The following is a 288,358-nucleotide window of genomic DNA, read 5'->3' as shown; positions in this document are numbered from 1 at the left end:
AGATTGAATAAGAGAAGTGACTACTGTTTTCCTGGTATTTACCGGAATATATGGAAATATCTTTCTTATTTTCTTTATAAGAAAATAAGAGGCAGAGACAACGGCATTAGTCTGTTGACAGAGTGTTAATCTATTGTCAATCAGAACACCCAGAATTTTTACTTTCGCCGCTGGTTTAGGTGGCACACCCATCTCCACCGGCCATCACATATTGCTCCAGTTAGGCTGCAAATTGCCAAAGATCAAGACTTCCATTTTATCGGAATTAAGTTTGAGGCAGTGTGCAGTCATCCATTTATTAATAGTGCTCATGCAGCTTTGAAACCGCTGAAAGGGGAAATTCTGATGTTTGTGTGCAGCTACCACAATCTGGGTGTCATCGGCGTATGTCGTCAAACTAAATCCGAATTCCCGGATCAATGGGGCCAGTTCGGAGACGTAGATGTTAAACAACGGAGGGCTCAACGAACTGCCCTGAGGGACGCTACAAGGCAACGCATAGGAAGCCAAGTTAAAACCGTCAATAGACACCGTAGATTTCCAATCCTTTAAAAAGGAGGACAGCAGCACTAGAGACACTTCACCCACTCCCAGCTTCTCCAACCGATTTTGCAAAAGGGTGTGATCAACCGTATCAAAAGCGGTAGACAGATCGAGGAGCACAAGAGCAGCTGTGCCTCCTCCATCCATCACCGCTATGATCTCTTTGGTCGCTTTGATAAGTGCTATTTCCGTACTGTGTTCCTTACGAAAACCGAACTGCGAATGATCCAGCAGACTATTTTCATTAATAAATTGAGCCAGTTGAATGTTCATAATTTTGTCGACTATCTTAGCTGACATGGGTAGTCTGGCGATAGGTCGATAATTGATGGGGTTGGTGGTATCTAAAGCAGGCTTTTTTAATAAAGGCAGAATGCATGTTTCCTTCCAACTAGTGGGGAAGATACCAGAGTCGAACATCAGGTTAAAGAGTTCTGCAAGCCCAGGGCTCACCAGATCTACTTATCCTTTGAGAAGTGCCGGTGGACATGGGTCCAATGGAGATCCTGACCTAGCTTCACTAATGTGCTTTCCTACTTCTTCTGCAGAGACTGGAGAAAAATTAAACAAAATACAATTGTTAAGGTCTGAACCACGCATAAGGTGTGAAAAGCAAGGGCCAGAACCATACTTAAAATCTTAAAAATATCCAGAACCTTGGATTTAAAAGTAGCTGCAATGTCGTTGCTAATTTTTTGATTAACCCTTCTTCCTGTGTTGTTGGGCGTAGCAAGTTTATTGATCACCGAAAATTATTTCTTAGGAGAATTATTAGCTAACTCAATCTGGTGAGTAAAGTAATTTTTCTTTTCTAATATGAGAAGTTTTTTATAGTTCAATAAAGCTGTCTTGTAAGCTTGTTTTTCTGACTTGCCATAGTTTCTTTGCCAGCGCCGTTCCATTCGGCGACAATTCTGTTTTTCCTTCCGAAGGGATTCAGAAAACCAGGGGGCAGATGGAGTAGTCCTGTTACCAGACAGTATTTTTGTGGGTACCGAAGCGTTAACTGTCTCAGAAATCCAAATGGTATAATTGGTGACTGCAAAACCCACATGGCCCTGAAATTGAGGACGAGAAGCTTCCAGGTGGGTGCGAAGAATTAATTTGTCCGCTTTATTACATGCTTTGCAGGAGGAAACAGGTGGCTCAGTGATGCTAACCTGTCCTACTATAATGCACGGAAGACTAAACTTAATAAGTGAATGGCCAGAACGTGGCAGAGGGAGTATTTCTTTTACTGTAAGGCCATGGGCTGAGGAAAATACACCATCCAACGTGTGACCAGCCACATGGGTGGGTGACTGCACCAGTTGGATTAGTCCTAGCGCTCCTAGGGCATCTGAAAGCACCACCGTCTCTAGGCCTGGGCTAAAATTCAGCTCCGCTCACGGAAATTGAGATAATTTGACATTTTCCCGTTCCGCGCAGAGCGCGAAAATGTCAAAATTTCCGCAATCCGCATTTTACCGGAAATTTTTTGCTTGCTCGCACTGTAAAATAATATATTCTCGGTTGCGTGCGATCGCCTTACCTGAATCCCCGCGCTCGCCGACAAGTTTTCACGATCCGGTCGCGTTCTCCACGAGATGTTGGATTGTTGGTTGCCATTTGCGCTGTCCCGCAGCAACGTCATTCGTCGTGCGATCACGTCTTCTCACGATCATGCACCACGAGACAAGTGAAAACAAGATTGCCGCGCCCATGAGCAACCGCATGGGTAAGTTGGCGAGCCGCGACCACACAGAAAATACCGCGAACGGGCGGGAAAAAAACTTCCGCATCTTCACGATATTTCCGCGTGTTTGCGGGGATTTTTAACATTTTCGCGATAATTTGCGAAAGTGAATTTCGCAAATTCCGCCCACCCCTAGTTCTGTGTACCATTTCAATGTAAGTCATAGTACAATGTTAGTATGTAATGATACAATAATGTAAGTATGTAATGTTAGAATGTAGGGCTGTCATGAGGGGAATCTTGGGGAGTTTGTACATGGTGCTGGAGAAGACGGATGCCTTGGTGTCTGGTCCTGTTGGTGGCTGTTTAAGCTGTATTCTTTTCCTGCAATAAATCTACTTATCGGATCCACTGCTGTCTTCCTGTTCACTACATAAAGTTGGCGACGAGCTGGAGAATGTGAAAAGAAGGCAGCACTCACCAAGATTTTGCGCTTGCTTGTGTTGAGCTGAAGACCCGTTTTCTTGGTGAATCTGTTTCTACTCATCCCAGGGTCGTGTGCTGAAGACCCATTTTCTTTGTGAATCTGTTTTTACTCATCCCAGGGTCATCGGCTGATTGAACTACCTGATCCTACCTCTGGTTGGATTGATATTTTTTGATTTTGGGCTTCCTCTGCCTCTTCACTACACTCTGGTTGCTGTACCACACGTGTGGAAGTAGTGTTAGTATGCGTTTATACTAATTCTGTAGTTATGCATTAAAGCATCATGGTCCCATGGAGCGCCACCTCCCAGGCGCAGGTCATACAATATCCTGGGGTGTGCAAGCACAAGACATTTATGTTTGCTATTACAGGGCGGGAGAATTGCTTGCACCCTGTGATAGTAAATTCTTGTTTGCCTCGTTGAAGCCAGAGGAGGAAAACCTCGTATCGTTTCAATAAAGCGGAACCGGATGGTAAAAATTGAGAAAAAAAATGAAGCGGGATCTCACCCGTTCATTTAAATGAGCACACTGGTGGGTAATGTTCCGGGGGCCAATCCTATTATTATATTGCAGGGTCTCCGCAGCACTAGGGATCTTAATCTCACATGTAAATTAGGCGCGGGAGGGCACAGGGACGTTTCGCAGACTAGGGGATCGACACCTCCCCAGGTATTGTTTACGAATTGTTCGGAGGGCTTCGAGGCCAACTCAAGACCGAGGCTCGGCAACCTCTGGACTTTATTTAAATATGCAGGGTGGGCCTCGCCAGTCCTTGAAGCTTTGGTGGCCCTAGGCAGTGCCTTATTGGTTCTGAAATCACACGGGCAGTACTCATGGTGTTATAAAGTGATACACTCATAGAACTCTTGCCGTTGTACAATTAACCAGGCTTCATTTATGTAATAGTCTGTTGGTTTATATTTGGTAGGTGCACCAGAAACTTAAACAAAATTTCCCTCATAACCTACTATCAACCGCCGATTTTCACAATAAACTACAGACAAGTGTTGTCAGAAAAAGAAGACCCATACACTCAGTTATTTATTGGTAAAAAAAAGAACCTTTATTAACACAACACAAATAAATGGAAATGTAACTTTATTAGAACAACTGTAAAACATGAAAGAAGTGGGTTGGACTCCTCCGGAAGCAGCGCACAAAACCTGCAAGACAAAAAAGAAGCATAAGTACGTTTTCCATGTCTAAGAGAAAAAGAAAGGTAGTGAGAAGGAGCGGAGGAAAGTGAGAATGGGGCAGAGAGCGAGTCGGTGGAAGGGAGAAGGGGAGGGAGAGTGAAAAGAACAGAGGGGGGAGGAGACAGAGTGCCGGCCTACTGCACCCAGCCCCCTCACTGTTCACCTCCCGTCACCCGTGTGTCTGGGACGCTGGGGTCCGCGAGAAAGAGTGCGGTCCAGCAAGTCCTTAAAATGAGATATGAATGAGGCCAGAGATTACATTATTATCTATGGCAACATCGCTTGCCTGCACCTGTGCACACAGGCTGCTGTACCCCAGCCCCTTTCTCCGCTCTGTGCTCAATTGCAGCTCCTGCACGCTGAGGCTTGACTGCTCACCTGCCACAACCGGTGTGTCAAAGGACGTGCCAGTGCTAGCTCCAACTCCGGGTCTGCCGCTATCAGGGTGGCCCAGCAGGTCTCCGGTCGGGGACGGTGTCTTGATACCACGGTGGAAGGCGTCAGAATGCCCAGGGCATCATCACGGGGTGAGCACCCGCTCCACCCATTTTGGCTCCACTAACCCAGTGTCTGAAACGGGAGAAAAAATATAATGTTGGAAACGTCTTGAGGTAAATGAAGGTTTCTTTCAACGTTAATAGAGAACACCAGTTGAGTGCATTCTTTATTCTTGAAGTACGATCTTCGAACTGTTAGCGGTAATCGTGCGTGTGTAATGCAGTGGCGCAAGCCTGTGTGCATGTACTATTAGTAATCAGCTCACTACAGTGCCCCAAAAGCCAATGCCACTTGTCTGTAGGACAGCACTGCCCGTTGGCTCAGGCCTACAGTACGGTCCAGCAGGTCCTTAAAATGAAACAGAGATGTAACTGAATGAGGTCAGAGATCACATCGATACGTAGGGTAACATCGGTTGTTCGCACCTTTGCACACAGGCTGATGCACCCCACCCCTCCGGCAGCACTGCGCTCAACACGTGTCTGTAGGGCAGCGCTGCCCGCTGGCTCAGGCTTACAGTATGGTCCAGCAGGTCCTTAAAATGAGACAGACATGTGACTGAATGAGGTCACAGAACATATTATTAAGCAGGGCAATATCGCTTGTTTGTACCTGCGCACCCAGGCTGATGCACCCCACCTCTCCCGCAGAATCGTGCTCAATTGCAGCCCCTGTGCACCCAGGCCCCACTGCTCACCTGCTCTCATTGTTGTGTGTCCAAACACGACGGGCAGCAGTGTTCACAATGCAGGTGCAGTGTTGATCGCGACGATGGTGTACGCCTCATGGATCCCTTTTTTTTTTGCGCATTGTGATATGCAAGGTGGATGCGGCCATATCACCTGAGGCAGTGTAAAAGAACTGGGACATGTGGTGTCGTCGTTATCCTATTTATACATACGCAAAGTGGGCTGGGCTTACATATGCCAGGCGAGTGTAGGGGTGTGAATAATAGTTCCGGTGACCTGGGCGTTGTTCAGTTCCTGCCTGGCCAGGAAGTGTACTTATGTGTGTTTCTGTTGCAGTTTTGACGTCGCAGAATGCGCAATTTACATTAATGTAGCATGTACCGGGAGGGCGGAAACTATCGCTAATGAGATGCTGTTCGAAAACATTGAATGGCCAACATCACGTCATTGTCAAGGTTGTGGATATGCGCAGACACTCATGTCAATGGGTACGGTATTATTGAAAGTGTTGATATCGCGAAGCTCACACATGTGAATGAGCACAGATGGAGGGAGGATCAGCTTTGAGGCTACATCATAAATAGTGATAACGTCCATTATAGTTAAGCAATGCATGCCAAACGTGAATCTGAAAGTCTCACATATGACACACTACTATACTAGTAAAGCCTGACAACAGAGAATACAGCAATACAAATGTACACATTACTGTTTACTGTTTGTCACATGTGATGATACCCCTTCAGGCCAGCAATACCCAGGCCGAAAGGAAGCACAATAATGTGCACACACACACACCAGGGGCATCGTGAAACACACATTTGATTTTTGATGTAGCGTTTGAGATGCATGGCGATCACACGTGGAAGGCTAATGTACAGACCATGAATATTGATCAAGATGATCGTTGCATGTTGTGTATAGTAGAAGATATGTGTACACAGCAAAAAAACTTTTCAAAAAAGCTCTCTAAGCAGAAGGGGTGTGTCTCATCAAACGCTGTAGAGAGAATTACTAAAATGGGTGGGGTCCTCCAACTGTTAGAATGGGAAATGTTATGAACTAATCAAATGCTTTTTTTTAAGGTCACATGGCAATCGAGCGTCGAGGGCGCAAGGAGGCCGCACCCGACAAGATTTTGAGAAAATTTATTTATCATAATATAAGTTTATTACAGTTAGAAATATATAAATATTTAAAATATTTTAGATCATCGCTTGCTCTCATATACAGTTTAAAGTTATTTAGATATAGTTTTGAGACATAAAAATGGCCTTCCCCGGATGACACCATACGTCTATGACGTAACACAGGGCCTGACGGCGTGCACTCGTCGCATATGCAACGCGCAGCGGGTGCGACCCCATACGTACATGACGTAACGCGTGGCTTGGTACTGCGTGCCCATCGGATACCTATGTAGCAGCTGGCGCAAACTCATATGTATATGATGTTACGCGGGACGTGGCGCCACAAATCCGTCATTTGAGATGTCATCAGTGATGTCATGAGTGATGTCACTGCCCATGTCATGAGTGATGTAATATGTGACATCATCAGCAGTGCATTGCGGGCACGCAAGTTATAGTTTCTCTGGTTTTATATGAGTCAAATTTCCAACTAGCTATAACGTCCCTGAAACCTATGGTTTTTGTTAGTGAATTTCAAAGGTTTTTTAAATGCTGATTCCTAACTATAATGTCTGTAAAACCTGTTTTTTTCAGTGAATATATATATATATACAATTGAATAATGTACATAATATTTAAACTATTTAATATTTATCAATTCAAAAGTTTTTCTAAATGTATTTATTCCTTAATTAAATTATCACACAATACCCCCACAAAACTAGCAGCCTACACATAAAATGTAACTAAAATAACTAAGTATGATACAATCTACAAAATGCATAATCAATTAACTAATTAATAATAAAATAACTATTATTTGTTCATCAATTATTTTTTAATTAATGTCTCATCCAGTACGCCTACCAACCAAGCAACTCACAACTAAGATATAACTAAAATAATTCAATATTAAAGAATGTATATCATTAAAAATCAATTAAATAATTCATATTTTGTTTTTTATTGATTATTACTTAATAAACGTTCCACCATATACACATACAGCCCAGCAGTCTGCATCTAATGTGTACATAAAAAATATAATTATTACACAATTTACATACTTAATAATCAATTAAATAATGAATGATGCATTAATAGATAATTATTAAGTAATTATTACCTACTTAACTTCCCATCCTATATCCCCACAAACATAGGCGACCGCCATAACACTATAAATTACTATTAGCAATTACATTAAAAATGTAAATATCACTTGAAATTACAAACTATATTTAAAAATACTATTAACAAATATTCAAATAATAATAACACATACAATTATTATATGAACTAAAACACTAAGATAATTAGGGATCTATATTATTTTAATCTATATAATTGAAAACCATATTAACAACAACAATATTCCAAACAACGATATTACTTACCTGCAAAAACATAGATATTCTTGACAATTATATTTTGGCATCATGATATTTTTGTATCACAATATAGTTTTCTGCAATTTCTGTATCCCAATATTAGCAACGCTATATTTTGTCCAAATACCCGGTCCTGCTGGACCCGTGGACGCACCACAGAAGGTTTGCACTCAGAAAGATTTCACCTGTACTCACAAGGCTCCACAAATAAAGGACTTTGCCTGACAAAAAGGAAAAGGAGTGGACTCACTGATCAGCAACAGGTACAACAGAGCTGGAAGAAGTCACATCCAAAGTCAAAGAGAGGATTACCTCAGCTGACCAGTTGCAACTGGACTTTCCTGGACTGCACATGTACATTGTTGGAAATTGAGTGCTAACCTCCAAGTGGCAATCTAGAGTCTCTGAACCCTTGACTGGTGCTACTGGACTCTTATTTTATACAAAATAAACAGAAAATCTCCAGGAGGAGACTGGCTAGATCTTGAGAGTCAAGCTGCTGCTGTTGACTCATGAATTGTTGGTTTGTCTGCTTGAAGCTTCAGATCTCCTCACCATCGACATCAAAGACAAAGACTTCCAGAGGCTTACCGAGGCATTGCGCTGCAGCAGGCCATTGTAGGCAAATCGTAGTCCAGATCCGAGGAACCCGAAGAGTCGTCGTCGAGAGAAAAGCTCCAAGAAAAGGACTAAGGGCCTGATTTAGATTTCAGCGGACTGGTTACTCCTTCACAACGGTGATGGATATCCCATCTGCCAAAATATAAATCCTATAATTTTATAGGTTTTATATTTCAGCAGATGTGATATCCATCACCGCTGTGGCGGAGTAACCCTTCCGCCGAAATCTAAATCAGGCCCTAAGTCTGTAGGTAAACTTTTGACAGGATCTAGCCCTCTGCTTATCCAACCCGTGCTCCATCGCGGTCAGCCTAAAAATCTGATTTTGTCCCGGTACATCAAGCCTAGATTGCCACAAGTGGCACTTTAAGCTTTTTGGCACTAGATTGCACACTTTTTTATTTAATCTGTTAAAATGTATATCTCTGATATCATACATTGGATATTTTCAATTTTGGTGTTGTTCTTCAGATACAAATATTTCCTATTAGTATGAATTGGGACTGAACTTTTATTGTTTTGTGTCATTTATGTATTTACAGTTTTGGTGATATTAGTTACGTTACACATAACTGTCTCCTAAATTAAGCCTGACTGCTTGTTTGCTAAGCTACCAGGGGTTGAGCATGGATTAATGTTGCAGAGACTTGACTAGATCTTTTGGTGATTGTGGTATTATTACTAGCTGAGGTTGAATAGCTATACCTACTATTAACCCAAGTTCTTACTGCCATGATGTACACCATCCTGAAGCTGTGCAGCATAAATAAAAAGAGAATACTTTATCTTGTAGCAGAGTTCACCTAGCATGCATGCATCTACAAAATAATGCAACTATTTTTTTTGCTCATCTGAGTTGGATCCATAAACAAAAAGGAGATAATGTAGCATAAGCAGCTGAGACAAGCAACGCTGGTAGGAGAAAGTTACATGGAGAGGATGGGTTGAAATTACAGAGTGTGGGGATCAGTCAATCAATCAATCAATCAATCACATAATTTGCAAAGCGCACTACATACACGGTAGGGTTTCAAGGCGCTGGGGGGGGGGGGGGTGGTGCTGTTCCTGGTCGAAAAGCTAGGTCTTGAGTTGTCTCATGAAAGTCAGCAGGTCTTTGGTCTGTCGCCGGTCGAGGGGGAGGGTGTTCCAGGTCTTGGCGGCGCGATGGGAGAAGGATCTGCCTCTGGAAGTGGTTCTCCGGATGTGTGGGACCATGGTCAGGGCGTGGTCAGCGGAGCAGAGTTTCCTGTTGGGTACGTAGAAGGAGAGTCGACTGTTGAGATAGGCTGGGCCGGTTTTGTGGAGTGCCTTGTGTGCGTGGATCAGGAGCTTGAAGGAGATTATTTTGTCGATGGGGAGCCAGTGCAGGTTCCTCAGGTGGGGGGCGATGTGGTCGCGGCACGGGACGTCGAGGATCAGGCGTGCGGAGGCATTCTGGATTCTCTGTAGTCTGCTGATGAGCTTGGACGGGGCTCCGGTGTAGTGGGCGTTTCCGTAGTCGAGTCTGCTGCTGACTAGGGCCTGGGTGACTATTTTCCTTGTGTTAGTCGGGATCCATCTGTAGATCTTGCGGAGCATGCGGAGGGTGTTGAAACAGGTGGAGGAGACTGCTTTGACTTGTTTGGTCATGGAGAGTTTCGAGTCGAGGATGACTCCCAGGTTGCGTGTGTGGTCGGTGGGGGCCGGGGGGGACCCCAGTGATGTGGGCCACCAAGAGTCATCCCATGTGGAGCGGTTGGATCCGAGGATGAGGATTTCCATCTTGTCTGTGTTCAGTTTGAGGTGGCGGTCCTCCATCCAGTCGGCGACGGCCTTCATTCCCTGGTGGAGGTTGGATTTGGCGGTGAGGGGGTCCTTTGTGAGGGAGAGGCTGAGTGTCGTCGGCGTAGGAGATTATGTTGAGGTCGTGCTGTCGGGCGATGCGTGCTAGTTGTGCCATGTAGACGTTGAACAGTGTCGGGCTGAGGGAGGATCCTTGAGGGACGCCACAGATGATTTTGGAGGCCTCGGATCGGAATGGTGAGAGGCGGACTCTCTGAGTTCTGCCGGAGAGGAAGGAGGTGGTCCAGTCCAGGGCCTTGTTTTGGATCCCTGCGTCGTGGAGGCGTGTGCGTAGTGTGCGGTGGCAGACGGTGTCGAAGGCGGCAGAGAGGTCCAGGAGGATGAGGGCCACCGTCTCGCCGTTGTCTAGCAGGATCCTGATGTCGTCTGTGGCGGCGATAAGGGCGGTCGCGGTGCTGTGGTTGCTGCAGAATCCTGACTGGGACGGGTCTAGGATGTGTTTGTCTTTGAGGTGCCGGGAGAGCTGGGTGTTTACTATCTTCTTGATGACCTTTGCTGGGAACGGAAGCAAGGAGATGGGCCAGAAGTTCTTGAGGTCGCTCGGGTACGCCTTGGGTTTCTTCAGTAGGGCGTTGATCTCTGCGTGCTTCCAGTTCTCAGGGAAGGTGGCGGTCTCGAAGGAGAGGTTGATGATTTTGGGCAGGTGGGGTGCGATGGACTTGCTGGCTTTGTTGAAGATGTGATGCGGGAGGGGGTCGGATGGGGAACCGGAGTAGATTGTTCCCATGGTCTTGATTGTGTCCTCGATGCTCACGTCTACCCAGGTTGTCAGGGTGTCGTGGGAGGTGGGGTGCGGTGGGTTTGGTGTGGTGTGGTCGGCAAGGGTCATCCGGGGTCCGAAGCTGTCATGGATGTCGGTTATTTTCCGGTGGAAGAAGGTGGCGAGGGAGTCGCACAGGGCTTGCGATGGTGGGATGTCGTTGGTGTTGGAGCTGGGGTTGGAGAGGTCCTTCACGATGGTGAAGAGCTCCTTGCTGTTGTGTGCGTTGTTGTCAAAGCGGTCTGTGAAGGAGGTTCTTTTGGCGGTCCTGATGGGGTGGTGGTGGTTGCAGATGGGTCTTTGTGGGCAGTGCGACTGTCTGGCGTCTTGTTGCTGTGCCATATGTTTTCCAGTTTCCAGCAAGGTGCGTTTGGAGTTGAGGAGTTCCGGGCTGACCCAGCTGACTCTTCTGCTGGTGTCTCTGTTGTGGTGGGGTTTTTCAGCGGAGCGACGGTGTTGGCGCAGTCATTCATCCAGCATTCAAGGGCGAGTGCACCTTCATCCGGGTTGGTTGGGGTCGTCGGGGGGTTGAGTGCGAGGTTTATCTGTAGTTGTTCTTCAGTGATTTTGCCCCAGCGGCGGCGGGGGGTCTGTATGGTGCGGTGGTATGTGGGTGGTTTTCGGAAGGAGAAGTGGATCCAGTGGTGGTCTGTCCAGGTGAGTTCGGAGGCATGGCTGAAGCTAACGTGGCGGCTTGAGGAGAAGATGACATCTAGCGTGTGGCCGGCGCTGTGGGTTGGCGTCGTGACGAGCTGTTTCAGTCCGAGGTTGGCGAGATTGTCGATCAGGGTAGAGGAGCTGCTGTCATTGTTGTTCTCCAGGTGAAAGTTCAGGTCTCCGAGGAGGATGTAGTTGGTGGAGGTCAGCACGTGTGTGCTGATGAGGTCGGCGATGGAGTCGCAGAATTGAGGCCGGGATCCTGGGGGTCTGTAGACGAGGGTGCCTCTTAGGGTGGTCTTTGGGTCCGTGTGGATCTGGAAGTGCATGTGTTTGGCGGTGCTGAGGGTGTCGTTGGTGTTTGTTGAGATTTTGATGGTGTTTTTGTGGACGATGGCGATTCCTCCTCCGGCCCTGTTGGTGCGGTCTCTGCGGGTGATCTTGTACCCGTCTGGGATGGCTATGGCAATGTCTGGCGAGGAGGCTTCGTTCATCCAGGTCTCGGGCCGCAGGGGAGGCAGTGGCGGGGATGGAGGACGGGAGACCTGCGCGGGGCACGGAGGACCGAAAGAGGTAGAAAATACAAAGGGGCACAGAGCAAAGTGGCGAGCAAAATACAAAATACAAGGGGCACAGAGCAGAGCGGCGAGCAAAATACAAGGGGCACAGAGCAGAGCGGCGAGCGGGGGGCAGGGGGCACAGACAGATGCAGGAACAAGGCAACAGGCAGCAAATGAAAACAATGAAAATGAACCTAAAGGCCACCACTGGCCACCAGGGATGAGGCGCAGGTGGAAGCCTGCGAGTGGAGGAGGGCCTCGAATTCACCGGCGGCGGCAGCAGCGAACAGCGACAGCGGGGGTGCAGGCAGAGCTGCAGCAGGGGGGAGCAACCTACCAGGAGGTCAAGGGTCACTCTCCTCACCGCGCAGCGGCCGCCATATATGGGGAGGTGGGGAGGGAGGAGCAGCTGGGAGGTGGGAGGCGAGGGACGGATGTGACGAATGGGCGCGGAGGGGATGGGGCCGCAGGGGAGGCAGCGGCGGGGACGGAGTACGGGAGACCGGTGCGGGGCACAGAGGAGCGAAAGGGGTACAAAATACAAAGGGGCACAGAGCAAAGTGGCGAGCAAAATACAAGGGGCACAGAGCAGAGCGGCGAGAAAAATACTAAATACAAGGGGCACAGAGCAGAGCGGCGAGCAAAATACAAAATACAAGAGACACAGAGCAGAGCGGCTAGCGGGGGCAGGGGGCTCAGACAGATGCAGGAACAAGGCAACAGGCAGCAAATGAAAACAATGGAAACAAACCTAAAGGCCACCACTGGCCACCATGGATGAGGCACAGGTGGAAGCCTGCGGGTGGAGGAGGGTCTCGAATTCACCAGCGGCGGCAGCAGCGAACAGCGACTGCGGGGGTGCAGGCGGAGCTGCAGCGGGGGAGCGACCTACCAGGAGGTCAAGGGTCGCTCTCCTCACCGCGCAGCGGGCGCCATATATGAGGAGGTGGGGAGGGAGGAGCAGCTGGGAGGTGGGAGGCGAGGGACGGGTGTGACGAATGGGCGCAGAGGGGGTGGGGCTGCAGGGGAGGCAGTGGCGGGGACGGAGGACAGGAGACCGGCGCGGGGCACAGAGGAGCGTAAGGGGTACAAAATACAAAGGGGCACAGAGCAAAGTGGCGAGCAAAATACAAAATACAAGGGGCACAGAGCAGAGTGGCGAGAAAAATACAAAATACAAAATACAAGGGGCACAGAGCAGAGCGGCGAGCAAAATACAAAATACAAGGGGCACAGAGCAGAGCGGCGAGCGGGTTGCAGGGGTCACAGACAGATGCAGGAACAAGGCAACAGGCAGCATATGAAAACAATGAAAACAAACCTAAAGGCCACCACTGCCCACCAGGGATGAGGCGCAGGTGGAAGCCTGCGGGTGGAGGAGGGCCTCGAATTCACCGGTGGCGGCAGCAGCGAACAGCGAGAGTGGGGGCGCAGGCAGAGCTGCAGCGGGGGGGGAGCGACCTACCAGGAGGTCAAGGGTCGCTCCCCCCAGGATGTGGAAATAACAGGAGAGCAGGTGGGATAAGCAATGCAGAGAGCGTGAGGAGGGCTGCCAATAGGGAGAAGAACACAGAGTGAAAGGGAATGCAAAATGATCAGAAAGAGTGCAACGTGGAGCAGCGTGGACAAGTACACAAGTTAGATAGCAACATGGGGGGAGGAGCACACATTGGTGAGTGCATCACAGAAGGGGGCAGATAAAGAGGGGGGAAGTACATGAAGGAAACAATTGAAAAACACTCCCATGGAGTTCTTAATCAAAAATAAAAAAGCAGCGCTTGAATAGTGAGCAGTGGAAGTAATGCATACCTGTTCCAGGTGTAGAAATAATGCATAAAGAAGAAGTAAAGACCACACATGCTATTGAATAAGAAGCATGCAAAGGAGAGTGACCAGAAGCCAACCAGTGATAAGCAATGTGTGTGTTATAAGTCTGTACTGACAATATGTCTCCCAACAGACAACGCATACGTTGTCTAGTAGGCAAGACCTAAACATGTAACCGTACAATGCATGTTTGGGCATATTCATGGCTATTTGGAGCACTGGTTCAGTACCCAGGTATGCCTACAGGTGCAACATAGCTCTTTGAAGCAATGTCCCATGCCATTTCCATAAAAAACACAGAAGGCATTTGAAAGTGTCTTTTTAGGATAGGAACAATCAAGAGAACACCCCTGTATTTTAGAGGAGAGATTTTCTAGACACTGAAAAAAAAACATTTCTGTGATATCAAATGTAAAGCTAGGTGGTGAATTTTCTGTCAAAATACACAATTAATTGAACTTGCACCGGTTGATTTCCATTGATATTCCACGAGTAAGTATAATGGAGAAAAAGCATACATGCAAATCTACTATTGCAGACATTTCATACATATGTCTTGATTTAGAACTTATTGCTGGTTGTATGTGAATCAGGCCCCATATTTTTGAACTTAGAATACTGAGAACATGTTCTTGGTTCAGAAAACTGATGAAACAAGTCCACACCTGTGTGATTCAATTGAAGAACACACTGATACAACTACAACATAATAATTATGTGTGCAGCAGAATCTTGACATGAATGAGGGCTTGATTTAGAGTTTGGCAGACAGGGTATTACAATGCTAATGCAACAGAATACAATGACTGCCAAACTTGTGGTATACTCACATCATTAAGAGAAAGTGGCATCTTAGGTTTCCATCGACAGACTACTGCTGGCTCTGTTTATGGGACGCTTACACGGATGGCCTGCTGGAAAGGCCTTACACCATTCGCTCTATTTAGGGTTGATGGTGCCATATCCTTTTTATTCTGCCCAAACCAAGAATAATGATGTCCCACACCCTAATAAAAAAAACTCAAGGTGTGGTCATCACTAGTTTTTCGCTTTTAAAAATGTAACCAACTTTGGGAATTTATTTTTGAACAACAACAAAGAAATTCAAAGTTTGTTGGTGGCTGTCAAAACTGCCAACGGCCGTCCACTAAACATTTTTGCACTTTGAAGGGAATTGCTGTGATGGCACTTCCCTTGAAAATATTGCTGATTGGCAGTCATTTCTAAATTTGACAGACAGCAGGCCATCGGGATGGCACAGGTAATGTCCTCCACCACCCTGACAAATGGAGTGCTGTCCATCAAACTTAAAAATGTGCCATTAGATGAAAGCCATTTCATTAATTATATGGTAAATGGTAAATAAATATTTATTTTTTTAGTTAATCAAAACCATAACAATTTGTCACTTATATAAAAATCAACAGTAAAATGTTGTCATTTCCCTTAAAAACTTAAAAGCTTTACAGTCTCAGTTATTAATATACAAGAGTATACAAGAATATGTAGCATACAGTTAACGAGTTGAGTGTGAGTTGATTAATGTTCCACTGTACAATCAAAGGATTACATTCTAGGCGTGATTCTAAAATGACAGACAATCTCACTTGAATTTCGTGTAAGGTAATGTTTTTTACTTATAGGGGTGATAGCTAGCTGTTCTGTTTTTAATGCCCCCTCATGAGTGTTAAGAAACTTTATCAATTGACAATTCATTAGAGTGTCAGTTGGGTCCAGACCTGCTATTATAGCCGATCTGCAGGTCCTTATTCTTCTGGTGTTCAGCGCCTTCCTTAATAAAGTGACTCATCCTGTGCAAGATTTGGGACATATGCAGATTAAGTGGATGGAGTCCTCTTTGTTGCAGCCGCAGAGTCGGCATTCTGACGGCCCTTTATGGACCCAGGTTGGCTGATCTGCGATAGAAGGTAGTTTGCCGAAGCAAAGATCCATCAGTTGTTGCTTTTGATAAATCGAGAATGTGATGTTTAGGTATGGTGCCGGCGCGTGGATTTTGTACTTATTGATCACCATCCAAGCGTGCTTTCTCTTGCTGAAGGTGTTTTTGTCAATTAAGAAGGAATGCAATTTTGCAGATTTGTTTATGGCTTGTTTGAAGGATGGATAAGTCAAGTTAGTGTTCCAAAGCTCGCCTGTGCAAGTTGTTATTAGTGCTTTTTGGAGGTATTGATTGTATGGAGATTTTGTTTTGTTTTCTAATTCCACTCATAGAGCTTTGTTCAATAAGGAGTCTGCTTTGTTTTGTTTCAATCAGTACCATAGCTTAATAGTTGCATACATCCTCCTTAGTGTTTCGTTTATTAAGCCAAAGTTGAGTCTAACCTGTGCTGGGGATGCGGATTGATGTATCTGGAAAACCTTTTTGGATGTTGAGACTAGTAATTTGTTCGAAAGTTCAGAATCTTTAATGTGAAGAGCAATACTGGTGCATGTTAGTATTGGAAGCATTTTGGCAATTGTCACTGCTAGCAAAGGTTTGTACGATGGCCCCTCTCAGTTTTTTTGCTAGGGTCCTGAAGGCAAACGTTAGTGAATTTGTTCTCTGTAACATATAAACTTTCTGCTCTCGATGGTTCTGCCTATTGTCCATATAAAAACCCAGGTATTTGTAGTTAGATACTTCCTCTAGCAGGTTACTCTCAAGTTGTATGTTCTGCTTGGCCGTTAGGTAGTTACTGATTAACATTGTCTTGCTTTTCGATGTGTTAATTTCTAGTGTATTAGTTGTTATATATTCCAACATGCCTGTGTGTGACCTGCGGAGGCAGTTCTTGGTTAGGCTCATTAGGACTACATCATCTGCGTATGAGAGGTGCGATAGAGATAATGTTCCCAGTTGAGGTGGATGGGAGTTGATCTTATCGAACTGGTGTGTCAGGTCCGCCATGAACATATTAAAAAGGTGCGGAGCCAGCACGTATTCTTGTTTTAGTCCTTTAGTGGTGAACACCTTTCTTGTTAGTCTTGAGCCATCTCCCAGCTTTGCTCTCATCCATGAGTTGGAATAAAGAAGCAGTATTCCTCTGAATATTCTCTTGGGAATATTCTAAGCTTTCAGCTTTTCCCATAGGAGGTGACGATCCAGACTATCAAATGCAGCCTTAAGGTCTATGAAGGAAAGGTGCAGCTGTTGTTTTCTCCGTTTATACTTATCTGCAATTAAGGAAAGTGTTAAAATGTTTGTGATTGTCCCAATTCCTTTTCTGAAACCTGTCTGGTTGATGGGAATCAAATTGAGCTTGTTTGACCAGATAGTCAGGTATTCCAGGATCAGGGAGGCGTAGTACTTTGCTTCTACGTCCAGTAATGCGATTAACCTCTAATTTGCCAGACATGTTCTATCCCCACCTTTGTAGATCAGTGAGTTTATTGAACCTTGCCAGCTCGAAGGAATTTGATTTAAATTCTCAGCTTCTTTAAACAGATTTATAAGTCTCCTACTCCAGAAGAATGGGGCGTGTTTGAGGATTGCTTGAGGGATGCTGTGTGGTCCTGTTGCCCCGTTTCCTTGTCCTTTCAGTATTATTCTGTTTACGTCATCCACTTCATAGGCGGGCCTGTCTGATCTTGCCTTTGAGAAGCGAGCGCCGGTCTCATCGTCATTCCTTTGCGTTTCATCCGCTGGCAGCACAGTAGTTACGTGTTGATGCTTAGTGCTGTCTTTATTCTGATTGGAGGCAATGTCATTTTTCTTTAATTCCACTTGGTCCAGATGAGTTACGCGCTCTTCTTCCTTGCCAGCTGGGGGTTCCAGGATTGCGGTTTCTGTGAATCTTTTTATAAGAAACATTGCCGATTCGCATTCTTGTACATTTGAGGTTAGAGAGTTAATGGGCCAACTCAGATTGTTTATTGTTTCCCAGAATGTACTTGAGTTCGTTATTTTTGCGTTGTATAGTTGTTTTGCCCAAAAGTTTTCCTCACTTCTTCTTTTGTTTTCCCATAACTTCCTTTTGTATAGTTTCCTTAGGTAGCGTGAAACTTCCCAGCCTGTGGTGTCCTGCTCTGTTCTTTCAAGTCTCCTGACGGATTTTTTCAGTTCTTGTTTTAGTGTGAGGACCTCGCTTGCTGGTGGCATGTTGTTTTTGTATCTGAGCGCCTGTTTTAGTTTGCCAATTATTAGTGTTGTTAGTTTCTCTGTGAAAGTTACCCAGTCTTGTATCTTAGTTAGACCAACATTTTCACTTTCTGTTTTGAGCCTTTGTAGTTTGATTTGGAGCTCCTCAATATTCTCTTTTGTCCATTTCAGCCGTTTCAGGTCAGTTGAGTGGATGCATTCCTCAGTTGCCTGATTAGTCTGATGTTTTGGTAAATTTATGTTAAAGTAAATATGTTGATAGTAGTGGTGGCTCCTGGTGGTGAATTCAATTGCAAATCGAGTGAGAAAAGGCATTAGTGGTAATGAAATTGCCGTGTAGTCAAGCCTGGATCGCGACTTCCCTTAAAGAAAAGTGTGAATAGTCAGGGTGTTTTCCGGTGTTCTGACATTTATGACCCTCAAGTGTTTTCACCAAGTGTTGCCCTAAATGGTCGGGAGGAGCCATCTTAATTTGGATTTGGGGTTGTACATTCCAGCATTTAAAATCTGCGGCTAGTTTCTCATCTTCATCCGGGGTGTAAATTAAGTTTGGGTTGAAGTCTCCTGTTACGACAATATCCCAGGAGGGGTTGGTACTTCTTATGTCAAAGAATATGGCTGTTAACAAAGCGTTGTGGGCTTTTTTCTTTTGCGCCACTGGATGTGCATAGGTGTTAATTAATAGTACAGTTCTTGGGTTCTCTTTAGCCGGTAGCAAGAATTGTATTAATTGCACGTTTGGTCTAGAGGGAGCTTTCTGCTCTGATTGAATGTTAATAGCTGTAGACACATAGACTGCTAGGCCACCTTTCGGATGACCCTGTCTCCTGTGTTTCTCGGCTGGTGTGTTAAAATTTATAAATCCTACAAGAGGCAACTCTTCCGGCGCCCACGTCTCCTGAAGGGCAATTATGTCACATGTTGCCAAAACTTGAGGGGGGCTGCTTCTTCTAGCCATTTTTTCTCTTCAGCTATGCTCCACCACGAGAGAAGGTGTAGATTCCCGTTTTGGGGTTCGTTGTCTGTTTACACGATGGTCAGTTGTTTTTCACTTTGTTCAGGATTCCTGGGAGCCAGCTCCCTTGGACATAGTCGGGTTCTATATTCGCCTTTTTGTCCGTGAGAGCCCCATTACGCCATATGGCTGGTGGGCTCCTTCCTTTTGATTTCTGAAGGACTGAGTACACCTGTGGTTTTTCTTTGGTTTGTCCTGGCCCTACACTTACCTTCTGGATGGGGTTTTCAGCAAGCAGGCTGTGATAACGTGGTGTAGCGGGTTCAGAAAGTTTTATGCCTCATGATCAAATTGTTGGTTTTGGCTCATAATGAGCTGGGCAACTTCCACTGTTTGCCATACGGTGAGTGTTTGTTCATTGAGGTTTTCTTTTCCCTTCTGGCAAAATTCCACGATCAGGAGGTGGGTTGACTTTAGGTGTTTTAGTGCAGGGATGTTGGTTAGTAATTTTAGTATGTTGCCCCTGTTCAGAAGATTGTGCCGCCCCTGGGACTCGTATTCTGGCGTTAATAATATTTGTTGTAATTATAGTCCATACTGCTCGGTATTTGTGTTGATTTCATCTTCTTGGTCAATTCCCACTGCAGGTGACTTTTGCAATCTATGGTTTCCATGATGATGCATACTGCCCTTAGTGAGGTTTTGTGCTGAGGTTACTGGTGATGGCAGGTCATTCTGATTGGTCTCAATCGATAAACAATCTGAGTCTTGTAGATATTTCCTGTTCTAGCAATCCTGACTCGGTTTCTTGGGTGTTTGCGCTTGGACAGTTCCCTTGATTACATTCTGATAGTTTTGCATTTTTGTGGTTTTGTATGTAGAATCTAAGATTTTCATGTTGCGGGATGCCCCTTGTTTTGAGTCTGGGAGATGGCATCTTAAATGCCAATATTGGTGTTGTCTTGTGGTTCTTGACTTGGAAGGATGTTTCTGCATAATCTCTGATCCCTGGCTCATTGGTTTCAATCCTACCTTGTGCTTTTTTCATCCGGCCTTGCTAAGTCCTGTCCTTGATCGTTGTGTCCTTGCTGAGCAATGAGTTAGGCACTTCTTTCTTGTTCGATGTTCCTCCTGTTTGGTCTTTAGGCTTCAGATTTGTAACATAAGTCGCGAAAGTTTGAGATGTCAAGTTTGCGGGATGCACAATGTTTATATCTTGTTTCTTCTTTCCAAGTTCCAGTGTCTCTTCAATTTGGTCGCTACTTTGTAGCCTTTTCGTTGTCCCTTTTCTTATGCAGGGGTCGAAGCCTCCCTAAGTATGTACTGCTGTTTTTCCACTGGGTCCGGGGCCCCACCACACTGTGGATGTTATTGTCTCTCAATTCATGTTGGTCCACGTTTTCCTGAGTGTCCGTCTCCAAAATCCAGTCCTCGTGGTTACCGCTTGAGGTGTCAGTCATTTCCACAGATGTCCTGGTGAACTCAAGTTTGCCTTTTGTTTCTCTAGTTGAACTAAATATTGAGTACATTTTAGTTCCTGGTCCGTTGTCTTCGATTGTTAATTCGTTTCTGGCTTTCCTTTCTCGCTTTTTTGTATTCTTGTTTGCTTAGTTAGAATATGTGCTTCCAAATTTGGTGTGGCTGTGGCACCAAGCTTAGTCACTGCGGGTGCTGCCTTCGTTCTCATAGGTCTTTGTGAATCGGCTGGTGTTTTAATTTCCGTGTCGTCCTATTTTATTTCCACCTGCATAGAAGTTCCTGTTTGTGTTTCATTGTCAGCGCCCGTGTGCTTGATATAAGATGTGTTTAGCTCTCTGGGAGCTTTTATTTGTTCTAAGAGTTGGTGAAAGGCTCAGTTTGTCGATAATTGGGCCACAAGCGCAGGGACTGAGTATTTGGATTGTGCTCTTGTTATTAGATTGTTAAGGTTATCTAACTTAGTATTTATCCCGGCGATATGTAGAGCTATGATATTCATTAAATCAATTTGAATGTCCAGCTTATCCGATTGCTTGTTGAGTGCCTTTGTTGAGGGTTGAAGTGTATGTAGTAAAGTTCTGAAGAGCTCTGGGTAGCTACCTGTGCCACTGGGTGTTTTATCTTGTGATGATGTCAGTTTTGATTGAGAGTTTGGTAAATTATTTCTGGTAACTGTGTGACTGGTGTTCTGTAAGGGCAGCTATGGTTGTGTGTTATTTATTACAAGGGCCACTTATTTCTCCATTGTTTTGTATTGGGGAGATGTAGGCATCTCTGCCTAATGCCTCTTTTGTGTCTATTTCTTGCGATGACTCCTTGTTGGAAGTGAGGCTTAAAGTTCTCAGCCATGAGTTTTCTAGGTCTTCTAGATCTTCTAAGTTGTTTGTTTCATCTGAATTTATCTGATGAATCTGAGCCACCGTTTTAGGCCCATGTGTAGTTTTGTGTAGAGTTGTAGGCTTAGGAGTGAAGTTAAATAAAGTTTTTTGGCCTGTACGTTGATTTGGTGAATGAGCTTTCACATTCCTTTTTCCTCTTCCGTGGCTCCCTTCTTTTCCATGGCAGGGCTGGAGCTCATCTATGGCCTTGTTGTTGCACACAACGTTAATGTTTTTTATTTGGGTAGAGATCCTTGTGTGTAGGTGTCATCTCATTGACCTTGCATATCGTCCTTGTTTCATCCTTAAAAATGATCATGTCCTTATCTGTCTGGCCCAAGTTTTGATTGGTTACTTGGCTATTTTGGTCCGTTGTGTTTGTTATAGGAGCTCTTTGCTTCTCTTCTGTTGTGACGCTATGTGCCAACCTTTGGGGGGTTAGTGGTGCTGGAAGACCTGGTGCCTCTCTGGGCGTTGAGTATATCGCGGGCCCTGGGTCTTTGAGAAAGAAGAAGCTCAAGCTTTTTCCCTTAGTTCCTCTAGTTTCTAAGTTCCTGAGCAGTGTCAGAATTGGTGAGATTATTGGAATCTTTTGGGTTGCGTCCTGTTCTACTCCTTTTACAGATTGTTTTGCGTTTTGTTTTCTCACACCTTGATTTGGGCTACTAGGCTTCTGAGACTTCCGGGGCTTTTGAGGCTGCTTTTGAGTCCGCCTAACTTTGCCTGATCTCATCTTTTCTGCAGCTCTGTTTTTGGTACAATCGTGTGATCCCTATGATGGCCGTGGGACCCCTGACGCTTTCCGAACACCTGAGACTTCTTGAGATGACAATCCTGTCAGCCTTATAACTGTGAGTGTTAGGTAAGGAATAAGCATGTAATTTATCAGTGTCCCTTTTTTTCTTCGGTTTATCCTTGGGTTGTGTTTGTGTTTGGTTTTTGGTTTTATTTATCCAGTGTATCCTGTTTTCCCTGTGACCTGTGTCCTGTGTCCTGTGCTCTGTGTGCCATGTTCACTCTGAGCTTTATCTGTGTTTTATGTTCTTTAAATAGTTTTTACTCTGTTCTGGATTTTTGTTTCCATTGGGTTGGACCCCTATGTACCCTTGTTTGTGCCCTTGATTGTATCCTTAATTGGTTTTTAGATTCCTGGTCTTTGTTTATAGCCGCTCCAGGTAGTATAATCCAAGACAGTCAGGGAGTAGGGCAGTTGAGAATCACGAAGCGTGGGCGTACCTTAAAGGTATTGAAAGGTATTGAAAATGTAGGGTCCAAAGCCGTTTCGTGACCCCCCCAGGCTCGCGGGTAGTGACTCCCTCCTCCTGCATCTCTCTCCTATGCTGCACCCCCTATCCTCAGGCTACACTGAGACGGCAAGCTAGTCGCCCCACTCCTTACCACTTCTTATTGTGCCTGAGTGTGTTGAAGGTAGGGAGGGTTTATGTCCGGTGACTGTAATAGCAGGTAGTTGTCTGGATAGGTAGTAGGGAAGAGGTGAAGGCCTGGATACTGAAAATTGATGGCTACTCAGGGGCTCTGAGGTCTGTGCTCTGAGCTCTAAGATCACTGTACTGAGGTCGGTGACTTGTGGCCACCTATGATGTCCGATGTAGTACAGGTCGCTGCGACTGCCCCCTCCTGTGCAGCGGTATCGATCTCGGTGGGGTGCGAAGTCGCCCCCAGCTCTTTTCTTCCACCAACTGGACCGAGCTAGGGCTGGGGGGGATTGGAAAGGCTGGCGGGGGAGTGTCTGCTTACCGATGGATAGATAGGCGAGTTGAGGCGCGATAGGCAAGATAGGTGAGTTGGGAAGCTGGATGGAGCTTCAAGAATGCTTCAAGAATGTAGGACTTACGGGAGGACCCTCCGACCCACAGGCCACACCCAGCATGGCTGCTGGGAGGATTAGCTCTTGCTGTGGCCAGTTGATTCTTTGCTGCTAGCTGTTAATACATAATCTGTTGTGCCAGCCCTGCTGGCTCCCATTACGGTGCTCCCTGCGCTGGTCCCTGTGCTGGAGTTGACCATCGCCCCCGCGCCATGCCGCTACCCTCCGCTGGACTGCGTCCTGCTGCCTTCCTGCTACAAGTCGTGAACCAGAACCATAAAAAGCCCAATGCCAATTAATTCTATGCTTTTTGTACAGAGAAAAGGTAGTGGGACTGATCAGCCTTTAAGTGAGATAATTTACCTACGTCACTATTTTTCTCACCCTGACCCTTATTTTCTTGTGAAAATATATTTAAATGTAAGTTTGGTTTGGAGATCGGAAAGACTACCTATTAATATTGCAGGAACGTTTAACCCTTTTTTAACAATAAATAAAAAGTGAGACTGTTGAATTTTAAACACTAGGGGGCATATTATCAAGCCAGGCGATAAAATTATCGCCGCTTTCGCGGCAGAAAACTGCCGCTAAAACGGCGATAATGGGCTTGATAATATGCTCTATGGAATTCCAATTGAAGCCCATGTTAAATGTGAAGGAGGTCTAACATGGGCTTCAATTGGAATTCCATAGAGCATATTATCAAGCCCATTATCGCCGTTTTAGCGGCAGTTTTCTGCCGCTAAAGCGGCGATAATTTTATCGCCTGGCTTGATAATATGCCCCTAGATATAAATGTTACACCACAAGTGAAAAGTAGAAATTTCTGAGAAATTATATGAATTTTTAGTAAGGAGATATTGATACCCTGCATAGCCAAAATCTGTGAAGTTTTACATCTGCCAATGCAACATAACTAATATCTATGGAGCTTTACATCTGTTTACTAATGAATTTATAATGCCATGTCATAACTAGAACCTCACTGACCAACTCATTTAAAATTATTTTTGCATTATCAGAAAGAAACCTAGGGCCCGATTCACAAAAGTAACCTGAGAGGAAAGTCTAACTTTATGAATTTTGGTATACACAAAGGGAATTTCTACTCGTAAATTCCCTTTGAGAATACCAAAAGTTTAACTTTATGACTTACGGTATTCACAAAGGGTATTTACGGCTAATAAATGCCCTTTGCTTTGTGAATACCAACAGTCATAAAGTTAGACTTTCATCTTATTTTACCTTTGTGAATCGGGCCCCTAATACTTAGAGAGTGTAACATGAAATTGATATAGTATGTATTAAGACTAGATCAATATTTGAATTGTATTTGAGAGCACTTCAGCATCCAGACCCACTAACAGAGAACTGATGATACGAATAATGTCTTGATGGCCATCTCCCTTTAAAGACAACAGAGGTGTCTGAATGTGAATATCTGCAGTTATTATGGTGTCACTAATGTTGACTTTATAGGTTTACAAGCACAATAGAGTTATGTATTCCTCCTCTAAAACTGTAATTTTAATCAGTATCGAGACACAGAATGTAATGTTTGCTCTTTTGACAAAGACCTTGTCAGTGAACTGATTCCCTTCCTGCACAGCTCTGCCTGGTAGCTGCTGCCACTGATCCTTGCAGGTCTGTGGGTTCGAGGGAGCATCTCTGCTCTGCTGCTGCTCTGCCCTCTGTCTTTCTGCTTCCTTCCTTTTTTCCTCTGTTCTCTTTATCACCTTACTTTCATCCTTTCTGCTTTTTGTCACTTTCTTTCTCTTGCGTCTTTTCTCTCTCCATGTCCCCGCTGCTGCTTGTCCCTGCCCCCACTCCAGTGCAATTTTCCTGCCTCCCAGCTGTCCAGCAATCCCCCTCACACTACTTAATGGTGGCCGCTGTGCAGCCGCACCACTGGCATGCCAAAGGCAAGCCTATCTACGCCCATCCGCACCTGGACTGCACCCAGCGCCACAGACCCTGGTGCTTGGACCATCCACCACTACGATGCCAGCACCCTCCACTCCCTCAACATCAGACACCACTCTGCATGCCACTTCGCATCACCGAAGAACACCCAAGACCCATTCCACCTGCTACACCTGCAACTGCTCCTTCACCGGCCTCCACACACCAGATCCACCGACAGCACGACCCTCAAGAACCGGAACCGATCACCTCAGATGTGTCCTACTCAACACCCGATCCCTCAAAAGAAACGCCACGGAGATCGTCGACCTGCTTGATTCCATCCCCGCCAATGTCACCTTCTTCAGAGAAACCTGGATGAACTCCCTATGGATACAATATCATTCACAAGGGCTGCTTCAACTGACCAGGAGGAGGCATTGCCATCATAAACAAAGACACTCTCCGCCTCACAACCAGTTCTGACGACCACTCACCCGATATGGTCACCTCCACTTCCAGATCCAGACCAACATGAATGCCACTCTGCAGGGCACCCTCATCTACAGACCTCCCGAACCCCACGCCCCCTTCAGTGAAGTCATAACCGACTTCATCGGTCACCACACTGTCACCTCTATGCAGTACATCCTCCTCGGCGACATCAATTTCCACCTGGACAACCTCAAAGACCACAACACCTCATCCCTACTGGAGAATCTCACCACCATCGGACTCAAACAACTGGTCATTTCTCTAACCCACTGAGCAGGATACACGCTCAACCTCATCTTCTCTGCAAGCAACAACATCTCCGTCAGCCACACCTCTGAGCCACACTAGACCGACCACCACTTCATCCACTTCACCTTCACCAAACCACCGTACACCACCACACCCACCACAATTCTCGGAGAAGCTGAAACAAGGTCACCGAAGACCAACTCACCACCTGCCTCAGCAAGACCGCACCACAGACATGCACATACACTACATCTCAGCATGAAGCCTTCACCGCTCGATCTCCGACTGTGCCCAAACACTGGCCCCTTCGAAAACTCAGGCAAGCAGCCCTCCAAGAAAGCCAGCTGGTTCTCCTCTGCCCTCCAAGAGTCTATGCACACCTGCAGAGAGCTTGAGAAAAGATGGAGGAGCAGCAATATCACGGCAGACCAAGCAGCCTTCAAATCCGCTGTCACCACACACCACCGCCTCATCAGAACAACAAAGAAAGCAGTCATTGAGGAGCGCATCAATGCCAATGCACACAGCAGCAAAGAACTCTTCGCCATGGTCAAATAATTCGACAAACCCAGCACAGACACAGCAGACGTCCCATGTCCCAAGATCTTTGCCACAACCTTGCCACCTTCTTCCGCCACAAGATCAAGGAGATCTATGACAGCTTCACAACCCAACACTACCCCACCCCACTCGCAACCACCACACCCAATGGCTCCAGCCACCAGCAGACCTTGACCAACTGGACTACCCTCACCACTGATGACACCGTCAGGATCATGAAGAGCATCCACTCTGGAGCCCCCTCTGATCCATGCCCTCACCACATCTGGCACTTCCATTGCACCTGAACTCTACTGCACCATCAACTGCTCCATCAAGTCCGCAAACTTCCCAGGAGACTGAAAGCACACGGAGATCAAGCCCCTGCTGAAGAAACCTTCTGCCGACCCAACGGACCTCAAGAACTACAGACCCATCTCTCTGCTCCCCTTCCCATCCAAAGTCATTGAGAAAGCCAATAATGCCCAGCTCTTTGAGTTCATCAAAATGAACAGCATCTTGGACCTCCCCCAATTGGGCTTCAGAAGCAATGACTGCACTCAGACCGTTCTCCTTGCCACCTCAGACAACATCCACACCCTCCTCGACTGAGGCAAAACTGCAGCCCTCATCCTGGTGGACCTTTCAGCTACCTTCAACACTGTCTCCCACCACACCCTCTGCGCAAGACTTCACAATGCCGGCATCCACAACAAAGTCATAGAATGGATCCACTCCTTCCTCACCGGCTGAACACAGAGACAGACTTCCACGATTCAACTCAGAACCCACAGAGATCAGCTGTGGGGTGCCTCAGGGGTCCTCCCTGAGCCCTACCCTCTTCAACATCTACATGGTCCTGCTTGCAGCCAGTGTTAGAAGCCACTGACTCAACATCATCTCCTACACCAACGACACCCAGCTGATTCTCTCCCTCACAGATGAACTCACAGCCACCAAGAGCAACTTCCACGACGGGATGAAGGCAGTCGCAACCTGGATGAATGACAGCTGCCCAAAGCTTAACTCAGACAAGACCAAAGTCCTCATCCTGGGCTCCTCTGCCTGGGACAACTCTTGGTGGCCCACAGCACTCGGAATCCTCCCCCACACTCACTAACAACGCATGAAAGCTCGGCATCATCTTAGACACTTTGCTCTCAATGATCCTCCAAATCAATACTGTTTCATCCTCCTGCTTCCAAACGCTTTGCCTCCTTCAAAACAATTTCGAGTGAACCCCCACCAAGTCCAGGAAAAAGGTCACCCATGCTCTCTTCAGCAGCAGAATCTAATACAGCAACTCATTCTATGCCGGCATCATCCAGAAAAAACTGTAGACCATCCAGAACACCTCCACCAGACTCATCCTGAACATCCCATGTCGCAACAACATCACCGGCCACCTGAAAGACCTTCACAGGCTACCTATCAATAAGAGAATCACCTTGAACCTTCTCATGCATGCCTAAAAAGCCCTCCACAATGCCAGACCTACATACCTCAACCACTGTCTCTCGTTCTACACTCCCATCAGACATCTCTGCTCCACCCAACTGGCCCTGGCCACCATCCCACGGATCCGCAAGACCACGGCTGGAGGATGATTGTTCTTTTACCTCGCTGTGAATACCTTCAACTCCCTGCCTCTGCACCTCAGGAAATCACCATCGCTGCCACAATTCAGGAATTACCTCAAGACATGGCTCTTCGAATGAACCACAGACCCAGCCCCCCATACTCAGCAACTAGAGACCCTTACAGGTGTGTAGTCATGCTTTATAAGAAAACTGATTGATTTAGACTAGTCCATTCTCACAATCTGTAACATCTATGTTATAGATATGTAATTAAAAGGTTCTATATGAATATCGCGGCTCTGTAGTAAAGACTGAATACATGAAATGGATTTTTGGAGAAAACTGTAGCATATAGAAGCAAAGCTAACCACCCTTCCATACACAAAATAATAATTTGTCATGTTTTCGCATCAGCAGTAAAAGTGTCATGGGTCAAATATGTCAATGTGAATATAGATTTTCAACAAGGATATCTCCAAGCATAAATATGGAATGCAACAAACTGCTATTAGTAAATCTAACATTTCTGAACTGTTGCTTACTAATGATTACTTTCTTTATGACTTTAAAAATTTAAATTAAAAATAGAGGTTTTTCACCATAATGATGTTGGATCAATCAAAAAAGGATGGCAACATAAGCTACAAATAATACTGTACTATTTTCAGAAGACAGAAGAAAGATGCAGCTGAGAAGTAATTAGAAATGCGTGCAGGTGATGGCATTTCTATATTATGTATTCAACTTGGATCTGGCTGCATGTCCTGGGTTACGGCAGTAGTCTATCAGACTGCACCAACACTGTACTGGAAGTTTCAATTTTGAGAGAACTGGCTGCACCTCCACTTATCCCGTAACCTCAAGATCTCTGTGGAGTGTATTGCCTGTCTTTGTTTGTAAGTACTAGCCTTTCGGGTGCATAAATCTATTAACAGCTAGGGTTGGTTTTAGGCAATTGCTCCAGTCTGACCATTAGAGAGTTAACTGCAGGGCTTTAAGTGGGCCGGGTCTCACCGGGTCTGAGCACCGGCAGTTTTTTAAAGGGGGCCTCGAAACGGGTCTCTATCGGGCTCTGTTTTGTGCCCTGGCACAGGCGGTCCGTTTTTTCCGAGCGCTATAGAGGAAGGGAAATCCCTAAAAGAGAGTCATTTTCTCTCTGGATTCCCCTTCTCTTTTTGAAACTCAGGAGTTGCAACATTGTCATGGTGTCACCAGGGCTTCAGTGGAAGCGTTTTCAATATTACATACAAACCATAGCTTATTTATCTTATGCAACTAACAACCATTGACAAAGCCAAAAGTCCTGACTTGTAGATATGATGTTACTTGTTGTATCATATATCTAGATGCAATGACAGAAACAGCAAAATACCAGTCGGGTGGCACACTATGCTAAGAACAGATTTTTAGCTTATGTGTTTTTAAGCCACACCCTTAATTACATTGGCCACGCCCCTTTGAGAGACCGCACAGTTTTTTCATCCCATTTAAAGCCCTGGTTAACTGGGTTGTGATTTTTCAAAATTCAAAACTGCGCTCGTGGTCAGCACTGTAGCAGTCTAGTTGTTCCCCTAAAGACTGCCCACATAGCCCAGAAGGACACACACACATTGTAGCACTCTCTGGCCAGAGCTTAAATAAATGGGCGGAGGTCGCACAGGACTTCCGGGCCATACTGTAAACCAAGAGTGCGTATCGTTATTGACCGGCGATCCTGGAGGCACCGTAGGTTTTCAGAACAGTTTACCTGGGGCTCGGATGTAGCCTCTGTCCCAGTTGATCTTTACCCGGCACAGCTTGGACCCATACTAATGCGGGTTCGCTGTTAGGGACACGAATTATACGTGCTCCCCTGCAAAATGGGATTTTAGGATATTCCCTTTTCCTTTTATCTCCATTTCTCAACTTTTCTTCACTTTAGGTCCTGACGAAGCGCTAAGGATCCGTTAGGGACCAAGGGCAGCGCGAAACATGTTGACCACCCACTCCACGTCCTCACTCTCACTCTAAATAATTCACACACGGGTTGAGAGCAGTAGGATTACCTATCCTTTCCCCTACTCATTAGAGTGCTATTTAGGCACCACTCCCCGGTAGATTTTATCCAGACCCTATGGACTCACTAATAAACCGTTTGGGGTACCTTAGGGTCTTTTTAGTTTCACCTCCTCACCCACTATCCCCACACACCCGCACGCACAACTACGGCTACTCCAACAAAAGATCTCCGACAGAGAGCCCTCTTGAAGGGCCCGTGAGGGACTGCAGCGCCACCCCCACGAGGAGCAACGCCCTATGATGATGCTTTGCACCCGCAAGGGTGTGTGAGGGCACTTTGAACACCACCTAGGAGTATCTGGCCTACACCACAGACACCACCACGAACCTCCTCTATCGCTCCCTCTCAACCCTCCAGGCAAGATACCATACTGGTACTGCCATCCTTAGGAACTGTTACCTTTTTGTTTGAGTAGTTAACTTAGGAGCGTTGGTACAGGACCTATTCTTTAACCCTTGCTCCTTGTCCCCCCCTTAGTGTGTTTACTTGCGTATCGTTATTCCCTGGGTCCCACATGCTAATGTTATCATAGTTAAAGGCAAGCACCACACTGGTGACGAAGGTGGGCGCCCCTGCCCATCGTCTGCTGTCTGCCTACCTCCGTGTGCAGCTGACCAGTACCGTTGTCCAGGTGCCTGTTCCCCGCACCGAAGGTTGCTGAGTTCCCGCCAACTCCTGCAGCACACAGGAGGCTGCACGTGGGCGGTGAGAGTCTGCAGCCGTGCCTCTCCTGTGCCGTCACGATCAAGGTAGCATCCAGCTATCTCCGTGCATCGCCCACTGGCTCCCCTGAGCGAATCTACGTTCGCACACAACGCAGCCTCGACATCGCGCACACATGCATATCATCCTGCCGCGGCACTCTGGCCATCCCGCTCTGCCTCGCGGAGATACGCCTCGCCACCTGCAGGCTCAAGTGAGCAACTGCATGCTGCAGTCACGCTGTGTGTCTGGGCTGACGTTGTGGTTGGAAGTAATTTGCACGTGCCCTGCAGCCTGCAAACTGTACATCCCTGCACACATCTTTACTGGCATCTGAGAGGGAGAAGAGTCCTAGCCTGCTGCAGGTGCAGATTATCACCCTGACGTGTTTCCAGGCCTGAGAGGGAGAAGAGTCCTGGCCTGCTGCAGGTGCTGATTATAACCCTGACGTTTTTCCAGGCCTGCCGGGAGTAGGAGCCTCGGAGGCAGCCTGTTAAGCCCAGCGCGCAACGCCTCTCAGCTGGGTTGGAATTCATCGGTCACTGCAGAGGGTTTTGCTGTTTTGACATCACCGAGGCATCACCATTTCGCTCCCTGCCGCGGCTCATTAAAACGTGCCTCCTGCACAGCAAGTGGTACAGTCCACGTCGCAACACATGCAGATCACAGCGCTGCCCCCGTTTAGCGAGCTCATTGATCCTGCGACAGTATCACCGAGGTGGACAGTTTGGATTGGTAGGCTTAACAATTACTTCACCGCCACTCGTGAAATGGACGGCTCAGTGAAAAGGTCGCTACTGCTCCATTTTGGGGGGAAGAGATTTACAAACTATTCGCACACCTCCCGGACACCGGTGCTCCCACCAATTATGACGCAGCAGTCAAGGCATTAAATGCCCATTTTGACCCGCAATTTAACCCAGATTACGAGCGTTTCAAGCTCCGTCAAGCGCATCAGAGAGAGGGCGAGACCATGGACTCTTTCCACGGTCGTTTGCGAGAATTGGCCAGTACCTGCACGGACGACGACCAGAATAAGAAAGTAAGAGCTCAAGCAATCCAAGGGTGCCGCAACAAACATCTTCAGACCCTCATACTGCGACAACCAGGAATCACCCTGGAAGGCATTCTTATCCTAGCAAGGTCGCATGAACTTTCCGATGCCAGAGCTACTGTCATTGACGCCGTGCTAGCCCAACAAGCAGAAAAGCCAGAAACGATAAAGACTGAAGAAGTGGATGCAATACGCACCCCATCCAGAGGCACCCAAGGGCGATGGCTGACCAGAAACCCACGAGGGTCACGCTGTGGCTACTGCGGGAATGAAGAACATCCACCCGAGAAATGCTCTGCCCAATGTGGGACATGCTCCGAATGTGGCATCCCCAATCACTATGCAAGCGTCTGCAGAGGAGGGGCCCAAAGCAGAGGAGCTTGTGGAAGACGATCGCCATCCATGGCAGTGCGACAGTTATCGCTCGAGGAAGCGGGCAATTCTAAAGCAGTAAAAACACCAGCCAATCAGAGGCAGTACTTAGAAGACTCATCCACAGATGACGAGGCTGAAGACTATATGATATAATTTGCAAGTGATCTAAAAAGAAGACGGAGACCCCAACCGACGTGCGTTATTGAAATTGCAGGAACACCAGTGACGGCTCTAATTGACATAGGAGCGTCCGTAAATGTAATGGGCTGCCAGCAGTACAAGCAATTGAAGTCAATGCCTGTCTTAACCCCGTCGAACGTGAAAATCCTGACGTACGGAAGCCAAAAGCCTTTACCACTAAAAGGGAAGATGATGGTGCAAGTCACATCAGACACTCACGAGGTCACCACGACGTTCCACGTCATAGACTGAGAAGCAGACATCTTAGTGAGCAGCAACACGGCAGAAGATCTGGGGCTGGTGACATTCGCCAACGTGGGTCAAGACCCTATAGGCCGATGATATACTCGAGCTGTTTCCACAACTCTTCAAAGGCCTAGGGTGTATGAGGAGAAACCCCGTGAAGTTGCACATTGATAAGGCCGTGAACCCAGTTGCCCTATGACACCGTCGCATACCTTTTTATCTCAGGCCACTTGTCGAGCATGAACTGCAGAATCCAGAGCAGCAAGGAGTAATCGAAAAGGTCACGGGACCTATGCCATGGGTGTCGCCCATGGTCATTGCTGAGAAACCAAAGCAGCCAGGGAAGATACGTCTCTGCATTGACATGCGCATGTCAAATCAAGCAATAAAGCGGGAGCGACACCTCACCCCAACGGTTCACGACATACTAGCTGATCTAAATGGATCCCGATGGTTTTCCAAGCTCGATCTCAACGCGGGATACCACCAGCTGAAGCTGGCGGAGGAAAGCAGGTATATTACGACCTTCTCAACCCACCTGGGGCTACGCCACTACAAAAGATTACATTTTGGCATATCTTCGGCAGCAGAAATCTTCCAAAATGCAGTCTGGGAAATGCTGTCAGGGCTTCATGGAGTCCTCAATGTCAGTGAAAATATACTCATTCATTCAGCAACGCTCGAAGAGCACCATTGTCATCTCAGGGCCACTCTGCAATGCTTAGTTGACCATGGGGTGACACTCCACCGGGACAAATGCTAATTCTTCCAAAAGTCCATTGAGTTCTTTGGCTACGTATTCAATCAAGATGGAGTGCAGGTAGACCCCAGGAAATCTCAAGCTATTCAGCAAGCACCAGCACCCAGCACAGCATCAGAAGTTAGGAGCTTCTTGGGCATGGCCACATACTGTGGGCAGTTCATACCTAACCTTTCTGCAGTGGCTGAACCTTTAAGAGCTCTCGCCAAGGAGGATGCAGCATGGAAATGGGGAAAAGAAGAAGAAGAAGCATTCCAAAAAGTAAAGTCTACCCTGTTGAGCAAAACCACCATGGCCTATTTCGGCACGGCGTACGGAAGTAGTAGTGGATGCCAGCCCCGTGGGATTAAGAGCACTCCTCACCCAAGAAATAGAGCCAGGGAAGTGGGTTCCCCGAGCCTTCGCAAGCAAAGCGCTCACACCAACCGAAGCTCGTTACTCCCAAATTGAGCGAGAAGCGCTAGCCATCAAATGGGCTTGTAACCACTTTCATCTCTGTATCAGCAGACACCCTTTCAAGGTTGTAACTGACCACCAGCCACTACTTCCTCTGTTCAGAGGCACCGCTCCACATCCAACTCCCAGAATTGAAAGGTGGGCAATACAACTACAGCATTACCAAATGGAAATAGAATACAGACCCATAGCCAAAAATCCTGCTGACTTTCTGTCTATGCACCCGCTAGACGTACTCCCAGGAAGCACTAAACAAGAACAACGTACCGAGGAATACGTACAAATGCTGTCTCAATGGGCCTGTCCACGAGCCCTTATGGTGGAGGAGATAAAAGCGGAAATGGACAATGATGCAGTATTTCAAAAAGTACTAGACGCCATACGCAGTGGGTCATGGGAAGGTTTCCTCCAAGGCATCTCAGGATGGAACAAACCAGACCGAACCCGGCTGGGGAAAATGTGGCGGGTCCATGATGAACTAAAACTACTGACAGTGGCATAGTACTACGAGGATCACGAATTGTTATCCCGATAGGCCTCCAGGAACGAGCGACAGTTCTAGCGCACAAAGGCCATCAAGATACAGTGAGAATGAAGTCACAGAAGCGAGAAAAGGTGTGGTTCCCTGGCTTAGAAGCAGCCGTGGACACCGTTGTGAGAAATTCCCGGGCCTGCCAGCTCACTCACCAGCAGCCCAGAAGTAAAAGCACCAGTTATAACATAGGATCCAGCACCTTCCCCATGGTCGTGGGTGAGCCTAGACTTTTGGAGCTTCCCAGAAGGAAGCGTGACCGCTGTCCTAGTCAACAGCTACACAAAGTACCCGATTGTAGAAGTCATATAGTCCACATCATTCAAGCATTTGCAGCCGATGCTCGAAAAAGCGTTCGCTCTTTTCGGACTGCCTCAAGTCATGAAAACCAAAAATGGACCACCGTTCCAAGGAGGAGAGTTCAAAGAGCTGTTAACAAAACTAGGAATCAAACAACACTGCATCACTCCACAATGGCCTCAAGCCAATGGTGAAGCAGAACATTTTATGCGAACACTAAATAAAATCCTTCGGATATCAGTAGCTGAACAATCTGACCCTGTAATGGCGATTCACTGATTTTTGAGAGAATATCACAGTACCCCACACTGCACTACACAACGGTCGCTGTGGGCACTAATGCGAGCTGGTCCCCGGCGAGACACCATTTCAGTGGCCGATAGCTGGACACCCGAGCCCTACAACCCTGTCGATAGGCCAATCCGACGAAGAGCAACTAACAACAAAGCTAGCAGCCGGAGAAGAGCACGGCCGAGAGTCATAGAGCCTGGATGCACCGTCCTAGTGCGCCACCATCGCAGCAGAGGGAAATTCTGCACAATCTATGAGCCCGGACTGTGGACAGTACTGAACATCAACGGAACAACCCTCACAGCCAAGAGGGGAGGAGAGATCATCACCCAGAACATCTCCTGGTTTAAACAAGTACAAGCAGACGATGCCGAGCCGTTGCACCCCAGCGGAATAGATGACGAAGACCCTCCAAGTGGCAGTCTGTCACCACGATCCGAAGCACTTAAGGCCAGGTTCCCGAAACTGTCACTCCAACCACAGATGGTGGACAACCCAATGTCATGGAAGCACCGCCAGCCCGATGAGAAGTCAACGAGATACGCAATGCCGCTACAGCTTAAGGCCAAATCCTAGGCCGCGTCAGGTACTGGCAGACTTTGCATGTATATCTCTAGTTGACATCCACGTTGAACACTGATTTGGGATGGGATGTAGCAGTCTAGTTGTTCCCCTAAAGACTGCCCCCATAGCCCGGAAGGACACACACACATTGTAGCATTCTCTGGCCAGGCGTGGCCAGAGAGCTTAAATAAACGGGCGGAGGTCGCACCGAACTTCCGGCCCATACTGTAAACCAAGAGTGCGTATCGTTATTCCCTGGGTCCCACATGCTAATGTTATCATAGTTAAAGGCAAGCACCACAGTCACCACCTGACACTTAGAACCTTTGTCTGCCACCAGCTGTTTCTATTGTGACCTGCTTACCGGAGCTTCCAGCTTGAGGCTTCTACTTAGTGAGCCGCATGTGTATGAATGTGCTGCAGGGGGTCAGCGGCTCTCTCTTCATCGTTTCACAGGAGCACAGCAATTTTCACAGCAAGTACATGCCTGGAGCCACCCGGGACGTACTTTTCCTACGTGCTGCTGTCCCGGCGTTTTCCTTCTTCGTAAGGTTCTTCCTATTGCATCATCATGTGGACAGCATACAGCAAGTTATGATATGTGGGAAGAAGCATGAGGTTGTGTTGGGGCTTTGCACAGGTAAAACGTGGTCCCTTTCTCTTTCGACTGACTGCTGTCTGAAGTCATGCTTCAACATCGCATTTCTAGTAATCTGCTTAATCGCCTATCATCGCTTATTTGCTGCATTTCTCGGTGACAGGCACACCTGGGTAAAATACTGTGTACAATGAAGGAGTTTATTTGGATTTCCACGCTATTGAATGGCAGTTGTTTTCGGTGCCATGCATTAGATTATTCTTTATTTTGCTGCAGTATTTTCTTTCACCATTCTCAATGGATCTTATCCTGAAAGGGTCATTGCTTGTTTTAAACTATGATGTAGTTACTTGTGCAGTTTTTCATTTCTTTTATTCACAGTCAGTAATTTTATAGTTTTGTTACTCTGTTTCAGTCATGATGTTCAGTAATTTTCTTTTACGCAAGTTTCCCATGCGTGGGAATTATTACTGAAATTGGTATATTTTGAGATTGCCTGTGGCATTGTGATCTTGCATTTTTTTTTTTTTTGTAAGCCAATAACAATAACAAACGATGCAATAGGTGGGGACGTGATGGGTTGAGCAGCGGAGTCCACACCTCCGCACGATCACCTGGAGTCTAGCTCCTCCCCTTCTTCTCGGATCTCAACGTCATGGAGCCTGGCCGCGGTTGCTGCTACTAGCGTTTCTGGCATTTCCTGGCAAATCCGCCGTGCTGAGGCTTTGAACCTTGCCTGCTCGGATGCGGGTGCGGGGAGTGGAACAGGGAGCTGAAATGTACCCTCTTAATTCGTCCTTTTTTGACGGCTCTGCTACCGGGTGGTGCTGAAGCTGTTTGGAAGGGGTGATGCCGCTACTCTTTCCCGGAATCACCCGCGCTTGATTGAATCCAAGTCCTTCGGTCGCCAGGAGTATGCAGAGCAGGTGAACGAGGCGCTCCGAGTTGGAACTATATCCTGCATATAGGGGGACGAAAATCGGTGACCTGATATCGGTCCTTGTTGGGAAAAAGGAGAAGGAGGTGAGGAGGGAGAAAGACTTAATAGACTTAATAACTATTGGTGAATTTCTTTTGAGTCATGGGCAAATTATTAAATGCACGTATTAATGCAAAAGCAAAAGCTCGCCGCCAGTTGCCTAAGGAAACAATGCACGCTAGCAAGTTAATTGACAAGGCGTCCTCTGAGAGTTCAGATGAGTTAGAAGGACCCTCTATGGTTCAAATAGATCAAACCAGTACAGTTGAGAGTCCGGTACTGGGTGGAACAAGGAAGCTCAACATTAATCTGGGTGCTTCTCAACCAGCTCAACCACCTCAATTTCTGTCTCCCACTCAAGTTGATTCTGATGGTGAAGTTAAAACCGAAACTAAATTGGCTGATAGGCTAAAAGTTGGTAAGCAGTTCCCCCTGTTTGAGAAGAAATCCAGTATGCTCTTGTTAAGTAGTCCGGTTTGCGCAGAGGGATCTCAATTAACAACTTCTTCGGCATATATTCCGTCCTCAGAAACAGCAGGCACTATCAATTCTGATCTTACTGATTCTTTCATGACATCCAAGCCTGTGCCTGTGCCAAGCACTATTTTAGCACCTCCTCAGATTTTTCATCAAGATGAGCATACATCCCTGTTGACTGCACAAAAGCAAGATGATCTAACAATGATATAAGAAATAGTATCACAAAATTTTATCCGAGTTGGCTCTTCGACCATTATGGATCCCAATACTGGCCACTCAATACCAACAAAGCTGTCTTCACCATTAACCATGGACACTCCTTCCACAAGGTCAGCTGATCCCCTCAGCCCTGTTTTAGACATGAATACGGAGTCCACAGGTGAAATTCAGATGACAGTTAAAGACATGTTGAACTTAATTTTGGGTGAGGTTCGGGAAATAAAAAGATTCCAAAAAGTTGAACTAGCCTCAATACATTAGCGACTGGAGAAGATCGAGGACTTAGTTTCTACTTTTCCACTCCCTCTTCAAGAAGCTGAGATGCGAATTTCTACCTTGGAAGATCAAATGACTGCAGTTAAAAAAGATGTCAAAATAATCGATAAAAGTAGACGTGCATTGGAAAATAAACTCGATGACTTGGAAAATTTTACCAGAAGATCGAACCTCCGTATTGTAGGAGTCCCTGAGGGGGTAGAGGGATCCAATACGGTGCATTGGGCGACCTCCTTTTTTAAACAGAAAGTAATACCGGATTATGAAGGGGATTTAACAATAACCAGACCACATCGGGTGCCTGCCCAACCTTTTCCCCACTCTACTCTACCTCGTACAATTCTGTTAAATTTCTCAGATACTCGGATAAAGGAAGCTATCTTGACTAAAGCATATCAGTTAAGACAATTTTCAGTAAACGAGACAACTAAGTGCCGGATTTTCTCCGATATGTCTGCAACTGCCGCACGCAGGAGGAAGGAATTCATAAAAATGCTCCACTTGTTTAAAGCTAATGGCACCCAGGCCATGATCGCTCAACAATCCAAACTGAAAGTTCTGGCACAGGGCAAGCATTATATGCTGTCAGACTTGGATGAAGCACAAGACTTACTGAAGGAAATCGCCCAGGGTTATAAGGGGTAAAAGTGATGGTTGAACCTAGCAAACATTTTTGAGGAGGAGGAGGACTTCAGGACCCGAGGGGTGTAATATCAGGACACCCAAGGTTTAGGGGGTCAGCTCTGTGGCCGGTGTGTGGGAGGGAATTCGGGCCGCAGGTTGGGGGGTGGGAGTCATGTGGGGGGTGGGGGGTAGGGGTGATGGGGTACACAGGGTGGGGGACACAGGGTGGGGGAGGAGGATGGAAAAATAGAAAAAATGAAGTCTTTAGTGTTATGCATATTAAGTATTTTGCTTTGGATAGGGGTTTTTTTGTTCATAAAATGTAAAAACTATTTTAAATGCTTAGCGGTGAGTGTTTGAAAATTATTTCTTTCAATGTTAATGGTTTAAATAACAAAAAGAAATTGCGGGCTATAGAAATATGGATCAAGTCTGAAAATCCTTCTGTAATATTGTTGCAGGAGACTCATATTTCATCTTTAAAACTAGATGAGTTTTCAATGTTCAAAACATGGGCCTCATACCGAGGTTTTTCCTCGTTTTCTAAATCTCAGCGAGGGGTTGCGATTTTCCTAAATAAGAACATTTATGCTGAGATTGTACACACAGAAGAGGATGGTTCAGGGCGTTGGTGCTGGGTCACTTGTAAAGTTAAAAATAGATTGAGACCCATTACGTTTGTTAGTTTCTATGCCCCAGTAGATGATAGTTTCTCAGCCTACGAAGATTTGTTTCAATCTTTACTGATGGTGGTAGGAGACATTATTAGTGGAGGGGATTTTAATCTGTTTATGAATTTAAATTTGGATTCAACTACGCAACCAAGGAAGCAACATAAACCTAAATCGCTGAAAATCATTCTTAACTATAAAATAATTTTAAACCTTTACGACCCATGGCGCACACGATACCCGTCAAAAAGAGAATATACATGTTGGTCTGGGAGATTTAAGTCTTCATCCTGGATTGATTTTTTTCTCGCTTCTAGACAGCTTAATATGTATCATCAGAGGACCATTCATAATGGGTTCTCATATCACGCAATGTTAGTCATCGGGTTTACTTTAGTACAAAACTTAAAAACTCCCAAGCGCTGGGTATTTAACAAAACATATTTGAATGAAGAAGCATGGGTAACATCCTTGAAATCAGAGATTAGACATTTTGCATCCCGTAACATTGAAACAGCTCCGCTTAATATCATTTGGGATGCAATGAAGGCCTTTGTTCGCGGAATTATTATAGGCAAAGATGCAGCATTACTTAAAGCAGCCAAATGTAAGAAGACTGCTTTGGAACAAAGAATATATGTTTTAAATGAATTAAGGCAGTTGAACCCCTTCCGCACCATTCAACATCAACTAAATGAAGCAAAACGGGAATTCACCGCGCATTACTATGCCCAAAGTGAGGAGATTTTTTATAGGCAATCCCAAAAAATATATGAAGAGAGTAATTTTACTGGGAAGTTTTTAGCCTGGCAGGTGAGCGAACAAGCTGCGGCTAATTTGATCAGAGGCCTAAAATTCCCAGTGACCCAGATAGACACAGTAGATTCGGTGGGGATAGGGAAGATAATGCTTTCTCATTTTAATAATATTTACAGTCAGCAACATAATACTGATCAGCAAAAGCTAGCAGATTTTCTAGAAAAATGTGCATTGCCTTCTCTCTCCCAAACTGATCAATCAATAATGATGAGCCCATTTTCTTTGGAAGAAATAGAATTGGTAGTCAAAGATCTCCCAAATGGTAAGGCTTGTGGCCCAGACGGACTGTCCGCTGAATTTTTTAAAATTATCTTCTGTACTTTTTCCGATATTTTTTTGCAATTATTGAACTCGATGTTGGAAGGAGGTCCGATCCCGGATTCTTTCCGGGAAGGAACTGTGGTGAGTTATTTTGAAGAAGGGGAAAGAAGCTAAAGACCCGAACTCGTATTGACCTATTAACTTATTAAATATAGACTATAAAATCGTCACAAAATTACTTTCAATGCGTTTCAATCGAATTTCAACAGAGTTGATCCATCCGGATCAGAATGGCTTTATTCCAGGAAGGCAACTGTTCACGAACACGCATTATTTAATTGAAGCCTTAGAATATTTTGAGACACGAGCATTGATTTTGTTATTGGACGCAGAAAAAGTTTTTGATTTGGTGGTATGGGAGACACTTTTTATTATTTTGGAGCATTTTGGTATTCCCGATAAAATTGTAAATTTAATTCGGAATCTCTATACTACGGACAAAGCTAATATTATCGTAAATACGGGAACGGTTGGGACAGTTTTAGTCAAGTGTGGCACGAGGCAGGGCTGCCCTTTATCTCTAGTTCTTTTTGCGTTTTTTATTGAGCCTTTGGCCGCCGCAATACGGAACTGTGTCAGTATTCTCCCCCCAGTTCCCTCAATGGCGAAGATCAAACTCTATGCGGATGATATTATGTTACTAATCAAACCCGAATTACATTCGCAAGTAAGGGCTCTCCAGATTTTTGAGGAATTTGAAGCCTTAGGGGGCTATCGGATCAATAAAAAGAAAACAGAGATTTTGATGTGTGGGAGCAGAGATCCAGAAATGCATCCCGATTTAAGGTGTTGTATCAATACTAAACCAAAAAGATACCTCGGGGTCTTTTTCTCTCATACAGTCAGGGATCTGTTTACGCTTAACTTTGATCCCCTTCTTCTAAAGATCCGTTCAATGTTTACACGGTGGAGTTCTTTGCCATTATTGATTCTGGGTCGGGTCGCCCTGATAAAAATGTCCGTTCTCCCCTTATTTAATTTTTTGTTTTCCACCATACCTTGTTTTTTGCCAGGAACTTTTTTTTCCAGGGTAGAATCTTTGTTTTCCGCTTTTGTCTGGGCAAAAAAAACACCTCGTATTGCAATTAGTACTCTTTACGAGGATTTAGATCAAGGAGGACTCTCTTTGCCAAATAATAGAGATTACTACAACGCATACTTTATACAGTATTTGTCGAGGTTCAGAAATCAAACTCAAGGTCAGACCTTATTTATAAATTTTTTTGTCGACTTAATTTGCCTAGAAGATCAGATACCGCCCCCCCCCCCCGCAGATCTTTAAATCTCCCAAATTAGTCCGTTATAAGATTTTGTTATGGTTTTTTAAAAAACGTGCTGCTATGTTTTAAAGATAATCACTCCCATTGATTAATTCAACAACCCTGCTGTCCAGTATTTTCTCGTTAATAGGTATTAAAAGTGGATCTGAGATAGCGGGTAACTGGGTTAGGGCAGGATTTATTAAAGTAGTCGATTTAAAAAAAAATGGAGTATGGATAACTCCGATAGAGATGGCAGGTTTTATTCAGAGGAATTTTATGTTGGTAGGGTCCTACAATATGATCTATACATTTTTGGGACAACTTGATGCCGCACAGCTTAATCAACCAACTCAATTGGTTAAAGACCTCTTTATGAATGAATGTGTAAGGAAACCTGGGAAGTGAAAGCGTTGCTTAGCGTATAGTAGGGAAGCGGATTTGTGTCAAAAAGCAATCAAAAAATGGCAGGAACAGGAAAATCACTTATTATCTTTGAATACTTGGAGGACCATTAACAATTTTAATTTTATTACACTTCGAGGTGCCAATTGGCGTAGAATGTTATTTTTTGGGAAATGGCTGTTGTATCGTACTCCCGCGGTTATTTCCAAAATGTATACAAATTATTCATCTAATTGTTTTAGATGCTTACATTACACCTCTGCCAACTGGTCTCATATAATGGTCCATTGTTCTAAAATTAGGGTATTTTGGGACAAAATATTCATCTTCTTTCAAACCTATTTTAAAATTATGATCCCTCTAAATGAAAAATTGATGCTTTATGGTTTTTATCCGGATCTTAAAATCCCTGTCCAGTTTGTTAAATTACTCTATATCGCAATGGCAGTGGCCAGATCCTTGTTATTACAGAACTGGCGGTCAGAACAGATCCCATCTAAGCTTGAGTGGGTACAGAAAATGAGGAGAGTTAGGAAAAGCGAACAAATCTATGCCCTGCGGGTGGGGGGGGGGGTAAGAAAATTTGATAAAACTTGCGGACCTTACTTTGATTGATTTCTATTTGGTTGATGATGATCAACTGCAATATTTGACTGTATTTTAGGTTGAATCTGTTTATGCTGAAATTGGTTTTGTGTATTGCTGTTTAGTGATGTTTGCAATGTCACTAAAGTACTTCAATAAAAAAAAATTTAAAAAAATAACAAACGATAAACAATTACATGGACACATAAACAAGAGGATAGGAGATATTAAACAACACGGACATAAATAACTTCAATACTATCATAACTCATAAGTCACATAGTTCCACACGTTGAAAACGGTGTAAATGAAACACCACTTACATCCTAATTACCAAAGACATAGAGGGATAAGTACATAAATAATACAACATAACACATAACAAAATATTAATCCATTGTAGGTGCTAGATGGTCAGCTAGAGCCCCCCAGATCTTAAGGCCCAATCTCCGTTTCTGTGGCCCTTTAATAGCATATAAACTAGGTTCCAGCTTACATATGGCATATAGCCTACCTCTCCACATTTTAAAGGTGGGGGGATCCTTCTGCCGCCAGAGTGTTGCTATGCATAATCTTGCCACAGCTATAAATACTATGGGGAATATTATCAAGCAGTTAAAATTATCACCGCTTTAGCGGCAGAAAACTGCCGCTAAAGCGGCGATAATGGGCTTGATAATATGCACTTGAGAATTTCAATAGAAGCCAATATTGTCACCAAAACATGGGCTTCTATCGGAATTCTAAAGGACATATTATCAAGCCCATTATCGCCGCTTTAGCTGCATTTTTCTGCCGCTAAAGCGGTGATAATTTTAACTCTGTTTCTTGATAATATGCCCCCAAATATCTACATGCATACACTTCCTGGGCAGCCATGAGATCTTCCAAAACTCCCAGAAGCAACCCTGCTGGTGTAATCACAATCTGTGCAGCTGTAATCTCAGTCAAAAAGAGCTGCATCCTATTTATCAGATGTCTTAGCTCTGGGCAAGCGAAAAATATATGCACACTGTCAGCCTGATCTATCCCACAGCGAGTACATTTACCATCATTTAGACCCCATCCATTGTGCAAATTTTGCTGGAGTATAGTACAAGTTAAACGTAGTTTTATATTGTTGTGTTTTATGACTGGAGGAAATCATAAGTTTATCAGCCAATACAATAGATTCTTGTAGGATATTCCCTCCTTGAGACAATATGGCATTCCATTTAGAATTCTGTACCTCCAAATCATCATTCTGTATTTCAATGAGAGTCTGATACAAAACACCAATCTTTCCTTGCTTCCCAACTAGTTCTAACAAATTGCATTTCTGAGCCAAGCGGCCAACATCCCCTCTTTTTACAAGATAGTCCCAGATCTACAAATATTTTTTAAAAGTCAGTTTTCGAGAGCTCAAATTCTGACATCAACGAAGAATAGGCTTTAACACCACTGCTATCCACTAAGTCTCACAAAGTCTGAATGCCCTTCTGTCTCCATCTGGCCATAATAACATCCGAAAAAATAGCAGGAAGTGATTCTGAAGAGGAGGTAGGTGTGTAAAAATTAAGCCTATCAATCTCCAAGTATCTCTATATCTGAAGTCATGCCTTATGTGCAGCTTGAACCAACTTAAAACATTTTTTTTTTGTAATAACAGGGCTCAATAATGTGAAAGAAGTTCCTCTCTGCTGTGGGGCCCAAGAGCATTTGAAAAATATGCGGGATTCATCTAGCTTAACTTCTCCTTCCCCTACCAGTAAGATTCCCATTTGTTGAAGTAAACATGCCCAATAATAAAACCGGAAATTAGGAACTACCCAGCCCCCTCGAGAGCATTGAAGGGTTTTGTACTTCAAAGCTCGACAAGGTTTGCTCTGAGCCCACAGAAAACTACTACATATAGACTGTAGTTTCTGAAGTTGCTTTCCTGTGAGTTCCAGGGGAACCGCCCTAAAATAGTACAGGACACTTGGTAAAATATTCATCTTTCGGAAGTTACACCTTCCAAACATTGACAGATGAAGGCCTTCCTTTCTGTCTAGCCCCCTATTAATTTTCTGCAACATGGGGTCCAAGTTAGACAATACAATCTTATCTAGATGCGCATTGATATGCACCCCTAAATATGTTGCCTCCTCCGTAACTCTAGAATCTTTAAAGAGTGCTTGGCCAGTGCATATGACCTGTGCCTTGGCTAGATTTAACTTATAGCCGGATCCTTTCCCAAATAGTATTGTTAATCGTTCTATCGCTGCAAAAGTCTTAGCTGGATCGGGTGTGACTATCGCTATACCATCTGCATATGTTAGTATATTAATCCGTTCCTGCCCAGGACTTGCTGGCTGACTATTTAGGCTGTTCTCCAACAAATTCAGGAACGGATAAATATAAAGAGAAAATAGCAGACGGGAGCAGGGACAGCCTTGTTGTATTCTCCTCGGTATAGGTAGGAGATTAGATTCAAGCCCCATAGCGCATACTCGGGCCGCCGGAGATCCATACATGGTACTAACTGCCTGAATAAAACCAGACCCAAAGCCCTGCCACCGCATAGTTACCCATAAGAATTCCCAGGAAACAAGGTCAAATGCCTTCTCTGCGTCGAGTAGCACAACTCCGCAAGGAGCTTTTTGTACATTAGCAACATCCAACATGGCAACTACCTGACCTATATGATTGACAGTGCCTCTTCCTGGGATAGAAACATGCTGGCGAACAGAAACTAAGGGAGTTATCACTCAGGAGAGTCGTGTGGCCAATATGTTTGCATAGATTTTCTCATCACAGTTAAGAGAGATGGGTTTATACGATCCTGGTAATGTAGGCGGTTTATCCTTTAAAAAAAAAACAATGCTGGCTGCATCCCATGACCACGGGGCCACTGCTTTCTGGCTTCCTGAAATACAGTAAGCATATCTGTGTGTATCTCAGGTAAAAAAAAGGTTTATAAAATTCAACCGGGAGCTTGTCTGGACCTGCGGCCTTCCCTGTTGCTAGAGCGCCAACAGCCTCCGTGAGCTCTTCAATAGCTATAGGTTTCTCTAGATACCCCTGATCATCTATACTTAACATCCTCCTGTATAGATGTTTATAGAAGCATTCAATTCTCTCCTGACTATTAACAGTCTCTGCCTACAGCTCCTCATAGAAGGCCCTAAAAACCTCCATAAGCTCCCCAGTCGAATCTTCAATAGCAGTGATTGTATCTTTAACCTCCTCGCCCCTAATTTTGTTGGCCAAGCATCTGCCAGTTGTCTCACTATACTCATAGCACTCTCTTCTGAACAAATTATATTTTTTTGCTATATCCTTAGCCCACTCCCCATTTATCCTGGCTTTACAACGAGCCACCTCCAGCTGCACCTGCGAAATATATGATCTCCCCTGCAAAGCATATATATCAGGGCATACTCTGCTTGTTGCAGATTATCATAAAGTCCCTGTAGAAACTGCCTCTGTTGTTTCTGAGCGTATATTCCAAAACTCAGGTTCTCCCCCCTTAGTCTGGCTTTTAGCGCATCCCAAACAATACCACACTTGGCAGTATTACGATTGATAGCCAGAAACTGGTTTAACCACTGTCGTATATGACAGATAAATTGCTCATTGAGTAATAGCTTCCTATCAAAAGAAAACGACCCCCGTGAGCGTATCAACCCATGCATTTTGAGTTTCAATACCACTGGGTCGTGATCCGAGGTAATTCGGGGGAATATCTGTATATGTGCCTCTGTTAAATACTTTTTTGTAACAAAAAAATAATCTAACCTAGCTAACTTTTGGTGTGGGCAAGAGTAGTGTGTATATCCTAGATCCAGGTATTTTAACCTTGACCAAGCATCGGCGAGACCATGCTCATGAATAAGCTGCTGCAAGGCCTTATATTGGGTTTCCAAACAAAATATTTGTCTGCTCCCAGACCCTGAGTAACCTCTTCCAGTTGAATATTAAAGTCCCTGCACAGTACCAAAGGGAAGCCCAGGAAGCCAGTTCTATGTTCAGATTTCTTATGATCTGTGCTTCGTAGTGATTAGATCCATACACATAGCATATTGTTAATTTCTTATTAGCAACCACACATTCAATTATCGCCCAGCGGTCATATTTGTCTGCCAAGCTTTTAACTACCGTTAGTATATTATTCTTAGCCAGAATGGCCACGCCTCTTGTTGTAGTTCTCTGCAATGTGCAAACCAAAAGCTTATATCCCAGCCCGCTTAATACCTTATACTTATTCCATGAAATATGTGTCTTTGAAGAGATACCACATCGAGGGACATATTTCAAATTTCCTGAGCTACCCTTTAGCCCTAGCATTAAGCCCCCATACATTAAACGTACAAATGGACAATACAGACATTTTTTATCCCTGTTCAAAACTGTGTGGACCACTCCCTCTCTTCAAAAACATCACAATCTTTCCTCTTGTTTGCTTTAAAATATTTATTGGCTTTTTGTATTTTTAACCCCCTGCGCCCCTCCCCAAGGCAGTCTCGCCCCCCCAAGCGACCCCCCGACCCACCCCGACACCTACTCTGCCAATGGAGGCCCCCTACCCTCCCCAACATAGAGGCTGAGAGACCCAAGGGTCTGCAGTGATGGAGAGCCCCGTAATCACACCTATCACCCCACCTCCTCCTACTTCACCAAAACAGTGCAATATATACATAAAGCCTATAAGAAGCACAGCGTTGCTTAGCACTGACCAACTGAAATTATATATTAACAACTACCATCCACTAACTCTAGCAGAAACCAATATCGACCCCCTTTCCTAGGGTTTGATATTTTGTAAAAATTCTTTAGCTTATATATAATCTTGAGCTTAGCTAGGTTTAAGAGGAATGCCTTTGCTCCTTTACCATGAAAAGGATTAATTAACTGCCCGTGTTGCCATCTTTTTTCCACTGTTGCGTGACAGTAATCAGGACAAACAAAAAACTCAAACCCATCCCCCTTCCTCTGCCTATCTGGCCTCTCCAAATCATACAGATCCTGCCTGGATTGATAATTCAAAAGGCATATCAATATAGCTCTAGGTCACAGATTAGTATGATTAGGTCCAGAGTGGTTGCCTTGTTGAAATGGAAACCGGTGGGCTCGTTGTACTTCTCTGTCCCATTTCCACTGTGTTCGTTCCAGGAAAGCAACAGTGAAGAGTTCCACCACAAACTTCCGTGGATCAGAACCTTCAGCCCCATCAGGCACCCCAAGAATTCTTAAATTTTTACGGCGGAGCCGGTTTTTCATATCTTCGAGCTTCCAAGCTAATACACTCTTCTGTGTTCCCAATGCATCTGTGGCCGCTTTCTGTGCAACCATCTCATCCTCAAGTGTAGAAATCCTGTTCTCTGCTTCAGAAATCCTTTCTGCAAATTCTGAGCAGGACTTGGCTACCCGCCGGAGTGAATTCTGAAGCTTTCGACAGGCACTTTGCGTTTTGTGGCTATCTGCACGACTTTCATCCCTATGCGACATAATAGTCTCATAGATAACAGCCAACGAGATATCTCCTGATTGTTCTTACAAATTGCATCATTCTTGTAACAGTGTCCTGCCTGACGCTGTGCTTGTTCCCTGCTTAGTGTGATTCAATTGCTCCTGACCAGGCGAAATAGCGTACTCCAGAGGTGTTCCAGGTATAGATGCTGCCATTGTTTTTTTCCATACAGTCCCAGGGCCAGATGCCCTAGTACGATTCCCTGGGGTCTCCTCATCCTCCTGATGAATACTACTAGTTTCGCTCCATCTACTATATGGAGACCCTGAAGGGCCATCAGATAACTTCACTAACTCATCCCCCTATGAGTTTGAATGATCAGACAGGGAGTAAAAATGGTCACCTATATCTGCCTCAGGCAGCTCATCAACATTATTCCCAGCGAAAATTTGCGTTTTGCCATCAAGCGCCTTATTAGCCTCTGTCTGTTTCTCTGAGCTAAGGGGGATATGGGCATGGTTTTGAGGTGCCATTATTGTTATTTTCTGAGTTTGGCATTCTCCTCCCCAGCCCTACAATCCCTGGGGTAGATAGCAAAGGAACACATTTGGTGTTTGCCTGCCCCCCCCCTGAGCATAGACAGTCAATGCAGTTTCCAGAGTGAATCCTGCATTCCCTGGACTCCTGGTGCTCACCTCATCAGGACACAGAGAGAGGGCAGAGAGGGCAGCCTCCTCGATCAAACTTCCCTCCTGTCCAGTATTCTTTCCCTTCCTTACCGCCATGAAGATAGACGGAGTCGTTCTCTTCCCTGGGGCCGCAGGCTCTGAAGTGCTGCCACTGTCCGTGTCCGCTCCACGTCGTTGTTTGGCCTGGGCGGTTTCCGTAGCTTTGCATGAGGAAGTGGATTCTCCTGCACCTCACGTCTTTCCCCCTCTAGTGTTCTTTGGCAGCATTCTTAACCAAGCTGTCCCAAGTCAATTCACTGCCAAGAGTCGATACGGTCCTCGTGGGAGACACCGTGCCAGCCGCGCACCCATATTAGCAGATCGAGGACCACACGTTGTTGACCTGAACACAGTAAGTAGTTCCCAGAGCATTCTCACTGTCGCTTTAATATTGAGTTTAGTGTTGCATTCCTGGGTGTTTCCTTTTCATAATCCGTGCGTCCGTGCTTCCATATGGGAGTTGGGGAGGTGATCGGTTATGAGGCTCACTCGGCCATCTTGCCTCTGAGTGCCTGAGGCAGTGTGATCTTCCACCTATGCGCAAACTCTTGTGCGTGGACTCGTCACCTATATTTTTCCTTCATGATAGGTTAGTTTCCAGTACTTAGTATGCAAGTTTCCTGTGTGTGGTAAGTAGCGCTGTGATGATGCTTCGTTAAAGGTTTATCGTGTCAGTGTCTATACCTACCTGTGCACAAGGGTCATGTGCGTGGAATAGTCATTCATACTGCTGTCATGTGGGTTTGATTTTATTATTTTTACTGGTGCGCAAGTTTCCTGTGCGAGTCAACGTGATAATTTTCTGCTACATTACTAGACTTCCAGTGACAGTGTGCGTTTTCACCTGTGCGCAAGGTTCTTGTGCATGGATTCTGCACTTATTTATTGTCATGTTAGTTTTATTTTTAGGATTAGTTGTTACACTAGTGGGGTGTAGTTCATTCACCCATTCATTGATTTTCACTAGATGCGCTATCCTCAGGGACAATGTTTTGGGTGTAAGCCACCCATTGCTTTCATGTCAGGTTTAGTAATTTTCGTTTGTGTGTGTGAATTGGAGAGTCCTGTGTGGTGTATTATTTTTGGGAGTACCTTGTCTTGGCTTTGAGGTTGTGTCTCTTACATTTATGGTTGGTTTTCTGTGTTATTTCTCATTTTCCATGCTAGTCTGGCCAGCTGGTGTGTTGTGGTGGTAACTCAGAGTGCCATATTTGTTCTTATGCGTCTGCTTGCTTTGTGCGTTATAATTGGTATGTGTGTGGAGGGGATATATGTATTTTCATACATATGTTTCTCCCTTATTTGTTTGTCATTTTTGTACTGTTTTGATCCATTTACATTTTATCTTATTATCTATTGGTTATGCATGTCCTCTTATAATATGTGTTGAGTTTTCAGTATTCGATTACAGCAGTTTCACATGCAAGTTTCTTTGTGTAATTGCCATGCTTCCTTCTTCTATTCACAATATTATATGTTTCTATAAAGGGGAAAGATGTGTTGTGTCTGGTTTATGGTATAGTGCATCTTTTCTGTTTCTCTCCCTCTGCTGCTCAGCCAGTGTGAATGTACTGTGTGGAATGTTGGTGTGTATGGTGATGTTTTGGAATGTGAGGATGCCTGTGATGTGGAGAGTCAGTTGGAGTATAGGCTGAGCAGCAGGGAGGCTGCTCCTGGTGTGGCTTACCGCAAGCTAATTACAGACCTAACTACCGAACTGAATAGAAGACCACCTTAAGATCTGAGACTTAATAAATCCCTCATCTATAATCTAACCTCGGCTTCTGGACTTCTCCTTTCTTCATAACAGTTGCATACATTATTTGTTATTTTGTAGACAGTGAACATAGCTCAACAGCAATTGAGGGCTGAGTGGGTGCTTGGCCTCTAGGAAGATAAAATTATTGGGGAAAGGTCAAGGGTAAACTGTCAGGTCACAAGTAGTCCTCAAATAGGTGTACCATCAGTTGTTTTCTGTATTGTTGTTGGTGCTGATCTGATAATGATAGGGATGTTATTCTAGATCTTGGTGACATGAACAAATAAGCTTGCCTTCTGTTTTTTCCCCTTCGTGCAATATTTTGTCTAAAATCTGGACAAATCCAGGATTCTGGTTGTACGCTGTTCCTGAGACATGGTTACGTTGCTTACCAGGCAAACTGAGGTCTTGTTGTTGAAGCGGTTTGTAAGTGATGCAGCTAAACCTGAAGATGATCTGTGCTGATAAGGGAAGCGTATGTAGGTCTTGTAATGTAGATGTGATGTGGTCAAAAATTTGAGCCCTCTAAAAGCCATGCTTCCGCGAACAGAGGGGCTTATTTACAATCCACTTGCACCACCAGTAAGTCACTTGTTCCCATGTTATAAGTGACACACCGGCAGTGAAAGGGGCTTCTAAATATTTCACAGAATACCATTGAGGGAGTACTAGGGTGTCTTCAGGTAGATCACTGATAAGGAAGTTGTCTCTATCCAGATGAGAGAGAAGTACGTCTTGTACATTTGTTCTGCAGCTGTCTTGTGGGAGAAATAGTTTTACTTTCTTTTTTTTTTTAAAGAGTTGGACTCAAGCTGGCTTGGCTGTCTGGTGATGCATTGCTTGAATGAGGTCTGTGTGAAGGGTGAATACCAGAGATTCTGCATAGTTGCCACCTTATTTATGACGTCTGGTAAGTTTAAGTTGGTAGGTTTTAACTTGTAGAGCTAGGCTTCAATCTGGGGTTTTTGCTTTTTGGCACTGTTTGCAAACAAGAGCACATCACTCTTTATTGGGTTTAGCTTCACAAAGTTAGTTGGCATCCAAGATTGAATGAGCTTGAAGTAGAGCCTTTGGGTGCCGTTGGCTGAAGATATTTTTTGGTAGCTGCTGCATGTTGATGCCTCTTGAAATTCGATGTGTTCCATGTAAAGGTTAAAGATGATGGGCAAGAGGAAGAAGCATGGCATGGGGTTCTCCAAAAGAGGCTGGTGTATCCTTTTTTCATTCTTATATAATATTCAAAAAAACAGAGTGGAGAATACTACTCTATCGTTTAGGTGTCAAAGAAGAAACCATCACCAAGTGACTGTAAAAGGCCTAAAAGTCCATGCAACAAAAAAACGAATATAGAGACAGGGAAAAAAGGGCAGTGATATAGCCAAGATTAGAGCCACTGTGTTCCTAGAGCATCTCAGATAGGTGTTCATAGCTTTGAGTCTATCGCCCTGTGCTAGTATAGCATAACCACCGACCCCCGACTTCGATATTCATTTTTTTTTGCATGGACTTTTAGGTCTTTTACAGTCACTTGCTGATGGTTTCTTGTTTGACACCTAAACGGTGGACTAGTATTCACCACTCTGTTTTTGGGATATTATATGAGCAATGAAAAAAAGCTTGCAATAGTAGGGCACCCATACAATGACGCTATACCTTTAATTCTTAGATACCCCACCACTCACCTTAAAAGCAAAAAACATGTGGTCCTGATGAAGGTGGATACAAGTCATTATTACTACTGTAACATGTAACCTGACTACAGTGAAATCCCAGCTGGCAACACAATCATGGACAGTTATGAATTGTTATATCCGTGATTTTATCACTGCATGCTCATGAAGGCTGGGGAGTGTATGTGTGTGAGGTGTATGTGTTCGTATGGTGTTGTGTGATAAGTCAGGATGCGAGGGTGGTAGAAATATGGGGATACATCAATGATTTCAATGTGCATGTAAACTCTAACTATGATGATAATTTAAGATGAACATGACATGTATATTGGAATTGTACAACGGCATGTTTTCCACTTTAAAAACGTTTGATTTTTTAAAAACTTTTATACAATCAAAGTAAATATTAGGAATGAATTTTCACAGCGATAAAAGTAAAAAATGAATTAAATAAAATAATTAAAAGAACAAAAATAATGAATAAATGCTTCATGTGTATGTATAGCAGTGGCTTGCCCATAGAGGTTATATTAGTCTATAGTAAAAGGGTAAGGGTCGAGTGGGAGTATTTTTGCATTATTTGCTTTCCCATGCTGATTATGAGAAAGAGCAGGCTTGCCGGCCCTCACAGGTTTGTCAACGGTAAAATGTATACAATGAACAGCCTATGCCATTGGGCTATAGTTTATTTTCCCACCAGAATATTCACAGTGAACTCTGAAAGTATGTCCTTTAAATGTAAGATTATAAATGTACAGAAAAAATAAGGGTGCTTTGGCAGAACTGCGAAAGGACCATTGTATTGTATAAGGGAAGAAAGCAGCTTAGGAAAGAACACGTTTAAAAACCCTAACAAATGCATATGTCAGCTTTAAATGAATTAAAGTCAATTAGGATCAAATGCAATGCATTAAATCAATCAATGTTCTTTATTTCACTAAAATTAAATAGCATAAAAATGCAAATTAAGTTCATATTTACATTTCATTGTATTAAAAACAGAACACAATAAAATATAGTAATATAATACTAGAATTCTATTAAAAAATCTTTCATAAAAAGGCTTTGAAAGATGTTATAAAATGGGGGGGACAGGTGCAGGTATCGACACAGTTAAGAATCACTGTATGACCCATTCAGTCTTCGAACCTTATGTTTAGGATCTCTTACGCCTCAAAGAGGATCAAAAGAATGATGCTAGGCAATATCATGTTAAAGGGTCAGTCAAAACTTGCATCATATATAGAGCTGGATGACATTGTCTGAAATTGTATTTTCGAATAACTGGGACAATGTATCTTTTCACTTGCACAAAATGAAAGTTACAGAAAAATATAAAATACAAGTCTGGTTGGGGGATATACCATCACAAGGGCAGGTGGGAAGGGCTTCTCTGGTGTAAGTGTCAATAGGATGACCTAAAATCAGTGGAATGTAATTTAGTCAAAATATCACTAAGATGTGTTGGGGGTTTGTCACAAAGTATAGATAGGCGTATATATCTGTTGTTATTGTGGGGGCCCTCTGATATGGCCTCACTGTAGATTTGTTACAATTGGACTCCATTCTTTCTCCTGCCATCTTAGAAAAGAAGATTCCCTTTATTTTTGCCTTGGAAACTGTTTTACAACTAAATGGATCCTCGAATAACTCCTGCAGTCCCATGGACATCAAAGTACCCCTAACATATTGTAACCATGCAATCTTGTGTACTTGGTCAAGTTTCAGGTATCCTTCAAGAGGTTGAAAGTCTCTCTTCTCCAAGCTGCGTGCCACGACAGGATCGGTGCTACGTGGATATTATCTGTGATGTATGCTACACCCAGCTCAGTGTGACAGTTATAGTTAGAGCAGCTACGGGGAAGGGCTACCAGCCTCTTGAGAAAACCATCCTCAGTTAGTCGGAGGGAAGCTATGTAAACCATTCTCCCTGCACCAGCCCCATATGTGGCAACGGAGGTTGATTTGGCCAAATACACCTATTTTATTGCCTCTACCAGTTTAGAACCTAACATTTTGGTAAACCTAAAGATGGCAATAATACTGTTTTTCAATTGGAGCACTCTGTTGACTACCATGTTGGTTCATGTATTATTTTGTCAAATAAAACCAAAAGACAAGACAAGGTGGCTACCACCTCCACACTGTTTCCCTCTATAGGGCATTAAATCAGAATTTCATAATAAGAGAAAAAAAGTCATGCTTTGCCAATGTATTATCACATGAAATTGATTGGCGTTAACTATGGCCTACTGCCACAATTTTCAAAGTCCACACATGCAAATTATTCTTAAAAATCAATTTACTAAAATAGTTTATTTTTTTCTATGATCTTGATGGTCTATACTATCACATTTCTAAGTTTACGTTTCCTAACTAATTCTTTCGCTTATTTGCACCATAGTCTATTAATGTTGCATTTCCATGTACGACAATATAAATGCTAAACCACATCATAGAGTCATTAGTTTCATCAGTAAGTGAAAAAAAAACATTATTTTAATGAGTGATCTCGTTATGAAAACGTATTGATAAGCATGTTAACGAATTTCTCTTTTTCTAACACTTTCAAGCACGCTTTTGTGGTGCTGCAACTTCACTTGTCTCAAGTGCTCTGTCACTTAATTTAACACATGCAATGTGCACATTCAGGTTTCTTCTAAAATCGGTAAATGTGTTGTGCAATATATTTGTAAAAATGTTTGCTTCATCAGTAGTGCGGATTTGTAACGTGGCTACTTTGCAAATGAGTGGAGGAATGAATGGGTAAGTGACTGAGTGCCTGAATGGGTGTGCTAGTCAGCCTCATTGAGAGAGGTGAGCAACCTTTCATCACCATCCCCTATGCTTTCTTTTTCGCTCTGTCCATGTACACATGTCACCATTCATCTTTTCCTCAATCCTTCAATCCATGCATTTTCTCACTCACCCATCCATGCACTCAATTTACCATTCATCAATGCTCTTACTTATTTCACTTGTTCATCCAATTATCCTTCCACTCAATCACAATTCAATTGTTGTCACTAAAGATGAAATTTCACTTTAAAAAAAATTGCCCTATTGGTTTTGTCAACAATTGCCTGAACTTGAATTTATGACTGCGCTATACTAAGCCGAAACTGTACCACTATAGGGAGGTGCTTAAATTCATCACTGCTAATGCTGCTGACATGAAAAAAATTGGTGCGATGCTTGCTATACTCGACTGTGAGGCCTGGGTATCACCGTGCATGTACATGCATCTTACTCAGGCAGTAGAGGCGCAATGGAGACAAAAGCGGTCGGTCTTGTTCTCGACTAATGTGGATTGGTGGTGGAAGACTCAGGTTGCTGAATTTAATTCCTGTAATTGACGTGGCACAGAACTGATACTGAAAATGTTTCAATGCAGCGCCTTCCTTAACAAACTTTCTTTGGAAGGTAAGAGTTCTAGCAGATGTCGTCTTGTCAGCCCTGTTTCACGAACATGACCTTTCAGCTGAAATCAGAAGTTTCCTGGGCCCTGAAGTGTGGAGCAGACTTTTTAGGTTGAGCCTGGGCAGCGCATGCGCTGCTCTATGAGGCATGCTGTATTTGAGTATGGACTTAAAGCTCTACCCCCTCTCCACCCATATTTTTCATTGGCTTGTATCATTGCCCTTTGTAAATGCTGGCTTCTGATTTGTTAATAGGCTTGTTAGTTCCTCCTTAGTGTCGGCTTGTCTTCATTTGTAACCTCCCATGAGGACTGGCCCTTTTACTTCTTTTGTTACAGGGCATGTCTTATTTAGTCTGTAAGCACTATTTTCTTTAATGAGTTTCTCCTAGTGCAGGCACGACTTTCCTGCAACATTCACCATGCCATGCGCGTTTTCACTTTCCAAACAGCCCAGGGCAATGGTGGTGGCTTTTTTTAAATGTAATAGGTCTCGCATTTACAAGAGTTTCAGCTATTGGCATTGTAAATGACAATGCCTTTTATTTATGTGCTAATTATCAAAACAGATAAATAAAAGGCATTGTCATTTACAATGCCAATAGCTTAAACTCTCGCAAATGCGAGACCTATTGTATTGCAAATACGAGAACTATTGTATTGCAAATGCTTGTTGGTAAGTGTGAATAGTTTAAAGTCTGCTTGTACTGGACACCTGCTTTAAAGAGAGGTGGTGGGCTGTATAGCAGCAAATTCAAGAAGATAGGTAGCATATTAATTACATTTAAATATGTAATTTTATATAGCACTGCTTATCACCGGTGAAGTATCCAGGCGCTGACCTTGAGCAAGGGGAGATTAAATGATTTGCTCAGGATCCCAAATTGTTGAGCTGATGCCGAGACTCGAAAGCGGATTCTCAGCTCCCGAGTAGGCAGCCCTGTCCACTGCGCCACATCCTCTTCCTTCACACAGCTTTATTTTCACATTATGCAAAGGATTTGGACATTACCCAACGGGCACCCTTATTTCTTCATAGTCATTATGTCTTCTTTTTTTGACGATAGTAAAACTTTAGTGCACATCGCCGGGAGTAGTTTAAATGCTGATAATGTATTTGAAATTATAAACTGGTATATGTGAAATATGAGTCTTGTTAACAAAAAAGGAAAACAAATGTTGTGCAGGAATGGCAGGACACTGCCCTTCCAGAGACTTTCAGTTACAAAGAAGCATTCCGCCAGACATTTATCTTTTACCTAAAAAGTTTGCCTAAAAATAGTCTAAAACTAAGCATTACCTGAGGAGAAGCCCTGTCTCTGATCAATTACATAAAATCATTATCTGCTATATCATTCATGAACGTTCTGTTGTGACGTTGAGTTGACATTCGTTCTGCTGTTCATCCCTAGTTTTATTGACCAGAAAACATACTTTCAGCGCTGATCACATTTTCCTTCACAAAAAGTTACAAAAACTAGATTCTGATTTTATTAATCTTTGTACACAGTAGAACTACTAAATTCGCATCATAAATGTTGTTCAGATTTCCAGTCGTAATCCAATTAGCCCCATTGACTGGAATGCACTGTGCCTGAACCTGCGGGCGTCTTCTTTTCTTGTCCGTCCGTGTTACAAGAAGCCCTAAACCATGGGTACTCACAAACTTTCTCTCGGGGGCCAAATTTACAGTGTGGTTTGTGGCTGAGGGCCGCACCGGTGGGGGTGGGGTCAGAGGGGGAGGGGCGGGACTAAAGCAAAAAAAAATTGTGAACATGAGGTTGAACACAGGTCCCTGCAGCAGACGCCTTCGTCCACTGAGCCACCAGACTCAACATACACACATCTCTCTCTCTCCCTCTCCCTGTCTCCGTCTCCCTCCCCCTCCCTGTCTCCGTCTCCCTCCCTCCGTCTCCCTCCCTCCATCTCCCTCCCTCTGTCTCCCTCGGTCTCCCTCCCTCCCTCTGTCTCCCTCCCTCTCCCTCCCTCCGTCTCCCTCCCTCCCTCTGTCTCCCTCCCCCCATCTCTCTCTCTGTCTCCCCCCTCTATCTCTCCCTGTCTCTCTCCCTCCCTCTGTCACCCTCCATCTCCCTCCCTCTGTCTCCCTCCCTCTCTGTCTCCCTCTCTGTCTCCCTCTGTCTCCCTTCCTCTCCCACCCTCTGCCTTCCTCCCTCTGTCTCCCTCCCTCTGTCTCCCCCAGACTGCGTCTCTCTGTCTCCCTCTCTCTGTCACCCTCTGTCAACCTCTGTCTCCCTCCCTCTCCCTCTGTCTCCCTCTCCCTTCCTCCATCGCCCTCTGTCATCTCACCCCGTGTGTGTGTCAGCCCTCAGCCCGGGCTGAGAGAGCTTCCCAGCGATCGCACACAGCCACACTGAGACAGCTTCCCAGCGCGCACACAAAGCCCGAGTACTTCACAGGTCTTTAAAAGACCATTTACATGTTAATAAAGCTTTGTCGTATTTCACCTCTTTAGGCCACTGCATCTCCACTTTGACAATCACTGGATTCCCCCGGCCCCCACAGAGCCGAGTCTCAGAGTCTGGGCTGCTGCAGTGTTTGCTAACACTATTTAATATTTTTGTTTTTTAAACACAGGTAGGATGTCTGCAAGGTCCGCGGGCCGCCAAGGAAGGCTTGCCGGGCCGCTGGCGGCCCGCGGGCCGTACTATGAGTAACCTTGCCCTAAACAGTCATCCTCTTAGGAGTTTTCCACTGTGAACCTAATACTTCAGCCACTGTCCTTATGTATGACTTTTTTTAAATGTTCTTATAATGTTAATTAAAATCCTAGTTTTTTAAATGTCTTTAATACGTTTTAACAGTGTAACAAGTATACATTCGATCCAGTGCCAAATGTACACAAGCAGGTTATATGGCAATATTATTACATTATCAGCATTTCTTGCATGAAGCTAATGTAGGCTAACAACATCTTCTTTAGCACTATAAGGCAACATGTGCACCATGATATTACAATGACTTAACTTACGAGGATTCATGACTTGATACTTCATACAATGAAGTGTGTGACTACAGGAGTTACCACCCTATACCACACCATGATGTGAAAGACAGCCCGAAGGAGGGCAAGCCATTAGAAAATCTGTAGGAGAGCATGGAGTTTTCACATGTTTTCCCACTGAATATGCATGTTGTGTGTTTGTGTTGTTTACAGTGACACTTCCTCATCAGGCATGCAAATAGGTTGTTTGTCAGACTGCTACCATTTGAGCACAATGATGGGCACAACAATAATGTTGTTGTTTTTGTATCCTATGTTATCAGTTAACATCAGAGAAGGTAAGAAATCCCTGTTTCACCTAATGTTATTTTTCCACCCTGACCATTTATGTATATATCGAAAATACAAAGTCGCGTGGGTCTCCTTCAAATAGGGATTATATAATATATGTGGAAAAAGAAACATAGAGCTGAATAAAGGAAATTTTCTGTCATTCATCTATTATATCAATACATACATATACAGAAGGTGTCAGCAAGTGATCTTCCTAGCCGTGGGGGTGAGGGTTCTCAATATGAATCATGTTTGCGTATCTAACCATCAACATTTCTGCTGACAATTGAGTTAAGACTGAATGTAAGTAAGTAGACCTAGGAATCCTTCAAACCTTTGGTTGAGTATTCCCTATTTGAATGAATCCCACGTGAATTTGTATTTTTATTATTTACAGTTACCCATGAGCATATCGGCTTGTCCTTTTCGTTTTTAGAGCCTTGAAGATTTATGTGGTTTAGGTGAGGGCAGAAACATGTTAGCATATTGGAAGCATGCCATGGCCAATGTACCTTTAAGCATCCACTGAGTAACTGTTTTATTTTTCTAATCATACCAAAGGTACCACTTAATTAATGGCACTCATGTGGTATACCTTAAGGCATTCTTAAATGGAACTGGATCCCTGCCTTGACAAGATAATTAGTATATCTTAAGAATTCCCTCATAAGTTGAGGTCGAGTCCACCCTTGTTGCACTATCTTACCAGGGTAAAGTGAGGTGGCCAATGTTGAAGTGTGCCACATTACGTGGTGAGGCCCCTAATGGCTTAAGGTATCTTTGGCACTTGGAAATATTGGTTTATAGTAGGGAAGTAATACCCCTCCTACAGCGAATACTCACCGTGCCTATGTGTTATTGACTCTCTTTTGGAAGTAGTACAATGTTATAGCCTCCACTTCTACTACATGTGCTAGTGTATAAGATTGGCATTGCCAGACCATATTGTAAGGTATCGGCATACCTGGAACATTTAGTCAAGAAACCGGTGTACATATGATCAGTCTTAGTGTCAGATAAATGTGGTGTATATAGTTAAATTGGGTATATTGTAAGGTTATCCAATACCTGCATCTCAGACCTCTGACACATTTCACACATATTGTTTGATAGGTCTTGTCTCACTCTGATCTCCCATCCCCCTTTGTCCACCCTTGTTTGAGTCTGGAAACTTTGTAATAATTCCTTTGTATAGGTAAGTGATGCTTTTTTTCTAGTGTGCCCATGTGACAGAAGTACAAATAGCACATTCATGGTGTCAGTCATTTCATTGGCCGTATCATACATTTGGATCATCACTCTAGTCAAAGCAGAGTACAGAAGGAACTGTCCCAGGCCCAGACCTTATGCGTCCATCAAGTTCTCAAATTACCTTAGCTTCCATTCTTCCACCAAGTCCTCCCACACTTCCTCAGTCCAGGTGTGAGCCTGATGTGATGCCTTCAGAGCTGCACATTTAGGAAGAGACCACATGAGCAACTCAGAGGTGTATGGGGTTACTCTGGTATTGGTATGTACATATTTCTTCCAGCTTCATCTGGCAGTGGTTTTCAGTATAAAGTCCACTCTCTTACCAGGTTGCATGCTCAACAACCATTCCAACGTTTACTTTTCTCAGCCAGGACAACTTCTTTCTCCGGACTAGTTCCCTGGCCTAGCCATCTCACTGGCCACTGTAACTGTGCTGCAACATAATATAATTCATAATCTGGAGCCCCTGTTCCTATCTCTATCAATGGTGCATGTACTTTCGATAATGGGATCCTTCATCTGCTATTTCCCCATATTAATGATGTGGTATTGTATGGAAATTTCTATAAAACGATGTCCATAAATTGATTGCAATTGCCACAAAGATGTACACCAGTCTATCTAGGACTAGCATCTTCGAAATTGCATCTTAGCCCATTAGAAACAATGGCAATTAACACCAGAACTAAAGGGCCTGTCATAGTGAAATAATCACCTTTCCTAAATTACGTTTAATCAAATAATTTTCCATGTGGTATAAATGCACCCATAAATATTTTATGGTACCATGTTTACATTTAACCTGTGGGTTAGGGTGTTTATGCTTCTGTTTGTCTGTTAATTTAAATAGTGGAAACAGCCACGACTTGTCTCAATTAATTTTCAAGCCTGAGCCCTGACCAAATTCATCCATAAACTGAATCAATGACACCAACACAGCAGCATCTGCTCAGAGGTATATCGGTGTGTAATCCTCAGCAGCTTGGTGATGTGGGTCCAGTGTTCAATCACTGTCCCGTAAATTGGTCCCTTCAACCCTAATAGTGTTAACCTTCACTCACCTGAAAGGCAGGACGTTCAACTTGAGAGATGTGTAGATTGCTCTCGCCTTCCCCCAAGGACTTCCTCTGGACTCAACTGAATATTTTGCACAGTTTATCCAAGGTTAAATCCTTAAGGGAAGGGGGAATAGGGACAAAATAATAAAAGAAAAGACACTTTCAATTTCAGCTTGCCTCTACGTTTTCGTGACTGCCTTTCTTCCGAACACAGCTCTAATGTCAAACAAAGAAAAACAAAATGGGCATTAATACTTATTTTTACAGGTTTGTGGTAATTACATAAAATACCAACATTCTACTTTTGTACCTTTTTTTACTCAGGTTTTATCTTCACCTGCGCACAATGAATAACATAAATCTGCAACGAGATTAAATAACAGCAGTCTTAAAGTTCTGTTTCTTGGTTGTTCTGACAAAGATTTACTGAATGACGATTGACTCTTCTGGTTTATACTCACAAAAAGGCAATCAGCAGACTCCCAACTGGTTATAAATCAAGTAATGTCTTATTGTCTTTCTTTAGTGCCTTTAAATGAGGAGATCGCGCTGCCACTGAGAAGAATTCCGAACTAAATCAGATAAGCAAAGTCTTTCTTTTTGCAATTGTATATTCTTGCTTGTTGAATTTCAATTAGTTCTTTTAGCCAAGTATGCTTGTGAAATGCGTAGACAAGGATTTATAATACAAACTAAAATAAAATGTTCAAGAAACTTACTGTTCATTTATTACAACCGGCCGGTTACTCACTGTTTTCTTAAAGTTTCTCTGTTTCCTTTCTTTTTTCCGATGTAGGATGCCTTTTGCTGCAACTCCGGAAACTTCAGAAGAAAGCTTGAATTGTTTCCGTGAGAACGGGGGAAGATTTTGGAAGCCGGACCGGAACCTTCGCTGGGACTCGGGAGCCGATTCAAGATCGTGAATGGAGATTCTCTGCCTTCAGGTAAGTGATGGGATGTAACGAGCGTAAGCGTGTTTATAGGAATGTCTGGGGTTTTTATAGAGTTGCTGGAGGGTGGGGTTGACATGCGGAGGGATTAGCAGTGCACGTGTCCATGCTAATGTGAACCACCTCACCTGCGGGGAACGTGAGTTGCAACTGCCAAAATGAAGCATGTTTTTTAAAACGTGCATTGTCAGGAAGCACGAGCAGAAATGAAAACGTGACCAAACAGCACATGCCCTCAGAATACAAATGTGTGTACCCACAGGAGTCTTGATGTACACGAGACTGCCTACAAAACAGTCAACAAGCATTGGCAAAGAACTGCAAAACATCCTGAAACACTTTAAAACATGATGTTTATGTAAACACGATATTTTAGCAAACCTTACAAGCTTCAAAGTTAAGATGCAGTTTCACAATCCTCGTGATATGATTCCTCCAAATGCGTCTGAGCATAATTGTTACAACAGACTGTAACAGACGCTCCCCTTAAAGGCCGCCCCACGGGACGAGGCTTGAGGGGGAAACGCAAATGAAATTGTCTCAATAATCGTGGAGCATGAACATATGACGCTGGTTCCCATGAATTTTCCGTAGCATCAAAACCTTTCCATGCTATCAAATAATACAATTTACCTTGCATTCTCTTTGCATCCAAAATCTTTTGGACTTCATATTCCAGATGTCCATCAACATGAATGGGGGGGGGGCGGAGGTTCTGATCTAGTTTGTGGATTATAGGGTTTCAATAGAGATACATGAAAAGCAGGGTGTACAGGATATTCTTGAGGTAAGTCTAATTTTACAGTTACTGGATTGATTATCTTGTTAACCATAAATGGTCCTATGTACCTGGGCAATAATTTTCTTGGTCCTGATGATTTCAAATTTTTTGTTGAAAGCCAAACCTTATCTCCTATCTGATATAGTGGTGGAGCTATCCTATGTTTATCTGCTTGTTGTTTCATTGATTCTTTGTACTTGTTTAAATGTTTTATTGCTTTTTCTTGAATATTTAGTAATGAGGAAAGTCGCTCTGTGACCCCTGGGGTTAAAGATGGAATCACAGAAATGGGTAATGCTTGTGGATGATACCCTTGTAAAAAATAAAATGGGGTACACTTTATTGCAGAATGCACATTATTATTATAAATAAATTCTGCAACAGGTAACACCTTATCCCAGTCTGTGGTAAATTCTGCCATCAAACAACGTAGGGTTTGTAATAATGTTTGATTTACTCTTTCAGTTTGGCCATCCGTTTCTGGATGAAAGGCCGTAGAAAGAGCTATATCCATTTTTAAGCTTTTCCCTAAGTTTGTTCAAAATTTCGAGGTAAATTGGCTCCCTCTGTCCGAAAGGATCTTGGTTGGCAAACCATGTAATCTTACTATTTCTTTATTGAAAACATCCGTTAACTGTGCAGCTGTAGGGAGTTTTACTAAGGGAATAAAATGTGCCATTTTTGACAGATAGTCTACTACCACCAAAATAGTGGTATAAGTGTTGGCCTTAGGTAAATTAACTATGAAGTCCAAACTAATTGTATGCCAAGGACTGGGAGGAGTTGGCAATGGTTGTAATAACCCCATAGGTGCTTTGTGTACAGATTTATTTCTAGCACAGATTGGACATGAATTAACGTACTCTTTGATGTCTGTTATCATGGAAGACCACCAAAAATGTTTTTTGCAATTTTCCAAGGTTTTTTGCGATCCTGGATGTCCTGCCAAAATTGAATCATGATGCCAAGTCAAAATCTTTTCTTGTAGGCATTTAGTTGGCACATATAACAAAGAATTATGGTACAATAAACCATCTTGAATAGTATTGTGAGGATTTTTTAACCACTCCTGAGTTGTTATTTTCAAATGTTCCTCCCTTACTTGGTTCAAAAAATCTTGTTGCACTATTGGTGTCAGAATCTTTTGTGGAGGAATTATGGGGGGGCAAGTTCCTTCTTTATTCAAATCAGCTGTATACCCATATCTAGACAGGACATCTGACTGGATTTGCTGTACTCCTGGTCGATAAGTTATAACAAAATCAAAGGCGCTAAAAAAATTTAGCCAACGCATCTGTCTTGGTGTCAATGCTCTCACTGAACTAAAAAATTGTAAATTTTTGTGATCACTAAATATAGTGACAGGGAATTTTGTGCCCATCAAATGATGCCTCCATTCTGTGAATGCTAATTTGATTGCCAAAAGCTCCCTCTCAGCCACAGTATAATTTTGCTCAGCTGGCAATAATTTTTTAGAATAATAAGCTACGGGATGTAACTGACCATCCTGGATGTCTCTTTGAGAAAGCACAGCTCCAACCGCCACCTGCGAAGCATCCGCTTCTACAAAAAATGGAAGATCTGGGTCTGGGTGCTTTAATAATGGTGCAGAGGTGAATTTTTCCTTAAGTGCCTTGAACGCCTGAGCTGTGCATTCTGTCCATACAAACTTTTGTCCTTTATGTAACAATCTGGTCAAAGGCACAACAGTTTCAGCAAAACAAGGAATAAAACGCCTATAAAAATTGGCGAACCCCAAAACCTTTTGTACTTCCTTAACAGTTGTGGGCTCTGGCCAATCTCTAATGGCATTTACCTTTTTTACATCCATCATTATTCCTGCTGGAGACAAATGATACCCAAGAAAATCAACTGTGTCTGTATTGAAAATACATTTTTCAAGCTTAGCAAAGAGGTGGTTTGTCAACAATTTCTGTAACACTGCTCTTACTTGCTGCACATGTTCTTCTCTTGTCTTTGAATAAATAAGTATATCATCAATATACACAATCACGCAGACTTCAAGAAATTCATGCAACACCTCATTGATAAAAAATTGAAATGCTGCAGGTGCATTACATAACCCAAAGGGCATCACTGTATATTCAAATAATCCAAATTTAGTTTTAAAAGCTGTTTTCCACTCATCATTTTCTTTTACTCTAACAAGATGATATGCACCTCTCAAATCTAGTTTAGTGTATATTGTAGAATGACGTAATTGATCTAAAAGAACAGGTATTAAAGGCAAAGGGTATTTATTCTTTATTGTGGCCTTATTTAATCCGCGATAGTCGATACAAGCGCGGAGACTTCCATCAGGTTTAGGAATGAAAAATAACGGCAATGATACTGGAGAGGTGGAGTGTCTTATAAACCCTGATGCCAGTAACTCATCAAGATATGTCCTTAGATATTTTGTTTCTTCTTCTGTGAGAGCATACACTCTTGTGTTAGGCAAAGTGGCTCTTGGTATTAAATCAATACGACAATCGTACAACCTGTGTGGCGGCAAAGAGCCAGCCTTTACTGGGTCGAATACATCTTTAAACTCTTGATACTCAACTAGTAGGCTAACAACCTGTATTTGTGTAGTTGCACAATGTAAAATCGTCATGGATTCAGTGAGTGCTTCTTGATAACAAGATTCTCGACAATAAGTCGAATCTAAGGTTACTGTTCGTAAGGTCCAATTAATTCTAGGGTTATGTTGAGTTAACCATGGTACTCCTAGAATTAGCCCAAACGTGGGTGTATCAATTAAATCAAAACCTATCTTTTCCGTATGTCCATTCTGACATACCATAGTCAAGGGTGTCGTTCTCTTGGTTATCATTCCGGAAGATAAAGCTGACCCATCTACTGCACAAACTGACTCAGGGTGAGTCTTCCACTCAGTAGGTATCTGTAACTCTTTTGCCATCTTTATATCCATGAAATTCCCAGTGGCTCCGTAATCTAATAAGACTGGAACGGAGTGTCGCACATGGGTACTAATGATTAAAACTACCTGTATTACAAAGTGTCGAGGTATTCTTGGCACCAGATTAGTAGAAATATTGGAGGTCGAAAAAGATTCTTTACTCGTGCAAGAGACCCCCCTCCTTGACGAGTTTCTTAGTTTTCCTGCTCTGTAGAGTTTGTGAGTACAGAATTAACCTTCTTTACCCCTTTTGGTTTTATAGGACATTCTTTCGCAAAATGTCCAGATTTTGCACAATATAAACAAAGATTTAATTTTCTCCTTCTATCCTTTTCTTCTATGGATAAAGGCCCCTTGATAGTCCCAATCTGCATAGGTTCCGACTCAGATACTTTAGTATCATTTTCTTTTTTGTCACTTTTTGACACAGAAAACCTTGGCTCAAATCGAGTTTTATCACCCTTTCTTTCTCCCAATCGATGGTCTAATTTTACCACCAAATCTACGAAGTCGGAATACTCTTCTGGAAGATCCACAATATGTGCCAAGGCATCTTTTAAGTCATCGCGCAGACCTCTGTAAAACAAGGATGTGCGCTTTTCCTCCGGCCACTGAGTTTCTGTCAAAAGTCTATTAAACAAGGTTACATTGGTTAATAAATCTTGTTTACCTTGCTTTAAATTTAGCAATTCATTGTCACTAGCTTGTAGATACGTGTGTTTTGCAAATAATTTAGTCATGGTTTCTTTAAACAGAGGCCAATTATGTAAAATGGGGTCATCTCGATCAATATAAGGTATGGACCAATTTGCTGCTGTTCCTCCCAAATACGAAAGCACAAAGGCTACTTTAGTGGCATCTGTAGGAAACGACTGTGGTTTACATGTAAAATGTAATTGGCATTGACTAAGAAACACAGTAAACTTACCAGAATCGCCAAAAAAGCGTTCCGGGGCTGCCAAAGGAACCACATTAGGAACAGCCACCGTTACTTGCACTGGTGTGGAATTAGCCTCAGGACTCATGACCATTTTAGAGGTTTTAGGCTTACTACCAAACACTGATGAATCTAAAGGTTGAGGCAAAACTGGATTTCCCCATAAAGAATCTCTTGGTTTGTAACGAAGGACTTCCTGTCTTAATACAGTATTCTCATGTTTTAGCGTATCAATTTCCAATTGCATCTTTTGTAACACCTCTGATATGGATTGATTTCTGGAAACATCATCGGCAAGCGCCTGCGCCATTGCTTGACCATCAATAACTTCCGTGTCCGAATCCATATCTCTCAAGGAGAACCTAATTGTTGTGAAGGCTTACGCTTCTGTTAAACTTCACTCACCTGAAAGGCAGGACGTTCAACTTGAGAGATGTGTAGATTGCTCTCGCCTTCCCCCAAGGACTTCCTCTGGACTCAACTGAATATTTTGCACAGTTTATCCAAGGTTAAATCCTTAAGGGAAGGGGGAATAGGGACAAAATAATAAAAGAAAAGACACTTTCAATTTCAGCTTGCCTCTACGTTTTCCTGACTGCCTTTCTTCCGAACACAGCTCTAATGTCAAACAAAGAAAAACAAAATGGGCATTAATACTTATTTTTACAGGTTTGTGGTAATTACATAAAATACCAACATTCTACTTTTGTACCTTTTTTTACTCAGGTTTTATCTTCACCTGCGCACAATGAATAACATAAATCTGCAACGAGATTAAATAACAGCAGTCTTAAAGTTCTGTTTCTTGGTTGTTCTGACAAAGATTTACTGAATGACGATTGACTCTTCTGGTTTATACTCACAAAAAGGCAATCAGCAGACTCCCAACTGGTTATAAATCAAGTAATGTCTTATTCTCTTTCTTTAGTGCCTTTAAATGAGGAGATCGCGCTGCCACTGAGAAGAATTCCGAACTAAATCAGATAAGCAAAGTCTTTCTTTTTGCAATTGTATATTCTTGCTTGTTGAATTTCAATTAGTTCTTTTAGCCAAGTATGCTTGTGAAATGCGTAGACAAGGATTTATAATACAAACTAAAATAAAATGTTCAAGAAACTTACTGTTCATTTATTGCAACCGGCCGGTTACTCACTGTTTTCTTAAAGTTTCTCTGTTTCCTTTCTTTTTTCCGATGTAGGATGCCTTTTGCTGCAACTCCGGAAACTTCAGAAGAAAGCTTGAATTGTTTCCGTGAGAACGGGGGAAGATTTTGGAAGCCGGACCGGAACCTTCGCTGGGACTCGGGAGCCGATTCAAGATCGTGAATGGAGATTCTCTGCCTTCAGGTAAGTGATGGGATGTAACGAGCGTAAGCGCGTTTATAGGAATGTCTGGGGTTTTTATAGAGTTGCTGGAGGGTGGGGTTGACATGCGGAGGGATTAGCAGTGCACGTGTCCATGCTAATGTGAACCACCTCACCTGCGGGGAACGTGAGTTGCAACTGCCAAAATGAAGCATGTTTTTTAAAACGTGCATTGTCAGGAAGCACGAGCAGAAATGAAAACGTGACCAAACAGCACATGCCCCCAGAATACAAATGTGTGTACCCACAGGAGTCTTGATGTACACGAGACTGCCTACAAAACAGTCAACAAGCATTGGCAAAGAACTGCAAAACATCCTGAAACACTTTAAAACATGATGTTTATGTAAACACGATATTTTAGCAAACCTTACAAGCTTCAAAGTTAAGATGCAGTTTCACAATCCTCGTGATATGATTCCTCCAAATGCGTCTGAGCATAATTGTTACAACAGACTGTAACAAATAGTCAGGCCAGCGGTTGCAAATGTTATAGATGAGAAAGGGCATTCCTGCCTGTGTACTACTCTACACGCGTATTGCATCTGAGATCACCCCGCCTTTACAGGCCCTCACTACAGGTTTCGTGCATAGTAGTGTTATCCATCTTACTAGCTCTGCATGCAGTCCCGACCTGCATAGTATTGCCCAAAGATAGGGTCACCACAGTGTATTAAAAGCTTTATCGCCTTCTAGGGACGTCACCCAGCTATTCATTTTTTCCGCTTAGTCCATAATTCAAAATAGACTTCTGAAAGAGAGAGATGTGTTTCTGTCCAGAATAAAACCATTTTGGACGGGGTCTACTATAGTGTGTGGTATAGTATTACGTGGTTTGCCAACATCGTACCCAGGACTTTGTAATCAAGATTAAAAAGAAAATGGTCAATGTGAGCCGACATTTAGGGAATCCCTGCCGGGTTTTGGAATGCTTCCCATGTTGAATCAGAAAGGACTCCCCTGCTCTTAGCTGTTACATACACCTACAACAACCAGTGATGCTGCAATGTGAGTACAAAATTCCACTGAGAGTCCTTCTGTTCCGGGCTTCTTACCACCTGTCATTTGTTTTGGTGCCAGGTGGATCTCTTCCAGAACTATAGGGAATTCTAACTCTTGTCTTTGTACTGAGTTAAAGAATGGGAAGGTAAGCCAATCCAGAGACTTCACAATGGACTGATGTACTGCCCAGGGTGGTGCCTTTTACAGATCCCTATAATAGGTCTCAAAGACCTGATGTATGTCCCTTTGGGAGACAACTATCAGCCAGCGGCATAGCTAGACCTACTACCACGAGGGGGGCCCTATGTTTACTGCCCGGTGCAGGTACAAGCAGGGGGCGACAGCCAACAGAAAACTTGTTCAGGGGGTGGCGGCCAATGGCCGACTTGTTCCTGAGTGGGTGGCAGCCAGCAGACGCCATGCTCCTGGGAGGCCTCTGATGGTGGCAGTTGATAGACATGGCTTGATCATCTTCGTCGCACCCAAAAAGGGGGGCGCCTGGCGCGGTCCACCCACCCACCCCCAAATACACCACTGCTATCAGCCGTTCATTATTGCAAAAAGCAACTATTGGGATTCGGGGGGAGGGTCATCTGACAAGTAAGTAAACTACCTACTTTATCACCATTTACTTTTTGCCGAGCTAAATATTCACTTTAGTCCAGGTGTCTCAATCTATTTAGCATCATTTTACGTTTACGCTTAAGGTCACTGAGTGTTTGAAGTGATTCCTTATCTACCACGCTATTAATTTCCAGCTCTTAAGTTTGTTTCTTTTTACTTATCAGGTCGTCCCTCAGCCCCCTCTTTGTGCTATATACCATCTTCATGTTTACCTTACTTAGCACAATCCTGAATGCACGGCATTCGACTGCAGCTTCCACTCCTGTGCACTAATAGTAAGTAAAATACTCTTCTTTGTGTTCTCCTACTTGTGTTCGAAAGGTCATGTCTCATAATGCCTCTGTTGGAAGGTTCCATGTTGGCATTTTAAGTGGGGCCTACCCGACACTATTTGGTCTGTCAGTGGATTGTGATCAGACAACATTCACCCCCTATATTCAGTACCCACCACCCTCAAGCCCGCCCCCGCATTGCTATAGGCCACATCTATTCTCGCATGCACTGCATGTACTCTGGAATAATAAGAGTATTCTTTCATTCCTGGATGGATTAGTCTCCAGAAGTCAGTCACCTGTGTGTTTGTTGCCCACTGTTGCAGTTAGCGAGTAGTTGTGAAGGGCAATTCTATCCCAAACACATCATTGAATTTTCTGCACCAAATAGTAGTCATAGGTGCATTATTTAGGAAGGAGGGTGTTCGTGTTGCAAAGAAGGGGCCCCGATTCGCATTGTGAGCGTACACTGTTGTGAGAGCCACTGGCTCTCCAGCCAATGTCCCTTCAATTACCACAGACCTCCCCTCCGGATTAATTTGTGAGTGCAATAGTGTAAATGGAACTGCAGGAGTGATCCATATGTCTGCCCCCAGGCAAACCCTGAATATGTGATGCCATAGACTAAAATCCGCCACTCCTTACACAGTTTATGTAATTCTCCAGCCAGCAGGTGTGTCTCTTGTAGACATGCAAAAAGTATGTGCATCGTATATTTTATATCTCTTTGTGTGAATGTACATTCCTCTCACCTTCCATGTTAATATATGGTACTTATCTATTCCAACTCCAATGTAGAAACCTCTTTATCTCTGTATGATTAGCCATATCCACAATCATGGTCTCCACCCATCGGTCCCCTGGTGTAAACAATATTATGCATTTGTGAAAGCAAGTGACTTGTCTGGCATGTTAATAAAACCCCAACTCCAACACTCAGGACAAGCTTGTCGAACTTATCTAGCTGAACATGGCGCCCGTCAAACGTGTTTTATAACTTGTCCTTTCTGAACCTGGGGCACGGCAATAGCAAGTATTTAAAACAATCAATATACTGCTCTTTCCCACGTGCTCTTCACTTGTCTTTCCCTGCCCGTAGGTGCTTTCTATATGATCAGCTACATCAATAGTCGTCATAGGGATAAATGCGGGACCCCTTCTCAATACCATCCCAATATCATCCATCATGGTCCTGCGCTGAGTTTCTGTCACCTCAGGGTCCGATCCCTGAATGTCTCATTAAGAGGCAACATTATATTTCTACCTCTTCTATCACCATTGACCTTCCAAATGCTGCTTGCTTGTTGGTGGGCTTACTTTGTGGATTCAGTAGGGGCACTTCCACCAAAACTCCAACCAGGCATAAGGAAAAACAAAGGCTTCTCACCATTCCGTAGCATGTATTTTGCAAAGAACAATCAAGCATATTTTATGTTTGGTGTCAGTGTTGTTTCTTTCCTATAATAAACAATTTCCGTCTCTTTTGAACGTCCATTGTGTAGTCTGAAAATATAGTTTCTTGGCTATTATAGACCAACCATGGGCCCTTTGTTCTTGAAACTTGGAGGATATTGTCCCTGTAGTGAAAATGAAACAACCTTGCAACTACAGGTCTTGGGAGAGGCAACCTGTGCGAATATCTACCACTAGCCCTATGGGCGCATTCCATAGTGATGAACATGGATGTCTTACCTCCAAGACCTTGTTGGCAAGGCAGTCCTCCATGAATAAGTCCATGCTTGGGCCAACCACCTTTTTGGGCAAACCATTTGTGCTAATATTGTTACAACGTTAACATCCTTCCGTGTTTTCTGCTTTTCTGTGCAAAAACTGAACTTCATCTTGTAATGTTTTTATCTGTATTGTGTGGCGTTCTCTGTAGGTCCTATCCGTGCCAGTGAGTATTGATTACGGTCTATGTGCTCCTTGGGCTTCTTGTGGTCTTCCCTGAGTAAACCTACATTGATTACAAGCACATCTATTTTGGGTTCTAAGGAGGCTTTATTTTCCAACACAGCTTTCAGCAATTTCTAAACTTAGCCGCTGTTTGCATGCAATGTCTGTTCCACTGAGGTTGCCAGGGCTTCCAGTGCATCTTTTTGGCCTGTCGCCATGCTTTCTCAGGCTTTGGTAAGTTTAGGTTTCACCATTTTCTCAGTCCAGCTTATGTGAATTGGTCCCAAAGTCACGTATCGCATCTCTATCAGCTATAAACTGGCAATATGAGCAGCTGGAACAATTTAACTGGCAGAAAAACAACAACACAGGAGAAAGTGGGCAGTGGATATGGTCTAGCAAGCCTTCAACAATCAAACACACAGTTCAAATAATCAGTAACTGGTTCAGTTTGTGCGTCTTCCAATCTGCCAAGTGTGGGCTTAAAGCCTTATCACCCGGCAGGTGTGTTGAGGACAGTAATCACATGCCATCTTGTTCTGTTTGTTCCTCAATGAATCCACTGAGGCTTATAACCATTTCACACTATGTTTTCATAGCCAAGGACCGGGGGAGGGAGTACCCACAGACAGTGACGGCCCGTGTAGGGCGTTTTACCGGGGCGGTGATGTGGCGCAGAGGAGGGGCAGGGTGGGGGGTTCCAAAATGCGGCAAACGGCCGAGTTCAGGTAAGTTACGAAAAAAATTAATAAAACGAATTTCGTTGCGCGCGCTGCATCGCATTTGGCGATGCAGCACGCGCAACGAAATTCGTTTTATTAATTTTTTTCGTAAAAATGCGATGCAGCACGCGCAACGAAATTCGTTTTATTAATTTATTTCGTAACTTACCTGAACTCGGCCGTTTGCCGCATTTTGCAACCCCCCACCCTGCCCCTCCTCTGCGCCACGTCACCGCCCCGGTAAAACGCCCTACACGGGCCGTCACTGCCCACAGACCACACTGTTAATGACTATGCTATGTGACTTCATCCTTTTGGCCATGGAGTTTCCTTCTGTGAGCCGGCTGAATCCTCCTGTCACAAGTGTAGTGCAGTGCTCAAAGGCAGGGCCACCCTTTTGGATAAGTGCATGCACCACTCCTCTAGCTCTCTATCTTTTCCCTTGCTACTCCTTATCAGCCGGATCCACTGCTGCTCCTCCGTCACAAGTTGGAATGGGTGCACGCCTCCGTCACAACTCCCAACCGTGCCACTGTTTTTAGGCCGACCCTCAGTTAGCGCATGCGCAGCTCTGGCGATCAGATTGGTTAATAGACTTATTAGTCCCTCCTTACTACCGCCTTGTCTTCATTTGTAACCACTCATGGTTACTGGCCCCTTTACTTCGGTTGTTGCATGGTACGCCTTCTTAAGGCTGTGATCACTATTTTCATGAATGAGTTTCTCCTACTGCAGGCAACACATGCGCACCCGCTTTCAATAACAACAAGGGCGCCCGCTTCCACTTTTACCCGGGCGCCCGCTTCCACTTTTACCCGGGCGCCCAGCATTATCTCATTCCCCCACCCACCCCGTTGCTGCTTAATCTTGCTTTGTCACCCTTGTGTATTTTTCTCTCCCTCCCACACCAACCAAACCGAAAGCCCCGCCTCCTCCACAAGACCATCTACATTTTCGCTATCCTTGCTTTCTTTTTAGGAGCAATGAGGTGTAATCTTGAGGAAACAGCAGTAAGACGTTCAACTGACATTTCTTAGACCAGTGTAATTTTTTTAAATAGTGCATCAGAATCACGTTTACATGGATGCTGTGCTTTGATCGAACACGGCGCAATTTTTGTTTTCACTTTTACATGGACGGGCGCCGCGCTTTAGTCAAGCACAGCGCCTGCTTTCATTTTTTATTTTTTTATTGCCATGACGGCCACTTCATGGACGCTTCATAGCAAACAAAGAAAATTCTGCATGAATTCACTCCCTTTTTGCAAAACATTGGAATACTACCTGCTTTAATACTCACAGACAATGTGCTGCTGTTTATATATACATGATTTGTTAAGTGATATTCATACAATCCACCCCGCTTCTAAAGCGCAGCTATTGCTGTAATACTATGGTATATTGTAATCCTTTCCCTAGTACCCGTTACTCAGTTAACAGCTCCTTTGAGGAATAGACTGCTTCCCTAATAGCCGACATCTTGGTAGATGGAACATCCCATACCTCATAAGCGTGCACGCACATGTGGTATCCAGTTTCTATCTCTTTTTTAAGAGACCATTGATGCCATGCTGCAGCACTTTTTTAGCGAGCAGTAAGTCGAAGGCCGTTTTAGAGGTAACGAATTTTAGGAATAAGATCAGCAAACTACCTTTCTCTACTCAGGCCACTGTCCACTTTCCTTAAGTGAAATTTACAGAGTGCTTCCGGGTGTGTCTGATCTCTGTACAACATGTAGCTGATTAGTGTTATTAGACTAACATCGCAACGTCATTTCAACAAACAGTTTTAAAGTATGACAGTCTTAAAAATGCATCTAGGATGTTTTTCAGTTCTGTGTAATATGTTTTAAGCATAGCTTTCCAGTTACTCTCACTGTGAAAGTATGACCTCTATTTGTTATGCCAAAAGAAAACAGTTTGTCCGTGGCAGTTACAAAGTATTTTTAATACTTTGTTCTGCAGACCAATCGCCATGGCTTGTGTGTGTTTTTAGCCTTGAATTTTTAGTCGACAGGCCTAAGCCCATGTCTTGTATACCTGTACGTTTATTTATATTTTTAAATGTCCCCGCATGCTTAGCGATGACTCTGTAGAGAATTAAATAAATGTTTTTTCTCCAGGGGCAATCACTACAGGCCTTTATTTGCGGAGCAGGCATCTATTTCAGAAGTGTATTGTTATGGACAACGATCAAAACAATTTGTATTCCATAATTCTGAAATATATAACATGCCTGTCAGATTACCTGCCCTGCGAGCGCATATTTGGCAAAAACAGATAAATGTGTAGTGAATATATATATTTTTTTAAAATGAGTTTTATATAGCGCGAACTTGATCCGGTATCGGAGCGCTTTACATAGCACCAGTTGCGTTACATGAGGACACATTCATTTTTCTGTTAGGCATGGGGAGATTAAGTATTTTGCCCAGAATCACAGGATGTTCAGCGTCGTTGTCGCGACTCAAACACAGTTCCCCAGATTCGAGGTCCACCGCCCTAGCCGCTAGGCCAACCCCTCTCTTCATGTCGGGGGCACAGCAAAGAGTTACATTTCAAAGATTCTTTCTACACACATCTGCTAACAGTAGGCAAGTTTGTTCCATCCAAATAGAAAGCAGAACATGGCAGAGCAAGGATTACATGTATTTGTATGTGTCTTTGCTTTGGAAGGACTGAATTTAGTGATCCAACTGAGCATGTTCTTGAACTTTGTATTCTGCTGTCACAGTCTTTGCAGACTCTAGTACTGTCACATCTTACGTTTCCTAGCACCCAGGATAATGTGCTGCATAGCCAAAAACTTTTAAGGTCCCAAAGGCGAGACCAATTGCATTGCAAATGCTTGTTTCCCAACTGTTTGCAGCTCTGATCAGCCCCACTAGCTCCACCCAAAACTGATGTGTTCTGAGAGGCAATCACAGCCCTTACCACGCTGTCCATCTCCACATGGTCAACATTCTGACTCGGGGTGTCTTTTCAGTGGTTGCCATCGTAGTGGTGTTATCCCAGCGCATTGCAGTTCAAACGACAGTTTTTTTAATGTATTTCATGACCTTTTAGCTCACTTCTATTCTCCTCTCCTGCTTGCCATCTTAACCACTCCCCCATTAAGATCCTAGTTTACCCCTCTTCCTATATGGTAATTGTTACCACTTTCCAATTTACTGCTTTGTGCAGTACAGTCCAACATATATGTGTTGAATGTTTGGCCATGGAGATAAGTAAAATGTTTTATTTGAAACTAGCACCTAATACTGGTTTTTAGGTCTCGCATAGGCAGCGCATATGCTGCCTCTACGAGGCATCAAGTAATCTGTATGTGTTGGCAAGTAGCCAGTAGTTTCTCCTGCCGCTTGCCATTTGGTGAATGTTGGCACAGCTCCTGTTAGCTGGCTTTTTACTGGCTGTTGATGACAAACTGACTTCCGTGTAGTCCGGAAGCAGCGGCCACTAACTACCGTTTTCGTCCACCAGATCGCACTTTTTTTTTGTCGCGCATCTCTGCCTGACGTAAACATGGCAGCGGCGCATGCGCCAGGCTGCAGCAGGAGCCGGTGTGCACGAGGGGTGGGCAGCACATGCTGCTTGTATTTTTACACCTCGTTATCTACTCACAGCAGAGCTAAGGGAAGGTTGTGTCTGTGGCACAATAAACATGGCAGCACGGACTGAGGGGGGCTTGATAAAGAACAAAGGAACCTGATTTCCAAGAACTACGGAAACAAAGGGAGCAGACAGTGCGTCTTATTCAAATACAAATGTTCATGTGTTTTACGGTGGAAGGTAGTTTGATTCAGATAAAGACCGTCAGACTCTTCTCTGATACTCGTCAGCTTTTCGGCACTTGCACAGGTTGTGTTCGCTGGCTCTCTCCTCACCCTGCTTCGGTACATTGGAGGCAAGGCCCGTGAAGCATGGACTCTCCTAGTCTTTCATTTTATACTGTGGGGCCGGGTGTGTAAAGGGCACTGCTGTGAACTCCTGTGCCGGGCATCCATTTACATTCTACGGTTGTGGGTCACCGCCCTCAAGGTGGTCTGTGGGCTAAGCTTTATGTTTGGTCTGAATGATATGTTGTAGCAGCGGCCACATCCCGTTATGGGTCTGCGTGGTGCAGTATATGTGAGCGGCAGCTGGCCTGCCTGTTATGTGACCGACTCTGTCCAGTGCTACCAGCCCCTTCAGCGGTCCCTATCAGTCAGGAAACAGAAACGTGGGCATAGGTAGGCTTATAAACCGCTGTAGATACACGACAATAGATGGCAGAGCATTGCCCTCAATACGTGTCTTCTGGAGTCACTATCCCAGTCCATGTGGTTTGCCAGATTGGGTAGGCCGCAGTCACATCCAGTACTGTGCTGTTGCCCTGCGCCTGGTCGCCGTGGCCCTCTGCAGCCCTGAGCCTGCCGTGGCCCTCTGCAGCCCTGCACCTGCCATGGCCCTCTGCAGCCCTGCGTGTCTGGTTGCTGTGGCCCTCTGCAGCCGTCGTCTGTTTCAATGACAGCTCACCAGAGAAACCTCAGGAACCTGGCGCACTTCTCCTTCCCCACATAGTGACAGCGTCCACGGTGACGCACCCTATGGTTACACACAGGTCCTCTGCTCCGGAAGCCAGGCCCCGGCTCACTGCTGTTTCTGCAAGGCTCCTTCCATGCTCTGGCTCCACAGGCTCAAACTGAAGCCGCCCTCGTCTCTGCACCCACAGCATCCTCGGCTCGCTTAGGTTTTTAATCATTGGTCACCAAGTTCTGGGCCTAGTGGTGGGGATTGCCGAGCAGGAGAGCCTGGAGTTTGGGAAGGCGGACTTCGTGCTGCTCGGCCGAGTGACCACGGGGAACTTCATGGATAACCTGAGACTCAGGTAAATGCCTGTGATAGGTATGCTCTGGGCAGGGCCACTGGAAAGATGCAATTCTGCGGCCACGGTGGTTTCCTCGTGAGAATGGATTTGTTGTTCTTGCCACATAATCCATCTCTGTATATTTTTCATTTGAGATCACAAAACATAGTTTCTAGCTCAAACAGATCCAAAGTTACTAAAACCGCTACCACGCATGTTGCCTCGGATTGGCCAGCTCGTTGTTGCACAGAGGCAGGCCACCTTACAGGTACAAATTGCTGAATCTAGATGTTAAACAAATAATCCTGCCGCATACACCCTCCTCACCTCCCCGCCGCTTAATTCCTTTGCCCTTAGCAAAAGAGTTTCTTAAAAGATGCCCTATAAATCCATGCCCCTGAACAAAGCGCTGTGAAATGAAAGGGAAGAACGGTAGGGTTCTGTCCCCAAGGAAATGGAGTCATCATCTGACACCTCTAAACACCTTGCCACTTTGTGCATAGGCCCACTTGCCAACGCCGCTACTAATAGCTTTGTGCACAGTTGGCACACGTTAGCGCCTTGTGCTTTATAAATCACCTGACTTGCCACCTTGCACAGATAGATGCTGATGTGAAACTGTTGTTGCCTCTTAATACCAGGCGCAAACATTGTCCATTCAATGCTACTCATTCTAGGGACATCAGTAGGATGAAAGGCTATGTTGTCTCTTCCAGGGTCTGAACCAATAACTTGTATGTTACCCATTGAGGTCAGCATCAGGCACACAACCCCCTAAGTTGTCTTGTTGCTTCCTTCCCACCTTAACAGAATGCGCTTTGAGATCCCCACGATTAAAAGCAGAACTCACAAAAGGTAAGACAACGAATATTTACCAAATAGTACAACAATCCCAATATGGAACCAGCAGGTAGAGATTTCACACCCTGTGGAGCTGTACTTTATGTGGACATTAAATAACCAACTGTTTATTATGTTTATTAATGGGGCCATAAGACATGCCCCTAAATTAGTGTAGTGTTTTTAATTATGTTTGCTTTTCTGATTTGAGATAGCTTCTTACAAATTGTAATTGTATTTATATAGCTCTTACTACCCCTGATGAGGCGTCAATGCGCTGTCGTTGGGTCATCCCTGTGTTGTGGTGATTACCATCACCTGGGGATGTCATTGTGCTAAAACTACATGTGAGTGAAGCTATGTTGCAGTAATGTGCAATAATGTGTAACTATTGGCACCACTTCATCACACTCTAAAGTAAGGAAGTCCAGGAAGCATAAGGTTTGTCATTTCCTGCACAGCCATAGCGTTGCTGACTTCTGGCATGATTTTTGTAGTTTGCATTTCTTTTGTTTGGCATTAACAGTAAGTGCTATCATTGCTACACGTCTTCTTTGGGGTACACGTTGGGTATTGTAGTTGCACTACTGTTTCAGACTCCTGTTAGTAATCTGGATGTTTGCTTATCAGATTCACTGTTTACTCTTTGGCACTATAACTTAGCTCATAATCCGCAATTGCTGTGCATAATGTTCGATCGCCTGCCAGCAGCAAAGTGCCTCATGCACGAACACATGGAGGGGGTGTTGCGCCTTTAAAGACCAAGATCATGTTTTTTTTTTCGTTTTCTAGTATCTTCGGTGCCCCTGCTTTCACTACCGTGGTGTGTCCTCCCCCCCCCTCCACCAGCTGTTTTAAAAACACTATTGAGAAGGACTTTTTTAGATGTATGCTGACCCAAGTTCTGTCAAGTTACCCAATCTGGTAGTAAGTGGATTTATTTTAAAAGCTGTTGTAATTGATTTTAATTTTCAGAATATTTAGTTGTTTGGCATGTGTTATTTTTCCGTCTGGCCTGTGTCAGTTCCACCCTTTTAAATAACAAACACATCCTGCTTCCTTCTTTTCTAAGCACACTGCAGGCTCATCTTGTTAGCGCTATATATAAATGCAATTACAAATACAGTGCACCACATCCAGCCACAACACTCAAAATAAATACACATGGGTAAAAGTCATTGCCATTTACAACGCTAATAGCTCTAACTCTCGCAAATGCAAGACCTATTGCATTGAAAATGCTTGTTCTACTTAGCACAACTAGGCCGCATTAGCAAGAGTGCTTGTTATATTTCAGAAAAGGTCATGTTTATTTGTTTTGCGTGAGCTGCAAACAAATCATGTGTCTTATTTATTTTCTGAAATTTTTCAGAATTATCTAAATTCAGTTGCATCCCAGAGTCTCTGTCCTTGAGTGCAAATATATCTTTTCTCTTGCTTTCTCAGGAAGGAATGTACTTGTGAACCAACATTGTGAGGCTATGAGCTAAACATCTGTCCTCATGAATATGCAGAAGCAGCTCTTTTGTAATTGCACGTTTTTGCATTACTGAAACATGCAATTTCTTCTGTGCAGCAAATCATCTATTTTTAACAGCCAAATAAAATAATGTACAAGTATGAGTTTTTTTTTAAATTAATAATTTGATTAGTACCATGGCAGTGAAAGGTGTGCTGCCAATTTATATAAAATAATGCTATGAATTTGTGTGCTTACTTTGTGTAAAAGATTAGAAAAGACATGATTTTTCTGAAGAACTAGGAATCTTCCTATACTTTCCTTTTGGACTTTGCAGCTTGAATAACAAACTATTTATTTCCCTACTGATACTATTATTTGAATAAATCTACAAATACTGAGAACTGAAAAAGCCTTGCTGTACAGGATTCCCTAATGGCCTTAACTGAGCATTAAAATCAGGATTTTTCCTTTACTGACTATCGACCATTCTTAATTAGTTAGGGGTGGAGCTTTAATAGCCGCAATGCTGAAATCAGTCAATTAATATGAATATGGATTTGTTAAATGTCCTTCATGCAAATTTTGAATACATATTACAACTGATTTCTCTAGTGATTTGGATGATCAGAATATATATATATCTATATTCACTGAAAAAAACTCAGTTTCATGGACATTATAGTTAGTTGGACATTTCACTCATACAAAACCAGAGAAATTCGTCCGTTATAGTTAGTTGAGCTAACTATAACTCGCGCCCCCGCAATGCACTGCTGATGACGTCACATATGACATCACTGAGGGCATCTCAAATGACATCACTGATAATATCACTGATGATATCATCCAGTGACTGTGTGTTTCTGTAAAAAATAAATATGTTTTATATATACATATATATATTCACTGAAAAAAACATAGGTTTCAGGCACGTTATAGTTAGAAATTAGCATTTAAAAAATCATAGAAATTAACTGAAAAAACCATAGGTTTCAGGAACGTTATATTTAGTTGGACATTTCACTCATACAAAACCATAGAAATTCCGGCGTTATAGTTAGTTCAGCTAACTATAACTCGCGCCACCGCAATGCACTGCTGATGACGTCACATATTACATCATTCATGACATGGTGTCATCAGCAGTGCATTGCGGGGGATTGTCGAACCAGCTTTTTGGAGACCCCCCACTAGGAGAGTCAAAGCCAGTGGTGCAGGGGACACCTTAAAATCTACCGGTTCTTCTTGCTCAAATCATACATTACCAAAGAGACCAGGACAACCAGCCGTGGAGGGAAGTAAGTTATTTATTAGCTCGAGCTAAGGACAGAGGTCCCAGAATGGTACAAAGACAATTCTACGGAGACTGCTGTTTTACTCCACAGCTTACACATATTTATAGCGCTAGCCACGCCCATTTGTACAATACACAGTTCCACATTTTGATAAGTTCCTCATTCTGACAAGTTTTTCGTCAGTCTTGTGGTGCAATCGTGGTCAGGGGACATCTGTTCTCTGATTGCACAATGTCCACAGCCCCGTGCTTCCTTGCCCAACTTGTGTGGTCATGGGGCACAGCCTCGTGCTTCCTCTATTAGTTGGTGTGGTCACAGTGCACAGCCTCGTGCTTCCTCTATCAGTTGGTGTGGTCACAGGGCAGCTGGTCGTGGCAGGTTGAGTTACCAACAATGGACAGGATGTGGCTGAGTCTCTGGCACAACTGGGGGGTGAGGCACACAGGCAGCTTCTCGGAATCGGCTCGACCACAAGGAGCAGGGAGGGTTGGGCAAGTTTCAACAGGGAAGTGGAAAGCAATTCTTCATCAGGTTGCCGAGAGCATGGCAACACAAAATGGAGTCATGTGGGTCATTTTAAAATACAGTTCAACAAACCTATGGTTTTTCCAGTGAATTTCAAAGGTTTTTTAAATGAAAATTTGTAAGTCTAATGCACCTCAATCCTATGTTTTTTTTATTATATATATATATATATATATATATATATATATATATATATACATATATATTTTAAAAAATTGTGAATAATTTTTAGCTAGGAAAACTATATTCATTCTTTTTTAAAAAAAATATTATAAAGAAGTCGCGCACCCTTCGCGCACTCTACCCGATGGCTGCGCGTATTCCGGTAGCCATTTTGAAAAGACGCGCTGGGGTCGCGACTTTGGCGTACTTTGTAAAGTATAAAATATCTTTAAATTAATTATAAATAAAAGTTTTCCTTGAAGTGTTTGTCGAAATTTATTAATAAAAGTATTTTTAAAGTATTATTTTCAATATAATTTTGACAAAAAATTATTTGATTAGTATTGGATTCGGAGGTCAGGAGGGATGGCCATTTTGCTTGATCTGTTTTGCAAGATTTTTTGGTCTAGTCAGGTGGACACCCTCCTCCGGGTGAAGTATGGCTTGAGGATTCTATTCAAAAGGTGAGGAATCAACAGGCAGAAAAATCCATCAGAAGAGCAAGTTACTTACCTTCAGTAACGCTTTTTCTGGTAGATACAGTATCTGCATGTGGATTCCTCACTGTCCCACCCGCCTCCCCGTTGTCCACCTGCTTCTACCAAAAAGATGCTTTTACTGTTTGGCATGAATATGTCCTAATCATGCTTTTGTTTTAATAGTGAGAAATGCTTGATCTGTTGCTATTTCTTTATGCCTTTATTGGTTATGCATTTGTATTTGTAGATATATATATATATATATATATATATATATATATCCAGGCTCTTAGGGGTGTCCATACTTCAAGCAGCACTCGAACGCGGTTTAGCTTGTCCCCTTTCCATAGCTTTATTGGTATACAGGCAGCTTTCCTCGGTATTCTCACCGGCACACAACCAGAAGCCTGACGCGTTTCGTTAAGCAACTTCTTCAAAGGCAATTAGGTTGAAAGAGGCAGTCGGGCCACACCCCCACATTTATACCCAATCATACGCTGATATGCAGCTGCTCTGGATTAGCATGTATGTCACGGTGTTCTGGGATTTGTAGTCCGTTTAGATCCACAGATGGATGCCTCTTATGATAGATGCCATCGCAAGTTCGCATTAAGCCCCAAGGGAGGTGCACTGCTCAATCCACAAATCGCGCTCCACTATTGGGTCCTAGTTAAGACCCGTGGCCCCCTCAGTCCCGGGGTGGTGCTTGCTTCGCGTCTGGACCGCCGCGTTTTAAATCCAGGATCTTAGGGGTGTCGAGAAAAAAGGGGAGTCCCAAAACGCATTTCCCCCATGCAATTTCCCCTAGGATCTGTTGTCGCAGCTACAGCCCGAACCGCTGAACGGAATGACACCAAATTTGGCAAAGAGGTAGTCCTCAGTTCAGACTCATGCCTTTTGAATAAATGGTGTGAATCCGTTCAGTAGTTCCTGAGAAAATTAGAGTTAAAAGTACATAAATATCTATGGCCGGGGAGGATCCGCTGACCCTACCCGCACAGTGAGCGCACCCTCCCCGAACCGAGCGCGCACCCTCGCGATCGCGCGCTGAATACTAATTGGCTGTCGAGTGTCTGTCTACATTCGAATCCAGGAACTGTTGGCGGCCATTTTCTGCCTCGGTAGAAGCGAGGCTGAACAAGCAAGGGGAATAAGTGTGTAAAATATATAAAGGGGGCAGAGTGGGGCCCCCCTTTTAAAAAAAAAAAACAGCGAAATGCGCGCACGGTGCGCGCATTCTATCGCGTTGGATGCACGGATTCTCTCGCGGTGGGTTTGCGGATCCAAGGAAAAAAAAAATGAAATTGTTGGGAGATAAAGATTAAGCTTAAGTGTTTTGTTCTTGAGTGGCTCTAAAAAGAGCCGTTGTGTTCATTGAGAGTTTTTGGTACTTATAAGTAAGTACCTATACAGAGTCTAAAGTTGTTGAGGAAGAAACTGTTTCCTTCATCAGTAAAGTGTACTCCACCTCTCCTATACGTCTCTTGCATATGAAAGCGCAGATTGTTATTGTAAATGGACCCCATTCTGTAGTCTCGGAGAAAAGCAGAAACAGATTTATTCGCATGTTTTCTAGCTTTCTCAATCTGTGGACAAAAATGATCGGACCAGTTCCATTTCTGCCTTTGGCATATGTTAGAATACACAAAGGCAGTTTTAGGGAAAAGTGAAATCAGTTCTGCAAAGGTGTCCTTCATAAGCATTTCCAGACCTACCCCAGTCAAAGTGCCTAGGTCATTGCCACCACAGTGCACTATTATGAGGTCAGGGTGTTGGATTTGCATGAAGGCTTTCACCAATGGCATCAATTGGTGCCACTTTAACCCTCTCTGTCCAATCCATTTAATGTCTAAATTTGGCAAACCTAGGTCTTTGTGAATGCCTTTGTTTTCTGCATACCTTTGGCTCCAGAAAATGTAGCTGTGTCCCACAATCCACACTGTAAGCATCTTGTAAGGAGGTCTGGATGCACTCAGATGGTCTCTGTAAATGAAATGGCAGTTTGGAAAGTAGGATGTTTCTAAAATGGGGGCTAAGATGCAAGTTTTAAAAAAGACAAGAAATCATTGGTTGTTTGACAACCTTCTACACTGAAAGGTAGGGTGTATATTTCTGTTTTTTAAACGCATGATTCATATTGGTTAACAAAAACTGATTGTAAGGAACATTATATATGATAAGCTGATATGCTGAGAAGTCAAGCACACTAACTGTCTTGATTAGCAACATTGTGTGTGCTGAACTTGTGACCTGTGTGCTCAGTACAGTGTTCCATGACATGTTTCTATGGAAACGGGCAGAAGGCAGATTGGGGGAAGGGTTGAAGTTCAAGTCATTTGGAAAGGGTTGAAATGTTTAACCAATATAAATGTGTGTTTGCTTTTGAATTTATGTGGGAAGGAATGTGATTTGATGTTTACATGTATATGTGTGGAAAATGAGAGGGAAACTTTGCCATTCTTTGGTTCTGCTGACAGGTGCACAGTGCAGAGATTCTGTACAAGAAAATCTGGTGTGCGACTGATATCTGGTGTGACTGATATACTTCTTAATCTACAAAACATCTTGAAAGGTGAGTTATTTAATTGTGAGGGGATGTATGTAGACTATTTTTATTTTAATCAGATTAATGTATTTCTTCTGCTAAATTGTAGGGAGTACTTTTTTTCTCTACAATGTTATTGACAGTGTGTGTGCATGTAGAAACCATTTTGTGATAAGCATTAGTTTTTTTCATGTGATTGTAGACAGATAACTATGCAGTTTTTATATTTTGGTAGAATTAGAAACCAGTCATTGTTTATTAATTTGTGAAATGAGTGAAGTTTCTGCACTAAAATGTAGTACTCCTTGTAGATAAAGAAATGTGTTTTGGTATAGTGCAAGGGATAGTGTTGTTTGTCTAGAATCACACAGAGAGTCTGTGTGCATTTGAGAACCACTGTGAGAGAAGCATTTGGTAACATTGTGTATTTGCTGACAGATAACTATTTTAAAACCTGTCATGTTGTCAAGTTTTAGTAGCATTAGAAGCCAGTCTTTGCTTATGCGTTGATTAAATGAGTCAGGCTTTGACACAAAAGTGCACCCTTGAAATAAGCACATTGTGTGCAGTTCCCTTACCGCTTCCATAGTAGTAAATACGTTTTGGTAAACTCCTAGGGATAGTGGTTGTTGTCTAGAATCACACTGTGAGTCTGTGTGCATTTGGGAACCACTGTGAGAGAAGCATTTGGTAACATTTTGTATTTGGTGACAGACAACTGTTTTAAAACCTGTCATGTTGTGAAGTTTTAGTAGCATTAGAATCCAGTCTTTACTTATGCGTTGATTAAATGAGTGAGGCTTTGACACAAAAGTGCAGTACTGAAATATGTAGATTGTGTGCAGTTCCCTTACCACTTCTACTGTAGTGATTGAGTTTTGGTAAACTCCTAGGGATAGTGGTGCTTGTCTAGAATCACACTGTGAGTCTGTGTGCATTTTGAAACCACTGTTAGAGAAGCATTTGGTAACATTGTGTATTTTCTGACAGATAACTCTTTTAAAACGTGTCATGTTGTCAAGTTTCAGAAGTATTAGAAACCAGTATTTGCTTATGCGTTGATTAAATCAGTCAGGCTTTGACACAAAACTGCAGTCTTGAAATATGTACATTGTGTGCAGTTCCCTTACCACTTCCATAGTTTTGAATGAGTTTTGGTAAACTCCTAGGGATATTTTTGTTTGTCTAGAATCACACTGTGAGTCTGTGTGCATTTGGGAACCACTGTGAGAGAAGTGTTTGGTAACATCGTGTATTTGCTGACAGATAACTATTTTAAAACCTGTCATGTTGTCAAGTTTTAGTAGCATTAGAAGCCAGTGTTTGCGTATGCTTTGATTAAATGAGTCAGGCTTTGACACAAAAGTGCAGTCCTGAAATATATAGATTGTGTGCAGTTCTTTTAACACTTCCACTGTAGTGCATGAGTTTTGGTAAACTTCTAGGGATAGTGGTGCTTGTCTAGAATCACACTGTGAGTCTGTGTGCATTTGGGAACCACTGTGAGAGAAGCATTTGGTAACATCGTGTATTTGCTGACAGATAACTTTTAAAACCTGTCATGTTGTCAAGTTTTAGTAGCATTAGAAGCCAGTCTTTGCTTATGCGTTGATTAAATGAGTCAGGCATTGACACTAAAGTGCAGTCGTGAAATATGTAGATTGTGTGCAGTTCCCTTACCACTTCCACTGTAGAGAATGAGATTTGGTAAACTCCTAGGGATAGTGGTGCTCGTCTAGAATCACACTGTGAGTCTCTGTGTATTTGGGAACCACTGTGAGAGAAGTGTTTGGTAACATCGTGTATTTGCTGACAGATAACTGTTTTAAAACATGTCATGTTGTCAAGTTTTAGTAGCATTAGAAGACAGTTATGACGTATGCTTTCATTAAATGAGTCAGGCATTGACACTAAAGTGTAGTCGTGAAATATGCACATTGTGTGCAGTTCCCTTACCGCTTCCATAGTAGTTAATGCGTTTTGGTAAACTCCTAGGGATAGTGGTTGTTGTCTAGAATCACACTGTGAGTCTGTGTGCAGTTGGGAACCACTGTGAGAGAAGCATTTGATAACATTGTGTATTTGGTGACAGATAACTGTTTTAAAACCTGTCATGTTGTGAAGTTTTAGTAGCATTAGAATCCAGTCTTTACTCATGCGTTGATTAAATGAGTGAGGCTTTGACACAAAAGTGCAGTCCTGAAATATGTAGATTGTGTGCAGTTCCCTTACCACTTCTACTGTAGTGAATGAGTCTTGGTAAACTCCTAGGGATAGTTGTGCTTGTCTAGAATCACACTGTGTGTCTGTGTGCATTTTGAAACCACTGTGGGAGAAGCATTTGGTAACATTGTGTATTTTCTGACAGATAACTCTTTTAAATTATGTCATGTTGTCAAGTTTCAGTAGTATTAGAAGCCAGTCTTTGCTTATGCTTTGATTAAATGAGTCAGGCTTTGACACAAAAGTGCAGTCCTGAAATATGTAGATTGTGTGCCGTTCTCTTACCACTTCCACTGTAGTGCATGAGTTTTGGTAAACTTCTAGGGATAGTGGTGCTTGTCTAGAATCACACTGTGAGTCTGTGTGCACTTAGGAACCAGTGTGAGAGAAGCATTTGGTAACATCGTGTATTTGCTGACAGATAACTTTTAAAACCTGTCATGTTGTCAAGTTTTAGTAGAATTAGAAGCCAGTCTTTGCTTATGCGTTGATTAAATGAGTCAGGCATTGACACTAAAGTGCAGTCGTGACATATGTAGATTGTGTGCAGTTCCCTTACCACTTCCACTGTAGTGAATGAGATTTGGTAAACTCCTAGGGATAGTGGTACTTGTCTAGAATCACACTGTGAGTCTGTGTGCATTTGGGAACCACTGTGAGAGAAGTGTTTGGTAACATCGTGTATTTGCTGACAGATAACTGTTTTAAAACATGTCATGTTGTCAAGTTTTAGTAGCATTAGAAGACAGTTATGGCTTATGCTTTCATTAAATGAGTCAGGCATTGACACTAAAGTGTAGTCGTGAAATATGTAGATTGTGTGCACTTCCCTAACCACTTCCACTGTAGTGAATGCGTTTTTTTAAACTCCTAGGGATAGTGGTGCTTGCCTAGAATCACACTGTGAGTATGTGTGCATTTGGGAATCACTGTGAGAGAAGGATTGGGTAACATTGTGTATTTTTTGACAGATAAGTCTTTAAAAACCGGTCATGTTGTCAAGTTTTAGTAGCATTAGAAGCCAGTCTTTGCTTATGCGTTGATTAAATGAGTCAGGCTTTGACACAAAAGTGCAGTCTTGAAATATGTACATTGTGTGCAGTTTCGTTAACACTTCCATAGTAGTGAATTAGTTTTGGTAAACTCCTAGGGTAAGTGGTTGTTGTCTAGAATCACACTGTGAGTCTGTGTGCATTTGGGAACCACTGTGAGAGAAGCATTTGGTAACATTGTGTATTTGGTGGCAGATAACTGTTTTAAAACCTATTATGTTGTCAAGTTTTAGTAGCATTAGAAGCGAGTCTTTGCTTATGCTTTGATTAAATGAGTCAGTCTTTGACACAAAAGTGCAGTCCTGAAATATGTAGATTGTGTGCAGTTCCTTTACGACTTCCACAGTAGTGAATGAGTTTTGGTAAACTTCTAGGGATAGTGGTTGTTGTCTAGAATCACACAGTGAGTCTGTGTGCATTTGGGAACCACTGCGAGAGAAGCATTTGGTAACATCGTGTATTTGGTGGCAGATAACTGTTTTAAAACCTGTCATGTTATCAAGTTTTAGTAGCATTAGAAGGCAGTCTGTGCTTATGCTTTGATTAAATGAGTCAGGCTTTGACACAAAAGTGCAGTCCTGAAATATGTAGATTGTGTGCCGTTCCCCTACCACTTCCACAGTAGTAAATGAGTTTTGGTAAACTTCTAGGGATAGTGGTTGTTGTCTAGAATCACACAGTGAGTCTGTGTGCATTTGGGAACCACTGTGAGAGAAGGATTGGGTAACATCGTGTATTTTCTGACAGATAACTCATTTAAAACCGGTAATGTTGTCATGTTTTAGTAGCATTAGAAGCTACTCGTTGCTTATGCATTGATAAAATGAGTCAGGGTTTGACACTAAGGTGCAGTACCATGTACTATTCGCTTCACTGTGGCTGAACTGAAAATGTAAAAGTTTTACCCAGGCACTGTCCTAGAAGTAGTCCGTTGATTTAGTCAGTTTCTAAGTACTTATGTTGTGAACCATTCATTACCAAATAGACTGCTTCAAATGTCTATGCAGTATGCATGTAGTGTTCTAACATACTATACACTTGTCTTTTACACCTTCAATTCCCTAGTCAGTATCCACACACTTCCAGGAAACACCCTGTCACTCTCTTTGCAGTCCTCTAGTGACCCATTCAGCACCATGTACTAATCCATTCACTGTGCCAAAACCCAAACACTTATAAATTCACCAAGACACTCTCTTTCCAGTACTCTAATGATTCAGTCACTGCCTAAGTATTCATGCACTGAGCCAGGCCTTAGCACATGGACTTCTTCAAACCCCTATCCACTATGCATGCAGTCTTCTAACCACCTAGACACTTGTCTTTCACACTTTCAATTCCCTAGTCAGTATCCATACAGTCCAGCAAACATCCTGTGACTCCCTTTGCACTCCTCTAGTGACCCATTCAGTACCAAGTACTAATCCATTCCCTGCGCCAAAAGCCTACCACTTATAAATTCACCCAGGCACTCTCCTTGCTCAAGTCTAATCATTCAGTCAGTACCCAAGTACTCATGCAGTGAGCCAGGCCTTAGCACATGGACTGTTTCAAACCCCTATCCACTATGCATGCACTCTTCTAACCACCTAGACACTTGTCTTTCAGACTTTCAATTCCCTAGTCAGTATCCATACCGTCCAGCAAACATCCTGTGACTCCCTTTGCACTCCTCTAGTGACCCATTCAGTACCAAGTACTAATCCATTCCCTGCGCCAAAAGCCTACCACTTATAAATTCACCCAGGCACTCTCCTTGCTCAAGTCTAATCATTCAGTCAGTACCCAAGTACTCATGCAGTGAGCCAGGCCTTAGCACGTGGACTGCTTTAAATGCCTATCCGGTATGAATGAAGTCCTCTAATCAGCTACACAGTTGTCTTTCACACCTTCAATTCCCCAGTTAGTATTCATACACTTCCAGCAAACACCCTGTTACTCACCCAGTCCTGTAGTCATTCAGTCAGTTAGCATGTAGTCTTTTAGTGAGGTAGGCTTTAGGGCATGAACTGTTTCAAAGTAGTATGCACTATGCATGTAGTGTTTTAACCATCGTCACACTTGTGGTTCAGTGCTATAGTTTCTTAGTCAGTTTTTATATAAAATGTGTTTGTACAGTAAAGGAATAGTGTAAATTTGAAAGTCACTAACATACATTTATTTGTGATTCTTTTTTACAGATACTGTTTTTCAACGTTAACATAGAGAAATTATACCAGAAAAAAAAGAAAAAGAAAAGAACAGAGACAGGAGGATTATTTGAAGAAACATCAACCACAAGTATTGAATGAACAAGATAATGTGGCTAAAAGGAAAAAATCTTCTGGTAAGATCACGAAGCAATCTATTAAAAATGTTTGTAGGAGCAAACAGAATGTATATAATGCTGCAACTTCTGAGAATTTTTTAAGTAAGAAAAAAATTCAAAATAAGAGGAAAAGTAAAAAAGCAAATGTTCAGTCAAAGGAGATAAAGTATGGTAAAAGAAGACAAAATCAGTATAAGGAATTACGCAAAACAATATTTTACAAGAGAGTAATGCATAATTTGCTGAAAGATGTGAAGAAATATAAAAAGAGAGCTTTATTTTATAAAAAGAAGAAGCATATTGAAAGCACTGCGGAAAAGGGTTTTGAAGTAAAAAGGAAACTGTTTATTTTAGTGTTAAACAGAATTCGATCACTAGATAAACCAATATATTTAATGAAGGCCAAAAGTAGGAGGAAAAGAGTTATTAATAAAAAAAAATGTGATTTTTTGGGGGAGAATAGAAGCACAGTTCTAGTTCAGAGCCTTTTTTTAATGAAGAGAGTTATTCACTGAGTGAAAAATTATTGTATGCAGTTGACACCAGTGGTAGAGGTTATGAGGTTAGTGATGGTTGTCCAATGGAGAAAGAGAAAATGGTTGAAAGAAATGCAGAAGAAGTGATAGCTGATGAAGTTTTAGGGAGACGTGCCAAAAACCCTGTGTACACTTGGGATTGCAATAGTGTTTGCTGTGTACGACAGGAATCTATTGAAAAATTATGTAGTTTTTTATGAGCCTATACTAAAAAAAGTGTAAAACAAAAGATTAAGCTGTTGGAAGGACTAGACCCTTGCAGAGTGAGAAAACATACTGGTTTGCAAGGTCATTCTCTGGCTTGTCTTTCTAGGAAAGTTTGTGAAAGTGTTTGTCACCATTTCAGAATGCTGGCAGTACATCATACTCAAATGCGGAAGTTAGTGAGAAGGTTGTATTATGCAAAAAGTCCAGCACTAAAGTTCAGTGAGTTGAACAGTGCTCTTTTACGTGAGTCAGTTTCAGATGTGAAGCAGGTCTGTGAGGATATTGGGTTTGTTACTTTGGGCCTCTGCAAGAGAATGAAGAAACTGACACATTAGTAGAACAAAATGTTGAAGACAATGTAGAACCCGTAATTACAGAAAAATTTGAGGATGAAATCACAAAGTTTAAGGTAATTTCAGGTGAAAGACCAAATGTTTCTTGCATTTGTTGTCGGCGAAGTCACTATAAAAATCAGACTAGGGGTGTCAATCTGTATTTAAAAAGTGAAATAGAAGATAATGATAAGTGGATGGAATTTCCAACTTATTTGTTGGTAGAGGATTGTTTTGATTTGGGATGTGAGCAGCGAATTTGCAAATATTGTTATAACAAATTAGATGAGAATAAAATGCCTGCTGTAGCTGTTCATAATAATCTAGAGTTGGTTGCTATTCCTCCAGAGCTGATAGATTTAAATACGTATGAGTCTATTCTCATACAATGTGTCCACCCGTTTCAGGCTATTGTTCATATGGAGCCCAAAACAAGTAAATTACCTCCATCAGAGTTGCAAAGAGGATTGAAAGGAAGAGTTGTGTATTTACCATTAGATTTAAGGAAAAATATTGAAACTATTGGTGTAGATCATGCAGAAAATGAGCCACTAGTCATTCTAGATAATGGTGTTCCTACTAAGAATAACAAAATCTGGCAAGAGTTAGTGGATGTTAGAAAAGTGCAAAAGGCATCATTGTATCTGTTAAAAAATAATGAGTACTATAGAAATGTGTTTGTTGGAGAAGAAGAAATAGATTTAGCAGAAGATAGTGAAACATTAAGTGGACAAATTGAAAAAGTGGACATGTCCAGATGTGAAGAGATCTATGAACTTTACAGTGTACATCCACTTCATTCCAAAAAGGTGACGGGGAATACGATTGAGTTGTTTCAAATGAAAAAAGCAACAGGAAGTCCCATGAGTGTATGGGAAGAGAGCTTGGAAGCTCGTTGTTTCCCGCAGTTGTTTCCAACAGGAAAAGGTGGACGATATGATGAACGTCCTGTGCAGATTCCTGCATCTGAATATCGGACAACAAGATTATATGCAGAAGATCCAAGATTTCGACAATGTATTCCTTATATGTTTCATCTTCTGTTTGAAAGTGACTTGTCTGGACTTTCATATGCAGTAAATCACATTTTAAAAACTGGAATGCATCTTCAAAATGTAACTGCAAAGGATTTTATGTATAAAGTGCATCAGAGAGATGATCATTTAGAATCTCAGTTGATTAATCTGATGGCATGTCAGCGTGGGACTAATGAATATTGGTACCGTCGACATGGAGAACTGAAATGGATGCTACGGAACTTGGGAACTCCTACATGGTTCGTTACACTAAGCTGTGCTGAGTATGCTTGGGATGATTTACTTGAATTTCTTCTAGAGGCAAAATCCAATATAAAAAATATTGAATACAAGACACCTGGAGAATTGTGCTCTTTGGATCCTGTCAATGTATGCAGATATTTCAATCATAGATTTGAAGCTGTGATGTCTTTCACCTGCAATAAAAAGAATCCTCCTCTTGGAGAAGTTGTGGATTTCTTTTGGAGAAAGGAGTATCAAGCAAGAGGTGCTCCTCACATACATATGTTGTTATGGGTCAAGGACGCCCCCAAATTTTGAACAGATTCAGATGAAACTGTTTTGTCTTTCATTGAAGATTATGCTACATGTGCTCTTCCAAATAGCAGAGAAGAGAAAAACTTAAAACAACAAGTCTTACGATTTCAAAGCCACAGGTGTGGAAAATACTGTCGACGAGTACAAGTCAAAGGGTAAGTTCTATACCAAATGTCGTTTTGGATTTCCACGTCCTGTATTATCCAAAGTAAGAGTGAATAGTTTTATGTCAGCTGTACGACATACCATCACAAGAAAGTCTCCGAAAAACACCTACAACTTAAGAAGAAGCGAAGAATCAAAATACATAAATGACTACAATCCAGTTATTTTATCCATGTGGAACGCTAACATGGATATTCACTATGTTGCGGACAATTCCACTGCTGTTGCTCGGTATGTAACGTCTTACATTACTAAATCAGAAAAGACTGAATTGAAAGAAATGTGGGAAGAGATTTCTCACAAGAAGACTCTAAGTAAGAAATAATACAGTTTCAGTTTGAAGATGTTATCGCATCGTGAAATTGGAGCATATGACTGTTCATATCGGTTAGCATCTGCAAGTCTATATTCCAAAAGCAGAAGAATCATTTGGGTGAGTCTAGCTCTTGCAGGAATGCGAAATCGGGTACTGAAATCTGTTCAAGAAATTGAATATTTAGCAGAAAATGACCCTGAAAGTACAGATATTTTGAAAACCAATATGTTGGACACATACTATCCAAATAGAAGTCATCATCTTGAGAACATGTGTCTCTATGAAGTGCTGCAAAACTACACTTTTAAACGGAATATTACAGAGAACATCAACGATGGAAAATATGGAGTGATTGGTTCTGAAGGATGTCTGGTGAAACAAAGGAAAGGAAATTTAATTAATCACAGAAAACTGAGTTGCGACACTGCTGACAAAAGGGAATTTTACTATTTAGCCCTTTTGCAAATGTTCAAACCATGGCGTTCTGAACTGGAATTACTTGGAGATTTTCCCAGCTATGAAGATTCATTTAATGCTTGTAAAGATAGCATACAATGCAGTGCTTTCGCAAATTATGTCAAAATATTGAATGATGAAATTGATCAAGAAGCTATAATTGCAGCTGAGATTGCTAGAGACAGTTCTCAAGACAGTCAAAGTTCTGCTGCACTGAGTCAAGATCCACTAGGACAACCAATTGTTGAAAATAAAGCAGCAATTGCAATGCATGAGGTGGAAACAGCAATGTATCAAGCACAAGAGTATGCAATACAGTTAGGAAACTTGGAAGAGGAACTAAATGTTGAACAGAAACAAATATATCAGCAAGTGAAAGAGCAGATTGACCATGGATTACTTCATGAAAAGAGAGGGTGCTCATGTACATCATTTCAACCTATCCGAATGTATGTGAGTGGTCAAGCTGGAACAGGAACAAGTTTCCTAATTAAAGTAATTACAAGTTATCTGCAAAAAACAACTGAGTCACATTTGTCTTGTGTTGTCACTGCTCCAACTGGGTTGGAAGCACATGACTTTAAAGGAATTACTTTACATCGTTTACTAATGCTGCCAGTAGGGCATAAGAACAAATTGGAATACCACAAGCTATCTGGAGAAGCTTGTTGTGAAGTTTCAAGAGTCCTGAAGAAAATGAAACATCTCATTATTGATGAGGTGAGCATGGTTTCAAACTTGATGCTTGCCTTTGTGCATTTAAGAATGCAGCAAATTCTTAAAACAGAGTATGACGTGTTGTTTGGAGGAAAACACGTCATAGTTTTTAGAGATCTACTGCAACTGACACCGGTAAAAGGACAACAGGTATTTAAAACACTAGCCCATGAAGATACCAGAAAGTCTCTTGCCAGTGTTGGTAATGTGAACATTTGGAGTCATTTTGAATACAAAGAACTGACAACAAATATGTGACAGGCAAATGATGCTGAATATGGAAGTATTCTTCAAGATATAAGAATTGGAATTCTTTAAAAACAAGGGAAAGAAGCTTTGAAGAGTCGATTACTTTGCAATGTCTCTCCAAATGAAAATGCAGTTCCTGCAAAAGTGTACGTGGAAATTGCTAAGAATAAGTCAGTGATTTGCTTAATGCCAACACTGCGTGAATGTTCAATATTCAACGAAGAATTATTAAAATTGTAAAATGAAGAAATTGTAAAATTGGAAGCCATCGATAAAATACAGCATGAAGGAATCACTATTATTTTGACGGGTAAGTTGAGATCAAAACTGGATTGTTTAGAAAAAAAAAATATCTAAAACTGCTGGTTTGGAAAAGACACTGTATGCGTGTGTAAACTGTCTGGTAATTTTAAGGCGTAACTTGGATGTAGAGAAAGGTTTAGTTAATGGTGCAATGGGCACAGTGGTGGATTTTGTGAATTATCAGAAAAAAGAAGGAATTGAATTTTAAAAAATTAAATTTGATCAGATTGATGAAGTTAAAGAAATTGGTCGTTGTTCAGTTCGTTTTTTGCTTGTTAAAGATTTATATGTTTGTAGGAAACAATTTCCATTTTCTCTGGCAAATGCAGTGACTAATCATAAATCTCAAGGATTAAGTTTAGACAGTGCATTGGTGAACATTGGATCTACCGTATTTAAAGAGGGTATGGCATATGTTGCTTTGTCGCGAGTCAGAACATTATCTGGTTTGTTTTTGATTGATTTTGATGAGACAAAGGTTACTGCAGATGCAAACTGTGTAAAAGAGTATAATAGGTTAAGAAGGGTGTATGCTCCAAATTTAGGTCAATATCCTGTATTTGAAAAGCGTGTGGTTGGTCGAAAAAGAAGGTTAGAGAATATCTGTTCTGAAGGTGTCAAGAAAAGAACAAGATAATGTTGTGATTGCAGGTAAAAAGAAATTGGACACTGTTGGAGAGATTGTTGTTTATCAGTTTGAAAATAGTTCTGGTGTCAACTGCTATGCTAATGTAGTGGTCAATGTTGTTTTTTATCTTGAAGGTTTTCAAGAACAAATTATGGAGAATCGGCTACAAAGATTTTGTTCTATGTTGCATTCTGTTTATGAAAAATTGACAACAGATAGAAGTAAAATACAATCTGTTTCAGATGTTCGTAGTCTTTTGGATGTGTGTTCTGGTTCTACACAATTTACACAAAATATCCAACAAGATGCTCAGGAATTTTTAATGTATATGATTACCATTTTTGAAAATGAAGGTGTAGAAATAGAAAATATTTTTGGCCTTTCTTACAAATGGGAACATTATTGTGAAAATTGCATGTATACGTGTAGCACCAATGTAGACACTGAGAGATTTCTGTATTTAACATTACCAGACTGTAAATCAGTGTCTTTCAATAAATTAGTGAAAGGTGCAATTCAAAACATGGAGTGTAGCCAATGTAAATCAGAAAGGTTATCCACATTATTCTTAACAAAATAAAATACATAATTTTAATGATGCAACGTTGTACAGCTGACAGAAGAAAATTGTATACTTAAATAAAACAATTTGTAGCAGCACAACTATCAATATCAGGAAGGACTTTTGTAGCAGTTGCAATAATTTTCCATGATGGACCCTCCACCACATCTGGACATTACACTGCCTATCTAATATGTGACAAAGGCTGGACACTTTGTAATGATGCCCAGTTGGTTTTCAAACAACGTTTGCCTAGTGAATTACTAAATTCCTACCTAATATTTTTAAAGCCAAAGTTTTAGGAAGATAATTCACTCTCTGAGGAATTTATTATTATAATTTAATAGGACTACCATTGGACAATTTACATAAAGAAGATGTGCAAAAATACCATTTGGCCTCAAGGAAAGGTATATTTTTGAATTATGGACTTTTTGGTGGTCATTTATTCGGTGATTATTTTAATGCGGCATCATTTACAGTTTTTATAAGTTAAAGTTATAAAATATTGTTATCTGTAAGCATTTCACATATGTATGATTTGTATTTTCTGGTATTTTACTGAGAATAGTATGTTTTTATTTTTTTAACAATCTTTCTGATTGTTTTTTTTTTGCCCGCTGTTAAGTGATGAGTACGATTGAAATCACTATTTCTAGTGAAATTCAATATATTCTGAGAACAGCGAATAAGGCAAACAAATGACTTTGTGGAAATCATGCTGTGTTATAAAAAATTTATTATTACATGTTATAATTTTTTTTTCTTTTCTTTCACAGATCCAAATTTTAAAATAAGCAATTTTTAAGAATTTAGATTGGAATGAAAATGTGAGAAAAATGTGTACCATTTTTTATTCCTATTACAGTGAAGGTAAGTTTAACTAAGTCTCAATATGCAGAATGAGGAGGTCTGCAAGAAGCTACAAAGTGGAAACATGTTTCTATTTCTACACCTTCATTTTAAAAAATGGTAAGCATATACATTAAAAATTCCTGAGCATCTTGTTGGATATTTTGTGTAAATTGTGTAGAACCAGAACACAGACTACGAACATCTGAAACAGATTGTATTTTACTTCTATCTGTTGTCAATTTTTCATAAAGAGAACGCAACAGAGATCAAAATCTTTTTTGCCGATTGTCCATAATTTGTTCTTGCAAACCTTCAAGATAAAAAACAACATTGACCACTACATTAGCATAGCAGTTGACACCAGAACTATTTTCAAACTGATAACCAACAATCTCTCCAACAGTGTCCAATTTCTTTTTACCTGCAATCACAACATTATCTTGTTCTTTTCTTTTCTTGACACCTTCAGAACAGATATTCTCTAACCTTCTTTTTCGACCAACCACACGCTTTTCAAATACAGGATATTGACCTAAATTTGGAGCATACACCCTTCTTAACCTATTATACTCTTTTACACAGTTTGCATCTGCAGTAACCTTTGTCTCATCAAAATCAATCAAAAACAAACCAGATAATGTTCTGACTCCCAACAAAGCAACATATGCCATACCCTCTTTAAATATGGTAGATCCAATCTTCACCAATGCACTGTCTACACTTAATACTCGAGATTTATGAATAGTCACTGCATATGCCAGAGAAAATGGAAATTGTTTCCTACGGACATATAAATCTTTAACAAGCAAAAAACGAACTGAACAACAACCAATTTCTTTAACTTCATCAATCTGATCAAATTTAATTTTTAAAATTCAATTCCTTCTTTTTTCTGATAATTCACAAAATCCACCACTTTGCCCATTTCACCATTAACTAAACCTTTCTCTACATCCAAATTACGCCTTGAAATTACCCGACAGTTTACACACGCATACAGTGTCTTTTCCAAACCAGCCGTTTTAAATATTTTTTTTTCTAAACAATCCAGTTTTGATCTCAACTTACCCATCAAAATAATGCAGTATTTTATCGATGGCTTCCATTTTTACAATTTCTTTATTTTCCAATTTTAATAATTCCTCATTGAATATTGAACACTCACACAGTGTTGGCATTAAGCAAATCAATGACTTATTTTTAGCAATTTCCACGTACACTTTTGCAGGAACTGCATTTTCATTTGGAAAGACATTGCAAAGTAATAAACTCTCCAAAGCTTCTTTCCCTTGTTTTGAAAGAATTCCAATTCTTATATCTTGAAGAATACTTCCATATTCAGCATCATTTGCCTGTCGCATATTTGTTGTCAGTTCTTTGTATTCAAAATTACTCCAAATGTTCACATTACCAACACTGCCAAGAGACTTTCTGGTATCTTCATGGGCTAGTGTTTTAAATACCGGTTGTCCTTTTACCGGTGTCAGTTGCAGTAGATCTCCAAAAACTATGACGTGTTTTCCTCCAAATAACACGTCATACTCTGTTTTAAGATTTTGCTGCATTCCTAAATGCACAAAGGCAAGCATCAAGTTTGAAACCATGCTCACCTTATCAATAATGAGATGTTTCATTTTCTTCAGGACTCTTGAAACTTCACAACAAGCTTCTCCAGATAGCTTGTGGTATTCCAATTTGTTCTTATGCCCTACTGGCATCATTAGTAAACGATGTAAAGTAATTCCTTTAAAGTCATGTGCTTCCAACCCAGTTGGAGCAGTGACAACACAAGACAAATGTGACTCAGTTGTTTTTTGCAGATAACTTGTAATTACTTTAATTAGGAAACTTGTTCCTGTTCCAGCTTGACCACTCACATACATTCGGATAGGTTGAAATGATGTACATGAGCACCCTCTTTTTTCATGAAGTAATCCATGGTCAATCTGCTCTTTCACTTGCTGATATATTTGTTTCTGTTCAACATTTAGTTGCTCTTCCAAGTTTCCTAACTGTATTGCATACTCTTGTGCTTGATACATTGCTGTTTCCACCTCATTCATTGCAATCGCTGCTTCATTTTCAACACTTGGTTGTCCTAGTGGATCTTGACTCAGTGCAGCAGATCTTTGACTGTCTTGAGAACTGTCTCTAGCAATCTCAGCTGCAATTATAGCTTCTTGATCAATTTCATCATTCAACATTTTGACATAATGAGTGAAAGCACTGCATTGTATGCTATCTTTACAAGCATTAAATGAATCTTCATAGCTGGGAAAATCTCCAAGTAATTCCAGTTCAGAACGCCATGGTTTGAACATTTGCAAAAGGGCTAAATAGTAAAATTCCCTTTTGTCAGCAGTGTCGCAACTCAGTTTTCTGTGATTAATTAAATTTCCTTTCCTTTGTTTCACCAGACATCCTTCAGAACCAATCACTCCATATTTTCCATCGTTGATGTTCTCTGTAATATTCCGTTTAAAAGTGTAGTTTTGCAGCACTTCATAGAGACACATGTTCTCAAGATGATGACTTCTATTTGGATAGTATGTGTCCAACATATTGGTTTTCAAAATATCTGTACTTTCAGGGTCATTTTCTGCTAAATATTCAATTTCTTGAACAGATTTCAGTACCCGATTTTGCATTCCTGCAAGAGCTAGACTCACCCAAATGATTCTTCTGCTTTTGGAATATAGACTTGCAGATGCTAACCGATCTGAACATTCATATGCTCCAATTTCACGATGCGATAACATCTTCAAACTGAAACTGTATAATTTCTTACTTAGAGTCTTCTTGTGAGAAATCTCTTCCCACATTTCTTTCAATTCAGTCTTTTCTGATTTAGTAATGTAAGATGTTACATACCGAGCAACAGCAGTGGAATTGTCCGCAACATAGTGAATATCCATGTTAGCGTTCCACATGGATAAAATAACTGGATTGTAGTCATTTATGTATTTTGATTCTTCGCTTCTTCTTAAGTTGTAGGTGTTTTTCGGAGACTTTCTTGTGATGGTATGTCGTACAGCTGACATAAAACTGTTCACTCTTCCTTTGGATAATACAGGACGTGGAAATCCAAAACAACATTTGGTATAGAACTTATCCTTTGACTTGTACTTTCGTCAACATTATTTTCCACACCTGTGGCTTTGAAATCGTAAGACTTTTTGTTTTAAGTTTTTCTCTTCTCTGCTATTTGGAAGAGCACATGTAGCATAATCTTCAATGAAAGACAAAACAGTTTCATCTGAATCTGTTCCAAATTTGGGGGCGTCCTTGACCCATAACAATATATGTATGTGAGGAGCACCTCTTGCTTGATACTCCTTGCTCCAAATCTATGATTGAAATATCTGCATACATTGACAGGATCAAAAGAGCACAATTCTCCAGGTGTCTTGTATTCAATATTTTTTATATTGGAATTTGCCTCTCGAAGAAATTCAAGTAAAACATCCCAAGCATACTCAGCACAGCTTAGTGTAACGAACCATGTAGGAGTTCCCAAGTTCCGTAGCATACATTTCAGTTCTCCATGTCGACGGTACCAATATTCATTAGTCCCATGCTGACATGCCATCAGATTAAACAACTGAGATTCTAAATGATCATCTCTCTGATGCACTTTATCCATAAAATCCTTTGCAGTTACATTTTGAAGATGCATTCCAGTTTTTAAAATGTGATTTACTGCAAATGAAAGTCCAGACAAGTCACTTTCAAACAGAAGATGAAACATAAAAGGGATACATGGTCGAAATCTTGGATCTTCTGCATATAATCTTGTTGTCCGATATTCAGATGCAGGAATCTGCACAGGACGTTCATCATATCGTCCACCTTTTCCTGTTGGAAACAACTGCGGAAAACAACGAGCTTCCAAACTCTCTTCCCATACACTCATGGGACTTCCTGTTGCTTTTTTCATTTGAAACAACTCAATCGTATTCCCCATCACCTCTTTGGAATGAAGTGGATGTACACTGTAATGTTCATAGATCTCTTCACATCTGGACATATCCACTTTTTCAATTAGTCCACTTAATGTTTCACTATCTTCTGCTAAATCTATTTCTTCTTCTCCAACAAACACATTTCTATAGTACTTATTATTTTTTAACAAATACAATGATGCCTTTTGCACTTTTCTAACATCCACTAACTCTTGCCAGATTTTCTTATTCTTAGTAGGAACACCATTAACTTGAATGACCAGTGGCTCATTTTCTGCATGATCTACACCAATAGTTTCAATATTTTTCCTTAAATCTAATGCTAAATACACAACTCTTCCTTTCAATCCTCTTTGCGACTCTGATTGAGGTAACTTACTTGTTTTGGGCTCCATACGAACAATAGCCTGAAACGGGTGGACACATTGTATGAGAATAGACTCATACGTATTTAAATCTATCAGCTCTGGAGGAATAGCAACCAACTCTAGATTATTATGAACAGCTCTAGCAGGCATTTTATTCTCATCTAATTTGATATAACAATATTTGCAAATACGCTGCTCACATCCCAAATCAAAACAATCCTCTACCAACAAATAAGTTGCAAATTCCATCCACTTATCATTATCTTTTATTTCACTTTTTAAATACAGATTGACACCCCTAGTCGGATTTTTATAGTGACTTCGCCGACAACAAATACAAGAAACATTTGGTCTTTCACCTGAAATGACCTTAAACTTTGTGATTTCATCCTCAAATTTTTCTGTATTTACGGGTTCTACATTGTCTTCAAAATTTTTTCTACTAATGTGTGAGTTTCTTCACTCTCTTGCTGAGGCCCAAAGTAACAAAACTCAATATCCTCACAGACCTGCAAAGAGACCCTGGCACTCTTCATCAAATTGAAAACAATGCACATTTGTTTGAAATTAATCAAATAAGCTGCAAGCTCCAAGTAATATAGAGAAGAAACCAATTGGCATAGAGAATGTCATGAAACATACAAATGTGTGCTGTGAGCTCAGTTTTAATGATTGTCAGACACAAAACACATCATCTAATGTGTAACATCATATATCAGACAAGACATCAAACAAAGAGGATTTTTTCCGTTGGTATATACATCTCAATTCTTGCAATTCTTGTAAGTGTAAGGGTTGACACGTAGAACGTACAATCTGAAACAGCCAATGTGCATTGTTTTCAATTTGATGAAGAGTGCCGGGGTCTCTTTGTATGTCTTTATTACGGGCCATGTTTGACCTGTTCAACTGATATCCTTGGTAGTGGGATATCTGACCTCGAGTCGGCACCTTCTTTACATGTGTCCCATAGTTGATTATACATATTGTATCGAACTGCCCCATTATCTGATCTAAATTGTTTATTTGATTGTGCGACTCACTATCCACCACTACCTTGTGTACTGATTAGATCCTCACAGACCTGCTTCACATCTGAAACTGACCCACGTAAAAGAGCACTGTTCAACTCACTTAACTTTAGTGCTGGACTTTTTGCATAATACAACCTTCTCAATAACATCCGCATTTGAGTATGATGTACTGCCAGCATTCTGAAATGGTGAAAAACACTTTCACAAACTTTCCTAGAAAGACAATCCAGAGAATGACCTTGCAAACCAGTATGTTTTCTCACTCTGCAAGGGTCTAGTCCTTGCAACAGCTTAATGTTTTGTTTTACACTTTTTTTAATATAGGCTCGTAAAAAACTACATAATTTTTCAATAGATTCCTGTCTTACACAGCAAACACTATTGCAATCCCAAGTGTACACCGGGTTATTAGCACGTCTCCCTAAAACTTCATCAGCTATCACTTCTTCTGAATTTCTTTCAACCATTTTCTCTTTCTCCATTGGACAACCATCACTAACCTCATAACCTCTACCACTGGTGTCAACTTCATACAATAATTTTTCACTCAGTGAATAACTCTCTTCATTAAAAAAAGTCTCTGAACTAGAACTGTGTTTCCATTCTCCCCAAAAAATCACAATTTTTTTTTATTAATTACTCTTTTCCTCCTACTTTTGGCCTTCATTACATATATTGGTTTATCTAGTGATCGAATTCTGTTTGACACTAAAGTTTCCTTTTTACTTCAAAAGCCTTTTCCACAATGCTTTCAATATGCTTCTTCTTTTTATAAAATAAAGCTCTCTTTTTACATTTCTTCACATCTTTCAGCAAATTATGCACTACTCTCTTGTAAAATATTTTTTTGCGTAATTCCTTATACTGATTTTGTCTTCTTTTACCATACTTTATCTCCTTTGACTGAACATTTGCTTTTTTACTTTTCCTCTTATTTTGAATTTTGTTCTTACTTGAAAAATTCTCAGAAGTTGCAGCATTATATACATTCTGTTTGCTCCTACAAACATTTTTAATAGATTGCTTCGTGATCTTACCAGAAGATTTTTTCCTTTTAGCCACATTATCTTGTTCATTCAATACTTGTGGTTGATGTTTCTTCAAATAATCCTCCTGTCTCTGCTCTTTTCTTTTTCTTTTTTTTTCTGGCATAATTTCTCTATTTTAACGTTGAAAAACAGTATCTGTAAAAAAGAATCACAAATAAATGTATATTAATAACTTTCAAATTTACACTATTCCATTACTCTACAAACACATTTTATATAAAAACTGGCTACGAAATTATAGCCCTGAACCACAAGTGTGACGATGGTTAAAACACTACATGCATAGTGCATACTACTTTGAAGCAGTTCATGCCCTAAAGCCTACCTCACTAAAAGACTACATGCTAACTGACTGAATGATTACAGTACTATAAGGAGACACACTGGGTGAGTAACAGGGTGTTTGCTAGAAGTGTATGAATACTAACTGGGGAATTGAAGGTGTGAAAGACAACTGTGTAGCTGATTAGAGGACTTAATTCATACTGGATAGGCATTTAAAGCAGTCCATGTGCTAAGGCCTGGCTCACTGCATGAGTACTTGGGTACTGACTGAATGATTAGACTTGAGCAAGGAGAGTGCCTGGGTGAATTTATAAGTGGTAGGCTTTTGGCGCAGGGAATGGATTAGTACTTGGTACTGAATGGGTCACTAGAGGAGTGCAAAGGGAGTCACAGGATGTTTACTGGACGGTATGGATACTGACTAGGGAATTGAAAGTCTGAAAGACAAGTGTCTAGGTGGTTAGAAGAGTGCATGCATAGTGGATAGGGGTTTGAAACTGTCCATGTGCTAAGGCCTGGCTCAGTGCATGAATACTTAGGCACTAACTGAATGATTAGAGTACTGCAAAGAGAGTGTCTTGGTGAATTTATAAGTGTTTGGGTTTTGGCACAGTGAATGGATTAGTACATGGTGCTGAATGGGTCACTAGAGGACTGCAAAGGGAGTCACAGGGTGTTTCCTGGAAGTGTATGGATACTGACTAGGGAATTGAAGGTGTGAAAAACAACTGTGTAGGTGGTTAGAGGACTACATGCATAGTGAATAGGCGTTTAAAGCAGTCTATGTGATAAGGCCTAGCTCACTGCATGAGTACTTGAGTACTGACTGAATGATTAGAGTACAGCAAAAAGACTGCCTGGGTGAATTTATAAGTGGTAGGCTTTTGGCGCAGGGAATGGATTAGTACTTGGTACTGAATGGGTCACTAGAAGAGTGCAAAGGGAGTGACAGGATGTTTGCTGGACTGTATGGATACTGACTAGGGAATTGAAAGTGTGAAAGACAAGTGTCTAGGTGGATAGAAGACTGCATGCATAGTGGATACGGGTTTGAAGAAGTCCATGTGCTAAGGCCTGGGTCAGTGCATGAATACTTAGGCAGTGACTGAATCATTAGAGTACTGGAAAGAGAGTGTCTTGGTGAATTTATAAGTGTTTGGGTTTTGGCACAGGGAATGGATTAGTACAAGGTGCTGAATGGGTCACTAGAGGACTGCAAATGGAGTGACAGGGTGTTTCCTGGAAGTGTGTGGATACTGACTAGGAAATTGAAGGTGTAAAAGACAAGTGTATAGTATGTTAGAACACTACATGCATACTGCATAGACATTTGAAGCAGTCTATTTGGTAATGAATGGTTCACAACATAAGTACTTAGAAACTGACTAAATCATCAGACTACTTCTTGGACAGTGCCTGAGTAAAACTTTTAAATTTTCAGTTCTGCCACAGTGAAGAGAATAGTACATGGTACTGCACCTCAGTGTCAAACCCTGACTCATTTTATGAATGCATAAGCAAAGACTAGCTTCTAATGCTACTAAAACTTGACAACATGACCGGTTTTAAAAGAGTTATCTGTCAGAAAATACACAATGTTACCCAATCCTTCTCTCACAGTGGTTCCCAAATGCACACAGACTCTTTTTTTTATTTTTTTTATTGAGCAGAACAGGGATAGTAACAAAGAATCAGGAAATATTCTCCATGTACAAATCAATCATAATCCTTATAATATACCACCTGAGACAATTAGACATTGATGTAGTAAAAATACCATGACTGAATAACAAAAAAACATTTACGTGAAGTGCAAAAACGCATGAGGAAAACTATAAATATTTTAACATAAAGTCTAATGTTACTACCAAGTGTCGCAATACAGTACATATGGATTTTTAAACAGTATTTGCTGCTTAGTACTACCTCAATATGAAATCCTTTCCTAGAACTGGACCCCAATTCCTAAAGCATAATACCATTGTCAAATAACTGCCAAATCTTCACAAATGTACTTGTTGCACCTGCCCTCATAGCATACGCTTCCTCAAACCCCCTCGTACGCTTCATTTTATTGAACCATTTCATAAAGGAGGGTATCTCTAGCGACCTCCAGTTTTGAAGAATTAATGAACGTGTCATCAATGAACAAATCATCACATATGTTTCTTCATGTTTGGTCAGGCCTGGCTTGACTCTGGAGATTCCGAATAAGGCAATTTCAACTTCAGGATCTACCGGCTTTTGGATGGCCTGGCTTATAGCTACAAAGATGCTTCCCCAAAATTCATTAAGTTTAGGACAGGTGTAAAAAATGTGGAGCCAATTTCCTTCCTCCTCAGCCTGACAACGGAAGCATCTATTTTCCACGTCTGAATATCGTTTACTCAGAGTCTTGGGAGTATAGTATGCTAGCCATCTATTTCAAAAAAAGCCGTCCGTTTAAAATTAGCCGCTCTCAGAGCCTTATGACCGAGCTGGGCTTGTAATTGCCATTCTTGACAGGACAAGGCGCACCCTGTTTCCCGTTCAACCTTACCCAAAAACATATGCAAGATAGGGAGCTCACTATCTTTCCGGAGCAGAGTGTACCATTTTCCAATGCCTTTAACTTTGGTTTCATAAAGCAGGGAAGCCAAATTCATCGTCGCGGAAGGGGAGGGAAAATTGACCTTTTTCAGGAAATTAATAACCTGCAAGTAGTCAAGGAAATTGGGTATAGTTCGATCAAAAAGCTTGTTTTGGACCTCCTGCCACGAGATCACCTTATTATTCATATAGAAATGACCCAATTCCTCAAGACCAATCTCCCTCCACTTCAGAATTCGAGAAGGATGTAATAATAGACCTAAAGTCTTGCATTCCTGCAGCTTTAAATAAACCCACCCTGGAGAAGTGTGCTGTTTGAATAGCAATTGGAGTCTGGGTGATAGATCACGTAATGTCTTGTATCTTGTTTTTTTTGGCAATTTAATAATTTTTAAGAAAGTAGGAAGTTGTACACCTGCCTCCTGAACCATTCTATTTAAAAAAAAATGGTCTTCTAAATTATTAAAATCTAATAAACTAGCTACTATATCGAGCATCGCAGCCTCATAGTAAGTGCGGATTTTTGGAAGTGCTAGCCCCCTTTATCTACCTCCAGTTGTAGCACTTCAAGTTTCACCCTGGGAGCCTTCTTAGCCCATATAAAGTTCCTGAATAAAGAATCAATTTCTTTAAAATAGCTCGCATTAATCTTTAGAGGGACGTTGCTAAAGAGAAACACCAGAAGAGGGAGGATAGGCATTTTTATCTGTGCCACACGTCCTATAACTGTCAGAGGAAGTACTGACCATTTATCAAGCAAGCTTTTTATTTTTATCAGCATAGCCGTGTAATTCAATGTAAACAGTTGATCTATTGACTTAGAGATGAAAATACCCAAATATCATATGGGGGCTGACTTGGATGCTTGTATTTGCAGAATGGGTGGTAACAAAGAGTTGTCATTGATATTTAATGTAATGATGTCTGTTTTATTTTGATTAATTTTATACCCCCCATAGATTTAAAGCTAGTAAACTCCGCTAAAAGCCGCTCTAAATTAGATTTATCAGGGCGCAGATAAATGATGATGTCATCAGCAAAGAGTTTCAATTTCTCCATCCCGTCTATGGGCGCTCTAATTTCGGGATTTTCACGAATTCTAATTGCCAGAGGATCAATAAAGAAAGTGAATAATAGGGGGGACAGGGGACACCCCTGCCTGGTCCCCCGCCTGATGGATACTGTCCCAATCTGATCGGCATTCAAAACTATTCTGGCTTCAGCGCCCAGATATATATTCCTTAACATGTTGATGATTGGGAGCGGAAATCCAAATTTACTTAACCCAGTAAATAATGCCTCCCAATTTACGAGGTCAAAAGCCTTTCTGGCATCGACCATCATATACATTGATGGAATTTTATTACAAGTGAAATAATCAAGGGCTTGAATTAGAAACCCCATATTTGATGACATGAAGCGGCCAGCTACAAAGCCAGATTGATCACTATGAACTAACTCTTGAGCGGCTGGTGTAAACCCCTGTGCCCAGACTTTCATCAGAATTTTATAGTCAACATTAAGCAAACTAATGGGACAGTAGGAATTCACGTCCTTTGAATTTTTACCCTTCTTGACAAAGCTGACAATCACGGACTCTTTAAAGCTGGATGGAATATCAGAGCCGTTTTTAATAACATTGAACAGTTTTGTCAGGAAGGGAGTCAATTTGTTTGAAAATTTTTTATAGAGTTCAGCAGGGAAGCCATCTACCCCACACGCCTTGGCTCCTGCAATAGATTTTATTGTTTGCGAGACCTCCAATTCCCTAATCTTTTGACCAATCTGCTCAGATCGAAATTCTGAAAGGCATGGCAAAATACCTCCCTCAAAATATCTAATTATCTGTTCCTGGGGTAGCTCATAGTTTGTGGCATATAGCTTCGAGTAATGCTCCATAAAAACCTTAGCTATTCCGTCCTTTTCGCCTGTTATATTACCGGTTTGAGGATCAATAATCTCAGACACCAGTGCCGCTTCCTGCTTAAATTTGATCGCCCCGGCTAGCAATTTACCTACCATCTGGCTTTCCTCATACACCCTCTGTTGGAAGGTTTTAGTGCTATTGATCTCTTCTATTAGAAAAAATTCCCGAAGAGATTGTTTAGCCTTCTCGAGCAGATACCCCCCATTGATATAACCTTGTAGATTATTTCGAAGCTGAAGGGCACTTTCTACTGCCCGCTGGAGTTTATCAATTTTATCCCGCCGTAATTTGTTCTGGATTGCAGAGTAGGCTATCAGTTGACCTCGCAATGTTGCTTTAAATGCTCCCCAGACCGCAAATATCCCTGCAGACTCCTGATTACAAGTAAAGAACTCAGATATCCAAATCCTCATATTCGCAACCCAAATGTGATCTTGCGTTAGGCGCCGATCCATTTGCCACCTGGAGCGGACACTGGCTTGTTCGATGATTCCAACCTCTAATTTAATAAAAGAGTGGTCTGAAAAGGAGTTAGCCCCTATTTCGGAACCCAAGCATTTCATTGACTGGGATATCAGAAAAAAGTCAATCCGAGAAGCAGAGGTAAATTGGCGAGAATAACAAGTGTATTTATAATGGAAGGGATACATATGTCGCCAAGGGTCATGGGGATGATGCTCCATTCTAAAGGCTTTGAGCACCTTCTTAGTACGCGGTTTTAACTCTTTTTTATTTATGTTGGAAGTATCTTTTTTAATATCTTGGATAAAGTTAAAATCACCTGCCATGATTATTTTTCCTGGGGCGCCCCTTATTAAGTCCGCAATTTTAATTATCTGGGAAATATCATCTACTACCGGACCATAGTAGTTTATGAAGTTTAATATAGTGCCACTTAATTTAGCCACAATCCAAATCCATCTCCCTTGTGGGTCTCTCTCAATTTGGCCAAACTCCCAGGGAAAATTCCTGGAGAAATAAACTGCTACCCCTCTTTTCGCTAAACCTGACGAAGCGTAAAACGCATGAGAAAAAAATCTGGGAAGAAATGGCTTAGGGAAGCTAGTTTTCAAATGCGTCTCTTGCAAAAATAATACATGAGGGGAAAAGGAGGTGAGCCACCTTATTAATCCTCCATATTTCTGCTTGTTTAAGATCCCATTTACATTGACTGACATCATAGTGCATTTGTTACCTTTATTAGCCATTCTTTTGTAAAACATTCCTGATTTTAATTTCCCTGGATTTACCAAATTTACAATTTTCCCTGATACTGCTCATTTTATTATTTTTAAGCCAAACCCCCCAACCAAACCCCCGCCTACCCTCTAGAGATGTGGAAGATTCCCGCTTACTACATCTCACCCTCCCAAACCGCATGGGGTGCCTTGTTGATGCACCCTGTGTGACCTTTTCACCCCCCCCCACCCCAGTGAAGGCAGTAGCCATTTAATTTTCCTTTCTTTACCCTTTTCCTTGCCCTTTCCTTCTTCTTCCTCCTCTCTTCCCTCCCTACTTTGCTCCCTTTTCCCACTTTTGAACCCATTTTCTTCTTCTTTTTTTTTCTTCCTTTTCCCCCAACTGCTTCTTCTTTTACACCTACACCACTTGCTTCCCCCCCTTTTCCCCTCCCTTCCTACCCTTCGCCTTTCCCCCGCATTTCTTTACTTTTCCCCCCTACCAGAAGAGTGTTCTATCCTGCTGATAGCTCTTTCAGTAATTCCTGAGCTTCTTCAACCGACGAAAACATAAGAAATTTTCCTCTCACTAAAACCTTTAACTCTGATTGTTGTGCTATGGAGGCTTGTGCCCCCTTAGCTTTAAAAAGATGCAGGAGTTTAACAAACTCTTTTCGTCTTCTGGCTGCCTGCGCTGACATATCTGAAAAGATTCGGCATTTTGATGTCTCATTAACCGAAAATTGTCTTTGTTCAATAGCCTTGCTCAGGATTCTCTCTTTGACTCTGAAGTCTGTAAGATTAACTAGAATGGTACAAGGTATCGGAGAGTTTGGAAGAGGGTGGGATGGTATTCTATGCGCCCGGGTAATTGTTAAATCATCCATACAGACTGGAAGTATTGTCTGTTTAATGAAGGACTCTGCCCACTGAAGAGGTTGTGCTCCTTCAATACCCTCCAGGACCCCTACAAACCGGAGGTTAGTACGCCTGGAATGATTTTCATGTTCCTCTATTTTATTTTCCAGTACTCATTTTTCCTTAACCCCCTCTTTAACTTTCAAGGACATAATGTTCATCTGGTCTTCCAGCTCAGAGATTCTTGTCTCTCCTTCTTGAATTCTAGCGGGGAAACCCGCCATTGCTTCTTCGATTTTATCCAGACGAAGATGAATGGATGCCATCACAGTTTCTTGTGATTTTTTTAAATCCCTGATTTCATCTAAGATCATATTAAGCATTACCTTAATGTCCATTTTAAACATATTTGCTTCTTTGATTTCAGAAACTGGAGGCTGGGAAGGAAGTTGAACATTATTCGAAAGTGATGAGAGCCCTGCCTGTTCTCCAGGAACTGGTAAATAGTCACCCATTTCTGTTTCCACCACTGGGTGCACAACGACAGTCTGTGATAGGGCTGTTACCAGTCGTGGACTTACAGCTGTTATGTTTTCACCTGCATCTTCAAAAGTTGTGGTTGAGCCTTCCTGTAGGGGGAGTGTTAAGGCAGGGGTCTGTGAGATAACTGCCATTGCTGGTGAACCCGCAAACGGCATCATTAATTTAGGGGGTCTCAAAATAGACTGTTCAGCAGTCGGCACCGAAACTAAAGGTGCGCCCTTCACCTGATTTGATGTAGGGGTGGGAGTATTCAGTCGGGGCGCCTGAGTAGTATCAACCTCTGATGATCCTTCAGCGTGTAGGTCCTTACCAGATGTCCCATTTAGGATGTCAGATACATGCTGTTTAGTTTTTTTGGAATAAAGGAAATTCTTTTAAGCTGGGGCCCTCAATTGGGGACAAATGGACTGGAACTGAAACAGAAGCTGAATTTTCAAAGGGGGAATCATTCCCGAGGCAGACATTAATCCCTTTGGGGGTGAGTCGGCTTCTACTGAGAGACGCCCCTCTTCGTCATTGCTCTCTTGGCTGGAGATAGTAGCAGTCTGGCCTGGGTTGCTCTCTAGCCTCGCTGCGGCTAACGTTGTCTTAGTCTGGCGAGTTTTTGTCTTTCGTTTTGTCGCTGCATCTGATCTTATGGCAGTAACCATAGATTTGAGGTTTTCCCCATCCTGCCAGATAACAAGGTGATCTTTCTTTTATGTCTCCAACTTTAACTAAAATGCCCAAGAGAGAAGAAAAAGAAAAAAAAAAAGTGCCTGCGGATTGTTCCCCCAATGCCTCACAGAATGCGCCAAGAAATAGGGGAGAGAGCAAAGAGCAAAGAGCAAAAAAAAAAAAAAAAAAAGGGCATGAGCACGCCGGTGCCAGGTTACTGGTGATTGGTGACTGATGACTCACCGACAAGCAGCTTCAACTTTGCAGGTTCCTTTCCCCCATAAGAGCAAAAATCCAAAGAAGTGGAATTCCGCAGAGCAAAGTTCCAGCGTTTCACCTTTCAAGATGTTTTGTAGATTAAGAGGTATATCAGTCACACACCAGATATCAGTCACACACCAGATTTTCTTATACAGAATCTCTGCACCTGTCAGCAGAACCAAAGAATGGCAAAGTTTCCCTCTCATTTTCCACACATATACATGTAAACATCAAATCACATTCCTTCCCACATATATTCAAAAGCAAACACACACTTCTATTGGTTAAACATTTCAACCCTTTCCAAATTACATAAACTTCAACCCTTCCCCCAATCTGCCTTCTGCCCGTTACCATAGAAACATGTCATGGAACACTGTACTGAGCACACAGGTCACAAGTTCAGCACACACAATGTTGCTAATCAAGACAGCAAATGTGCTTGACTTCTCAACATATCAGCTTATCATATGCAATGTTCCTTACAATCAGTTTTTGTTAACCAATAAGAATCATGCGTTTAAAAAACAGAAATATACACCCTACCTTTCAGTGTAGAAGGTTGTCAAACAACCAATGATTTCTTGTCTTTTTTCAAAATTGCATCTTAGCCACCATTTTAGAAACATCTTACTTTCCAAACTGCCATTTCATTTACAGAGACCATCTGAGTGCACCCAGACCTCCTTACAAGATGCTTACAGTGTGGATTGTGGGACACAGCTACATTTTCTGGAGCCAAAGGTATGCAGAAAACAAAGGCATTCACAAAGACCTAGGTTTGCCAAATTTAGACATTAAATGGATTGGACAGAGAGGGTTAAAGTGGCACCAATTGATGCCATTGGTGAAATCCTTCATGCAAATCCAACACCCTGACCTCATAATAGTGCACTGTGCTGGCAATGACCTAGGCACTTTGACTGGGGTAGGTCTGGAAATGCGTATGAAGGACACCTTTGCAGAACTGATTTTACTTTTCCCTAAAACTGCCTTTGTGTATTCTAACATATGCCAAAGGCAGAAATGGAACTGGTCCGATCATTTTTGTCCACAGATTGAGAAAGCTACGAAACATGTGAATAAATCTGTTTCTGCTTTTCTCCGAGACTACAGAATGGGGTCCATTTACAATAACAATCTGCGCTTTCATATGCAAGAGATGTATAAGAGAGATGAAATACACTTTACTGATGAAGGAAACAGAGTCTTCCTCAACAACTTTAGACTCTGTATAGGTACTTACTTATAAGTACCAAAAACTCTCAATGAACACAATGGCTCTTTTTAGAGCCACTCAAGAACAAAACACTTAAGCTTAATCTTTATCTCCCAACAATTTAAGTTTTTTTTTCCTTGGATCCACGAACCCACCGCAAGAGAATCCGTGCATCCAACGCGATAGAATGGGTGCACCGTGCGCGCATTTTGCCGTTTAAAAAAAAAAACAAGGGGGGCCCCAGGGGGTCCTTCTGGGACCCCCTAAGCACCTCTAGAGGGTCCTTTATATATTTTACACACTTATTCCCCTTGCTTGTACAGGCTCGCTTCTACGAAGGCAGAAAATGGCCGGCAACTGTTCCTGGTTTCGAATGTAGACAGACATTCAACACCCAATTGGCATTCAGCGCCCGATCGCGAGGGTGCACGCTCGGTTCGGGGAGGGTGCACTCACGGTGCGGGTAGGGTCCGCGGATCCTCCCCGGCCATAGATATTTATGTACTTTTAACTCTAATTTTCTCAGGAACTACTGAACGGATTCACACCATTTATGCAAAAGGCACGAGTCTGAACTGAGGACTACCTCTTTGCCAAATTTGGTGTCATTCCGTTCAGCGGTTCGAGCTGTAGCTGCGACAACAGATCCTATGGGAAATTGCATGGGGAAAACGCATTTTGGGACCCCCCTTTTTTCTCGGCCCCCGCTTGACGAATCACCACGAAACTTGCAGGGTAGGAGCGGTGTGGAGCTGGCCAAAAGTTTTGAAAATTTCGCGAGGATTCATCCCCCCCTCAGAGGCCCCCCCCTGGAGCCAATGATGGCCCTGGGTTCCGCCACCCCCCAGGGCCGGCTCCTGCAGTGTCCCGGGGCCCCCACCCCGGGACACTGCTGTTTGCTATGGCAGGGTGGGAGCCTTGCGGCTCCCGCTCTGCCAGAGCAAACTGCTTTGGTATTTGGAAGAGAGAGCAGGAAACTCTCTTCCAAATACCAAAGACGATTGCTTTTCCACACGGGGAGCAGCATGTTAGCTGCTCCCCATGTGGAAAAGCAATGCCGGCTCCCGCAGGACGCGGGGAGCCAGCGGGGTCGTGGGGGCACCCAACGGAGCCAGGCCCCGGGGGATGGGTCCCCGGGGCCATAAGTGGCACAGGAGGGGAGCTATGCAGCCCCCCTCCATAAAAAATATTTTTTTTTTAAAACGACCATGCCCTGGGGGATGGGGTCCCCGGGGAAAATTATGGCCTGGGGAGGGGGGCCACGCGGCCCCCTTCCCATTAAAATAAAAATAAAAAAAATAAAAATTGGGGGCAGGCCCGGGGGATGGGGTCACCAGGGCCAAAAAAAAAGAAAATGAAGGGGGGCTACACAGCCCCCCTTCTAAAAAAACAGAGGGGGGGGAAAAGGATCGGGCCAGAGGCCACGCCCCCTCCTTACACCACTCTGCAAATGCGCCCCCTGGCGAGTTTGCAGAGGGGGAACAAATTACCCTTCAATACTGGGGGTCCCTGGGGGCCAACTAGCCCACCAGGAACCTCCAGTATGTGCCAGGGGGCTGCGTTGCAGAGAGGTGTAATGAGGCCACGCCCCTTTTTACACATCTCTGCAACGCAGCTCCCTGGCGCTTACTGGAGGTAACTGGTGGGCTAGTTGGCCACCAGGGGACCTCAGGATTCAAGGGGACTTAATCTCCCAACTTAAAACATGCCACGGGGTGCGTTTGCACAGTGGTGAAGGTAGGGGTCGGGGCCTGAGGTGATACTGTGCAAACACGCCCTGTGGCGCGTTTTAAGTTGGGGAATTCATTCCTCTTCAATCCAGAGGTCCCCTAGGGGACAAATAGCCCACCAGGTACCTCCACTAAGCGCCACAGAGCTGCGTTGCAGACTGTTGTAAAAAGGGGTGTGGCCTCTGAAGACCTCTCTGCAAGGCAGCTCCCTGGCGCATACTGGAGGTACCTGGTGGGCTAGTTGGCCGCCAGGGGACCTCAGGATTCAAGGGGACTTAATCCCCCAACTTAAAACACCCCACGGGGCGCGTTTGCACAGTGGTGAAGGTAGGGGGCGGGGCCTGAGGTGAGATCTGTGCAAACACGCACTGTGGCGCTTTTTAAGTTGGGGATTAATTCCTTTTCAATCCTGAGGGTCCCTGGGGACCAACTAGCCCACCAGGTACCTCCAGTAAGCACCACGGAGCTGTGTTGCAGAGTGTTGTAAAAAGGGGCGTGGCCTCTGAATACCTCTCTGCAATGCAGGTCCCTGGCGCATACTGGAGGTACCTGGTGGGCTAGTTGGCCCCCAGGGGACCTCAGGATTGAACAGGAATTAATTCCCCAACTTTAAACGCGCCACAGGGCGTGTTTGCACATGTCACCTTAGGCCCCTCCCCCTTCCTTCACCATTGTACAAATATTCCTCTAAAATCAGCCGAACTATGAATTCTGATTTACTCACCTGTAATCAGGAGAGAACTCAGTGCTGCATCTTTTAGCCCAGCACTGACCCTGAAAAGTAATTCTAAGCGTACTTACCAGTAACTTGTATTTCCTTCCATAGGAATCCATTGTGTGGTTTTCACCAGAAAAGTTTCTAAGTGTCTATTTTCACAAACTAAAAGTATTTCTAAAAAATCATCTGTATGACTTAAACACATTCTTTCAACTGTCTACAGGAGGTTGGCCAGTGCTGGATCCAGGATCCACCACTGAGTAAGAAAAAGTAACGATAACATTACTTACTGAATTTTCTGCCACAAGGATAACATTGGTGATTCTATGGGAAAAAGTTTCTAAGTGTCAACTTTTAAAATACAATAATATTCCTTGAGAATCAATACTGTAACCAAAGCGCTTTTACTCAACTGTTTACAGGAGAGGTCCAAGGATTGAATCTAGGATCCAGTCTTGTGGTTAGAAAAGTAATCCATAAAGTAACTAATTGCATTTACGTAGAAATTCACATTGAGCTCAATGTTGCTTTGTGTTTGAAACTGTGTTGCCTATTGCAACAACTGTAACTACTGTACTTAAAAGTCTGTTGCCTATTTGCCAAGTATTTAAACTAAAGTAATTCATTCTGAGAAAGTATATTTGTATTGTAATGTATAATGTAATTATAATGTAATTAAAAAAAATATCTAAAAATAAATAGTTAAAAAAATTTAGTAAATCAGTATCAAAAAAATCAGTATAATAATTAACACATTCAAAATTGTCATTTAGAAAACCTTTGAAATTCACAGAAAAAACCATAGGTTTCAGGCCTGATATAGTTAGGAATTAGCATTTAAAAAACCTTAGAAATTCACTGAAAAAACCATAGGTTTCAGGGGCGTTATAGTTAGCTGGACATTTCCCTCATACAAAACCCTAGAAATTCCCCTCTTATAGTTAGTTCAGCTAACTATAACTCGCGCCCCCACAATGCACTGCTGATGACATCACATATTACATCACTCATGACATGTTCAGTGACATCACTGATGACATCACTGATGACATCTGAAATGACATCACTGATTACATCACTGATGATGTCATCCATATGATACATTAGTGCATCTTCTCACACCCTTTGATATACTCAATCAAAATTTCAGACGTCCATTCTCAAAACCATAGATACTCCAATACCAATAACTACATACCCACTCACTGACTCTTAGATCTACACACACATCCACTCACTCACCTGTACAGTCACTCATACTTACAGTCACTCAGTACAGGACTATCATATGCATTTATACACCTACATAGACACTCACACACCACCAATCATCCATAGAGGTACTCTCACACCTAGTCAGTCATGCAAATAATTAATCACACTCCCATTTACTCACCTATGCAGTTATACACACACAAGTTCACTTACTCATAAAAATAGTACCACATTCTTACGCTCTTATACAATCACCGATACAAGCACACACTCATCCATACAGCCACTCTCACATTGTGGAGAAGTGTGGCTCACTGGTTAGAGTAGGAAGACCTGGAAGCAGAGGTCAGCCCGGGACCAGGGTTCAATTCCCGGCTCGACTGGGTCTTGAGTCCATAAATTGTCCATGGACTCGATAATTCTCGCTCCAGTGCATACTCAATTCATGGGTTCACACTCTGCGACTCTGGGCAATAGCTTGCTTAATCTCCACAATGGCCACTCGTGGCGGGATGCCTGGCTTTCACCTTGTGGATGCCCTGCTGGGTTATCTCACAGGGGAATACCAGGACGGGTTCCCTAAGCAAGCGCTTAGAGACCGGTTGGTGATTTGCGCTATATAAATATCTGTACATTTACATTTACATTTACAATCACACACTCTCACATATACCCACTTATATACTCTTACACACATATATACTGCCTTTCACATATGTAGTTACTCACATGTACCACTGAGTTATACATTCAATCACTAACACACCCATACATACACTCACCAAACCATACAGTCCATCACAGATGCACTCTTAAAACCATGCACCCATAGAATCACCCACTCACACATGTATGCACACAGTCACACACACACCCCACCCACACAAACACTCAGGCACCCAAACAGATACTCATACAACCAATCAATAACCCATAGAGACACTCATATAGCTATTCACAAAACCATGCAGCTGCTTATACACCAACAGACAGACAGATACAAACATTCACACAGTTTAGTCACTAGTCTGCAGTAAGATACGTTTAATGACTCACTTATACAGTCAGTTACGCACCTACTAAATCATCCATTCACACACTTATACACCCACTCATTCTTCCATAGGTTTTTCCCTATATATATATTAAACATATTTTAAATTTACAGAAACACACACTCACTGGATGACGTCATCAGTGATGTCATCAGTGATGTCATTTCAGATGTCATGAGTGATGTCATCAGTGATGTCACTGACCATGTCATGAGTGATGTAATATGTGACTTCATCCGCAGTGCATTTCGGGGGCGCGAGTTATAGTTAGCTGAACTAACTATAACAGGGGAATTTCTAGGGTTTTGTATGAGGGAAATGTCCAGCTAACTATAACGCCCCTTAAACCTATGGTTTTTTCAGTGAATTTCTAAGGTTTTTTAAATGCCAATTCCTAACTATAACACCCCTGAAACCTATGGTTTTTTCAGTGAATATATATATATATATATATATATATATTCACTGAAAGAACCATAGGTTTCAGGCACATTATAGTTGGAAATTAGCATTTAAGAAACCTTAGAAATTCAATGAAAAAAACCATAGGTCTCAGGGAAAGTTGTAGTTAGTTGGACATTTCACAAAACCAGACAAATTCCCCCGTTATAGTTAGTTCAGCTAACTATAACTCACTCTGCCGCAATGCACTGCTGATGACGTCACATATTACATCACTCATGACATGGTCAGTGACATCACTGATGACATCACTGATGACATCTCAAATGACATCTCAAATGACATCATCCAGTACCTGTGGGTTTCTGTAAAGTTTAAATATGTTTAATATATATAGGGAAAGGCATTTTGAAGAATGAGTGGAAGTATAAATGTCTGAATGGATGATTTAGTAGGTGCGTGACTGACTCTATAAGTGAGTGATTGAACGTATCTTACTGAATGCATGGGTTAGCGACTAAACTGTGTAAATGTCTGTATCAGTCTGTCAGTGGGTGTGTAAGTGGATGCATGGGTTGGTGAGTAGCTACATGAGTGTCTATATGGGTTATTGATTGGTTGTCTGAGTACCTGTATGGGTGTCCGGTGTCTGTGTGGGTGGGTGAGGGAGTGTGTGACTCCCTGCGTGGATGTGTGAGTGGGTGATTCACTGGGTGTATGGGTTCATGAGTTTATCTGCGAGAGGCTGTATGGGTGATTGAGTGTGGGTATGGCTGTGTCTGTGAGTGAATGGATGTCTCAGTGTTTTATGGGTGAGTAACTGCATATGTGAAAGGCAGTATATGTGAGTGTTGGAGTATATAAGTGACTGTATGTGTTAGTTAGTGATTGTGAGAGTGACTGTATGAATGAGTGTGTGATTGTGTCAGTGATCTTATGAGAGGATGACCAAGGATCGCAGAGCGAAGTCTCCAATACTGCGTGTAAGCGCAGCGGGTGGTGCTCAGGGACCACCATCCTGGATGGAAGTTTCTCACCCCTTTTGAACCCAAAGTGTGGACAGTAACCCGAGTAGATGTCACCATGATCACAGCTCAGCACGGCCAACACACCACAGTGAGAAATGTGTCTTTATTCAAATCTCAGCCTGGAGATGCACATCCTGCAACCCACTCCCACGCGGTGGCGCATGGGTCAGAGAATGATGATGATGTGTCATCAACAGCTGATCGACTGAGTTTGGCATCCTCCTCCCCGTTGATGGCGGCAGCCGATCTACCAAATAGCCGGGCAGGGGATCACCAACAGCGTTGCCACCAGGGCTCTTGGAGAACAAGCCCGGTGCCAATCCAGTGCAGGTACCGAGGAGTCAGCGATACCTGCAGTGGCCCAACCCAGCTCCCAGCCAGAAACTAAGAGACTTCCTGTGCTGATAGCTCAATGCATACTCTGCATGGTCATTCTGATTTTCCTGTTTTTCTTTTTCTGTTCTCCCCTCACCTGCTCTATTCTCTTCCGTAGTGAAACTAAAATAAGGGAGGGATGCAGAGATCCAACCGGTCTCTACCATATAATGTATCGATGCGGACACCTCTCGTGACAGGGCTCGGTCCGAGGATATAAATAAAAAGGCCAGGGTTGCACGAGACCACTGGCTGAGAGATACAAGCTGTGTCCTCACTGTGTGTATGCAGCGGATTCCCTTGCCACGTGGCCGGGCCCTGTACAATTTGTCATCATTTGCTGCTGTCAGTGGGCCATAAAACTCTCTGCAGGGGTGAGTAAATCCTCAGTCACTTCAGTCAGGCCACCCGAGTGACCTGGACCATGGCTAAATTTATTACCAAGCCACGCAGAGGGCAGATGCCTCCCAGAGCGACGTCATCGATCTCTATCAGACAGGGTTTCGCCCTGGTCGGACTACTGAACTTCTGATAGTTTCAGTCATGGGTGATTTACATATATTAGTGGATGCCAAGGGCCCAAGGACCATTTTGCTATTGGAGCTGTCGACAGCCTTTCCTTCTATAGACTACAGAATTCTGATCACATGAGTGAAATTGGCATCAATGGCACAGTTTTGGCAAGTGTAAAATACTTTTTACCTTATTGTAAGCAAACTGAAATGATTCCTCCATTCTTTTCTGAATTTACCTCCCTCAAGAATCAATCCGAAACCTGAGTCATTGTTGCTTGACGATTATGTCTGCCAATTACGAAGTCTCCAAAAGAACCTAGAAATTATCTGCATTGGCCTATTTCATTTGGCCCTCCCCCCGCTGCTGCTTCCAGCATGGAAAACCTTGGTATTCACATTGACTCTAATATTGGTTGCGTTACTCATGTTCAAAATCTGACCAAAAATAGTTTATTTCACAATTTTTTTTTAAATAATTCAAATGGTAAATGCATTTATTCAATCTCAAATAGGTTACGGACTGCCATGATGTTAGAGACTCCCAACAAGCTGATTTTGCCAATCCAATATATACACAGTGCTGCCACAAGACTCATGTGCAGGCTAAAGAAATTAAATCAATTTGGCAGTCCTTAAAAAATTACTTTGCCTTCCACTCCGGAAATAATTTGTTTTAAAGCAATGCAATAGGCCACAAAGCTTTTTATTCAAAGAAGCCTGAATTCCACACAAAACATTCTCGTATAAACCAGACAGACAACTAAGATCTGAGAAAAATGATTACTTGAAAAGTCAAGAGCACTGACCCAAACCATGGCAATAAATCTTCCTCACTGCTGCAGCCACACTTTGGAATACCCCCCTCTTAATTTACGCTGTCAGTCGCCTTACTGTGGCCTTACATTTTGGAAATCACTGAAAATACATCCATTTAATCTATAGTTAGATGAGGGGGCGTGGCTAGCGCCCGTAGAAGATGGCGGACTGTCCCTAACTCTCCCGGGACGTGGGAGAGAATGAATGACCTACCGCGACGCTAAACACCTACGCGGACTCCCAGGAACGCATTTCACTCGGCGGAAGGTGTGCTCCGCACATTGAGGTGTTTTTGAACGGCAGTATCACAATGTAAGCGAAGCTTTTCTTGTTAGCACGTCGGAGCGGTTCCGTCACAGAGACGGCCGCCATTTTAATCGGCGTTTCTGTGAGGATTTCTGCCACGCTCTGATTCAGCGGACTTCTCCACATTTCACCTGCATGTCCCTCAGCTAACTAAATTCTTATCGCTGCCACAATGAAAATACCTAATTTCTTCTTTTTGTCTGGCTTCTTCTGAGGGGTGTGTGCTTTGCCTACAATAATGAGGATGTCTCACTCACGAAGCGTGCTTTTTCTGGTAATTTGCAACAGTCCAAACAGCCTCCAGGACTCTCATATTTGCACTTCCCTTCTATGTCACATGTGAATGCTGCCATCTACTGCCCAATTGCCTCACAAGGAAATGACAGCAATTTAGAAACGAAGGAGTGTTGTGATTACTGTGGAGTGTATTGCTTTATTCCTCTGGCGGGGAAAATGTGCTTTACTGCTATTGTGGAGTTACCACAACAGACTGTTACCTCATATATTGATCCTATACAATAGGGGGTACATCAAAGAGAGCAGTATTTGGCGCACTACTCACTTCAGTACTCTCTATTTAACATACTGCTCCTCATTTTTGTAGAACGTCTTTAAAGTCCAAATTCCATTCCTCCTCTACATAAATATTGGTATGTGACGCAAACAATCGCACAGACTTCTTCCAGATTCAGTCTGCTTATCAATCCCAAAAGGTCTGAATATTTGTTCAGTGGAATATCGCAAAAGAAAAGGAGGGGCAACAACATAATTTCTGTTAACCTACACTGGTGATGTGAATAGTCAGAAGAGATTTTTCTTGATGTATGGTGTGTGCTCCCTGACTTCCAGCGCTATCTGAGGAACTACTATTGTAACTGTAGCTGGATCCTGCAGAGGTTGACTTGTGTTCATGTACCTGTGATATTTTACTATTGTGATGCTGGGGGGACGTGATCAACGCCCAAAGAGTACGATGGCGTCAAGGTGAAGCCCCCAGAAATAGCACGATGAGTTTGCATTCACAGGCTTCTTGATATGTAGCTAACCAGAGGGCCGCCCCGCTGATGTACCACGCTCTTTCAGGAGACTTTGTTTGCTGCTCACCAGATCAGAACACGTCGATTTTACAAGAGTCTTCATGGGAAAACTCCGGAATTTAAAGCTGTCTACTCCTTCTCAGTTACCTGTGGACTCGGATTCCGACTCTTCTCCTCGAGACATGGTGGATACCGCAGCACCGAAAACAGATTCAATTCAGGGAGCCATTCCAAAAGCACGCAACAAAGAAAAGCTGCCGTCCTCTCCAACTTCCTCTAAACGCCTGAAGAAAGACCCACCATCCCTGGGGAGTACCTCCTCGTCCGCTTCCATGGATCTCATTTTGGAAGAACTTCGTGCGTTCAAACCCTTTATGGAGGCTACCACAAAGAACATGCAGGCCATGCAGGAAAAATGGTCATCTCTGGAGTAGCGTGTTCAGAACTTAGAAATTTCCGCGGATTCTTTGCACTCCTCTTGCTCACATATCCCATCAATGGAGGCGGAGATACTTCTACTCAAACGCCAGACGGAGGATTTGGAAAACAGGAATCATAGAAACAACCTACGCCTATACGGTCTTCCAGAACTTACAGAGGGGTCGAACCCCACCGTCTTCTTCCAATCCTTCCTGGCCAAGATCTTAGATGCTCCGGCATTGACTTCCGTTAACATCCAAAGGGCTCATCGCCTTGGACCGAAGGTCGCTAGTAAACCTAGAGGTGTCATTATGTTATTCCTGCAATTCACTGACCTCCTACAGGTCATTTCAGCAGCCAAGCTCAAGAAGCAAATTATGTGGGAAGGTCATCGCCTTTATCTTTCACAAGATGTCTCCAAGGCCACTGCTAATCGAAGGAAGAAGTTTTTGGACATGCGACCTCAATTACGGGCCCTGAATGCCAGATATGGACTACTACATCCTTGTCTCTTCAAGGTCACATATAAAGACAGAACAACCACGTATGAAGATCCTGCAGCCTTGCAGGCATTTCTCCAAAGACAGGGCTCAGATGTTATGGATGTATCCAGACCTGGTTGACATGTTCTGCTACTTCTTCTTGGAACTCGTTGTGTTACGATTTTGTTGTCTCGCATTTATCGCTGATGTTGTGATTCCCTCATTGTCTCTTCTTTTACCGGCCGTTTCACTCTCATGTGTCCCCTTTGTAGTTCAATTGCAGTTTGTTTTTTCCTGCTTCTCTGTGATACGTCTTCCCTTCAATTGTATTTCTCTTTTGTTTCTACAGATATCTTCTCCCTTCCTCCTACCCTGATGTGCCATACTACCTTTTATATACTGCGTTTTTGGAGCCGTGGTATTTGAGGTTTGTTTGGCCGCTTTGGATGTTGTCGTCGCTGTCTGCCGGCGTCATCGCCCCATCCTCGTTCGAGTTTTTCGTTCCGTAAGTATGTTTTTCAGTCGTTCATTCCGAACGTGTACTGTCTTCCTGTTGGTTTTTGTTCCTGTCCTTTTTTCCACACTTTTGATCTCTTACCTTTTGCTTCTTTCTCTGTTTTTTCACTTTCCTCCACCTCCCATTTCCCCTTCTTGTGCCTTTCTTTCCTTGGATTCAGTATTATATTCATAGTGGTTCCTTTCTTCTTTTCCTTTCCTTTCCTTCTTCTTTGCTTTCTCTCCCTCTGCCCTCTCTCCTTCACCAATTCGTTACAATTCTCTCAGTTTTTCTCAATTAACTTTTCCTGCATTAATAAGCATGTTGCTGTTAGTTGTTTCTCTTTGCTGTTCCATTCCGTGTTACATCAGGTTTAATTAATCCCATTAAAAGGCAAAGGGTTTTATCACATTTAGCGAGACTTAAGTCTGATGTTGCCCTCCATCAGGAGACTCATCTCTCTGAAACGGAGGCTCTGAAACTCAAGCGTTGTTGGGTGGGTCATGTTTTTTGCTCCCCCACAGTTTCCAAGAAAAATGGTGTTGTGATTTTATTACACAAAAGTTAAATGTTTCCTCAATTTCACACGAATGTGATGTTGATGGCCGATGGGTTATTGTTAGACTACTTATAGATAATATTCCTAATAATATATGATGATGCTTCTAACCTTTTGCTCAAGTGTAATTTCAGATATTATGGGGGTAAGAACAAAATGGGGAAACTTCTGGCCAATTACTTAAAAATAAGAAAGGAGCGTACAAATATTGAGTCCATTAAGACTTCCACTGGGAACTCTTGCTTTAAAGATAAAGACATTCTTTCTGAGTTTGTTAAATTTTATAGCAATCTTTATACCCCCGTACACATCCCTGAGACTGCGGATCTTCTTTCATATTTTCATTTGCTTCCCTCCCCCTCGGCTTCCCACGTTGATATTTTTGCTTTGGAACGGGACATTTCGCTCTCTGAAATCTCCCATGCTGTTTCTAAACTGCGACACGGTAAATCTCCAGGCCCTGATGGTTTCACTATTGAATTTTACAGCCACTTCGCCTCTCTACTTCTCCCCAAACTGTCACTGTTATTCCAATCCTTCCTTGCAGCGGGTTCTTCCAGCGGTTCCTTTCAACAGGCTTTAATCTGTTTAATCCCCAAAGAAGATAAGGACCACTCGTTATGCAAAAATTACAGACCAATTTCCCTGGTCAATACGGATTATAAAATTCTGGCTAAAATTTTGGCATTACGCATGGATCCCCTTCTACCCGACCTCATTGGCCCTGAACAATCCGGCTTTGTCAAGGGCCGTCTCTCATCGGACAATTGCCGTGTTTTTCTCAATATACTTAGCAAAGCTTCCTCTTTGTCATCTCCCTTCGCGGCTATTTCTTTAGACGCGGAGAAGGCCTTTGACAGGATTGGATGGGATTTTATGTTTCAGGCCCTACGCTGGTTCGGTTTTTCTTCCAAGTTCATCTCTATTATTTCTTTACTCTATTCTAACCCCCAGGCTTCCATCTTTGTCAACGGGATGACCTCGGATTATTTCTCGTTACACAGAGGAGTGCGACAAGGCTGTCCTCTATCCCCCCTGCTTTTTGTTTTAGCCTTGGAACCTTTTCTTACCAAAATTCGTCTGGACAACAGTATTTCCGGTTTTAAATTTGGTTCCCGCCAGGTTAAACTCTCGGTCTATGCTGACGAAATTCTTTTTTATTGCTCTGATCCTGTTTCCTCTATTCCCTCTCTTTTCCAGCAGGTGTCTTCCTTCTCTGCGGTCTCTGGTTATCGCCTAAATGCCGATAAGTGCTCTATTTGTCAAAAGCATCTTTTTTCCCAAACGGGTTTCTCCTGGCAACCATCTAAGATCAAATATCTGGGTGTTTGGTTCGCCACTCTCTTGTCGGATACGCTCAAATTTAATTTTGATTATATCTTCAAGAAAATGGACACGGCTATTCAGCGTTGGAACCCGCTCTTCCTGTCCTGGTGGGGTCGGCTCAATTCTATAAAAATGATGTTATCTCCTCTTCTTCTTTATACTATTTCTATGCTTCCAGTACACATTCAAGTTTCTTTCTTTAAACGGATTGACTCCTTGTTGCTGAAATTCTTATGGAATGGCAGGCGGTCTCGGATAGCTTTGGCTTCATTACGCAAGGATAAGGCCCAGTCTGGTGTGCGCTTTCTAGATTTCAGAGAGTATCATCGAGCTTTTTCTTTGAAAGAATCAACCCGTTGGTTCTCTTCTGATCTTCCGCACTATCCACCCGTCTGGTTAAGTATGGAATCTTCCTTTCTATCCCCCTTTACTTTTTGTGAGTTCTTATCCTTCACGTCTTCATTAGTTCGCTTTCGTACGCCTTTTATTTCTCATTCCCGCACTCTCCTTCTCCCTTACATAATATCATCTTATTCCTCCCTCCTTTCCATTCATGAACAACCGATATGGCATAACTCTCTTTTCCAAATTCGGAATCGCACCATATTTTGGAAATCATGGCATTCCAGAGGATTGTGTTGGGTCTCTCAATTAGTCTCCCAGGACACTCCTCTTTCGTTCCAGGAACTTCAATCTACTTTCTCATTGCCCTCTTCTGCCCGATTACAATACAACGCCCTTCTCCCAGTCCTGATCTCATATCTTCGCTCCTTGGCGCCATCTGCCGATATCCCTTTGAACCGCAAAGTTACTTCTGTATTATTGGAGACGTCTCCCTCAGCCTCGGCTATTTACAATTCTTTTCGGTACTCCGCTGACAGGCTAAAATCTAAAATAGAGATTGCGTGGGAATTGGATCTCTTTCAGGATTGGCCAGTGCCTTTTTGGGACAGAATATGGGCTAAGCTTCATAAGACTTCTAGAGCTGATAATACTACCCAAACCTTATATTTCATTTATAACAGAACTTTATGTAACCCGCATGCACTATCCCGTTTTTCACCTGACACATCCCCCATTTGTTGTTCCTGTCCCTGTCCCGTTGCTGATCTCAAACATATGTTGTTTGATAGCCCTCCTATCTCCAAGTTCTGGCATTTAGTTTGAGCGCAAGTACAAAAGATATTCCAACTCCAAATTCCCTTTTCCCCTTTGCAAGTTTTTCTAGGTTCCCATTCACCGAGTCTCCCGCAATCTCCCTCCCATTATCTATTACTTGACCTTCTAGTTGCTGTGGCTTTCCATACCATTACCTCTAATTGGAAGCAGGCTGCAAATGTCTCCTATCATTCTTGGTGGAATGCAGTTTGCTTCCATCACCGCCTAGATACTAATTACGTATCTCCCGTCTCCTTGGCAATTAAACGCGACCTGATTTGGTCTCCTTTGGTATCCTACCTCTCCTCCTTTGCTCCACCACACACTTCTCCAAGCCCTGACACAGTTGAGGTGCGTAAACCACCATGATTTTCTTGTTTCTTTAATGCCTTTTTGCTACGATATTACGTTCTACTATATTATATGGGATTTTTCACATCATTCCTGTACGTAGGTTATATTCATGTAAACTTCATGCTTGTTATTTTTGTTTTTATTGAGAACTTCTATTGAGCTGCTTATTCTTTGTACATGCTTACCATGATGATCATACCCTGTTCCCCTCTCTTCCCCTTCCCTTCTTTTTTCTTTTAATAAACTCAAACTTAAAACAAAAATCTATAGTTATATAGTAGTAATCTTAGCTTTGAACCAACACAATTCACTTTATAGCTGTTTTACTAACAGCTGCTTAGCATCAAGAAACTTTGGTGAACGTGTACTGTAAATTTACTCCACCGATAACCATAGCCGTAGCCGAAGCCATAGCCTTTGCCATCGCAATCACCATAGCCATAAACTAACTATAACCGAATGCCATGGCCAGTCTACTTTGAAATATCTTTAAACTGAAACAGTTTATTTTTCATCTGCTGCAGCTGGACTTCTTCGCTTTCTTGATCAGATGGAATGGGATTAAACTTTTAGAGCTCATTGTTCACCCATAAGCAACTTGGCGCTAGAAAACAGACAACTGATAATGGGAAATTTACAGGTGCCAAATGGAACAGAAAAGGGAAGTTTTCAAGGTTTTTTCTTTAAACCCAGTGTATGATGAAATTAATGTCAACTCCTGAGCAGTTCGTTTTTAAATTTGGGGGCAACTACATAAAGGGATTTACCTCACACCCAACATCCTTTAAATCTAGGGATTTAAAAGAGCAAAAAAAGACATGAGCATAGACTTTTGGAGAGATTGTACAAGGTGCAGGATTATAGAGGAGATCTTTCCCATTTGTGAAAACCCTGTGCATGAGGCGTAAGGCCTTAAAAGTTATGGTTATACCCTGCTTTACAGAAATTCAAAGCAAATTAACCTGGGACAGTGTCACACTGGAAGGCCCAGATAGAGGAAATTACAATAATCTAGTTTTATTGAAAATATAAGAAGCAATAACTTGGCCATGCAAATATTTGGGCAGAATCCTCCCTGCTTTTCTGAAAATGTGAGTTTTAAAAATACTAGATGAGACCGCTGCTTTTATCCGGGCACCAATAGATAACTGAGAGTCAAGTTAAGCCCTCAGGGATGTTTACTGATGTGGAAGGTAACGTGCAGAGCCCAGCACTGTAGGCCAAACGCATTATTCCTTCTATCTGGGTTTCTGGATGCCACTTATATATCAGCCCTACAGGTATATAATTTCTGAAAGTTTAGCGACATCCCATGTTGAACAACTAGGATGCATTAAGGCAACTGCATAGCCGAGTCAGGTGATTGCTGGTCCAACCGAAAGATGATCCGAGTGTAAACTCTGTATGAAAGAGTGGAACAGCCATACAATTTAAAGAGCACAATAATAGTCCAAAAATAGATATTAAAAAGAATAGGCCCCAATTGATCTCGTTAGCTTGACAAAAACAAGCATTGGCATAGCCAATAGGTCTCGCTTTTGGGACCTTATAAGTGTTTAGCCATGCAACAGTTGATGTTGTTGCACCAAGGATATTGTGCTGGATAACTAAACACTTATAAGGTCCCAAAGGCGAGACCTATTGGCTATGCCAATGCTTGTTTAGTTGGTGGTTGGGTGTGCTTGCCTTTGAAACCCCACTGCACCCACCTTTGTAGTTCAAGCGTGCTCGTTATACTCCGGTATAAAATTTCTGCCTCACCCCTTTTCAAATCTACTAGCCCCCACTGCCTAGCTGAATTAATGGTTAAGTTGTAAAAAGGACATTGCTTTTGTGGTAACTTAAGTATAATACCCAAAACTTCAACCACCCATTTTCAGTCTGTCTAATATCTTTCTCAGTGCTGCATACCACAGAACTTACAAAAGAAACCCCTCAGTAGTTTTCTGAGAGATAACGGCATGTGGTTCTACAAAAACGTGTTCTTGATTTCCATCATTTCTGAAATTTTGCATTGATTTTCCAACTCATTACACAAAACAACACCCAATCAAATGATTGTAGGAGAAGAGAAATAATTAAGCTATATGCAGAAATTCAGGCACTCAAAAGGTAATCAAAAGCCACACTAAAACTTAAACAAAGGGGTTCATTATTTTTAAAATGACATATCACTGATTCAGACTGCAGCAAAACGTATTTTCCAATCAACTGCATCTAAACAATTAGGCATACTTTAAACAGTTTAGGGATCATGTCCATACTTCCCACAGCACGCATGATGGTACTAGGAGAGGATGGGGTCAATCGGCTAGACTGCAGACTTTGCTGCTGGAAACCAGGGTTCGAGCCTCGGGGTCGCGTCCACGTCCTGTGATTCTGGGCAAATCACTTAATCTCCCCGTGCCTGAATGTGTAACGTAACCGGTGCTCATGTAAAGTGCTCCAATACCTTCGGGTCGAGTTCGCGCCATATAAAATATGCAAAAAAAAACAAACTAGAGTTCACTCCAAGACAGCGCGGGGATACCCTTGCGGATGACACAAGCGCTCTACAAATCTACTGATTGGTTTATTGAAGACAGGGAGAAAATCGTTGTTACATATTGGAAGTTGTAAATGCTAACTCTCAGCAATCCATGTCCTCATCCCACAAACCAATACTAGAAGCACTATCGGGATGCTGTCTTCTTATAGCATTTAGCTGAGGCTGGGTCAGTTATTTACAACATTTACGTTTGATTCCCCGTCCTGTGAGGCTTAATAATCCTCATTAATGATTGGGTTGAGGGACTTAGATGCAATGTATTTCTCATACGTAAAATAGTCACTCGTGACAAAAAGTCCACTGTATGTAGAATTTTTGTTTTTGCAGACAACAATGCCGTAGAGCCAGGCAAAACAAATTGTCATTCGAGTTTAAACTTTAGAGTAAGTCAGTGATGTCAGCGCTGTATTTATACACATACTGTGGTAAATGGGACCACTCGAACCGTTCGAAGATGACGCTCGCTGCTCTGCTTCTCCACGAACGCTGATAAAAGGACCCATTTCAAGAGGGACGTTTCTATTACGAACGGACGCAATTCTGCTCTGGCATCGACCCGCCCCCTTCAGCTAATAGACATGTCTGATTGGTGTATGACCGGCTTTCCTGATGCATGGCGCTTCTGTTATTTGTTAAAATTGTCGGAGTTCAACGTGCCGTTTCTTCCAATTGTTGGAATCGGTTTGTGAAACGAAAACAGGTGGTTTCAGTTGACTGAGCCGCGGCCGAGTCGACTACAGCTAGTATCTGCTGCAGGGAAGCGTTCGTGGCAAGTTGCCTGCCGTGACGTCACTGAAACCGTAAGTGAGCAGGTCAATACCGGAAGTATGGTTAACGATGGGCACCTGGGGTGCTAAAAGTGGCCGGTGAGGACGTAAAAAAGTTGGATTGGGGACCTTTTATGGTGCAAGTGCCTTTAGAGAATGACCACTCAGCAGTTTGTACACAAATCAGTCAGTGCAGGACGAGAATATCGGGTCCCCTGATGGAACAAGCATTGGCATAGCCAATTGGTCTCGCTTTTGGGACCTTATAAGTATTTAGTTATGGAGCACAATATCCTTGGTGCAACAACACCAACTGTTGAATAGCTAAACACTAATAAGCTCCCAAAGGTGAGACCTATTGGCTATGCCAATGCTTTTTTTGACAAAATCTCCCAGTCTGTGAACTATAGAGGGGGAGAGGGGTCTGAGTGAGCAGGGTCATTTGGAACTGGTGGGGGGTAGTATGCAAGCTGAAGTGGATTTTTGAGGGGAGAGGTCTTGTGAGTTGAGGGTTCTGCATACTTGCCTGGCGCTACGTAGAGCATTCTGACCCAAAGAGGCACCCAGCTGCAGTTTCTGAGCGCTAAATTGAGAGGTTTTGTGAACTGTGAATTTTTCAAGCAGGAGTCTTTGTGAGTGGAAAATGATGCAGTTTCTGTTATATAGAGCGATGGAGTCCTGGAATATGGAGACATTATCAGGGGCGGGCCTTTTTACCGGAGGTGCTAAAGGGGGCCCAGGGAACCGGTCAGATGGTGATGTCTTGAAGAGACTGTTGAGGGTTAAAACTACAGTTTGGGAATAACACGTCAGCACTGTTCAGAAGAAGGAGGGATAGATGCACAAGAGGGGGAGGGACAAACTAATGGGATAACAGGAGAGGGCGAGGGAGTTGTGGGAGGAAATACATGCCCTCCTGTTTTTTAAGTTTGACGATACGTGTCTGAAATACGTGCCAATTAAGTGCTCTGCATTATTATAGCTTACACAGCAGTGGGAAGATAAGGGAAGAGAGTAGGTGGCGAAGAGGATGATAGGGGGCGGTGAAGGGGTGGAGAGAAAGGTGGAAAAGGAAAAGAGTGTGGGCAGGAATAGGAGGTGATAGGGCGTTCAGGAGGCAGAAAGAGGGTGGAAGAGGAGAGGTGGGAAGAAGAGGGTGGCCCGAGGTTAAGTGCAGCGTTCAAAGTGCATTATTAACACAAGCGCAGCTAAAGAGTCTTTTTTAACACAGAAAAAAATGCTGTATGGTGCTCTGTAAAACACTTTAGTGCCACCTGGTGTATTTCATGCAGTACGGCCCCAGAAATGTTCTGACAAATGCAATGGATCTCCGTCACATAAACAAAGGCAATAAAAACAAGAATTTAAGGGTGCCTGCGAGCGATGCGCTTAAGCGATGTGCTTAATGAGGAAGAGATAGGAAGCCCGATGGCGGCTGTGCGGGTAACCGCGCACGTAACCGCAAGCTTTGGGCCACAAGCAAAAGAGTGTGGTCGAATTTTGAAAGCCCACTCACTAAATGTCTCGCCAGGCCAGCGCATGCACTGGCTCAGGCGAGACCCAAAAAGGAATAAGCTACCTTCCAAAGCAAGAGGGAGGGGTCGTTAATGGGGGCACCAGAAAGAGCTCACGCGCGCTGAGCGCAGTGTGTGACGTAGGTTGTAGTCCAATTGAGTAACTCCCCCACCTAAGGGTGAGTGGTTAATACGGACGCGCACTGAAGGGTCTCGAGCATATCTGGCAAGTAGACCCATGTCCTGTCTGACACGTTTCACAGTTCTGGATTTTTCGCTCCTCTGCATACTGGCACATGAGGCAGTGGTTTATAGTGCTACATGAGTGAGTCCCCGAAAAAAACATAATGTGGGATACGAACAGAGCTGCGAAATTCTCTAGGTTAATGTATGGGTTGCCTCTTCAGTTTACTTTGTTGTGTTGTCGTGAAATTAAAAAATAATAATACTACTGATAACAACATTAAATGAAAGGATGGATTTCAATGATCTACTCACACGTACACCTACCCGGCACACTTACAAGCTCCGCATTAACGGCAAGTTTGGCTGAAAGTGTTAAACTTGACATAGGCCTTCGGACCGACTTTGCAGCGGCGGGGTGCTGCTAAGCAGTGATAGTTATAGTATGAGTGGATTGGCTCCTTTGACAAATAGGAATAATGGGTCAACTTGAGTGGTTGCGGGGTGGGATTGGTGGACATCCAGAAATGGGCTGGAGAATGTAGAGTGTCGTCGAATGTGAAGGCTGCGTCTAGGAACATTTTTGTTTATGCCTCTGCAATCTTTGGCATTTTGCATAACCCTTTTATACGAAATGCCTGATATTGCTTTCAGGTTAAAACCTTATCTCACGAGCACGGGAACCACGCAATGAATAGTATGTGAATGCTTGTTCGCAATGCGTGTGCTTTCCCCCTCTCTTTTAGTGCGAAATCCTTCTTTGCGAAGATATATTTCACGCTTGCAAAATAGTGCAACATGTCAGAGTGGCATTTAGCACAATATCGCGAAATTTTTAACTTTTGCAAAGCCACTTGATGACAAAGGCTACAGTACTGGCTTTGCCAGTGTTGTTTTGTAGGTCCTTCTTAAAGCAGAGCCCTTACTTTTCGTTGATGATAAAATATAAGAAATGCGAAGTATGCAGCTGGCACCCGGCCACGCTGCTGCTCGCGCAACTTGCTGGCGAGGAGAGAGGCGCGCACAAGAGAGGAAAGCCAGATGGCGCCTGTGCGAGAGGAAAGCCAGATGGCGGCTGTGCGCATAACCGCGCACATAACCGCAAGCTCTAGGCCACAAGCAAAAGCATGTGGTCGGACTTTTTAAAGCCCACTTACTAAATGTCTCGCCAGACCAGCACATGCGCTGGCTCAGCCGAGACCTAAAAAGGGGGGCAATCACCACGTGTCATGCTTTTGAAGAAAGAGGTAAACCATGCAAGCATCTGAACTTTTATACCAATTTCTTCCAACTGGGTTAAAAGGATGTTTTGCGCAATGGTATCAAATGCCGCTGAGATCGATCAACAGCAAAGCAGTGGAATCTCCTTGACAAACAACAGTTCGCAGATTCTCTAAGGTGAGTGTCAGAGTTAGTTCTGTGTCAATGCCAGATTTGAAGACTAATTTAGAAGGATTCAGCAGACAGCTATTTTCCAACTAAAAGTCAATTGAGTTGAAACAATCTGCTCAATCATTTCACTTATTTTACTACATCACAGTTGTCAAGAGTCTGTTCATTTAGTAACAGTCTTACCATCCCTCTATTTTTCCTATATACTTCAGTGGCTCTCGGGAGGGGCAGGGCTGGTGGAGTAGGAAGAGGAGGGGTTTTCAGTCCTGAAGTGCGCATGACTGCTTGCCCGCCCCAACCTGTCCTGTGTACTTTGCATATCCCCCACCAGGCTGCATTGCACAGCCTGGTGAGGAACATGCAAAGCCTCCCAGTCCCCATCTGGGTTCCGATCCATGGCGCTCAGACCAATCATAACACTGCATTGCAGCGTTGTGATTGGCTATTGGGAGGCTGGGAGGGCAGGTGCTTCCTGCTGCTAGCCGGGAGTGCAGGAAGATGTCAGAGGAATTGAGGAAAAAGGAGAGGTGGCAGCCGTTTCATGTGAGTGTTTTATTTGTCTTTGTTTTCTTTTTTGTCCGCCCCAGTACCTGGGTCCGGTAGCAGCCGCTGCTGCATTTAGAAAACTAAAACAAGTCTCCGGAAAGATTGGAGGTGGCATGAATAATATCGATAATATGCTGCGATTTGAATTTAAATATTTCTTTCTTATATGATTGTTGACGGTTGCACATAAGATCATTATTATCATATGATAAGCATAATTTCCATTTCCTACGGCTGAATGAACATGCAAAACTTTCTCATGCTCCCCATGAACCATTTAACACCAGGTCTACCATTGACAGTTTTACATGGCATACATGGAAGCCAGTGGTCTCTCACTGTACTACTCCTAAGGGACACATTGGACAAGCATTTACAATACAATAGAGCTCGCATTTGTGAGAGTTAGAGTTATTGGTGTTGTAAATGACAATGTCTTTTACCCATGCATTTTGGTTTGGAGTAGAATTGATGTATGTGGTGTGGAGTGGAATTATGTGGGTTGGACTGGAATTGTTAGTTGTGGAATAGTGTTTGGTGGAATTGTGTTTTGCAGAACACAGTGGAATTATGTGGATAGTAATTATGTGGTATTGAGTGTCCTGAATTTATTTGAAATGGGATTGTGTGTCATGGAGTGTAATTATGTGGAATTGTATTTTGTGTTGTGGACTGGTATGCAGTGTAATTTAATGATCTGTTATTGAGTGTACTGGAATTATGTGAAGTGAGATTGTGTGTCATGGAGTGTAATTATGTGGAATGATATGTTGTGCTGTGGAGTGGTATGTAGTGGAATTTAATTATGTGGTATACTCTTGAATTTTGTGGCATGATGTGAAATTCTGTGGTGTGAATTGGATGTATGTGCTATGCTGTGTAATTGTGAGTTGAATTATGTGGAGTGGAAGAACGGAGGGGTGGGGGCGAAGGGGAGAGCAACATGGATAAGTGGTGGGTGGGAGAGGATAACAGCAACACATGTAAAACAACAGCACTTCAATCAAGGTGCGAACAGACACAAATTAAATGTAATCAATCTGTGCTTGGTCCCTGCGCCAGAGAAAGGAATTGAAGTGACACATGGCCTCTGCTGTCCATTTAGGATGCAGCAAAGCAGAATGACGGAAAGTACAACAAATGGGTAAGCAATTGGCAGGTTGCAAGCCCTATATTGTATACAACAAAGTCTTTCTCTGGCAGAGTGCATAATCATGCGCTGTTGCAGACTCAACCCTAAAATAAAATATAAAAACAAGTGCCCACATTAGGAAAAGCCTTCCATGAGTATGAATATCCAAGCATTCAATTACATTTTCTCAAAAAGCCATAAACTTGCATTTTTCTACAATACCCGCTGACAGAGTGAAGCTCACAATAAAATAAAAAATAAACAATGTGGAGTTTCTAAACCATGGAGTGAGCTATCAAGATTGCAGCATTCAAATATTAAAAGTGTTCTGTAACATCAGGTAACAAACCTATGAGGAAAAGACCTGACTTGCACAATAGCCTGACCAAATCTGCAAAACAGAGACTAAACAACAGCTGTGCAGTCCATTCAACAAATGCACGTAAACATAAAGCATCCCTTAAAGTTAATGGTGCCAACAAGAACCCCTACGTTTTTTGTTTTTTCCCCAAAATTTGAACTATCCACTACTAAAACCGCTCGTGCGCACTAAAGCAGTCACATACTATTAGAAGATTCGGGGATCGTGTCCTGAAAAACGGCCTTCTTAAGGTCAGGCAAGGTTTACTTTTTTCTATTGCTATACTTGAAGTTACCCGATGGTTAAATTACGGATGTTGTGCCTGACTACAAAAGGAATACGGATCAGGTCAAATCTAGTCCCTGCCAATGTGTGTGTTGTATTGTGAAGTCACCAGCTAGAACTCCCTGTCTGAGTTGCGTCATGAAGCTGTCGGGTGGGGGTATGTAGTGTCCCTGCATGGACACGTTCTAGTGTTCCAACCTAATGTATCACACTGTACACCCACCCACCACCGACGTCACTGTGTCAGGTGACGTGGACAATAAAAGGGCCGAGCGCACGTGCTCGTGGCCAGTAACCCACTACCCCAACTATGTGTCTGCGTCAGTCCTTTACCATAGCATGAGGGCCTAGGGCCCAACATTACAATGGCGACGAGGGTCTAAGCCCCAGCGTGCAGCAGCCCAGCTGATGAAAAGGGTGAGAGGGCAGCCGGCATGAAGCCCCCCAATAGGCGAGAACAGCGCCTGATCGCCTGCGGGCGTGTGAAGAGCCCCGGCGTGAAGCGAGGTGTCTGAGAGCCCACCTCACACCTCATGTGCCTGACTTAATCTGCCCCCTGCGTGGAAGAGCCCTGGGGGAGAAGAGCGAGCCGAGCGGAGCCCACCCACATCGGCCGTGGCACCGTGACCCCGCAACACGAAGTCGGGTGTCCACCCCGACCCCGTCGAGCCTGCCGCTGTGCCCGGGTGAAGAGTGGTCCGAGCGGAGCCCACCCGCGTCGGCCACGACCCCCGCAAGTGGAGCGCACCACGCGCAGCCCACCCGCGTGGGTGAACGGGCGCGCCAAAGTGAGGGTAGCCAAGTGGGTGCCCACCCCGCAGCAGCGGAGCCCACCCGCGCCGAGGATCTGACCCATCGGCCGAGATGGGGCCGTAAAGAAAGGAGCTGCAGCGAGAAGTGACGCTGCTGCAGCGGGAGCCGACCCCACTACAGCGCGAAGGTGAGTGACCTCCAGCGTGGGTCCGCGGGAGCCCACCCCGCCCCCACGAGGAAAACAAGTGGTGCCCGTTGGACACGCCCCACAAAGAAGAGAGCACGTGGCCCCCAGCCAGGCGGGGGTGGTGCCAGCACCCCCAAATTGCCCAAGACGGACCAAACAGGCCACGGCTACAGCGCCAACCCTGCCCCGCCCGCAAAGCCCCGGAACGGAGAGGAGCGGGAGCCCACCCCCATATGAACAATCCGATAGCCCGCGGGGCATAAGGTGAGCCCGCGCGGGTACAAAGCGAAGCAAGGCCGCAGCATTCGGCAGCGACTCCTGCCCCCGCTCCCCCCCCCACAGCGTGTGAGAGGAGAGGCTGCTGCAGGCGGGGAGAATAAGCACGAGACCGCGGGCAGCCGGTGGCCGATCGGAGCGGCCAGCATAACGGTAGGCGAGGTTCCCCCTTCCCACCAAGTGAACTTAAATGAGGAAAGTAGCTGTGGCGACTGCCTCGGGTGCGGCCGTAGCGGATCGAGGACGGAGTGCTGCCATCCCGTGAGAGGCCCCTAAGTAGGAGCAAAGCACCAGCAGCATAGCAGCCCCACGCGTCCGCTACAAAGGCAGCGTAGTGACCGAAGAGGGTTGCTGAAAGGTACCTGCCTGCATAGCAAAGAAGTGCCCTGATCTTGCATGTGCACAGGCAAGAGCATAATGAAGCCTGTCAACATCAAACAGACAATAAATGAAGAAGAAACCTACCTTGCTGCGAGAGCCTGCAATGTGTGGGGAATCCCAAGAAGGAGCACCAGCCGGGTGAAGACTCCACACGGTGCATGTCGATCACGTTTGAAAGAAGCAAACACTGCTACCTAGTGGCGATTTCCCGGTACTGCAGTGAAGAAGGAAAAACAAGCCTGCAACAAACCAAGGGAACACTACAGCAGCAGCTCAAAGCAGCCGTGCATGCCAAGGGTCAGCGGCAACTATGCAGTGAGCAGAGCACACAGGCTACTCAGGGACATGCAGCCCCAGCTTGGTTAAGGAAAGGGAAAACGGAGGTGAACAAAAGTGACTAAGGGAAATGCACAGCAGCGAGGGGAAATCTGCAACACAGCAAAGCAGAGTGGAGTATGCACGACCGCCCCCACCGGAGTGGCAAACGCCGACCAGTGCACACACAAGGAATCCTCCAGGAAGGAGCCTGCTGACAAGGTTGCGTGGAGTGCGGTGATGCCTACTGACCAGGGGTAGTCGCTGCAAGAGTGAAGACACCAGAGTGCACTAGCCTTGGGTGGCAAGGTGTGAAGAGACTCGTCCAGGCAGCAAGTCTCAAAAGAGGATCAGAAGGAAGTGCGCAGCAAGAGCGTCCACGGAAGCAACCAAAGGGAGCAGTCTGAAGCACTGCCACAGTGACAGAAAGAAAAGAGTGGGTGCACGACAACCTGAGATCACACGGTACAAGGAGCAACGCTACACTGAAGATGTACCACGACGGTACGAAGAGTAGCATGCACCAGCGCCTGACAAGGCAGAAAACACAGGTAGTCACACGACGTGGCGCACCTCGTGAACACAGGTAGTCACACGACGTGACGCACTTCGTGAAGCCGACCAGCCAAATGGTCGCACCACAAAGGCCAAGCCGATCAGCCAAATGGTCGCACCACAGAAGCCAACCCGCCAGGGGTTGCACAAGGAGGTGACCGACGCACGGGTCAGTGAATCTACGGAACAAGAGGTCTGATGACAAGACCGAAGATATCCTGCCAGTGATCGGCAGCGCGGACCGTCAAGTGGTCCAAGAAGCTCAAGAAGAACGAAGTGGACCAAGAGTATGGCCCCACGAACTTCAACAACCAAAGTAACTGGTGAAAAGGAGAAGACGAAGAGAATGTCACGACCCTAACTCGGAATGCTGAGCTAGATGGTGAGAGTGCCCTCGGACGAGGACAAGACCAGGGGGAACACATGCGGAGTGCGCGCGCTGCATGGAGAAGCCTGGCCAGACCAAGAGGAGAACAGAAACGGTCCAGAGTAGGTCGTGAAGCGAAGAGATGAAGATATCAGAGTGGCACGTTCGCCACTACAAGAAAAGAAGAAAGAAGATATCGGAGTGGCACGTTTGCCACTACAAGAAAAGAAGGAAGACGACATCGGAGTGGCACATCTGCCACTAAAAGGAAAAGGGGAAAGGAAGGATAGGATAGGATAGGATGTACATTTGTATAGCGCGAATTGCTGCCCGGAGGCGTCCAAGCGCTAGGAAAACCGAATACCTACAGCAGGCTTAGAAGGAAAATTAGGAATGAGATTAGCTAGATTGAGTGAAATAGATGGGTCTTTAGTTGTCTGCGGAAGGTTGAGAGGTTAGAATTCGCTCTAAGGTGCAGTGGGAGGGCGTTCCAGGCTCTAGCACCGTTGAAAGAAAAGGTCCTGCCTCCGGATCTGGATCTTTTTATTTTGGGGGTTTTTGCAAGAAATATTTGACTGGAGCGGAGGCTTCTGTTGGGCACATAATGGGTAATTAAGTCTTGGGTAATTTTAGGGCCAGTGTTCCAGAAGGCCTGGTGCGCAATGCACATGGCTTTAAACAGGACCCTCTGTCGCACCGGTAGCCAGTGGAGGGTAGTCAGGCCTGCTCTCACTGACTGTCTGCGGGGAAGGTCTAATAGAATGCGTGCTGCGCAGTTTTGAACTATCTGGAGCCTTCTGAGGGTGGATTCGGGGGCACCAAGATAAAGTATGTTGTTGAAGTCGAGTCGCGATTGAATTAAGCCTTGTATGGCAGTTTGTTTGGCATCCCAGGGAAGGAGGGGGAGGATTCTTTTCAGCATTTTCATGATGCCAAAGCAGGTGGCCGAAAGTTTTGTGGACTGCGTATTAAAGGACAGGGATCTGTCCAGCCACACTCCAAGGCTTTTAATGCTGTTTTTGGGAGTAGGTGGGGGGCCCAGACTGGGTGGCCATAAAGAGGGGGGAATGCTGGGGTCTGGGGAGCCCAGGATCATCATCTCCGTTTTGTCCCCATTCAGTTTTAATGAAGAAAGGGACATCCAGGTTTTCACTTCTTCAACGCACTCTCTAAGCCCGCCTGGAGCCGATGGAGTGGCTTCCTGAGTCATGGAGACCACCAGCTGCGTATCGTCCGCGTAGGAAATGATTTTAATCCCATACGGACGGACGACGTCAGCCAGTGGCCTCATGTACAAGTTAAAAGTGCAGGGCTTAGAGATGATCCCTGAGGGACTCCACATTTCAAAGGTCTGCTGGCAGAGACAGAGTCGTCTTCAAACACACAGAAGGATCTGTCTTGGAGGAAAGATTTGAACCAAGACAAGGCTTTGTCTTCAATCCCAACCTGGGACATGCGATATAGCAGAGTGTTATGGCTAACCGTGTCAAAGGCCGCGCTGAGATCAAGGAGGATCACTGCCACTGATCCTCCTTGATCCAAGATCTTTCTCGCTTCCTCAGTGACCATAAGGAGTGCGGTCTCGGTCCCATGCTTGGGTCTGAAGCCCGTCTGGGTCGGGTCCAGTAGTTGGTGAGATCTGAGTGGCACGGTTGCCACTGCAAGAAGAAGGAGAAGAAGTCAGAGTGTCTCGACACCCTCACGGAGAAAAGAATCGAGGAAAGAGAGAGGAGTGTGGCAAGACTACTCACACCTCGAAGATAAGGAAGGCGACAAGTGCCAGAACATGGAAAGCAAGTCCTGAGAACACCCGTGGCACGGAGAGAAGACCATCTGCTTGACGATGCTTTCAGCACACCTGGGATCTGCAGAGGTGAGCAGGCCGGACCGTTCGGAACATCCACCTTTGGGGTCACGCGGACACTGGACAACGCCGGTCGTGGTGACTCAGGGGCAAAGGCCTCAGCGATGCCAGTGAGAGAGAGCATCCCCGCGACGAGAGATGGTCATCAGCCGCCCTTCAGCAAAGGTCCCAGGGGGATGAAGACATCGCGCGCAAAGACAGGAGCCAACAGCTACCCTCCAGGTCTGACTGCGGAATCTGAGGTGAGACTTGTCGTCTCCTCCGCACCCGCACTTATCGGCATGGGAGTAACACAATACAGGACACTCAACCCAGGACAGATCTGATGAAGTGGACCTCAGGGATATCCCGTGGCAGGGGAACACCTGTGAGAGAGGCATCATGGTGAGAGGGGTGTCTTGTAACCAATCCGTCGTTTGCCAAAACAGAATACACGCCACAGATGAAAATGAGGACAGGACGGAAAGATGAACGGCAACAGCTAGCGGTGAACTACAAGAACTTCAACTGCGTTTGTCGCCATGGAAGTAAAGTGAAGAAAAGACTGTGAGTACAACTTCAAGGCAGAGTCCTCAATGGACTGGATCCATCGAGCACCCATGGCTGGTGCCACAGTAAAATGGTGGTCTCCGCGACAAGAAGAACATCGTATGGGACCCCAAGCAGCGGAGGCGTAAGAGACTCTACAGAAGTTTTGGTCACTGTCTTACATATGTATGGGTTTTCTTTCTCCCACAGGTTGAACTTTGACTTTGGGTTTTTGTCATTAAAAATTGGGAGGGATGTAGTGTCCCTGCATGGACACGTTCTAGTGTTCCAACCTAATGTATCACACTGTACACCCACCCACCACCGACGTCACTGTGTCAGGTGACGCGGACAATAAAAGGGCCGAGCGCACGTGCTCGTGGCCAGTAACCCACTACCCCAACTATGTGTCTGCGTCAGTCCTTTACCATAGCATGAGGGCCTAGGGCCCAACATTACAGGGGGTGACAGCACTGATGGCACCGAAGCTGAACAGCAATTGTGAGGTCAGAAGAAGGAGGTGTGCGCCTTTCTTTTATCAACACAGTGCCCGCTTCACGGCTTCATGAAACATGAAGCTCAATGGTGGGGAAGTGCCTGGCTGTGCTGATAAATGAAAGGCACACGGGTGCCGTGTTTAAATATGAAGTGCTTCAATATGAATGGCACAACCATATTAAGGAAAGCGCTGCATCTGAGCGATGCTTTTGTAGGTGGGGGGCGTGCAGCATCTGAGAGGAGGAGGTGGGAGGGAGTAATGCTATATTAAAAAATAAGCAGCTATGCTACTACAGCACTAAAGCCAAACACAGACAGGCAAACAGTAACAAAGCAGAAATCCAAGAAAAAAATAGTGCCACAATGAACAGTCAAAGAACCAAAGCGTAATCATACAGTATTTAGTCCCTGCTGTCTGGGAAAGACAAAGGGGGATATTAACAAGGCTTCGCGTTAAACATTGCAAATCACGCTTAGCGTGATTTGGAATATCGCCGCCTATCGCTGGTTTACATCGCCGTGTTAGCGGCATATTTACAATGCCTTGCTCACAGGCGATGTACAAACCTGCGATAGACGGCGATATTCACCATTAGCGTGTGAAATCAAGCGATGATTTCACACACTAATGAAAAGCTTGATAATAGGGGAGTGTAGACGTAACCGAAAAATCCACCTCCCATTCAAAAAATGCCTAAGTCAAGTTTTGACCAGGCGTAAGGATCTGGCGTAAACCGTGGTTAGCGCAGCTTTCCGTGGTTCGGGGGCCACGTTGTAAATAAGGTGATGTCTTGTTCTCCACCATTTGTCATGGTGTTACGGGAAGGTACGCCTACGTGCATCTCATTAGCGATGTATATCGATAAGATGCGTGACGTTACAGAAACGGCAGCTAACATGCGCTAATGCATGTTAGCGACGCCTTGTTAATAGGGCGATGAAATTATCGCCCCTTTAGGGCAAAAAGTGCCGCTAAAGTGGCGATAATGCCCCTGTAAATATGCCCCAAAGAGAGCAACCAATGGAAATTCAATAGGTCTCACATTTGCTTGAGTTACAGCTATTGGCATTGTAAATGACAATGTCTTTTACCCATGTGCTATTGAGTGGTGCATAGTGGAATTATGTGGGTTGGATTGGAATTTTAAGTTGTGGAAATGTGTGGCAGGAAATCTGTTGTTAGTTGAATTATGTGGTTTGGTGTCAAATAATGTGGTGTGGATTGGAAATGTGTGGAGTTTGAATTGTGTGGTGTGGAACTGTGTGGATAGCTTTGCCTTTTTGGTGATGAAAAAAACCAAATAGGTAGGAGCTGAGCTCCAGATCTGGATCTTTAGGTCTTAACAAAAAGACAGGTTTATGCTATTGGACCACATTTTATGTTATGTTATTTTTTTTATACTGTTATCGTACCTTATCTGCCATATTGTGTGTTATGTCATAGTATGTCATGTTGATTTATGCAATGTTATTTTATGTTATCTGATTCCATGCATTGTCTTAATTTTGATGATGGTAAGTATGGTCCATACCGCATCAGTATTGGGTTTAGGTCACTGTAAAGACCTGGAAATGGGATCGATCTTGTGCCAAAAGGAGGAGCTGTATGATAGACTGACAGAAAAGGTAGCTTCTTAAGTGTTTTGGTGTAAGGAGAAGGTTTGGAAGTGGTGATGGCTAGGGTAGCAGTTCTTGAGAAAAGGTTCTCTTCCCTTTCAGAATATTCTTAAAATCTCCACCAAGGGAGCACTTTGAATCTTTGGATGGTCATAGAGCACAAATGAATTTCTTTCAGTTCTGAGGCAGGGACGCACCTGTATCTAAAACTCGTATGTTGGATGCTATTTCCATTTGTTATGTCTGCACATCCCTTTGCATATAATGTATAGTACTTGGCAGCTGCTTGCAGCACACCAAACATGTGAAGAAATCTACTACCTTAGCCAAGTCAATACAGAGAAAGTGCTGACAGGTACCAGTGATGTAAACACATGCAGCATCCTCCAGCGTGCGGGAGAAAAGGTGCTGTGTCAATGCTCACTGTGATTGTCTCACGGCTGCTGCCACTTCCAGCCCCCACAGTGCAGATGAGAGACAGGGCAGCAGGGAGGTGTAGGGAAATATCTGTTCCTGTGCTGCTGATGGAGGGGGCAGATCTAAGCAGCTGAGGGCATGAGTCCAACCTGCTACCACCAGATGGACCATTCAGAGACCCTCACAGCTGAACAACCAGTGTGAGAGAGGGGTGGACATTCACAGAGGGGAGGGATTGGGTGAGCGAGAAACAGGGGAAGCAGCGCCTCAGATTTAAACTACTGCTGATAGAGAGGGACAGGGGGAATAAACAGGAGAGACATGCTCCAGAGCGAGAGAAAACAGAGAAATGGTTTGGACCATCACCTTGCAGCAGTAACCTTGTGCTGTCAGGGCAGGGGGAGAAAGGCTGGGGCTAAAAGTCATGGAGGGAATAGACTGTGGTGTGATAACCTCTTATGAGGGAGGGATAAGGGACGTCAGGAGAGTGGAGAAAGAGAAAGGATAAAGATATAGGGCCCGATTCACAGAACTAACTTAAGACAAAATCCTAAACTTACTACCATTTTGGTATTCACAGAAGGCACTTACTCATTTTGGTATTCACAGAAGGCACTTACTCATTTCGGTATTCACAGAAGTTAGGAGTCCTAACTTTAGGACTCCTAAATGCCTTCTGTAAATACCGAAAGTCTTAAAATTAGGATTTTTCTCAATTTAGTAGTCCTAAGTTTAGGACTCCTAACTTTAGGACTCCTAAATGCCTTCTGTGATTACCGAAACTCTTAAAATTAGGATTTTTCTAAATTTAGTAGTCCTAAGTTTAGGACTCCTGGGCCCGATTCACAGAACTAACTTAAGACAAAATCCTAAACTTACTACCATTTTGGTATTCACAGAAGGCACTTACTCATTTTGGTATTCACAGGAGGCACTTACTCATTTCGGTATTCACAGAAGTTAGGAGTCCTAACTTTAGGACTCCTAAATGCCTTCTGTGAATACCAAAAGTCTTAAAATTAGGATTTTTCTCAGTTTAGTAGTAGTATAGTTAGGACTCCTAACTTTAGGACTCCTAAATGCCTTCTGTGAATACCGAAAGTCTTAAAATTAGGATTTTTCTCAATTTAGTAGTCCTAAATTTAGGACTCCTAACTTTAGGACTCCTAAATGCCTTCTGTGAATACCGAAAGCCTTAAAATTAGGATTTTTCTCAGTTTAGTAGTAGTATAGTTAGGACTCCTAAATGCCTTCTGTGAATACCGAAAGTCTTAAAATTAGGATTTTTCTCAATTTAGTAGTCCTAAATTTAGATTTAGGACTACTAAATTGAGAAAAATCCTAATTTTAAGACTTTCGGTATTCACAGAAGGCATTTAGGAGTCCTAAAGTTAGGAGTCCTAAATTTAGGACTACTAAATTGAGAAAAATCCTAATTTTAAGACTTTCGGTATTCACAGAAGGCATTTAGGAGTCCTAACTTCTGTGAATACCGAAATGAGTAAGTGCCTTCTGTGAATACCAAAATGAGTAAGTGCCTTCTGTGAATACCAAAATGGTAGTAAGTTTAGGATTTTGTCTTAAGTTAGTTCTGTGAATCGGGCCCCCTAACTTTAGGACTCCTAAATGCCTTCTGTGAATACCGAAAGCCTTAAAATTAGGATTTTTCTCAGTTTAGGAGTCCTAAGGTTAGGACTCCTAACTTTACAACTACTAAACTGAGAAAAATCCTAATTTTAAGGCTTTCGGTATTCACAGAAGGCATTTAGGAGTCCTAAATTTAGGACTACTAAATTAAGAAAAATCCTAATTTTAAGACTTTCGGTATTCACAGAAGGCATTTAAGAGTCCTAAAGTTAGGAGTCCTAACTATACTACTACTACTAAACTGAGAAAAATCCTAATTTTAAGACTTTCGGTATTCACAGAAGGCATTTAGGAGTCCTAAATTTAGGACTACTAAATTAAGAAAAATCCTAATTTTAAGACTTTCGATATTCACAGAAGGCATTTAAGAGTCCTAAAGTTAGGAGTCCTATCTATACTACTACTAAACTGAGAAAAATCCTAATTTTAAGACTTTCGGTATTCACAGAAGGCATTTAGGAGTCCTAAAGTTAGGAGTCCTAAACTTAGGACTACTAAATTGAGAAAAATCCTAATTTTAAGACTTTCGGTATTCACAGAAGGCATTTAGGAGTCCTAAAGTTAGGAGTCCTAACTATACTACTACTAAACTGAGAAAAATCCTAATTTTAAGACTTTCAGTATTCACAGAAGGCATTTAGGAGTCCTAAAGTTAGGACTCCTAACTTCTGTGAATACCGAAATGAGTAAGTGCCTTCTGTGAATACCAAAATGGTAGTAAGTTTAGGATTTTGTCTTAAGTTAGTTCTGTGAATCGGGCCCATAGAAAATAGAAAGGGATTCAACAGGGGTCAAAATTGGAGAAATAGAAAGGGAAGGAAAGGAAAGGAGAATCGGAGGGATTGAATGAGTGTGCAGAACAACTACTGGAAATAATAGCTAGGCAAAGCAGGGAGAGAGTGCAAGGAGAAAGGGAAGGAATTGGGAGAAGAATTAGAGGGAGCAATGAATAAGGTGACCACTTGGCAGCTATTTACACGACAATCGTAGAATTCTGCATAATGTACGTCATTCTTTGTTGTTCATTCAATGGATGCCATTGTCCATTATTAAAGCACTAGCACTTCCATGAAGCTTAACAGCCATACTGCTGGTTGAACAAATTCTGTGTGCCGTCTCTAAGTGGGAGGTACTGCTAATTGCAATGTGACCTAGCATTGGAGCACCGGGGTCATGTTACCCAATGCCAATGCGTCACACTGAATTAGATTGATTGTGGATGCCTCATGAGCTATGTGAGGTTGTTGGGGGGATGTCCTCCATGATTACTTCTAATATGAATTATTGACACAAGGCAGTGACATTTTGTCTTCAGCATGAGATAGGCTTTCTGAGCCTGTTGTTCGTGATGGGAGGGAGGAGTGGGTAGGGAAGCAGAGGCAGCTCGAAGTAGTACTCCAGGTAGTTAGATGAGCAATGCTGATGTACATCTCACCTGAATTAGTACCCAATTGGCTGGCATAGCAGAACAGGCAGTAGAAAACAAAATGTCTGGCGCTGCTTTGGAATACATAATGGGAACGCATTATAAACGTCTGCCATCTTACATGCTGTTGTTGAGAGGAGAGGATATGGCGTAAGTGCTAGATCGGCCGGCTTTGAGGCAGGTGAACATGGTTTGAGTCTCTGAGGCACAACATTCTGTGTTTCTGCATAAATCCCTTTATGTAAAGTGCTCCGATACTTGTCAAATTGCAAAAGAAAAAAACGAACAAAGGGGGGTAATATATGTAAAAATAAATCCCCTCACTTTGAATTGATCTAAAGAACAGTAAACAGGTGCCCTCCTGATGGCAAGGAAAGGTACAGATGAAGCAGGACAGAGAAAGTGAAACAAAGTAAGCAGTGACGGATGGAAAAAGCAACAATTTCAAACAAAAAGTTCTTCCAAACCACAACATAAAGGGGCTTGGCAAAGACGGTTTAGGGAATGGGATGGGGTGGAAGGAGTAGTACCTGCATTAAAGAAAACGCTAACTAATTAAGGAGAATTTGTAGACGAGCGCTCCTGAGCTCCAAACGGAAGTGATGTATCAGGAGCATGAACCAATGAGGAGCCACCAAAGAAGAGTGATGCTGAAGTCAACGTATGGTAAGCAGCAGATGTGATCACACTCGGAATAGTGAATACTGCAGGTCTTGCAGACAGCGAATACGTGCTGCCTAGGCTCGACCTTAAAAGGAGGGACAAAGAGACAGGACTGACTACTAGTAAGCAAGTATTTTTAAAGGACACTGAAACAAACAAATTAAAAGCAGTGGGCGTATTTTAAGCCCACACAGAAGTATATACTAAAGTATATAACAGAGGTTGAAAGCTCGACCTAAAAATGAGAGAGCTATACTAGCTAGAGAGAATTTAGAGCAATGAACCTGCACAGATTTTAAAGCTTTACAAATGACCTCACCTACATTGGGCTGGGTAATATTTTCCACTATCTCACAGCCTTGAGTATTTTGATAGAAGGGTACACCTTCACAACCATCACTGAAAAATAAAAGGTGAACAATTTGTGATCAGACAATGGTAGGGGAAGGAGATCGCCTTTCTGAACCAGGATGTGAGCTACCTATATTCAAGAAAATGGACCTTAGACTGTTTAAAGAACTGGATGACCTGAGACAGACCACAAGAGCTGACAGGGGCAACCCATCAGATCTGACAACTCAACTAGTGTGTTAATTTCCTAAATAGGTAGTTTGTAAAGTAGGAAAAAGTGAATGACACATTCCAGTGGTATAGTACATCAGCGCCTTTACATTGTCTTCCAAATGGATGTCAACAATAGTGAAAAGGAGATCTTCATAATGAACAAGAGTAATAAGACCACAACCTCTCCGGCTCTTCTGACTTCGTGAAGGATCTTAAATCCGTCCATGATAGCCATAGCACATTCTGGTGCCGAGCCCTTTTGCAACTAGGTTTCAGTTAAAAAGAAAAAAATCCAACTTGCTTCCCTGGAGAGTGTGTGCCATTTGGGTAAAGTGGACCAAAAACAGGCGGAGATTAAGAAGGCCGGTGTTGAACATTTTTCTAAGCACAGCTTTTCCAAGCTTGTTCTGCAAGCATGAGCTGGAAAGTATACAAGATGTTTTCTATTGATTACCTCCACTCACCAGATCAGTGCTTCTTTCTGATGATTGTTAGCCATTTTACATTAGGAAGCCTTCTTGAAACTTTGTTACTCTGCTGCTGAGTTAGGAATTATGACTGCCTCTACTGTTGCTTTATTTGTGTTTAATGAGGTGGAAAAAGGTTTAGCACATTTTAAATCTCCCTGCAGCTGTAGTACACCTTACTAGATGCAAAGGAAAAATCTACACAGAACGGGGAGCCTCTCACACCAACTGTGAAGACTCAGGAGATGGGCAGAGATAGCCTTGCGTATGGCACACAGTGAGTGCACCGCAGCACACAGGCTCTGTGCAGTCAAACAGCCAGTTCATCTAAGTAGTGGACCATCTGTCTGCACATGCTCTATGTACCCCTACAAACTGGACACCGACTCACATAGACGGCATCACACTATAGAATTAGTCTGAAGCTTCCTCTGTTCAAACACTCCCAACAGTGTGAGTGGACCAGGGAATTCATGAGACAGGTTAGGAGCCTAAGAGCAAATGCCCCCAGAGGTAGAAAAGGGAGCAAGCGCTCTAACACTAGAATCTGAAAACTGGAGCAAGGAGTAAAAGAGCAGTAAAAGACTATCAAAAATACCCCACAAAAAGAAAAAGAATCACCAGAGAGAGATAAGAGTACTAAATAGAAAAGTTAAACAGAACACAACTGCACAAAATATCATATTTAATAACAGCAAACCCCTCTATTCACCAGCATGCAATGTTATTGCCATTAGATGATGCCATGAGACCTAGACTTCCTCAATTCCCTCCAGCGTATTGTGAAACTTTATCCTCATTGTACTTTAACCCCTTCCCCGCTCATGACGGAACCGCTCCGTCATGAGCCACGGTTGCCGTGTGCTCATGACGGAGCGGTTCCGTCATGCCACGACCGTTGGCGGCCGCTCCGCCCACGCGGCGCTGTTTCCCCGCCTGTGCGGGGGGACAACGCAACTGGGCGGAGTCATGACGGAACCGCTCCGTCATGAGCACAGCTCAACCGTGGCTCATGACGGAGAGCTCCGTCATGAGCACAGCGCCACCGCGCTGCCCCCCGCACCCCCCAGCGCTGCGGCAGAATTCCCGCCGCAGCGAAAGGGTTAAAAGACAAAAAAGTCAGCCTTTCTGTATACATGCACAATACAACAACCTCTGGTGCTTCACCCTAATCCCATCAACCCAGAAATTCTACATGATCCCCCATTTAACAAGGAAACTCATCAATACCTATGATAAGATGCCAGAGGCCCTGTGTGGAGCTGCTAGCTAAGATAACCAAATCATAGCTGAAGACTTCTCCAATGTTTACGCATTGCAGAGGGTCCATCCGCTGATAGTCATTATGAAAAATCAAGCAAACTCTTTGCTTATTTCCCCCTCCCACATGGGAAGTAACTAGACATGCTGTTAATGATAATGTCTTAATATATTTAACCTAATTGCTAATCATTTATATTTAGTATGATATTTTAATTAATTGCTCACTGAAATTAAAGCCATTGTTAACAGCAACAGTAGTGCAACCAAATGGAAATCACTGAGGTTGACTGATAGCTCTATTCACATCCTGGAGCCACAGATCACTTTCTTACCATCCAGACCATGCAGAGGATCCTCAGTGTACATGAAAGTAAAATAAGAGGGGTTTAAGGCAATCATTTTGCAGGGTAGGTGGTGATAGAGGATCACAAGCATGTGCGGTGCTCGGATTCACCAAGCACAACATTTGTGGAAACCAGTGCTGTAGATGATATATGGGATAAAGTACCCACTGCTGTTCATTATAAGGATATTGCAAGTCACCAAGGAGTTCCTAAGGTTATGGAAATCCGAGGTGACTTTCAATATCCTTTTCATGTATGCCAATGGCTACTTTATCCTATATAATACATGGTCACAGCAAGACCTTTACCACAAACCACTAAAAATGTTGGTGTATAGCTTTTTCACAAGAAGACTGAGCATGTTTAGCAACATGAAGAATAAAAATAAAATTAAAATAAAAACTTTAATGCAAAATTAAATGCATCAAAAACCTGTTCGATATTAGCTGGGAACAGGTATTAAAAACAGTCCAATAAAAGTCCGTTTTTAAAAACAAATAAAAGCTGCAGTAGCTGACAATGTGTAGAAACATGCAGAAGAGTTTAGCTTTTCTCTGTCTAATGACAACAAATAAACATGTTCTCTTTTCTTGTCATTGCAAGCTAAAAAATACAGTATAGGAAAGAAAAACAAAGTTTAATTTTCGTTCCTTTAAACAAGCTGTGTGGCCTGACCTGCCTTTCACCTCGGCTGCTGGTTCTGGAAGCAGGTATTCCAACGTCGGAACTCTACTGTGATATAGCCCTTCCTCCCACTGCCGAGGGCTATACCGGTTGTTAAAGGCCCCGAACCTGGGTTATAGATCCAAGCCACAGTTGAGGGCCCATAACGAGGGAGATGGCCTTTAACAACTGGTATAGCTGAAGGCAGAAGGGGTATAAGGCTATTAAAACATTCCACCCATAGAGGGTAACATTTTCTAAATTGAAAAGGGAGAAAAAGAAAGACAATGGAATGTTGTAGCAGGAGGCTTATACCAGCCTTTATAAGCCCAACGCTACTCCCTTGTCTTGGATGGAGCTCTCAACATTCCAATATTCTAATAATCTATAATAGTCGATTTCTGACATGTTTTGTTTATCGTCAGTGACTGGGTGCATCACAAGTCACTGAATATAAAGAAATTAGAGGCAGGCATTTATACAGGGATTACAGACTTCCTGGTATTATATTACTATACACATCACCACTGTCAAAAAGAAAATAGGACATCTCTCCCTATTGAGATTCATGCATCTATGGCATCAACCGAACAGTCCAATTTTGTAAAGAAAAAAATATCATAAGCTATGGCTGAAAGGTGCAACTGTTTATGGCTATCATGTTGTGCGACACAAGCAGTAACAAACAGTGGTTGGATTTGGACAGGCCATTGCTCAAATTCCTGTCTTTTGTGAACTGATAATATAAGCTTTGGCAGACAGATAAACCTGTCCCCACCCAAACTTAAAACCAATGCCTAGTTAAACTACATTCATATTTATCTGATTCTAAACTTGTCAATATTTTGTGGCAAGGCATTGTATGATTGACAGTTCCTTTATGTCCCTGACATGTGAAAACCCACTCCTCATTTTATCTTTCTGGCAGACACAATATCATTTCTTGTGTTGAAGACCCATGTCAACGCTATCCTCCCAATGGCTCTACGGGACTGTGTGTCTTGCTTATCAATAGAGTGCTAGACTCAAATGGATCAATGGATTCTGTCAAAAGTGGAACTTCTTTCAGCATGGGTAGATGTATATGTGGAACTTAATAAATGTTTTGTAGCTTGACGTTGAAGTGACTTATAAGTTTTAGTTATCATAATGTCATATCCTGAGACCAATTCTGGACTGTTCCTTCTGACTTCAAGCGCCACACTGGTTTGTATGCATGATATTGATATTCTTATTGTGAAGAGTTACATCAAGAGAATATCAGACTAAATTGATTATCACATCAAAGAGGAGGAAGCTACAATGTTGGACCTCACTGTGACTAAGAAGTCCATAGTTCAGGGACAAGCCCAGGGTTGCTGTTTCCCAAACAAGGCACACAATATTGTGCTTTTGAAGGCACTACTGTATTCTCAAGTGGACCTCAAAGTTCAACGCATACCTCAATCACCAGGTGGGCGACTTAGGAGACAAGCTGGGTGCTGCAAATTGTTTGAGCATCTTTGATATGAGAGGTGGCTAGTGGGAGATTTTGCATACTCCTAGTGCAAAGGAGTGGATGGCATTTATTTATGAAATTGTTCTTTTTCAGAGCTGGGCTATGTGTTTTGGGCAAATGGATGGTGGATCACCTTTAACTGGCCCGTGAAGGGCATTCTTCATTAAATTTAGGATTTTGTGTCCCCTATTTGCACAACATTACAATTTTCAAGGCAAGGTGGAAAGAGTAGCTTTCCCATTTGAAGAATGCTCTAGAAGTGCTGCAGAGGGCGAGCCTGCTGATCAAGGCAAGCAAGTGCCAGACTCAGCTGAGCTTGGTGGTCTCACTTGGTCTAGAGGCAGGCAGAAGTAAAATCCAGACTTTAAAGGTAAACATCCAGGCTGAGCTTGACTGGGACAATCCCCTAATTCAGACTACGGAGAGTGTAGTTTCTGAGATTCACGGAATATTACCACACGTTTTTGGAACCATAGGTGCTCCATTGACTTTATTGATTACCGGGAAGCATGCCAAACAAGTCAAATAGACTGTGGAATGTCAAAAAGCCTTGGGTAGCCTGAAGAAGAGTCGGAATAAGCCCATGTGCTTCAGGTGCCTTGCTATAATAGGATCTTCATACTATAGGAGGGGGACTCTGAAGAGTTTGTCAGTGCTGTTTTGGCATAACGAATTAACATGGGCAAAAAGCAACTGGTGGCTTTCTTGGAGTCATAGCAGCTCCATTGACTGGCTTGACTACTAAGATGCAGTTTAAATATGTGAACTCAGCAGTGAAATGGCTATAGGTTTTTTTCATAGGTTGGAAAAGACCCATGTGATATAGGTGGCCAACTATGTTAGGCACTTCTTATTACAAAAGTCAAGAGCGAGTGTTGAACGAGAGCATTTTCAGCAGATTGAGATTCTGGGTTACAGATTCTGATGCAGCTAAAGTTTTGACTGTGATGGTGGTGGCTGAGTGTCTGAACTGAATCAAAAACGATACAAGTTCTTCAATTATATAGTTTACATAATGTAGTTCTCCTTGAAGTTAATGCCTCTCGAGTGCAGGTTGAGTTGTGCACATGATTTTCTCAATGGAAGTAGCAGAACATCTCTAATGGGTGGGTGAAGGTGACTGAAGTAGTCAAAGGGAGTTGAAAGTGAAGAATTCATAGAGCAGGTACAGTTTTGAGGAAGATGGCTTCCACCTGAAATCACTAGTAGTGACTCCCGCTTCATCATCTTGCCGCCAGTCAGTTCAGCCATCTAGCAGGGGCCAGGACTTACAGCCCCAGAATCCATTGCACTCCCTCCTGTGCGTGCACTGTCCTCTTCGTGCCTGGAGGCGCCAGTATTTAAACTCAGCACCTTGCTGCCAGTCAGTTCAGCCGTCCAGCAGGGGCCAAGCGCCCAGGCCAAGCCCGGGCCAAGGGCGGGCCCGTCCTTGCCCTTCATTGCCAGGAAGAGGCAGGGCAGGGCCATTTCCCTAACACCTGGCTCATGGACTGAGCAGAGCAACAATAAGGTACTGTTATTCCTGCCCTGGCATTTGTGATTAAGATAGCCCCTCTACTGGTCAGTTGCTACCCGAGTTAGTCTCATCGTCGCATCGCCTATGTTGACTTTGTTATTTAGTGTATAACGTATGAGCATATGCATTTGGTTTTTATTGTACTTTTGTTTACAGTTAAAGAGCAACATGGGCAAAAGAAAGGCTATGGATACCATGGGGGGAGGGACAGCAGGGAAGGGAAAGAAGGTTAAAGGGTGCCAAAACAGCTATCACACAAATATAGTAATTGTGTTCTGACACGTATTGATAGCCTAATTAGTGACTGTGAGGAGATTCTTGTAGCCCCCCATTAAATGGATAGTGGCACGCCTGAAGTGCTTCATACCTCCTGTCTCACTACATTAAAGCCTGCTGTATCCATTCCCGTTATGTTTAAGAATTCACTAGGGAAAGAGCCTTCAACATCTAAGCAAGTAGATTCCCCACAAATAGGGAGAACCCCCTCTGTATCCACATGTCTTTCTACAGATAAGGTAAACCAACACGTTCATGTAATTGAGTGCTCTAATAGATTTGCCCCTTTGATGAATCTTAGTGAAGAAACCCTGGACTCCCAGATTAAGGAAGGGTCAGAGTTAGCAGATGTTGCATCAGCTGCATTTCCTCCTTGTTCATGTAAGAATCTGTGCTCAGAACAACACATCAGCCAGATACTTGAACTTAAGGCCCAGACGAGCACACTCACAGAGGAAGTTAACTCTTTGAAGATCATGATAGAAATGCTTACAGATTCATTGAAATCAATCACTCAATCAATCAATACCCTCAACTAAATACAGATTGCCCATTTTACATCACCCCAAGATTAGAGAACCAATAAGGGTTTGTACAGAAAGATCAGAAAGTGATCCAGATATCAACATAGCAGACCATCAGACAGCTTGTGATAAACAACCCTTTACAGATCAGAGTAAGCGGTACCCCTTAGCGTACAACGCCCAAGAAAGGCAGCTGAGTCTTCGTCCTCAGTATGAGGGACTAGATAGTGATACTCACACTTATTGTAAATCCAATCAATACACTGGTTCACTACCACCATTAGATAGAACTAGTATTATTGACAATCCACAGGTTTGTACATCTAAACGTAAAATCTTTTTGACCAATGTACCCAAACAAACACCAAGTCTAATCAAAGAGGATGAACAATCCTTGATTAATAAAAGTATTCAATGGATAAGACATGTGCAGTGTAGATCGATTATCAGGGAGGACATATATTCTGCCAAAAGGCACTCATTCACAGGTTATAGTACCGATTTTGTGTGCCTCACAATGGCATCAGCAGACCTGGTAGATAATTTGGTGGCTTTTAATCTAAGAACTTCTCACCTGATAAAAACCAATATCAGGATAAAATATAATCCTCCAGTTTTAGTCAATAACCATAACCCTAGCAAATCAGTTCTAGTTTGCAATGAGGACTCCTCCATTCAAAATATAGATTGACGTTTAAGGAACATCTCCCACTTGACTTGCGTCAAGGAGGATGCATATCGAGGGGTTTGTGCTAGAATTGCCACTATAAGTAGAATACGGGGGAAGGGCATAGTAGATGGGATGGCAAGACCCAAAGATAATATCTTGGCAGGACCAAACAGCCTCCTCGCCCAACAAAATCCCTCCCAGCAGACATCTGTTAAGGGAAATAGCACCATAGCTGACATCTGCATCCTCTCTAATTTAGAGATTTCTCCAAGATTGACATATGCCTCCTGGAATATAGCAGGATTGCACGCAAAAACACCCTCTTTGGATTGGTCAGCATTTATCGAGGAGCAGGATATATGGGCATTTCAGGAAACGTGGTCACTTAATCCAATATAGCAAATAGGATATCTAAATCTTTTTAAACCAGCAAATGGAGGATGGAAAGGTAGACCCTCGGGAGGGCTTCCCACCTGGGTCAGGCAGTGCTCTCATTATAAGATTGAGGAAGTCCCAATAGACACTCCAGATATTTTGGCTCTACGCCCATGATTAAAACATCCTCCTCATGTGATTAATGTGTATGCTAGAGGTCTCGTGGGAGGCAAGCCATGTGCTACAATTTCCATACTAGAGAGTTTCCTAGATACCTAGAGGCACACATAATCAGGTGATATTGGGTGATTTTAACTGTATTTTTGAGCCTTTTGACCAGGAGGATGGTAATCTTAGTGAAGATGAAGATGCCCAATGGAGTATCCCATCTTTAGAACTGCCATCGATAAGGAAATGGACGGAGGCGGCACTCCAACTAAAAGTTTTAAGTTTGGAGAAGGGTTTTAAAGCAGTGAATGGGCGAACCGCCTCAGATAGACAGGGTTCTCATACATACAGTAATGATTTGAGAAGAAGCCGCATTGATTACATCTTTATTAACCTTGAGGATTGGTCTTCTCTTATCGACATGGTAGTGTGTGAGAGAAACGAAAGTGACCATAATCCACTCTTATTAAAAATGTAGGTCTCTGGTCTTGCATTAGCCCAGACGCAGATAACCGAGAGGGTAACTGCGGATGCTATCATTTATAATGATATGAGGAGAGTGAAATTGGCCAGGATTATTGAAAATGATAGCTCCTTAGAGCAAATGAAAGCAGTTGTAGCGAGTACATTAACAGTTCTTCACAATACTACTTTACAGGGCGAATTAAATGCTATCATCACACACGTCCATGAAGATATGTTAGACAAAATTAAATCCTTTTTTGTTAAAGCTTATAAACCTAATGGAAGGACCACTGTCAAGCAGGGAAACTGGTATAATAAGGCCTGTAGACAAGCTTACAAGCAGATGTCCCTAGCCATGAAATCTACAGATATGGCCAATATAAAAAATGCTCAAACTGTATAAATCCATCCAACCTACTGCCAAGAAGGAATGGGACGAATCAAAGTGGCAAGATCTCCTTCTGGCTAGTAAGGAAAAAAAATTGCAAAAATGTTGGCAGCTAGTTAAATGGGGTAGAGGTGATACTGGGCAAAACCCCCAAAATCAAAGGGTCTCCTTTTTTGAGGCTCAATTTGCAGTTAATGGTGGTGGTGAAGATCAGCTACAATTACCCATGTCCAATTCGGTTGTGCTTTTTGATAGAGGCAAGGTTGAAGCCGCTCTGAATGCGATGCCAAGGGGAAGGGCTCCTGGCCCCGATTGTATTACTGCTGACTTGTTTTTATATGATAAAGACAACTGGCTAGAGTATATTCAGATGTTAGCAAATGCGATAGCCAGCAGAGCACCAATACCCGAGTCTTGGCACAGTGCCGAAATCTTGCCAATCTATAAAAAGGGGGACTGATCCTGTCCCAGCAACTATAGACCAATTAGTCTAATAGATTCTATCCAAAAGATTATGGCCAGGTTAGTGCTTAGCAGGATCCAAACCTGGATTACTGTTTGTGACATACTATCACCACTGCAGGCAGGATTTAGAACACATAAAAGCACTATTTACCAAGTTTTTAGGTTCATTTTAATCTACTGGCGGGTAGTAATACTTGCAGGAGGCTCCATTTATGCAGCTTTCATCGATCTCAAATCTGCATTTGATACGGTTCCCCGCAATAAGTTATGGGTCGTCTTGAAAGATTTAGGGATGCCCCTTGAGCTTTTATCACTTGTAAAGAAATTGCATAAGTCCAACTATGCACACGTTCGCTGGGGTTCCCAGGGCAATACATCCACTCAATTTTCAGTGTGCAAAGGGGTCCGACAAGGGTGTGTTATGGCCCCAACCCTATTTTCGCTGTTTATTAATGAGGTTGTTAATTATTTTTTAACACACCCTACTGATGCTCCCTCTCTTGCAGGCATGAAAATACCAATACTTATGTTCACTGACGAAACCCTAATCTTATCGAAAATCAGGGCTGCAGAAAGCATTGAAGCGCTTTGAGGATTTTTGTGGAGACCATGATTTGGTGGTAAATGTGAGCAAAACAAAATTCATGGTCCTCCAGAAAAACAAAGCTGTAAAAGGTAGGGTTGTTATGAACAAAGTCCTTTTAGAATAAACAGATATTTTTACATATCTTGGGATTACCCTGGGTAGAAAGCTAAACTGGAAGCCCCAGATAGACCTCATGGCCCTTAAGCACTATTAACTGGCAGGAGCACTAGTAAATGAGCAGAGGCTCTCTCAAACTAAGCTGGTAGGCCCAGTATTAAAGATCTATAATACCAAGGTTAGGACCTCAGTCTTGTATGGAACTGAGCTTTGGGGCTTCGAGAACCTGTCACAATTGGTTCTTGTGCAGAAGAAATTTGTGAGAGCCCTTACTGGCCTCCCACAATCTACCCCACTTCAGCCCCTATATCTTGATCTATATCTTGATCTGGGATGTAATACTCTGGAGGAGGCAGCAAAATTTAGACCACTGGCATACTGGAGGAGATTATGGTCAACCCCAGAGTTGTCACATTATGCTAATGTGTTAAAAGACATCATAGATGCCGATAGATCTTGCAAGATCACTTGGCAACAAAAGATCAAGAGTTCACTGACGAGTATGGGTATGACCCATTTGTGGGAGGACCCAGCTGGTAGTTTGTTTCACTCAAAGAATGATTTGACGGAGGCCTATTGGCTTACGGTCAAAGCAGATAGTATACGCTCTTTTAAGAATTCTTCACTGTCTGGCATCTTTTTAGAGCACAAGCTAGATCCAGTTTGTGAAAACTATTGGGATTTTATATCCTGTACTAGAGACAGGAGCTTATTCCATCAATTTTTTACCCAAAAGTGGTCCAACACGTTGGACAGCAAATTTTCCTTTTGTCTAGAGCAGGACGAGACAGTCCCTCACATTTTATTTGTGTGCCCTGCTTACAAGTCTCCAAGGGCAAATGGATAAAACCTATCTGCATCAATATGGGTACTAGGTCATGTGCCATGGCCATTCAAATCTTGAAGACCAATACCCAAGAGTCGTTTGTGATAGCTATTGCCAAAGTTTTAGGCTGGACGTGGAGAATACGTTCCAATTTCATGAAGCGACAGGTGGTAGTATCAGGGAGCAATGCTTAAGTAGAAGTATGGCTATTGTTTTTGCACCTTATAATAGACACACCCAGTGGCTCCAGTAAATGGAAATTTATAAATACTTTCTAAGTGCATGTTTTGAATTATTATGTAATGGAAGCTAAATGAATTTGTGCGGGTGTCGGACAGATAAGCTAGAATGAAGGTCATTAATTGCTTTTTAATTGGTTTTAGACTTTTAATATAACTGGGTTTGTAATCTTTTGTGTAAATATTTTGTTTTATATCATCTTGCACCCAAAAGCAGTTGTTGTTATAGCATAATGTATTTAAATAGGTTTTTAATTCATTGTTTTATAATGATATTGTGTGTGTCTTTTGTGATCAATTTGTTCGAAATAAAGACTGAAAATATAGATTCCACTAGTAGTTTTTGGCCCCTGCTGTGAGGTTCTCTTACTGCTGGTGTGCATAAGCTCATCCTGCACTAAGCCCCACCCTCTTACCCCCACTACCCTTCTACTCTCCTTTGCAGTCTCTGCTACCCTTTCCTGTATTTTCAAGTTGAACCTTGGAGTAAAATGGACTAATGCATCCCATGTGCATTTATCATGTGTGCCACACTGGTATTTTGATGTATTTCATCATGCTCCTCTTTCAAAGACCCTTCAACTATTCTCTGCAGCACAGCAACTGTTTTTCTCACCAAATGTAGTTTTATCAGTTTTCTGCTGCCTTGACCCTGGTGTGATGATGGTTTATGACTTCTAGTTCTTGAGGTGAGTTTATTGTCTTCAAAGCATGAATAGAAGGGTGGGCATGATCCAAGATCCTAAAAGAAGCTTTTGAATTCAGGATCAGCTTGGCATTGGAACTCAACCCTGATGCCCCTGGTAACCTTAGAGCATCCCTTGAATTACCATAACATTGGGTGACAATACTTCTTATTATACTGGATTTGGCTTGCCCCAAGAAAAACTGGGCAATCTTTTTAAATATCTTGACCGGAGCTCACAGCACACACTCCAATGTAAATGGGCCACTAAATTAGACAGCTCACTGCCTTTCAACCAAGATCATGACCTTGTGTGACATACTATGGTCCTTCTGAAACTCATGCCATAAACATCCCAGCCTCATCTCAGAAGGAATGAAGAATAACATTGAATCAGCTAACTCAAATATTGAAGAACTTTTTTCTAAGTGATGGGAATCTCTGATCGCCCACCCATTGTACCTACCGACTCTAGCTCTGAGTTCAAGTCATTCAGCTTTAGGCCACCAATAGTTTCTGCCAGCACACATGTATGAAGCTTAATCTAATCTCAAATGCTGGACACAATAGCCTCACCTTCTACTCTCACCGAGAGCCAGTTGTAAGGGCGACTCCTTCATACAGCCACTGTTTTAACTAACACTTCCTACTTTCAAATGAAGTAACAGGTGTCTCTCTGATGGGCTTCTAAATGGAGGAAAAAGTAAAATGGCATAAAAAAATTCCAGGCAAGCAAGAGAATCCAAGAACAGATTAGCATAGAAATCTAGCTCTCACAAACCCTGTACCTGAGTAGATGAGGACTGGATCAAGCTGGAGCACAATCACAGGAGATGGAGCAGGGTTCCAAGAGATGGAGCAGGGTTCCAACAGATGGAGCAGGATTTCAGGAGATGGAGATGGAGAAAGATTTCCAGAGATGGAGCAGGATTCCAGGAGATCGACCATGATACCAGGAGCAGGATTCCAGGAGAAGGATTCCAGGGGGAAAAAGCAGGATTCCAGCAGGAAATAACCAGGAAACGGACATCTACTGCTACAGTTACTGGAGCATTTGTGATGAGTTGTCTGCCTGGACCCGGTAATAAAATTGTTAAAAAGATCCACATACATATACTTTCATAAAGGTCTTTTGGTCAGCCATCTTCCCTCTGGTTTAGTGAAATTCTGCTTCTCCCCATGACAGCATAATGCATTGGTCAATGTATTAGCCCATTCCTGCCATTGGCGTTATTGGCCCTGGGTAATAATATATCCTCAGTCATATAGGCTCTTCCAGATGAAAACAAGTGTGTTTCAATATCTGGATTGATGTCCTGCCATTTAGGTTCCCATTATGTCCTTAGAGCATAGGCACTCTTTCATGTATTTCCTTCTTTTCTTTGAGCTGCCTGCAGCCCCATAGTCCTATGGAGCTGCCTGCTTGCTCTCATTTCATCTGCGTTGCGCATCACCCTGTGTGGTCACTATTTCTAAACAGGACGGCAGTTTTAGAATAATATTGTCTATAGTCTGCACAGTTTTACCATTACAAGATGGTCACAATCTATAGAAGTGTTTTGTTGGCTATCTTAGCTTAGTACCAAATGATACATTATACACTTTAGCATTCAAAGAAGGCTGCCAAGTGTGATGTTTACTGAGCTACTATCTTGGAATGGTATTGTGCATAGTGTATTATTCTTTCTACCACTCAGCTCAAATATGCCCAACACACTGCTTCTAGATGTGGCTTCTATAATGGATCTTTATACAGCTTTAAACAATGATACACTATGTTCAATAGCATTGAAAGACGGTTGCCCACATGTATTTATTATTGCAAGCATATGCCTGACAAGCTTAGGTGGTAGCAATTTTTTCTACATTTATTCTTTTAATTTACCTTCCATTGTTTGTGGGAGTTTGTTTACCTGTATTATTGTGGATGGGTAAGTGGGTAAATGCAAGAATGAGGCAGATGATGGACGAATGAATGTACGAGAAGAACGATGAATGACAGGGACAGTGCATGACTTAGTGAGTGCCTACACTCAACATTGACTGAAGATTCACGTTCATTTATAAGCTGGATCTACTGTCATTGCCAATGCTTGATATTTTATGCTGTCAGGTTCATGGAAGCACAACAGTTTGCCCTCAAATACACTCCCTCACCGCACAAGAAGTGGCAAATTCCTCACTATTATCAATCACTAAATGTAATTGTAATTGTAATTACATTTATATAGCGCTTACTACCCCTGATGAGGCACCAAAGTGCTTTTCACCAAGTAGCATGCTACACAGGAACCCACAAAGGATTAGTGGTGAATTATTATAGGGAAATATGTAATTAATTTGAGCGGTGGACATGTGAGTCTGTTAGTTGGATTTAAAGGATAGTGGAGGGATAGAAGACGGAAGGGTCTAGAAAGTGTTTATGTGGGGATCATAGCAGTAGGAGAAGAATTGGGGATGAGTAAAGGAGAGGTGAAGTAGAGAAGAGTCTCTAGAAGTGGGGTAGGGAGAAAGATGAGGTATCAGATGAGTCTAGGAGGGATACATGAGGGAAGGGTTTAGACGGGCTTGTTTGGGAGATCTGAATAGTAAAAGAGGTTTGAGATGATGCATGGCGCAATAAAGGATGGAGGAGTCTAGAAATGGTGATTTGGGGGATTATAGCAGTAGAATGAGGTTTGGGTTGAGTCAAAGAGAGGAGGTAGAGGTTATATTAGTAGAGGTATAGAATGAGATATAGGGTAGTGCATTGGAAGGTATATATGTATCAGGAAGGCAATATATATAGATCTAAGTTGTATTTAATAAACTCAGACTTGCAAATGTTGCTGAACATTAAACTAATTTATTTGGGTTTTCAATTGTTTTTCCTCGTAATAATTCAAAGCTGAGCAATTGTAGATAAATAGTTGTGATAAATATGTACTTATTTATGCAGTGACATGTACAAGTTAAACATAAAATAATATAACCATAGGTAAAAAGTACATTTGTTAAGCTGACCTAATGAATATCTATGGGCCTAATTACAAGTTTGGCGGACTGTAGGACCGCCAAACTCGCAGTGGAGGTGAGGTGGCGGTCATGGACCGCCGCACTAGTAGTTTGACCACCATAATATGAGTATGGTGGTTGGACTGCAATAGGACCGCCACAACTGCCAGGGATCCATGATCCCTGGTGGTGGCGTCGTGCTCAGAGGCTCCAATATGCATGGCGGTACCACTGTGGCACCGCCAAGCATATTTAGTGTTTCCTTACAGCCTCCACGGCAGTGAGGCATCCACGTAAACTGTGGTGGTGAGGAAGCAAATGGGGAAGCTACTGGGCCCCCTTTTGTCTCATGGCCATGGGTTGCCTTTCCCTGCCCCCTGTGTGCATACACCTCCTGTTCCAGCGGGGCATGGACTTTACAGTCCATGCCACGCTGGAATGTGCTGTGGTGGTCCAACAGTGCTGCCCCTTCGAGGCTCTCCAATGAGCCTTTGAAAGGCAGCGCCATGGGCCATTTGCCACAGGACAGCTCCCCTGGACCACAACTTGTAATCCAGCAGGTGGAGTTTGGTGGTGTGGGTGCGGGGTGGTGGCATGCTGCCCGCTCCCACACTACCAAACTCAGAAACAGGCCCTATATATTTATAGAAATAATTATTATACACATTTATACAAAGGAATGCAAATATCTAGAAACATACATATAATCCAAATAAATGCTTATATACACAAAGTACATGCTGTACATTAATGCTTGAGTATGATGGTTATGTAGGGAAGAGGAAACTCTTGAGTAGTCTTTTGAAGATAAGGTAATTATCCATAGATCTTATGTTTGGGGTAAAGTGTTCCATAATTTGGCCGGTTGAAGAGAGAAGAATGTGCCACCTATGTTTTTTTCTTGAATAGTGGGATTTTGAGGTGAGGTGCCAATCTAAAGCGGAGGCTCATTTGTTGAATGTATTTGGTAACATTTTTCCTGATGAAGTGCAGCAATGTTCCATGTATCGCTTTGTGGCTGATACAAAGTAGCTTGAATGTGGATCTTCTGGCAACCGGTAACCATTGTAGGGCCTTCAAGGCAGGGGAGATGTGGGCTTGTGGCTTCACATGTAAGAGTAGTCTGGAAGCAGATTTCTGAATCCATTGTAGTCTTTTCATGGTTATTAAAGATGATCTGTGCTAGAGGCTATTGGTGTGATCTAGTTTAGACAGCACAAGAGAGATAGAAGCCTGGACCTTGTGTGGAAATCCCAGGTGGGGGAAGGTGCATCGCAGAGTTTTTATAGTAATGAAGTTTGATCTTGCTATTTTGTCCTCTTGGGCATTCATTGATAGCTTAGAGTCCATGGTAATTTTGATGTTTCTTACCTCCTTAAATATTTTAGGCAGTTTTCCCAAATCATCAGTCCAGGTAGCGAGTGGGTCATAATTTTTCCAATCGCCATATGTGAGCTTTCTGTTTCAACAGCATTTCATTTGAGATGGCTCCATGTCATCCACTGATCAATGGCTGTGAGGCATCTGAAAATGTGTCAGTTCCCAATGTCTCTAGGTCTTTCCAGTTTAAGGAGTATTTGTGTGCCATCTGTATAGTTATAGCATGTGAGGTGAAATTCATTGTTCTTTGCCGGTAATGACTTCATGTAAATGTTGAAAAGCATGGGTAAGATGATAGAGCCTTGATAGACCCCTGCTTTTGTGAAGTATGGTTTGGATGCAAAATGGGGTATGAATGACATTTGTTCTGTTTTGAAGGTAGGATAAGATCCTGTCGAGAGCAGTCCCCTCTATGCTGGCTTTGTAAAGTCTGTGTATGAGAGTGTCAAGGTCAACTGTGTCAAAGGCAGCTGAGAGGTCCAAGGGAAGAAGTGCAGCAACCCCTGTCCGGTCAACTGTGTTCTTAAGGTCATCTCAGATGGCAATGAGAGCAGATTTTGTGCCTCTTCCTGGGTGGAATCCTGTATCAAAGTTTAAAAGTGGGGAATTATCTTCAATGAATTGTGACATCTGAGCAGATGCTTCTCTTTCTATCAGTTTTCCCAGGAAAGGTCCATTTGTCAATGGTCTGTAGTTGTCGGGGTTAAGCGGGTCATGTTTGTTTTCGTTAGCAATAGATGTGTGTTTGACTTTTTAGGTCTTCTGGAAATTAAGGAATAAGTTGATGATTCTTCTTACTGTTGTGGCAGCAAAAGTAGTTAGAAGAATTTTCATCAAGGTTTGTGGTGGACATGGGTCAAATCAGGCTTCCGGCAGGCTTGCTTGCTTTGACAAGATCCACAAATTCATTGTGCAATATTTGTTGGAAGGAATATAGAGGCTGGATTTGCCTACTCTTGGAGTTTTTTTGGGTAAAAGTGTCGATGCTGCTGCTTTTCCTTTCTTTTAAATAGGAGTCCAACGTGTCTGCTTTGGCTGTGTAATGATTTGCCAGTTTGTAAATTCTTGAGTAATGGGATGAGTTCCTTCTAGGGAATTAGGTTTACTAGATTACGTGAGAATTTGATAGAATTCTTTATTTGCACGTATGCAAATTTAGCATTTTGAATTCTGTCTGAATAGTATCTTTTTTTAGCTTTTTTGATTGTTGACTTGTTTAATTTGTTAAGTTTCTGTAAGTAAAGTTTGTCTTCATTGGTGTTTTTTATGAGCCATGTGTGTTGCAGATTTTTGATTTTCTGTATTAGCTCTTTTAGCTCTGTATTTCTCCAACGTACCTGCCTTTTGTTTTTGCCCTGTTTTGTTTTTGCTAGTGGTATTCGGATATTTAAAGCTTCCTGTAGCCACTCATATCATTTTTGAATGGAAGCCAATGAGAATATGTGGGCATGTGGGAAGCATGCAACAGCACTGCTGCCTGCTCTTGTCACTGTCTGCCTCCTGCTTCCCAGCAGTGCCGACAGTCACTTGCCCACTTGGCTTGCCTACGTGATGGTGCTCAGTCTTACTTGGGATCAAGCAGCAGAGAGTCACACAGTCTGCAACGTTCTGTCTCCTGAGCGTGTAGGTGTAGCATCATGTAAGGTGTGTTGGTATTAGCAAACCCGACAGGCTTCTTGTCTCACCCCATGCTACTCCAGGAATGGATAATACACCTCAGCCCTTCTGTAATCAGGTAAAGCCCTTTAAGCCTTTATCGTTTCCCACTGATTTGTAGGTATATAGGCACGGGGACGATGACTGTTACCGCTTTTAACAGATATCATGTTGGTGTTCAAGGAAAATGCGCACACAAACATCTTGTTGCAGAACTGGAAAATCATTATAAATGGGAACTAGGAGAGAGTAATGGTGGGACATTGCAGAAATGTTTACTGGCACGTTCTTGTTTCACATACCTTCAAGGTCTGGATGTTATTAGGTATGGGGCTGAATTTACTACAACCTGCTTTGTTATTTTCGCCTCTCAGAAGTATGAAAACTAAATTAATGTTGGTTTCTATCACGCTCATGAAAGCTAGCTTCTCAGAATAAAACTCATATTTCTAAATAAAGAGATTAGAAATGCAAACATGTTATGTTAAACAGCGCTTGAAAAAATTAGCAGTATTTCATCTATCTACTCACATAGTGCTATTTTAGCCGTGTGGGACTGATTCTCAAACTGAATTGTGTAGTTCTACAAAGTGTAGTTGGGGAACCAGGCCCACAGCATTCAATATATGACAGCTCAATCATTGAAAATGGTTCCATTGATGCTTAATTCAGCAAAAAAAAAAGTAGACACATTGGGGCATATTCTCAAGAACATGTGATAACCATCGCAAAAGTAACTTAACGCAACCTACAACATCGCAGTCTATCGCGGGAAATTTACGCCATGTTAACCAAGTATTCACAACAAGGCGGTACCATGTGATAGTCACCAGATAACGGATCAACTGACCGCGTTAAAATCAATGCCACGCCGCAAAAATGCAAAACAAGAACGCCAAAAAAGCTGCGATGAGGCCAATTGCGATACAAAAATCAGCGAAAACCAGCGCCAGGCCTGCAAATCCCATGTGTCTGGCGGGAAAATGCACCATAAAAGCAGAACAAGAAAAACACAACAGAAACAATCCAAAGTGCGCAGCAACATGGATGCACCCTGACCGAGCGCAGAGGCCAAAGCGAACCCCACAAGCCCCACAGACCACTAGCAAGGTACAACGGGAGGGGGAAGGCCAGGGAAAAGAAGGAGAGGAAGACAGGGTGCAGTTCGCAGGAAAACAAGACCAGCATCACGGACGTGACAGAACAATACCGTTAATTGACCCAAATCAGACAACCTGGAATGCAGCCAGAGTGTCGAGGAGGCCAATGGAGGAGGCCAAGAGGCACTGTCAAGACGTGAAAACCTAAACCAGGCACCAAGATGCTACCAACAGGAAGGCAGCAACAGCGACAGGAGGTGTGAGTCCAATGCCAAAGGAGGAGCCGGAGGAAATGGAGGCCAGTCATCAGTGTGGAGACAGTGCAAGGAGGTGGAAGTATGGACACAGCTCCAGAGGACTGGACACAACAACAACAGGGTGAGGAATGAACAGGGACTGGGGGGATGGGGGAGATGGGCACAATGGCACACATGCACAAGTAAGTAGAGCACACTGCACACCCACAATGACCCAGGATCATGTCCCCCATCCCCATGGCACACTGCAGCACACACATGTAGTAATAACAGCACATCCGATGAAAATGTGGCACAAAATGCAACACTAACACTGCAGAACAGGGGACACAACTAGGTCCGCCCATGCGCAGAAACAGGCCAATCACATAAGACCGAGCAGGGAACTGTGAGATGCATATGTACGGGTACAACCTCACATCAGTCATGTAGTCCAAATGTTCACTGTCCCAACTCAAATTGCCAGCACAGCCCAAACAGTCACAATGTACATTGTCACACAGTCTGCATGTTCACAAGAGCAATGCACCAACATACATGGCAACCCAATGTCAACATGCATCTCCCCTTCACATTGCTAAGGGGCAAACAATACCTCCAGCAGGTCAGACCAGACAACCCATCAGTGATGCCGGAGACAACCACCACACCTTCGACACCGACGCCCTACAACAGCCCATGGACAACCCACGCAACCCACCACCAGGACTGACGAGCTACTTAGAGGAGAACCCAGTCCCTGCACAGACCTCACAGCAGGAAGCACCCGCCAGCACGGCAGGCTCACAGCACTTCACCGACCCACACATGGCACCCCAATGCCAGGTGTCATAACGCCAAAAGGAGGTGGCCCAACAGGTGCGGATGTGATCCGAACCCATGGAAGGCGAACTAGAGCACATACGTGGGTGTCCTATACCCTTCAGGGACCACCCACACCCCACAAAGGAGACCCACACTGCAATAGAGACACATGCAGATGCACATTCCCAGTACAGAACCACGCTCAGGGGCAAGCATATATCAATCACACACCCACGTTGACTCTGCGTACTATGGCTCAGTCCACTCCCCTTACGAATTGAGTGGGTGACGACAAAGCTACATGTCCAAGCTCTAACCCGCTGCCTGCGTTGACATGTCTGCGTCCACTGTACACAGCACAATGTAATGTCGTAGGGCCCAGGGCCCTCATGCATACAACAAGACCACAGAGACACACGCATATATCATGTTGAACTGGCTATGGGCACATGCGCCCGGCCCCTTTATTGGCAGGGCCACATGTACAGTGACGCCTATGCTGGATGTGTGTGGGGTGAGTGTAAGCCACCCCTCACGGGTTGGTTGGTGCTGGCAACAACTACAACAGTGATCAGACAATCAGACGTTCAAAGAACAAACAGCAAGGATCCATGACTTGAGCTGCACAGAGTTAGTGGCCCCGGATGTACTGCGGCTGGCACAGGCACACCGCCACGGGACGGTGACTTGTGGTGCAGTGAGATAGGGGCACATGAAGTGCTGAGCGGATCCTCATCGATGTTCAAGGTGGACGTGGCAGAGGCTTGCGGGGGACATTGAAAGGGGTCCTCCAGGGCATGATGCAGAGGGTGGAAGCTGTCCGGAAGCAGCAAATGGGGGAGTGGAATGCCACAGCATTGTTTGAGCCACAAAGTCAGTATCACCGACTCTACCAAAGTCCAACCAGAAAGTGTTCATGGGTCTCGGGGAACAGACTTAGTGGCCCTGGGGCTGTAAGGGGATGAAGTCTGCGTTGAGGCCTGTCCTATGACATACAGTCTATCGACAAATAAATCAAGGCTGAATTCAAATTGTGTGTGGCAAATTCGACCGCAGTGTAGGCCTGAGGCAGCGGTCAGCGTGAGCCAGATGCAGTTCAGCGAGCTCCTCCTGGAACTCTAACACACAACGTTGACATTACATTTGGGGGTGACTTGTGGTTGACGGAGGCAAAAGCACCAGAGCTGGGCGGGTGTTCAATCAGCGACGATGACGTGTCCTGCCTGGTACGGACTGGATTGGAGTGGCGTGAGGCCTGCTGGACCGCAGTGTAGGCCGACGGCGTAGTCATCAAGGGCCCACAGACACGTGTGGTTGGGAGGCCAGGCACACCCATGGTGTCACCACATCAAAGGGAGTACAGTGAAGTAAACTCTTCAAGATTGTGCGTACTCAGACAATGTATGACCAAGACTCAGTTCCAAATGTATGACCTACTTGACCGTAGTGAAGCCCGGATGCGGCAGTAGAGTACGTCAACGAGAAAGGACTAAAGTGTGCCTGTGTCATGGAGGCCGTGATGGTCTGAGGAGGCTGCCAGGGTCGAGGGCCTCGGGCTTGGATCTTGCACCGGCACATGGTTGGGCCTCCTTGACACACGGCAGTGTCAGCAGGTTATCAGTGTGGCCGGGTTGCGTGGGGGTGGGCCTGACGGGTTCGGGGTCCAGCGGGCTGGGGTACAGCAGGCACACAGGATCACAGGCAACTCCGCTCAGGATGACGGCATCAGCCTTATGGCGCCACCCTGGGAGAGACATTGGGCATTCCGGAAGAGGACCACGCCCAGGGCTACGTGTTTTTTATTCACACCCCTATGCTGGCCTGGTGTACGCCGAGGCATCCCACTCCGTTTAACGCTTACGGGGGGGACGTAGCTGGCAACATTTCCACAAACTTCCCCACTGCCTGGGGTGACATGGTTGCGTCCACTGTCCACTACACTCCATACACCAGCGGTGTATATCACCATGAACATGGGTGTGTTCTGCATACTGCGGTCTGTCCAGCACATCTCCGCCACTCTTGGCATTGTGTACTTTCCCAATCATGGTTCTCCTGCCTCCTTCACACACGCCTCGTTCCCACCTCTCCTCACATTCGGCTACTGTGTGGCTGAGGTGCCATGCCATTGATGGCTCATGTTCACGACTTGCCCAAGTTACTATTGTAAGTTGTTCTGTCATGTCTGGTGGGTGGGCATGTTGGTTGTGATTTTGTGATGTGTGCATTGTCAGAGTTGTGAGTTGCATGGTTGTGGAGTTGAGGTGTGTGGGGTATTCATTTGGAACTTGCCTAGGGGTTGTGCATTTCCCTTGGGGCCATCCTGGTAGCGCTGGTTGATGATGATGGAATATAGGAGGATGAAGGAATCATGCACACTGGCGGGTATTTGGGACAACATGGGTGGAGATTCCACGGTGTTTGGATGTTGCCTGCACAGTGATGTGAGATGTGTGCTTTCTGTTGGGGTGATTGTGTGGTGTGTCACCAGGGTTCACCGGTAGGACATGTGGGCTGTGGATTGCCCCCAACACATGCGTGCTTCTGGATATGGCGTATGGTCCTTGCTTGGTCTCTAGCTGTTCCTGTGCATTGTGGTGGACGTATAGATACTGGGGTACCAGGCTGATGGTGGCATCCAGGACAGGTGTGAGGGACTTGGATGTGGCTGGCTGTGTGACTCCTCCGACCCTGGCTGGTGTTGGTTGGGGGGCACCAGAGGCCATCACAGCCAGCAGCTTTGTCTGTGGAGGGTTGTTGGTTGTCCGCTGTGTTGGTGCCGTCAGCCTGTTGGGCGATGATGGTCAGGATGCGTGGGATGCTTGTGATGGATGTCCTTTTAAGCCTGTAGTGGGCAATGGCATCCTCTGGTGTTGAGTCTGGGCGGCTGGTGCATTTCCTGTGGGTCCGCTGCCTTTGTCCGTGCTGCCTCTGTGGTGGTCTGAGGGGGTCCATCGGGGGAGTTGTGGTCCTGGGTGTGGTAGCGTTGTGTGTTGTTGCCCTTTTGGGGCTCTGGGCTGCATGTTCAGTTGCTCGGGGCATCTGTTGTTTTTCATGTTTGGGTTTGGGCTGTGCTCCCTTGGCTGCTGCCGGTAGTCATCTGACTGTACACCAGGTCAGAGCAGGTGTTAGTTTCCTGCTGCTAACGCGCCTTATCTCCTGTTTTGTGATCTTATCGCCGGTCTGGCTGGTCATTGTGAATGTTGCTGAGAGGTGTTGTCGTGGCTTTTTGCACGGGAACGCCTCCTCTGCATCTCATTAGCGATAGTTGCCAGGGTCATCTGTGGCGATGCTTTTTGCGGATGCTATCGCCGAAAAACTGGTGCTATGGGCTGTTAGCACCAGCTTGTGACTGGGGAAATAAATTTATTGCGACTTTGGCTGCGCTATAGTGCCGTTAACTCGGCAATTGCTCCTTTAGAATATGGCCCATTGTTTTCAGAGTAGCATTAATGTTGTCACATTTCAGAAACTACACTTCAGATCAGTTTCACCCCTATCAAAATAAAGTCCCATTTATTCGAACAGGACTTATGCACCGTGGCTGTGTTAACTACCAGTATATTAGAACTCTGTATAGACACCAGTAATAGGTGCCGGCTACAAAAGCGCTGCTAACGGAGAATTCTTGAAACGGGTGCTGGGTACTGGCAACAGGTTACAGAGATCAATTTCACATAAAGAGACTAAAGACTTTTGATATGCATGAACAGTAACTTTCTTTAAAACAAGCATTTGCAATGCAATAGGTCTCACATTCGCGAGAGTTTAAGCTATTGGCATTATAAACGACAATGCTTTTTTATATTTTAAAAACCAACACATAAATAAAAGGCATTGTCATTTACAATGCCAAAAGCTCAAACTCTATTGCATTACAAATGATTGTTGTATGTGGCTTTTGAGCACTTAAATTGATTTTATACACAGAAAATAAATGTTTATCTGTCGATAGAGGTCCAAAAGTAGCGATTGATAGATTTTAATATTGTATGCATGCTCCGATGCAAACATGAAACAATGTACACATAAAAATGTTGCATATAATGTATGCATATGTACAGTTTGTTGTATGCATCTATTTCTGCCTTGGTGGACATAAGGTCCCATATCTGTGCCCTGGCAGGCCATTCATTGAGTTCCCCATCAGTAGTTCCCTACCTGACTTGTAAAAAACTAATGAGACTGCTCTATGGTATTTGCATAAAATCTGCCCTGAGCTTCAAGTTAGTAGCTTCTATTGACAGAATTATTTATTCCGATGGGTTGTTTGCATTAAAAGGTGAACAGACTGTCAGAGATGAAGACCGAAAATATTCCCCATGCTGCAGAGTTTTACCATGGATTAAACTTTGAACCAAGAAAAGATAATAGGAGACATCGGGATAAATAGAAGGACGGAGACAATGCAGGGTGCCCCGGGGTTAATCCGCGCCCAGCACTGAACACAACGGAGTTAATTTGTATAAAAGACATTTTAGGCTGAATTTTGGTTCAAAACGCTCAACTCCATGAGCCAGTAACGCAAATGACAGTATTTACAAGTGAGATTTGTGTTGTAGAAAGCAGTGGGGCAGAGTTTACCTCCAAGATTTCACTTTTGTTCCACACTCCTGAAGGATTGCTTGGGTTATACTATTTGTACAGTTCTCTTCTGTTGAAGGTGAAAATAAAGAAACAGTGTAACAACTAGAAGAGGTGTCTGCCTTCCCGGGTGCAGTGGGCAAACAGAAAGCTCCGGGCCCTGCTGGGGCTGAAAGAGACAGCGTTTAGAGAGCAGTGAGGATTTACCAGTGCGGGCAGAGTTAATTCAGGCATCCCCCATAAACACAGTTGAGAAAGGGTCCGTGAGAGAAGGCAGGAGGCTGAAGAGAGCGCATGGGGAACACCAAAGTTTACATGTGAAAGGAAAAACCGAGTATAAAGCAGCTGACAATAATGATGAAAGCGTGGCACCCGTATATATTTAAGATATATCATATGTGCATGACGGCCCATGAAGCGGGCACCATGGTGAAAGATTAAAAAAAACATGAAACCAGGGACCCCCCTTGGTGCCGCGGTGATTAAATATCCCTAGGACAAAACAAAGTAGGTAGTCCCTAAAAAAAAGTTAAACACTTACTGCATGACAAAACAGTAGTTGGTTGGTGCTGCTTCGATTCATTGGAAGTGATGTATCGGAAGAGCCAGAAAAGAAGACAAGCATTGGCATAGCCAATAGCTCTCGCTTTTGGGACCTTCTCAGTATTTAGTTATGCAGCACAATATCCTTGGTGCAACCACATCAACTGTTGCATGTCTAAACACTTATAAGTTCCCAAAGGTGAGACCAATTGGCTATGCCAATGCTTGGTGTGGTTGTCGGTGTGGTTGTGTGAGTGTGTGGTTGTGTGTGTGTATGTGGATGTGTGTGTGGTTGTGTGTGTGGTTGTGTGTGTACGTGTGGTTGTGTGGTTGTTGCATGTGTGTGGTTGTGTGTGTGGTTGTGTGTGTGTGTGTGGATGTGTGTGTGGGTATGTGTGGGTGTGTGGTTGTGGGTGTGATTGTGGTTGTGGGTGTGGGTTGGCGGTTGCATGGGTGGTTGTGTGTGTGGTTGTGTGTGTGTGTTTGTGGTTGTGTGTGTGGTTTGTGTGTGGTTGTATGTGTGGTTGTATGTTCGGTTGTGTGTGTGGTTGTTGTGTGTGGTTGTGGGTGTGGTTGTGGTTGTGTGTGTGTGCGTTTGTGTGTATATGTGTGGTTGTGTGTGTGATGTGTGTGGGTGGTTGTGTGTATGGTTGTATGTGTGGTTGTGTGTGTGGTTGTGCAGTTGTGGTTGTGTGTGTGTGGTTGTGTGTGGTTGTGCGTGTGGTTGTGTGTGTGGTTGTGTGTGTGTGTGGTTGTGTGGTTGTGTGTGTGGTTGTGTGTGGTTGTGTGTGTGGTTGTGTGTGTGTGTGTGTGGTTGTGTGTGTGTGGTTGTGTGCATGTGGTTGTGTGTGTGGGTGTGTGTGGGTGTGTAATTGTGGGTGTGGGTGTGGGTGTGGTTGTGGGTGTGGGTGGGTGGTTTTGTGGGTGGTTGTGTGGGTGGGTGTGTCTGTGGTTGTGTGTGTGTGTGTGGTTGTGTGTGTGGTTGTGTGTGTGTGGTTGTATGTGTGGTTGTATGTTTGGTTGTGTGTGTGGTTGTGTGTGTGGTTGTGTGTGTGTGGTTGTGTGTGTGGATGTGTGTGTGTGGTTGTGTGTATGTGTGTGTGGTTGTATGTGTGTGGTTGTGGGTTTGGTTGTGTGTGTGGTTGTGTGTGTGTGGTTGTGTGTGTGGTTGTGGTTGTGTGGGTTTGTGTTACTATCCTTGTGGGGACTTGGGTGTGATAACACACTCACGCTGTGGGGACTTGATTGCACTGTGGGGACCTGAACCCAAGTCCCCACAAGGCAATGTCTTCTAAATGATAAAAAATGACTTCAGGAACATCTGTGTCAATTTTTACAACTTTTAAAAAAATTGCCTTGTGGGGACCTGTGTTTGGTAAAGTGTGTTTAAATTTCTGCTCAGCTCTGCCCCTGTAGACAGGAGGCGGTACTGCAGTCTTAAACACACTTTGCATTTAAACACACTTTGCTCACTAGAAACACATGCTAGCAGCAGAAAGCACATACACATCAAAGGAAAAGCTGCATACCCTCATGTTAAAAATATTTGTAATGCAAATTAACCTTTGTTCTATCTCTTAAAGAAAATCTTTATTTACATGAAGCCGTTGAATTTAGACCATTTGTTTCTGAAAATTATCTGTGGTTTTATAAACTTTGCTAAAATCAATTTGGGTCAGTTTCAAATCCCAGAATACTTCAGTATTGCAGTTTTATTATTATCTGCAATCAAAGAATGATGGTGCACTATGCCACACTACAATATAAAGGGATTTGATTATTTTTTGCAAATACCCTATAGGCATCAATGTCTATTGTTCCATTTTGATGCTTGTATTAGGAATTCAGGGGCAGATGTATCAACATTGTATTTTGCGAGTCCTTAATAGCGAATTATACCGATTCGCTATTAAGGACTCGCAAAATGCAATGTATGTAGGTTTTGCAATTAAAATTGCGATTTCTACGCATTCCTTAATTGCGACTCGCAAATTGTGAGTCGCAAATAAGGAATGGCTTCCCATTCATTTCTATGGGCCAAGAGGCCCATGGAAATTAATTGGAATTGCTTGCGCAATTTGTGTGTACCCAATAGGTACTTGCAAATTGCGCATGCAATTTCAAGAGTGCAAGGGTGCCAAAAGGACACCCTGTTGCACCCCTGTAATACGCATGTGTGCACATGTGGAGCACACACATGCCCTAAGGGCATGTATGTGCACAACAAGACACTTAGGAAAATGCAAAAAAGTGCATTCTTCTAGGAAATCTCGATTCCTTAAGGCCAGATTGCAAATTTTGGGTGCTTCCAAAATTGCATTTAAGGAATCGCAAATTGCAATTCCTAAAATGCATTCGCAAAATAGGTACTCGCAAAAATTGCGCCATATGTTGTGCCATATTTATAAGGTGACGCATCTAGGCAGGTGCGTCACCTTGTAAAGCCCTGCGCCACATTATACCTGCATCAGGTATAATGTATGCATGGTGGACGTTCAAGCTTAAAAATAGGTCATAGAAGAATCGCAGGGAAATCTATGAAATTTCACTGCGACACTTCTAGGGCTCCACTGCATCAAAACGTTATAACTACCTCATGGCAGGGATAAGGGTGACGCAGTGCAATTGGAATGGGACTACCCTATGCATTGCTGGAGTTGCATCATGTTTGTGACACAACTCCGGCAATGCGTCACTTTTGCGTCTACAGATACGTCAGGAACACTTCCTTGCGACATGGAGCATCGTACAGTAAATACAGTGCATCCATGGTGTCGCAAGGAGGGCACAGTGAAAACTGTTGCATCACTGGTTTCACGCAGCGATGCAACTGTTTTCATAAATGAGGCCCCCAGTGTTTGTGTTGCTTTGCCTTCGGTTACATATTAATATGCACTATGGAATACATTCTTTTAGATGATGGCTAGATGAGTGAGTGACTATCATTGCATTATGCTAAGTGTTAGAAATGGGAACTCTGGTTGGCTAAGGCTTGCGCCAAAGCCAGGCAGAGACCACCATTCTAGTCAGGGCAAGGGAGTTACACACCAAAGATAACCCCTGCTCACACGCATGGTAGCTTGGCACGAGCAGTCAGGCTTATCCCGGAGGCAATGTGTAAAGCGTTAGCGCACGCACACAGCAACAGCATACCAGGCACACCACAAAAGGAACTCCACACAAGGTTATATCAAAAATAGCCTTTGTATTCTCATAACACATTAGAATAGTAATCACATAATATACATTGTGCCACCTGGCACTAGGTAATATCTACAAGGTATAATGTACACCTGAGAGGGCCAACTGGACCACTGTCAGAACCATCACAAAGTGAACTTAGTAAAAGTAGGACATCACATAAACGTAGAACACAGCCATAAATCACTGGCAGACACTACACTCAGCATCATCCTGTAACGTGAACCATATTATGAACAGTATCACATTTAGGAGTGAATTACATTCTACGCCAGCCTCACCAGCATAAATACTTTACACAATCATCTCAAAAGTCTAAACACATTAGACCCTAACCTCCTAAGCATAACTCACATTAGGGGTAAAATTCACAGTAGGAAATAGCATAAACCATAGCATGCAGGTAACCTCATACATAAACCACAGTTAGAGGCATAAAACAGGGTGCATAAATCATAGTTAGGGCTTCCGGTTTAATGGTATATACATTTTGTTGACATTTCCGTCTGTATTTAACCATATTTAGTTTTTTGCGGAATTTATCTGTATGTATCCGTATTTTTGGGGGGTTTTGTGGAAAACTGAAACTGTAATAAGCATATTTCCACATTTATTTAACTGGTAAATATGCTGTCATGATTGAATGCCTACTAGGTTTCAATGCTGTAACACACGCAGAAAATAAATCAATGCACTTATAAGAAAAAATGCAAATTTCAGGATCAACCTTTTGCTTATCTACTGCTGTTAAAGCCTCTTTACTAAAATTCCTTTCTTTTTTAGTCCCCTTACCTATCAATCCACACAGCTATTGGCCTGGCAGTCACGGCAGACAGTATTTAGAATTACTCAAACACAAACCAATGTCCATTTTTATCCACATTTAAAAATAAATAGACAAGAAAATAAATGTTTTCTGTTTGTATTTATCTGTAAAAATCAGTAAAAACGGAAAACAGGGATCATAGTACATGAATCACATTTACTAGCACCACATAAATCACATTAGGGCCTGGCGCCCTACAAACCTCACAGTCCCCCTGGCCAACTGGCCTTCTCAAAGGGGCTCAAATGCCCTATGTCCCAAGTGTCAGGGCGCGCTGCCAATGCAACAATATCCAAAAGAGCGTAATTGCGCTGGGGCAGAGGAGTGCATCTCACTCCTATCTCATTCACAATAATGCCCCCAAAGAACTGTGGCCTTAACATAGCAGCTGGCCCTAATTGCTGCACAGCTGTGAATATCAAATGAGGCCTGCGAGTTATAGTTATCTGAACTAACTATAACGGTGGAATTTCATTGGTTTTTTACGAGTGAAATGTCCACCTAACTATAACATGTGTGAAACCTATGGTTTTTTAATTGAATATATATATATATATATATATATATATATATATATATATATATATATATATATATATATATATATATATATATATATATATATATATATATATATATATATATATATATAAAAAATCAAGAGTTACTGAAGTAGGTGCAGAGACACCGGCTCCAAGTTCATCCTAATTAGTGAGTATTTTTTTAAAGCCCAAACAGGGTAGGTGGGTAGGAACCTACATTCCTACGTTGCATTAAGGCCCAATGGTGCCCTTGCTACTGCTTTGGTACCCACACTTATTACTGTTGGGTCTTGGCTCTTCAGCTGAGGTGTGAAGTTCTGCTATAAGACAGCCCACCTCCTTTTGGTGTCCACATCCTTCCTGAGTATTTTAAACATAGTTTGTCTTCTTAGACTTCATCAGTTGAACTACAACATTGTGAAGTAGCATAGGTTTTGCTCAACCACTTGCCTTATAAGTAGGGCTCCCGGTTTTATGGTGTTTTTTTTTTAACATTTCTGTCTGTATTTATCCTTATTTATTTTTTGACCACTTTATTGGTATTTATCCATATTTATTTTATGTTTCGAGAATACATGGAGTAGTAAAATGTTTATTTCCACCTTTATTTAGCAGATAAACATTCACTCATACTTTGATGCCTGTTGCGCTTCAGCAAATTAAGCCCCCACATATAACATAACACTACACCGACAGGTAAATATTAGCATTATACACAAATATATGTTAACATATGCCTGTATCTAAGGGAATCACATGGTTTCCATCTGTTTAGCGAGGACAACATGGAGTGTCAAAAGAACCACAATTTTCTGTACTTTTCCACTTTTAAAAATAAATACAGACAGATAATAGATGGTTTTGTGTCTGTAAAAATTGAAAACTGGAAGCCTTACTTATAAGTGAGATCGTTTTCAAGCTGGAAGTGTGGAAAGAATGTGTTATGCCATAGCTGAAGACTTGGAAATTAGAACTCAATCCTTGATGTTGAATCAACATCCTGTGATCCGAGACAACTCACTTAATCTCCTTGGGCCTCAAAAAATTAATGAGATCTAACTGGTGCTCATGTACATTGTTCCAATATGGAGCGACACAAGCACAGCAAAGATGGGAATGAGGCATTCGCAGAAGTACTTGAGAAGTGGCCTCTGTTGCTTCACCATGGGAACTTTTGTGTAGTTCAGTTCTACTAATGCTAGATCAGCTACTGGCCAGGATGAAATAGTCTACTGCTCGGGTCTCTAGGTCTGTTAAGAAGTAGCTGCAGCCTCTCACACATCGGTTCTACACCTACTAATAGGATGGACTGCCTGTTTTTTCGTATGTATAAATATATATATATCTTTTTTATTCTATATAATAAAGAAAGCAGTGAGTTCTGTTGGAAACATTCAATCTGCTAAGAGTATAAGGTGAAAATGAAGAACTAATTGTCTCCTGCCCCACAGTTTTTGTCTATACCACACGGGATGAAAGTAAATACTACAACTGTAATAGGGCAATGTTTACTTTGGAGTGTAAATAAAAAGTCTGACTGGACTTGCCCCTGCCGATTCCCATGCCCGCCTCCCAACTGTGCCTCCTTCCCCCCCCCCCTATATAATGGCGGCCGAGCTGCTGGCACGCCGAAGGTGCACCAAAGTCAAGCCCGTCTGCGCCCGTCCGCGACCTGACCACGACCAGCACCAGGAACCCTGGATCACGACCATCCACCGCTACGACTCAACCACTCTCCTCGCACTTAACCCCAGAAGGAGCAACAACTGCCAGATTTCCACACTGAGCACTACCCACGGACAGTTCTCCTTCCACCACTGCCGCCGAACCTTCACCACCGTCTGCACCCCCACAGCCACGGCCACGGCCACGGCCATGGCCACCGCCCCCGTCCCAAACGCCAACATCTCCGAAGAACTGAAGTGCATCCTCCTCAACATGCGCTCCCTACACAGACATGCGTAGAGATCTGGGACCTCCTTGACACCCTCTCAACAGATGTTGCCTTCTTCACAGAAACATGGAGCAACACCTCCTCCACCCCCGATATCGCCACCGGCATCCTTGACACATAAAAGATACAGAGGTAGGACCGCCTCATCCGCTCAGGAGGAGGACTCGCCATCATACACAATAGCTCCCTCCAACTCTCCACCTCCACTACAAATTACATTTTCTCCACCACCGAACACCTCCATTTCCAGATCCAGACCAGCCCTAGAACCACGCTTCATGGCACCCTCGCCTACAGACCCCCAGGACCTCAAGGCACATTCTCCACTACCATCGCAGACCTCATCACGTCCCACACCATCGCCTCCATGGACTACATACTCATCGGAGACCTGAGCTTCCACCTCGACAACCCCAGTGACCCCAAATCCACCAACCTCCCGGACAACCTCGCCAACATAGGACTGAGACAGCTCATCACCACGCCCACCCACAAAAGGAAGGACATAACCTCAACCCCTTCTTTGCAGGAGGCAACAACATCCACTTCAGCCACATCACACAACCCCCATGGACGGACCACCACTGTGCATACTTCCATGTCGACATACGCAAGCCACCTAAACCTGCTACGTGCCCTCCGCGAAGGAACTGGAGCAAAATCACGGACTTCACCCTCAACCGCAACACCCCCACCACCTCCACTGACGCCAACCTCGCAGCCAAAGAACTCCACTGATAGATCTCCAACTGTGCAGAAAAGCTTGCACCCCTGTGCAACTCCGACAGAAAGCATCCCATAAAGGCCATCTGGTTTACCACCGACCTCCAAGAATCAAGATGCACCTGCAGACGTCTCGTAAGAACTGGAGGAACAGCAAAACGTCATGATCGCACCACCTACAAGGACACCATGACAGAATATCACCAATGCATCAGATCCACCAAAAGGGCCTTCATCCAGAGCAAGATCCTCGCCAGCTCCAGCAACTCCAAGGAACTCCTCAGCTTCATCCAGGAATTAACCAAGCCCCCCAGTGAAACCACGGACATCACCCCCTAAAAGGACCTCTGCAACAAGCTCGGATCCTACATACATCTGAAAATCAAGGGCCTCTGCGACCATTTCAATGACCAGAGACCTGACTCCGAAACAACATGCCTCGCCAGAAACACCAGCCAGCCCACCATCTCCTCCTGGACCCTAGTCACCACCAAAGACACCACCTCAACCATGAGAAGCGTACACTCAGGAGCCCCCATGAACATCTTCCACCGAGCTGCAATCACCATCGCGCCAGAACTATAACACACCATCAACGCCACGTTCAAGACCGGTATCTTTCTTCCCCGATGACTGGAAACATGTAGAACTCAGACCCCTGCTCAAGAAGCCCTCAGCAGATCCACGAACCTCAAGAACTACTGACCCATCCCCATTCTCCCTTTTGTGGCCAAAGTCATAGAGAAGACCGTTAACGCCCAGCTAACAAAATCCATCAAAGAAAACTCCATCCTCGACCCCTTCCAATCTAGATTCCGCAGCAACCACAGCACTGAGACCGCCCTACTTGCCGCCAAAGATGAAATCCTTACCCTCCTCGGTCAAGGACACACAGCAGCCCTGATCCAACTCGACCTCTCGCCAGCATTCGAGACAGTCTCCCACCGCACACTCACCGTCAGACTCCATTCACCGGCATGCATGGAACTGCCCTTGACTGGATCCGCTCCTTCCTCAATGGCAGAACCCAACGAGTCACACTGCCACCCATTCCCTCTGAACCCACAGAAATGACCTACGGTCTACACCAAGGATCGTCGCTCAGTCCCACACTCTTCAACATCTACATGGCCCCCCTCGCCACCATCGTCAGACAGCACGGACTCAGCATTGTATCCTATGCCAGCGACACTCAGCTCATCCTCTCCCTCACCAGGGACCCCATTACCACCAGACTCCGCTTCCAGGAAGGTATGAAGGACGTCGCATCCTGGATGAGCAGCAGCTGCCTGAAACTCAACTCGGAGAAGACAGAGGTCCTTGTCCTCGGACCCTCCTTCTCTGCATGCGACAACACCTGGTCGCCCACCATCCTCGGCAGCCCTCCAACCCACATGGACCAAGCCCAAAACCTTAGCATCGTTCTCGACTCCTCCCTCTCCATGGCCCAACAGGTCAACGCCGTCACTGCCAGCTTTTTCAACACCCTCTCCATCCTCCGGAAGACCTTCAAATGGATCCCCCATAAATCAGGAAAGACCGTCACCCACGCACTCATAACCAACAGGCTGGACGTCCAGTATGTGTCCAGTATTTGTAAAGCACGAACAATTACCCGAAGGTGTCAAGGTGCTGGGGGCCGTTGGGAAGATTAAGCGAGCTATTGCCCAGAGTCACATGGTACTGGGCTGATCTGCCGCTGGCACCGGGGATCGAACCGTGAGCCCCGGGTTCTGGAGTCAGTCGCCCTGCCGCTGCGCAACACCTCTTCTACAGAAACGCCCTCTACTCCGGGATCAACAAGTCCCTGCTTTCAAACTCCAAACCATACAGAACACTGCAGCCAGACTGGTCCTCTGCATCCCTCAACACGAACACATCACCCAACACCTGCGGAACCTCCACTGGCTCCTCGTTGAGCAGAGAGTCACTTTTAAGATACTCACCCATGCCTACAAATGCCTCCACAACACCGGACCCCAATACCTCAACGAGAGATTCTCCTTCTACGTACCCAATAGAAACCTCCGATCTGCCAACCTCACCCTCGTTGAAACCCGTGCATCCCCAGAGACAGAACTGGTGGAAGAGCCTTCTCCCACATCGCAGCCAAGACCTGGGACAAGCTCAACATCAGACGCGCCCCCTCACTGAACCTTTTCAGAAGGGCACTCAAGACCTGGCTCTTCGACTGAGCGGAATTGCCCCCCAGCACCTTAAGACCCTCACGGGTGAGTAGCGAGCTTATAATTCCCCTGATTGATTGATTAGGGTCAGGCTTGAAATCTGTTTTGACGGTATTTGTAGACTGCCACGGACCACGAAGTGGTCTGTTAAGCCTTGGTAACCCCATGTCTCCAGTCCTTCCTCCTGATTTATTTGGAGAGAAATTGCTCTGTGTGTGCCTAGTCCATCCTGCCAGGCCTAGTTCTAGGTTGATATTGGGGATAGCTGCCTTTTGATTGGCTTCTCTTCTTGGGCAGCTGTTCTAGGTTCACCTTTCCTTCTTTTACATAGCCTTTTGTATTCTCTCTTGGTCATCCACCAACTTGGCTTTTATACAATAAGGCTCTGAATTTCTGCAAAGAGTACAAAATGAAGCGACAGTGGCATCATAGCGCTTTCTTACATTATTTGCAGCCATGCAGCATGGCTGAAACTCATTCTCCTAGCCAATATGTCTCAGAGGTGAGACATATTGGCTTTGTCAATGCTTGTTTTTATTTGCAGCCAATTTTTATCAGCTTCCAATAGGAAGTAACACGCTCAAACAGGTTTTGACATTCACTTTGCACATAATATTAGTGCTTGCTCCTTAAATAGAAGAAATATAAACCACCCAATAAAACCTGGGGGTACTTTCCAGTGCTAACGGATGAGCCATCGAATTTTCAACTAATCAGTGCTATTGCTTAAACGTCAATATTTGCGTATGCCGTCATTTTTTCAGTGGTGCATAGGTCAGAATGTTCCAGGAGGCTGTTTTGTCATCCCTCAGATTTGAAGCAAATCGTTAAATTATATTCTTTAATCATGATTCGATGTTTAACTATGAAAAACGTTTAGGTACAAGGAAAATGCAAAAACAATTAAAATATTTCTTAGACTTGTGTACTTCAGAACTGCTTCTTGGCATTTGTGGAACATATTCTGAAAATAATATTTGGTTTAACCAGTAGTGTTTAGTTTGTATTTCTTTTACAAATGATAATTACAAAAAGAAACGGTTTAATAAAAAATAATAAACTTAAGGTGAAAAAGGACCTCCAGATGAATTAGTGGCATCGGATATTGTAAATCATTTTATGCATTGCTTTATAGGTTAGAATGAATCGCACACCTTACACTATTAAATAACAGGCCTTATCTAGTTCTTGCATTCTGACTGCTGCACAAGCATCAAAGTAAGGCTTTTATTTAAAAGTAACTCAACTCGTTCGTTTTCAAATTCCCAGCTTGCATTACACTAATGATCGCTTTCAGCTCTTTGCCTTTCCAAATGTTGAAATTGCAGCCCAAGCATGTTTCTAGGGGCTGGCTGGGGGAAGGGAGCGGTGTTCCTTCAGTGCAGGCCTCCACCTTTGACTTTGACCTGTGTTTCCTGCCGTAGAAACGCGCAACAAAAGCCCTGATTTGCATTCGTTAACACCTCTTCAGGTAGGAGCCCTGGTAACCATTGTGTTGTTAATCCAGTGCTGTCTGCGCTGCTGCTCAGAGATGGGTGGAGGCCTTCATTCCAAAATTTGAGAGCAACTTCTTTGCAGGGTCTTGTCTTTATGCAAAGTCTGATTTCCTGTGCTTGTTGTAATGGTGATGAGGGAAACATAAGAAATGCGAGCAGCCGCAATGCATTTTCTTTTATTTTCTGTACATTTACTAGAAAGAGGAGGTGGAAAAGACTTTCTTTCTCTTATTCTGAAGGAGAAATATATAACAAGTAAAATGCCAGTTGCATCTTTAACTGTGCAGTAAGACCTAACCACAACAATAACTCTTAAAAATCTAGTTTGCTTAGTACAGGGCAAGGTGCATGCAGACTGGGCCCTATTTACGACCCCTCAGCACAGTCAAATTTGAGCTACTTCAAAAAGACCACTATTTTACTGCTGTGATAGAGGGACATGTTTTCATGCACTATTAAAATGATTTGTGAAGAATGTGATTGTCGCATTGATGAAACACTGGTTAACCTTTTAAGTAAGAGATTCATTTGAAAAGATCTGGAAAAAATGGTTGGTATTTGGTAAACTCTTTAAATGGTACAGTAGTGATTCAATGCCTCAAAAGCACATATTGGGAAAGAAGCAAGTTGAAATATAGGTATTTTTTCAAATTATATAGCACAAATGAATACTAAAGGCTAATTTGCACTTAAAGGATTCCATGTTAAACGAAGGTTGCATTTCCCTGGTAGAGTGGTACAATAGGTTAATGCGCTTCCCTGAGACCTGCCGTTAGAGCTTTTCATGCCTCTGAGGTCAATGGTGCACGTGTTAATTCAAAGTGTAATGATTGCACTTATCACATGACTTGCTAGGTTTATTATGTGCTGTATGTAAATAAATACCTATATTAAATATTATCATTAAAACGCCCTTCGCTCTGGGGGAAGAGTGGATAATCAATTTTCTGAAAGGTAAGTGGCCATAAAGGTGCATTTATATCTCACACGTACTTTTTGACAATACACACAAGGCTCCGTCTAGCGGTGCCAACTTTTCTTTGTTGCAGTTTATATATATGGTACAATTATGGACCAACCAAATAGCTTTGGAGTTTATATATTGAAAAGGTTTTCTCTAACTTATCGCACACACATCGAACAGGTAAACCATTGCAGCAGTGATGGGAGAGTCACTCAGTTATGCAACAGGTAAAATACGGGCAATAGTAGTACCAACTTCCTTTCACACATAGAGCACGTACAGCAGGGACATAAGTAGTGAAAGCTTGAATGTACACAGAATAGATACCAGAACTAGGACATTCTTCCTCCAGCAGAAAGAGTACAAACTTCCCTAATACACACAAATAAGGCAGAGAGCAAGCAGCAGCCCTGTAAGCATCCCACACCCATACACACAGCAATTACATCATGCTAAGCAGAAGTGCAAGCTTTCCTAACCCACATTCAGGTTAAGCACAAACAGCAGCAGTGCACATTTTCATCAGAATAAAACGTGCAACACGTGTTGCAGCAGTTCAAGCTTATTCACTACACAATAGAAGCACATTGGAGATGTAAGGCGGTGCTTCCCAAACATTTAAGAACCATAACCCAATTTTCAGAATGACAAATTTTCGCGACAGACCAAACATTAACCCCTTCGGTGCTCATGACGGAACGGTTCCGTCATGAGCCACGGTTGAGCTGTGCTCATGACGGAACCGTTCCGTCATGACCACGCCCGCGCAAGATTCCGTCAGCACAGCGGCGGAATCTGCGCAGCATGGAAGGGGTTAATGGATATGAGGCCAGGTCATTTTTTTTATGTAACTAAAGCATGGCTTGCCCCATGTGAAAGGAAGATTGCTGGAGTTGCGTCACGCTTCCCACACAACTAAATGGATTAAGTCCATTTGTCAGCAATTGGGCACACTGAACTTTCGGGAGGCTCTGCGTATTTTAAAATCGGCCACAAGAGCTGTTTTTAGGTCTCGCCTGTCCAACGCAGCGCGAAAGCGCTGTCAACAGCGAGATCTATTGTTGCTGACTTGCCTCGGACGTGGGACAGGAGATGGGCACGCGCGGGGCGATTGGCGCCTGTGTACGCGCACGTGAACACGCACGTCCACACACGCGATGTGCACATCTCCTGTCCCCCTTCCGACCACATGCCATCCACGTTGGAGCGGTCCGCTGCAAGACGGGGCCGCTCAGAATGCGAAAAGGACACTGTGCCTCGATCAGGCACCAACAATAGCCCACACGGAGCCCACCCAGCCCTTCTTCACTCACCAGGCTGCTCTATTCTGGCGGGGGTCCTCCTCGTGGCGACAGCACTTCTCTTGCGGGGCTTCCCTGCACTCCTGGGAGCCCCACGCTGCAGTGGGCAGCCTCAGTCGCCCGCACTCTTCACCCGGGCCCCCGGGCTTTTCTCCACTCCGGCCGCCACCGCGGGGCTCTCCCTTCAGCATGGGAGCCCCGCGTTAGCACTGCACACCGGTTTCTCTTCCTGCCGGAGCAGGCCACGCCCCCCGTCCCGGGCAAGGGCACCTGACTTCCGGTTTTGCCAAACAGGGCCGCGGCGGTGATTACTTCTCGGCGGCAAGAGGGGTAGGCTCCCTCGAGAGTTAAAATAAATGTAGAAGCGGGCTGGGCACCCGCTCAAAAGATTTTGTCTTGTGTAATGCTCTTGAGCACCTTTGAGTTGCTTGGTACAGTTAATTTGCATTGTCTTCTCACAACATAACAAGGGGGAAAGTGGCCTGTGGTTTCTGCAGCTAGCCTAGGTGGGAGGCAATGCGTTGCTTTGCACACATTGTGCAGTTGCTTCTTGTCACTTGATTTCCTAGAGGCATCAGTGAAAGGTTGGCATCCGTGGCTATTCAGAAATTATTTTCTTCATTTGATGATGGGGTCTCTAATTTCTTGGTGCTTATGGTTGTAGGTTGGAAGTTTCCCCGCTGCCCACAGGTTAAAATCTCATTTTTGACAATGAGTTTTTTTTTTACAAAGTTTTAAAAACAACACAGAAATAAAAGGCATTGTCATTTACAATGCCAATAGTTCAACCTCTCGTAAATGCGAGACCTCTTGCATTGCAAATGCTTGTTCTGCATTTTTCCGAGAAGTCACATCACCCAGGAACCCTGACTAGGGAGTGGCATGACCATGATGCAAGCCTGGAAGTCCCAAATCTCAAAATGTTATCATTTTGCCTCCTAACCAACTGCAATGGTACACATAGACCCCCTATCATTGAATTGATATTAACTATGCCACCTACCTGTGGAAGATCCCCAAGAACCCTGACCATAAAAGTGACACCACCCGTTCAACCACACCAGGCTGCAATGCGCAAGAAGTGATGGAGCAATTCAGCACCAACATCTGGTTTCCAAAGGTCCTAAACTACCCTTGCCCTTTAACTCCATTCACCATGCAATGTGCAGAAAGTAGAGTAGCAGATCACCACCAACATCAGAGCCCCAAAAGTCCCAAATTGCCACTGCCCTTTAACCCTATCCCACCATGCAATGCGCAGGAAGTGGTGGAGCTGGTGAAACTCAAACTAACCCTGCTTTATAAACCCAACTCACAGTACCACGTGTAGAAAGTGAAAGCACTGCTTCAAACTACCCTAGCGTGCAATGCTTGGGAAGTAGGATGTTCACAAACGCCTGGATGCTCTGATGCTAAAAGGACCTCTGCTAAGTAACCCAATCCAAAGTGCAATGATGTTGCCTCTTCAACCTATCCCACCATGCAATACACAGGAAGTGATGTGACTGGTGACCACAAACTTTATATGCCCCTGTGGCCCTATCTAATCCTTTACCCCCAGAACAATGGCCCCTTTAACGAAAGTCACCTCACAGTGTGCAGTATGTGATGAAGCTGATGAAAACCAACACCCGCAAGGACCTAATTACCAGTGACCTTGACCCCTTCCCATATATATATATATATATATATATATATATATATATATATATATATATATGTAGAGAGAGAGAGAGCAAGAGAGAGAAAGACAGAAAGATAAATAGATAAATAAAGAGAGAGAGAGAGAGAGAGAGAGAGAGAGAGAGAGAGATCTTAAGGCTCTAACATCTTCACAGTTGTTTAAAAAAATCGTCTGAAATTCACCTACAAAATACAGTTGAAAGGCAGTCATGGTTACGAATAGATATGAAAAAAACACTGAAATTGACTGATCGAGGATAGGGTCAGAATCCATACATTGTAGAGCAGGGATGCCAACCGTAACTCAGGCACCAAATGCAGTTTCCATGGCCTCACCCTTGGTGAAACTGATGCAATTACAAATGCTGTAAATCTTCTTTACAGATGAAATGACACATCGCATTACCCTTCCAACCCTCAAAGAGACATCCACGGACACCTTATAATCCATTCCTTTGTGTCTTGTTGTTTAATTACATTTTGCTTTTGGGTGTTATTTATTTAATGCCCAAACACACGTACATTTCTGGGCATCCAACAAATCCAACCAGACTCTTTCCCACTCAGGATGGGTCGGGAATAGATCACCCCAACACTGGGGAGGGGGGTGGGCTGTAGTGGAAGCTTTCTCAAGGGGAAGTATGTTTGTAGAAGCAGGCAAACGTTATGGGTGCAGATTTAGATGACTTTTTTGTCCTTTTGTCAATTCCTCTGTAGGCACCCGTAGGCAAGGCAAGGAGGGCTTTCCAGTATGCTAACTTGACACAAAAGACCAAAATTGTTCAAGCTTTTGGGAACTGACAAGTGAGATCTAGTCGGAGGACTCTGCTTCTCTTGAATATTCCCTACTGTTTCCCACTTTGGAAAAGTCTGGAGACCTTTTAAATCCTGTTTCAGGGTGGGAAAGAAAAAGGGGCTTTAAAAAACAAGCATTGGCATAGCCAATAGGTCTCGCCTTTGGGACCTTATAAGTGTTTAGCCATGCAACAGTTGATGTTGTTGCACCAAGTATATTGTGCTGGATAACTAAATACTTATAAGGTCCCAAAAGCGAGACCTATTGGCTATGCCAATGCTTGTTGTTGCACAGTTGCTAAGTTCCTAGGACACAAGTCGGGTATCAGGACAGAGGCAGGGATGCTCAACCAGAATATCCTTTAGTGAGGCATTCTTTTTATATGTTATATTGGGCCTGTCAGATAGCAAGTGCCCAATTGTGTAGTCTGTTTGCAGAATCCCCCAGTTTTAATGGACTAGATTCCTGCTCTTGGGTGAATCTGCTGAAAAGGCAAGACTTAGGCTTACTGTTGTCTAGATAATGAAATTTCCCATTCGGGGCGTGATTGTTTAAAATGGGTCAAATACAAGGTTGAACACAAAAAAATGGTGTATGGGACAATATAAAGTGTATTAACCGGATACAGTACTGGGCGCATTTGGGCTATATTTCTCCTTAGTGAAAATATATGTAGGAAGGAATTTACAAAGTGTTACACCCAGTTAATATCAGAAAAGACAAAAACGAAATATTACATGATGATTATACATAGTATTGAGTGTAAATATACCAACTCGTACTGATGTTTTAATTTATTTTGGTTCACTTGTAAATAAGTTTAATCTACACCACAGACACTCCAAGATGGCCGCAATTTAATTTGCATGTACTGTTAAATCTTTGGTCCTTCTATTATTTTGATTGTTCTGACAGCTAGCGTAATTCAATGAAATCAAATGTTGTTAAAAGGCCCAATGTGGCGAGTAACTACTGACACAGAAGAAAGCCAGGTGGCTGAAACGTGTTTGTCAGTTTTTCTTTTTCCGAGGTTGATGGAAAAATAAATCTTTGAAAATATAAAGGAGCCCGAGTGCGCAGCGTTGTTCTTTGAACTGTTGGTACCATATATGTGTGTATATATATATATATATATATATATATTCACTTAAAAAGCCATAGGTTTCACACATGTTATAGTTAGCTGGACATTTCACTCGTAAAAAACCATTGAAATTCCCCTGTTATAGTTAGTTCAGATAACTATAACTCGCGCTATGGTTTTTTAAGTGAATTTGCAAGGTTTTTTAAATGCTAATTCCTAACTATAATGTGTGTGAAACCTATGGTTTTTAAAGTGAATTTGTACGGCTTTTTAAATGCTCAGTTATGTATGTTTTATTATATTTTTTATATTTTTTTATTTAAAGATTTTTCACCATGCGCACACGGTGCGCGCACCCCGCGATTTTTTGAAAAAAAAATAAAATGTTTTTTTCACCCTTCGGGGTCCTTCAGGGACCCCCTGACAAAGGCTAGGGGGTCAGGAACTCTCTACCCTGCCCCCTTTTCACGTTCGCCACCTTCCTTTTTCACTCTCGCACTGAAAACAAACAAAATGGCGGCCGACACTTCCTGATTTCGACCGATTCGAAAGTTGACTGACATGAAACCACCAATCAGAATTACGCTCGTGCACGTTAGGGTGCTCGCACGGTGCGCGCACGGTGCGCGGCTATAGATATGTATGTGCTTTTAACTGCAATTTTCTCAGGAACTACTGAAAAGATTGACTCCATATATGGAAAAGGCACATCCCTGAGATGAGGACTACCTCTTTGCCAAATTTCAAACCATTCTGTTCAGCCGTTCGGGCTGTACCTTGGACTAAAGGTCCCTATGGAAAATTGCATGGGGAAAATGCGTTTTGGGACCCCCCTTTTTTCTCAGCCCCCGCTTGACAAATCCCCCCGAGACTTTCAGGGTAGGAGCGGAGTGGAGCGCCCCACCTATTTTGAAAATTTCGCGAGGATTCGTCATCCGGCACCAAAGTTACTCCAAATAGAATGTTGCGGATTTCCTATGGAAACACGGTCCTAACTATCACTATCTACTGGCGACCGCCAGTAGATAATATATATATATATATATGTGTATATATATATATATATATATATATATATATATATATATATATATGAGATGAACGTGACTATGAATCATAGCGCATTTTAACATTTGCAAGAAAGTTAGATTCTCCAATGAAACAACTTAATTTGGGGAGAACATCCGCCCATGATTCATCAATAGAGACCTCAGAATCGGAAGTAGAGGTATCAGAGGTAGAACCCTCAACAAGGATGCGGGAAAAGAAAATGCGGCAACCTATTTTCATGAATACCAGTTGATCAGACAAACCTGACAACACCCACCCCAACGTACCCACTTCCCGGAAAAGTAAAGAAGGAAAACAAGAAGGGGAATGAAGGAAAGGGGAGTTTCCCCAAACCAATGAGTGACACATAGCAAGCTCAGGGAAAATGGAAGTAGAAGGTACAAATCAAACAGTGATGAACATGTCAAGCAGAAAATTAACATCGAATGCTAGTGCTCGAGTTTCAATTATACAAAAATCAGGATTGACCTGTATAAGTATATAAGGAAACTAAAAATGATGAAAATACACCTGTTACACTGCATAAAAGACAAAATACATAAAGATACTAAGGAAGAAATCACAGATTAGTTAACAGGGCAAGATTTGGAGGCACTCATGACCTTGGGGGAATTGGAAGATCTCTCAAATACAGGACAAGGAAATAGAGGGACATAGAGACTTGGCAGAATTCTTGGAAAATTTAGGAATTGCTCAAAAAAGTGGCGTAAGTAATTTGAAAGCTAAATCCAGCTTCATTCCACAGACTCCTCACAATGTCATCGATATGTTCCAAGAAATAGTAATTGAGGAACTGAAAAAACTACAATCGGAAGATCCGAATCTAATGCGGAACAACATCACTCCAGGCCAATGGAAAGCCATTTTGGATCTTAAGAATGATGAGGCTCCAATAATCAAACCCTCAGACAAGGTTGGAAATGTGGTACTATTAAACGAGGAACAGTATCAAAAGGAGGCTCACAGACAACTGTCCATGGAAGAATGTTATAGATCCATCACCAGAACAACATATGAGGACAGGGTACGGAATTTCTACAAATTGCTGATGAAATGGAAGAAAAGGGGAATTTTGGGAGACTAAGATTTCAACTTTATGTACTGTGAATATCTTGAACTACCCACTTTTTATCGTCTTCCAAAGTGTAGAAAAATAAATTGGAACCCCCCAGGGCATCCTATCGTATCCTCTAGAAACAGCCTCGTGGAGAACACTTCGATTGGGAGACATTGTTTACAACTAATGCAATACAACGCATTCCATTACACTGGGGTCATTATAACAACTGCGTTGTTACATCGCAAACCATTACATCGCAAGCCAGGTACCTTGCAGGGGGGCCCCCATCAATTATCGTTACGCCACTGGTACTGTCACCAGTAGTTTTAGCAGGGTGCAACCAATGCTACCACTCCAGGCAAGGTATCGCCTTGGTCCCTTATTGAAGGAAGACAGCATGCACTTCACTGTATCTCTCACCTATATTCGGGTTTGGGGGAGCGGTTGGTGTTGGAGCTCCAAATATTGAGCTAGGTTTCTGGAACCCAGGGCTTTAGGGAAGGTAGTGCTGGGACTCCATACGTTCTAGAGAAGATGCTGTGGGGCGCCTGATCGTTAGAGAGGAGGCCATAGTGAAATTGGTCTCAAGCAGGGGTGGGCTGGCGGCGGCGCTGGTAAACTCCGCTACACGGGAAGCAGAGTTTTTTTACCGAACTTCATGCTCCAAGCGGAGTGAGAAATCTTTGCAAGCTCCGCCAGCAGAGCAGAGTTCACCTTCCACCCCTAGTGTAGAGTGGAGGGTTGCAGAGTGGAGGAGCGTTGAGTGGAACAGAGTGTCATAGAGTGGCATGTAGTGGCATAGAGTGGAGGGTTGTTGAGCAGAGGAGCCTAGAGTGGAGGGGTGTAGAGCGGAGTGGCGTAGAGTGGAGCAGAGTGGTGTGGAGTGGCATAGAGTGTCGGAGGGTGGCATAGAGTGTCATAGAATGGAGTGTTGTAGCGTGAAGTAGAGTCACACAGTGGATTACAGTGGAGTGACAGAGTGGAGCAGAAAGGCCTAGAGTTAAATGGCAGAGTGCTGTAGAGTGGTGTAGTGTAGAGTGGGGTAGAGTTGAATGGATTGTCATAGAGTGGAGTGACATGGAAGGGCGCAGAGGAGTGTCGTAAAGTGTTTCAGAGTGGAGTAAAGTATTGCGGAGTGGAATAAAGTGTTGCAGAGTGGAGTAAAGTGTTGCAGAGTGGAGTAAAGTGTTGCAGAGTGGAGTAAAGTGTTGCAGAGTGGAGTGTAGTGTTGCAGAGTGGAGTAAAGTGTTACAGAGTGGAGTAAAGTGTTGCAGAGTGGAGTAAAGTGTTGCAGAGTGGAGTAAAGTGTTGCAGAGTGGAGTAAAGTGTTGCAGAGTGGAGTAAAGTGTTCTAGAGTGGAGTAGTGTGCAGTGGAGTAGAGCGGAGTGGAGTGGCATAGCATAGAATGGAGTAAAATGTCATAGATATGAGTGGCATAGCATGGAGTGTTGCTGTGTGTAATAAAGTGTTCAGGAGTGGAGTGGCATAGAGTGCCATGCAGTAGCATAGTGTTGTGAAGTGGAGTATCATACTGTGGCATAGAGTGGAGTGTTGAAGAGTGGAGTGCCGTGGAGTGTGCCTAGAGTGCCGTGGAGTGTTGCGTCGTGTCGTGGAGTGTCTCGTCATGTCGCAGAGTGGAGTGGAGTGGAGTGTCACGTCGTTTCGCGGAGTGGAGTGGAGTGTCGCGGAGTGGAGTGTCAAGGAGTGGATTAAAGTAACATATAGTATAGTACAGTGGAGTGGCATAAAGTGTTGTAGAGTGGCATAGAATGGAGTGTCTTAGAGTCTTAGAGTAGAGTGTCATAGAATGGATTTCATAGAGTGGCATACAGTGTCATATAGTGGGGTGGTGTAGTCTAGAGTGAAGTAAATTGCCAGAGTGGAGTGGCAGCTGAGTGCTGGGCCACCCTGCACATCAAGAAAAACATCCTGTCCCTGTGTCATGTGAATGGGGTGCAGTGCTCCCCTGACAAGGGTAATAATCTCTGGCTGTCATTGAAACAATGGGTATACTTGACTCAAAAATTATACCTTGGTGAATGTTTTAGAACAAAGTAAATGTTCTTTAGAATACTTTAACACCCTAATTATGAGTGGCCCAATAAATTTCTGTATGAGCAGTAACTGTTGCTACAGCAACTACTGGAATGATGGGATTTATGGAAAACAGTACACCCCAACAAATTTAGCCACAATACCGACGTCAGGCCACTAAGACCTTGATTATGAGTCAAGTGGAGAGAAATTTCAGTATGGAATTCTACTCCACCTGTTCATGAGTGGGCCACAATTACTACATCGAACCTGATTTTAGTGAGTGGTAATTCCACAAGAAGAAAACCACTCAAGGCTTTGGCTGCAGCAGCTACATCCCCCGATTATTTTTCATGCAGTGCCAGTACTAAATGCTCACCCATCAAAGCTTGTCTCAACCTCCCTCTACTCTCTACACCCTCCTTGCTCCAACCTCACCCCATACAGAAGCCCCTGCATATATGTACCTCCTATTCAGAGCAGGTGGTAAATGTATGCAATAAACCCTCCAGAAATAGGATTTCCATCTGGGTTTGCAATGATACATTTGGTTCCACATGGTATTTCCCATTCCATGGATTCCAACTAGTAAATTGTGCATTACTGGGGTGGTGTTACATGTGGATTTAATACCCCACCATTACTGTGTAACGAGTGCTTCCTTTGTAAAAGAGTAAGTGCTAGTGTCCAGAGCTCTGCTCATGAACCTGCAAATGTAGCAATTAAATGTCTTTGCACAAATACCAAGGCTATGTGTTCTTAAATTTACCTCATGTCTGTTTAATCCAATACTAGAAACTCTCTTGTCATGGTTTATTTGTCTTTCTCTGCCTCCGTCTTTCTGCTATGTGTCTTTTTTCCCCCTCTTGCTATGAATTAATGTCGGATGCGGAAAGAATAAATGCCAGCCCCTAAAAATGAGTACCGGTGACTCCCACTGGCAACCATCAGCTCAAATGAAGCACTGTGTGTAACTCATAATCAGGCCCTAAAATGAGATTATCACGTTGTGCATCACAGACACCAATGCTTGGAACAATAAGGTCCTACCATATGATATGCCCCCCACCCCATGCTGATGGGCAGAAGCTTATACCTTCCTCTAACTCTCATAATTCAACAACCACCATCAACATCTATTGCAATGGCATGATAATGTCTTAATAATAAAATCTTTAAAAGCATCAAAACACCCTCAAGTGACCTTTCCATAACTAGGCTCTCAAGCCCACCTGCTCACAACCATGTGATGGATTATCCTACCACCCTGCTACTGTGCCTCCACTTCATGTTCCTCCTTCTCTTTACTCCCCTGAGGACTAAGTATCATCACCTTTCCCATTTAATGCCTTACTGTGTGTTTTTATTTATGCTCTATAGAGCAGTTAAGACTACCTGTGACCTCCATTAACATATCTATCTTTCAGTCATCACCAATATCTGGTTCAGTTACTCCTCCGCCCCAGATATGGCAAACTTCCTTCCCCGTAAAGACAAAATCCTGATGAAAAACAAAGACAATGGAAGATGTGGCTGCATATCATAGATCCATTTGTGACTTGTCTAGGAGCTCCTATTCCACCATGTGATTCATGTGCTTGTCTGCCCCTACCATGGTGTTTCCATTCCCCTTGTTGCTTTCCACACCTCTGTGTTGCTCTGTCTTGTCATGTGCTTCCCCGTGCTTTTGTGCTCGCCCCATGCTGGTTTGTCTGCACTTGTGCTCTTCTGCCCCTCCTGTGTTGTCCATGTTGCTTTCGCATGACCAGCATCCCCCGTTTTGCTTCCCAGTCCACTCTCATCCCTGTTTTGGTTTGGCGCCCCTCCCTGGCATCTTTCTTTTTAGTTACTGATCTGACTTTGAATACTAACCATAACTAATTTTAAAAGCCTGCGCCATTTTGTAGGCATGCATGTGTGATGCACGTGACTACAAAATGATGAACAGGTGCACGTCAAGAGGTTGTGTTGAAACTTTAGGCATGCTGCACAGCATCAAGGACGATGTGCATGCAGCATGGATGAAATCCAACAGGTCCCAAAGGATGGACCAATTAGATTTGCCAGTGCTTGTTTTTTATTTACAGCTGATTCATGTTTCTTTGCAATTAAATAGGTAATAATATACACAAACAGCACTAAAATGCACTATGCACATGATATTAGTAATTGTTCATGAATTAGCAGAAACAGAAACAACACAGTAAAACCTGATTGTAGTTTTCAGTGCTAATGGAGAAATGAGCAACATTTTTACTTATCAATTCTAGTGCTAAAACGGAACAAATATGCGTATGAGGTCACTTTGCATCGGACAAAATGTCCCAGAAATAGGTTTCATTAATCTTTATTCTTCCTTATCACACCATTTGATGCAGCCTGCTAAATGACATACTTTAAATCGAATAAGCACTTTTAAAATTATCTCTTAGTTTGTACTTCAGTCTTTCCTCTGGACATTTGTGGCCTACATTCTGGTAACTATATTTGGTTTAATAAGTTATGGGGTTGTTCTTTGTTTTGTTTTTTACCAATGACAATTAATAACATTGAAATTGGAAATCACGTTTATGCGTTGGTTTGTAGGTTGGTATGTAACACATTACAGTATTAAATATTAGGCATTTACTATTTTTTGAAGTCTCATTGGTGTACGATGACAAAAAAAAATAAAGACTTTTTGTGCAAAGTAACTTCAGTGATTTCCTTGCTAGCACCTGTTGTGTCCTGCTGGACACAGTCTAGTGTTTCTGCCAGCCACTCCCCCGAGGGCTGGCCCACACACACACCCCCTCACCCATCCAACACGGACGTCACCAGTCAGGTGACCCCGCTAATAAAAGGGCCGGAGTGCACGTGCTCGGGGCTAGTTTACAGTACCATATATGCTGTGTCTGTGTCGTCCTTTCTCTGACATGTGGGCCTAAGGCCCAGAACATAACACTGGCGACGAGCGGGATTTGCCCGCGTGTGCAGCCGCCGTTTGTGAAGGGGATGTGTGCGGCCCGTGTTAAAGGCACCCCCTGCTGATGGTGAAGACATCGTCGGAAGACCCGCGGGGCATGTGAAGATCCCTGGGGTGAAGGAAGATAAAACGGGAGCCCACCCCGCATGAGAGGAGCCTGCTGCCCATTCCTCCGGAGATGTCATGCCCTGTGAGGGCAGAAGTTAACGCGCGCTAGGCCGGAGTGAGGAGATGCCGGCCGCCGCCACAGACTGCCATGAGGCCGAGTGACGCCCGACCAGTAGGTGAGCGAGCCACTGTGGGGTTGAAAACAGAGAGAAGTGGCATGTCTCCGCCACCGGTTTGCTGAGGCCCCACACTGATTCAGGGGGAGATACTGTCCGAATGACGGCAGTGGCAGGAAAATCACGGGAGCAGAAAAAAGGAAAATGCACGGTGCCTGCCCCGGCAGCCCTCATGGAACTGAATAACTGAGGAAACGGGCTGCCGGCAGGCGTTTACAAACAGTGAGGCAAGGCCGGAGGTGGGCGAGAGAAATGGCCCGCAAACGTAGCAGGGGCAGAGTTCACAAAATGACTGTGTGCGGCCAGCGCTAAAAGAATTAAATAAATGGAGAAAGCATTGGACGTGATATAAGTGTCCCTCTCCAGCGCCACTGAAAGTGTATCTGGCGGCGCAGCCCCAAAAGAAAGAGGAGAGAAGACACTCACCACGGGGTTGGGGGAAGTCCTCCTTCGAAGTACAGCTATCGGCAGGTGTCACAGGAGGCAGCCGTCAGGAGAGCAAGTGTGGTCAGCCAGAGACTGTGGGAGTCCGAGAGCAATCCTAAAAGGGGCTGGTGAGGAAAAGAGGTGTGAAGGTCCCAGCGCTCCACAATGCTGATACCTCACGCTGCACAACAGGGTGCAAATAAGACTGGTGCTCGGGCCTCGGCCCAGAAGAACAAAGCCTGCAGCGTTGCGAAGCTGCAGAGGCTACAGAACTTTTCGACGGTAGTTCAAACAGTGCCATCTAGTGGCCAGTTACAGCATCGCAGTCAGCAGATAAACAGTAAAGAGGACTGTCTGTCATAGTCCATGACCGATGCCAGTGGTGAGGCACCCATTTTCCCCTGAAAAGAAGAAGTGTAGCAAAAAGCTGCAACAAGGAGTAAGGAAACCACAGGGAAGGATCTCTAAATCTGAATTTGCAGGAACAAAGTGAGCAATGTGAGGAACCTGGAAGGAAAAGATTGCAACCCGATGTCACTACACAGTGAAGACTGCCAAGACACACAGAGACTACAAAGGGAGAAGCAGCCCGCCTGTTTTGTCTTTGGAAAAAAAAAAACCTGTGAAAGGGGAGGATGCCAGCCCTACCGAGAATATTTCCATTCCTGACACGACCCCGCTAAGAACCCCTGACCCACAGCTGTCCTAGACCAAAACAGCATGTAGTAGCCAAGCAGCAAAGTGCAAAGGCAGAAAGCCCACGAAAAGGCGCAAGGAGAACTTACTCGGTGCACATGCCCCATAGTAGTTTTCTGACCCCACTGCAAGGAAGAGGTGCAAGAACCCCAGGAGCCAGCAAGCAGCTCGATATCAAGGGCCACAGAAGGTATGCAAGACTGCACCAGAGAAGAGAGAGAGAAGCCCATGAAGACACGGCACACAGGAGAGACCGCCAGGCCAGTGGAGAGAAGAAAAGACCGCCAGGCCGGTGGAGAGAAGAGACCCCTGGCCGGTGGAGAGAAGAAGAGACCTCCCAGGCCGGTGGAGAGAGTAAGAAACCCCCCAGGCTGGTGGAGAGAGAAGAAGAGACCCCCAGGCCGGTGGAGAGAAGAAGAGACCCCCAGGCCGGTGGAGAGTGAAGAGACCCCAGGCCGGTGGAGAGAGAAGAGACCCCAGGCCGGTGGAGAGAGAAGAGGCCCCCCAGGCGGGTGGAGAGAGTGAGAGACCCCCCAGGCTGGTGGAGGGAGAATAAGAGACCCCCCAGGCCAGTGGAGAGAGTGAGAGACCCCCAGGCCGGTGGAGAGAGTAAGAAACCCCCCAGGCTGGTGGAGAGAGAAGAAGAGACCCCCAGGCCGGTGGAGAGAAGAAGAGACCCCCCAGGCCGGTGGAGAGAGAAGAGACCCCAGGCCGGTGGAGAGAGTGAGAGACCCCCAGGCCGGTGGAGAGAGTAAGAAACCCCCCAGGCTGGTGGAGAGAGAAGAAGAGACCCCCAGGCCGGTGGAGAGAAGAAGAGACCCCCAGGCCGGTGGAGAGAGAAGAGGCCCCAAGCCGGTGGAGAGAGAAGAGTCCCCCAGGCCGGTAGAGAGAGAGAGAGACCCCCGACCAGGAGGGAGAGAGACACCCTGATGCCACTACCAATGCCTTCAGTCAGAGAATTACCTACCCTGGAAAGCTGAAAGTGCAGTGAACCGAGAGAAGAAGCCACACAACAGTGACAAGCTCTAATGAGAAATGTGAGCATTGCACGCCAACTTGCGGTGAATGGTCCCATCGCAGTAAAGAGGACCTGGCTGATATTTCTCAGAAAAGAGATAGACAAGTATACACACTATTTGTGGCAAGTGACCACCACAGCAAGGAAAGCAAGTATACAGCGCCACTGCTGCCAGAGCAGAGGCAAGGAAAAGAGGAGACGGAAGGGCGATTACCCGTCATCTGCAAAACACCGAGGAGATTCCCAGAAGGGAGAGGGGCCCCGTGTTGCCCAAAAGCAGGAGGAAGAGAGATCGTAATCGCCTCACCTGCACCAACGTCGCCCAGCAGTGGGCCAGAGATTATTCAGGGAATGCCCCCAATACTGCTTTAAGACTTTGGTGTGCAACAGTCCGTTGCAGGCAGGAGGAGAGTCCAGCACTCCGAGTGGCGCGTCACCACTACTGACGCAAGAAAAGGGAGATATTTACCCCCTACAGCAACCTGAAATCACAGAAGCATGCCTACTCCCACTACCGTCCCTGAAGTTGGCGGACGCACCTGAGAAGACGCCCAGTTTTTTCAGACCGGTGAGTGGTCCGTGATGGGAGAAGATGCGAAGCCCAGAGAACACGACTGGAGTGAGCAGTAGATCCCTACAAGTTTGCGTGGTGTTCTCGCCACATCTTCAGAAAAGCTACAGAGTGGAGAAATATAGGACGGTAACGGTCCTATTACAAGAAAAGCAGACGACAACTGGCGCGCAGTGGAGGTCAACAAAGGGACGCCGTTCACCAGAGTGCACCATCTAACACACGCCAGCCACTGGGGTGCGGAGACGTCATTTTTCTCAGTGACCGTCAGCCACCTGTCGCCGGCTGCGTAAAGAAAAGGGCAGCCCTGTTCTACTTACACAAATACCAAATCAGAAGAGCTGCACCAAGTGTCCGACGAGTATCATGACTGCAAAGATTCGCCAGTCATCCCTACTCACTGCCAGCTATCACCAGATGTGGTGCGAGTCGTCTCATGGCATCCACTCCATCATCTGTCATGTGCATCACTGCCATCCTTGGAGCATCAAGAACAATAACTGGAGTCCCACACCATTTGCCAGAACCAGCGACGATCCGAAAATACAGTGACCATCTGCTGAACCAGCGCATGTCCTGATCCTGGTAGCGAGAGCATATTTCTGGCCAAGACACATCCACCCCTGAAGTTTGCACGAGTGACGAGGCGGTGGCTCCAGAGTCAGAGCCCATATGCAGTCCCGGGGCAACTCATCCAAGGGGCCTCCCAGAGCGTGAGAGATGGACTTTACTGTGCCCCACCAATGGATTCCAGGAAATAGCCAGGCCATCCAACCGAGAATTTCAACAGGTCACAGAATGCCAAGACTGTCTTCAAAGGATCAAGCGAAACAATCGTCCGGTGTGTTACAGTGGACTCATCTATACGCTCCTGATGCACCCATGTTTGAACAAAAGGACACGAATTGCATCACAGCAAGAGTACGCTGGACCGATGAACATCACGTAGGTGGACCATCCCTCAACTGAAGCGAAGCTGAAAGGTCCGGATATCATCATCACCGTGTTCGTCCCCAGATATACCTGGTTAAAGTATGGACATGTGCCAAGACGTCCGGGTGCTCCCAGCTGCACCTGTCCACCGCTGTCCTGCGAGCTACATCTCTGAACTGTGAGACTTCTTTTATTTTAGTTGTTTTCTCATTCCTTCCCATAGGTTGAACTTTTGTTTGTTGTTTTTCGTTTTATTAAAATTTGGGAGGAATGTTGTGTCCTGCTGGACACAGTCTAGTGTTTCTGCCAGCCACTCCCCCGAGGGCTGGCCCACACACACACCCCCTCACCCATCCAACACGGACGTCACCAGTCAGGTGACCCCGCTAATAAAAGGGCCGGAGTGCACGTGCTCGGGGCTAGTTTACAGTACCATATATGCTGTGTCTGTGTCGTCCTTTCTCTGACATGTGGGCCTAAGGCCCAGAACATAACAGCACCCTGCTTGTATAACACTAAACATTGCTTTCGGCTCAGCTCTTCGCCTTTCCAAATGATGTTGCAGCCTCTAATGTGTTTCTTTCCGGCTGGAGGAAGGTGTTCCTGTAGTGCTGGCCTCGCCCTTTGACTTTGACCTCCGCTCCCAGCCACGGAGGTGAAATACAAAGGGGTCATTTACATTTGTTAACACTTCGTCAGGTGGGTGGCTTAGAAACCTTTGTGCTGCTAATCCAGTGCTCTCTTCCCTCCTGTTCTGAGAACGCTGCAGGTTGTCCTGTCTAAACTTTGCAGACAGCTTGTTGCAGGGCGTTTCTTTTAAAATGCAAAGTTGCCGTCTTTGTTTTAATGGTGATGAGGGAACAGAAGTAATGTGACTAGCCCTCAATGCATTTTTATTTCATTTTGTTGGTTAGAAGAAGTAAATCCAAAGGCCCGTTTTTCTTTGTTTTTAGAGGGAAGAATAATGTGTTGTCTCTTTAATTGTGCAATATAGACTTAGGAGCAGCAATAAAAATGTGTATGTATTTATCTTGTGCCTCTTAAAAAACTACAATGTTTAATATGCAGAGGCATGAAGGCTTTTCTCTCTCCATAGCATTCCAGCCCCTGATGCGCTGATGAGATGCTTCTTTTGCACTAAGCAACCCATACTGCCAAATCTGAGGTACTTTAAAAAAAGAACACCATTTCATTGTCGAAGAGGAACATGCTAGTATGACTGTCGACATAATTAAATACCAGTTCACCTTGTGAGTCATAGAAGAATTTTAAAAGCTTTGAAAACGTGTAAGGTATTTTATGAGACCTATGTAAGCGTCTGCATCATGGGGCAGCAGTGCATGATTGATGCAATCAATTGAAAGGAACCAGGCATATGCACAGGGGCGCAACACTCATTGGGCTGAAAGGGCTCCAGCCCCCGTCAGCTGCCGTAAGAGGGGCCAACGGCACTGCAGCAGACGGACCAGAGGCCACTCTCATCCTGCCTGAAGCCAGAGAGCCATTTCTAATTTTACTAGCCTCCGTTTATTTAATTGTATTTGTTCATTGCTTCACATGCTTTTACTTTCTTAATAATAAACAGCCATGTGGGCGACATAATGTGTCCTGGCATCTTGGTTAAAAATAGAAGAGACCACAAACGTAGAACAAACAGCAGGTGTAGCCATCCAGGGTCTGACCAGTGTTTCGTGCCTTGCAGAAAAGGGAAGCTACCAACGGTATGGCATGACATGAAATGGCAAAGCGAGCGATGATGATATTCTGGAAAAAAATCTAAATAGTAGTCTGTATGTGTTTTTTAGTAATGCAAGGAGAAGGAGAATTGGACTTGAGGGCATGCCTTGTGTACAAGAGCCCCACCAGAAACCAGTAGGAGGTTGGTATGAAGAAAAATGTACCTCTACTGTGGTTTTGCTCTCCCTGTAAGACATTTTATGCTCAGACTAGTGTCCTGTGGGCACAAATTAAAAACAAATTTGCACTCATGAAATGCCAAGAAATTTTGCAAAATTTGCTAAAATACAACATTTGTGAATTTCATAAGAGTTGGTCTAAGTAACACTATGGGGCATATCAACAACAACCGGCGATAATTATCGCTGAGCGCACTTAGCGCTCGGATAATTATCGCCGGCTAGCGCTGATTTTTATCGCTGACATAGCGTGCTATCAGCAACGCTTATCTCATCGGCGATAAAAATCCTAACGCTAACTGGCTAACGTGAGATTATCGCTGGAAACCCAGCGATAATCTCACGTTAGCTAGTTGATAGGGACTCACAAACTTAGCCATGATATCCACCTTCCATAGGATATCATGGCTAAGTCAGTCCTGAAGCAGGCGTAAGGAAAGTAGCGATAACAGGGGTTATCGCTACTTTTCCTGACGCTATGCTTCATAGCGTAAGGCTTGCTGATAGGAGAAATGTCGCTTAGCGACATTTCTCCTGTCATGCCAGGTCAAGAACGCCCACTTTGCATCTCATTAGAGATGCAAAGCTGGGCGTTACGAATCCTGACGCTAAAGCAAGGTTTCACGCATTAGCGTGACCTTGCTGATGAGGCGATAAAATTATCGCCGCTTTTCGGCCGAAAACGGCCACAAAAGCGGCGATAATTTTGTATCGCCTGCTTGTTGATATGCCCCAAAGTTTGGCAAGTTCTAATATGGGTATATGGTCCACTAGTGACTTTTGCAGATATCTGTGTCTACCCTATACGGCACAATTATTGATATTAGCAGGGGATTCACAGCCTATCCTGTTTCTTAAATTTATGAAACATGTATCAATGAAAGGATGGCAGAAATCTGCTAAAGCAAGTCCTACATAAAGCACAAATCACCATAATTGCGCAATAAAGAAATATGTCTTTAACATTGAAATTGTAACCGGAATAAAGTACAAGACCTAACCATTGGCAAAGCGAATATGTCTGGCGTTGGCCACCAGCCTTTTGACTTTGTAAATGCTCGTTTTGTTTTGTCACTTTTTTTGCGAAACATTTTGTTGGGGTAAGTGCTGGAGAATCATCAATATATATATTAACAAAATTGGTTAACAGCTAATCTTTTTGGGTCTCAAAACCACAAATCACCATAGTAATTCCTGGCACTGAATGGAACAACTGTGATAGAGCACAATGCCGATGCACACAGTGAAGTTAGCCAATGGCTAAAGTGGGCTCACCCATTGTTCATGCTCTATGCCATGGGTACTCACAAACATTTTCCTGGGGGCTACAAAGTTTGGTCTTTGGTGTGACCTGCACTGATGTCAGCAGGGGGTGTAAAGTCAGCACATTGGAAGCAAAGAATGTATATGTAATGGCTAAACTCAACTGCGTAAGGTGAAACCAGAAAACATGGGATGAATCCCAGCTTCTCCACGTGACCAAATTGTGTGACCCTAGGCAAATGTTTAATTCAATTAACCACATTTTCTTCATTATCACATATAAGAGTAAGTCAAAATACACAACTTCAGGATGCATGTAAATGTATATGTACTTATATAGCACGCAAATCACCCCTAGGGGTATCTCAGCACTCTACTCATACCACTGTAGGAACCCTTCCTGGCTTTTCCGTGTGAAGTGTCCACTCCTGGGCACCCCCATGGTGAAGCCAGGTATCCCAGCGCGGTTTGGGCCGTTGTGGAGATTAAGCAAGCTATTGCCCAGAGTTGCAGCGTGGGACCCATGACTAGAATAGGCACTGAGGCGAGAATATCAGGTCAGAGGAATTTATAGCCCGAGACCGTGCCGCGGCGGGAATCAAACCCTGGTCCCGGACCAGTGCTCTGCATCGAGGTCTGCCGCTCTAACCATTGAGCCACACTTCTCCATGCATACTGTTCGAAACCATTTCCTATGCTTGGATCTAATCACTAATGGCATTGTTGTCAGGATGGGAGGGGGGAAGCATGAACATTTCTAAATTCATGTTTGAACACCATTGCTTTAAGAAAAATACTTCTGAATGCACTGCTATAATTTTATTTACTAAATTGAAATGGTTCTACAGGTCAATGGAATACACTTTTTGTATTTTGAAAAGACTATTGTATTTTTACACGTTTGCTGTTGTTAAAAATGAAGGTGTTCCTAAAGTTAAGGGCCTGGTTACTCCCTTTCCCTAACTGCTATTAAACTTTAAATAAGTGCTTGTATATTTAAAAAAGTTCATGTTAGTGCCGAGTCAAGTAAACAGCAGCTCAGTGCTGCTGCTTCCCACGGGGCCACATGTAAAGGTCAGGAGGGCTGCATGCAGCCGCCGGGCCGTACTATGAGTATCACTGCTCTATGCTATAGTGAGCAGAAGAAATGAGAATGAAACAGACCAATGGATGAAGAGAGATGTCTGAAAGCCCCTACAAGTAAGTATTTCATGTGTACATTTTAGTAAAATCAAAAGGTGTTGGCTAAAGCTGGACCTAAAAAAAAAGCAAAATGTTTCATAAGAATTGAAATATAGCCTATAAAGTGCATAAAGAAAAATGTGCATGGTAAAGTCGTTCTTTTCTGGTGTACTGCTGAACATTGAAAATTAGGGATTCGAAGAGCACTGCTATAAGGTATATTCAAATGACTAGCCTAGAAAATGGAGGCGATTGAACGAAAAGAGGTACAGGACACTGGGAAGAAAGAAAAAAACAGGAAGAGAGATAGGAGGGTGACAGAAGAAAGAGTTAAATATACATAGAAATGATATATAGAGGTAGAGAAAGATGAAAAAGGAATGAGGAAAGTGATGGGATGTGAAGAAATAAGGCGAAAGAGAGAAAGAAACCAGAGAAGGACGCATACAGAAAAGAGCGCACAAGGAGAGATAACAGAATATGTTGGAGAGAGGAGTGAACAAGGGGTAAGAACAGAAAGGCAAGAAACAAAATTGTAAGTGAAAGAAAGCGGGGCTACAGGAACAATGAGATAGAAATTTGGAGGACATAAGGGGGAAAAAAGAAGAGAAAAAGTCAGAGAAGGAAGGTGCACAGAAAAGAAAAAAATATTGAGCTACAGGTAAGAATGTTGGGTAGAATGAGAAGAATGATGTCTACAGCAGCCTAGAGGTTTAGGTTTAGGGGATTTATAAAGTGCATGGCTGCCCAAGGGCTTCCCAGGGCTGCAGAGAGGAGGCAAGGAGGTATGGAGGAACCCTCATGGGAAGAGTCAGGTCTTGAGTCTTTTCCTGAAACTACATTCGTCCTTTGAAAGTCTTAATTCAGTGGTCTTTGAGTTCCAGAGTTTTGGGACCAAGTGATAAAAAGATCTTCCTCCCCATCTATATCTCTCCTTATACTTAGTGTGTTCATGAGGAAGTCAGATGAGTACCTGAGGGATATGTTAGGGACACATGGGGAGAAGAGGGACTTTAACAGGGCTGGGCCCGTGCCATGTATAACTTTATGGGCTAGGCAAAGGGTTTCAATCTGACCCTGGATTGAATAAGTAGCCAGTGGAGCTTTTTCAGTGAGGATCTCTCTGACTCCTGCTTAGGTATCTTTAGGAGCATCCTGGCTGTAGCGTTTTGGACAACTTGTAGCCTGTTGACTACGTATTTGGGTGCCCCTAGATACAGGGAGTTACTGTAGTCCTATCGTGAGACCACTAATGCCTGGATCACCATTCTCCGGGCCTGTTCTGGGCTGAGGTCTAAAATCTTACGGATAATGTGAGAAGTTGACCTGGCATATGCTGTCCACTAGTATAGTGGGCATCTTGTATCAGTCCAAACAACCCTTATTGATGATAAGTTAAAGACGAGGTAATGATGAGGCATAGAATTGGGCGACGGAAGGCAGGAAGAGTGGGCAGGGACATCAAGCTTGATGGAGAGCAGTGGCAGCACATCAGACCATGCAGGGCAGGAGCGAGGGGGCTCGTGCATAGACTCAGACAAAAGAGGATAGGGAGGAGGGTGATGGGGCAGGATGGGCAGTGGCAGAACAATAGCCACAAATGGCTGTAATGAGGGAGCAGGGGCATGGACTTGGACAATGGATGGCAAGGAGGGGGGTGAGCAGAAGCAACAAGCTTGGCTAGGGGCAACACAATGCCATGCCAGACCCTGTGTTTAACCCCCCACTATGCATTGTGATGGGCATCTTACTTAACGGTAAAAAAACCTAGAAATACACTGAAAAAAACAAAGGCTACAGGGTCATTCTACTTGGGAAACAGAATTAAAAAACCCTTAGAAATTCACTGAAAAAGCCAAAGGTTACAGGAACGTTATAGTTAGGATCAGACTTCACTCGTACAAAACCAGTGAAAATCAGCAGTTATAATTAGCTGACCTAAATATAATTTATGCCCCCACAATGCACTGCTTATGACCTCACTTATTAGATCACTTATGACATGGTCAGTGACATTACTCATGACACCACTGATGACAACTTAAATGACATTACTGTTGACATCCTCTAGGGTCAATTCCGATCCTGTATTTTTTTTTTCCGTACGACTCGTATCTGTAATTATTTCCATACGAATCGTACAAGTCCCGTCCGACCCGTGAAGTACGATTCATACGGGAAAAATACATACGGATCAGCCCGATCCGTACGAATCGGATCGGGAAAAGTTGTACAAGACGGACCCGGACACTTTTCAGTACGAATCCTAAAAATACAGACAGACCGTACACGTACGATCCGGACCGGCTTTCCGATTTGCGATTCGTATGGAAAACGTCCCGTACACGGGGAATGACTTTACCCTCTACGAAGCGAACTTTGTACGACTCGTATCCCGGGAAAAGTTGTTCCCGGGGTGCGAGTCGTACAGGGGTACGAGTAGTACAGGAGTACGAGTAGTACAGGGGTATGAGTCGTACAGGCCCCCCCATGCATATGTACGCACCTTACAACAACATCGCGTATGTACGCACCCTACATACGCAATATTGGGGTACGCACCATACATACACAATGCATGGGGGTGTATGCCTGTACGACTCGTACCCCTGTAGTACTACTCGTACCCCTGTACCACTCTTACCCCTGTACCACTCTTACCCCTGTACCACTCGTACCCATGTATGACTCGTACCCCTGTACTACTCGTACACCTGTACGACTCGCACCCCTGGGATTGTGTTGGAGTACGACTCGTACCGCGGAGAACGTTGCGTACCGGGGCTCTGTTTGTAGGACTCTCCTTTTACGGCTGTTTTTGGCTCCGGTAAGAAAAGAGCCGTACGGAGTGCCATAGGGACGAATCGTACTTGCTGGGCCGGAAACCGCTGCTTAAATACGTCCGGACGTCGCGTACAGGCTGTTCCGGATCAGAATCGTTGTTTTTTTTTACCGTACGGTCTTTTGTACGATTCGTACGGAAAGAGGCTTTCTGTACGAATCGTACTTCCTAGGTTGTAAGGAAAGTTTACCGGGTACGAGTCGTATGGAGAAAACGCTCCGTACAACGATTCGTACAGCCTTTTCCCAGGATTGGAATCGGCCCCCTAGTGATTGTTAGTGTTTTCTTAAAGTTTATGAGCTTTAAACATAAATACAAAAAAACAACAAAAGTACCACATATGCCCAGATATACAAATTTAGTTTCCTATATCGCAGTAACTACTGAACGATTTACACAAATAATAACAGGCGTGATCTCCAGAACAGAATCCAATTTTCTTCCAATTTTTGTATAATTCCTTCCAGCGGTTGGGATACAGGAGTTTCTAAAGACTTTGGATAATTACCATGGAAATACACTTTTTTTGACCTTAGCCTTTTTCTATGCCCCCAAAACTTACCATGCACAGCTAGAATCATCAGCACACTTTTTTGGGAACATTTTGCGAAGATTCGTCAACCGGCGCAAAAGAAATAGGCAAGTCAAAAAACACTAAGAATTCCGTTGCCACCAATAATCCATACCTACCCTAACTCCTAAAAATTCCCATGCCAATCGAAAAACAATACCCACCCTAAACCCTAAAAATTCACTTGCCACCGAAAAACCCATACCCATACTAAACCCTAAAAACTCCTTTTCCACCCAAACCCAAAACAAATCCCTTACCACCCAAATCCCATACCCACCCTAAACTTAAAGAAATCCCTTGCCACCCAAAAACCGATACCCGCGCTAAACACTAAAAATTCACATGCCACCCAAAAACCCATACCACCCTAAACCCTAAAACATACCTTATCACCCAAAAACCCATGACCACCAAAATCATAAAAAAATCTCAATTTCCATCCAAAAAAACACACGCAACCTAAACCCGAAAAATACCGTACCACTCAAAAACACACAGCGACCGTAAACCCAGAAAATTCCATTATCATCTAAAACCGATACCATAACCATAACATTTTCCTTGCCCCAAAAAATCAACACCCACCCTTAACCTTAAAAATTCCCTTGCCATCCAAAAGCCCATACCCGCCCTAAACCATAAAAATTCCCATGCTAATCAAAAACCCATACCCACCCTAAACCCTAAAAATTCACTTGGCACCAAAAAACCCATACCCACGCTAAACCCTAAAAACTCCTTTTCCACCCTAACCTCAAACAAATCCCTAACTACCCAAATCCCATACCCATCCTAAACTTAAAGAAATCCCTTGCCACCCAAACACCGATACCCAGGCTAAACACAAAAAATTCACATGCCACCCAAAAACCCATAACCAACAAAAACCTGAAAAACTAAATTTCCCCCCAAAAAACGGCAAACGACCAAAATATAGAATCCAAAATATAGACAGGACAGAATATCGACTCTAAAATATAGATAGGACAGAATATCGAAATTGGGGTATAAAATATCGATTTCCATAATATCGAATTTAAAAATATAGATTTCCATAATATCGATTTTTTTTTTGATTTTTAGGGTTATGTATGTTAGTATATGTGGTAAAATTCTGTATTATTTTTGTAATGTATGTTTAATTTTTTTAAAGTAATGAATGTTATGTAATTTAATTTTTGCATAATTTAATTCCGTAGCGGGTTGTAGGTTTATAGGGGAATAGGCTGGGAAGTAATTTAATTATGGTAAATTAAATATTAATTGTTATTTATATGTTTTGATAATTAATTGATTGATAATTAATTATTAATTGGTAATTAATTATTATTCATTGTTAATTAATTTTTATTAATTGGTAATTAATTTTTATTAATTGATTAATTGATAATTATGTTAATTGTATTTTTTATTATTAGGAGCGGGTTGTGGATTTATAGGGGAATTGGGTGGGAAGTAATTTAATTGTGATAAAGGAAATATCCATTTTTATTTGTGTATTGATAATTAATTATTAATTGGTAATTAATTTGTATTCATTGGTAATTAATTTTTATTAATTGGTAATTATTTTTAATTAACTTTTTATTGGTATTGGTAATTAATTTAATCTTATTTTAATATTAAATCATTACTTTCCCTACTGTTGCACTCTCAGGAGTGGGAATAGTAATTTTTACCATCCCGCTATCCAACGCTTTCCCTACTGTTGCACTCACTGGAGTGGGAATAGTAATTTTTACCATCCCGCTATCCAACGCTTTCCCTACTGTTGCACTCACTGGAGTGGGAATAGTAATTTTTACCCTGCCGCTATCCAACGCTTTCCATATTGTTGCACTCTTTGGAGTGGGAATAGTAATTTTTCCCTTCCCGCTATCCAACGCTTTCCCTACTGTTGCACTCTCTGGAGTGGGAATAGTAATTTTTACCCTCCCGCTATCCAACGCTTTCCCTACTGTTGCACTCTTTGGAGTGGGAATAGTAATTTTTACCCCTACGCTATCCCATGTTTTCCATACTGTTGCACTCACTGGAGTGTGAATAGTAATTTTTACCCCTACGCTATCCAACGCTTTCCCTACTGTTGCACTCACTGGAGTGGGAATAGTAATTTTTCCCTTCCCGCTATCCAATGCTTTCCCTACTGTTGCACTCTCTGGAGTGGGAATAGTAAGTTTTTACCCCTACGCTATCCAACGCTTTCCCTACTGTTGTACTCACTGGAGTGGGAATAGTAATTTTTCCCTTCCCGCTATCCAAACGCTTTCCCTACTGTTGCACTCTCTGGAGTGGGAATAGTAATTTTTACCCCTACGCTATCCAACGCTTTCCCTACTGTTGCACTCACTGGAGTGGGAATAGTAATTTTTACCCCTACGCTATCCAACGCTTTCCCTAATGTTGCACTCACTGGAGTGGGAATAAAAATTTTTCCCTTCCCGTTATCCAATGCTTTTCCTACTGTTGCACTCACCGGAGTGGAAATAGTAATTTTTACGCTCTCATTATCCAACAAAATCTCTACTTTTTTGTACATTACATTTATTATTTTTACATTTTAAGCTTTTTTTATATTATATTAAGTATGTTTTATTTTGGCTGCGTTCTGGGGAGAGGTAGTCGCAACTTTGACTGTCATGGTGGCAGTGGAGGTCGCTTGTGATATGAAGGTGTGCCTACTGGGGTATGTTCTTACTCTACCAACCGGTGTTAGGAAGCTTGTAGCAATGTCTTTGCAGCTGGCTAAACGCAGGGTTGCGCTCCATTGGGATGGACGGCCGGCCCCAAGACTAGCGCAATGGTTGCTTGACCTCACCTATTGTCGTGACCAACTTAACTGCTATGCAGAGGAGCTTCCAAGGGCCTCCAGGCCACGGGATGTGTGGGGTCCATTTACGGCGTACCTGCTTACTTGTACTACTACCTGATGCATTTCATTGTGTAAATACTGTTGATATTGTGACATATGCTGCCTTTCTGCTCTAATATCGTAAACTGTATATGACCTGCCGTCCTTGCATATTGTTCTCTATGTGACATGGGCTGTATTCACTCTGAATGGCTGTGACATGTTCTCTTTCCTTTGTTTGAAAATGCATAAATAAAGATTTAATAAAAAAAAAAGTATGTTTTATTTAATTGTTTTTAATATTTAATTACCTTTATATTATTGTTAATACATTTAAAAAATTCGATATTTTAGCTAACTATATTTTAACATTCTATATTTTGGAATCGATATTTTAAGTACTTACCTGTTTGTAGATAGGGATTCTATATTCTGTACTTCTATATTTTGGAGTCAATATTTTGGGCATTCTATTTTATGTCCATAGATATTTAGTCACCGAACCCAAAAAACCACACCCAACCTAAACCCGAAAAATACCTTACGACTCAAAAACACACAGTGACCGTAAACCCTGAACATTCTATCATCATCTAAAACCGATACTTACTAAAGCCATAACATTTTCATTGCCCCAAAAAATCAACACCCACCCTTAACCTTAAAAATTCCCTTGCCACCCAAAAACCCATACCCGCCCTAAACCATAAAAATTCCCATGCTAATCAAAAAACCATACATACCCTAAAAATTCCCTTGCCACCCTAAACCCTAACAAATCCCTTGCCACCCGAAGACCCATACCCACACAAAACCCTAAAAATTCCCTTTCCACTCGAAGAACGATACCCATGCTAAACCCTACAAATTCCTTGCCACCTTAAAACACATAAATTCCCTTTTACCGAAAAACCCATACCCACCAGAACCTTAAAAAATCCTTTGCCACCCAAAAACCCATACCCACCCTAACCCCATAAAAACTCACCGGCCACCCAACAACCTATACCCAACCTAAACCCGAAAAAATACCTTACCATCCAAAACCACGCACCCACCCGAATCCCTAAAAATTCCCATATCACCCAAAAATCCATACCCATCCAAAACCATAAAATTTCCCTTGCCCCCCAAAAATCCGCACCCACCATAAACCTTAAAAATTCCCTTCCCATCCAAAAACCCACACCCGTCCTTATCCCTAAAAAAGCCCTTACCACCCAAAAACCAATACCCACCATAAACTCTAAAAATTCACTTGCCACCCAAAAACACATACCGACCCTAACCCATCCCTTACCACCCAAATACCCACCGCCACTTAAACTCTAAATATTCCATTGCCACACAAAAACCCATACCCACCCTAAACCCTAAGAAATCCCTTACCACATAAAAACCCAGACCCACTCTAAACCCTAAAAAATCCAAAGCCACCCAAAAACACATATACACCCTAAACCCTAAACATCCTTTGCCACCCAAAAACCAATACAATGCTAAACCCTAACAAATCCCTCACCACCCAAATACCCATACCCACCCTAAATTCAAAAAAATCCATTCCCATCCAAAAACCCATTCCCACCCCACCCAAAATACCATACCCACCCTAAACCCCAAAAAATCCTTTGCCACCCATAAACACATACAAATGCTAAAACCTAAAAAAAATGACTACCCAAATACCAATACTCGCCCCAAACCCTAAAGGTTCCATTGCCACCCAAAATACATAGCCACCCTAAACGTAAAAAATCGCCTTCCACCCAAAAACCCATATGCACCCTAAAACCTAAAAATCCCATATCACCTAAAAACCCATACCTAACTTAAAACCTAAAAAATCCCTTGCCACCCATAAACCTATCCGCACCTTAAACCCTACAAAATACCTTGCTACCAAACATCCTACACCCACCCTAAAAGCTAAAATTTCCCTTTCCACCCATAAAACCCATATACTCCCTAAACCCTAAAACATCCCTCACCACTCAAAAACATACACCCACCCTAACCCTTAAAAATCCACTTACCACTGAAAAACTTATACCCACCCTCAACTGTAAAAAAAAACCTTGCCACGCAAAAACCCATACTCCCATAAACCCTAAATAATCCCCTGCCACCAAAAACACATACAAACACTAAACCCTAAAAGATTCATCACCACCCTAAACACTAAAGGTTCTCTTGCCACCCAAAACCATTGCCTACATTAAACCCTAAAAATCCCTTTCCACCCAAATACCCATATCCACTCTAAATCTAAAAAAAATCAGTAGTCATCCAAAAGCCCATACCCATCCAAATCCATAAGACTTCCCTTGCCACCAAAAGACACATACCCACCCTAAACCCTAAAAAATCCCTTGCTAGTCAAAAACCCATAACCACCAAAACCCTAAAATTTCTCTTGCCACCCAAAAACCCACACAAATGCTAAACCTTAAAAAATCACTTGCCACCCAAAAACCCATACAAATGCTAAACCTTAATAAAATCATCATCGCCCAAAAAGCCATATCCAACCTAAACCTTAAAAGTTCCTTATCACACAAAACCCATACCCACCCTAAACCATAAAATTTGCCTAGCCCCACAAAAACCTACACCCACCCAAAACCTTAAAAATTCCCTTGCCACCCAAAAACCCATACCAACCGTAAATCCTACAAAATCCTTTGCCAACAAAAATGCCACACCAAAATTAAATGATAAAAAGGCCCTTGCCACCCATAAAACCCATACCCACCCTAAACCCTAAAAAATCCCTAAGCACACAAAAACCTACACCCACCCGAAACCCTAAAAACTCACTTGCCACACAAAAATCAAACCCACCCAAAACCCTAAACAAAAGCTCTTATTACCCAAAAACCTATACCCACCACCCTAAACCCTCTAAATCAATTTCCACCAAAATACCCATACCCACCCTAAATCTAAAAAATTCAGTTGCCACCCAAAAACCCATACCCACACAAAACCCTAAATAAAATACCTTACCACCCAAAAATCCATACCCACCCTAAACCCTAAAAATTCTCTTGGCACCCAAAAACCCATACACACCCTAAAACCTCAAAATTCCCTTGCCACCCATACCCACCATAAATTCTAAGAATTCATTTATAGCTTAAAAACCCATACCCACCCTAAAACATAAAAAATCCCCATCACACAAAAACTCATACCCACCCTGAACACTAAAAAATCCCTTGACACCCAAAAACCCATACCCACCCTAAACTCTAAAAATTCCCATGCCACCAAAAACCCATACCCACCCTTAACCCTAAAAAAGCCCTTTTCACCTAAAAATCTATACATACCCTAAACCCTTAAACATACCTTACTACCAAAAACCCATACCCACCCTAAACCCTAGAAATTCCCTTGCCACCAAAAAATCCATACCCACCCTAAGACAAACCTCACAACCCAAAAACCTATAACCACCGTACACCCTAAAAATTCCTTCTCAATGAAAAACCCATACCCAACCTAAACCATACAATTTCCCTTGCCCCCCAAAAACCCACACTCACTCTAAACCTTAAAAATTATTTTGCCACCCAAAAATCCATACCCGCCCTAAAGCCTAAAAATCCCCTTGCCACCCAAAAACCCATACCCACCCTAAACCTTAGAATGTCCCTTGCCACCCAAAAACTCATACACACCCTAAAACCTAAACAAGCATTTACAATGCAATGGTCTCGGCATTGTTAAAGTTAGAGCTATTGGCATTGCTCATGACATTATTTTTTTTTTTTTTTTTTTTTAAAACCTTGCCTGGGATTCTGTGTTATGGAGTGGAATTATGTGGAATGGTATTTTGTGTTGTGTAGTGGTATGGTGGAGTTTAACTACGTAGTGTGTTGTTGAATTTGATAGGATTATGTGGTATTCTGTGGCGTGGATTGGATGTATGTGGTGTGTTGTATATGTGTTGTTGAGTTGAATTATGAGGTGTGTTGTCGAATTGTGTGGTGTAGAATGGTAGTGTGTGGAACGGAATGGTGTTGCGTGGAACTGTGTGGTGCTGAATGAAATCATGCTGATAGGAGTTATGTGGCATGATGGCTCGGTTGGAAGGAATGCAAGAGAGAGGCGACAGAGAGAAGGAAAAGCTGGTAAGGATGAGAGTGCATAACATGGGAAAAAGACAGAATGAAGGGGAGAGGAGAAAAAGGAAGCAGGAAAAGTGGATAGAGCGGCAAGTGAGAGAAAGGCTAGAGGATGGAAGAGCGAGGAGGGCAGAAAAGGGAATGAAAGGAGGAAAAGGTACAACAAGAGGAGTGCGAGAAAGGAGAAGGAAGAGAAAGAAAGGAGAAGAGTGGTAAGAGTAGAGGAGGAGGGAGGCAGACTCAGAACGGGGAGAGCTGAACCGGCTGCAGTCAGTGCAGTCGATGCTGGTCCGCACATGAGCCTCACTGAACTCTTGATGTAATCCCTACATGTTCATGTTAAGCTAGAGCTTTTGAACTGTGGTGTTCAATCCGGGGCTTTCGGATTTTCTTCCACCGGGTGGTATGCAAGGGTGCAGCTCCGGTGGCCTTTGTCTCAGTTACCTGAAGCTGCACTCTCCGAAGGAGCGCTCCTTCACCCTGTACCAAGCTATGTATGTATAAGTAAGATCCTTAAACAAACATGTAACGTAGTGGGAGATGTAGCGGACAGGTGCAACAAGCAATGCAGCGAGGAGCGACCATAATGATGAAAAATGAAGCGCGGCGGCCGGGAACAAAGTAGTGTACGTGTGATATCCAGCCGGCATCCTTCATTTACACAGTCCGAATCGCACCGTAAAACTCACATTTGTTGCAAAAACTGTAGCCCGGGTATACGCCAAGCCACCAAATACTGCTCTGTGACCCAGAAAAAAATATGACAGTCGGCTCTGATGTGAGAGCATGCGCTGTAAAAATGTGAGGTGTCAAAAGCATTGCTGTTCTTGAATGAATGGTTGCACAATATTACCACACTCCTAATCCCTGCTCTGGATTCGTGCTATTTTATTTGGCACAAAACATAGCCATTTACTATATACACACTTTCCGTGATAAAACAATGCTAGGAAAATTATTGGGGTAAGGGGCACGGTCACTTTTTGGAATGTTATAGCGTGCACAGATATGGAAATGGCACATGGTTGTGAATTGACGTATATAAACTCCTAGTGTCACAATATTGTGTTTGCGGAAGGTAATGCCCACACTAGTCTTTTCAGGCGTGTGCTGTACAAACCGCACTATCACCGGCTTGTGATCGATCAGAAATCAAAGCTCAGTTTCCACTGTGCACAGCAGAGTCTAATAACACTGTGGTGCTTGCCATTTTAAACATGGCATGAGCAACAGAGGACGCAGGCAGTATGCAGACAATATTAAGGAAACTCGTCTTTCTCAATGAGGATTTTCCCAAAAACGATACTCAGTCTAAATGAACATCGAAATCAGCTAGCCGGAGATGGCTTCAGTTGCGGAAAGGAGAGCGGCGCGGGCTGAAGCTCTGTAGCTGGCTGAGTGCAGACGTGAAAGCCTCCTCTACGTTTATAAATGAGACATTTTTAAGGACTATTTGGTGTTTCTGTACAGCCTTGTAACGTTTACATGCACTGTCATCGCATTTTGGGCATCCAGCAACAATGTTGCTGGGGAGTGCATTTTTATAGCCTCTTGGGTGAATATTCTTCTGCATCTATTGCCACCAGGTAATTCTCAAAGGATTTAAACCATAGTTTCCAGGGCTCCTTCGGCTTTCCTGGTCTTAAGAGAAACTGCTCAAGCTGACATATTTGCTGAGAAGCCATTATCACTTTTAAAAATTGAGTTTTAAACAAGATAATTGTGTCAGACGATGTAGTAAAGCAGAAAATCTTAATTTTGTCTTGTTTCTAGTAAAACTAAGGTTGTAGCCATGTAGAAACGATCAAAAACGACTTACTTTTGTTCAATTGCGAGTTCCTGCTGAGCTGTCCTCATTTTTCATCGTGGCACCATGTAAAATACCAACAAACCTGTGGCCAATCACGCTGTGCCTTTTAAATCTATGAAGAATAATTCACACGCTTGTGGCCAATGAGGGTGCGCGTATGAAAAATGTTGCTTTTTCGTTTTTTAACCAATCACAGAAGTCCGCTTCCGTGTTAGGAGGGTTTGTGTCCGAGTGAAAGAAAGACACAAACACTGATTGTTTGTTACTTCGCCAATCCGGAAAACTCCTCTATTAATATTTTGAAGGGAGAGTTCCTTAGCGAGATGAAGAGCATGAAGGTCGGGCAGCTGGTAGGAAGCACAAATCGTTGTGGTGTTGATTGTTTTCCTTAAAATAACTCGTCGCCAAATGTAAAGTAGATATCCTTAAAATGAATCAGGAAATAAATCCAAAGTAGACTGAAGAAGATAAGTCTTGAAGCTTTATTGAAGAGGCAATCAACACATCACTGGAGTGCGTCCTCCCTATCTGAAGTACGAACGGCAACTGTCCACTGACACCGTTCATACTTCAGAATGGAGGTTGGACGCACGGGAATGCATCTTCGAGAGATGCCTATTTAAATAACATCAGATAGCATGCGCGTGTAACCACACCACGCGCATGCAAGTACAAACCACGAGCTCTAAAAGCAACACAAGCTCATTACACATGTAAACACCTATGGAGTATATTACACTCATCCACACCGGTTGTTAAAATTGCTTTTGTGCGCCCAGATCCGCCGCTGCTGCGCATCTTCCACCTCACCCACAGTAGAAGCCACGGATCTGACCCAAAGCACAAGGTACTCTGCCCACCCACCCAGAAAGGCATGCACGTTTGGCTCACCTCGGCCACCCTTCTGCTCAGCTCTCGCCCGCATTCCTGTTCCGGGGGCAGGAGGCGGGAGACCCCCTGTTCGGCTCCGGCACAAGCTCATGGTGGATATAAGAGCATGCTGGTCCGCGCAGCCGGGTGGAGGCTAAAGCCTGCGGGAGAACACAGCCCAACTCCTTCTCCTCCGCGCACCGCTCACACACTCCTCTGGAATCGGTTCACATGCCGCTGCGGGCGGAGACACAAGGTTTCAGCATCTGCAGTGCCCGTGCGCGCTCCCAGCCCTGCCCTGGCTGCCACTCTCAGCACAGCAGCCCGACGGCCATGATGGTTTGGGGGCACATACTGACAGGGCGACACCAGTAGCCATGATGGGAAAGGTATCGATCGCAGGCTTCATTATAAGGGTGGTAGTAGCCATGAGGCGTTGGGCAGATGTGAATACTTCAATAACTAAGGAGTACAGCGTCTTCCGATAATAATAAAAAATAAAAGCGTCGTGAACCGATGAGGTTTAGCTCATTCCGGCCATAAACTTTTGAGCGATAATTCTACTCTACAAGTTTTCATTTGAAAGGTGTATCGTTTAGCAGATGGGGTTTGCACAAATGCTAAGAGTCAACTTTTAAGTTTGAGAGTGGCACAGGCAGTGGGTAGTTGGTTTAATGCTAATAATGGGCAGGTCAGGAATGGATAGGAAACTACGGACCTGGAGCCCACCGTTTTGTGTGTCTGTGGCAAATGGTGATACTGTGTGTGGGGATGGGTAAAAGGGAGAAATAGTAGCTAGAGTATATTGTCTTACTGTGTATGCAGTGCTTTCAGACATAATGCCCCAAATAATTTCAAAAGAAACAAGCACACCACTGCCTTTCTCCGAGGTGAAGCAGAAATGCCTCGGAGAAAGGCAGCAGCGTTTTCGGATTCGGGGGCGTGTTTTCGGATTCGGGGGCGTGTTTAAACACGCCCAGAGAAAGAATCGAAAAAAACACGCCCCCGAATCACAAAAAGACGGGGCTTGTTTGGAGCGACAAACCTCTTCCACCCGGGTTCAAGCCCCTCTTCTCCAAGTCATTAAATCTCGCGAGCGAGACTGCGCAAGCGCAGCCTTCGCTAGCCGAGACCTAAAAAAGCCCATCTCACCTAAAAACCCATACCCAGCCTAAAACCTAAAAAATCCATTACCACCCAAAATCCCATACCCACCCTAAACCCTTAAAATTCCTGTGCCGCCCAAAAACCCATACCCACCCTAAACCCTAAGACAAACCTCACAACCCAAAAACCCATAACCACCGTAAACCCTAAAAATTCCTTCTCACTGAAAAACCCATACCCAACCTAAACCATACAATTTCCCTTGCCCCCCAAAACCCACTCTCACTCTAAACCTTAAATGATTTTGCCACCCAAAAATCCATACCCGCCCTAAACCCTAAAAATCCCCTTGCCACCCAAAAACCAATACCCACCCTAAACCTTAGAAAGTCCCTTGCCACCCAAAAACCCATACGCACCCTAAAACCTAAAAAAAGCCCATCTCCCCTAAAAACCCATTCCGAGCCTAAAACCTAAAAAATCCCTTACCACCCCAAATCCCATACCCACCCTAAACCCAAAAAAACCTTATCATCTAAAAACCTATACTCACTCTAAACCCTAAAAAATACCTTACCACCAAAAACCCATACCTACCCTACACCTCAGAGATTCCATTGCCACCCAAAAACCCATACCCACCCTAAGTCATAACATTTCCCTTGCCCCCCAAAAACCCACACCCACCCTAAAACATAAAAATTCTCTTGCCATCCAATAACCCATCCACACTGTAAAGCATAGAAAACTCCTTCCCGCCAAAAATTCCACACCCATCCTAAATGATAAAAATACCCTTGCCACCCAATGAACCCAAACCCTAAAAAATTCCTTACCACTCAAAAACCCACACAAACACAAAACCCTAAAAGATTAATAACCACCCAAAAAACCCATACCCTCTGTAAACCCTAAAGGTTCCCTTGCCACCCAAAACCTATGCCCACCTTAAACTTTAAGAAATCCCTTACCACCCAAATACCCATACACACCCTAAACCCTAAAAAATCCATTACCACCCAAAACCCTATAGCCACCTAAAAACCCATACTCACCCAAATCACTGAGAATTCCCTTGCCACCCAAAAACCCATACCCACCCTAAACACAAAAAAATCCCTTACGACTCAAAAACCCATACCCACCCGAAACCCTATAAAATTCTCGTGCCATACAAATGCTAAACCCTAATAAAATCATTATTGCCCAAAAACCCATACCCATCTTTAATCCTAAAGGCTCCCTGGCCACCCAAAACCACACTAAAACCTATAAAGTTCTCTATCACCCAAAAACCCATACCCACCCTAAACTCTAAAAATTCACTTGCCAGCCAAAAACCCATATTCAACCTAAGACATAATTTACCACCCAAAAATCCATACCCACCCTAAACCATAAAATTGCCCTTGCCCGACAAAAACCCACACCCATCCAAAACCTTAGAAATTCCATTGCCACCCAAAACCCCATACCCACCGTAATTCCTACAAAATCACTTGCCGTCAAAAATCCCATACCCATCTTAAAAGATAAAAAATCCCTTTCCGCCCATAAAACCCATACCCACCCTAAACCATAAAAAAAAAACTTACCACACAAAATCTTACACCCACCCTAAACCCTAAACCCTAAAAATTCACTTGTCACCCAAAATTCATACCCATCCTAAATCCTAAGAAAAGCTCTTAACACCCAAAAGCCTATACCCACCCTAAATCTAAAAAGTTCAGTTGTCACCCAAAAACCCATACCCACCCTAAACCCTGAAAAACACCTTGCCACCCAAAACCCCATACCCACCGTAAATCCTACAAAATCCCTTACCATCAAACATCCCATACCCATCTTAAAAGATAAAAATTCCCTTTCTGTCCATAAAACCCACAACCAACGTAAACCCTAAAAAATCTGTTACCCCTCAAAGACCTACACCCATCCTATACCCTAAAAATTCAACTGCCACCCAAAAATGAATACCCACCCTAAACCCTAAACTATCCCTAACCATTCAAAAACCCATACTCACCATAAACCCTAAAAATTTCCCTTGCCACTCTAAAACCTATACCCACCCTAAACAATTCCTTGCCACCCAAAACCCCATACAAACACTAAGCCCCAAAAGATTAATTACCACCCATAAACCAATACCTACCCTAAACCCTAAAGGTTCCCTTACCACCCAAAACCCATACCCACCCTAAAACCTAAGGCAAATCTCACAGCCCAAAAAACCATACCCACCCTAAACCATAAAATTTCCCTTGCCCCAAAACACCCACAACGACGCTAAAACTTAAAAATTCTCTTGTCACCCAATAAACCATACACACTATAAACCATACAAAATTCCTTCCCGCCAAAAAACCCACACCCATTCTAAACAATAAAAATACCCTTGCCACCCAAATAACCCATACCCATCCTAAACCCTAAAAAATCCCTTACTACTCAAAAGCCCACACAAACACTAAAACCTAAAAGATGGATTACCACCCAAAAACCCATACCTACAATAAACCCTAAAGTTTCCCTTGCCACCCAAAAACTATGCCCACCGAAACCCTAAATAAAAAATCCCTTACCACCCAAATACCCATACCTCAAAACCCTAAAAATTCTCTTGCCACCCAAAAACCCATACAAATGCTAAAACCTAATACAATCATTAACACCCAAAAACCCATACCCAACCTACACCCCAAAGGTTCTATTTTCACCCAAAATCCCATACCCACCCAAAACCATAAAATTTTCCTAGCCCCACAAAAGCCCACACCCACCCAAAACCTTACAAATTCCCTTGCCACCCAAAAACCCATACTTACCGCAAATCCTACAAAATCCCTTGCCGCTAAAAATCCCACACCCATATTAAATAATAAAAATTCCCTTGCAACCCATAAAACCCATACCCACCCTACACCCTAAAAAAACCCTTACCACACAAAAAACTACACCCACCCTAAAAATTCACTTACCACCCCAAAATCATACCCATCGTAAATCCTAAAAGAGCTCTTACCACCCAAAAGCCTATACCTACCCTAAACCCTAAAACAAATCCATTTCCACCCAAATACCCCTACCCACCCTAAATCGAAAAAGTTCAATTGTCACCCAAAAACCCATACCCGCCCTAGATCCTGAAAAATATCTTGCCACCCAAAAATCCATACCCACCCTGAACCCTAAAAATTCCCTTGCCACCCAAAAACCCATACTCACCCTAAACACTGAAAATTCCCTTGCCTCCCAAAAACCCATACCCACCCTGAAACCTAAAAAAGCACTTATCACCTAAAAACCTATACTCACCCTCAACCCTAAAAAATACCTTGCCAACCAAAAACCCAAACCCACCCTAAACCCTAGAAATTCCCTTGCCACCCCAAACCGTACAAACCCTAAACCCTAAAAAAAGCCGCACCACTTAAAAAAAACCATAAACACCCTAAAACCTCAAATTCCTTACCACCCAAAAAACATACCCACCCTAAACCCTGTAAATTCCCTTGCCACCCAAAAACCCATACCCACCCTAAACCCTAAAAAGCTCCTATCACCTAAACCCTATATTCACACTAAACCCTAAAAAATACCTTACCACCAAAAACCCATACCCAACCTAAACCCTACAAATTCCCTTGCCATCTAAAAACCCATACCCACCCTAAACCCTGGAATTCACGTTGCCACCCAAAAACCCATACGCACCCTAAACCCTAAAAATGCCCTTGCCACCCAAAAAACTCATACCCACCCTAAACCCTAAACCCTAAAAAATCCTTTACAACTCAAAAAACCAATACCACCCTAAACCCTAAAAAATCCCTTACAACTCAAAACCTATACCCACCCTAAACCCTAAAATATCCCTTATCATTCAAATACCCATGCTATGTCTATAACCACACACTATCTCTGTGGGGACCTGGGCATGTCTATAATCAGACACTATCTCTGTGGGGACCTCGACATCTCTATAATCACACACTATCTCTGTGGGGACCTGGGCATGTCTACAATCACACACATTCTCTTTGGCGACCCTGGTAATACTATAATCACACCCCATCTCTGTGGGGACTTGGGCATGTCTGTAATTACACTCAAGCACTGTTTTGGCTTGAGCATCATCAGCTTTGCATTCTCTGTATAGGGCTTTATGAATACTGAAAAGTAGTAAAGTTAGACTTTTGGTCTAAGTTTAAATTTGTGAAACTGAAAAGTAGAAAAGTTAGATTTTTGTCTCTAAGTTTACCTTTGTGAATCGGGCCCTATTTTAATGAAGACTTAAACACAATCATCTTCATGCACTATCTCTGTGGGTACTTAAACATTGCTGTAATAACACAGTATCTTTGTGGGGGCTTGAAAAAAACGATAATAAAACACTATCTTTGTGGGGACTTGAACATCACTATAAAAACATACCATCTCTGTGGGGACTTGAGCATTCCTGTAATTAAACGCAAGCTCTGTTTCGACTTGAAGCACCAGGGGATGCCATGAGGCACAGGGTCAAGACTGATTTGCATATAGCTGGGTCTGAACTGGGTTGGCAAAGTGAGCTAAAGAATTATGATGGATTCAACCCAGATCTGTGACTGGGGTGAGGGTTTGAAATGTTTCAGCGCTCTGTCCATCATCTCCTTGTGTTTTCTTTTTTCGCCCTAACTTGGCAGGTATGCCCAGATGTGGACCCCATGCTCACTTTGCCACTGGATTCAAGCTAGCTTGGCTGATGAGGGGGTGTTACCCCGAAACCGGTCCCGGAATGCATGTTTCCGGTCCAGGGAAGACCTGGCTTGACAGTTCGGGCTGGACTGTCCCATGAGGCACAGGGTCAAGACTGATTTGCATATAGCTGGGTCTGAACTGGGTTGGCGCAGTGAGCTATAGAACAACAATGGATTCAACCCAGATCTGTGACTGGGGGTGAGTGACTGGTGACTGAAAGGTTTCAGCACTCTGTCCATCATCTCCTTGTGTTTGTGTCAACTTGAACATTATCAGCTTCACATTCTCTGTATGGGACTTTGTGAATATTAAAAAGTAGTAAAGTTAGACTTTTGGTCTGAATTTACCTTTGTGAATACTGAAAAGCAGTCAAGTTAAACTTTTTGCCTAAGTTTACCTTTGTGAATTGGGCCTTCTTTTAATGAGGACTTAAACACAATCACCTTCATGCACTATCTCTGTGGGGACTTAAACATCGCTATAATAACACACTCTATTTGTGGGGACTTGAACTACACTGTAATAACACACTATCTTTGTGGGGACTTGAACATCACTATAATAACACACCATCCCTGTGGGGGCTTGTACATTGCTATGATAACACACTATCTCTGTGGGGACTTAAACATCGCTATAATAACATGCCATCTCTGTGGGGACTTGAGCATTCCTATAATTACACACAACCTCTGTGTGGACTTGTACATCATTACCTTCACACTCTTTATAATGGGATTTAAGCTTTGAATGTGCACACTATTTCTATGGAGACTTAAACACAATGATCTTCACCCACTATCTCTGTGGGGACTTGAACATCTATTTTGGTAAAAATGTAAGCAGCTAATCAAGCTCTGGGTTCCAATTGACCATATTCCTTGGTTCTATTTGTTAATTTCTTTGTGTGTTAGTTCCCTCATCTCCTGAGATTTTAAGCACTAATACATAGGTTAAATACAGCTTTAAGTGTCATTCTTTAAGCATGATATGGTATTTTCTGGCACATTAACATAATCTGTGTTAAATGTATACCTCTAGTGTATATGCAGCAATTCCTATATGAATAGATTAAAAAATTGTTTGTGTATATTGTTTATAAAATAAACATTTAGCCATGTGCCTTCGACTATTCAATCACAAATAGTGTTACAGACTAGGTCCCCACAAGGATGGTAGCACGTGTTCAAGTCCCCACAAGGATGGTGTTGTGCGCATGATTAAATAACAATATATTTGCAAATTTGAAGCAGGATCCTGTATCAGTAATTTTTTCTTAACATTTTTCTGTTATTAGTGTGTTATATAAACATTGGGAAAGGTTAGTCCCCACAAGGCAGGTATTCACACATAGTCCCCACAAGGATGGTAACACGTGTATGTGTGTGTGGTTGTGTGTGTGTGTGGTTGGGGTTGTGTGTGTGTGGTCGGGGTTGTGTGTGTGGTTGTGTGTGTGTGGTTGGGGTTGTGTGTTCGGTTGTGGGTGTGGTTGTGGGTGTGTGGTTGTTTGTGTTGTTGTGTGTGTGTGGTTGTGGTTGTGTGTGTGGTTGTGTGTGTGTGTGGTTGTGTGTGTTTGTGTGTGTGGTTGGGTGTGTTTTTGTGTGTAGTTGTGTGTGGTTGTGTGTGGTTGTGTGTGTGGTTGTGGTTGTGTATGAGTGGTTGCATGTGTGGTGTGGTTGTGTGTGTGGTTGTGTGTCTGGGTGGGGTTGAGTGTGTGTGTGGTTGTGTGCGTGTGGTTGTGGGTGTGGTTGTGTGTGTGTACATGTGTGTGTGTGGTTGTGTGTGTGGTTATTGTGTGGTTGTTGTGTGTGTGGTTGTGGGTGTGGTTGTGTGGTTGTGTGTGTGTGTTTGTGTGTATATGTGTGGTTGTGTGTGTGTGTGTGTGTGGTTGTGTGTGTGGCAGTAATACTAAAAACATCTCAAAATAAAGGAACACAAACATCGAGTTTGTGGAAAGAGAAAGCACGTTGTAAGTCAAACGGGCGCAGCAAAGCATTAACACAACAACAAAACAAACAAGATCACTTAGCGAAGACTGAGTGCTGATAATGGATAGACACAGCCCATCATCTTTAGAGTTCGATTGCAGCCAATGTGCACTCAAACCTGCCCCCTCCTTGTGAGTTGGACCCCATATTTCATGAGTTGTAACTGCTGCACCCACCATAGCGCTTTGAGATCTAAAGCCCTACATAGGTCTAATCGATTAACCAGTCGCCAACATGCTGTGCTTTTGAAGAGAATGTGGCAAAAGTTTCCAGGTTCCTCATCTTGTCCTCATGAAAGCGCCAACGAAAGGACTCCCTGAATGGTGCAACGGACATGAAGCAGCCACTGCGATCAGAACTAAACACTATGAACGTTGTCCAGTTTCACAGTAACATTTCCTTAATGTTCTTTAAGTCACAAAACAGTAATATTAAAAGCATCTCAAAATAAAGGAACACAAACATCGAGTTTGTGGAAAGAGAAAGCACATTGTAAGTCAAACGGGCGCAGCAAAGCATTAACACAACATGTTCTTTGATGTTTTATATTCTTTGAACGAGAACATCAAAGGAGTGCCGCAAATGTGATCGCCGGCGAAAGTGAAAGTGATCGCGGGCCTTAATGAGCATGACAAGGTTTGCCAACCTCTGCTCCAAAGCGCGCACCCGCGCACATGCACTGTAGCTCTAGGCTGGCCATGGTAGCATTTTTTTGAGCCCTCACAAAAAGTCTCGCCAGACCAGCGCATGCGCTGGGTCAGGCGAGACCTAAAAAACCGAGGAGTTACCCAGTGGCAAGCAGCAGCCAGGATTACCCTCCGTATACTGCTTACCCCCGGTCTTGCAGACAGCGCACGCGATACATAGGCTCGACCTAAAAATGTTGCTTCTATATTTACATACCAAAGTGTACACAATTTTAAGAATTGAGGCCCATTACTATATTGCTAGTTGATAGTCTTCAATGAATAACAGGGGAGTGCTTCTAACACTGGACATTTAAATACTGAAATTCTTTGGACAATATTTATAATTGATTTCAAATAAACATGCTATACCTCGGCTACCTTTGTGAGTTTCCCACAACAACTGCCTTGTCAGATTTCCCTTAAGATGAGGGATTTCTTTTGATGCAAATCATAAAATTGAGTTAAAGTTACAACCTTGGATTTATGCTCATAAGAATACTACTTTTCAAGTAAAAGTAAAATCATGTAATTAGGAATTCTATTCTATAAGTGAATGCATTTCCCCTAGTCAATTGATCCAGTGAAGTAAATTTGAAATATAACACACTAGTCTATTAGCATAAAACAGATACAGATATAAGCAGATGCTGGGAGTGGGGTTGGCTTTGGGATATTTGTGAAGACGTCACACACTGAACGCCTACTCTTTGAGGAAAGAAAAATGTGTGATTATTGCGGAGGTTGTTTGCCCTGGTTTGCATAGTTGGTACAATATATATGAGACGGTGTGGGCATGTTTTTGTCTCATTCTAAGATATTACATGCATTGTTCCCCACCAGTTAGTAGATTTTAAATGCATTGATGCCTGCCCTGATCTTTGAACAATCCAAGAAATTAACTTTATGCCAATATGCAATGTGACTAACTAACTAGCAGTTCAGCTTCTGTCATAGTTGTATTCTCTGTTAGATGTAGGTCATACACTAGTGCTTGGTAATAAACAATCTATATTCCCCAAAGGCTGATCAGTCGAAAATACCTTGCTTAGGCTCCTGAATGTTATAGCCTGTGCAGAGCAATTAACAGCAATTGGACAGTGTGCTGTTAAGCGTTAGATATGCGTGCCTTGTTTATGCAGGCTTGGGTTCTTTTAATGCCGAAATATGAATTGGTCAAAATTGCAGGACAGAGTTCAAGAACTTCTGCTTTGTGCAGGAATGTTATTCAGCAGTGCTCTTTCCAACTTAGTAAAAGCAACATTTTATATGCAACAAACACAAGGCTGGTGAGCACTTCTCTTTCCTGTGGCTAATTTTAGTGGGGAAATCTTCTTCAACCAATGATTTGACTTTGGAACATATTAACAGTGGGTAGTTTCTCAGAACATGTTTTGCCAATTAGCACCCGCTTTTAAGGCCCATTCAAGGTCCTTCTGGTTAGTTACTGGTGATAGTGTTCTCAGTACCTAGAATTGTTTACAAAGGAGTATGCTATGTAAGTGTCTGCATCAGCATTTTGTGTATGTGGGAATACAGTCTGAATTTAGCTGCCTCTGATATAGAACTATACACTGCAGTCATTTGAACTGTTAACATTGGTGTTATAAGATTGTCGTCAATAATATTTATTTTTAATTTTTTTAAAATAGTTAACAATGACTTACTGTACTTTGTGACCCTTTTTATTATTTTTCTTTACTTACAGTTTAGTAAGGGGTTGCTCAGCTTCTTGTGAACTAGCAGGCATGTTGTCAACATTTTCTTGGGGAGAAGTGTGTTACTGTAAATCTTATTGTAATGATCTATACTTTAATGCTTGTGTTGACCCTGGCATCAACACTTGCTTTGAAAAGACTGCAGCACATGAAGAACTCTGCAGCTGCACGCTTTGAATGCACAACCCACTTGTGAATTGTATATCCATAACAAGCACTGGCAAAGCTTAATGTTTTTAAAAAGCAATGCAGACCTGCTGTCTTTTCTTATGCTTTTTGCCAAGCTTTTCCGCATCAGCAAAAAGAAGAAATGTTTTGTTTGCCAATGCTGAATAGCATCCGCAAAAAATAAAAGAAAAGAGTGTGATGTATTGTAATTATATTTATATAGCGCTTACTAACCCTGACGAGGCGTCTAAGCAATTTACGCTGGACAGCACGCTGTGCTGGAACCCAAGGTTAAGGGTTAGTTCAATGTTATTGGTTACTGTTTGTTATTGGGATTAGTTTTGTGCTCTCAAAGCAAACCATTCCATGCAGTCATTTCAGTTTTTAAGCCGAGCCTGGCAGCGCATGTGCTGCTCTGCTAGGCATGCTGTATTGAGGTATGGAATAGAAGCTCCCCCCATTTCCCCGCCCATCTTTTCAATTGGCTCCTGTGACTGTCCTTTCGAAATCGTTGTCTTTCATTTCTGAATAGGCTTACTAGTCCCTCCTTGGTACTGCCTGGTCTGCATTTGTAACCTCTCATAAGGACTGGATGTTTTACTTGTAATGTTACACAGTCTGCTTTATCTAGTTGGTGAGCACTATTTTCTTTAATGAGCATCACCTATTTCACCCACAACGTTGCAGCACGGCGCTCTCTTTTATATTGTTATTATTAATGTATTTATTTAATTTGCAGCGCTGTGCGCTTTCACTTTAGCGGCCGCTCTTCTTCATTTATTTAATTTACAGCGTGTTCCGCTCTCACTTTAGCGGCCGCGCATCTTTATTTATTTAATTTACAGCACAGTACGCTTTCACTTTAGCGGCCACAGAAAAGTTTTTTTTTCGTTTTGAGTGAAAGCGTCCCATTGCGCTATCATTTTAATGTTGGCCGTGCCCCTTTCTTTAGACGCCGCTTACTGTAACCTGAATACGGCAAGCGGCATCCAAAGAAAGGGGGCGCAGCCACTATTAAAGTGTCCTTACATTTGCGAGAGTTTAAGATATTGCCATTAGGAATGACAATGGCTTTTATAAATGTGTTGCTTTTGAAAACACATAAATAAAAGGTATTTTCACTTACAAAGCCAATAGCTTAAACTCTTGCAAATGTGAGACCTATTGCAGTGAAAATGCTTGTTTTACATCTTGGTATAGAGATCTAACATTTGACACCAACTGTTTGAGCATATCTACCAAGATACCATGAAATGTTCCTCCTGCCAGACAGTAGCTGGCACATTCTTCAAATAAAAATATTTAATTCCAACACAAATATTTAAGCTACTGAACAAGTGATTCCTTTGTAATGAATATATATATATAAAATCTACTGGCTGTAGTATCGTATAGTTAGGACCTAATTTCTACTAAAAAGCCGTTTTGCAGTTGCCTACAACTTCACAAAATGTTCAAACCTAATTTTCCAGTCGCTTCAGCTGCTGTCTTGAAAGTTTCAGAATTGTCCATCAAGCTGGGGGCGAGAAAAATGGGGGTCCCAAAACACGTTTTTCCCATAGAGATTTTGAACACAACTGCAGCCCGATCTGCTGAACGAAATTACACAAAATTTGGCAGAAAGCTAGCTCTTGGTCCAGAGAGCACACTTTTTGTGATTAGGTGTAAATTCATTCAGTAGTTTTAGAGAGATTAGTAAAAAGAAATTGTATATATAGAGGGGTGCGGATACTCCATGGATCTACCCGCAGGTGGGGTGTGGATCCGGGCTGCAAACAAAAGTGCTGATTGGCTGGCCGGACCTACACAGAAAAGTTGCACCTGCCATTATCTTTGTTAGGAAATGGTCCTGGGGCTAAAAGGTTGTAGCTAAAATAAATGAAGGTGTCAGCTTATATCTTTTTTGACCCTATGTTGGTGTTAGAGATGTGGATAAAGTAGGAATATTGGGAAAAAAAATGCTCAAAAATTGATTTTTTTGGGCCACTTGCAAGATCCGCAGACACCTTGCCGTGCTCAACGTGGTCCCTGTGTAACCTCAAGGAAGATCTGCAGATCTAGCAGTATTGGAAAGAAATATATATATACTTTCACACCCATATTTACACCTATTTAGACACTGTCACACCCACTTGCATACTCACATAGACACTCTTACAGTAACTCACATGCCCATGCAGAGACTTTATAACCCTCTTTCATACACAGAAAGACAGTGTCATACACATTCACAAATCTATAGAGAGTCCGTGACACCCATAGTTATGCCTATACAGACACTTTCACATCTACTCTCATACCCAGACAGATACTCTCACACTCACTCACACACCATTACAGAGACTGTCAAACCCATTCACATACCAATAGAGACACTGTCACACCCATTCACAAACCCATACAGACACTCTCAAATACATGCTTACACCCATACAGACACTGTCACACCCATTCGCATACTCATAGATAGACTTTCACAGCCACTCACACACTCATACAGACACTCCAACAACATATACACATACAGACACTGTCACACCCACCTGCATATTCATAGACACACTCTCACATTGTCTCACATACCCATAGAGAGACTCTAACATCCACTGTCACACCCAGACAGACACTGTCACACCAATTCACAACACAAACCTATACAGAGACTATGACACCCATAGTTACACCTTTACAGACACTCTCACACCCACTCGCATACCCATTCAGACACTCTCACACCCACTCAAATACAATACAGAGACTGTCAATCTCATTCACAAACCCATGGAGACTCTCACACCCATACGTACACCCATACAGATACTCTTACACCCACTCACATATCCATACAGACACTCACATCGACTCACATACTCAAACAGGCACTGTAATACTTACTGTCATACCCATAAAGACACTTTTCTACCCATTCACAAACGCATACAGAGACTCTCACACCTACAGTTACACCCATACAGACACTGTCACACCCACTAACATACTCATAGACACTCTCACACTCAGTCACATACCCAGACAGACACTGTCACACCCATTCACAAAACTATCCATACACTGTGACACCCATAGTTACACCCATACAGACACTTTCATACCCAATCACATACAGACACTCTCACAACAACTTAAATACCCGTACAGAGATTGTTAACCCATTCATCTACCCATAGAGACACTGTCACACCCATTCACAAGCCTAGATAGAGGTTGTGATACCCACACTAACACCCATACAGACACCATCACAGCCATTCACATATCCATACAGACACGGTTACAGCTAATCACAAACCTATATTTTTAGTCTCATAACTATTTACAAACCCATACAGAGACTCTCACACCTATTTACAAACCCATACAGAGACTCTCACATCTACACTTAAACCAATACAGACACTCTCACACCCATTGACATACACATACAGAGACAGTCAGACCTATACTTATACCCAGATAGAAACTTTGCAACCACTCACATACCCATTCATACGCTCCAACACCCAGTCTTACACCCATACAAAAACTCTCACACACACTCATATACCCATACAGACACTGCCACACCAATTCACAAGCCCATACAAAGACTCTCATACTCATACTTACACCCATACAGACACTGTCAAGCCTACTCGCATACTTTATCAAAGATTTTCACAGACATCAAATACTCATACAAACATTTTAACACCCACTGTCATACCCAGACAGACACTGTCACACACACACCCATTGGCAAACCTATACAGAGACTGTGACACCCATACTTACACCTATACAGACACTTTTGCAAACACTGACATAATCACACAGATAGTCTCACACCCACTCCCATACACATTCAGAGACTGTCACAACCATTCAAATACCATACAGACACTGTCACACCCATGCACAAACCCAAACAGAGACTCGCACACCCACACCTATACCCGTACAGAAACTCACATACAAATACAGACAGTCACACACATTCACAAATCCATACAGAGACCCTCACACCCACACCCATACCCATAAACACACTCTCATACCCACTCACATACCCATACAGACACTCACTCACACACCCACTCACATACTCATACAGACTTAATATGCACTGTCTTGTCCATACAGACATTCTCACACCAATTCACAACCCCACACAGAGACTCTAACTCCCATACTTATAGCCACACAGACACTGTCACACCCTCTTGTATACTCATAGACATACTTTCACAGCCACTGATACATATACTCTAACACCCTCTGGCATGCCCAGACAGACACTGTCACACCGATTCACAAACCTATACAGAGACTGTGACACCCATTCACATACCTATAGAGACACTTTCAAACACACTGACACCTATACAGATACTCTCACACCCACTCACATACCCATTTAGAGACTGTTGCACCCATTCACATACCCATAGAGACACTGTCACACGCATTTAGATACCTATACAGACTGTGAAACCCCCACTTATACCCATCCATACACTCTTATACCCACTCACATACCCATGCAAATACATTCACACGCACTCACATACCCATACTGACACTGTCACAGCCGTTCACATACCCTTACAGAGATTCTGACACCCACACTACACCCATACAGACACCCTCACACCCACTCACATTCCTATTCAGAAACTCACACACCCACTATTACACCCATACGTACAATGTCACACCCATTCACATACCCATACAGACACTGTCACGCCCATTTACAAACAAAAAAAACACAAAAGCTACCTGACTGTTCTTTTTAGTTTGATACTCTCATTTTATTTGATTAATCATGTGATAGTTCTACTTAGGATAATTTTTGTATGTATTGTAAATAAATGTTGCATTTATATATGTTTGTGTAGCCCTGAAGAAGTTTGTGAGGATGAAACACGTTGTCTACGGTTCTTAATGGAATATGAAAATGAAGAAAATGAATAAAAGATTCCAAATCTAATGTGCCTAATTGATGTTATGTAGTGATAAAGCGAGCATTAAATGTGTTTACTATTTGAAGAAATGTATTTGAAACACTATTTATTCCAAAGAGATAGGTTATATATATTTTCTAGGGTGCCGAATCATTGCAGATTGACTTAGTATTAGCAATTTGCTTCCCTGTTGGAAGTTGAGGGGGGGTTGAACTTCAGTTCTGTGCATCTAGCAAGTTTGTTCCCAACATTAAGGAAAGTGTGGTCTTGTAATGCCCCAATACCCTATATGGTCAAGCTGTCACACATATTCACAACCCCATACAGAGACTCTCAGACCCACAATTAACCCCATACAGACACTCTCACAGCCACTCACATACCCATTCAGACACTCTCACACCCATATTGACACTGTCACAACCATTCACATCCAATACCGAGACTCTCACACCCATACTTATACCCATATAGACACTCTCACACCTGCTCACATACCCATACAGACATTCTCACACTTACTCGCATACCCTGACAGACATTGTCACACCCATTCAAAAAGCCAAACAGAGACTCTAGCACCAATTCAAAACCTGTACAGAGACTCTCATACCCACACTTACATCCATACAGACACTGTCAAATCCACTCACATACCCATACAGAGACTCTAACACCCACTTCCATACCCAAACAGACACTGTCACATCCACTCACAAACCTATTCAGAGACTGAGACACCCATAGTTACAACTTTACAGACACTTTCATACCTGCTCACATGCCCATACAGAGGAGGCAATGTCACACCCATTCCCAAGCCCAGGGAAAGACTCTAACTCCCAAACGTATACCCATCCAGACACTCTCACACCCACTCACATACCCAGACAAATAATCTCATGCACACTCACATACCCAGACAGACAGTATCACAGCCATTCACAAACCCATACAGACACTGTTATAACTATTCACAAACCCAGACAGAGAGTCTCACACCTATTTACAAACCTCTACAGAGACTCTCATATCCATACTTACACCCATACTGACACTGTCTCACCCACTCACATACCCATACAAACACTGTCACGCCCATTCACAAACTCTTACAGAGACTCTCAGATCCACACTTACAACCAAACAGACACTCTGACAGCCACTCACATACCCATACAGATGCTCTCACACCCAGTCTCACATCCATACAGACACTGCCATGCCCTCTAACAAACATTACAGAGACTGTGACACCCATACTTATACCTATACAGACACTTTCACACCCACTCACATACCCATAAAGATACTCTCACATCCACTCACATAAGCATGCAGAGAATGTCACACCCATTCATATACCCATAGATACCCTGTCACACCCATTGACAAACTTATACAGAGACTGTGGCTCCCATGCTTACACCCATAGTGACACTTTCACACCCACTCACATACCCATACTGATACTCTCACACCCACTCACATACCCATACAGACACTGTAAAAGCCATTATCAAAACCCATACAGACACTGACACAGCTAATCACAAACTGATACAGAACAACCTGTTTACAAACCTATACAGATACTCTCACATCCACACTTACACCCATACAGGCACTCTCACACCCACTCACATACCCATACCAATACTGTCATGCTGATTCACAATACCCAATCAGATACTCTCAGACCCGTAGTTACACCCATACAGACTTTGTCACACCCATTCACAGACCCATACAGACACTGTCACACCCATTCATAATCCCACACAGATTGTTACATTCACACATACACTATACAAGCACTCTCACACTGGCTCACATACCCATATATACAATGTAATACCCACTGTCATACCCAGACTGACATTGTCACACCCATTCACAAACCCATACAGAGACTCTCACATCCACACTTACAACCATACAGACACTGCCACACCACTCACATACTCATAGACACACATTCACAGCCACTCACATACTCATACAGACTCTCTAGCACCCATTGTCACACCCAGAGAGACGTTGTCACATCCATTCGCTAACATAGACAGAGACTGGGACACCCCTACTTAACATCAATTCATACACCTATATAGACTGATGCATCCCTACTTACACCTATACAGACATTTTCACACACACTGGCATACCCATATGGATACTCTCACACCTACTCACATACTCATGCAGAGATTGTCATACCCATTCACATACCCATAAAGACATTTTCATACCCATTCACAAAACCATCCAGACACTCTCACACCCACTCACATACCCAGACAAATGCTCTCATGCCCACTCACATACCCAGACAGTATTACAGCCATTCACAAACCCATACAGACACTGTTATAACTATTCACAAATCCATAGAGTCTCACACCTACTTGCAAACCTGTACAGTGACTCTCACTCTCATACTTACACCCATAGTGACACTGTCACACCCACTCACATACCCATACACACACTGTCATGACCATTCACAAACCTTTACAGACTCTCAGATCCACACTTACACCCATACAGACACTCTAACAGCCACTCACATACCCATTCAGATGCTCTCACACCCAGTCTTACATCCATACAGACACTGTCACATCCATTTACAAACCTTACAGAGACTGTGATACCCATACTTATACCTATACAGACACTTTCACACCCACTCACATACCCTTAAAGATAATCTCACACTCACTCACATCAGCATGCAGAGAATGTCACACTCATTCATATACCCATAGATACCCTGTCACACCCATTTACAAACTTATACAGAGACTGTGACACCCACAGATACACCTATACAGAGACTTTCACACCCGCTCACATACCCATACAGATACTCTGACACCCACTCACATACCCATACAGACACTGTAAAAGCCATTCACATACCCATACAGACTCTGATACAGTTATTCACAAACTGCTGCAGATCGTCTCAAACTTGTTTTACAAACCTATACAGATACTCTCACATCCACACTTACAGCCATATAGGCACTCTCACACCCACTCACATACCCATACCAACCCTGTCATGCTGATTCACAAACCCAATCAGATACTCTCAGACCCGTAGTTCCACCCTAACAGACTTTGTCACACCCATTCACAAACCCATACAGACACTGTCACACCCATTCATAATCCCACACAGATTGTCACATTCACATATACACTATACAGACTCTCTCATACTGGCTCACATACCTATACATACAATATAATAACCACTGTCACACCCAGACTGACATTGTCATACCCATTCACAAAGCCATACAGAGACTCTTACACTCACACTTGCAACCATACAGACACCCACTTACCCACTTGCATACTCATAGACACCCTTTCACAGCCACTCATATACTCATACAGACTCTCTAGCTCCCGTTGTCATACCCAGACAGACGTTGTCACATCCAGTCACGAACATAGACAGAGACTGGGACACCCCTACTTAACATCAATTCATAAACCTATATAGACTGTTGCATCCCTACTTACACCTATACAGACATTTTCACACACACTGACATACCCATATGGATACTCTCACACCTACTCACATACTCATGCAAAGATAGTCATACCATTCACATACCCATAAAGACATTTTCACACCCATTCACAAAACCATACAGAGACTCTCACACCCACACATATACCCATACAGACACTGTCACACCCAATGGCATACTCATAGACACACTTTCACAACCACTCACATACTCATACAGACATTCTAACACCCACTGTCATATCTAGACAGACACTGTCAAACCCATTCACAAACCTATACAGAGACTGTGAAATCTCTACTTACATCTATACAGACACTTTCACACCCACTCACATACCCATACATATACTCTCACACCTACTCACATATCCATGCAGAGACTGCCACACCCATTCAAATACCCATAGAGACACTGTCACACCCATTTACAAACCTATACAGAGACGGTGACACCCACAGTTACACCCGTCCACTGTCACAGCCAATCACATACCCATACAAATACTTTCACATACACTAACATATCCATACAGAAACTGTCACAACCCCTCACATACCCATACAGAGATTCTAACACCCACTGCCATACACAGACACAGTCAAAGCTTTACACAAACCTATACAGAGACTGTGACACCCATAGTTACACCTATACAGACACTTTCACACCCACTCATATGCCCATACAGATAGTCTTACACCCAGTCACATACCCATACAGAGACTGTCACAGCCATTCACATACCCCTAGAGAGACTGTCAAACCCATTCACAAACCCATACAGACTCTCACACCCACACTTACATCCATACAGAAACTGTCACTCCCACACCCATACTCATAGACACATTTTTACAGCCCTCACACTCATATAGACAATCTAATACCTACTATTTTTATACCGAGACAGATACTGTCACACCCATTCACAAACCTATACAGACTGTGAGACCTCTACTTAACACCCATTTACAAACCTATACAGACTGTGTTACCCCTGCTTACACCTATACAGGCACTTTCACACACATTGACATACCCATACAGATACTCTCACACTCACCCATTTAGGCATAAAGGACTGTTACAGCCATTCACATAACATGCATTCACTGTCAAACCCATTCACAAACCCAGACAGATACTCTCACACCCATACATACACTCATACACTCACTTACATACCCATACAGATCCCCCCACATCCACTCACATACCCCTACAGAGACTGTAACACCCGTTCACAAACTCATGCAGAAACTCCCACATCAATACACACATACCGATACAGACACTATAATACCCACTGTCATACCCAGAGAGAGAATGTCAAACCCATTCACAAACACATAAAGAGACTCACACCCACACTTACACCCATACAGATACTGTCACACCCACTCACATACTCATAGACACACTTACACAGCCACTCACATACTCATGCAGACACTCTAATACCAACTGTCATACCCAGACACTGTCACACCCTTCAATTAAAAATAACAAGTGTTTTGGAAATAGGGTGGCTCTGTTTATTGGTTATATACGATGACTACATATATGAGCAGATGCAGAGTTTCAAGTTGTTCAGAAACACCCTATTGCCTTCATCCGTGAAGTAAATACCATCTCTTCTATATATCCCATTGATGTCAAAGTGCAGGTTATTATTGTAGATAGAGCCCATTTTGTGGTCTATAAGGAATGCTGAAACAGTTTTATAAACAAGTTTCCTGACTTTGTCTATCTGTGGACAAAATTTAGATGACCATTTCCATTTCTGCTTCCGGCATATATTAGAGAATACAAAGTCAGTGTGAGGTAAAAGTACCATTAATTTTCCAAAGTTATCCTTCATTAGGATTTCCAGTCCTACCTCAGTCTCTGTGCCCAGGCCATTGCCACCACAGTGCATAATCACGAGGGCTGGATGTTGGTAATCCATAATGCTTTCAACCAATAGAAGAAACTGATGCTAGTTTGAAGCCTCTCTGACCAACCCAAGTGATAGCCACATTAGCCAAACCCAGGTCCCTTTCAATATTACTCTTTCTTGCAGACGCTCTAGCCCAGAACACATAGCTATGGCACACAATCCACACTCTAAGCATTTTGAATGATGGAGCAGTAGCACACAGGAGAAGGATACAGCTGAATGGGGTAGTTTTCAAAATGAAGTCAGTTAAAAAGACCCTAACAATTAAAATTTAAAAGATCAAATTTCATTGGATGGTGTCATTATGGCAGGTATTAAAACTATGTTGTGTTATAAATTTAAAGTAAGTAGATCCGTGATTGGCTATGTGGGTTATTTTCCTAATTGTTTGCACTCAACTACACCTGCTGTATTTGGTTTAGGAGGTAGTATGCTACCCTAGTGACTGTTGTGAAATTGCGACCTACTGCTAGCTGAAAATGCTATAGTGTTTGTCACCATGGTAACAGAGGTACAGGAGCATAGGGAGAATGGAACAAAAAAACCTAGAATGTAAATGTAACGACAGAGTGTTAATAGAATAAATGATGAGTAAAGAATGTTTGGGTCCAAATGTAGTCATTATGAGGAAGTGGTGTGTAAGTGGTAGTGTTTAGGAACAGTTTTAAGAAGAGATTTCGGCTTCCCGTGTGGATCCATCACAAAGTTATATGGGGTGCCATGCTGAGCGCCACAGTGGAACCTGGGAACCTGCCCCAAATCACTCTGAACTGGTCTTTATTTAGAAGGGTGTAAGAAAGGGTTAACAATTTTGACCATTCAAAGGAGATGTATTCTTAGTAAAATATGAAAGCAATGTTTCTATTTGTTTACAGCCTGTATAACCTTGAAACCAAAGTTCAGTTCATTTCAGTTCAATAAGCTTTATTTCGATTTAAAATTAAATCATAAGAGCATTACATTTAAAAGAAGAACCTTCCAACCAGTCAATGCAATACACAATCTTCAAGTTCATCACAATGGATTAATAGACAACTCCTCTAGTTTTTCGTAATCTCATTGCTGCCTTCAAAAAGTTTAGAACACAGAATAATGTAAAGTGATCAGTAGACATTTTTAAAAACAGTAATGCCACCCTTACATGTTTAAACTTAAGTTTCTTAAGCAGACATTTCAGATGCTATCTCCTTGGCCCGACATAAAAAGCCCCAAAAAACTAAGGTGAAGGGTATCCTGTGGAGATCTATGATCGCAGCCACAGGGCCCTTTATCACTAAGTTTATTAGTACAACACTCTGGCACTGCTAATAAAAAGTGGATAGGACCAAATCTAAAACGGGTCATTAAAAATCTTTCATGTGGGTTAAGTACAAAAGACAGATAGGGTTCTATACCAGAGGTTGTTTTGACCAAGGCATGCTCTCTCACAGTCCGCTTTAAGAGTTCCGCCTTTTCACAGGTGGTAACCAGAAAATTAGAATGCAAGATCTTTATACTCCCCTTGTCGCTGGGCCTAATTGTCTCGGGTGCACTGTACAGTTCCTCACGTCCCAACTTCATAAAGGTGGTTTTGACGTATCGCAGCCACGGGATTCTGCTGCTATGATCCAAGTTCAAGCAGTCCAATAAAACAGATTTTGTTAGTCCAGAGTCTTCATTGAGCCAAATTGTAAGCCAGCAAAGGAGAGGTCTGACGGCAACCAAGTCAGAGATATAGCTGACCCCCAACTCCTCGTGAATGCTGAAAGTAGGTGAGCTAGGCCGAACTCTCAGCCAGCTTTTCAGATATTTATTTTCCACAGTTTGAAGTTTCTACGTTGCTGTGAAACCCCAAACTTCGCTACCATATAGAACCGCTGAACAGCAAATGGAATTATACAATTTTAAAATAAGACCGGGCGTCCAGTACCCCAACCGTGTGGCATATCCCTTGATGGACCCTGTAATCCTGGACATGTTAAGACATTTTTCGTCTATTAAATTTTTAAAATTCAGCTTTACATCAAAGGTTATGCCTAAGTAAGTAAACATGGGTACGTTTCCTAGTACATGTGTGCCAATTGTAAAGTTCTGTTGTCTTTGTGGTTTCTCCCCTACCGTCATCACATATGATTTAGTGAGATTAGTAGACATGTCCCGATTTTTCATAAAAGTTGTAAAACCATTTATTAAAATTTGTAGTGCAGAGGGAGTACGAGCCAGGAGAACAGCATCATCTGCATATAATAGGACTGGAACTTTACGTGAGTCTATTCTAGGGACATCTGTCGCAATACTGCTAAGAGTGGAGTCCAACCCATTTATATATAACACAAATAAAAAAGGTGCAAGAATGCAACCCTGGCGCACCCCACTCGAACATTCAAAACTTTTGGTTAGATGCCCCGCGGGCGAGTACCTAACTACGGCTGAGGTGTCGGAGTGAAGAGTATGCAGTATGCCTATAAATGAGGGGTCAATCCCCATATCGCCAAGCAGTGCCCACAATTTGCTGCGATTCACACGATCAAACGCAGCTGAGAGGTCCATGAAGGCCAGAAATAATGATCCCTTTTTGGCAATGGTGTATTTGGCACTAATTAAATATAGGGTGAGACATTGGTCCACTGTGGACTTTCCCTTCCGAAACCCATACTGGATGTCGGTAATCACCCCCTTAAGTTCTGCCCAGTCCTCCAGTCTGTTTAAAATCACCCCAACCAAAACCTTCATGGTGGCATCTATTAACGAAATTGGACGATAACAGTGGGGGCTGTCCCTATCACCCTTCTTATATATTGGGACAATTATTGCAGAGGACCATGAGGCTGGCATTTCACTTGTAAAAGCAGCATTTAAAACTCTAGTCAGAAGCGGGATCCACACTTCAGGATTGCTATGATAAAGATCTGGCGGGATACCGTCAGGACCCGGGGCCTTGTTACAGCTTAGGGCAGCAATACCTACACTGACTTCCTCCATAGAGAAAAATAGTGACTGTGTGGAATCCATAGAGACTACTGGGGCCAAAAAGGCCACTTGATGTGTGGGGTGGTTATAGAGCCCTTTAAAATACACCTGCCAATCATCCGGTAAAATTACTGTTGAAATGTCTGGCTTATTTGGATCTGCAAAGCAGGGGGTATTTATCTCCTGCCAGAAGCGTGTAGTATCGTCTAATTCTGCAGCCTCTGTTAAGTCTTCCCAGGCTGCGTGCTGAATTTGACTCTTGCGCTCCTTTAACGCCCTGTTATACTGTTTCCGACATTCAGCCCCTTTTGCCTTTACACGCGGGAATTCTTTCATAACCATTTTAAGGTTCCTTAAAGCAAGTGAGCATGAGGCATCAAACCATCTATTTTGCGGCGGATTAAGTTTCCTTGCAGGGACAGTAAGGAGGGTGCTAATCAAATTTGCAAGAGCCTCAAAGGAAGTAATTATTTCTAGCCCCCCCACAGTGGGATCCAAACAATTCATAATGTGCTCCTGTCCATCTTTAAAAAGAGAAGAAGTAAATATTCCGTATCTACTTGCGCCCATCTTACTCGCCGCCCTTGACCCGTGGTTGAAAGGAAGGAGGCCTTAAGGTGACTAGTCAGCGGTGTGGCACGGACGATTGTAGGGAGCAAAAAGACAAGAGGGTTGTGGTCACTGAATGGGCTAGAAATAATGAGAAAGTTTAGGATTCTACTTGCCAACAAAGGGGTGGCAAAAACAAAATCAATGAAAGAGTTACAACCCCTCCCTTTAAAAGTTGGGGGTATTAAACTACCTCCAGTGACGGAGAGCGTTTCCATTATGTTTACTAGGCCCAAAGAACTTGTAACAGTACTAAGTTCTGGACCTGCCTGCGAGTGTTCCATGTGTAGGCCCTTATGCACCGGACAAGTCGACCAGTCTCCCCTGGTGATCATCAAATTTGGGCACAAATGACAATTAAAGTCTCCCAACAGGATTAGTTCGGTTTGACCTGCATTCGTGTCCAGTATTGAGCTCAGCCTCGTGTTAAGCTCAGAGAACGAGTTGCCTCCTTCACAGTTAGATTGTGCATTATAAAAATTTAGGATAATCAGACACATGACGCGAGTGGTCATTACAATGCCCTGCATCACTGCTGAGTCCCACAGCAAATCCCTCCATGTGCCTGACATCCCCAATTTTACAAAAACAATCAGACCTCCCTTGGCCCTCCCAGACGATGATTTGGCTGCTGGTCTATGGTAGGATTTGCAACCTTCCAAAAAAATGTGATGCCCAATTTCCCAAGTCTCTTGAAGACAAATTATGTCATACTTCCTAATCATTCTCAGCCAGTGTGGGTCATGAAATTTGCTGGTTAGTCCCGCAATATTCCAGGAAATAAAATGATTACCCCTGTATTCATGTGTGCTCTCGCCTTCCCTAAATACCCGATGTTCAGTGGGGCTTGGTGTAACTATATCAATGTTATAAACAGAAAGTTTCGACCTGACCTGTGGGAACGAACTCCAGTACCAGCATTTGTTCCTACTTCACTAGCTTCAATGACTGAACAATTGACCCATATCTGGCTTGATGAATCAGCCTTGGTTAAAAACTGGTGTGGGACCCAAGGACTTAGTCAATCTACACCCTCTAATGACTCCAAGCTCTCCAGCGGGGCAAAACGATTACCATAATAGACCTGACCATTCAGCCAACCACCACCCGTTCTCGGGGGGCCCGAGATGGAATTAGGGCGGCCCGTCGGTCTATAGAAGTAAGCAAGAGGTAAAGGTCTTATTTGGGTATCAAAAGTTAGGTAATCATTGCACTGTTGAATAATGCTCTGAACCATAGCTGGATGCCTTAAGGTGACGATAACACAATCCCCCGGAAATCTTTTAGTACTCTTCTCGATCCACGCTACCCTCCTGGCCATTAGTATCGAAGCGTGGTCTCCAAGGTTAAAACCGGCATATCTACATAACCAGTGGAGAACCTTGTTCATTAGCTGGTAAGTGTGTTCCCCTTGTGCCCCCGGAACCCCTGCCAAAACAATGGTATATGGGTTACATGCAGGGGGGAGATCAATTATAGCAGTAGCAGTATGCTCATGATTTTTGCCCCCACTTCCATCCCCTGCTTATTAGAGCATTGAATGCTGACCCCTTGGGCAGTGTAGCTATTTTGACAGGTAAAACCCACCAATGGTCTCCCATGACCTGTCAGGGAGACTACAGGTGGAATCCTAGGGGGGAAAATGGTGTTTAGGTGTGTGCTGGTCCGGGGCACAGTTGGAGGGTGATTGGGGAATGACATACTAACCCCCGGAGTGATCTGGCTATTTAACTCGAGGTTATTGTGGATAAGAGCCTGATTAGTGATAGCACTATTAAGGACACTTGCAGGCGTAACCCCCACACATCTACCCTCACCAAGGAAGTGTCCGTCCTAGCCACACCGGATGTAGACGGTTGACTAGTAGCCGTAGCCTCCAGGTGGGAAAACATGACACTAGTAGACCTCTTTTCTTTGACCCCGTTTAGTCTGTGTTCTATAGTTACAAGCTTCTCCTCAATTTTCTGCAACTTACTGGTCAAAGGCTCCAGCAGCACAGACATAAGTGCCTTGAGTCTTAACCATTGCTCGTCATTGCTTCCCATAGGTAAAGAATCCTGAGATGTATGTGTGGATGGAGTCGATGCTTGGTTTAACAAGTCCCCGTCAATTATATGGGTTTCTGCGACAGGCACTGGGAAAAGAGATTTATTCTTTACGGGTTGTTTTGATCCCTTAGGTGGACCCTTGCGTATCTGCTTAGCTGCCGGGGCATGTAAAATTGTACCACCCCTTTGTTTAACGGGGGACGTCTTATGTTTATAATTCCTAGCCCTCGTAGCTCTACGGGACACATCGACTTCTTGTACCAGTGCTGACTCCTGAAACCTTTGGGCGGAAAAGGAAAGCGCTGGGGATGAGTCCAAGGGTAGAGATTGTTTGTCCACTTGTGCAGCCAAAGGAACAGTCCTCAAGCTCACTTGTTCATCTACAGGGGGTGACTGCGCTAAGCATGAGGGAGAAATGGAGACTATAGGCCCATTATTGACGAGTTGCAAGTCATCGATAGCACTGTCCGTAGCTGAGAAGTGACCGGAGGCTTCGTGAGAGACCAAGGCCGTTCGGACAGCTTGCCTTGGGGAACTCACCCGGCTAATATGTCCCAAAGAAGACCTCCTTTGCAGAGAGACAGGGTCCAAGGAAATTCTCTTTTCTGTCATCAGAATTTCACGATTAAGAACTGATTCTGCACGGGTCAGAAAAGCATCGAATGTTCCCGCTACGCCACCTGTAACACCAACAGTTTTCTCCTTACATCTTAATCGCTTTGCCATTGCAACAAATATATTACAAAACAAAACACTCACAAAAGGACACCACACCGGATTTTATATAAAAATAAAAGGTATCCTTGTCTAAAAATTATGCAAAAATATGGTACGAATATTCCATGTAAAGTAATAACGTTTCCAATAGGTAATGTCTCTGAGGAGATTGCCACCAATACCAATACCTGGTAGTAGCTGTCCCTTAGATGGGAAGTCCTGGGGCAACCAAAAACACTTTCCACCTGCAGTAGATTAGACACTGCCCGCAGTCTTTATGAGCCTGTACCACCTTGGCAGAACAGTTCTTTACATTCAGAATAAAGCAGTTCCTTAAGCAATGGGGATTTTGCAATATCTCTGAGCCTGTGTGTTACTTTCCTTTTTCCCCTGATCGTATCAGTAGGAGTGCGCTGTTAGTTACTTTAGGCAGAAAAAGATGCAGAGTAGTTAGGCCCCTGCAGGTCCGCCATCCAGAATGCCCCCACGAAGAGTTAGTTCCGAAAGGACCAACCCGCAATCGGATCGGCACAATCAGCCAGCCCCCCCCCCCTCACCGGAGGTGTGTACAAGTAGTTCCGGGCAGGCCCAGTCTCGAGAATGCCCAAACACCGAGCCAGTTCCAACAGCAGGTTCATGGGAGCCGGCCCGCGCCCGAGTAAATGTAGTCCTGGGCAGGCTCGATCACAGGGGGAGTGTTCAACAGACCCTCAGCAGCCCCGCCCGTGGGAATTCCGACCCCCCGCTCAGAGCGTTACCTGGCACGGTCACGAGGTTCCTCCGATCACCGAGAAGGCAGTAGTCCACACAGCCTCTAGCCCGCAGCAAGTCCAGCATTACAGAAGGGGCAGCAGCTGATCCTTGAAACACCGTTGGTTCAGGATGCCTGTAAAAAATTTGCAGTTCTGTTGACGCCGAGGCTGTATGCCGGCACAGGCCATTAACCACGGCCTTGTGTTGGACAAACACAGGCGTCGGGACGCTGCCACGCCCCCTCCTTCACCACGGCAGGTCCCGGCTCTAGTCTTCTCCCAGGCTCAATGTCGACGCGGCTGTGGCTGCAATCCGCGAGGGCTGCCAAAGCCGGAATTTGCAGCTGTGGGTTTCTGAAGACTTCCAGTGCACACCTACCACACAGGAGTCAGATTAGCATAGCGGATTTATGGATAAAATCGAAGTGTTAGCGTGGCCATCACGCACTCTGACTATTGCAAAGTTGAAATGGTTGCCATTAATGGGTGCCTTGTATGAGAGTGGCATACCATTCTTGTTCTAGGTGTTTGTGTGCTTTCTAAAACAAGATATACACACTGATGCAGAGAAAAAAACAAACCAACAACCACCTTTAACAGGTATGTGAATTAAGTTCTATCATAAATAAATATTGATAGAGAAGGAATGACTACGAGTAAGGTGGATGAAAGTGATTAGGATGTTTGAAAAACCTTAGAGGAAATATTAAAAACGAGTATATGATTTAAAGAAAGTAAACTCTAGTGAACTGGAAATATGACTAAGAAGTTATGAAGAGAAAGAAAACATAGGTATTGATGAATATAGGCACTGAAACAAGGAGTGAAACACTAATGTGTGCAGTGAGATATTGAAGGATTCTATTATGTATATAGTTATGCAATCAGGTATACACTGATATATAGAATAAGACTGCCTGCACCTTAACACTGATGCTTCTCCTAAGATAGCAAAGTAAAGGTTAATATATCTCCTTTTCACATACAATATTATACATATGCATATAGTAACAGGGCGCAGGATACACTTATGCATACATTTTCACGGTATTAAAGAAACTGATTTGAGCATTAAGTCATCCAGAGAGACACTGTTGATGTATGCAGGTAGATAACTAAGTAAATAGTTAAATGTAATGTGAGGTACCCAGAGAGAAAATCATGTACATAGCAAGAGATCTAGAGATACTTCAAGATAAAGTGAGACAATAAAGTATACTATTGTGTATATAGTAACACACTTATAGACAGATGCACAAAGTAATGAGGCCGTAATACAGTTATGCACATACTGAGAGACCCAACATGGACAAAGTAATGTAGGGAGAAACTTTATAAAGTAGATATCAATATTTCTAGAAAGATAGCCACCAAAAGAGTAAGAGTGGCATTTATAGACCCAGATATAAATTGAGACCCACAATAATAGACTACCCGAAAGAGTAATGTATATAGTAATACACATATGCACACATCCATTCCTACAGCAATACACTCAGTGCAATTCTAATAACTATGTATAAGACATGTAGATGGATAAACAGCTATATATAGCTACTGCACAAAGCAAAGAAAAGAATATAAATGAAAGTATCTGTTGTATAACTGCCTAGAAACTGCAGAGTACAATCATAGAGAAGGCATGAGCACACTGATGCATTAACTGATACACTAGCACACTCGCTAATACATAAACTAAGACATCCTAGGACACATGGATGTATACTCTGACTTACTGATAGATGCATTGGTACACTCACTGACTAATTCAGACACTCAATCATACCCACACTCACAGAAACTCCAGGTCACAATAATAAATACACTGAAACACCCATAGACACAGTGATTCACTCACTGACTCACTTACACACACATATACATACAATCAGGTACTCAGGGACACATTGATACATACACTGAGATACCCATGCATACACCGATGTCTTCAGTGATACACTCACACGCTCACTCATATATAGACTGAGATACCCTGGGACACACTGCTACATACATTGAGACACCAATGGACACACTGATATACTCATTTACTTACTCATACACTAACTCATAGATGGGTTGAGATATCCCAGGGCACACTTATACATATACTGGGTACCTATGGACAAACTGATGCAGTCACTGAATCACACACTCACTCATACATACATGGCACTCTGGAACACACTGATACATACACTGACACACCCATTCACCCACCAATATATTCACTGATACACTCACACACTCACTTATACATACAGTGGGACACCCTGGGACACACTGATACATATACTGACACTACCATGCACACAGCAATGCACTAATACACCCTCACTTATACACACACTCAAATATGATGTGATACCCAGATACATACACTGAGACACCTCTGGACAAACTGATGCATTCAGTCACTTACTCACACAGTCACTCATACATACACTCAGACAGCACTGGAGACAGTGATACATGCTCTGGAGACAGTGATACATGCACTGACACATCCATACATACACTGATGCATTCAGTGATATAGTGTATTACTCACTTATACACACTCTCAGATACCATGAAGACCACTGATAAATGTATTGAGACACTGACACAGCTACTTATGCAAACAGTGAGATACCCCACGACAAAATGATATATACACTGAGACTCCATGGATACACTGATGCACTCAATGACTTCTTCACACACTCTCTGATACATACAGTGAGAAACCCCAGGAGACAGTAATATATACACTGAGACACCCACAGACACACTGATGCTCTCACTGAGTCACTCACACACTTACTCATACTCAGCATATCTATAATAAGTATATCCAAGAGAGGTAGATGGCTAGAGACGTATATATGTGTACTGTGGAAAGTAAAAAGAAAGTATGTCTTGTATAACCCTAAAGTAAGGAATAACCAGTTAGTCGGTGAATTAGTGATAAACATAACTGATTAATGGATATATGGATTGATTTTTTCCAGCTATCTTATTTTCATTGAAAAAGAAGGTTTATGCCTAACAAGGGAGGAGGAAGAAAAGAAGAGAGAAAACAATATTATCAACTCAAACTGAGAGAGAGAAACAAAATAAGGAGGAGAATGTCCAGAAGAAAACAAACAGAGAAGTTGATAAGATTACTAATCAGTTTCTCAAACAAATATGTCATAAAATGCAGAAAGAGAGTACAGTCTTATCTAAAAATGGAATTATTACAATAAGTTGAAAAAAAAGGAGTACGTGTTTCTGAAAGTGAGAAATATTCTAAGAAATCAGGGAGTTTGTCATGGAGATTGAAACAGTTTAAGGAGTTAAAAGCTAAAATGTTTCAGACTAGAGTAATATATTATTTGCTAAAAAAAAAGAAGAACTATAAGAAGGGAAGTGCTGCATTCAAGCAAAAGCAACACATTGAGGGACATATGTACAAGAACTTTCTGCTGTACCGTCAATGTTTTGACGTTACGGAGGCTATTATTTTATTGCTGTATTCACAAGTTGCCGCTAACCGCAGTTAGTGGCACTTTTCCGGCGTAAACATACATTTTTTATATCGCCACTTCTGTTAGCGGCACGTAACGAAAATGAGATGCAAGGTGGACGTTCCAGTGAAAAAAACTGCTGTTAAGCCCAGTTCGCAATATTTACAATTACTTTTTGGTCCGGCGATAATCCACCCAAACTGCCGCTCAGTCCAGTTAGTGGCAAGTTTTTAAGACCATAGAGAAGCTGGTCTAAAAAAATGGTGCAAACACACCTGTACATAAGAGAGACTAACCCAAACCCTCATTGGCATTCTTAATGATGCCATGGAGGTACTACTCCTGCAGCTTGAGCTCCAAGAAGACCACAATCACCACCACCACCTCCACCAGCACCACCACAGGGGAAGCACAGCAGAAGAAAACGGGTTTACCGCCAATGCATCACCCTGATACACCACCGGCTAGAGGATGTGATAGCCCACTACAGGCTAAAAAGGACCTCCATCCTATGCATACTCATCCAGATAGCGCCAAGGCTGCAGGCACCATCACAGTGCTGCACAAATATCCCTTCACAGACAAAGCTACTTGCTGTGCTGCACATGTTGGCCTCTGGTACCTTACAACCAACCACTGCCAGAGTGGGTGGAGTCTCACAGTCATCATTTTCCAAGTTCCTCCCGACTGTCTGGGATACCGTCATCAGCCAGACGCTGCAGCACCTACGCTTCCCCAACACTGCGCAGGAACAACTTGACAACAACCAAGGCTTCTATGATATTGCTGGGTTTCTGCATGTGTTAGGGGCAATTGACTGCACCCATGTTCAACTTGTGCTTCCTGAGGACACTGCACATATACACAGGAGCAGAATGCACACACTCTCAATGAACGTGCAAGCAATCATGGACCACCTGGGCATATTCATCAATGTTGTTGCAAAGTTTCCAGGGAGTGTGTGTGACTCATACATCTTTCACTAATCGATCATCAACCAGCAGTTTGAGAATGGCACATATGGAAATGGACTGCTTGTTGGTAAGTATAAACTGAACCCACCACTCACCTCAGTCCCCAAGTATGTAACTCAAATATGTGAGAACGCACGTGTCGCAAATGTAATATGACATACCTTGTACATACAGGTCCAACTACAATACACAAGCACCCAATTCAAAATAATCAAGACATATGTAAGTCGACCCAACAAGGGAGTAGCCCAGAAAATCTATACCAAACCACTATGGCACGCTCGGAATATAGATTTTGCAGAACCCCTCTGACAAAAATGGAAAATAATCAATACAGCACATGACACAAGACATATGCTTTTGCTGGGCTTATCCATCCTGAGATAAACACATGTGCCATATGTACAACAAGATAACACATCACCCTGCTCTCACTTGTGATGGTGCACAATTAGCTGACATGCAAAAACACAACAGTCAGCCATGCACCATGGGGGCGCCTGCCTCATGGGGTTGCAGGTATTGCTGCATGAAGGGAGCACCAACTGGACACAAACATTTACCAAAGTTGATTAAACATCGGTCTAGGTCATTGCAGAATGGAGCATGCATAGAAAGAGCATACAAACAATTGAAATGTCAATCTCACTACATGTTGTGCATCCATATGACTCTCCTGGTGAGGTGTAGCAATCTAATGCACAAATTTAGCCAAGTAAATGTTTTTTGATTGGGAACAGACACACACACGGAAATATTGATGGGTATGACCCCAACATGCATACAAGCAGAGTCAAAGTTAACTCGTGCACAAGGACATCAACACATATGTTCGCTGTCTTCACATGTCCCAGTAACTCAAGTGCACTAGGTAGCAGTGCCTCTGTCACTCAAACACTGACTCACCTTGGATGCAAGCTGTATGTAAAGAACACACAAGGACTACAACGTTTAGCAGACAAGGATTATTGCTCTCGGCTGCCCTCAGCACAATCACTCCCAATGAGGTATCTTGATGATGTTCAAACAAAGTAATCGGCCAAAAGTCAAGTTGGATGCCTCACCAGGCCCATGCGCCAACTGTGTACCCCATAAAATCTGTGGATAAGTGACGTACTATTGGTGCAACTGGCATGTAAATAACCTCAAATCTTTTGTGAATGACCCAGACATCCTGCCAGTCACAACATGAAGGTAATACACATGACCTGGCCAATTATATCATGGTAATGTGCAGGCTGTCATGCAAAGGCAAGCCAATTTCAGTTATGCAGGTTAATTGTCTGAACCACCACATGACAAAGCAGAAAGTACAAAGTTGCACAATGCACATACCCCAAAAAAGACACTCTTCAAATACAGCAGGCACAAATACAAATGGACACATCTAATTTTTCAGGTGATCAAGGATATGCACTCTCACCGTGGCTGATGACCCCCATCAAAGTGTCCCACACACAGGCCCAGAGAGACTACAACATTGCACTGGGATGCACAAGGGCCATTGTTTAACGGACCTTTGGAGTCCTTAAATCAAGGTTCTGGTGCCTTGATATTTCGGGGGGGGGGGGGGGACTCCTGTACAGTCCTGAATGGGTCTGCAAAATTATAATGACATGTTGCGTTTTGCATAATATTTGTTTACAGACAAACACACCATTGGATGAAGACCAGAAGGATGAAGAAGCTGATGCTAGACACACCACAGCTTCTGCTGCTGAAACTCATGGAGGGATGCCATCATCCACAAATGTTTTACCTAATCACAACAAACAAATGTCCCATTACATGCATTTCTTTACAAAAAGTCCACAGAATGTTACTTTGAGAAATAAAATATCACTACACAAAAGTATTGTATGCTTGCTTTATGACTTCTGAAGTTTATCTATCTGTTAAGTTAAAAGTAACAAAAAAACATTGCCACACAGCTCTTACACCTAGCAGGGAACATGACACCAATTAAACGAAGAGTGGGAATGGAACAATGTATTGGGCATATGAGCCAATTAATGTGTATGGTCCCTCAGTGAGAATCAATAACTGTGTGTTGTGTCATCACATGAGCACATACATGTCTGTTTGCATACACAAGCATAGTACAACATACAGTGTATGTCTGATGCATAATTGTAACTATGGCCACATAGTTAAACACCATCATAATATGTGTAATCCAACATATCTGGGAATTCAATGGCAAAGTAATAAAGGTGCCTGACAACAGTATCAAATATATATTGCCAGTCTGCGCTGCATCTACTTGTGGGTGTGGAGGATGACGATACAGAGGATAGTACGGAGACAATAACTGATGTGTCAATACAGTGCAGGGAATGCCTCAAACACCAAGCATACATAGTAAAACAACAACAGAAAGTGGGATAACATCAAAAGATGACATATGTGCCATTGGAATGACCAATAAGCACATGTCATATATCACTGTCACTGTGCATGAATCATCCTACAACACAGCAATTATCTGACAATGCTATAATCACATAAGCACAAACAATGACACAGAGGTCAGCCATTGGGCAAATGGTACAACAACAGCACACATCAATGTGTATGTAGGACCATGTTCCTGCCAATGCAATGCCAATAAATTGTTGATGTCACATGCACAACAACATGAGTGTGTCAATGCAATGAAGGGATAGAATGGGCTACATCCTCCTCTAATAACTCTTGTTCTGTGTTCACACCCCAAGACAGAGAACAGACATACACACGAGTGAAGTGATACAGGGAATACAATAAATACAGGCCTAACATGCCAACAACATGCAACCTATGACAACAGGAATGGACATTGTATCACCAAGTTGGTCGCACACTGCTCCACCCACTAGCGTGTTACCCCGAAGAATTGTGGTCCCTGTAGTCAGCGTCGGCGGGTACGCCTATGCTCAGTGGTGCGTGCAAGTCAGAGTAGCGTTAGCCATCGCTGGACACGTGTTTCGCGGTAGTTGCCGCTCGTCAGCAGGGAGTAGGAAGAGTGCAGGGTTGCTTGTGTAGGCTGCTAAAATCATATCAGGTCTGTACCTCTCGTAGCGAACGCAGGTGCGTAACCATGAGCCTGCCGACTCCGGGGCTCAGAGAGCCACTAAATATGTATCACCAAGTTGGTCGCACACTGCTCCACCCACTAGCGTGTTACCCCGAAGAATTGTGGTCCCTGTAGTCAGCGTCGGCGGGTACGCCTATGCTCAGTGGTGCGTGCAAGTCAGAGTAGCGTTAGCCATCCCTGGACACGTGTTTCACGGTAGTTGCCGCTCGTCAGCAGGGAGTAGGAAGAGTGCAGGGTTGCTTGTGTAGGCTGCTAAAATCATATCCGGTCTGTACCTCTCGTAGCGAACGCAGGTGCGTAACCATGAGCCCGTCGACTCCGGGGCTCAGAGAGCCACTAAATATGTATCACCAAGTTGGTCGCACACTGCTCCACCCACTAGCGTGTTACCCCGAAGAATTGTGGTCCCTGTAGTCAGCGTCGGCGGGTACGCCTATGCTCAGTGGTGCGTGCAAGTCAGAGTAGCGTTAGCCATCCCTGGACACGTGTTTCGCGGTAGTTGCCGCTCGTCAGCAGGGAGTAGGAAGAGTGCAGGGTTGCTTGTGTAGGCTGCTAAAATCATATCAGGTCTGTACCTCTCGTAGCGAACGCAGGTGCGTAACCATGAGCCCGTCGACTCCGGGGCTCAGAGAGCCACTAAATATGTATCACCAAGTTGGTCGCACACTGCTCCACCCACTAGCGTGTTACCCCGAAGAATTGTGGTCCCTGTAGTCAGCGTCGGCGGGTACGCCTATGCTCAGTGGTGCATGCAAGTCAGAGTAGCGTTAGCCATCCCCGGAGTCGACGGGGATGGGTGGAGCAGTGTGCGACCAACTTGGTGATAGGAATGGACATTGGTTTGGGTCATATGGACATGAAATTATTTTTTTAGCCTCCAGAAGGTGCACCACCTAGATCTTTATTATCGCTACAAGTTTCACATGTCAATTGCATGATGTATATACTTTTGCTCTTCAGCACAACTACAACAATCAAAATAGCCACACATCTGCAGGCACATTTGATCACATAGACAAGCATGCTTCTAAGAAGAAACGTTAATGTCACACAATGTTGCATCTCTCAAGCAATGTACAAATACTCATCATGAAATAGTGTTGTGCAAGCTGGCTAGCCATCATGTATGGTTCATGTGCCAGTACAGTGTGGACAACAATCCACTCCAGTCCTGAGTATGCCTGACAGAAATATCTGTCCCAATAGCATCCATGGAAATCCAACATACACCCAAGTGCTCCATAACATGTGGGGATGACAGGTTACACCACATGTTTGCCTCATCAATGGCAACAGTGGCAAGTAGATCGCATGGTCCATATTGTCCATGGAAAACTATTTGGTACAAGCAGTTTGTTTACGGCTTATGTGCAGATACAAGCCCTGGGCCTCCTCTGGTTCACAACCAACCATCTCCCAAACTTTAATACTACACCAGGCCTCAAATCACAACATGCTACTCTAAGTATGCATTTGAAACAACTGATACAGGAGATGCAAGTTGACCCTCTTAGTTTCCTACTCACATTTCCCCTGCATCACAAGATTTGTAGAGTAGACTGGCCTCATCCTCAACAACGACAGACAGCATAACCTTCCCAGGCATAATGACATTGAGAGGCACTTCAGAGATATAGGATGTCTCCCCTGTCGAACCAGTGTCCTCTTGGTGAGTGCCATGCAATGCACACTAACCTTTGTACATGATCTGTAGCACCTTGAATGATCAACACAAACAAGTTGCACCATGCATACTTCTATGTCAGCAATTTTTAAACCTATAACATGCCATTCCTTGTCATCAGGTAATGTTCATTGCTGATGCACCGATGACAAGAGACTGGGCACATCATCTAACGCACATCGCAGGCATTGACATCCACGTCAGTTAGCTGTAACTCAGCAGTATCTGTGTCTAGCCACCTGGGTCTCATACAAAAGCACAGCAGGGTCTCCAGGCCATGCGACTGTTTGCACTTACAGGCATCGGTAGCTTTGCTGTTGCAAGGATTTTGACAAGCAAAGCTGGGTCTACAACATGTTTGTACGTGGCTCAGTGGGGCATGCTGACCTATGCATAATTTGGATTTGGCCACTCCATTCTGCTATCTGTCACACACATTTAACTATGCATCATCCGAGGCATCTCAGTAAGCTCTTGTAGCCAGTAGGGCATGAAAAATAGGGGATGCACATTAACATAAATAAATTGTACTGGTATCTGTCCAGCCATAACATTACTGTCTTTATCAGTTACTATCTGCTCATTGATGTCATGCTAGACTGATCTTGAAATGTTGCTTGCACAAAAATATACTTACACCATGTAACGCCTGGCTTAGCAGTTTTTGCAATGGTGACAATGGAGCTGGTCTTTAGATACCGGTCATAGATCATGCCATGCATAGCACAGCATGAAATGAACAGACATATCTTTTTAAAATGAAGCCATGAGTGCCTTAGCACAAATTGTCCTCAATGTGACCCTCTGTGCCTCTAGCTAATCAAATACTCAAATGTGAATGTGCAGTGATAGCTGTGCATTGTATGCTGCATCAAAAATATCATATACAAGTAGTGACTGCCAGTTGGCCAAGTACATGTGTGTATGAAGCCTATCTAACTGGCACAGACATCACAGCAATGTGTGAGGTAAAAGCCTCACATGTAGTGACACATACCACCAGTGCTAACCCTAATGAGTGACACTGAGGCATGTTTTTACTTACACACATGACCAGTCATAGGCATACATCAATGTGAGTAACTAGTGCCTCCTGACAGCGCAGTATCACGCATATTAAGACAGTTCAGATAGACTACACTCCAGTACACCACACAGATCAAATTACATATCCATATTGTGTTGTTAGGCCCACCAAATCTGGTAAAATGGTTCCTCTTCTGATCCTGTAGCAATATGCGGGTAAAATATTTACTAAAATCCATGCAGCAGTAATATTTTTCATTTCCGCCACAGAAAATACTCGCAAACTACATGTATACACAAGAAATATTTGTGCCTACCCCTTAGCGGGTAACATTCTGTTGCAAACTCGTAAAACGGGCCGCAAACGGCCAGGAAGTGATGTCAGTCTGTGTCCTGTTCAATGGAGGAGTACTGTACACTTTCACTATCTCTTTCAACCACATTGTTAGTTTCTGTTGTCAGTTGTGGATGTGTTGGAAGGTGTCTGCTGGTATCAATCAATCAATCAATCAAGCATTTATAGAGCACGCTACTCACCCGTGGGGGTCTCAAGGCGCTGGAAGGGAAGAAAGGGGGGGTGCTGCTACTGTTCGAAGAGCCAGGTCTTGAGGTGTTTCCTGAAGGTGAGATGGCCCTGGGTCATTCACAGGTGTGCGGGGAGGGAGTTCCAGGTAACGGCACCAGCAGTGGTTCTGAGAATTCGTGTGACAGATGCGAGGGCGAGGCTGGCAGATCGGAGCTGGCGGGTGGCGGCGTGAAACGAGAGGTGGTTGTTAAGGTCTTCGGGGCCCTTGTTGTGGCGAGCTTTGTGTGCGTGGATGAGGAGCCTGAACGTGATCCTCTTGCTGACGGGGAGCCAATGCAGGTTTCTCAGGTGGGCGGATATGTGGTGATGGCGAGGGATGTCGAGGACGAGTCATGCGGAGGAGTTCTGTATGCGTTGCAGTAGTTTCTGAAGTTTGGCGGTGGTTCCTGCGTACAGGGCGTTTCCGTAGTCTAGTCGGCTGGTGATGAGGGCCTGGGTGACGGTTTTTCTTGTTTCGGTGGGGATCCATATGAAGATTTTTCGGAGCATGCGCAGGGTGTTGAAGCAGGAGGACAAGACGGTGTTGACTTGCTTGGTCATTGTAAGGGAGGAGTCCAGGATGAATCCCAGGTTGCGTGCATGGTCAGAGGGTGTCGGCGCGGGGCCCAGTGCAGTGGGCCACCAGGAGTCGTCCCAGGCGGATGGCGTATGTCCGAGGATGAGGACCTCTGTCTTGTCTGAGTTCAGCTTCAGGCGGCTTAGCTTCATCCATTCTGCGACATCTTTCATTCCTTCCTGGAGGTTGGTTTTTGCGGTGGCAGGGTCTTTGGTGAGGGAAAGTATAAGCTGGGTGTCGTCGGCGTAGGAGATGATGTTGATGTTGTATTTGCGTGCGATGGCGGCGAGGGGGCTCATGTAGATGTTGAAGAGGGTTGGGCTGAGAGAGGAGCCTTGGGGTACGCCGCAGATGATATTGGTAGCCTCTGAGCGGAAAGGGGGGGAGACGGACTCTCTGGGTTCTGTTGGAGAGGAACAAGGTGATCCAGTCCAGGGCCTTTCCTTGGTATGGGGGTTTGGAGAGAGTTCTGTGTGTAGTGTACTGTCCATACTGTCCATGTTGAGTCCTGTGTCTCTATAACATATGTGTTTTTTTTGACTGGCTGATTTTTTTGACGATTGTACGTCTTAGGGGTCTCTTTGTAATTTTCACAGTTCTTAGGGGTATTTTGTGGGCACTTTTTTGTTTTCCTGGGGTCACCTGTGTTTTTTGAGATGTTGGGTCATGGCAGGGAGGGCAAGATATCTGAGGGGATCTTGGGTCGGTTTCTATGCTCGTAAAGTTTTGCTTGCCAAAGATGGTTGAGGCTGTGTGACATATCCTCCAGGGATACAATGTTAAAATACGGAACCTGAAGTGGGAGCACATCTGTGAGAAAATGTTGAAAATGTTTGGTGAGGACAGGACTGTCCAGCAGTGGAAGCACCATTGACAGGATGGTGTGAGGCATGAGGGAGACCTCCTGGATCGCCCGGGACTGATTGTCAGCAGGCAAGGTGGTAAGTACATAACCAACTTTGTTTCACATACAGAGCATGAATCCACTGGACTCTAATTGGGTTCCGGACAACATCTATGCACACCTCATGGAATGTGCTACCTGGATAAACAAAATGCCTGTCATGATATACTGTCTATCCCTGCATGCTTTGATATTAGCATCCTTCACATGATCAACTGGCTGTCATTCTCTGTGAGATACACAATGTGGGTCATCATGTCAAGGGTCGTGATACACTTGTGTGGAGTAAAATGAAACCATTTGACCTAACAACGTCATGTCTATTAACGTTGGTGATGAAAAAAGTTAATCATGAAGCTGAGGAACAAGTTATAGTCTGTTTCATCCCACAGATCATGGTAGGGATGTCCATTAGGCCACAAGGCTGAAATTGACATGTGTTGTGGGTCAGACAGGCAAAGCACATTCCAACATGTATTTAATGTGGACAGCTATTCTACAACTGTTGTCACTGCACTCTGTGCTTGCTTTGTCCGATCCCAGGAGTTAACAAGTTGTCATCAACATCGTATTCGGATTACTGGTATTATTTACTTTAAGAGTTGTCAGGTCATGTGTGATGTGCCATGTTTTTTATGATGTGTTAATAGAACAAGTTGTGTGAATTTTGTTTGTGCCAATTATGCAGAATAACATCATGCTTTTGGAGTCACAAACATGACATGTTTACTTTGTTTTCAGACAACATGTCACCGGAGGAACAGAGGCAGTTCCTACAGCATATGGAACGGTACCAACACATCAGTCACGTGGCCAAGGGCTTTAATGACATGGCACGAAGGTACCGTGAGGAGAAGACTTCTGGCAACTGGAAGTTCATTGCAGACAGCACCAAGAAAGGTGGTAAAAGACATGCTACCCCGCCTGTATCCTCGACACACCAGAGCCAGACATAGCCAATCCCAGGTCCTTCAAGTGTACGACATCGTGGCACACAGCAACAAACCTTGGCAGTTCCCGGACCATCAACACCAGCTCAACGTGCTGCAACCACCTCTACTCAAACCATTATAGCTCCCTCACAGAGTGCTCAAACAGGCACATCATCAAGACCTGCAGGACAACAACAGAGGTAATTCCTGACAACTAGTAAGAGAAGGCTACTCTACAATTTGAACGTTGGAGAGGCCCTTCTTGAACATGACAATGATGAGTTCAAGGGCCAGGACATAAAGGGGGCCTGGGGCTCCCCTATTTTTGCCCAAATGATTTTTGTCATCCCCCTGGACAGTCCCCCAATTCCCCTCACCTGATTACCATCCATGTTGTACAATATTTTTTTATTTAGTGATAAGTGTAGTTTTAGTGTAGGGCTATTATAGTGTTAGGTGTAGTTAGTTCTTAGTTTTTTCTGAATCTCTACTTAGTGTTTTTGATTAAGTTTCCTTTTCTTTAGGATGGAGGGTTGATGTGTTTTTGGTCTTGTTAAAAGAAAGAATGCAATATATATTTGTTCATTATGTATGTTTAGTTAGTTCATGTATAGGCCAAGCTGTCTTTGTCCCGTCCCTGGATGTGCCGTAAGGGGGGAAGTGGGATGATGTATAATATATTTTGTTATGTGTATAGTCTTAGGTAAGATAGTTAGATTAGTATAGGTTAATATCAGTACAGATTAGGTTAGTGTAGTTTAGGATGAGTCAGTATTATTAGTTTAGTTTTTTAATTGCTACGGGTTGATGGTTTGTGCTGACAATGAATGTTGATGTGTTGACATCTATTGTTGAATTTGTAGTAGATCACAACAGTTGCATGCCGCACACAATCAGTTTGAGTGTCTACAAATATAATTACGCCATCTTCAAGGGACAGGCTACCGTCAATCTTCATTTCGAATGTGAGTGAACCAAACTGTTTGATGTTTAGGGTAGCAAAATTCAGTTTGGAGAAGGCTTTGGAGTGGTCTGAAAAATTTGTATCCATATGAGACTATTTTGCAAGTACAGATTTACATAGGATGCACTGTGGACATTGTGCTCACACAGCATTGGTTACATGCTGTAGGTATGTTGCTAGGATACTTTGGATCATCTTTGATGACATCGGTCCCCACAACAGCTTCACTTTCCATGTGGGAGTGCAGGGGATGTGTGCTTTTCATTTTTTACTAGTCATCCTAACGCCTCTGTACGAGTTTCAACACAACCTTGTACATTGTGGACAACATTGGGAAATATTTTACATACAAGTGTAGGTCAAGGTGTGTTGTGCTGTGCCTTCCAGCACAACAGCACTACGATTTGATCCAGAAACACACTTTGACATATGCTATCCTACACCATTCCTTTGCTTTTAGCTAGATAGATTTGTCATCATATGTGACATGTTGAGGGAACTGTCTTTGCATTTGTGATGGCATGTCACCCATCTATTCATCCGCTGTTCATCACATTTACAATGAGTACATGTTCTAAGTATTCCTTGTTTTTTACAGACAGTTTGAGCCACTTCATGTGGCTTGACACTGACTTGATTAGTGTCCCAAGTCAGGATCAACATCCTCAGCATAGAGTATTTTTATGTAGCTGAAACAGTGTTGTCTTACAGATCTGAGTATTGGTAGAGTCACACATGTCTGTGCTTCTCAGTGCCTATCAGGAACACAGAGTCAGCATATTCCCTTTTCCAAATGTCCCTTGATTTGTACTGGAGGCTAAACTGACCATGCCTTGTTGGCACGTTTAAACGTAAATGGTCACAGGCAACACACATCTTAGTGACTTAAGTTATACTATTTACATGTGCATTGACTGAGTTAGCAGACTGGCCCAGTTCTTTTTACAACAACACCCCATTGTGTAAATTCCCAGTGGAGGGCCAGACAGAATCCTTGGGCGGGAATATGTCTAGAGACATGTTGAGTAAGAGGCACAGTTCAGTCAGCAGTCTCATTGCAGTGTCATTGGGAACAATGGCAACATTGGCAGTCCGTATTGAAATCCAAGGTGAGTGTAGCAGAGTCATTCAGAGGACAGTGGAAGGTGATGTTCCGAGGCATGATGGTAAGCACAAGTCCAAGCAGAAACTGTCCATTTGACACAGATGAATGCTACCGCTGACTTTTTCGCAAGAATGTTGATTCATCCACATCTTCCTCCTCTGATGTGTCATGTGCCTTCCGTGGGCCTGATTTTGGATTGACAGGAGCACTGTGAGGCAGTGACACATCAGGTGGGTAAGAGGTGGATGTTGAAGGTGCAGCAGCATTCATCTGTCCCAAATGATGAAGAATCACTGCAGTGATGAGAAGCTGCAGGGCTTGCAAGACTCCAGCAATGTCTCTTTATTAGGAAGCCATAGCAGCCAAGTATGAAGCCTGCATCCGGTCCATGCTCCCCATGATCTTTCACATTTTATGCAACTTCTTGGTGACATCGCTGGAGCCACTTTGACTGAACAGTTGTTCTTGTCTCTGAGTTAGTACTCCAGCAATGGATTGGCCTCTTTGGCTCAACACCACACTCAGCCAAATGGGGAACACAGGGCTGCATCTCATTGACAAAAAGTTGATGCAGCTCTGTGAACCAACCTGCTCTGGAGCAAAAAGTTAACAGGCCACCATCAATGCAGGCACACATGTACCATTGTGAAAGGGTGTCTGAGTTGAGTTGAAGATTGTACATGTGCAGGTAGGGGGTCCTTATTGCACATACTCAATCTTCCCCACAACACAGGCACCCATGCACAATGGTGCAAGTGTGGTTACATCAGTGGTGACCTGCTAACTTTTGCCCCAGAGCAGGGTGGTGCACAGGGCTGCATCATATTGTTGTCAATGAGAGGCAGCCCTGTGTTCCCAGTTTAGCTGAGTGTGTGTTTGAAGGTGGTTCTGACCATCTGAGCCACCCGGATTTTTCGCTTTTTCAACACCTAATTTTTGAGCTTTTACTATTTGAGAGCTTCATCAGCTAGCACTCACCCACAGTGAACTCATGATGAAACAGACTGTATGTGGTTGATTGCACCTGTGTCCGCCTTGTTAGAGAAGGCCGCTGCGCGCTGCCAGGGTAGACGGGCACTGGACTGGCTACATGTCGACACGTGTGCACACACGTGTGCACCCATGTAAGGGCTGCGCAGGGGAGATTTCTGTCGTGCGCAGCCCAGGAGCAGGTACAGATAGAATTGTGTGGCAAGAATTATGCAGAGTTGGGTGGGGACATGGAATAAGCTTTATTATGTGGGGAGACGCATGTAAGGGAAAGTCAGTGTGCTTTACTGTTTTCACTGTAGGAACACTGCATTACTCTCCCATGAAGACAGGGACCACATGGGGTAGTTTCACTTACATAGGGCCTACAAATTCCAGACACAAACCAAAGTACACTGTAAGTTGTGTAAAAACAAGTATTCTGCTGAGTCCAAAGTCATATCCGTAATGCTTATGGGTCATCCAGAAATGACATATTTATGTGACTCCTCTCATAACCAAAGCCTGGCAGGGCTGGATTAATTAGCTTCCTCCCCAAGCTGTAGCATCATAGGCCTAGCCCTTCACTGCAAGCATTCCAAGGGTGAAGGTCTTCTCTCCAGGAGGGAGAGATGGGTGTGAAGCTGCAGGTTATCCATCAGCAGCTGTCACCAGGGGCCAGGCACCAGGCCTGCTCCGGGACGGGGCTTTGAAGTCAGCAAGGGGGAAGGGGCTTTTCGGAGACCATGTGACATGAAACCCCTGGACAACTCCATTTTGAAGTATCCCAGAGGCCTGTGCAGGAAGGAAGGAGCAGGGGTAGAGAGCTGATGTGTCGCTACAGGATAGGGCAGAAGTGCCTTCCTGCCAGCACCCTCCACATTATTTTAAAAGGTCTTGCACAGGAAGAGGAGCTCTCTCTGGGGTGTGGTCTTGCTGATGAACACTGGTGCTGGAGCCTGGCGCCATAGGCAGTTGGAAGGAGGAACCCCCAGACTGTTCCAGGACTCTGGACTGTGCCTTTGAGGGAGTCCAGGGCCAGTGAGGAGAAGACTGGGCCTCTGTGCAAGGAGAAGCCCAGAAGGAGAGCCAGGTGAAAGGCTGGCTCAGGGAGCCAGGGAAGACAGCTCCTTGCAGAGCCCCCATCCTGGAGGCCAGGAGGGTGGCAAAGAGTGCTCCAGGTGGCTGGAGTTGGCCAACAGGAGCAAGAAGAGGCTAAGAGTGTCAAAATCATTCGCACAGGGGGAGAGATATGCCCCCCACAAGGCAAGCAACCTTTGACCTTTTGCTGAGACCGACGACAAAGCGTGTGGGGCTCCACTATTGGTCTTGGATGTGCCCCTGGGGTGGGTCAGGTCCCAGGGTCTGCCCCCAGAAGAAGGAAAAGCTGGAGAACACTGACACACCCCTGGAAAGCTACCTACAGGGCCCAGGCTTTCCCTGCTCCCCCCACGAAGTAAAGTCAGGGAGCGCCGTTGTGCTCCCCGTGAATGTGCTCCAGAGGGGGGCCAGGAGCCAACCCTGGCCTCGACAAAGACAAAGCTGGGGAGTGCCGTTGCGCTCCCCGAGAAGGAATTCCAGGGGCCCCAGACCCCCAACTCTGGTCCCCGAAGAGAAGGCACAAGTCGGGGAGCGCCGTCATGCCCCACATGAAGAGAAAACTGGGGAGCCCCGTCATGCTCCTCGTGAAGGAATTCCAGGGGCCTGGGACCCCCAACTCCAGGCCCTTATGCAGATGGTAGCTGGGGAGCACCATCGCGTTCCCTGCGAAGAATGCCCTTGGGCCAGGGACCACATCTCCGGGGCACTGAAAAGAAGGCAGAAGTCGGGGAGTACCATTGCGCTCTGGATCGCCAACTCCGGGTACTGGGTTCCGGTGTGAGGGGAGAAGAGGGGAGTGCCGCCACACTCCCCCGCAACAGGAGGAAAGAGGGGGAGTGGCGCCGCAATCCCCTGAGTCCCTACATGTCTGCCTGCCGGAACTGGCAGACCAGAATGAAGAGCCAGCTCTAGTGGCAGCACGCGACGGCGCTGGCCAGTCAAGGAGCCGGCGAGAGCAGCTGTGGGTGGACTCCCTGAGCTGCTCTCCAACTCACCTGTATGTGGGTGCCCAGGTGGGACCGGGCCGCCGAGGGAGCAGAGATGTGGTGTGAGGCCACCAGCAACAGCAGCGCGGTTCTCCGCTGTTCTAATATGCGCGTGCTGCGCCTGAAGTACCCCATAATGCCTTGCAAGACATGGGGAATGCTGCTTGTTTTGGTGCATGGTAGCCCCCGGAGGAGGGGTCACACCCAGGTGTTAGAAAAGGTGCAGGAGGAGCTGCAGGAGCAGCGCGGACTCCCCCAGCATGAAAGTGGAAAGTCACCACCCTCAGTCTCTGGGGTCTTCAAGGAAAGAACCCCTCAAGGGTTACTCATGTTTTCTGAGCCTACCTAACACTGGAACTTTTGTTCTACAGCTAGAAGCTGATGGTTAGGACTACACTGATGTGTGAAAGGTGGAACATGGATTGTCTTAGTCGAGACATTCCCTAGAGGTGAAGAGGTGTAATTTCGCAAGTGGTGCATTTACATGATGTTGTTTCTTTTGGGGACTGTAAGTGGGGTTATGCTGCTAGACATCCCTCTTAGGGCGCCTGGTTGTAAATGCTTCATCCTGTGATTATTACTGTGATGCCTTTTAGCGGCTTTAATTGCATTGCATTGTAACTGTTATCAGAGATCATAAGTACTTGGCATTCTAAGGGATGCTTAGACATGTATTCTTGCTACTGCATTGGTTGAAAAACAATCTAGACTGTCCGCCACTGTAATTCAATGGCATATCCTGTATGGTCAGTATGAGATGCTCAGTCAGGGTTATGTGTCACTATGGCAGGTTTTCCCATTACAAATGCTTGGTGAGATAATGAGGTGGGCTGACACTGGGATGGTGCCAGTGGGGAGGGTCCTCACTCCAGGTTATAGTCAACCCACTGCATTTGGGGGCAAGATTATGTGCATACATGGGAGTGGTGGTACTAGACCCCCCCTTGCGGGAGGGGTGGGAATGTTGTGCAAAGTCACGAACTAATTCCAACAGCTTATGTATATTTGTAAATTGATGCATAGTATTGAGTAGTGTGTGTGTGTAATAAATATACTCTTCCTTTTTACAAAGAAAAGTATGGACTGGACAATCAATTTTTGAGTGTTATTTATGCGTACCTGTAAATGGCGATTACTAGCCTACACCACTTCCCTTGAGTAAGCCGTAGACTGCTCTGCAACGCTTACCCTCTAAGAGCGCTACAATGGGGCATTTGGTTCCCAGTGAAGGACATACGTAGACATATTGTTTGTGCAGGCCTCACAAATGATGCCTCGTTTTCCAACAGTGTGGTATTGAGCCAAAGAGGCCAATGCAACACTCTGCCACCTCTCCAGTCAATATGCTCCTTTGCTTGTTCATGTAGCCCATAGTTTGTAGACTCATGAATGGTAGGTTTGCTATATGCACGATGGTGGAGCCACGTTCTAGTTGTTGTAACGCTGGCTTTTCTCCTTTTTATTTCCGGTTCCGCGCTACGCATGCACACACTCGCCCATACCGGTACTGCCATGATGCTCGCTCGCTCGCTGTTTTCTACTCCTTGGTAAGTTATACTGGGCTAGTTAGGTCTTATCCAGTGTTCGTTATGACCCATTCCTGTATACATTTTTTGACAAGGCGTTTTTTCTTTTTTCGTTAGAATTGGTGATCACTCACTCGGATTCACCTCTGTCTTCAACTACTCTGGAATTCCTGTACGGAAGCATACCTTGGTTTTTATAACCTTGCCTTATGATATGGGAGACATTACCCTTTTGTTTTATTACTTGTCCGGTGACATGGTGACCATTTGTCTCGATACCTTCGTGTAAGGACTTAGGTAAGATTAAGCCCGTCCTTTTCATATTTCGAGTTATTTGATGACCCATAGGTTCGGTGTTTTCTATGTACTGTTTGTTAATTCAATTAGAACCGCTAGACATCCATTTTGTGGTTTAAACGCAAATATATTTTCTTTGATATTTATATTTTAGCTTGATTACATTTCTGCTGTTTTCTGTGGGATTTGTTAACACTGTGGCGGCTATGGTTTTCACATTCGAATTGTGTGATTGTGGGTGAATCACTCGTCTAATATTGACTGACGTGTGATATTGACTAGTCCAATTACCAATTACCGTTTGTGCTCCCTTTTGCATTTCTCGTAGATTTTCTTCATACTGCAATTGGCTTGTCTTTCTCTACTGTGCAATATACGTACCCAGCTGGGTTGGAATTATCTTCGGTTTGGAGTCGTTTTGTTTCTTTCCATTAGCTACAGGTACCTTCCTTTTTCAATTTTCGTCCTTTTTTCTGTATTTTTCTTTTCTTTGGACTTTTGCATTTTTTATTCTGGGTCTTTTTTCTTCATATTCTGCTAGAAATCTTTTTCTTTTAGGAATATTCTGTGACACGTATTCGATCTATTTTCACTAGACACGGTTGACACTGGCTTTTTACTGTAGTTTACTCTTATGTTTTCTTTTATGATCTGTTTTCCTTTATCCTTTTATTTCACAACGACATATTAGTAAGTTCACGGTCCTCTTTCTTTCACAGGGTGCACTCATTTTCCAATTGAGTGGGCATGATGATGAATCTTATGTTTTTATTATCCTTTTCCTTGAAATGTAATTACTTTCACAGGATGTTTTTGGTTGGGTTTCCACGTGGTCTCTGTGCGATCACACTATGGGTGACTGAGAGGTTTTTGTCTCTCTAGTTACTGTGATTTTAATTTCTTGTGTTTATATCAAAATATTTGTATCATTCCCAGCCCTGAAGAGTCGTGGGATGACCTTGCCTGAAGAAACACATGTCGGCTGGTCATGTTTTCGAAAGGAATAAAGAACATCTATTATGATTGAAGATTTGGGTCCATTTTGCTTTCGATGTTACAATATCTGATTGATTTTATACATATGTGTGCACAGGTTTTGTTTGTACTATTTTGTAGCAGGGCTTGCCCTACACACATTGAGGGGTTTGAAGGGTCTCCCCTTCCTGTATAGCACCATATCTACTTGTTTAGTTTACACCTTGTACGCATACACGCAGTGCGCCACTACTTCCTATTTACTTAATATCCTCTTCGCTAGTTTTATGAATATTTTGATGGGCTGAATTCCAAGCCAGTGAGACCACCATTATGTGTTTTTATAGGTATTCAACAGCTAAAGTGACATGTGTATATACCCCCAGGTACCTATGTATTTGGAAATAGATCTACACACAGTGTGGGTGTGCACTGAGAGATTTTTAGTTGAACAAGAGCAACATTTGTCCCCATCCCCTATTTCCCCCAGTCCCTGGTTGTTACTTACCCTGTTGCTGATGTAGCTGGCCATGTTCAGCACTATCCTGTCCCTGGACTCCAACCAATGACTCTTTGCAAATGACTGTGGACACCTGTTCCTCCAAGGCATCCAACTCCTCCTGTGGCACTGGGTTCCACCTCCTGTCTGTAGTGCTGCCTGCCGAATGTTGGACACTTTCTGCTTTGTCTTGCGCCTAGCATCATGCCAGAGCTTCTTGCAGTCGGTCACTTGGCTACGATGGACTGTCATATTGACTTTTTGGTTCCCAATGACACTGTGGAGCTGACAAAGAGCTGGTGTTGTTTGTCTGTCACCTCCACAATCAGGATCTCATTTTCCTGCTGCCTGAACCTGGTTTTCCTCTTCCCATGGGTCGCTGGATAATCCTCCTTCCTGTTAGTGGGGCTAGGGGGGTTGTTATCTCATGCATTACTGGTTCCAGGTTTCTCCATGTTGCTTCAGGGTTATTTTTTTTGGTGTGCTTCGTGGGCTTTTTGTAGTTTATTTTTCCCGCTAAGAGTTAAAAAAAAGTGCAGTCACGCTGATTAACTTGTATTTTCTGTAGGGGTGGGTGGAATTTGCGAAATTCACTTTCGCAAATTATTGCGAAAATTTTAAAAATCTCCGCAAACACGCGGAAATATCGCGAAGATGCGGAAGTTTTTTTCCCGCTCGTTCGCGGTATTTTCTGCGTGGTCGCGACTCTCCAACTTACCCATGCGGTTGCTCGCGGGCGCGGCCATCTTGTTTTCACTTGTCTCGTGGTGCATGATCGTGAGAAGAAAGACGTGATCGCGCGACGAATGATGTTACTGCGGGCGCGAACTGTCGCGAGACAGCGCAAATGGCTACCAACAATCCAACATCTTGTGGGGAACGCGACCGGATCGGGAAAACTTGTCGGCGAACGCGGGGATTCAGGTAAGGCGATCGCACGCACGAGAGAATGTATTATTTTACAGTGCGAGCAAGCAAAAAATTTCCGGTAAAAAGTGGATTGCCGAAATTTTGACATTTTCGCACTCTCCGCGGAATGCGAAAATGTCAAACTATTGCAATTTCCGTGAGCGGAACGGAATTTTAGCCCAGGCCTAATTTTCTGCCCGCTGACTGGCCATCCGTCACTTTTTTGCATGTTAGCGGCAAGATGTTTAATGCTGTGACGCTGGTCTTAACGTCAACAATTCCCAGCACGATAAAAAAACTATCGCCATGTAGTACCATGGCGATTATGTTCAGCGGTACGAGGCAGTAAGAAAATTGCCACTAACTAACGTTAGTGTTAGTTAGCAGAAATTCTTGTACATATGCCCCTGAGAGTGTTGTTGAAGAAGCATTTACTTTGATTAGAAAAGCATTTATAATAATATTGAATAGACACTAAATGCAACACTATTGTGTATGAAGAAATGAAGTGTTAGAAAAAAGCTTCTTAAGAGAACTAAGTTTTGCTAAATTTTGTAATTTGAATTGAAGCATACCTCTAGTACAGAACCTGATTTTAATGAAGAAAGCTATTTCCAAGTGCATGCAGTTGATTTAACTGGCTGTTGTTATGAGGTAAAAGATGGCACTCCTGTTCCAAAAGAGGAGGTGATTCCTAGGAATGTAGAAGACATGATAACTGAAGAGGTGCAAGGAAGGTGTAGATAGGCCCCTGTATACAAATGGAGCTGTAGTAGTATTTGCATTGTTTGTCAGCAGTCAATTTACATTTTTAGAGATTTTTTACGTCAATTTCCAGATTGAAGTGTAAAGTGAAAAATTGCAAGATTTCAAGCTTTAATCCATGCAAAGTGAGAAAGTATACTAATTTAGAGGGACATTTACTGGCCTGTCTATCAAATAAATTGTGCAAAAGAATCTTTCATCATTTCAGGATGTTTGCTGGGCACAACTTAAAAATACAAAATTTTGTTAGGAGACTTTACTATGTAAAAACTCCTGCCTTATACTTAGAAGAGATGAATATAACTTTATTGCTTGATACACTAGCAGAGGTAGAAAGAGTTTGTGAAGATATCCAGTTTCAGTTGTTTGGTCCAGAAGAGGAGTCTAGGCAAAATGAAGAGTTCATTACTGGAGATGTTGAAGAACAGGATACATAAATTAGTACTGAAACGTTTGCAATGTTTGGCACAGTTTCCTCAGGAAAACAAAACTTTGTCTGTATTTGTTGTCGACACATTCACTACAAAATGCAAACTCGGTATGTAGTTGTGTACTCTAAATCAGAAAAAAAGAGCAATGATAAGTGGCAAGAATTTGCTTAATAATTTTTTGTTGACGAAGGATTTGCTTTGTCCACATGGAAGATTATTTGTAAGTACTTCTGGGATAAGTTAGAGAATAATAAAATGCCAGCAAGAACCATATATATCAAGTTAGACTTGTTATCTATTCCGATTCTTATACAACATGTACAAGAAGTCATTTTTATGGAGCCAAAGACAGGAAAATAACTTCCAACTGAGCCCCAAAAAGGACTAAAAGGAAGAGTTGTATATTCACCTTTAGATTTTAAACAGAATATTGAAACCATATGGGTAGATTGAGGTATTGAAGAACCACTTATCATTTTAGTAAATGGGTTTCCAACCAAGAATAGAAAAATCTGGAAAGAGTTAATAGATGTTAAGGAAGTTAAAAAAAAGCAAATTAGCAAAACAATTATATTTATCACATAAATGTTGATGTTGCTGAAAATGAAATATGCATAGAGGATGACACTTTACAATCAAGTGGACAGATTGAAACAGTGGAGTCCAGATCAGAAGAAATTTATGAACACTAGCATCCACCCCCTTGCATTCTAAAGAAATCTTTGGAGATGCTATTGAGATCTTTAAAATGAAACAAGCAAAAGGAGCTCCCTTGAGTGTCTGGAAAAAATCTTAGAAGCTCGCTGTTTTCTCTAAATGTTTCCCACTGGAGTAGGTGGCTGATATGATGATGCCCTGCACAGATACCAGGAACAAGGAGCTGAATACCGATCAACCAGATTATATTCAGAGGATCCAAGATTTCACCAATATATTCCATACATATTCCATCTTCTGTTTGAGAGTGACTTGTCTAGACTATGTTATGTCGTGAATTACATACTGAAGACAGAGGTTAATCTTCAAAATGTGTCTGCAAGGGAATTTGTTGATAAAATTCAAGGAAAAGATCAAAACTTAGAATACAACTTAATTAATTTGATGGTGTGCCAATGTGGGACCAACCAGTATTGGTATCTTCGTCATGGAGAACTCAAATGCATGTTGAGAAACCTAGGTGCACCTACTTGGTTTGTCACACACAGTTGTGCTGAATAGGAGTGGGGTGACCTGCTTGAATTGTTGAGAAAGGTAATCTCTAACGTTGAGGACATCAATGTAAAGACATCAGGAGAACTTTACTATTTGGATCCTGCTAATGTTTGCAGATATTTTAACCACAGGTTCCAATCCATGTTGCTTTCATCAGCAACAAAAGTAATCCTCTTTTAGTGAAGTAACTGGTTTCATGTGGTGTAAAAAGAACCAAACAAGAGGCGTTCCTCATATTCACATGCTGTTATGGATATAAGATGCACCAAAATTTGGAACAGACAGTGATGAGTCTGTGCTGTCTTTTATAGGACAGTATGTCCCAAACGTCATCCTGAAAGACACTACTGAGAAAGGCCTGAGACAACAAGTTCTATACTTCCAAACACATAGATATGGAAAGTACTTCCTTCTAAAAATACAGAAGCAAAGGAAAATGAGATGTCATTTTGGATTTCCACAACCGGCTATTTCACAAGGAAGACTGAGGAGCTATTTATCTGCAGTCAGATGTGCAGTGACATGAAAGTCACAGAAAAACAAATACACCCTGAGAAGAACAGAGGCTTCCAAGTGCATTAATGATTATAAAGCTGTAATTCTAAAAATGTGAAATACAAATATGGATATACAATTTGTTGCAGACAGCTCCATTGCTGTTGCTTGGTATTACACTTCCTACATTAAAAACGCAGAGAAGACTGAGATGAAAGAGATGTGGCAGGAGATTATTGAAGAAAAGGCTCTAACTAAAAAGTTGTACAGCTTTATTTTAAAAATGCTGTCCCACAGGGAGATAGGATCTTATGAATACTGGGACAGGCTGAGCTTGGACAGTTTGTACTCGAAGTAAAGGGGAATTATTTGGGAAGGTCTAGGCTCTGCAAGTACATGAAATATATTGTTAAAGTCCTTCCTGGAAATTTAGTACCAGAGTTCGACCCACAAAGTAAAGATATTGTAAAGTCAAACATGTTAGATACCCAAGAAGAAGTGTACACCTAGAAAACATGAGCCTCTATGAAGTTCTTCAGCACTGCAGATACAGAAGAGAAAACTGAGAAGAAGGCAAATTTGCAGTACTCAGATGTGACGGTTGTTTAGTGACACATGCAAAAGAAAATCTAATTAACTACAGAAAACTTAGTTGCCAAGCTACAGACAAAAGAGACTTCTATTTGCCACTTCTACAACAAATCTTGGTGTGCTGAATCAAAATTACTGGAAGGCTATGACTGCTATGAAGATTCATTCAATACAGTGTTCAGTGTTCCAACATTTTATGCAAATATTAAGAGATCAAATGCAACAATAAGAAACAATTGTTGCAGAGGTATCTAGGGAGAGTTCACAGAGCATTCAAAGTTCTACACCACTCAGTCAAGATCCTCTCGGACCAGCTATTATTGAAAATGAAGCGGCAATAGTGATGAATGAGGTGGAAAGTGAAACAGGAAAGTGCAATGGAACAAGCTTGACAGGAAAATGAAGATCTGGAACAATTATTTGCACATCTGAACAACAAACAAAAAGACAAGAAATAATGCAATTTCTGTTCCTTTAAACTAATTCTATTATACATCAATGATCAAGCTGGCACTGGGAAACACTTTTTAATTAAAGTGCTCACCGCTTATCTACAGAGGACTACAGAAGCAAATTTGTCATGTGTAGTAACAGCACCAACTGGATTAGTTTAACACCTTATTAAAGAAGTCACTCTACATCGACCCCTAATGGCTACCTGTTGAACAAGAAAATATACTGGAATATCAGAAGTCTGGTGAAGCTTGTCTTGAGGCGGCAAGATTATGGAAGAAAATTAAGCTTTTAATCATCGTTGATGTAAGCATTGTCTCAAATGTAATGCTTGCCTTCATTCACTTAAGAATGCAACACATTTTAAGAACAGTGAACGATATTCTCTTCAGGGAACAGCATTTCATTGTCTTCGGTGACGTACTGCAAGTAACCCCTGTGAAAGAAGAGCCTGTTTTCAAGACATTCATGCATGAAAAAACTCATAATTCATTAGGGAATATTGGAAATGTGACCATTTTGCTGAATTTCCAATACAAGGAAGTACTGAGGAATATGCGTCAAGCATCTGATGAGGTGTACGGAAATATTCTGAAGGGTATTAGAGTTGGAGTTCTGACAAAGGAAGATAAGAGTACCTTACAAAGTTGGCTTATCAAAAACATATTCTCCTGTACCAAGACAGCAGCAGAGCAAATGTTCGATTTCATTGAAGAAGGAAAATCAATAGCCTGTTTAATGCCTACACTTGAAGGGTGCTGCAACTTTCATGAAGAATTACTGACACTGGAGATATAAGAAATTATTAAACTAATAGCTATTGACAAAATGGAATACCTGGGTGTGACAATATTGCTAAGTAAAAAACCAAAAATTAATTTTGTGGCGTAATTTAAATGTTGAAGAGGGATTAGTAAATGGTGCAATAGGTAAAGTTATTGATTTCCTTAATTTGCAAATAGGAATCAGATTGAATATGTGGCTATAAAATTTGATCAGATTAATGACGTGAAACAGATCGTGCAGTAGGCTGTACATTTTTTGTTAGTGAAAGACTTATATGTGAGGTTCCAGCAGTTCCCATTCTCTCTAGCATATGCTGTAACTATCCATACATCACAAGGTTTAAGTGTAGATGCAGTTTTTATTAATGTTGGAAGTACTGTATTCACTAAAGGCATGTCACATTCTGCATTGTCATGAGTTAGAACATTGTCCGTTTTTTTTATGATGCAAAGAAAGTTAGTACTGTTACTAGTTGTGTTAGAGAGTACAATCAGTTAGGAAGAGTATATGCCCCTCACTTAGGACAGCATCTTATTTATGAAAAACAGACAATCTGTCCTACGCAGAAGCTTATGAAGCAATCAATGGATGTTCCCGAAAAGATGCAAAAGATAGATAAACAAGAAGATATTAAGAAGAAAAAAAGCAAAATAAGGGTGATATCATTGGCTTTCTGTTAGAAAATAGTAATGGTGTAAACTGCTATGCTTATGTTCTCAATGTAGTCCTCCATTTAGCACATCTTGTAAATGAAATTGAAGATAAAGCAGGCAGCAGATTCTGCTCTGAACTATGTCCTTTGGTGGAATTTGTACGCAGTGATAGGACTGTACCACATTCTGCTTCAGGCATTCGAAATGTAGTTGACACATATACTGGATCTTAACTATTTTCTCTAAAGTCTCAACAAGACACACAAGAATTTATTATGGTCATTCTTAGACTTCTGGAACAAGATGAAGTAAATATTGAAGAATTATTTGGTCTTACTTGCAAATGGGATAATAAATGTAAAGTTTGCTCTTTTACGTCTACCACTGACATTAATTCTGAAAGATTTATCTACTTAACATTACCGGATTCTAAGACTGTGCTATTTGACAGGCTGATGAAAAATGCTAACCAGAATATGACCTGCCCAAATTGTAGATCTGATTGTATGTCTACCTTGCAGTTACAGAGAACTGGGAACAATATTATAATGATGCTACAATGATGCAGTGGGATCTAAAATGCAAACTGAAATTACAAACTTCAAAGCAGGACAAATTCAATTTCAGGAAGAACATACCCGACAGTGGCTATCATCTTTCTTGAAAGACTTTGTATAACTGAAGGACTCTACACTGTGTACTTAGAAAATGTAAGTGGATGAACAAAATGCAATGACACCAAGCTTACTTTGAAACCAAAACTGCCATTCAAACTTCCAAATTGATACCTCTTCTTTCTTCAACCAAAGTTCTAGTGAGGATTCCTGTTTAAAAAGTGTTACCCTGTATTTGGTCTTCAAGGATCATCAATGCTTAAGACATCATTCGGCCTACCAGGGATGATGTCTTCAAAACGGTCTCTACAATTCCAATTTGAAATATACCTATTCCAAGTAATGGACTTCTTCCAAGATAATTTTTTTCGGCAATCTAAATGATTGTTTTTTCCCTGCTGTTCAAGGATAAAGCTTTATGCAGAAACTCGTTAACATTATACAAGCATACAAGCTGACAACAAAAAAAAGGAAACCTAAGATGTTTTAACTAATTATATATAAATTTTGAAATGCTGTACCTGTGTGTTGTTTTATTATTAACATGAACATTTATATTGTAGAAACGTAAACATTGCTATTCAAATTTATAACATATAACAATAACATATTTGTTTTGTCTCTTCTACAGATCAATGGAACCATTTATTGCAGTAATAATTACATCTTTACCCTCTATAAAACATCCAATAAAACTCACTCATACACACTGAGCCACTCTGGAACTCAATCATACATACACTGACACACGCATGAGTGAGCACACTGATGCATTCACTGAGATACTCACCCACTTCCTTACTGGCACACTAAGACACTCTGACACACTCGTACATAGACTAACACACCCTGGCACACACTGATAAATGTACTCACTAATACACTATATTTACAAGAAATTATTAAAAGCAGAGACACAGCTCTTTTTGGATGTTGTACGGTTCTAAAGAGAACCTTTTTTTTCTACTATTCTTTAGATTTTTTCAACCTATAGATAAGAACATGGTACAAAAAATAACTAGAAAGAAAAGAAACATTTTTTCTATCTTAAAAGTTGCACCCAAAAATTCTGGATGATGTAGTTCTCCCCCCAAAAATTTAACAGGGATGAGTGTTCACTGCCTGCAAATATTCTGCAGCAGATGTGGTGTTCAAACACACTGGCATGTAGTAGTGCAAACAGAGGATGGTCATATGACCGAATTTAGGACAGTTAGCTGGCACTGTGATTATAGCTGAAGTTGAAGCTCCATGTAAGACCAGTAGCTTCCTTTTCACGCATCATTCTTTGGTATGCCTTTTTGGGAATTGTCTTCAAATGTCTCCACATGGAAGACATGCTGTGACTGTTTTTCTTTGATGTTCTATAGGACAGCTCCTTCTTGCAAATCGTACACTTTACTATCTTTGCATACACGTTCTTCTCAGCTGAAAGGATAGTAAAAAATCTCCAAACATGCCTCTGCTTTTTAGCTACTTGGTCTTCAACCTCTTCATACGCCTCCAGAACAACAGGATCTTCTCCCTCTGCAGATGGTGTTGCTGCAGCCATTGGAACACATCTCCAAATAATACAATGGAAGAAGTTCAAAAGCAGTAGTTAACAATCTGCATGTCCTTCTCCTGCACACTTCTAATACAAATGCAATCTGCTGGGTGGGGTTTCACTCACAATAAGGTGTGGTCCCTAATTGACCAATGAAATGAGCATGTTTCACTGTGTACATGTGCAGCACCACAGTGCCCTTCAACAGATTTGCAATTCCATAAAAATCTATAAAACTAACAAATACACATCCAGTAAAATACATTTACTGAAGTGGTTGACCTTAAATATATCAACAGCAGTTAGAAGTTCCAAATAGTGATATATATTTAAAGATTTCCATTTTTTTAAATCTATAGATTGGAATAGATTATGATCACATGCCCATAGTACGAACCCATAGAGTAACTGTGGCTAGACTATGTTACCATGCTCAGTTTCTGGGAGTCTGACACCCTCAACCAGTGGCTGGCCTGTTTTCCCACATGACAAAAGCAGATCCTCGGAGAGAAATCCCTAAGCTAAGTAATCTCACCCATAAAGTGTGCCTTTCTGCCCTCAGAGACATCAGGAGCTCAGCGTGTCCTGGTGAAATGGGAAAACCTATCAGTGAGGCACCGCGGCAATAGCACCATATGCCACAGAAGCCCGAATAAATGCCCTCAGCATATGCTCCCAGTATGTGTGGTGTATTGTTGCAGGGCTGTCAATCTAATTCAGCCCTCGGAAAAGCTTCTACTAACAAGCCTGAAAGAGAAAGTTTCCTCTCGTCTTCTTCAAAACGGTCTCTACAATTCCAATTTGAATTATATCTATTCCAAGTAATGGACTTCTTCCAAGATAATTTTTTTCGACAATCTAAATTATTGTTTTTTCCCTGCTGTTCAAGGATAAAGATTTATGCAGAAACTTGTTAACATTATACAAGCATACAAGCTGACAACAGAAAAAAGGAAACCTAAGGTGTTTTAATTAATTATATAAATGCTTTGCAATGCTGTACCTGTGTGTTGTTTTATTATTAACATGAACATTTCTATTGTAGAAACATAAACTTTGCTATTCAAATTCATAACATATAACATATTTGTTTTTTTTCTTCTCCTAAAGATCAATGGAACCAGTTATTGCAGTAATAATTACATCTTTACCCTCTATAAAACATCCAATAAAACAGGAAGGCAGACATTGCTGCATAAACTGACAAACTCAAGCAGACACTGATACAGATACTGACACATCCATGGACACTTTAATAGTATATGTTGGTATACCCAATCTCACACTTAGGTATCACTGACACACCCACACAGATTGGAACATAGAGTAGCACACCCAGTAACAACCTTAAGCATAAACTGACACATCCAAGTACACAGAAATGTATGCATTCTTCAACATACTCCCCACTCACTCATACATACTCTGAGACACCCGTGTACTCACTTATAAATACAGTGACACACTGATGGATACACTAATGCACTCACTCACATAGTCAACCACTCACTCTTACACACACGAAGACACTCTGGGGCATACTCATACATACACTAAGACACAGATGGGCACAGCAACCCTTCCACTGAGACATTCACACAGTTACTGATACACAACCCTAGACACCCTAGGACTAACTGATACATACACTGATACACACCCATAGACACAGCATGGGTGTGTATCAGTGACACCCTAGGGCTCACCACTACATACACTGACACACTCATGGACACATTCATGCATTGACTGCCATTCTCACACATTCACTCATACTCACTCAAACACACCCTTGGATTCACTGTTACATACACTGAGACACTCATGGACACACTGATGCATTCTCTGAAAAATGCACCTACTCACTCAAACACACTGTGATAGTGTGGGATTCACTCATACATGCACTGACACACCCATGGACACACTAATCCTTTTACTAAAACATTCACACAGTTACTTATACACACTCCCAGACAGCATAGGACTCACTGGCATATACACTGATACACAAATTGACACTAATGGATTCACTAATACACTTACACACTTACTCATACACACCCTGAGACACCATAGTATTCACTATTACATACACTGACACAGTTATGCATTCATGCATTCACAGAGACACTCACACACTTACTCCTACACAACGTGAGACACTCTAGGAATCACTAATACATACAGTGACACACTCATAGAAACACTCACGCATTCACTGAGATAGTCACCCACTCACTCATATACACACTGAGCCACTCTGGAACTCACTCATACATACACTGCCACATGCATGAGCACACTGATGCATTCACTGAGATATTCACCCGCTCCCTTACTCGTACACTAAGACACTCTGACACTCTCTCGGACATGCACTAAAACACCCTGTCACACACTGATAAATGCACTCGCAAATACACTATATTTACAAAAAATTAATAAAAGCAGAAACACAGCTCTTTTTGGATGTTGTACAGTTCTAAAGAGAACCTTTTTTTCTACTATTCTTTAGATTTTGTCAACCTATAGATAAGAACATGGTATACAAAATAACTAGAAAGAAAACAAACATATTTTCTATCTTAAAAGTTACACCCAAAAATTCTGGATGATGTAATTCTCCTCCCAAAAATGTAACAGGGATGAGTGTTCACTGCCGGCAAATATTCTGCAGTAGATGTGGTGTTCAAACACACTGGTATGTAGTAGTGCAAACAGAGGATGGTCATATGACCGAATTTAGGACAGTCAGCTGGCACTGTGATTGTAGCTGAAGTTGAAGCTCCATGTACAGGTGATGTAGATGTGGAACCACGACCAGTAGCTTCCTTTTCACGCATCATTCTTTGGTATGCCTTCTTGGGAATTGTCTTCAAATGTTTCCACTTGGAAGATATGCTGTGACTGTTTTTGTTTGATATTCTATAGGACAGCTCCTTTTTACAGATCGTACACTTTACTATCTTTGCATACACGTTCTTCTCAGCTGAAAGGATAGTAAAAAATCTCCAAACATCCCTCTGCTTTTTAGCTACTTGTGCTTGAACCTCTTCATACGCCCCCAGAACAACAGGATCTTCTCCCTCTGCAGATGGTGTTGCTGCAGCCATTGGAACAGATCTCCAAATAATACAATGGAAGAAGTTCAAAAGCAGTAGTTAACAATCTGTATGTCCTTCTCCTGCACACTTCTAATACAAATGCAATCTGCTGGGTGGGGTTTCACTCACAATAAGGTGTGGTCCCTAATTGACCAATGAAATGAGCATGTTTCACTGTGTACATGTGCAGCACCACTGTGCCCTTCAACAGATTTTCAATTCCATAAAAATCTATAAAACTAACAAATACACATCCAGCAAAATACATTTACTGAAGTTGTTGACCTTAAATATATTAACAGCAGTTAGAAGTTCCAAATAGTGATATACATTTAAAGATTTCCATTTTTTTAAATCTATAGATTGGAATAGATTATGATCACATGCCCATATTACGAACCCATAGAGTAACTGTGGCTAGACTATGTTACCATGCTCAGTTTCTGGGAGTCTGACATCCTCAACCAGTGTCTGGCCTGTTTTCCCACATGACAAAAGCAGATCCTCGGAGAGAAATCCCTAAACTAAGTAATCTCACCCGTGAAGCGTGCCACCCTGCCCCATAGACAACAGGAGCTCAACGTGTCCTGGTGAAATAGGAAAACCCATCAGTGAGGCACCGCGGCAATAGCACCATATGCCACAGAAGCCCGAATAAATGCCCTCAGCATATGTTCCCAGTATGTGTGGTGTATTGTTGCAGGGCTGTCAATCTAATTCAGCCCTCGGAAGAGCTTCTAACAACGAGCATGAAAGAGAAAGTTTCCTCTCCTCTTCTACAAGGCTGATGCTAGAGGGCTTGGCTGACATGAACGGTGATTCAGGGCTGCACTTGGGCACTGGAGGTCAAAGTTGCAAAACACTACAACATATCTGGAGCTGTGGCAGAGCCAGAGGCTGACTGCACTAGTACATGGCATGGTGTGGTGTCTCTGGTGCTGTACCTTACCAGCATACGCCTTCTCATGACACGTTTTCCAAAATACAGTGCAGCTACAGGCACAGGAGGCGAGTGCACAGGGCTGGTAAGCAACTACCTTCCATATGAGAGGGTTGAATTGGTTGCTTTCTTGGGCATAGCTTGGTGAAATGGACTTTGGAAGAAGTAGTGCTCCAAGGCATCCTGAGGACTTTTACATTCAAGTTGCCCTAATTAAAAAAATATATCAACAACTCTATTAAAGCCATCCTGTAAATTGAAATTCTGAAGCGCACATGCTCAGTATCCCAGAGTAGTTGTTGCTACTTATAAGTGCTGGGACTCTTCCTTTCATAGTATTGCACCAGCACGGACCAGTGCAGGGCAGTTCCCTTTCAAATTTAAGAAGAGAAGGTATCTGACAGTTCCTGCCCATGGCAAGCTCTGCGTTAAAATCTATTAAAGTCAGCACCACTGGAATTGTGTGACATTGAAGGAACAAATTATGTGGCGACGTTGACTAAATTATATGGCAACAAAAAGTCAGATTATGCACTGTTAAATGCAGCAGATATTGTCATATTATTTCTTCATTATTTTATCTTTTTTTCACTTGATAACACCATCTGGCCCCAGGTTTCATCTCGTTAGTACCTGTCTAACTCCAAAATATAACTATCTATAAGCAACGGAGAGATGACAAGTCAACCTTTGCAAAGGGGGGTTGCACTGCACAGCAACATGTTATTAGTAACATTTTAAACCATTTGACCTAGAAAATATTGTTTTTGTTAAAATCTGCAGATTATGCTGTAGATGGTGGATTATATGGCAAATGCATCAAAACTATAATTATGCACAAAAAGCAGAGGTCGCACAATCGCACAATTCCAATGGCCCTGATTAAAGTACTAAAAAGAGTTCATTTTGGAAAGTAATAAAATCTTGTGTGGTATATACAAGCCCAACTACTGCATTATGTGCTCAAATCAGAATTTGCATTTTTCGAGACCAAGCACACTAATCGTGTAATGAATACCTGCATGGATGATATGTGTGACTCTTACACCATTGTTTTATGTTACATTCCTTGTACAGTAATTTACACATTTCTATGCTTTAGTTTATTGTATAATATGTGTGTGTGATATAAAGCACTGCGGCAGACTACCCACACTTAGAGATAAGTAGCACTATGAAAGAAAATAAAAATACTATTTAAATTATTGCTAGTGTCATTACTCATTCAAAGAGATACATCTATTATTCTTACAGTACATGCATATCGCTTACAAACAGGAGTTGAACAAAGCCAAAAACCTGCCTCCAAATCATAGTTTTTGCTAAGCACTTATGAAGTGATAACAAGATTAATGCTTTTTCCCATTCGTTGCATTGGCAGCTATATTTTAGACTCCAGATAACTCCCAGCCAGCATTAGATACCAGCAAAAGGGAGGTTGATGACCTTTTAAGTGGCCTTCATGTTGGTCCCAGCTGGAAGTGACAACGAGTACCCCATCTACAATCTACAGGTTGCTGCTTTGAAAGGAAAGCAAACAAGTTGTGGGTGCTGCTGAGGGAGACCTATTGTCAGCAATTTACACTCAAACAAATTCAGCATAGTTCACTGATGCTGGCCCTGAACCTGGTCAATATTTGCTGCCAGAACTGGTTGGGTCCCCATCATATCCAGCACTAATATATAAAGGACAGAGTAAATAGCTGGTCCTGAAGAGGAAAGCAATGGCTTGCGATATTTCAATATAGTATTTCAGAACGATGTAGAGAAGGAAACAGGCTCCATAGCCCTAGCCTCTCTATGGCCAGAAAAATAGACATATGAAAACACGCTGTGACCCAGTTTCGAGCTGCACAGGTACAATTTATTCATAACCACCATTCTGTGTGCTTTCAGAAGAGGGCAATGATTGGATATGCATGCAGTCTAAAGCCCTAAATGGTACACTGACAGGCACAGTGAGAAACTCATACTGCTTTCAGGTGCAGGACTCAGTCGTGTCCCGTCATAATCACCCTCCCCTCCCCCAATCTGACCTGGAGGTTAGTCAGTTCACAATGTGCACTTGCAAGAGTCTTACGTACGAAAAAAAAACAATTACTTCCAGGAAATGAAGGATGGAATCAAAATGAAGATAATATGTAAACCTATTTCCCCTATTATAAGTTACTGTAAATGTTTAAACAAAGACAGCGTTTTCACTCCCATAATAATTATGTAGCCATTATTTCGAGTCCTCAAGTGTAATGTAAGCATGATTTAATAATAATAACCCTGTCAGGTGTAAATGTGCACGTCTACCGAGCATAATATAGACAACTATAGGCACAATGCCACAGCTACAAGGGCTGACCGGTTATGTTCAGTATCTGCTCCTGTGCACACACCTCCTCAGATACATATATATTCACTGGGATATGAAAGAGCAAACTTTGAGAAAATCAGCAACAGTCATTCATGTTAGTTCTAGCCACATCACTTAGTTTAGATGCTGCAAGTTGTTGCAGGCTCTGCCAATGTATCCTGCCTGCACCAAAAGACCCTGAAACAGCACCCCACACAATGGGTGACCTGCGAAGTGATGACCCCCTAACTGCCCCCACAGGCAAAGGGGATCTCTGTGGTGACCCTCTGCATTACTGCAATGGGTGACCCCTGCACCATTCCTGGACATAGGGCTGCAATGTTTGCCCCATTGCTCGGCCCCCCCACAGGTAGGAACCCTCGAAACCGCAAGGGGTGATCTCTGCTCTGAACCCACTATACTACAGTGGGTGACCCAGGTACTGTGCACGCATGCAGGACAACCTTTATACTGCAATGGGTGACCTGGCATCAATACAGCCACTCACATATCCACTCTCAAAGGGTACAGGTTACAGTTAGGAAATAAAATAAAAATTAAATGTTGGATTCACGGACAAAACAAAGGATACAGAGATATTATAGTTAGGAAATAGAATTTAAAACCAATTAGGAATTCACTGAAAAAACAAAGGCTACAGGGATGTTATATTTAGGCTCACATTTCAATCTTTCAAAACCAGAGAAATTCAGCAGTTATAGTTTCCTTTTTCAGTGAATATATATTTATCTCCTGGCTCTGTGGAAGGCTATGGCCGGAACACATAGACTAAATCAAACTAATTGGTGTAATAAAATATACAAAATAAATATATATATATATATATATTAGGCCATCTGTTGCATACGAACACAAAGGGGTCCCAAAATGCAAAATTCCAATGCATTTTCCTTAGAGTTCTTTAGACAGGGCTACAGCAACAACTCAGGAACAAAATGACACCAAATTTGGCAGGAAGATTGATCTTGGTACGCAGTTTGCACTTTTTGTGATATGGTATAAATCTGTTCAGCAGGTTTTGAGAAATTAGGGTTAAACATATATAGATATCTGGATGATTGGGTTTGAGAGACTCTCCAGAGAGTCCCTCAAACCCAATTTTAAAAATAAAGCTTTCTGATTGACCCAAGGAGCTTTTTTCCCTTGGGTCATCTCACTAAACATGCTTGCTACCCCTAAGGGAGTTGCATCTGTGATAGCACTAATGATGCTTCGTAATATTTTGAGCTACTTTGAACTTACTTTCAGGTTTCTAATGCCATAATAGTTTATGGAGAAATGTCAGTGATGTCATCAATTATGTCATTTGAAATGTCATCAGTGATGTCTTAAATTATGTCATAGAACATTTCAAAAGGGATGTAATATGTGAGGTCATAAGCAGTGTTTGGAGGGAGTGCAAGTTATAGTTATCTCTGAAATGTTGTCACTGACATATTCACCTACCTACAAAGTAACTGTCAAGCACTAACCTGTTTGATCCCGCGGGGCATGATGGAGCTGTGAGATGCTGGTTCCCAATTGAAAGAGAGGTAGAGAGAGTGGCTTGGAGCAACATCTGAGTCATTTTTATGTATTTGTTTTTTTATTTCATTTTATTCCCTTTATTCTTAGAACTAAAATACAATATGCATACATACTGACACTTTCTAGGACTAGCTATGTGCATAGTGATTAATGTGTATATCAAACTGCAGAGAATCCGCAGAGCAGACAGACCTAGAGACAAGGTCTGATTGGCTTCCACCACATCAATGGCAGCCATTTTACGACTTGAGGACTCAGTCCCCAGTCCTACAAAAAAGTATAAAACAATATAGAGGGCCCTATAGGTCCAAACAGAGTAATATTTGTTATCAGTGATGCGTATCTGCAGAATATCCACTGATTCGTGGCCCCCCTCCTGAGCCTTTTGTTAAACATTGCAATGTGTGAATTTATAAAATATACATTTTCAGTGACATTTTAGCAAAGACAATAAGTCTGCTCTATATATGTTGATGTGCTGACCCCTTGATAAACCCAATAGGCCCACATTTTATATTTTAGTGTTCTTGCTTTAACAAAGTTAGTAAGTTTGCCTTACTTTTAATGACATGCTTCATTTTGTTACATCACATAGTCAGCGGTTTTGGTACACTGTTATGTTGTGAGTGTAGTGGTTGCATCAGGAAGAGCCAGCTGTTGGATAATCTTCTGAAAGTAAGATGTTTGTCATCCTTATTCTTGTGGGCAACAAATGCCCTTGTGTCACTGATTCAACAAAGAAAGAGGTTCTACCCATGTGTTTTTCCTAAATGTAAGAATTTTGAGGCAGGGAGCTATTCTTGAGCATAGGTTTCTTTGTTTTAAGTATTTGGTGATTTTCATTCTGATGAAGAGTGATCCTGTGTCATGTATTGCTTTGTGAGTGTTACAAATCAGCTTGAATGTGGATCTTCTGGCAACTGGTCACCAGTGTAGGGCCCTCAAGGCAAGGAATATGTGTGCTTGTGGCTTTACATGCAGGAGCAGTCTAGCAGTAGCATTCTTAATTTTCTATAATCTTTTAAGAGTCGATAAAAGTGAGTCATGATATATACCATTAGCGTAATCCAGTTTTAAAAGAACAAGCTGGAACATTGTGGGGAAACTCTAGGTGTGGGAAGATGCTTCATAGCATTCTCACTATAACAAAGCTTGATTTGGCTACCTTATCTGCTTCAGCATTCCTTAACAGCTTTGTGTCCATAGTAATATGAACAATGCCTACTATGTAAAACACAGTTGTGTTCCAATCATTTTTTGTGAATTTGAAAAGAAGGTAATTGAAATTTATGTTGAACAGCAATACACGCAACATTGTTTATTGCATCGGATGTCATTTGTGGACTACAATTATATTAGTATAAGATAAGACAGGACAGACCTACCTTTTTATGTGCGTAGACTCAGCAGTCATAACGATACATTTGTGAGCAACAAACAATTTTAAACTTACACAAATGTATGAGTTTATATTGTTGAATCAGGCCATCAAACTTCAATACATCATCAAATGCAACTATCAAAGCACACAATTCATAGTATACCTCTTCAAAATAATATTTAATTGTGCTGCTGATTCATTAATATGTATTAACTCATTTCTATTAAATTCTGCTCAGATATTCAGATAGCAAAAGTATCTGAGACGTTTGTACTTGTAGCCAAATTTATTTATTTTTTTCATTTCAAAAGAATTTTATTATTTTAAAGGAGCAAATAAGGACATAGGATACAAGCAAAAGTGATACAATTGATACCAGATAAAGACAAACAATATGTTAGATTGAAATTAAATAATAAGAAACACAGATAAATAAATTAATTAGGGAAGAAAAAATTAATAACCGGCAGAAGTAATTATCAAAAGTATCACCATCAGATAGCAAATTAGGGATGAGAGGAAAAAAGAAAGGAAGGAAGAAAAGATGGAAAAAGTAGGAAAGAGATGAAGAAAGACAGGGAGAAGTGAAGGAAGAGGAGAAGATTTCCAAAGGATTCACCCGACACACAAGACAACATTAACCAGACAAATCAAAAGGATATTGATCCACCAACCCCTCTGAGGCCAATTCCATGTACGTATCTAAGGCTTTCCAGACACCAGTAGATATAGAAGGAGAGAGATGAGCGTGATCAACTGACGTATGAGCACTTCGTAAAAAGGAAACCCAAGCCCACCAAGTATGGTAAGAAACTGAAGAGAAAGATTTCCACTCCATGAGAATTACTTTGACTGCAATAGTCAATAAAAGATCCAACAATTGTAATTCCATGGAATCTAAAGGCAAAGGGACCGGGGCCGCCAACGGACCTAAAAGAATTAATGGAAAAGAGAGTTGAAACTTAATATTAAAGATAATCATGAGGTGTTTGTGAATTAAATCCCAAAAGGGTTGGAGAAGGGAACACTCAAAGAACATATGTTGAAAATTGCCTGGTAAAAGACCACAACTCCAACACAGATTGTCTTCTTTGAGATTTAGCGAATACAAACGAATGGGAGTCCAGTGAAGAAGATTAACAGAGAAAAACTTAGACTGCATTAATGAGGGGGCGATTTTGTTACGAAGAGAAAGCTTACCAATATCTTGCCATGTGTCTGAAGAGATATGATCGGTAACACTATGATCAAAATTATGTAGCCATTTTTGCTGTGCAACAGTTTGGGAAGGAAGTGTAGAGGACGACAAGAATTTGTAAATCCTAGACGCCACATGACCAGTCCTGATCCATAATTGAAAAAGCGTAATCGTAGGGGAAGAAGGATGAAGGTGCTCTTTAGCAATTGCTACCTTTATCTTAAAAAAGGTATAAAAGTCTAAGTTAGATAAAGAAAATTGTTGAGCTAAGGAGGAGAAAGGGAAAGGATCATTATTGGAGTCATAGAGATGTTTAACAAGTGAGATACCTTTCCCAGCCCAGTAAGACATCAACTCTGGATCAATATTAATTTTGATTTTAGAATTCCGCCAAATAGACAACCATCTAGTTTTATGCAGTGAAATTGCCACTTTCTTATCAACCTTGCGAACCGCAGCAATAGTGTCTAAAATAATTGATCGAGAGAATGGAATAGAAAGGGTATTCGTGGTTAAAAAAGAGGCAGTCGGCAGAGGGGAGGCCAATTCTTGTTCTATTAGCAACCAAGATGGAACATGAATAGAGGGAGAAGAAAACCAGAGGGCACCCTGAGACGCCAGAAAAGCAGTTTGATATTTCCCCCAATCAGGAAGATTACAGCCTCCCATATCGTAAGATTTCCGTAAGAATTTATAAGCAATTCTAGCCCTTTTGTCATTCCATAAAAATTTGGAAGTAAGTAAATCAAGTTCGTGAAAGAAGGAATCAGAGAGCTTTACCGGAAGCATAGAAGAAACAAAATTAATAATAGGTGTTATCATCATTTTAAGAGTCTGCAGTCGACCCAACCAGGAAATATGCTTCGGAGACCAAGTTTCTAAAAGACGTCGCACCTTAAGAATAGTTTGAGATTCATTATAAGTAACCGTAGCATAAAGGGTGGAACAAAAATAAATACCCAGATATTTTAGTTGTTTAGATTGCCAAATAAAACGCGCCGAACCCATATGAGAAGAGAAACAGTAAGCATTTAAGGGTAACATCTTGTAACGTCCTGGCTTTCTCAGGGTTGGGACAAACAGACAACGGACCAGAGAAAGGGAGGTTAAGGAGGATTTAATAAACAGATAAACAACTACAGACAACAAAGAATACCGGTACTGGAATCACCAGTTAAAGTACGATACCCATTCACAGCTCTTCTAACCGTCCTCCGCATGCACACCGGTCCCGGTATGCTCCAATGGAGGGCACAGTGCTAAGCAGTGGCCGACAATGCCACTCGACCGCTGTGAAGGGTAGTTCCAAGGTTGTGGAATATAGGGGGGGCACGTGGGAGTCACCCGGCCGGGCTCTCTACCACCTGGGAACAGCCGCTCTACCAGTTTCCCCCAGAGTACTGCCACAACACAAAGACGATGGGAACACCTCCTAGTGTGCGTCTCTTGTATCCGGGTTTAAGTGATGATACCCAAGGTGGTGCAGAGAATGGATGGGAGCAGCCGCTCTACCTATCCCAGTTCTCCTACGAGTGTCGATGGCTAAGACGCAGAAACACCTCCTGGATAGCGTCTTAGCTCTAAGCGTGTGTTCACCCAAGTAACGAGGGTTGGGA

At 43.2% G+C, this 288,358-nt stretch overlaps 1 long non-coding RNA gene across 1 annotated transcript; it reads left to right on the top strand.

The window, feature by feature from the left end:
• Window positions 1-68,026: 68,026 nt before the first annotated feature.
• On the top strand, window positions 68,027-260,400 carry LOC146817287 (uncharacterized). Its single transcript, XR_014962525.1, has 3 exons — window positions 68,027-68,185; window positions 123,733-123,888; window positions 259,157-260,400. It is a non-coding gene; the product is annotated as an uncharacterized LOC146817287 (long non-coding RNA).
• Window positions 260,401-288,358: the final 27,958 nt, after the last annotated feature.

Source organism: Triturus cristatus, chromosome 6, assembly GCF_964204655.1.
Source record: "Triturus cristatus chromosome 6, aTriCri1.1, whole genome shotgun sequence".
Taxonomy (NCBI): Eukaryota; Metazoa; Chordata; class Amphibia; order Caudata; family Salamandridae; genus Triturus; species Triturus cristatus.
Note: the sequence above shows the minus strand (reverse complement) of the source record. Positions and strands in the feature narration are given on the sequence as shown.